Source organism: Bacillus rossius (genome assembly GCF_032445375.1).
Source record: "Bacillus rossius redtenbacheri isolate Brsri chromosome 4 unlocalized genomic scaffold, Brsri_v3 Brsri_v3_scf4_1, whole genome shotgun sequence".
Lineage (NCBI taxonomy): Eukaryota > Metazoa > Arthropoda > Insecta > Phasmatodea > Bacillidae > Bacillus > Bacillus rossius.
Genome location: NW_026962010.1, coordinates 8,096,129 through 8,384,486, shown reverse-complemented (window position 1 = coordinate 8,384,486; position 288,358 = coordinate 8,096,129). Strand labels below are relative to the sequence as shown.

Sequence of the window (288,358 nt, the reverse complement as noted above, 5' to 3'; positions counted from 1 at the left end):
TGTACTGTTTATATTCATGTGTAGTGCGTGTTATGACGGTGACAATACGTACACTTTGACATATATAAAACAACATGTAACACGAAGATTACCTTTAACTACCTTATTCTAAGCTACAGATGGAATTTGATATGACTATCAACTTCAAGCATCCAACAATTCTTTTCACACTTGAGTGAGTTGTTTTCACTATCAAATGTTAAATATTTAAGTGAGATTTAATGTTTTTCGTACAATTAAAGTCACACATTAAAATGAAAGGTTCAAGCAGTACTTGTCAGCAAAAGATAATAACACATTATTATACTATCAAATTCCATCTGTACTATCATGATCGGGATCGCGATTCCGGGATTTGATTCTAAATCTATAAAGATGAACTAGTTTAGAATGTTTTCCGTACAGAGGATATCCATTATAATACTAAAGAGTCTAGATCGGTCAAAACAATGTTCGTTGCACTTAAACTGAAATTAGTTGAGGGACTTCTATACGGCAAGTCTTCGGTTGATGGGGCAAGGGACCAAACCTTGATGCAGGATACCCACGAGACGTGTAGGCTCTCGGAGACTCCTTGGTTCAACACGTCAAGGACTGCGGTCCTCTAGCGTGCGACAGGAATACGCTCCGTAACACCTCCGTCCTTCCGGATATGGGCTGCGACAGGACTGGACTGCGCGACGTTCATCCTTCCTGGGCTCGAACAGTAACTTCTCATTTTGCCAGGATTCTTTTTTCTTCGTATTACAAATGGTATTCAATCTTCGTAGTAGTCATAGAATATCAAGTGAATTTGGCTATCTCTTGAATACGGATTTCCTACCATTTCTCTTCTTAGAAATAATTGTTTAAAATCTTGGTATTTGAGTATAATCTTCAGTAGATTAAATAGCGTTATTCTCTTACAAACTCAACTACTATTTGTAGTAATGGTTTTTCCAATCATCAAATAAATGTATTAAATTATATATTAATTTAAAAATGTGTTGTGTTTTAACTGCTGTCTTGTTCAAGTCTTCATTCGTTCTAAAAGAATATTTTTTCCTCACTAATAAACAATTTTCTTTCGTTTGTTTTAAAACAAAAGATATTAAAATTACTGACCATTTCTGACGTGTTCATCTTTAAATTAATCGTTAATTCAAAATACTACTGCTATACTACTTTGACAATATTTAAAAATAAAATAAACATAGAGTAATGTTTTGTTTTTGTTTAATATGTAATTTTAGTTGTGTAATATAAAGACGTTGCCGGGCAGACCTGAACGTGAGCCGAAGTCGGCATTTATTTAAATATAATCAATTAATAACTGTTTGTTTAATAATAGTAGAGCCGTGGGAGAGCGTGCTATAATTATAGAAGGGTTTTTGTAATTGTCTTATGTAAGATTGCAAGGCACTTAATCGGAAAGGCGTGACGGTAAACTGGCAAGGCAGGAAGGCGCCATGTTGCTCCGAGATAGCCCAGCGCTCGGCCAGTTCTACGCAACCAACGACCTAGGTAAGACGCAGCCTTCTGCACCCGGGGACTTCACTCTTTGAACTCTGATCCGTCATTCTGTTTTCATAATTAATCACCAATCACTTTCGCGCTATCCCCAGGTCTTGCCTCGGTCGAGGGACTGTTTATTTAAATCATTCTCAACTCTTAACGAGACTCTTTTAAACGATTCTTAAGTAATTGCTTGTGCGGCCACGTGCGTGGATCTTACTCCTCTAAACCGACTGAGTGCCTTGGGCCCTTGAACTGTATCATCGCGAAGCTGTGTATGGGAGCGCATGTACGCATTAAATACCTTAAGTATAAAACTATCTTACTTCTTTTATTTCACCGACCACGTGGCAACCTATCCACTGTGAGCAGGCGTGAGGGTGGAATCTTGCCTGACACGGGCGACGTCACACCCTGAGACGTATGATAGCCGGGTCCAGGTGCCCTTCCACATGGTGGCACCCATTACCCATCAACACCGTAGCGACCCTCTCGAAACCCGAACCCAGACGACACTCACTTCATACTGCACCCTTGCAGATTTGCTGATTATGGTCATGCCACACTACGTAGAGTTGTTTTTCCTAAAAAATTTTAGTTTTGAATTTCTAAATGATTCCCGATGCCATTTGTTTTCCCCACCGGCATTTAAACATGGACAGTCTAGTTTTCCGTAACATTAATTTTGTTTAATATTAACATATAAGCCCTACCTAAGCATCCAGTCCATAAACATTGCAGAAATAGCAGATATTCTCCCTGAAAACACTTGTAAGTTTTGATATCCTTACCACAACAAATTATTTAAATTTTATCGCAATTCATACAATTATTCCGCTATTTTTGAATAACTCTTTGTTACTTTATCTCTATTAGGCCGCAGAAGCCGTTAATCTCCAGAATTATTGTAAATAAATTCCACCAAGGATTATTTATTTATCTATTGATGATAAACATCCATCAAAATAAATGGCCATGTAGTAAAATTAATGCAGTTTGCGATGGAAATAAGAATTTGCAAATGATTACTATTGATTCTCCTGAAGCTATTGAGAAAAGGCAATCGAACTTGTATGTAAACATGCGTAAACACATTTTTTTTCTTGTAAAAAAAAGTGTTTACAGAAAAAAGCCTGGAAATTTACAAAAAGAAGGAAAATCAATCATATTTCGTGATATAAAACATTTCCGATTTTTTCGAGGTGCCTAAACATTAATGAAAGCAGTATTTTCCATTTTAATTTTGTTAGTATGAGACGAAATTCCAGAAATACGGTGTGATTTCTCTGACTTTCCCGGGATTCCTGACTTTTTTAAATTCCCTGACTTTTCCTGGTTTTATAGTCACGTAGCAACCATGGACAGGCTTGATTAATCATGAACATCTGAGCTGCTGATATTCACAAGTATTGAGATTAAAATCTGAGTATTGACCTTTTAAATATTAATTTATATTATCTTTTAATTGTTTTCTGGAGATGGTATACTGTTACTAAGTTTATAAAAGTTATAAAAAAAAGCTAAATTTTGAGTTTCCTATGAACTATATATTTAAAAACTGTATAGTTTTTTGATAGGACTATAGTCATTTATTTGGCATTGTTAATAAACATGTTAAAAAACCAACTATAATGTTTTTATCTAATAACCTATATATTTAAGAGTATTTTAAAACAAATTTAAGTATTCTAAAATGTATGAGACTCCAAATATTGTTGTTTTTGTAAAACAAACAAAAAAAACACCAGTTTCTTAAATTTATAAAGAATTATATTTCAAGATTTTGGATTTTGGGGGGAGGGGCGGCTGGGGGGGGATCGAACTAGGTTATAGCATATTTTGCTGCTTTTAGGTATAACACACAAACTTCCCGCAAAATTTCATGATGATATCGTGAATAGTTTTCATGAAAAATAAATTTTTTAAGTACCGAGTGACTTTAAAGGCGTGATTTTAGAGGCTTTGGAGGGAAGAAAATTACAAAACTAAAAAATTAATTTTATAAAATTCATAAGAGATAGGGCAAAAGAATTTTGCATGTATTATCAAGATATTGTTATAATCAACTGTGTAAGGAGTTTACCTTGAAGGGAAAAAAATACAAAGTGCCATTAATGGAATAAGTGTATTTTGGATTCTTATTGTACACCAACTGACATTATCTAGGCCAGGTAGGCGCTCACAACGAAGGCGTTGTGGGCTGGAGCATTGTCGTGGTGGAGCTTCTAACAATCCCCCATCTCCGGTCGTTTCCGTTTGATGGTTCCGTGCAGGCGCGCAAGAACTTCTTTGTAGAAAATGGGTGACGGTTTGTCCCAGAGGTACAAATTCTTTGCTGACCATCTCACATTTGTCATAAAAGACAATGAACGTTGTCTTTACCTTGGACTTCAACATTCTCGCTTTCTTAGGGCGCGGGGATTTCGAGATGTGTCACTCCGAACTTGGGCACTTGGTTTCGAGGTCATACTGGAACACCCATGATTCATCGCCTGATATTATGTTGTCTAGAAAGTCCGGTTCACTTCATAACTGATCCAACAGCTCACGAGAAACGTCAACTAGTCGTTATTATTCATGACTCAACACTAATGGCACCAATTTCGCACAAACCTTGCGCATGTTATTTTTCATAAATAATTTTTTGAACTGTTATTTTGAATATGTTAGGGTCTTCAGCGATTAATCCTACACTCAAACGATAAACGAAGTCCAGGAGACTTTTTACCTTGGCCACATTTTCGTCCAAACCACTCGTTGAAGGGCATCCAAATCGCTTCATGTCATCAACTGTCTCCCGTCCATTCTTGAACTCACCGAACCACCGGAAAACCTGGGCCCTTGACAGTGTGTCGTCTTTGTAAGCCTTCTAAACCAAGGCAAGCGTCTTGGAAGCGGTTTTGCCCAGGCAAAAGCAAAATTTAATTGCATGCGCTGCTCCAGCAAACGCTCCATTTTCGACTTTTCTGCCATGACAAAAACTCAAATACATATTGTGCGCCACGCGTGATCCTCACTGCCACCAGGTCTGTTGCTTAGTCTAGAACTCTAGACCCCCCACCACACATCCCCCTGCCGAGGACTGGAGCTCCGTGGAGCGGCAAGTCTCATTACTTCACGGACAAACCCCGTAACTGTCTCCAGAACAATATAAGTGAAGTCTTTATGCTCTATGTCTCAGCTTATTTCCGTGTAAAAAACGGAAATGATGCTGTCTGTCTTTCTCCTCCTCATCCTTTATGGCCCTTCCTCCGGCTTCTCCCCATTGCCTTAGCACTATATAACAAAAAAATACAAAGGAAAAGAATGCTATTTTTTATACCCGTGTTTCACTTCTCGTCTTCTCCAAGAGAGAAAAGACAGCAGGCTATTTCTTTGTCAGTTTATTCAACAAAAAACAAGCACACCCTTTCCAGCAGTTTTGTCATGAATGAAATATTGCAGAAGAAAGCGTAGGAAATCTCATGCAAAAACAATGTTTGGACACAGTTGCCTCACCAAAACCCTGTTGAGATAGAGGTGATAATTGTGTATGGCGCCAGTCCACAACGACAAGAGAGGGAGTAGAACCACATGCACTCCAACACAGATGCACACACTACCCCACCCCCCTTCTCACTATGACTGGTTTATATTTAGAGCACCTCAGGCCGGCAGCAGACTGCCTCGCCACACACCGGCGCCGGCTGGGTAGCCGCACGACTTAAGTTTAAGTAAAGTTAATTAAGGAGAGTTAAGCTATTTTAAAGTCTCATATTATACTCTCATATGTATTTGTTCTGCAAATATAATTATATATTTTTATTTCAAATTTCTATTTTATTTACTGTACTTAGGTTAAGAACAACAACTGCCAAAAACCCTAAAAGTCACTGTTGTCCCCTCAAAATTTTATTTTATAAGCTTAATCCCTTGTTGGAAGTTTTTTTAAGAAACCTCTGGTTGATCTTGAACTAGTTCAACTCATGGGTCACGAAACCAGAGTGTCTAAAGGTCTTTAAATAGTTCTTCTGAAAAGTTTTGGTACACACATTCAAAGTATTTAATAAATCAAAATATAAAAGAAAAATCTAAAAGATTTATTCATAGACATCAACTTTTTTAATCCTTTAAAATATCCTGTAAAAATATTAACAATAACAGGAGTATAATTTTAGTTTTACAATGTTTAAAAAAGAATGCCTAAAGTCGATAATATAAAATTGTCAAAACCATGTCTGGAGTAACAATTATAAATTTGATAGAAAATAAAAATAAAATAATAATGTCATAATACTACTATGTACTTACTTTTTCAATTGTCCTGGTACCGAAACCTTTGCAGATTCCAAGTTTCGGACTTGGTTGCTCTTTAAGCTACAAAAAAAAAGAGAGAGAAATATGCATTGTATAAAAAATACAAATAAAGAAAATGGAAAAAAAAATCTTTTAAAATTATCACACAAAACTCTGAAACAATACTTAGGACTGATAAAAGTAGGTAAAATGAATAATTAAAATCAACATGAGTTTCCCGCCTGAGGCAGGGTCTACATGGATGGAATGGGGCTGACGCTCGATGCAGTCGGCCTCAGACCGACCTCAGAGGGACAGACCCGTCAGAAACGGGAGTGCCTCGAGAAAAACACACATGCCATGGCAACGTCCACCCAGTTTCCTACTCGCCGGGAATCGAACCCGGCTAGCCTTGGTGGCTACTCGACCACCACAGCTCTTGTAGGAAAACAAAAATAAAATAATTTTTTTGTGCTATATTTTAGATTCAAATAAAATTTTAAAAAATGTATAAAAAACACACAGAAAGCCTCTAGATCTTATTCTACTAGAAATTTGTCATTTGTTCCCTCACTGCCACACAAATACCTGTGGCAACCGAGACTCCAGCAAGCCATTCATGTGCTAGATTCGAGCAAATCTCAGTTACAGTGGTAATGTTTTGCAGCTACACTTATCTCTCTGCACATCAACGTCAGCATACAGACCGAGTAAAACACTGCCAAAGCAACAGTGAGTATAGCATATGGCAGAGAGGAAGAGTGTGGGAGAACTATCACCACCACAAAATGACATGTTCTGTCACCTGCATTGCTAGCGAGGCTTGGAGAAGTACTGTATTATGTGTAGTATGCTTTCAGGTCAGATAAAATGTTCTAGATGCTAGAGAGGTACGTGGTGGGAGAGTTATCACTGTGTTGGTACTGTAGTTGGCACAGCACCCATGACAGAGTGTGGTGATGTATGATGGTGTCATATTGATGTATGTTGCGTTATCATTTAATATAAGATTAAAAAAATAAAATGGTTTACATGGTGCAGTCAACAGGATTTTGTGTATTAACTGGAATGGTTACACTAAATAACTAGTGACCAGGCCAGTAAAAGCAGTGAAAGTATGTACTTGCTAAAAGTTGTAAACAATTGCCAATGGTGGTGGGGTTACGTTGCCACCTGACTTGGACTTGCACAGTAAAAATGCATACGAGGACTGGAAATTTTGGGAGGTCTGAATAGGATTACCTTGTCAGTACGGGACAAGACAATGACCAGGATAAGGTTAAGGTTTCACTTTTAAGAAATATTTTGGGAAGTGAATCTCTCGCATTTTGTCGACTATCGACATATTGGAAGATGATAGGAACAGTTACGTAAAGGTGAAACCCAGGGTTAATGAGGTCTTTGAACAATACATATTCACTCAGAGGTGCCAATAGGAAGGAGAAAATAATTTTTTCACTGCCTTACGGCAGCTCTTTAGAAACTGCAATAGGGAGAATGCAGAAAAGATACTGTGGGATTATATTTTCACGGTGTACAAGACAAGGCTGTCCCAGAAACTTTGTTACGAGTAGATAAGCTCACATTAAAACACTGCAGGGCGTATGAGCAGAGCGAGCAACAAGCACATCTCATACACAGGAGTGGTAATAGTTATCGTTAGTGAAGTTAGGAATAGCTCAAGTGGACAGCGTCAGAGTCTGATGAAAGACTTGGAAGGGGAGGATTTCAGTGCAGGCGATGTCAGTCAGTTCATGGACCCAAAACATGCCTGGCTATGGAAATAAATGTACGAAATATGGATTTCTTAATCATTTTGCAAGGTAGTGTAGAGTTCGGAAAGTATAAGTGGTGGAGCTCATAAGAAAGCTTTTATTGTGACAGTGTCAGTGTAACTCTATGTCCTGTTAATGTTAGGGGTTCTCATTAAAAGCGACAAGGGCAGCGGTGCTACTGGTGCTAACTGCCCCAATGAGTGACAAGAAAAAATAATCATTAAAGGCGTAAATATGTTGGTGAAATTGGACACCAGCACACAGGAGGTTAGTGGGTTACCACTTTGAGTCTTTGAAAAAGTTGACAAGCAGTTTACGGTTGAGCCTACAAACGTGAAATTGAAGACATTGGATGGTTTCATCACCCCTGTGGGAAAATAACCTTGCAATACCAAGCTACGAGGACTGAAGATTATATAGACATTATGGTAGTCGGGCCATTGCTCGAGTTACTAGGATGCATACAACTCTACTGGTGTAACGGGTGCACTCTGTTGAAGACGGGTGCACTCTGTTGACGACGGGGCAGCAAAAGACAATTTTGTGTGGCAAAATGAAGATATGTTTTGTGGTCTGGGTTGCTTTCTCAAGAAGGTAAGATGATTACTAAAGTAGGAGCAGACATGATATGTTGTCCTCCTACACCAGTACTTCAAGTCTTGGAGAGGGGCACTCAAAGCTGAACTAGATAAGACTACAGACAAAGTGGATGGGAGTGATGCCAGAGCGTAGGTAAGCAACCTCGTTGTCACTGAAAAACCCAATAGTAAGCTTAGAGTAAGCCTTGATCTGACGGACCTAAATAAACAAATGAAACAAACATTATCACATGGTTCCCAAACTCCGTGGCAGGAAAGAAATACTTATCTATATTTGATCTACGAGAAGGATTTCATCAAATCGAGTTAGACTTAACTGTTGCTCTCCCAGCTCATTTGGGATCTATCAGTATCTGTGGCTACCATATGGAACAGCCGAACTTTTACAACATTTAGATGAGAGTAATTCTGCAGACATACCTAACAGTAAAATACTTTGATGATTTACTCTGTATGGGGAATACTGAGGTAGAACATGACGAAAGTGCTAGGACTGAAATATAAAATAATAAAATTTAACATGGATAAACTTCAGTAAAAAGCCATGCTTTCTCTACAGCAGGCATGGAAGTAGATCCAGAGAGAGCAAGGACACTGATGATAAAAAAAAAACCTCGTAATAGGAAAGAATTGCAACATATACTGGGGGTTTTTCAATTTCATCCATAGTTTATTACTGCAAATGGCAACACTTACAACCCCTATATGAACTACTTAAATGGGGAGCGTTTAGCAGTGGCTACCTTAACATCAGAAAGTATAGATGAGCTGAAACAAAAAGTTCATATGCACCTGTACTGGCATTATTTGAGCCAGAGAAAGAAATCATCTTACAGTGTGATGCGTCACAGTAATGGGTTTGGGTGCTGTTTGTTGCACAAGTCTAGTTCCGGTTACCTTCAGGTAGTCTTGACTGCTTCAAAAAGCTTATCAGACAGCGAAAATAACTACTCCCAGTCAGAAAAAAAAAATTCTAGCCCTCTACTTTGCAGCACAAAGTTTCATGACTTTATCTATGGTCGGACATTAAATGTCAAATATGAAAAAAAACCTAAGGACGATAGGTTCCCCATGACCAGCGGTTCCCAAAAGATGTTCTGTGGCAGGGTCACAGGGGTTCAGAAAGGCAGGACGAATGTCATACAAAGCAGGCAATTACTGTCAAATAACTTTCTTTGAAGGAGTTGGGGTTCCGCCAAAAGAAAAGTCAATCATAGGGTTCCCTGGCCAAAAAAAATTGGGAACTACTGCCCTAGAATACAACGCTTTAGGCCCAAACTCCTTAAGTAACAACTGAAGGTGTACTAGGTACTGGAGACAATGTCGAGAATGCCACTCCCGAGGAGCAAACATGAAGTGTTAGAAGTGGTACATTCGTTTAGTGCACATTTACCAATGAAATTGATCTTTCAAAGAGAAACTAGCGGAATACCATCCTTTGTGCAGTGTCCAAACGCACCGGCAGAGCTGGGCACATGCCAGTAAGCTGCCAGGTTCAAGATAACCTACACATAGAAAATGAAATAATAATCCTTGAAAACAAAATTGTGGTATCTTCTGCATTGCGGCAATATGTCCTGCACCTGATGCATGAAGGGCATTCAGCAGTTAAAAAACTAAGGCTAGAGCATGCCTATTATTCTATTGGATCTGAATGGCGAATGATATAGAAGAATGTATCAAGGTCAGGACATGTGAAAAATTTAAAAGGGAGAAGCGCAGGGAACTTTTCATATATCTTTGAAATTATAGGAAAGTCCTTCCTGATACTCATTGATTACTATTCCCACTGGCTTGATATTCGCCCATTGGCTGTGAAATCTTCTGTGGGTGTCATTCAAGCAATGCAGAAAGTCGTTAATGTTCATGGGTTTCCCAAACAAAGTCCTCATCACAGTTAATGTACCCTTCACATCGTATGAGTGCCAGCAGTATCACGTGTGGACTACATGTAGTCCACACTACCATTAAAGCAATGGGATGGCAGAAAAAGCTATGGGAATTGGTAAAAAGATCCTACGCAAGAGCAAATCAGAGGGTACTGGCCACGCGCGAGGTTGCAGGCATCACCGCCAGTTACCAAAATAGAAAGTGACAGTGTCTGGGAACCAGCTGTAATTGTCTCACAATGCCGTGAACCATGGTCATACCTCATCAGGAAAGACGAGGGTGGCAGAGTAGTCCGAAGAAACACGTGTAATTTGGGTCCTTCACTGTGCAAAGGAACTGGCCAGATAAAATGGGTGCCGAACCAAGAAATTGATAAGGGAGGTCAGGCAAGTCCTACAGTGGAGTACTGATACAGATACAGAAGATTTTTTGAATTTAGTGGTAAGGACAGTAATGGGGTACTAAGTGATAATCCAGGAAGAGACAACTATGTGACATTATGTGACCAGAAGTGATAAGAGGGTCAAGGTGAAACAGATATACAAAGGGTTAAAGTATAGTGGAAACCTGAGGTGATGCAAAAGGAAGAGGTGTTATAAGTGCAGTAGTTGGCACAGCACCCATGACAGACAGTGTGTGATATAAGATGGTGTCCTTCTGATGAGTTGTGTATCATTTAATATAAGATCAAATAAATAAAATATTTAACAATCACTACTACAAAATGGGTTGTTCTAGAGAAAAGCAGTGCTTGGAATATTGCATAATGTCTAGTACACTTTCAGACCAGCAGCGAGTGTTCTAGGTGCCAGAGGGTTACATGGTGAGAGAGCTGTCACCACCACAAAATGACATATTCTAGAGACCTGCAGTGCTTGGGAGACTTTGAAGTAGTACTGCATGCTGTATAGTAGTAGGCTGTCAGACATGCAGCAAGTGTCATAAGTGCTAGAGAGCTAGATGACAAGTGAGCAACTTGATAGCATGAGTTGTGTGTAATGGGGAAGTCTGGGACAAGTTTTGGAAATGGATCAACGGAATGGTCAGTGACTGACAAATGTTATTGATTATATTTATTTTGTGTACTCTAAGTTGAACCATCATCTACTGGTCCATCTCGAGAATAGACAACAAAGACTTTACCACTAGGCTACGAGGGTAGTTCATAAATGAAATAAATAAGGAATATATGGTATAAAACAATGTTTTGAAATTATTTTAGCCCCTAACTATTATAGGGGTAGCATCTTATGCTGGAGGTACTATCTTTAATTAAAACAATTGGGGGTAGAGGGCACCAACTTTAATTGCAGCGGTGGTTTCCAGAGGTCACTAAATTTAAATTTCAAAATGTATCTGGTAGAGAATATCTGTCAACCATCCTTATTGGTTGTAGAATTTGCTAGAGAGCTTGATTGTCGCTCCACACCCCACTGACCTGCCACATTGGATTAAGAAAAGGTGCCATTTTGGATTCTAAGAAGTAGGCATGGTGTAATAATTGTTCCGTGTCCAACATAGAATGCACAAGGAAATATTTTTAATGGGACACACCTGCCATACTGGATTCAGTAAAAGTGCTATCTTCGATTAAAATATATAGGCACAATGAGCCGAAGTAATCATTGTATATTAATATTATACATTAAACAAGTGGAGAGGGTGCACAAGGTAATCTTAAACTAAATTTTGTTTGATAAACCATATTGTATTCAAATGTGTGTAGGTATTTTATACATAAGAAATACATTCAATTTCATACTTTAAAATGGATTAAAGTTAATTGGGTGAAACATGTCATGAGAGTATTCTAATAAAATGGAGGGAGTAGATGTCCTCATCATTGAAGCTGCTGGTGGAAGCTATCATGAAGTAGAAACATTAATAAAATAAATTAAACATTTAAAAAGGGTACTTCAGTGAAGGTCTAGGGGTTCTGGCATAATGATTGTGTGTATCAATTAATATGTCATTGTGACTCTCATTGGCCTGCTGGGTCCTTGTATACCTCCAGCAAGGGCAACGAACTTATCCTTCGTGATTATTTTCTAGCGCTGTCACCACACGATCATGTGATGATGATGATGATGATGTCAAGCCAAAAGCAGGCAGCCATCTTCAGAATCTAGTGGTTGGCCTGCGCGCGCTGACAGGGTGGCCACAGAAATGTAGAAATGAAATTCCCTGACTTTTCCAGGTTTTCCCTGACTGTGCAAAAAAAATTCCCTGACTACAATTTTTTTTTATTTACACAACCATGATTGCGGTTTTATAAATATATTTTAAAACGAGAAATATAGGATCTCTGTTGTTAGCAGTTTTGTTATGATTCTTTGGCATAAAAATTTCAACAGTAATAAAAACAATAAAAAACTAATAAGACCATGCAGTATCTAAAAGAATTAAACATTTGAAAAGTAAAAATTGTTACAACCAAGCAATGCAAATATTTAGGCCTGATATCACTCACTCATTTTCTTCTTAAAGACTGTATTTCATCATCAAGAAGAGCAGTTTCTGTTCTTGCACTCTGCATAAGTAGGCATTTTTTTCCTCTCCAATTCTTGTATTTGTAAAGCCAATTTTTTCTTCTCACTTTTCACTCTGTCTTCTGCATCTTCTCTTGTTTTTTTTTCTTTCTGCAGCTTCTTAGTACCCAAGTTCTGGAGTTACGGACAGAGTGTATCAATGTCTTCGTAATTGTTACCTTCTCAACTCCACCAATGTTTACAAGAGCATCATACACCTGCCTCTGTGCTACGAGAGATTCTCCAGTTTGATTTTCGACAATACATTCCTTATTGATAGAAAATCCTCTTTCTAGTGGTGCATTTCCATGCGAGAGAATTAGAACTTTCTTCACAAATGCTTTGAATTCCTCCGTTTTTTCTTTACAATCTGATAACACTTTCATCCATAGGTAATCTAAACTGTCATGTTCTCTTGAAAATTTCTTCATAGTTTCTTTAAAAGAGTCATTTTCAAAAACAGATTTAAACTGCCTCTGAATGCAGTCTGCTTCTAAACCTGTGAAATGCCTTTTTTGAACCAGCTGTTGGAGAGCCATTGCCAATTGTTTTTCCCGGATGTTTGGACGCAGTGCTACTTCAGGATCCAGACAAGAAATTCCTCTGGTTAGGATGTGGATAAGAGGAGACCTTTCCAAAATTTTCAGGCACATTTTCTGAAGACATGTTCTACACTGTTGACGAAACACAACAATTTCAACTTCTTTAACTTTGTCTCTGATTTTTCGCAGAGCTTCCAGTGTTTCAAAGCCTAGATTGACATCTTTGACAGTAAGTAAATTTTTGTCATCTGAAATCATCATTCTAGTTACAGACTTTGTTCCATTTACAATTTCATCTTTAACAAACCTTGACAGTACATTTTTCAAAATTTTGCTCAACGATTCATATAGAAAGGGTGCCAAAGGAGTGTTTGTCTGGAATTCTGTAAGAAATTGTTCTAATTCAGATGCCACAGATACAAAGAAAGCCAGCTTGCAAGTCAGAAGATTTTCTTTCAATGCTGAAGATACAGTGTTAAAGCTCTTGCACTTTGGTGTCAATTTGGAATCTCTGGAAACAGCATCAACATATTTTTGAACCATCGGAAGAATCTGAATAGCCCTTTTTGCCACTCTACAGATTTCTATCCAGCGAATACTACAAAACTTGAGAGAAAAAATCTTTGAACCTGAGAAATGAGTGAAATCCCCTCGCCGAGCTGGTACATCCCTGAAAAGTGTATAGAGTGACCACAAAAAATCGACTATGTTCCAATCAGTGGCTTTAATCCCTGTTTTGAAAGCCCCATGAATACTGTGAAGGCCACAGGTACCAATGTCGAGCAACTGACGAGCCTCTGGATCTGACGACAAAGAAGCACAAAGATCACGGTGAAACTTTAGGTTGACACTGGGACCATCCATAGAGATTTGCAGAATTTTGCACAAATCTATTTCTGACACTGTCTCAGTGAATGCTTTCAGCAGATCTTCAGCTGTGGCATGATTCAAAAATGCTGAGTTGAAGTACCTAGTTGAAACCTGGCAGCTCTGTTCTCTCCAAAATCTCACCACTATATCCATTTGTCCACGTTGGGAAGTCTTATTTAGTGATTCATCAAACCCCACAACTATTTCAGTACACTGGAATATGTCTTTCACTAATTCATTATGGAAATAAGGGGCTATGCCATGTAATATAATTTACCCAATTTTTGTTTTTTGCAGTTGCATTTTTTTGGCAACTGATGAGTCTGGGAACATCATTTGCATCACAGTCACATCACTTGCTGCACAACGCAAAGACTTATATGATAAAACTGTTTGCATGCACCACAAAACTTCAGCCCTAGACACCTCCTCATTTAAAACAAACGTGTTTATCCCAGATAGTGGCATTTTGCAAAGAGCTGTAGATTCCACAACTGACTGTTCAACATTTTTCTCAGGTTGCATTTTACTGACAACCCCCGACTGGTCACCAAGAACAGTACCATCAGAAACAATAGTAGCAGTATACAACATGGAAGATGACTGTGAATCAGAATTACCACTGGCACTAGTAGAAGGTTTTGGCTTACAAGAAAAGTACATACCCAAGTTACAACTGCTACGTTTGGAATATTCTTCTGCTTGCCTGTGTTTTTCACCATTCATGTGACTTGTGAGTGCACGTTTTCCCATGTTGCTGAGGGAGAATGTTTTCTGACACAGCGAACAATGAGCATGATTACTTCCGGTTTTAGGTCGTTCCAACCACAAACAAAATCTCTCATCTTGAAGCCAATCATCTTTGAAATTTGAAGTCTTTCTTGGAAATACCATGTTTCAGGGTCTCAAATTATTCGCAACTTGCCATGAAACTGTTAACGAACTTTCCTTAATTGTCATTTCTAAAATATGAAAATTTTGCCACACTTTAAATACTGAAAAAAATTTTTTACGCAATCTTTTCACGTGTAAACAAACAAATCGAACATCTGTCACGTCTGTATAAAAATAGGTTAGCTAACTCTCTGAACAGATAGCCATCCATGTTAGACGTTTCATAATCCCCATTTACAATTCCTAAGAAGTAGCTCACTGCAGTAATAATCACTTCAAACTAGTGATGGCCCGATATTCGATATCCGATATCGGAGATCGGTAATATCGGCACATTTTTCAATATCGGACATCGGTAAATACTTGCGATATTTTGATAACCGATGTTTGCTCTCGCCAATAATACTTCTCACATAACCTTAACCGCAATTCCAAGCTTATTTTCCGCGGGCGTAATTTATCTATCTTCACGTCACCATATTACCTAGTAATTTCAAGCATATTTTTCACAGAAACAATTTCAAGATTTCAAGCCTATTTCTTCTTTCTGATACTCCAATGCATCCCGACGGTACAATTCTTCCATGTGTACACAAATCCCAGTCATTAGTGCATATTTATTCGTTTCAGATATTCGCAAAATGTTTTCGCTTGGTGAATTTTCGAAGTTCACTATGTGTACATAAATTGAAAACATAAACGAAAATAATTACGATATTTAATTGAATAAGTGGTGTAGCCGTAAGTAAACATGAAGAAGAATAAAGTTGCTGCTTGATATAACAGACATTTTCTTTCCGTGTCGTTTCATGGTCGCCAACTGCTGTTCTATACAAAAACATTACGTAAGTTTTTACAAAAGCTAAAATATGAAACGTGTTTACGTAGGGCAAGTTGCAGCAAAGGTATTATGTTGGCTATATTGAATGCATTGAAAACAACATAAATAAAGATGTGTGGTTTTATAAACTCTGCAGTACGTTTCAAAGTTGTATTGAAATTACTTTTCACGTACCTATTTTTAACGTGTTTTCGCACCAATAAATGGAGTGATACACTTGAACAATGGTCACAAAATTTACTACTTGAAGACCTTCCTTTCTAGCGTGTCGTTTACCGTGATGAAATTTTACAAAGGGTACAAAAGTTTGATGTTTTTCGGCGGTAGCCTACAACTCACGTAGTTTAGGTTCCCTACCACGTTCGTGCAACTTCGGATTTCTCTCAAAAATTGAAATTAAAAAAAATCGAAGTGTTAGGTTAGGTCAGTCACAACATGCTTGAACCTCTGATTTAGCGGCTGAAGTGGCGTTAATAAACTTCGGAAATCTTCGGAAATTCTTGCAGGGAACCGAAACTACGTGAGTTGTGGGCTTCCCCTTTTTTCGGACGGTATTTTTCGTAGATTACAGTTGAGACACTGGACTCAGTACATGCAGTGGTTTGTAATTCATACATTATAAGCAAATACACTAGAGACTAATACCGGACAACTACAATATTTCTCAACATTTCTCCACAAAAATCTGAAATTTGTTTCCTTGTAGTTACAATATGTTTTTTGCATACTGTAGTTAATACCTACACCAGAATATTGCTTTATCTGGCCTTGAAAAACAATTTAAATTTTTAAGACCTTGAATTTAGAGAGCTTATTTGTAGGCCATTATGATAAATTCATTATTAGCTTTCATTTAATGTGAATTTACTATATTTTACATTTAATAAAAATAATATACATTCACATACGTATGTTTTATTAATATTTAACATTTTTCATTATTGTCTCTAACAATACTCCAGAACCACAATTTTATAGAATCAGTGTTAGAAATGAGATAGGCCTATTATCAGAATATCGGAATATCGGGTATCGGTTATCGGATCGGTAAATTTGGAAATATCGGAATTGGTATCGGTATCGGGTTTTTGGATATCGGGCCATCACTACTTCAAACACTACGTCTAACGCACTACCCCTACAACTCCGTCGTAATAATTTCCCCAACACCAGCAATAGGTACTTTACAAGTGTACACAAAGGCAAATAAGCCAATATGGCGATCCCAGCCGAAACCGAAAGAAATAACGTCAAATTTACCCCACCACCGGTTTTTCATTTGCTTTTCATTTTCATTGCAATCTTTTAACACGTTAATTATTATACCTTTTATTTTAGAAAAATGCCTACGAAATAATATGCATGATATAAGCGAAAATAAGAACTGAAAATATGCTGCCAAACAAAGTAGCCATTTGATTTTATAGATTTCTTAGAACGTGCTCAAAAACAAGTACATTTGTTGGCAAAACCGAGAGCAGAAAAACCATACACACCAAATTATTATGGTACTGGTGTGCGACATTTAGCATGTAAAAAGAGATCTACGATAGTTATTCATGTTGCACACAAGCCATTGTTTTCGTACTGTCGAACGAGAACAGCACGTAAGAACTGGTTTACGGTACACATTCGAACATAACATGACATATTCAAAGTTAATAATGCACGGTAAAAGAGAAAATTTTTCCTGACCTCTCAGGCGATTCCCTGACTTTTCCAGATTTTCCCTGACCATTTCTAAACTCCCTGACTTTTCCCGGTTTTCCCGGTCTGCGGCCACCCTGGCTGATACAAGGTACCGGGAAGCCTGCGGCAACACTTGGCTAACACCCAAGTCTTGTCCGAAAATGTTTGTGGGAGAACTTATGCACGTAACAAAGGCTTGTATTCCGCATATCCAATATGCATATCTGTGTTCTAATTTAAATGAGTGAAGGGTACTTGTTGCAGATCAGCAAATAACCTCCAACCTGCGCATGGATAAACTATAAAAAAGTACCCTCACAAAATATGTACCTGAAAACAAATGACAACGTCCTAAGCTGGATTAGGAATGGCTACTAGAGGTGTGTTATTATAGGTATATGCAAAGTTAAATTTGATCTTTACGTCATCTTTAATTACTATCCTTTCAACTGCAAATAGGTACATTATAAACAGGTACAAATAGTTTCTTTCACAAAATACATAGTTGAATAATTCTGATATAATACTGATAATACTGTATAATACTGATCCCTGTAACTGTAACTATCATAACTTGTAAAATTTATAAGCATAACATTAAACTATTATAGCTTACATTATCAAGTCCCGCAATCGGACTCTCACAAAACAAAGCTAGCTAGCTGTGAATGTCAAAAAGAGAAAGAGTCAAATAGATACAGCACATTATGCCACAAACGGCCTAACTTGTTAACGTAGACCAGACTAATATAGAACTGGCACAGCATGATACAGTTACTACAAAAAAAAAGGAGAAAAGAATTGAAAAATTATTTAATCACAAAACCGTACGTACCACGAGACTACTCGACATGGTTACCTTACTGCAGAATGCCAAACGTAATTTCCAAGTGGCAAGCCGAAACAAATAATTTAGAAGAAATTGCATTAAGCTACATAACGATCATCTGACGTTAAGAACAGGGCCACAACCTGTTGGTGCCCAAGCACACAAACCCAAGTTCCGCGAAGAAGCTTACCATGTCGAGAGCTCGCCAGCACCGTACCCCTAACTGACTTAACGAGTTACAAAAGGAACTACATGCTGCTCAAATGGAAAGTGACCTGACACTGTCGGTGGCTACAGATGAAAAGGCCACGAGACCCAGCGCCGAAAATTCTCGAAAGCAGCGCCCTAGAAGGGGAACCGCGCAAGCGCAGTAAACCAGAAGGGTGGGGGATCAATTACCAATTGGAAGGAGAAGGAATTGTGACGTATCTAAAGGGGAAAGGAGGAGGAATGGGTAGGAGGGGTGACAACTACGCCGCGCCGAAGTCAAAGTACATGACGTTGTCATTACATGAGTAAAATTGAACTTCCACAACCAGCACACCAGAAAGTTATACAACATTAACAACTGCACGTAAACCCATAATAAATGGGGCTATATGGAAGGCAAGTGTTACACGAGATAAGCAGACGGCAGGCAGAAGGACTGCGTGATGGCAGGTAGTGCTAGAAAAGAAGGACTACTTACCACCACTCGATGGCGTGTTCCAGGGAGCGAAAGTGCGTGGGGCGGCCACGCAGGAAGCTCTGCATGCTGGCTAGTGAGTCCACGGCCGTGCCTTCGACCACGTCGATCACGGCCAGGCCGACTAGCGACGGCACCAGTCCCCGACTCGCCGTGTGAACCGCTATGGCTCCTCCCATGCTGTGTCCAATCAGCACGATTGGGGGTGGGTCTGTGGTGTACAAAGCTTCCACGACAGCTCCTACGTCCCTGTTAAAATAATTGTTCTTGCATCCTATATTGAAAACTTTTTTTTTAAATTTTGATATCACTTCCATTTGAAATATAGATTTTTTTTATAGAATCATTGTATCATACTCAAATACACAAGTGTGTATACAGATTACCGGTATTACATGTATCGTTACTTTTTACTAAAAAGTTATTTACATTATTTTAGCTTAATAATAAGATCAAACTACAGAAAAGTTACACAATGGGTTTTTTAGTTTTATTCACATTAATATTTTCTTTCTTCAATTAAAAACCTGTATGTTAAATTCATTTTAATTCGGTAATCTTCAAAATAATGACAAGACTCAAAAAATTAGACATGTCTTGGAATTATGAAAGACCCTGGGAATTATTTTTTTTAAACATTTATCGTTAAGATTAACATTCAGACATCAGGGACCGACGCAGTCCATGAGACAGTAGGGATGAGGAAATACCGCCGTCAGCTGGAAACAGTTTACAAGGCCACCAGGAGCGCCCAGGTAGTATTGTTTGTTAGTGTTAGCACAATCATGCTGCTAGGACGAGCGACTCGCAGACAAATAGATGAGGTGACGGGATAAGCAGGGCAGGCGAGCAGACAGAGGAGGCGACAGAGACAGCTGAGAAGGGAGGGGGAACCTGACAGCAAATCGACTCACTGTTACGAAAGAAAAAACCCCACCTCAGCCAGGGAAGGCTTCTTAAGCCAGGGAAATCAGTCAGTCCGGTCAGTCAGTGGGAATCCACGCAACACTGCCACCAGGACGACGAACGGTTGGTGACCATGTCATAATGGTTCAATGATACACGTTTAAGTTGTCAGCTGTAGGCCAATGTAGGTAAACTAAAGTTGGAAGGACGGCCTTCTCTCTCTGTTCTCAAGAAAAATTTCTCAAACAGTTCAAACTTAATAGCTACTCCTTTTTAAATTATGATAGAACTTGAAAACCTGTGTAAGTCCTGTAAATAACTTACAAAGGATGACGCTTGCCCGCCCTTCCTATATTAAATATCACGTTACTTTACGTTATAATTAAACCCAAAACGAGTTTTAATAAGCTCAGAAGCAATTCAGGGAAAAAGGTATTTTTGGCAATAGGCCTACTCACGTAATATGCGGCGAGGAATCTGTGCGACGTCGTAGGTTATAAACAAAGCGACGAACAATAGAATAATTCATTAAAGCAACCAACCATCTTCGCCCTTTATTTTTCACGTTGCTATAACCACACATATTTATTTACTTCGGGATATAATAGTAAATATGGACGAGTTATGTACACAAATGAATATTTTTCTTTCGCCACAGCTGAACATGTACATTGTGACGCCATCTTGTGACCGGCGATCTACCAACTATATTTATATTTTATAAAAGTATATAATTAAGTTGTGAAAGCAAGTTTAAATACTTTTTAATACATAGGATTGAATATGTATGTATGTACATATAATTATTTATGCCACATTTATCTTTTCTTTTTAATTATTAATAACTAGTTTATACTTCCACCACCAGGGCAGGGAAATTTCGGCGAGAGTTATGCGCGCGCATCTCATCCCTTCCAAAGAGGAGTTAGTTCGCCCCTCCCTTCCTTTTCTTCGTTCCCGCGCATTTCTCCCTATATAAAGGCGAGGTCATCCACCTGAAAGCCAGTTGATCGGCCCGACGGCCAGTGAGGCTGAAATCCGCCCACTGACCATAGGACGATCATAGGGGGAGCAGCAGAACGACTGGCTATCCGTTTTCTGCAGCACGCACCCCTCCTTCGCGAGTCAGGCCATCCGAGGACCTATCTCGGCCTAGGGAATTTGTCCCCCCCCCCCTTTCTTGACGATAGGGTGTACCGTGTATCAATCCAGTGTATGTTGTGAAATTGAACTGTTTGGACATTCAGGTCAATTAAAGTTTCCTTGTAAAAATACCGACATTTTTCAATGAATAGTTTAGTTCCATCCCTCACCCCACTAGCTATTCATCTACGCCAGCAGACCGCACTTCCGAGCATCCGTGCATCCACCATCAAGAGAATGTGAATCCTGCCGCAAGACCAGTTGGACCTTCTCCACCCGATACCTGGCTCTCACCCAAGAGGGCTCGGTGCGAGAAGAGAGAAGAGGGGATCAAATCTTTGGCGCACCAACGCGGGGCCCGTTGATTGTTCTACAATACCCGTGAAGACCCATTGCAAGCTCTACCAGACGGACTAGCCAGCAACCACTGGAATGGACCCCTGCCACCACTTGCAGCTCATAGAAGACATGACCAACAACAGCAGGCACACAATGGTGCACACCAGGAACAGTAGCAAGCAGGCAAGTGCTCCTGACCTTCCTACCACCAGGGATTCTCGAGAAGCAGACCCAGACAGCGGAGGGGAACAGCCTCCCCTCCTGGCGCCCAACAACTCACCTACCTGTACATACCCAACGACGGCGGACGCAGCCCATCGACTCTGCGCTGTAGAAGACTGCCCTGGCACCGGAATCCACCAGATCAGCTGTGCTCACTGTGGACTCCTGTTCCATCACTCTTTTCTGGGATGGCCAGACGAGCCCCAAGATCACGCCGGACTAGAGTATCGATGCCCCGCATGCCAGCAGAGACAATCCTGCTGCAGCCTGGAACAATGCCCTGGGCAAGGCCGCTACCGAATTCAGTGTGATTACTGCCAACGGCTGTTCCACAACTTATGTTTGGGGTGGCCAGACACCATCCACAGCCTAGAAGGTATGACCTATCGCTGCCCTCCATGCCGAATGGTCCACGCAGCCTCTAGCCAGAATCACAGACCCCCAGAACCATCACGGGCACAATGGGGTGGACCTGAACATCTCGCACTTCTAGAGTTTCACGGGAAAACGCATGAAGATCCACAAATATTCCTGGCCGAATGTGAGAACGAATTTCAAGCAAATCACTTACCACCAGGACACTGGACACAGAAAGCTCGGCGACAACTCCATGGATCAGCCAGCCAATGGTGGAACAAGTACGGAGAATTCATCACTACCTGGCAGCAATTCAGGACACGACTTCAGAGGCAGTTCTCCGGACCTGATGTGGTAACCCAGCTTACCCAGGACCTATACAGTATCCGCCAGACCCCAGACATAGATGTCGAAACATTCATCAGAAGGAAGGCTCAAATATACAAAAGAGTGTTTCCACATGGGACGGAAGAAGCCTGTATCAGCACTATCCTAGGACTTATGGATGCCCCAATACAATCATTCCTTCGGATACTTAAGGCGCAGAACCTAGAGGAGCTCATCGAGAGAGCTAAGGAGATTGAAAACGATCACAAGGCGACCCATCGCAACCATGGCAATCGGGGACCCTGTTATACAGAAGGTAAACCCAGGGAATCTAAGCCAGCAATCCCACCCAATAAAACGGAACTACCCCAATGCTGGTACTGCCCCAAACGCCACCTACATCGAGACTGCCCTATTTATCACCAGAGAATCAACGCCAAGACAGCGCAACAACAATGGCAGCGACCAGAAACCACCGAGTTTGCTAAACTACAGGGAAACAGGAACGCCGGGAAGTTCAACGGGCCGCCACCCCCGGCACCAAACCTCAGGCCCTCAGTTTAAAGGAAGAACAGGTGGAAAACCTAGCCTACTATCCACCACGAATATTAGTTCAAGTAGGAACCCACGAAGCTATGGCCACATTAGATACAGCTGTGACAGCAAATTTCATCAACCCAACCTTATTACCACCTGATATTCAGCAGATCTACTCACCACCACAAGGACGGGTAGGCCTAGCACGAAAAGGCACATATCTACCAATCCAAGGAGTAGTCCAGATACCACTAACCACAGCAGCTGGGACCAGTGAAGTGAAATTCTTCCTAGCCAGAGACCTTGAAGAACCCATCATCCTAGGACAACCCTGGCTACTGGAACAACACTGCATCCTGGACTATCTTGAAAGGAGAATCTACCTTGGGAACACAAAGAGATATGCCATCAAGTGGGAAACACCGCAAGACCCAGCACCCCTCCAACCCCTGACAGAGGGCGAAGTAACACACCAGTTAAAACCAGACCAAGTACCTCAACTCTTGAGTCTCATCAACACTCACATTAAGGTATTCAGAGTCAGAGAGCGGCTCCAGCAAACAATCTCAACAGAACATCAGATTCACCTCAACGGCCCAACACCAGTTTATGATCGGCCAAGCCTACCATCTGTACAGAAACAGCAAATCATACGAGAGCAAGTCGAGGAGATGAAGAGGCAAGGAATAATAGAACCCACCAACTCTACCTACAACTCTCGAATCGTGCTGGTTCCTAAGAAAGGTGGGGAACTGCGATTTTGTGTAGACTACTCTCGCCTCAATAAAATCACCCAGATGGTCGCACCTCCAACCATTCACGTCCAGCATACCCTCAAAGATCTGGGACAAGCAAAAATCTTCTCTACCCTCGACATGCAAAGCGGTTACTGGCAGATTCCAGTTCATGAAGACGCCAGGCACCTCACTGCCTTCACCACGCCTGACGGAGAACAGTTGCAATTTCGTGTCATGCCCTTTGGGTTGAAAAATGCACCGGCAACCTACCAAAGAATGATGAACACCACTATCCTTGCCGGATACATAGGTAAATTCTGCATTGCCTACCTCGATGATATCATATACTCTCGCGATTGGGAAGAACACCAAAGGCACCTACATCTGGTACTGGAACGCCTGGCAATCCATAGACTTACAGCCCGCCTACCAAAATGTCACTTTGGGCAAGAAACTATTGAGTACCTGGGACACCTTATCACACCTCAGGGAAATCAAGCACGACCAGAACAAATCCAGGCAATTCAAGAAGCACCCGTACCTGGGAACCGGAAGCAGCTTCGACGCTTCCTAGGCCTATGCAACTGGTTGAGGGAATACATCCCCAATGTAGCTCCCAACATGGGAACTCTGACCACCCTGCTCTCCAAAAACCAGCGCTGGAAGTGGACGCCCCAACACCAGGAGGCATTCCAGCAGCTTAAAGAAAAGTTCAAGCAACCAACTCAGCTACACCGGCCAACACCGGAAATACCTCTAATACTTCAAACAGATGCCAGCCAGAAGGGACTTGGAGCAGTCCTTTACCAAGAAGGACCCCAGAAACAAAAAAGAATCATCAGTTACTCCAGTACCTTGATGACCAAAGCTGAACAGAAATATAACATCTATGAACAAGAATGCTTGGGAATTGTTTGGGCTGTACGCAAATACAGGTACTACTTGGAAGACTGCCCTTTTGTACTGAGGACAGACAACCAAGCCCTTACCTGGTTAAACTCTGCCAAGGACAAGAAAACCAAACTATCCCGATGGGCGCTACTACTGCAAGAGTTCCAATTCACTATAGAGCATTGTCCGGGACGAGAAAATGATCTACCCGATGCTCTGTCCCGACAACCCGCTCATAAATATGAGACAGTCCCACTGCACAATTGGGAGGAGACTTTGCCTCCATCACCTTCACCACTGCGCCGACCGCCTCACCACCATCTCCAAATTATCAAGCATGATAATAGTTTGGAGAGACTAATGGCTGAGCAACAGAAGGACCCCGAGGTTCATTAATTAATAGAAACTTGTCCATCCACCTGTAAAGAGGACCAAGGGATAATATGGTACCACCCCAACCAAAACACAGAATGGAAGATATGGGTACCACAATTTCGTAACCAGCTCAAGCCAGCACCATCAACTACTATACCGAGGGAGGCTCCCAGTCCTCCTTCCACACAAGTAAGAAGAAGAGGCATACTCACCCCAGCAATGGAAAATCAGGAAGATGAAGGTTGTCCGAGCTCAGAAGCTGACAATAGAAACCGGCAAGTCACCACGGGAAAAGCAAGTAATAAACCCATCATCTTGCCCTCTGTAACCAAAGAAACTTATCCTCCAATGGCTTTCCAGCCAGAAGGCGCAATGCCTACCACAAACCCATGGAAAGCACAGGAGACCCCGAACAGAATCCCGCTCCTAACCACTCCAAGGAAGGTTCAACCAACCCAGTTCCAGGATAACCAGGGCTGGACCAACCACTCCAAGGGCAAGGATCCAGAACATCTCCCAGGGAAAGGACAACCAACCGCTCCAGAGCAACTGTTTGCCTCAAGGCAGCCCCTGAACTCCAAGCAAATCAACACAGGACAACACCCAAAACCAACGAAGCTCATACAGCAGAGGCCAGTCAAACCCCAACTAGGCTTCTACCAGCCTCCACAGCATCGCCAGATGCCGTGGCGGAGCTGCAAAGGAGACCCCAAGGACCTACCAGGACGGTACCGAGAGACAGTTTGGCGGCCACCAAACCGACGGCCTTATCAATGGCCAAATCCTACAACCACCGGCAGCTGTCCCAATAGGCGTTCCCAGGAAACCACCGGCAGCTGTCCCAATAGGTGTTCCCCGGAGACCACCAGCAGCTGACCCCAATCAGGACTTCCGGAAAGCTGATGAAGATATATACGAAGTGATAACCCAGAGACTCGTACACTACAGAGACTGACAGTTATCTATGTGTAAAGTGTTCCTCCAAGACTTCCTAGCTTCTTCTCCCGTAAAGTAACGCTCGCCACTAGGGGGGAAGGATCAAAAAGTAATTTAAAGCCATTAGATGAGTGAGTAAATTAACAGTTAACATTTTAGGAGCAAAAAAGTATAAACTGAGGTTAGTAGGACTGTAACCACCCAGACAGAATATGATCCACGAAACAAATGCGGGTAATAATAATACAGAGACAGAAATGGCTGACAGCATTAAAAGTCAATTTAACACCTTATCCCCACTTGGTTCAACTATGATTGTTTCAACAGATATTATTATAAGGTTTAATGATTATAAAGTATATTTTTGTCAAACGTTATGTGACCAGTCACATTTCCAGTAATGAAAAGTGAATAAAAACTGTTTGTAATTTTTGAAACTAAACAATTCGTGATAAGTGTTAATCTTTTGTTCACATTTGAAAAGGGACTCATTGCCCTTCTTATCTTTTAAAAAGGTTAAATTAGTGGTGCAGAACCACCATGCTTGTGACCGATGCTGCCTCACACACTCACACACACGCATGCAAGATGGCTCACCTGGCCATGGTCTCAGCAGACAAGTCCGTGTCGTCGCTGGTCACAGTGTCTCCGTGGCCTCTCAGGTCCACCGCCACGATGCAGCACTCCACCATGCTTGTGACCGATGCTGCCTCACACACACACACACCCACGCAAGATGGCTCACCTGGCCATGGTCTCAGCAGACAAGTCCGTGTCGTCGCTGGTCACAGTGTCTCCGTGGCCTCTCAGGTCCACCGCCACGATGCGGCACTCCACCATGCTTGTGACCGATGCTGCCTCACACACACACACACACCCACGCAAGATGGCTCACCTGGCCATGGTCTCAGCAGACAAGTCCGTGTCGTCGCTGGTCACAGTGTCTCCGTGGCCTCTCAGGTCCACTGCCACGATGCGGCACTCCACCATGCTTGTGACAGATGCCTGCCCCACACACACACGCACGCAAGATGGCTCACCTGGCCATGGTCTCAGCAGACAAGTCCGTGTCGTCGCTGGTCACAGTGTCTCCGTGGCCTCTCAGGTCCACCGCCACGATGCGGCACTCCACCATGCTTGTGACCGATGCTGCCTCACACACACACACACACCCACGCAAGATGGCTCACCTGGCCATGGTCTCAGCAGACAAGTCCGTGTCGTCGCTGGACACAGTGTCTCCGTGGCCTCTCAGGTCCACCGCCACGATGCGGCACTCCACCATGCTTGTGACCGATGCTGCCTCACACACTCACACACACGCATGCAAGATGGCTCACCTGGCCATGGTCTCAGCAGACAAGTCCGTGTCGTCGCTGGTCACAGTGTCTCCGTGGCCTCTCAGGTCCACTGCCACGATGCGGCACTCCACCATGCTTGTGACAGATGCCTGCCCCACACACACACGCACGCAAGATGGCTCACCTGGCCATGGTCTCAGGTGACAAGTCCGTGTCGTCGCTGGTCACAGTGTCTCCGTGGCCTCTCAGGTCCACCGCCACGATGCGGCACTCCACCATGCTTGTGACCGATGCTGCCTCACACACTCACACACACGCACGCAAGATGGCTCACCTGGCCATGGTCTCAGCAGACAAGTCCGTGTCGTCGCTGGTCACAGTGTCTCCGTGGCCTCTCAGGTCCACCGCCACGATGCGGCACTCCACCATGCTTGTGACCGATGCTGCCTCACACACACACACACACCCACGCAAGATGGCTCACCTGGCCATGGTCTCAGCAGACAAGTCCGTGTCGTCGCTGGTCACAGTGTCTCCGTGGCCTCTCAGGTCCACCGCCACGATGCGTCACTCCACCATGCTTGTGACCGATGCTGCCTCACACACTCACACACACGCACGCAAGATGGCTCACCTGGCCATGGTCTCAGCAGACAAGTCCGTGTCGTCGCTGGTCACAGTGTCTCCGTGGCCTCTCAGGTCCACCGCCACGATGCGGCACTCCACCATGCTTGTGACCGATGCTGCCTCACACACACACACACACCCACGCAAGATGGCTCACCTGGCCATGGTCTCAGCAGACAAGTCCGTGTCGTCGCTGGACACAGTGTCTCCGTGGCCTCTCAGGTCCACCGCCACGATGCGGCACTCCACCATGCTTGTGACCGATGCTGCCTCACACACTCACACACACGCATGCAAGATGGCTCACCTGGCCATGGTCTCAGCAGACAAGTCCGTGTCGTCGCTGGTCACAGTGTCTCCGTGGCCTCTCAGGTCCACCGCCACGATGCGGCACTCCACCATGCTTGTGACCGATGCTGCCTCACACACACACACACACCCACGCAAGATGGCTCACCTGGCCATGGTCTCAGCAGACAAGTCCGTGTCGTCGCTGGACACAGTGTCTCCGTGGCCTCTCAGGTCCACCGCCACGATGCGGCACTCCACCATGCTTGTGACCGATGCTGCCTCACACACACACACACACCCACGCAAGATGGCTCACCTGGCCATGGTCTCAGCAGACAAGTCCGTGTCGTCGCTGGTCACAGTGTCTCCGTGGCCTCTCAGGTCCACTGCCACGATGCGGCACTCCACCATGCTTGTGACCGATGCTGCCTCACACACACACACACACCCACGCAAGATGGCTCACCTGGCCATGGTCTCAGCAGACAAGTCCGTGTCGTCGCTGGTCACAGTGTCTCCGTGGCCTCTCAGGTCCACTGCCACGATGCGGCACTCCACCATGCTTGTGACCGATGCTGCCTCACACACACACACACACACACCCACGCAAGATGGCTCACCTGGCCATGGTCTCAGCAGACAAGTCCGTGTCATCGCTGGTCACAGTGTCTCCGTGGCCTCTCAGGTCCACTGCCACGATGCGGCACTCCACCATGCTTGTGACCGATGCCTGCCCCACACACACAAATAACAGTGATGACTTTCCAGTAAGTAAATATGTACATTTAACACGATCATGACTCATGAATCTCTGCTGGGTTTAAAAAACACAATAATAATTAATTCACTGGATAGCAAATCAAAACTTATTTCTACTTATCTATTTTGTAAAAAGGTTGGGGTTCCATATTATTGGTTGCTGAATTCAGTGATAACAACTTATTCTCTCCAGCATGTCACATTTTCAAGATGAACTGCAGTTATAAAAATAAACTATTAGTAATTATTCACAGTAAAAAAAATTTAAAACAAAGGTACATAAAATTGAAAAAAAGTTCACTTAATGAAACCTACAAGATCACTTAAATAATACACAGTATTGACTGCCTCACATTGACAAATTTATGTAGATAAAAATAATTTAAGTTGCCTCTCAGTATGATGAATTCTATAAATTAATAATATAATAGTAATGATCGATGATAAATAGATGTTTACTGAAAAATCACGTTGGGCATTAGGTAGCAAAAAGACCAAATAAATATTAGTTGGGATGAGAAATGTAATATAATTAAGAGTGTGTGGGGTGGTATCAACGGGAAACAAAATTAACTCGCTCCAGAATCAAACATACACAAGAACACTAAACAAATATATGTTAAAGAAGGTCAATTAACTCCTAAAAATTAGTCAATAATTTGCACTATAAATGGTAATATAAAATTATTATTTCAAAATTATGTTAACGTAAAACCAAACAAGCCACCATATGCATTTTCTCTTTGTAGTTGCACAATGACTGTTGGAAAAGTTCCTTACATGAAAAAACTATGGTTTCAAAATATTAACACAAATGCCTCTCATCTAGCCGGAAGAGGCCGTGTCTTTCAGTCGCGGCAGAGTGTTCCTAGCAGACGGATGTGTGTAGGGTTGTGCTCCATGGTCTTCGTGTTAACATTGTGATTCTTATATATGCAGCGAATTAATCACAATTAACTACTCGTTTGATCAGTCGGATTTTTCGGGGTTTAATTAACCAATATAAATGCAACTATCAGTGAATGTGACCTCATAAAAAAAACTAGATCCGAACATGTTCAGATCTCTGACGAAGAAAACAGCATCGAAAAGTGTGTGCGAAATGTCTATTAATCACAATATATATCAATATTGAAGTTGTGTCTGACGCTGACTTCACCTCAAACAAGAACTCTCCTCTTTAGAAAAATCCTCTGAAGTTGTCACTGAACAAAATAAATTAGCTAAATCTGTTTCTGCACCGTTGTCAACTATGTTCATAGAATTGAGCAAGATTATTGAATTAGTATATCTTGTAAAAATAATGAATATCAAAATATATGATCTCAAAAATGAAAACCAAGTACTGAAGACATTATTAAATGATTCTTGAAATAAAATTGCAAAATTAAAAGAAGTCATCTAAATAAAAAAATCCAGGTAAATCATCAAAAAACCGAACCAAAGAATCAGGGGTTAAAAAAAACAAATTGATCACAAAAAATCATATAGCCAAGTAACAAGTAATTCCATGGGAAACAAGATTGGAGAACAGACAGCAAGGAATGTTGAAACATCGGTCGTCCTGGGGGGTAACTGCACGGCTGACCCACATATAATGCAGAGGTTTTCCCGTGACATCAGCAACAGCACGACAAACAAACTGATGACGAAGAAGGCTTTTACTGAAGTCCATTAAAAACACAATCTCAAGCGAAAAGTGAGTAAGCAAGGGAAGTCCGCATCTAATGAACAAAGGAAAACATCAATGCAAGTTAAGAAATATATCCTCATTAAAAACAGATTCGAAACCAGTCTTCAAAAGAACTAAAGCTCAGTTTGTAAATTGTTTTGACCCCATAGTCCAAGAAAAAGAAATAATGGATAACATTGCTAATAAATTAAATCTCTCCCAAGTGAAAGTTGTTAAACTAAGATCTAAATATAATACAGTTCTAGAAGAAGACTTTGAAAGGATTCTGGCCTAATGGCTGCCTTATCAGTCCATTCTGTGGGGAGCTTCATACTGATCGAATTTAAAAAAACAACATATCCAGTCTTTCAGGTCATGAATCAGCATCAACTAGCAAGTCTTCTCTTGATACAAACGACCATTCTTCCAACACTGTGCCTGGAGGAGCACCTTCATCTGTTATCTGTCTCAGTAAATGTCTAATCCCTGTGAGGAGTATTTATTATAAAAACTAAGAGGTTTAAGAACAAAGTCAGTTGAATTTTTTGATAACATTTCACAAACAGACCATAAATTAAAATGTTTTACTGAAACATGGTTTAATAATTCCATATAAACACCCACTATTTCAATAATAACTACACTATTTTCAGAGCTGACAGGGATCTAACTATGATGGAAAGAGGTAATGGGGTATTACGAGGGCCATTCAATAATTAAAGAGAAAAATAGATGTAAAAATTAAACAGTTCGTAGGAGGAGTTTTGTACTTTCATGACTAGGTTTGAATCACTTGGATGAGGTAAGAACAGCTGACTGACCGGCCACTTGAAGTGTCAACTCATTTGCTGGAAACCCACATTGACAACATTATTCGTGAGCACCGATGTGTTACAGTTGAACATATAGCAAAAACAATTACAGTAAATGTTGGCACAGCTCATAACCTTCTCAGAACAAGCTCAAGTACATCAAAACAAGAGCAAGGTGGGCCCAAAAGAGTTAACGCAACAACAACAACACAAGGAAACAAGGCTCAAAGTGTGTACAGACTTGAAAGAACGCATGAAAAGGAAGGTGACCCTTTTCTTAACAATATTTTAATGTGTGATGAAAATTGAATTCAAATACAAAGCATGGATGAAAGCACATCAGCTCATCTGTCCGAAAGAAATTCAGAACGCAAGCATCAGCGAGAAAAGATATGTTGACCATCTTTTAGGATTATTTGGAAGACCAGAGTACAAAAAACAGTGCCTACTACTCAGGCATGCTGACGAACAAAGTAAATCCAGCAAAGAGAGAAAAACGTCGTGGATCTCAAAGAAAAGGCGTGATATTGCTACACGACAAGCTGATCCAAGAAACCACTGAAGAAATGGGTTGGGAGATACTACCTCATCCTTCCTAAAGTCCCAATTTGGCTCCCACTAATTTTCAATTGTTTGGTCCACTCGAGGAGGCATTACGTGGATAAATGTTCAGTAACAAGGAGGTCAAGGAATTTGTGGGAAAGTGGCTCAAACAACAAGACAAAGACTTCTTTGCATCAGGTAGAAAAAAAACTAGTTAATCATTGGGACAAGTGTATTGATATTGGATTTATGTTGAGAAGAAGTAAAAGTCTCATTTTGTAAAAATACACTTTTTTATACATTAATTTGTCTCTTTAATTATTGAATGGCCCTAGTATTAGCCATCAAAAAACATAAATGTATATCTGCTTTTTTTATTTCTGCACACACACACACAATGGCAATGACACTCGTGGAACATTAAATACAAAGCAATTAATTAATAATGCAATTACTTCATAATGTGATGAATCAAATATTTTTTTGAATTTTCCTTAATAGCTATTAACTTCCTTTATTGTGTATTTAAATCCAACAACCCCTGAGCCACCGTTTATATTCCCCATTCCGCCATCCATTATGTCAGTACCCAGCAGCAACTCTGGAAAGAAAAGCTAGGAGCTTTCAGGGCTGGTTTACCTCGCGTCTACGAGGATACGGTAGTAGCAAATCATGCCAGAAACACATTTATTAAACAACAGATTTGGGATTAACATTAACAGGTTAAAATAATCTTTCTAATAATAGAAAACATTAACATTATGCTTTTTTTTTTTAAATCTTATTAGAACTGAAATATATTTCATATACATATTGCTAATATTATTATTTTGTGAATGAAAACTGTTGGTAGTGCCTACTTAGGAATGTTAAATGTTATGCCCTGTAATTAAATAATGTCGAAACGTGAATTTTAAAATTTAATTTTATACTTTGTAATCTCAAAATGTTATTTGACATTTATTCAAATGTACTTCTAATGTATTTACACATCTATTAGTACTGCAAATTAATTTTAAAAGTAGTGTCAGCAAGCACACTTTACCTGATTTGAAAATGAATTGTTTTCATTAACATACTGTCTTATGGAAAAATTAGTATTAGATTAGCGCTGTTTTAATAAGCGCTCTATTTTCCTGGAGCAAATTAGGGCATTACTTCGAGGGGGATCTGTTACAGTGTGTCTAGATAGTCAGAATAGATTAAATTTTAAATTTTCATTTTTACATTTCTTTAACCATGCTTTTGGTTATCCGTGGACTCCTAATCAGTCATTAACCCAGATAATTGGGAATATACTGTATAATATTAACCAAAAAGAACTTTTCAAATTAATTTTTTTCCAATTTTGTATTATTGGAATTATCCAAACAAAGAATTAATATTGCGTAGTTTCCTGCAAATTGAGCAGTATTTAATTAGCTTTTACCCTCATTAGAAGAATGTTTAATATCAACAATTGTGCCGCATATCAGTGTTTTTCTTGGCAACATCTTATGTTTTTATTTATTTGTACTTTTGATCAGGGTTCAGTGGCTTACATACTATGCCCGGCAGATATCTTGGCGTCTGAGCTCCCTAGTCCTGTCTGGAGGGGAGGGGAGGGCGAAGAGGAAGCGATACCCTATTGTCAAGGTCAGCGGCCAGGTTTGTACTAGCAGAACAGAATACATTCGGCGCGTGACTTACTACACTACGTAAGTCTGTATCCACGTCCGTGGGGGCCCCAGGGCGGTAAGGCCTTTTGGCTAAGAGCGCTGGGTTACCAAAACAAAACCGAGAAATCCTATGAATTGTACTTGTATTACATAAGTGTAACATTGTGTAAATTGCAATGGTTGTGCGCAAATATTTGTACTCATCTGTCAGGAAAAGTAACAAACTATTATCTAAACCTGCAACGTTTTACTTTGTCCCATTAAATATACTTACGGTGTCTGCTAATTATTATGCTAACCAAAATTAATTGAAATTTTAACTCAGTAACTAGCGAAAACCATACACTATTTATTTTGGAAAACTAGGTCACTTAGTATGTAAAATAAATTTAAAACTATGCTTCTCAATTCATTGTGTTCTCAAAGTTAATTAAAACAAAAGTCTTAGAAGAAAAAGCAAAAGACCAAAACATTACGCAATTGTAGCTCTCCGCGCGAAAGCTATCTCACAGCTGATGACGCAGGAGCCAGTCTAGCCCTTATCGTTCTCCGATTTCCGTACCTAAAACGTTCAATTTAGCGCTGAATGTACATTTAAGTAAACATGGAGCTTGTTATGTTACATTTGCTGCTTTAACTTCATGTCAGTCATTTAGGAAACACCTGACTACCAACGTTAATGGCATTTAAAAAATTCTTGTGAATGTGTGGCTTTATATTTTAATGCACCTATAATCGATTATTTATTATAAATGTAAATACAATTTGCATTGTACTTCCACTTTAAAATGCATATTATAACCTTCAAAACCTCATATATATTATATGATTTGTTTAATGTAAGTATGAAGTTCTCTTTCCATGATAATTGATTGTATTAGGTGACGAAAAACAAAATTAAGTTAAACTTAATTACTATTATTACTATTCTTATTACTTTCTCTAGGTACTCCCGTTTTCCCCGTTCTGTCATTTCGTCAACGTTTCATACTCATCATTTCTCCACAATAGGCTATCAAGACCTTACTTGTTAATAGCCGCCCAACTCACACACACCCTAACTGCCCATATATTCCACTATACACTACGTAACAGTAACGTAGTAAAGATATATTTCCATTGTTTATTAAATACTTAAAATATCTGTTTTTTCCTGGCGTAGTCTGTGGGTCATGTGGTTGTTCTTTGCTGACTTTACGAATCCTGACTATGGACCGTTCACTCACACCTGTGTACTTCGCTGCTCTTGCCGTCTGTATCTGTAAAGGCTCGAGCAGACATTTATTTTTCGCTTCTTTATCACAAAACTGCATCACGGTTTTTATTATTTCCCGCTCTCCGCTATGTATCACTTTACCGCGCCTCTGCGAACTGCCACCTTCGCCTTCCATTTTCGGGTATACACTGAAGGGCGATATTTTCCTAACAGCCACTACACGGCTCTCGGCTGCATGTCGCCTGCTTACCCCCTCTTCTTTCTCCGGTCCCGCTGTCCCCGCACCCCCGCGCTGAGACACGCCAAGATAACTGCCGGCCACAGTAAAGTGCTCCACACACTTTTAACTCTGGTGGCTCTGCATAAAGCGTAGAGTATCGGAATCTTAACTACGGAATGTGGTCACGTAAATTTGGGAATTTCATTCCCGAAATCTACTTACACGTTTCATGTGATAATGTAGCGATTTAGTTTTTCATGTGTTTATTATTTGGTTTCAGGTAGTTTCCATCATGCTTGCAAAGGTGCATAAAATTAATTTTTTGCATTTTTCATTTATTTCTACAATCTACATTCAAGACATTGTATGATAGATAATGGATACTACACCAATTATGTTTTGTAGGCTCTCAGCTGCCTATGACATTGCCAGTGTCAATGTCTGACAAAGTGTAACAATTCTCATTGCAGTGGGTTATTTGCTAGTGATAAATATATTATTATTTCTGAATACTTTTTTCACCATCATTGCAGTCTTTAACAAAGAATTTGTTACTTCCAGGTAAGATAATAATTATAGAAATTGCACAGGTGTGTTCTCTATGATATTTCACTTGGCATTGGAAGGTGTGAAAGTGACGTGTTCGTGTTCGTCCAGACTGCAGCACGCAGGAGCTCAGAAGACTCAGGCTATCATGTTTTCCTTTAAGCAAAATACTTCACAAGTGACTAGAATATTTTACCGAGAAGAGGGCCCAGGTGAGCGCGGAGAATCCCCCGCCGTGTAGCAGCAACAGCACAGGCCCGTCACGGCCAACTGTGTAGACACGGAACCTGTCCGTGTCGTTGACGGTCACGTCCCGGGACTCCTCAAAGTAGCGATGCCACGACGAGGGGGTTGCGTCCCGTCTCCTGCCTCCTGGGCCACGGCGAGCACTGCAGCAGAGCCCAACACACGTCCCAGCAGCTGCCTACCAACACCACAACACTACAACACCGGTCACAGCTGGGCGGGATAATTACCTTCTCCTTTCTCGCGATTGTACTGCAGTAGCATGCATGTATGCATGCATGTCCAAGTTACTGTTCTAATGACTATATAAATCTCTGTGCTCGCTTGTAACTCACACACAGTAAGAACGGCAGAGCGACCACTGTTCTCTCGGCATGGCCATCAATTATCAAAGGCTCTACTTAATGCCCACGCTGAAGCCTGCGATCAAAATATTAAAAATATTCACGTTGAAAATGTCCAAAAAATTGTTATAAGAGCACAGACCGGACTACATGAATTAAAGTCTTCACAACTCACACTAAAATGTTATTTGACTACAATTCCGGTCAAATTCCAAGTGATGAATTAACAATGGTGACCAATGATTTAACTTCCTTTTTCTTAAAAGGAAGAGGAATCAATGAAAAAGTACAAAACACCTTTGAAATTCTAACCAATAATAACACATGTTACAATACTAAAAATTAATTATGATCCATTGCGAATTGTGTCCAACACAATCTTTTCCACGAGACACAAGTCCAAGTTTCCACACTATTATTAACTATTTTTTTTATTTACCATTTACAACATGCATATCAACACCTTAAAAAGGTTACAAGGATATACACGACCTACATTAAAAAAAAACCAAATACTTAATAAAGCAAAACATAAAAAAAGAGACAATAACACAAATACATAAAAAAAATTAAAAAAGGACAAACAACATAATAGAGGGTAAACAACTAATACAGTACATAAGAAAACATAAAATACAAAAAAAAATTATAGTATTAGTCATAGAAATGATTGAGAAAAGAAATAGACACAAAAATATTAGTGTTTACTAATTGGTTTTAAAATGATCATTTAATTATTGATTTATTAATATAAGAACACCAAGTGAATGTATATTGATGCAAGCATGTAACGGTTCGTTACTTACAAAATAAACAGTTCAACGCCGATTGCAAATTTTGATGTGTTTTTTATTTTTTTCCAAACAGAATGCCCCGACGAATCCAAACACTTACAATTGTTCATTCACTCGTTTCACACATATATCTGCCCGTCGAAAAACTGCTGGTAGCTCGCATGACGAGATTTAATAATAAAATAATAACGTCGATTAAGTCCTTCAGTAATGTTTTACTGCAAGTACACGAAGATGGTGCGACCTCTAACAGGGCCGCACCCAGCGAAAAACAGCGAGCCGCCGAAACGCGGCCTCGCCTGGCAGCGATCGACAGACGACTGGTGAAATCTGGCCACTCTCTTCTCCACGCAGGGAGGAGAAGTCACCTGACCTCACCGACCAATCACACGCACTCTTCATTCACGCTACAGATATCAGCCAATTACAGAACAAGTTACAACACATGAAAAAATCTTTTACATACAGAACTCTGGGCTTCCCCTGATCAGTCTCTTTTCAATTTCACCTCGAAATCGGGGACTCCCATTCTCGTTCTCTCTCCCACACCGTGAGAGAGCAGTTATCACACAGTTCCCATGCAGGGGGGGAATTACCGTCTTTATCTCGGTTGGCGGGGAAGCACTGTTCCTTTCTCACTTACACTTACAGGCCTCTCATGCCTCTCTTTCTATCCCTGAATCATTCCACACGTTAATGAACACTACAAATAGCAATTATAATACAAATTACTTTACCAAATTAAAATCATTTAGAAATAACCTGAAAAAGTAGGCCTAAACAGGTAAAAATCTACTATAACGGCTCATTTGTGAATAATTTCATAAAAAATAGTAATGATTAAAAACGTCTGTTAAATATACAAAATACCTTCTTAAAACACATAGCAAGCGAAATTAACATATATTAATAGCCATAACGTCTGATTCTACTGTCTCATAATATACACACCACTCTAAAAACATTGACTTATTTATATATACTTATACAGAAAGAAGTTTAAAAGAAAATTATTTAATTCGGAGGGCAGGGTTCTGCAATGCTACATAACCCCCCCCCCCCCCCCAACTTTTCAATTAAATTAACACTACATTTAATTGAAAAGTTACAAAAGTGAAAAATCAACCTGTACAAAATACATTAAAAAACATCTTTAGACATAAATGCATCCTGTCATTACACTCTTGTTTATAAAAGAAATTCAAAACTATTTTTTTTTTTTTTTTTTATAAATTACAAAGATTAATACCAATTTTCTGTTAAATTTAAAAATGATATTTCAGTTTTGGTACAGTCAACAATCCTTATCCCTAATGTTCTCTTAGTTTTATTAATACAAAATACAAGTAGTTTCAAAATTAATTTCTTCACAAATTTCAAGTAGTGTTCCCTGGTTTACGAAGAATCTTCCTATCACATCTCAACTCTGGTTGGAACAGCTGTGGACACCTCTACACAAACTGCAACAACACTGACAAACTTAAATCTCGAAGACATAACTATTTCAGCTGCTCTAGCTGTAACAAGGACTGCAGGCATTACGTCCCTCTGACCACCTGAAAACAATCTCGACGACAAAAACAATCTCGACGACAAAACAATCTCGACGACAAAAACAATCTCGACGACAACCTACTTCAGCTGTGGAGCACCTCGACACTAGCTGGCACATCTAACCCCAATTGACGATGAACAACAATCGCCTTCTCAAGACGACAACTGCACGACGATGGATAACTCCTCTATTACCAGGACCCCCTCACTTTCATTTATGAATCAATCAATTCCTCCACCCTTCATACTTGCACCAATAAACTTTAACAACATTGCTAACTCAGACTGCTGACCAAGCTTTTGATTCGACCTTTCTGCTGCTGATGCCTTTAATTTTATTATTATGATTATTACGAAGATTTTACTAATAGAATAATTTTTGAAGATCTCATGAATAATATATATATGAAGAAACAATACGACGAATAGAATGACAAATACATTTTTAAACTTCCTTCCCCTCTCAACAGTGAATCCACTATCTCCCTCATACGGCAGGTTGTTGACCCGTCTTCAAAAAGACGCAACCGAACCTCCATTTCATTTGGCCATCCTGTGCCCAGGGTCTTACTATACGGTATGGATTAGGGGTAAAATACTCCACAGAACCAAGATCACCAGACTCTTTTATTCTATGAAGAGAACGGGCTTGGAAATCTCAGCGGAAAGACTACTCTATCCAGTAATATTTTTGGAACTCTTAGCGGAGCCGTATCATCTTCTCCCTCATGACAGAACATGCCCAGAAATCTCAGCAGGGCTGTGTCATAAACCTCACTAACACGTCTAGAAATCTCTGCAGGGAACCCACAGCTTTACCGGCAGAGAAACATGCCCCGAAACCTCAGCAGGGCTTCCATCTGTCATTCCAGGCGGAGGAATTTGTGTTGTCGAACCTATAGAACGACATGTAGGTCCAACCTACAGAGAGATCCCACTTCCCTATCATTCCTAGCTCCTGAGCTAGCCGAAAGGTAAGGGGCGCCCAACTAAAACCCTTTTAGCTGCTAGTCAGCTCGGCTAACCTATTACCAAATTTAAAACAAAAAATTATACAAAGTTATACACAAATATACACTGCACTTGTCAAAATTTTAAGCTTTACATACCTTACTTAAATTTCCATAAAACAATAAGTTGACATTTCTACAGTCATGGCATGACAAACACTTCATTAAGATACAGACGTATGTTTCTCTTCTTCAAAAACAAATTACATGAACCAATGCCCTTCCTTAGGTTTCAAACCATATCTTCCCTTTTAGCAACAATTGCACATAAAATTAACCTTGATGAGGGGTGGGAGCGACCAAGGAGAAGGGATGCACCCTTGCAAAAAAAAAAAAACATCGGACTCCATGCCGGAAACATATTTAAAATTAACCTCCTGGCCCCCCAGCTGCCTCACACACAAAAACAAAACATCTGCTGCTTATTTAGGACAATACAAAAAATTCACCTAAACTCTGGCCATCATGAACACACAACTGCTTCTGCAGCTTCAAAACTCGACGACTGTTATTCATTAACGTTTAGCATAACACTTCATACCTTTAATATAGGATGTTGTCACCCTGTCATTCAATCCAAAACAAACAATATGTGTCATTTTCATTTAAAATATTTAACTATTTCAAAATTATATCTTTTCCCAAAAACATAACTCATAATAAATTTCAGTTAACATCTTCCCATGAGACAACATTAAACAACCAAAACATTACCCAAGTGCAATGCAATTCACACAATGTAAAGTATTTCTTCACATAATATTTAGTAATTGTCTACTTAAAAGGAATTTATACCATTATTATTATTATTATTATTTCAAAACAGAAAATATTCACATTAACATATTTATTTATCTTCCTTTTCTCAAAGAATCTTGTAAAAATTTGCCATTATAAATCTCATTTGTGCATTCCTATATTATACTATAACCATTCATCAAAAAATACAAAATATTATTAAAAGTACACAAGTCAAATAAGAAAAATTATGAAAAAACATTATGAAAAAGGAAAAAAAGCAACAAATCTAAAACACATCAAATACGACAAAACTAGATTTTACTCCACCCTTCCATTTAGGCAGTGGGCCAAAAAAGTCTACACACCCAGTTTCAAGATGTTGCATTACCCATTGGCATTTACCATGCCTTTCTTTTGCCTGTGCACCTACCAAAAAACTGCTTACAATTTCTGCGATAGCCCTGTACACATGCTTCCATACACAAAACCTCTGAATAGTTTGCACAGTTTCTCTCACATGAATCAGTGTGAAAATTTTAGTTTGTATACTATTTGGCATACACAACCCACATTTTGGCACATTACTGTTATGAAAAAATTTCCCTTTTACCAATTTTCCCCAATCTGCCAAACTCAATTCACTGATTATCTCTTCAGCACACTCATCTTTAAGTTTATCTGAAAATGTTTTCATTTCAATTTCTACTTCTCTATTTGTTTACACATAATCCTGATTCCATGTGTATTTCCCTTGGATTTACTAACCTTTTCAACCACATTGTCCAAATTTCCCTTGTTTACCCCATCTAGGAATTTTTCACATTTATTCCCCATGTTTACATGTTCATGTACCTCATACCTAGTACCTTCTACATTTTCTTCTGACAATATTATTTCGCTTTCACAAGTTTCTACATTAGTTTGTACATCAAGTTTACCCTCCTTATTCACTAACTCCTGCAGAATTTCATCCTTCATCTGTGAAATTTCCTGTTTCAATGCCTGCTGTCCCTGTTGTACCTGTTCAATTTTATTTGCCATTTCCTGCTGCCCCTGTTTCATTTCCTGTTGTCCCTGTTCCATTTTTTGTTGTACCTGTTTAATTTTTTGTTGTATTGATAATAGTAGTTGCAGAATTTGGTCTGACCCCCCCATAACCACAACTGGGCAACTAATCGTCATATTGAAATATACAAATTACACAATTTTACACAAATACAAGATAAATTCTCAAAACCAATATAAATAACATAGTTTCCCTTAAATTTTCCACTTGCTATTCTCGGCGACTCATCCCACGTTGTCCCGCGAAGTGACGATCTCGATGTCCCGCGATGAGACAGGCCTGAAGTCCCACGACGCCTTGGGTCGCTCTGTCCCGCGAAGTACCGCTTTCCGCCGGTTCTCTGGAACACTTCACTCGCTGAAACAGCGCGCCGTCTCTTGCCGCATTCGCCGCTCAGCTACGCCGAAAGTTGTGGAAACACGTCGCCGTTTTCTTCTGAACTGTTCAATATTTGTCGTAGAATTTGTTGTCCTTTGAAATTATCGTAGTAACCAACTGTTTCACGAATGTTTATATTTTCTTCTCTGCTGCCGAAATGTTCGTCTTAATCTCAGGGTCGTGTCCAAATTCAAGCCGCGCGGCCGGGCGCCATTTGTAACGGTTCGTTACTTACAAAATAAAAAGATTTAAAACGTTGATTGTAGTTTTTGTTTTATTCTTTCCAATTAGGATGCACCGAAAAATCCAGAACACTTTCAATGTTTCATTCACTCGTTTCACACATATATCTGCCCGTCGAAAACTGCCCTCAGTTCGCTTGATGAGATTTAACAATAAAATAATAACGTCGATTAAGTCCTTCAATAAGGAAACTATCCAAAATATGTGCGGCCTAGAACACGGCCAAAACCTAGCGAAAAACAGTGAGCCACCGAAACGCGGCCTCGCCTGGCAGCGATCGACAGACGACTGGTGAAATCTGGCCACTCTCTTCTCCACGCAGGGAGGAGAAGTCACCTGACCTCACCGACCAATCACACGCACTCTTCATTCACGCTACAGATATCAGCCAATTACAGAACAAGTTACAACACATGAAAAAATCTTTTACATACAGAACTCTGGGCTTCCCCTGATCAGTCTCTTTTCAATTTCACCTCGAAATCGGGGACTCCCATTCTCGTTCTCTCTCCCACACCGTGAGAGAGCAGTTATCACACAGTTCCCATGCAGGGGGGGAATTACCGTCTTTATCTCGGTTGGCGGGGAAGCACTGTTCCTTTCTCACTTACACTTACAGGCCTCTCATGCCTCTCTTTCTATCCCTGAAGCATTCCACACGTTAATGAACACTACAAATAGCAATTATAATACAAATTACTTTACCAAATTAAAATCATTTAGAAATAACCTGAAAAAGTAGGCCTAAACAGGTAAAAATCTACTATAACGGCTCATTTGTGAATAATTTCATAAAAAATAGTAATGATTAAAAACGTCTGTTAAATATACAAAATACCTTCTTAAAACACATAGCAAGCGAAATTAACATATATTAATAGCCATAACGTCTGATTCTACTGTCTCATAATGTACACACCACTCTAAAAACATTGACTTATTTATATTTACTTATACAGAAAGAAGTTTAAAAGAAAATTATTTAATTCGGAGGGCAGGGTTCTGCAATGCTACAAGCAGATATAAATAATGTAACAAAATAGTGCAGATATAATCAAATCAAATTAAATTAAATTAAAATTTGAGAGAAAAAAAGTGAAGTGTATAAGTAACCCCAGTGTTCTCATGTTGCAAATACACTAGGCAGGGGGAGTGACAACTCCAGCCTCTACTGCGAGCTGTGCTTAACTTATGTGACACAAACATGAAGCAAAATAAATGAAAATATTAAATCCCCATAAAGGTTCTTACTTGCTCTCACACCAAAAGGAGTGTCGGTAAAATCAGAGTATACAAATTAAATAATAAAATACTAAAGAGGAAAATTTGAGGATCATTTCTTAAATTTATTCCAAAAAACCACAAAATTGTGCAAATTATATAGAGCAGAGTATACATGAATGAGAGTTGGATTTCACGACATAAATCGTAATTGCTATCACCATTAACTATATAATTTGGGCACACACTTAATAAAAATTACAATAAAATAATCTTACAAATATTAAATACAAGATACCTTAAATCAAGGGCTCATAATAAAGGTATATAAATACTTTGTTGTCTGTGCTGGATAATTTTTCTATTTTGACACTATTTTTAAAATACATAAAAAAAGTCTGCCAAAATTTTCCAAAGTTTTTATAAATAAACAGGTGTTACAGTTCTTAACCAACATGAAAGCATGGGCATTTGCCACTGCGTGAAAATCAGTCAAATACTCAACATTTGCATTGCAGTGCCAGTTTCTTTATGCGATGTAAAAGTTAGAGCCCGCTCTGCCGGCCCAGTGTGACATCACCAGCCGCGGTCGGATGCCATCGCTGTTTTCACCTTCAATTATTGCTAATGATTTGTTAATGTCAGGCGGCAGACTGCTTCAATAACAACAGTAACCAACCAAACACAAATAATAATACAGAACAACAGTTCTGTGAAGCACTGTTTTCACCTTAACAATATTAATGGTTTTTTTATTATTTCTGGAATTATTTCTGTCATTGGAATAATTATGCTGTGTACTACTGAATATGATGCTGTCTGTTTGCTTCAATATGTTTGTAAACAAACCATTAAAACAGAGCAGAACGTCTTACTCCTTTGCTTTCCAGCTATAGACCTACCTAAGTTGTAGCATGTAGTTCCACGTTGTAGAATAACAATTCCTAATAAGTATAAATTATGTTTATACAGTAGCCACAGTTTAAATAATGACTGTTTTTATCACCAGTAATGTTTACTGAAATAATATGTATGTATGTGTACAATTATGTACTGCTATGACCATAGTTATGAAAAACATTGGTATTGTGCTTGTTTGATGAATCATAACTTTATCGTAGGCCTGGGTATTAGGGTGAGATGAAAAATTTGATTTTTGAGTATCAAGTACTAATAGAGCTCAAAAGTTGTGTACGTATTTGAATGCTGATCAATGAGAAAATAATTTTAAAAATGTGTGTTTGATATTCAATTTGTGCAAAGTGCCTAAAGTTTGGAAAAATATAACAAAATCACTCAATTTGAACTTAACACTTAAAATATACAGGTAAATATTTTTGGATTTAAATAGCATCTACGTACTTCATTTAAGTGCCTGATGACAGAAAAAATATATATAAACTCAATGCGCTTCATTTTTAATTCACATTGTAAGGCTAACATAGTTGCACTAACATGAAAATTCGGGATTTAACATTTTAAAAATATAGAAAGTATTTTAATAACTCTAATAAATGAGATAACCCTTGCCTGTTATTTACCTTTCAAAAACTAAATCGTTATAAAGATTGTTTATTGCAGTTATGCTGATCATGATGTGATCTACTGAGCGAGCAAGGCTAGATTGGTGAAGGACAGTGCCAGACACCAGTGCCATCTCGGCTCTGTCTGCACTGACTGTCAGACGCTACTTGGCTTTCCGCGTGAGAACATCTGGTTGCAGCACTCTTCGTGTAAATAGCTACAATTAAGTAGCAAATCAAGCAACAGTGTGACTTTATTTTAGTGTTTATCTTGTGAGTTTGTTAGCGGTTGTGAAGAATGTGTTGGTGACAACGCAGATGAACCGGTGACCTATTTCTGGTTCTCCTACAGAAATAAGCAGCACAAACCTGCCAACATATGAGAACGTGCTACTAAGTTGCTTAGAAAAAGTTATAAAATTTGAGTCTCATTGGATTCAAAGAAAAAAAGTGGCATTTTCAATAATAGTGAATGATGATGTTATACAAATAGAGATGATATATTGTACAGCCTCTATTCCAGTGGTGACTCATACTCCAGTTGTGAAAATGATAAAAGCTTAACAAAATAAATATTACAATATACGAAAATCATACAAGTGAAACCAGGAAAAAAAGAGGTTTAAGAAACAAACAGAGGAGTTTGTGATTGAAGTAAAATTAAAGCCATTTTTTTTGCAGCATGTAAGTGCTATGATGCATGCACGCATGTGCATGAATGTGTGCGTGTGTGTGCGTGGCACACGTCTCCACACACTAGGATAGTGTCTCAATACCTTAATGGCTATAATCAACTGTTTTCAAAAAATCTTAAACAACCATTACGTATCATTATCTTTACATTACCCTTAAGTGTATGAGCCAGTAAAATCATAAACCTTAGTGCTTATAAAATATTTAGCAGAAACTTGATAGTTAAAAATGACTCCAGGTAACCGAATAGATTAAATTCCCAAACAAAAATGCTTTTGAATCTCTTTTAATAAATATAATAGAATACCCCAAACTAACAGCCTTTTTTTACACTGAATTCTTGGATTTTTACACTGGATTCATTTTCTAACAATATTATAATAAATCTTTATACACATACACACACACACACTCACACACACTCACAAATACTTGGCAGCACAATATATATATATATATATATATATATATATATATATATATATATATATATTGACGTCCCTCGGCTTCAGGTCCCCGTTTTCCCGTTGAAATAAATGTCCTGTTATGCCCGTACTGCCCTCGTCGGAGAGGTGTGGGTCCAGGCCAACGTGGCCGGGACCGGGAAAGGCGGGACCTGGAGGGAGAGTGAAGTGATTGCGAGGAATGTTGGTAGGTTGTCGCAAGCAGAACACGGCATTAACGAATTTCACGAGCCGTCTTTTATTAACGCTTATAAAGTCCTGCCGCAGCCTGGCGGAACCGTCGCGGAACAAGTGCCCTACCACGGCGACACGGACTCCCTGATGACGGGGCGGTTCTCAAATACGTTTCGGCGCGAATCGTAAAGTTTATTAATGCTAGGCTGACCCAGTGAGAAAGGGCCCGAAGACGGAACGCTGTACATACGCGGCCCGTTACGTAATGTTCCGTGGACGGCGAAAAGTTCAGAGACTCGAAGCACCACGTTCGCGTTGTAGAAACTGCCCGCTAGACACGTCTCCCGATGACTCGTAAGTTAACAATGCTAAGCTGATTCGCGGTGGCAGCTCAGCTGCCGTGACCGACTGCGGACTGAGCGAACGTTCAATCCCGAGCGCAACGTGCGCGGCTCGCGGAGCAACGAACACGTCTGTCTCCGCTCGAGACCAGGACGCGACTGCCTCTCCCCGCTCGCCCGCGGGCCGGCGCCCGCGGGTGGCGGGGAGGGAGGGGAAAATCGGCCGGCGTGGGAGAGAGCTCCGTCCCGCGGCGCGCCAGGCTGCAATTACATACTACGGCGAAACACTTCAGAAAAAGTTATTGAATTATTTACAAAGACATACACGAGACATTAATTACACAGCGAACTTGCACAATGAATAATAAATAAAATAAGTTAATTACACACATTCAAATCCCTTAATCGTTTACAAATATATACACACTGAAATAAAAGATAAAGTCACATAGAAAAAACACTCGTTGGCATGCTAGGGCGCACGCGGGTGCGTCCCTGGCCGTCGCACACACTGGGGTTCACTGGGGGGGAAAATAGGCCCCCTCAGGCCCGCGTCGGTGGCCAGGTACGGCCTCTGTATCTGGGAGGGTACGACGACTGTCGTCATATGCCCCCCCTCTCCCGAGGCCGTCCTGGCCCCCGACGCCGACCTAGACCGGCAGCTGCGTCCGCGTCCGGCCACTTGTCTGGTCGTCGGAGCTCGTCACGTCATTCCGTCCGGGTCGGGCAAACTGGGGCAGGAGCTGCATCACGCTGCAGCGTAACCCCCCGTCGGTCGTTTGTCTTACGTCGCGGGGTTTGCGCTGACTCCCCCACTCGTAGTCCCGGAGGTAGTGGGGGGCCGTCTTCTCACGCGTGGACCGGCGCAACGCCGGTCCCCTCCCCGCGTGAGCGGTCATCCTCGGCTCCCCGGAAGGCAAGTCCAGGACCACCTGCTGGGCCCTGTCGACATCGCCCTCCCCACTGAGGAGCCGGACCGTTACCCCGTCTGTCACGTCCTTGCTCACGTCCGTCCCCGTCACCCGCCGTTCCCAGGAGTGGACGTACCTCCGTCCACGTCTCTGGGTAGGCTCCGGCAACGTCACCACTGGTTCACTCAGGTCGACCAGGTCGCCCTGAGCAGTGTTGTCATGTGTTACGTCCTCGATGAGCGGTCCATCAGTGTCGTTGGCGTAGGCGCTGACGTCATCAGGCGGGAGCACCCGGTCCACGAAGCGCTCCAGCTCTGCCATGCTTGCGCCACGCGGACCCCTTCCGCCCCTTCTGACGGGCGTCCGTTCCCCGCCCCCTCTTGCCAGTTGCCAACCACCGTTCCCCTTTTGCTGTCCCCCCGTAGGAGGCTGAGTCGGTGTCGTCGTGGGGGCCCGTCCATGTGTCGTGCCCCAGGTGTCGTCGTCCCTGTCAACGTTCCTGCCAACCCCCCGCAGTGACTTGGGGTGGGCGTGTCCTCGTCGACGTCCCTGATCCGGCTCCGGTGGCGTCACCACGGGGTCACCGAGGTCGACCAGGACTCCTACTGCGACGTTGTCATCGGTCCTGTCCCGTGTGTCGTCGTCCCTGTCAACGTTCCTGCCCACCCCCCGCAGTGACCTGGGGTGGGCGTGTCCTCGTCGACGTCCCTGATCCGGCTCCGGTGGCGTCACCACGGGGTCACCGAGGTCGACCAGGACTCCTACTGCGACGTTGTCATCGGTCCTGTCCCGTGTGTCGTCGTCCCTGTCAACGTTCCTGCCCACCCCCCGCAGTGACCTGGGGTGGGCGTGTCCCCGTCGACGTCCCTGATCCGGCTCCGGTGGCGTCACCACGGGGTCACCGAGGTCGACCAGGACCCCTACTGCGACGTTGTCATCGGTCCTGTCCCGTGTGTCGTCGTCCCTGTCAACGTTCCTGCCCACCCCCCGCAGTGACCTGGGGTGGGCGTGTCCCCGTCGACGTCCCTGATCCGGCTCCGGTGGCGTCACCACGGGGTCATCGAGGTCGACCAGGACTCCTACTGCGACGTTGTCATCGGTCCCGTCCCGTGTGTCGTCGTCCCTGTCAACGTTCCTGCCAACCCCCCGCAGTGACCTGGGGTGGGCGTGTCCCCGTCGACGTCCCAGGTCCGGCTCCGGCGGTACCACCACAGGGGCGCCGAGGTCGGCCAGTACACCTTCGGTGACGTCATCCTCGGCCTCGTCACCGTCCACTGGTCCGCTGTCGTCGTGGTCGTACTCGTCGTGCGGGTCGCCTATCAGTCGAATGTCGTCCCTGTGCACCTTAGTTGTCCGTCCGTCGGCGCGACGCACGAGGTACGAGGTGGTGCCCAGTCTGTCTACGATCTCCTGTGGCCCCGCCCACTTAGGAGCCAGACTGGCGCAAAAGCCCCGCTCGCCAGCCGACAGGTGATGACACTTAACAAACACCTGCTGGCCAGGCTCTAGTCGTGCTGGGGGCTGGTGCGTCTGCGGCGTACGTCTAGTCAGGTAGTCAGCTTGGCGACGTCGGGCGTCTTCGCGCAGATCGTCCGTGGTCATGTTGTGCAAGTCGGGGGTTGCGCGCGCTTCCCCGGGCAGGGCGAGGTTCCGGCCCTGCACCAGTTCAGCGGGGGAATGGCCCGTGACCGCGTTCGTCCGACGGCGCAGGCAAAACAGCAGCGTCGGCAGGTGCAGGTCCCACTTGGTGTGGTCCTCGTCCAACCGGATGCGCAGCTGAGTTTTAATGTCCTGATTCCGCCTTTCGGTCGGATTCGCGCGCGGATGGTAGGTGGGCGTCGTGTGATGCTCCACCCCCCAACCCGCGCAGGACACTCGCCAGCTTCTCCCCGTGAACTGCACCCCGTTGTCCGTCAGCAGGACCGCGGGGTACCCGTATCGCGGGAAGAACTCGCGCTCGAGCAGGGCAATCACGGTGCCGGCCTTCACGTTTGGTACTGCGAACGCCTCCGCCCAGCGGGTGAAGACATCCGTGACCACAACAATGAATCGCCGACCACGGGACGTGCGAGGATACGGCCCCATAATATCCACCGCCACAGTGTGGAAGGGATTCCGGGGCCGTCGTGGGACCTGCTGCTCCTTGCCGTCGGGTCGCCTGGACTTCCGCTCCTGGCAACGCAGGCAGGCCCGCACGTAGCGTCTTACTTCTGCCGCGTCGCCAGGCCAGCGGAACGTCCGTCTGACCTCACGCAGCGTCTGCTCCGCGCCCGGGTGTCCCGCCAGGGGGTGGTCATGCAGGTAGCTCAGGACCCAGCGCCTGGCCTCGGGCGGCACGTGGGTCCGCCACCCGCTCGACCTGTGAGCCCCCCTGGTCTGGAGCACCCCGTTCAGGCTCCGGCAGCCCGGTATCACCCCCTCCCCACACTCTGTCAGTCGGGTCCGGGTGTCGGGGTCCCGGAGTTGCGCCGCGTGGACCCACGCCAGCAGGTCAGTCATAGTCTCGGGTCGCGCGTCAGGTGCAGGAGCAGTGGGGCTTGTCAGCGCGTACAACGCGCACGGTCGCGGCACCGAGTCCTCTACCCCGCGCTCACGCTCAGGGAGGAGCACTTCCTCCCAGCCCTGGTCGTCGTGGAACTCATTCTCAGGGTCCGGATTCCGGGACAACTCGTCGGCCAACTGATTTTCACGTCCAGGAATGTGCTCGACCGTGAACGAGAATTCCTGGATCAGCATGGCCCACCGAGTGAACTTAGACTTCCGGCCCTGAGCGGAGTCCAACCAGCGGAGGCATTGGCTGTCGGTTCTCAGCGTGAATGAGCGGCCCTCGACGTGGTGACGGTACCTCTGTAGGGCCCAGACCACCGCAAGGCACTCTTGCTCATTCACGTGATACTTCCGCTCAGCCTGCCCAAACTTGGCGCTGGCGTACTCGATCACGCGCCTCTCGCCCCGGTCATCCATCTGGTACAACACCGCCCCCATCCCCTCCTGACTCGCATCCGTCTGGATGAAGATGGGGCGGCTGGGCACCAGGCGTGAGAGCGTGTGACAGTTCCTGAACCGGCGCTTCACCTGTCGCAAGGCCTCGTCCGCGGCGGGGGTCCACCGGAACTTAGTCTTCGGCGACAGTAGGTCCGTCATCGGGGCCGTCACCGTGGCGAAGTCGGGGACGAAGGACCGCAGCCAGTTGAGCAGCCCCAGCAGCTTCTGGAGCTGCTTCCTGGTCTTCGGTGCCCCCTTTCCCTCTATTAGCTCCAACTGCTCAGGTCGGGGGCGGCACCCCTCCGCCGTCACTATGTGTCCTAGGAACTCTATTTCCGTGGCCCCAATGTGGCATTTCTTTGGGGCGCACGTCAGTCCGTGTCTGGCCATACGTTCTAGCACCAATGCCAGATGGTGCGCGTGTTCCTCCCACGTCCTGGACCAGATGATAACGTCGTCCAGATAGGCACTGGCGAACTCACCAATGTACCCATCCAGAACACGTACCATCAGGGCCTGGAACGTGGCAGGGGCGTCCATGAGACCAAACGGCATGGCGCAGAACTGGTAACGTCGACCGTCTGGTGCCGTAAACGCCGTCTTAGGGCGGTCCTCCAGACATACCGGCACCTGCCAGTAGCCTGATTTTAAGTCTAGTGTCGTGAAAATAGTGGCGTCCCCCAGTCCTGCCAGTGCGTCTGTGATATTGATCTGCGGGGGCGGGGCGGGAATGGTCAGTTTGTTTATCGCCTTGAAGTTTACGCAAAAGCGTAGACTTCCGTCTTTCTTGGTGGCCAGCACCACCCGTGAGTTATACGGGGAGGTGCTGGGTTCCACTACCCCGTCACGTAACATCTCGTCAATTTGAGTCTGTATGGCCTCCCGTTCCCGGATGCCAAATCCGTATACCTTCTCAAAGGGAGGGCGGTGCGGTACCATCGGTATCCGGTGCTCCGTCACGTTTGTCCGTCGTAGCCGGTCCGCGGCCGCAAATACCTGTGCCTGAGAGGTGAGGACATGGTTGATGACATCGACGTACTCCTCTGGAACACCGTGCTGAAGGTCTTCTAGGCGAATGACTGACTGAGGGGGACTGGGGGGAACCTGGTGCACGCCGTACACCGTCCAGCGCCCCTGGGTGCCGAAGTGCATCCGGCCAGCTCGTACTTCCACGGTGGCGTCGACCTCGTGCAGCCATGGGACCCCCAGAATCAGCCCCTCGCGGAGCTCGGGGACCACCCAGGCCTCGACGTGGCTAACGTGACCAACGATGCTCATTGTTACCTGAGTGATGCCCCCTGCTGCAACGACGGCATCCCTGGTGGCCAGCTGCACCAGCTCCCTCCACGGTGTCACTGCCTCCGCTCCCACCAGGTGGGCCGCGATGTAGGTTCGGCTGGCGGCGGTGTCCACCAGGGCCAGCATCTCCCGCCCGTTAGCGCGGACAGGAATTCGCAGCAGCTCCGGCTCCTCGGGGCCGACCTGCCCCAGCTGTGCAGTCGTCTGTCCCCCACCGCCCCCGGCCACCTGGCCGTCCGGGCGTGGGGAACTCGCGGCGAGGTCCGCGGCTCGCTCCGGCGCCGACGTGTTGACGTTCCGGTGGTCCACCTCGTCGACGACAGGTCGACGAGGCGGCTGGTCCGGCCCTGGTATAACCGGCCTCAGGGCCGCGGCGGTGGCGCCGGCAGTCAGCTGTCCCTGCACGGAGATGGCCGGCGGGATGCCTGCGCTGATGCTCTGGTTGTCCGCCCCGTCGACGGCGTATCGACGAGGCGGCTGGTCCGGCCCTGGTATACCCGGCCTCAGGGCCGCGGTGGTGGCGCCGGCAGTCAGCTGTCCCTGCCCGGAGATGGCCGGCGGGACGCCTGCGCTGATGCTCTGATTGTCCACCCCGTCGACGGCGTGTCGACGAGGCGGCTGGTCCGGCCCTGGTATAACCGGCCTCAGGGCCGCGGTGGTGGCGCCGGCAGTCAGCTGTCCCTGCACGGAGATGGCCGGCGGGATGCCTGCGCTGACGCTCTGGTTGTCCACCCCGTCGACGGCGTGTCGACGAGGCGGCTGGTCCGGCCCTGGTATACCCGGCCTCAGGGCCGCGGTGGTGGCGCCGGCAGTCAGCTGTCCCCGCAGTTGCCTCGGCATGGGGACAGCTGATGAGGAGTAGTCCCGTTGTCCCCTGCTTCCCGGCGGCATACAGGACGTTAGTGCGGTAGGCGCCGGTGGTGGTCGACGTGTTCTGTCAGTTACTGGGACTGCCGGTGGCTGGCGGGCCGGGGAGCGGCACCCAGTTGTCCCTCCGCCCCCGGTCCTGCGTTTCCCGCCTGCGACGTGTTGCCTTCGCGCGCCTCCTCCCACGCGGCTCTGGTGGGGCAGAGGCGATGCCAATGGTACGCGTCCGGGCAAAAACGGCATCGCGGCGGACGTTCGTCCCTCTCTCTCGTATCTGTCCGCTCGTGACGTCCTCCTCCTGTCGCAGCTGGTTCCGGGCGTTCCCTGGTGCCACCGCGGTCTGTTGTCCTGCGCGGTCCCGCGCCGCCGGCGTAGCTCACCACGGTCAAGTCACTGTCCGTGACCTCTGTGACGGTGACCCCTCGCGGCCCCGAGCGAGCACGGGGAGCTCTCGCGCCCCTGAGTGCCGTCCTCCACTGCGACATGTCACGTTCGATCACGCGGGCGAGGGCCACGAACTCCTCCGTGTCACGACCAGCAGCCGTCCTCATGAAGGGGCGAAACTCTGGCAGCAATTGTTCGACAATGGTTGGCAACGCCGCACTCACGTCCCCACTTGTCCCCAATCGGCGGAACATGCGTAACTTCTCGTAAATGAACTGCTCTGCACTCTCGTCCTCCTCCTGGTTTCGGCAATAAAATGTCCGCAAACACATTGCCCGCGCCTGATCGTTATCAAACCTAGTTTTGACTTGGCGCACAAAATGTCCCCACTCGGTATCAAAACTCCCGGCCATTGACCACCAGTTCCTTGCCTCGCCGCGGAGCTGTCCCGCCACTCGCGGCGTCCACTCCGCCCGTCGCACTTCGTACAGTTTTAGGAGGTGTTCACACTCCCGCAAAAACTCCCGCGGGTCCTCGTTGTCTCTCCCCGCAAACTCTGGCAACTCAAACTGCGTGCTCACGTACCGCACTACCGGCCCATCTGCGTCCGCGTGCCTGTCCCCCTGTTCCCGTTTACTGTCCTCAACTGTGCTGTCCGTGCTGTTTGCGCCCTCGGCCGCGCCGCCGGACCCGCAAACCTCGTTTTTTACGTCCATTTTCGCGGAGTCTCCCTCCTCACACAAGTCCGTTTCGAAACTGATTAGATCGTATCTTTCTTGTCCCGCCTGTTTCCACGCCATCCTGTCCTCCTGTGCTACTGATCCGCGGATCGTGAACACAATCTCCCCCAGTAATACAATACGATCCTCCCCAGCGCGTTATCTTCAGTCCGGGATACCGCTGCACCGCCGTCTTGTATTTCTGTCCCCCACGACGCGCTATCTCTCGCCGAAACGTCTCGTGTTCGCGCCGTTCCCGCGCTGCGTTATCTCCCGCCGGCGCGCCGGCGCGACGTCTCGAATTCGAGCCGCTCCCACGCCGCGCAGCCGCACCTGCTTCCGTTCTGTCCTGCACCTGCGCGCTTGCGTGCGCTTGCGTGCGCTTGCGTGCGCTTGCGTATGCTTACGGCCACACTAGTTGGGCGCCAAATGACGTCCCTCGGCTTCAGGTCCCCGTTTTCCCGTTGAAATAAATGTCCTGTTATGCCCGTACTGCCCTCGTCGGAGAGGTGTGGGTCCAGGCCAACGTGGCCGGGACCGGGAAAGGCGGGACCTGGAGGGAGAGTGAAGTGATTGCGAGGAATGTTGGTAGGTTGTCGCAAGCAGAACACGGCATTAACGAATTTCACGAGCCGTCTTTTATTAACGCTTATAAAGTCCTGCCGCAGCCTGGCGGAACCGTCGCGGAACAAGTGCCCTACCACGGCGACACGGACTCCCTGATGACGGGGCGGTTCTCAAATACGTTTCGGCGCGAATCGTAAAGTTTATTAATGCTAGGCTGACCCAGTGAGAAAGGGCCCGAAGACGGAACGCTGTACATACGCGGCCCGTTACGTAATGTTCCGTGGACGGCGAAAAGTTCAGAGACTCGAAGCACCACGTTCGCGTTGTAGAAACTGCCCGCTAGACACGTCTCCCGATGACTCGTAAGTTAACAATGCTAAGCTGATTCGCGGTGGCAGCTCAGCTGCCGTGACCGACTGCGGACTGAGCGAACGTTCAATCCCGAGCGCAACGTGCGCGGCTCGCGGAGCAACGAACACGTCTGTCTCCGCTCGAGACCAGGACGCGACTGCCTCTCCCCGCTCGCCCGCGGGCCGGCGCCCGCGGGTGGCGGGGAGGGAGGGGAAAATCGGCCGGCGTGGGAGAGAGCTCCGTCCCGCGGCGCGCCAGGCTGCAATTACATACTACGGCGAAACACTTCAGAAAAAGTTATTGAATTATTTACAAAGACATACACGAGACATTAATTACACAGCGAACTTGCACAATGAATAATAAATAAAATAAGTTAATTACACACATTCAAATCCCTTAATCGTTTACAAATATATACACACTGAAATAAAAGATAAAGTCACATAGAAAAAACACTCGTTGGCATGCTAGGGCGCACGCGGGTGCGTCCCTGGCCGTCGCACACACTGGGGTTCACTGGGGGGGAAAATAGGCCCCCTCAGGCCCGCGTCGGTGGCCAGGTACGGCCTCTGTATCTGGGAGGGTACGACGACTGTCGTCAATATATATATATATATATATATATATAATAAAAAATATTACCAAAATCAACTTGCCACTATTCAAACTTACGCACATAATTATTTGTTACTTAAATGAACTACACCACATTTAATATACATATTATCCATCACTTTACAAACTTGCAAAATACTACTCAAAGTTAATTTTATATATCTTTGCCATATTCTAGCACACTTTCCTTTAAAATAGGTCCTTCTTTCAATGGCCATTTAATTACCATTATCTTTTATTTCGCAAAACGTCTCGGACTCTCAAAAAGACAGGGGAAGTGAAATAATTGATAGTTCAAAGCTGTATCATAAAAGTTTGAAAGCTTGTGAAACTGGTAACAGATGCAAGCCGCGGGCTGTGACTGGGCTGTAAGGGAGAGGGCCACTTACTGGACCACAGCCGGCGACAGTGGACGCGCCGAGGAGCTCGTGTCTGCTCGGACCACGTGTCGAACCAGGAACAATGTGCTCGTAACGAAGTGACGATACTGTTTCTTGCTGCACCCTCGACACCCATGACACGTTGCCGTAACCTGTTGCATCATATTTTGCTGCTACGCGAAACAGTATCACCTATTTCACTAACTGAATGAAAATGCCTGTTACCTAAACTATCACGTGCCAGGACGCCCAATCCCGCACAACGGTGGCTCCGCCTGCCTATCAGCTGTTTCCCCGCAGCGCATCATTAGTCAGTTCGCCAACACGACCCTCTGCCTCGACTGCTGGGCTCCCACCGCCCCCTCCACCCTCTTTCCCCTGCGTCCTGGTACGTCACCGACCCCACATTTTACCATAAATATGAAAATAATTATTAAGGAACATAAATAACAGTCTCTAACATTTCATAATACTGAAATATAAATTACACTACTATGATGTAAAAAAACACCACTGGATTATTCCAGAAAAATCTTTCCATTAGTACCATTTTAAACAAAACATTCACCAAGACAAAATAAAACTATCTAAAATGGCAAAAAATTTAAATAAAGTTACTACATAAGAAATATGAATATAAAATCACTTGAAACCTAAGAAAATTTTAATACAATAAAAGAGCAACAGGCATAAAAAATATCAAACAGTGAACTAGTGAAAAACCAGGATTGCCTTAATTTCCAATTTTACAAAACAAGAAACAGAGAAACTTAAAGAAAGACAGAAGAGAAAACAGTTAAAATATTTGTGAGAAACTGCTTCTGTTGACAATGGCATTTGTAACATCGGAAATACTCGAAAATTTTCACACGAAAGAAGTGAAATTGATCGGTCCTCAGTTCTGTCTACATCTCAAATGAGGTTGAAATTAATGTTTACCGCTTTAGTTACTGATAGAAATGGTGTTTCTGACAGAGTTACAGCATCCATCGCTTCCAGTATTTTGCATGATCTTGGAATGATTTTGGAAAAAAATATGTCACTAGTGAATGATAAAAACAAGATAAGATGAGAAAACACATGATTCGGCAGGCTGTAGAGAAGATATGGACCGGCCCATAGTAACAGATGTAATATATATTGATGGGAGAAAAGATAATGTTAATTTCCAAGAAAGACTATACCGAAGAGCAAGAAAAGAGGAGCACATTAGCGTGATTCGTGAGCCTGGTGGGTAATATGTCGGTCATATCACACCAACGAGTGGAATCGGTAGTGAAGTAGCCAGGTGCGTTCTTAAATTCCTAGAAGATAAGGGTATTGTCATTCATGAACTGCAAGCAATTAGTTGAGATGGCACATTAACGAACACAGGGTGGAAAAATAGTGTTATCTGCAACACACAGGTCACTGCACGGGCTCATTTGCTTACTGCACTTCAACGAGCTACCATTTAGACATTTATTTCAATACTTGGACGGAGAGACAGGACCAGCATCATTCTCTGGGAAAATCAGTACCCAACAACTGATTATGAGAACTTACCTGTCATAAATTTAAAAGCAACTAAATTGGATAAAATAAATGAAGATAAAACTGACATTATATTGTCAAGGCAATCCAAACAAGACATTGTGCTCCAGATCTGGACCTCTCAAATCACTCCCAGTGGCTGACCTGTGCAAACCGTGTCTTATGATTATTTATTTTCCAAATAAGTCCTACAAATGATTTCAAAATGCTTGTTAGTTATATTGTGAAGACATATGCTCCTGTCTGGTTCAACATTAAGGCTAAGATCCATAGTTTTGCATCCACGAAGGACATTATTTCTCCCATGAATAGCATTTCAGGTAATAAAAAAAATAAAGAATTAAAAAATAAAAGTTATGAGACAGTATTGTAAATAAAGCTTTGAATTTTGCAAATATGATGATAAAAATTTTCTCAAAAAATTATATTTCATTAAATTTTAACTAAGAAATTTTTTAAACTAAATATTAGATATTTATCGGAACTGTACACAGCCTTTACTTTACACGCAACATAAATTAAGTATCCTGAACAGTTCTGTAAGTCTTAAACTTAAACATAACTTACAGAATTCAAATAATTTGATTTTGAAACTTGTGATCTAACCAATACAGCTCATAAAAGGAGCAGATGTAGTGTGAGTTCAGCATTATGCCACTAGATGTCAGGCACAAGTTTTCACAGAGTTTCAGGTTAACCCACTAGATGCCCTAACTGTCGCAGAGAAGTTCTGGTGGGAATATTATGGCTTTGAAATGGTCAACTGACAAACAGCCATGGTCAGAGACAGTGAGTTGGTGTTTTCATGATAAAGGTCAGCAGGAAATGGAAAGAGGTTAATCCATGCCAAATTAAGTACATCACACGAAGAAAGTGGTGTTTCTTTGTTGTTTGGACAAAAAAAGGTATTTTAATAGAAAGAATTGTGAGAGATGATTGTTTCTGGCTTGAGAAAATTGAGTCAAAATTGGTGCAGATTTTTAACAACTGCTTGTTGCCAAAGCTTGCTGATACATTTTGTACCAAGGGACAGCTGATTCACAAGCCAATATTTTATTCAGGCACAAGAAAGTCGTTCAAGGATGTTTGAATCTTGAGAGTCAGGTATTGTAAGCGATGAGAATGTAAGTTTTTTTTTTTAATTTTTTCAGTAACCATATACTTTTTATAAAAAATCAAATTAAAAATTTCTTACTTTTCATGTCAGTATAAATTAAACAGTATGTACTGTAAATGTATTTGCTGATATAAACAATCATAAGTTAGTAGCTGATATTGTGAATGCATACAATTTTATTAATGATTACAAAAATAATTCTCTGCTAGGTGAATGATTAAATGATTCAAATGTCAAAAGATGTTTTGTGAAAAAATAAAGGTAGTTATATTAGGCCACCAAATTACTACCCACAAAATCATTGTGCAGAGCTTCAACAATTTGTACCTTACACTAGTACTATAAAATATATTAGTAAACAATTTTTTGTATAATATCTCATATAGTATCGGGAACCACTTTTGAAAATTGTGCAACATAGTTAATCAGACTCATAGACATGTTTACAATGGTAAGATAGTGCCAAGCAAACCAGTACAGTTAAACTGAAGTTTATTTGAAGAACTTATTAATGCATTCAATATTTCCGGAGTAGTTTTACATTCAAAATTGATACAAAACCAAATCAACATTCCTTGTATGATAAAAATTATACTATACAAAAAGTCTTCCATTTCCTTTGAATTGTATTGAACACTGAAATATTGATATAAATATTTGATGATACTCTGTAGAGATTTAATAGTCTATTTTTACATGATTACCAAATTTATTGTATTTATATAACTAGTCAAGTGTGAACCAATCGTGACCTCTTATATATAAGGGAGGAAATGATACCTATTTATGAAAATTAGGCAAATTATGTAGTTAGGAATCCGAAATATGTACTAGCAAAACTGTGCCATACCAATATAGCAGTTGTACACTTAAAAGCATGCAGTGATTGATGAAATATTTAATTTATTTGGTTAAAGCCACAGAAGTGTATTTTCTTTGTTTTACTTTTGACAGCAACACATGTCCTCGTTCGCTCCATGCCTGCTCTGTGAATGTCAGGTCATGTAATACTTTGGATTTTATTGTATTTTGGCAATTAAAAATATGTTACTTATGTGCAGTAAAGTAATAGAGAATTTTTTATTATTTAATTTTTATAATTTTTGAAATACTTGTTTTGCTAATAGTTTAGAAGCTTCTTCATTTCATATTGTTACGAGCTATGTGGGAAGAACTGGGTTCACAAGGGATGGCCCAATTAAGTTTTATTAATTACTTATATTTACATTAAAAATGTCCAATCACAAATTACTAGCACTTAAAAATGTTCATTCACAAGTCACTCAATGTCTGTCAAGTTCCGCAATTCACACCCTCAATGGAGCTCCACAGTGGTTCGTCTGTTACCTCGCACCTGCCCACACACACAGTCTTGCGCCACTCAGTCGCCCCACTCTCAGGGGGAGGGGGCGGGGGGTCTCCCACCCTCTTCGCCGATGTCGCACTTCCCTTCGCTCGGAAGTCCCGCGGCAGCCGGCGCCCTTCGAGCCGACAAGGGCCGACCCGAAGCCCGAACAGTCGCGAAGGGCGGCGTCCATTCTCGCCACCCGCACAGCAGCCTGCGCAATTCCGAGAGTCGCTCAGCGATGGATGACGACGCGCGGGGGGCGGAGGGGGGAGGGGTGTAGCGACGACCCGTGGCACGGCGTGAGACTCCAGTGGCAGTGCAGGGCTGCCAGCCAGCTCCGAGCCTGGCGCATGTCGCGGTCCTGCCGTCTCGCCTTCGTAATAACATAATTAAGTTATCCTTCACTACTGGAATCTTTTCAGAATATCTCAAAACTACAAAAATTATTACCATCCATAAGAAAAGTAGTAAAATTAAAATAGAAAATAATTGTTCGGTAGTAATTTCTAATTTTGCAGAAATATTACAACACTGTACAAAATTACGAGTATAAAATACTCTCAAATTTACAACATAGTTTTACTTCAGTTAGAAGCACTGAAACAGCTACTGCTGATTTTCCAGAAAAGGTACATATACCAGGACACTGATTATGACTCACTTGGAATTTTCGTAGTGTTTTACCCAATCAATCAATATATATTGTTGAATAAATTAACTAAACTGTGAATAGTATAAAATGCACACAAATTATTCTAGTCTTATCTTAATAAAAGGAAGCATAGAATAGCATATGTTATGAATAATTGGGTCCACACTATCAATTTTGATATAAAAACAACAAATAATGGGGTTCCCCAAGGAAGCATTAAATAATGATCTGTCCTATTTATGATACATGTGAATGACGCGGAAGGAGCAGTACAAAATAATAAGTATCTCTTTAGCTTTGCAGATGACTCCTATATAAGTATTAAAAACAAATATTCTGAAACCTAAGAAAGTATGTTTTAAACACTCTAAATTGATTAAATTTTAAATCAAAGAATAAAAGTCAGTCTATACAATTAAGCCTTAATGATTAATTGGTAACAGAAGAAAATCAGACAGAATTCATAGGTATTACTGTCAACAGAGAATTCTATTGGAAGCCTCATAAACAACAAAAATCCATTTCGACACAGCCTGCAGGTTCAAGTAGGTACCTATTCCTTCGTAAAAGTTCTGGAAACTACTGGAATATTCTAGAAACCTCTGTATAAGTTTGAGATCTTAATGTGCATAACATCATACATGTCTCCAATATTCCAAAATAATCGACGGAACATTATCACATACACCCCCACACACAGTTTTTATGAGTGGGAAAAATGGGTTCTTAAGGATAGCTGAGTTAATTTTTATACAGTTTTGTTTACTACAAAAATTTACATGACTAATTAAATCACCGCACTTAATGTTTGTTCACAAATCACCAAGTACCTGTAGAGTCCACAGTTCGCACTCCTCACTGGAGCTAAGCTTGACAGTGGTTCGCCCCTCACCCACCACCTGACCACACACACAGTCCCGCGCCACTCGGTCGCACTCGCACGATCATGTTGCTCCGCGTCGCGCCGCTCACAAGGGGGGGTCTCTGCCCTATTCGCCTAACTCGCACTTCACTCAACTCGCCTTTTGGAACTCTCGGAACTCCCGCGGAGGCCGGCGTCGCTGCTTTTATACCTTTGACAGTCTTTCTGGAGCTGACAGGAGTAGTTGTGACGGGCCGAACTGACACACTAAGCGTTCAGAATAACGGCACTTATTCACGCCACTCTCAGGATCCCGAGGGGGGTCGCAAGGCTGGAATGCATGTGAGGGCCCGGGCCAGACTACCGCTGGCAGGCTCGCTCAGGCACCTGGCACGCGTCGCGTCACATCCCTGCTTCTAGTTCAAAACTATATATTATATATATATACAGTGGAATACGTTTATAATGACATCGAAGGGAATTGACAAACACGTCATAATAAGCGGACGTCATACAAAGCGTTTTGTGGAAAAAAAACCTTTTTTAGGTGAATACTTATGTATTTTAATAGAGAAACTTAGCATATAAACACGTGTACAAACATGATACATATATGTACATATTTTTTTATTTTTAAATTAAGAAATCTGTAATTTTTGTCTGCTTTTGTTTTTTCATTTTATTTTAATAACAGTCTCTAATACTATTGTGTATAGAAGACATCGCCATGGTCAAATTACTATCATTTTCTATATTGCTATGAACAAAACGTGATAATAATTCTGCAGCCTTTAATGCCTCTTCCGCGGTAGATAATGGTGATTCCTCTACTTCCTCTTCCCTTTCCCCATCACTTTTGAGGTGTTTTTTCCACAGGATATCACAAACAACAATGTGTGACATTCAAGTGTCAATTACTCACTGAGGTTCAAAACAAAAACGAGCCACGTGCCACGTCATTGGGAATTAACGAACATTGCCAAAGGTGTAAAGAATCATGTCGGTCATTATAACCGGAAATAATTTATTAAAAATGGGTCACAATAAGAAAAATGTCACTATAAGCAAAGTCATTATATCCGATTTATTTACAAATAATTTTATATGAAAACCAAATTTTGTTGTGTTATTATGTCATAATTGGCTGTTCGTCAATATAAGAGGAGTCATAATAAACAGATTCTACTGTATTATATATATATATGTATATAATACAGTAAAAATGTTTCAAATATTTTAAACTCAATATATCCAGCAATCCTCCATGCAATAATTTAGAACAAATTTCTTACTACGCCTACTAAGGTAGCTATTAATTTTTTGTATTATTTACATTAGGTTGTTTGTTTTCCCTAACCCTAGTTTTTCAACCTCTTGGCCAGTCGGTCGTCTGCCGATGATGGTCGCTCTACTTGTGCGCTCCCACGTCGACAGTTACTAACTTGTTTCTCTACCACAAAATATTGATATTATTAGAATTAACTTCTACGAGGTATGCAGACTGACTAATTACTAAAGTTGTAGAGATCACATCCCTTGCCTTGCTGATTATATCTTTAAACAACGACCAGAGTGAAGTCTTGATGTGCGGCTCGCCGACGATGCGGTGGTCTGTCTGCTGTCACGGCGCGAAGTAAGTTTGGAGCGGCAGCGGCTCGTAATTAAAAGACAAAGTCAATCAAAAGAAAGGGGGGAGGCTTCGGCTTCTGGACCAAAAGGTTCCGAAGATTTCCGAGGGAGTGGTCGAGAAATACTACCTTCGATATCTCGAAGTCGGTGGTACTGGCCAATGTCAGCGCGACCTTCTGAGGGGTGTCCGAAACAAGGATATCTACTCACACGAGGCGACTGCTAAAGCATTGGGCTTATGGAGGGGACTAGTGCAGTGCTCTGGTGGCTTGGAAATGAACTACAGGGCACCATTTGTTGCGTGAGGCGCCAGGGGGCAGGCGTTTGGCGGGCGTTCAAACACCCAGGGGAAATAACTCGCAACTCTGTCACTAGAGGGCAGAGGCGGTACATTCTAAGACTGGAGTCGTGGCCTCGAGACTGGCTGGGGTTGTTGGCCGGGCGTTGAACTGGGCCTGGTTCCCTGGAAAGGCTGTAAAGGGGGGGGGGGGGGGGATGGGAAATGTGCTGATGCCAGTGGGAACTTCTCTCGGTAGCGGCCGGCGACATGTCGAGGGCTCGAGCAAAATGACCCGTGCTCATGCCTGAAATTGCTCGCGCAAGACTGGCTCTCAGAACCTAGCTGCCCTAATAGCTTGCAGGAGATAGCACTACTTGTGATGGCTCGGAGGAGAACTACAGGTGACGGACCTGCACCAAGGCGGGGATAAGACGATAGCACTTGCTGGGTCATTAGATGGTAGGCAATATTAGTTTTAATGCTGGGAACAATTGGGGAGACAGGTCTGACAAAGATTAAACGGGAGTGTACAGGAGGCGGAAAAAGTTTCAGTTTTTGCAGCAAAAAATGACTGGCAACATTATTTTTCAAAACTTCAAATTTAGAATTGTGCCAAAAATACTAATTGGCGGTACAATCTCACTAAAATATTATGCAGTAAAGTGGACGAACTGAAAAGTGAGAATCAAGTCCTAAAAACTCTTTTAAATGACACAAGAAACAAATTTTGTGACTAAAAAAAATAATTAGTTCAAATAAAGCAAGAGTTGAAATGTCAAAAAGATTTTCAAAAGTCTTATAGTCAATTTGTAACCAAAGCAAGTGCCATCAGTAAACATGATCAGGCGTCCAGACATGTTGCGTCTTCGGTCGGCTCACACGGCAACCAGACGGCTGACCTACTTACAACTCAGCGGGACTATCATGCTGACAATAACATCCTGTCCAACCGTAACAACAACCAACAGTTCGACGAGCAAGGTTTCTCCGAGTGAAAAACAGTCACAAGTCCAACTCAAACGTGAACCAAGTTCCATTGTGCCGGAAATTAGGCATTTCGACACCTTTTTTAATTTTTACTATAATTTTTAATTAATTTTGGAAATTTTATTTTTCTAATTTTATCTGGTTGTTAAGGGTGTGATTTACTCTTTGTTAGGCCGGTGTACATGCCACGTGTTTAAACTTTGTGCCAGTGGACCAAAGCCCCTTTCTCAGGGGGCCTATCTGATATTTTGCTGTCTAATGTGGACGTGGGCAGCCCGGTTGAAATTTCTTTTGCCTGCAGTCACGTCCCGAGTTTGTAATATTATTTCTCTTCATGACCATAATTGCATAGAGCAGCTGGTGGGCTGCAAGCTGCTACTTCTTACAGGCTTGCTGAGAATAGCAAGTCTCGTCACGAATGGGTCTCCAGTGGACCTGCGTTCCCACCTTAGTGGCTATTTCTGTCCCCCCTTCCTCTCTCTCCACCTCACCTTAGTTCTGAGAAATCAAGTCGGGAGCAGTGACCTGACGTGAACTTAACCCAAGACGATGGCCTAATTCAAGGACTTTCTCCCTGGTCTTACAGAGACGTCCACGACATCTAGCGGCAGAAAAAGTAACCGCGGGCCTGGTCGCCAGCGTGCAGAGCACACCCTCGTGACACCTGGTGGCAAGTCAGCTCACCGCCTCAGTTAGTTCCCCTTTACGCCGCTAGAGAGCAGCGCCGCGACACCATCTTTCTTCTCGCGGCCTGTAGAAGTCGATTGTTTGTTGCCTTCTGTTCTGGCCGGTAGAGAGCGCGCATGTCGTGTTCTTGTCACGCCCGCCTCGGAATCCTTCGGAAATTCTCGGCTTAGAACCGAACCTTCCCCCTCCTCCCTAGGGCTTTAGCGCCCGTTTTAATTAGAAGCCTTGTCCGCCATAGCGGGCACTCAGTACTCTGACCTCGGCTACTGACCACATCTTCCCGGCGTCCTCTACGCTAAGAGGCTTTTCGCGGGAATGGCGATTTTCGGTTGCATAAAAGATGTAGTCAGTTGCTTAAGGGATGTGATCCCATTTGTACATGTGATCCCATTTGTACAGTAGCCAGGCAGATGTAGCTTTTAGAAAAAGACGTGTGTAGTTAATTTTTTTTTATTTTTTAAATTTTCCTAAATTTTGGTTTCTTTCGCGCAACCGCGAATTTCTCGGTGCGCGCCATCCTGATGTCGGCGCGAGACACCTGGCGAGCCCTGATTCCACACCCTGTTTGGTGAGTAATCCAGCCTTTTGTTTTTTTTTCCCATATTCCCGTTTGTTGGCCTTTCGCGCCGACTGTGTATGACTGTCTGGAAGCAGGTCTAATTCGTTTTGAATTTGGCTTGTGTTTCAGACAGGGTCAAAGTTTCCGGGGAGAGAAATTGCTCCCCGCATGATCTTCGAGACCTCCAGCTAATTCCTCCCTTAGAAGAGTTTTCCTCTCAGTCCGACGTCATCCTGGGAAGACCCGGGTGATATGAGCTATATATATATTCCACTTGCATAGAAGGAACTAAATTCATTAAAAAGATACCAGCGAGCAGTGCTTTAAGAACGTAATCCTCAAGAACATGTACAATCAAGGAAACTCATATATATGTAATCGTTGGGAAAATCAAATTTTGGTGCTATACTTGAAATTTTGTTGATGTAATCATTTGTTTGTTAAGGTGTAATATGTATTGTTTTAAATAATGTAGGGACGCCACCTTAACTTTGTTAATTACTAAGATTTTTATTATCATGTCGAAATAATGCTAAAACAAAACCTCTTAAAAATAAACTAGGAAAACCTATAGACCAAGCTGTTTATATAGCGTATTTATTTATCATATACGGTACCTTCTTCTACATAACGATCCACGAACTCCCAAGTTACTAGTGTGCAGGGAGTGTAAATTTTGTCTTGTTCACCACCTCATGTCCCCTCTGGTAATTAATTTTAATTTTCTTAATATTTTTGCCCAGCTGTTTCCAAGGTGTTTTTAATTAATTTAAAATAATATAATTTTTGGGCACGAGGGGCGTTACACCATTACCCTTGACAAGTGAAAAAAAATGAACACCTATGCCAGCTGGAATTAGGAATTTTTCCTCTTTAAAAACTATTGCTAAACCAATGTTCAAAAGAACTAAAGCGCTTTTTGTAACTCGCTTTGGCCCATCGGTTCAAGAGCAAGAAATTGTTGATTATATTACACAAGAACTCAATCTTACTCAGGTTAAAGTAGTTAAACTCCGCTCCAAGTACAACACCTACGGTTCCTTCCACATCTCAGTATTGGAAGACGATTTTGATAGAATCTATAACACAGTTTTCTGGCCCAACAGATGCGTTATTTGTCCATTTTACGGAAAACTACATAATGATCAAATCTCTATAAACCTAAAAACCAATCCTGTTACTCACAAATCAACCAGTGAGACTCAAGAATCAACCAGCAGCACTGCTTGCAGCCAGAAAGAAACGTCTCAAAAAAGTTGTCAGGAGGACCACCTTAGCCCGAGTGTGGAATCTTCTATCAAAATGAAAGAGGCTGTGCCGCCAATTAGTATTATTTGGCACAATTCTAAATTTGAATTTTGAAAAATAATTTTGTCAGTCATTTTTGCTGCTAACACTTAAACTTTTTCCGCCTCCTGTACACTCCCATTTAATCTTTGTCAGGCCAGTCTCCTCAATGCTGTTCCCAGCAATAAATCTGATTTTTGCCGAGCCAGTGCAAGTCAGACTGTGCGCTCATTATATAATCTAAAATGATTCCAAGATACTGGTGACTGGTGTGTTACAAATTATATTTTTGTTTTTTTATTATTGAGGGTAACCATATTCCTAGTACAATATTATTAACTTCAATAATATCATTTTGAAGTGTTTTTTTTTTCTTAAATATTTCAAGATCGCCAGAAAAAGAATCCAAAAGAGTACTTAAGAGCATGAGTTTTGTCATTTATAAACATGCTAAAGAGTAGTGGTGACAATGTATCACCTTGCAGAACACCAGAACTTTACATGAATAAAGAATTATTATTATAATTTTTAATATTATTATTATTGTTGTTGTTATGAAAGTTATGTTTTCTTGCCTGTGTGAGTCACTCAATGGGAGAGTGGAGGACTGAGCAACTGTGAAACTATGCTGAAAGAACAAGAACCTGATTCTGGTTAAATGAACATACTACTTACGGGTTTCGCATGGCCAGAAGAGGTGGTTCTGGAAAGAATGGCAACAAAGCCTCGGACGTATATAAGGGGGAGGCCAAGCCAGGGAACAAGCTGGATGACCGAGCCGCAGGTCACTGTCACTATCATCCGCCATCCGTCCGAAGATGCTCCCAACGCCCAGAGGACTTCACCGTGCTGACGACCGTGTGTCACGGCAACCTCCAGGACGAGGGGTGGCTAGTTTGGATCTCAAACCATCCGAGAGCCCAGCCCTGTGGTGTGGAAGCTACTGACCAATCATGCTTCAAGGACTAACACGCCAGGCGAGTTAAGGAGTAAGGAAGTGCTGCTCGCAGAACAAGTAGGCAAGTAAGAAGCCAGTGAGTACCAGCGTCTGGAGTAGATGAGGCGGAGACCCAAGGATTGCAAAGTCTGCCCTCAGTGGGTTAAATCACAGCACGAGTTTGGAGGAAGGAGTTTCACCGCTCAAACCAGGACTACGCCGGAAGTCTTCCTGTCAATGTCGTTCACACTCAGTGCGAGTGGGGTTCAGTCACTGTTCCACGAGGAAGAGGTCACAGCCCCCGCAGACGCCCAGCCAAGTCAACACGGAGTGCTGGAATGGATTCATCGAAGCCGCAGGAGGAGTCCAGCAAGTTTGTGTTATAAAGCAAGTACACAACCAGTCAATTAATCCCACGATTGTCCTAGGAGGTTTTATTGCAAGTAAATGGAATGTTATGTACACTTGTACCCTTCGAGGCAAGTAAACATTAAACACTGGTACTGTCATTAAGAGTTGTGATTTCACTACTAAATGATAACAATTAAAGACTAAAAATGATATAAGCAGAGGTTGTAAATGATAGCTGTATTACCAGGATAAAGAATCAGTAGACACTAATACAGTAGAGCATAATGGCTGGCTTAATTTGGAGGGATTGTCTAGTATTTACTTATTATTTAAAGGTTCTAAAAAGGTTTAGAGGTTGGCTATCCCAATAAAATATATGTTAAACCAATTTTTTGCTAATATTGTTAATTTCTTTTGCAGATTTGCAAGGTTAAATTATATAGGCAAAGGTGTGTAAAAGGTTAATGATCACCAATGTCTTATTTAATGCCCAAAATGCATGTGTTTAAATCCTGCCATCGACAAGAAGTTGAAGTAGTCTTGTTCAAACTGTTTTATTTAAAATGTGTCCAATAATAATGCCATTAATGAAAACATGATCTTGTGTGACAGATGTAGTATACCCCTGCTTATACATTCCGAATACATTGTTGTGGTTACCACACCGTACAACATTAAAAAAGTACTTGTTTAATTTGGACTACTAACAAGTTGTTATTCATTCCCTCCTCTTTCTAAAAATTTTATTTAGAATTACTTCTTCTAATATACTATCATATTCTACCCCTAATGCAACTGCAACATTATTTTCATACCTGAATATACCAATATAAAATCCATTAGAGAGACTATTCTAGATTGTGATGCCATAATTCTTCTTTCTAAATCCAGAGAATGTCTGGAAAATTTAATTCACCCAATATGATAGTTACGAATTATTAAAAATTAAATATAATCATCGTGGGATAAACTACTGGGTTCGTAAATGGATAGCCCAATTAAAGATTTTACTACACAGTTTTATTGACTGCCAATATTTACATCACTAACAAATAATCTTCTAAAAATGACTAATAATCAATTACACCTAAAAAATGTTGCTTCCCCAGTCACTCAGTTCTAACACACCGCACACCTCGCTGGGCCGCACCTCTGGCGCTACTCTCGCGGCACCACCCCACGTGGACCTCCGTCGCGGGACTCCGTCCCTTCGCTCGGGACTTGGCTCGGAATCTCGCCGAGGAACTCCTCGCCCGGACTAGCGCACCGGAACCCCGCCGCACTGTCACCGCGGGAAGAACTCTCGGAGGCCAGCGTCCTGGGCTTATATAGGCCCGGGCGTCACTTCTAGAATTCACGAGCACGGTTGGTGCTAGTCACGTCATTTCGCGCCGACCCAAAGCCAGAATCATTGAGACAGGGGTCGGCAGCCCGCGTGGCGGCCCGCGGAACTCCCACAGCTGCCAGGCGCCAGGTTAACGGCGCCAAGACAGAGCGTCGCGCGGCACGTCTCACGTTGCAGCGGCCACGTGACGTCAGTGGCCGTGCGGGGCCGCCAGCCAGCTCCGAACCCTGCGTGCTGCGGCCCTGCTCACGTTCGTAACTATATTATCTGTCCTACCAAAACTGTCACTATTTTACTGATCAATATTTTATTTACAGATATGACTGAGTCCCAGTTTTTACCTGTTAAGGGGTATTGATCCCTAAATTAAAATTGCTCAGATAAAGATTTCATTTCGTGAAATTGTTCATTACATTACAAATATGAGTTCCTGTAAAAAAATAAAAAAATATAAAATTTATTAATGAATTTTTGAACATTTTAATTAAAAATTGTATCATGTTTTGCAGCACCTCCAGCATGAAGCAAGTGCAACATTTTTTTCAAGTAACTTGTTTTTACAAAACAATAAAGTATAAAGACTGCCCTAATGCAAAAAGATTCTTAAAACGGTGCTTCAAAAGTTTAAAATATTGAGTTTTAAATTCAGATGAAAATACATTTTTTCAAGTAGCGCTCTAGCAACTTTCAACACTAAATTAAAATGAGTTTGTATCAAAAAGGTAGAAACATTTTACCAGAGGTGCATTTTTTAATATTTAAATTATGTATATCTTCAACGATGTTGAAGTTTAATTGCGTAGCTTTCTTGCTGGAGCAGCTAAGACAAAGGCTTGCATTTTTCAAACAGATGTAATATTCAAAGACCGTACAGTGCTGCGCTCTCGCGGCAAAGGGGCAAACTGCTTGGACTCGCCACGTATTTTCGCCCTACCCCTCTCCCAGGTTGTGTGAATGGAGCCGAGGTGTTGTTTGTCATGCTATCGGTGGTGGATCACGCGGTCTTCTTTCTGCACGTGGGGGAGGTGGATGGCGGAGGGGAGTAGGAAGGGCCCAGAACTGCGTTGCCAGATGTCCTTCTGGCAGGAATGCTCAGCCACGCGCAGTGGAAGGCTAGACTGCTCAAGCGAGTGGCAGTTCCGAGCGATATTGGGCACAGAGTGTTGTGTGGCTAAAATAATTTTTATAAATCTTGAGAGATGTCGTATTGAGTGACGAGAAGAGGCCGCAATACACTGATTAAGAAGTCAACGATGTATGGTATTCTGAAAACTTACACATTACACCAACAAATTTAATAAATTAACATCAAGCAAATTTTTTGTATCAGCCATTGCATTCGTTATCGATTTATGTTTATCAACAAAAAAAAGATACAAAAGAAAATAATTTTATTTTGCTTAAACAATTTTATGGATGATTTTACTTGCTTACAGGCTTTTTAAGATTTATTATTGTAATATTTTCTAAAAATACACATATAGGGGCTTATGTTCATTTAAACATATTGCGATATGTAGCGGTTTTTGCCATTCTGATATTAATTACACCTGTTTGTAATGGGCCGCCTGGAGGGGAGGATCGAAAGGGGCAAACACCCAGGCGTCCAGTTATGTGAGCGGTCCAGCCAAGATATGGAGATAAATAAATGGATTTATTAGTTACTTCGGTAATATAATAACATCCAAAATGACATGAATTAGTTATACTACAAGTGTAAGGCATTCAATACAAGGTATACTAAGCAATTTAATTATAGTGACACACTGTGAAAGGACCTTTTTCTTTTGTAGATTTTCAACTGACTCGAGTCATTCTATGCACCATTTTCAAAGTGAGATACAATCTTAAATATCTTAATGCAAAAAATATTTGCAGTAAATTTTATCTTTGGCAATGCATGAAATAAGTTTGTTCTTTATTGAATACATTGCGCTTAAGGTTTGTTTATGAAAAACGTTTAATACGGCGATGGGAGAGGGAGGAATTGGGGACGTAAAGGAAGTCAATGTAACGTATTTGTGTAAAAATAAAATTTATTAATGACTTTCATTCGAACGAATATTAAAATATGTAGTACTAAATTAATAGGACAAAGATATAAGAAAGTTCGTGGCTTATGCCATTAATGTATTACGTCACACGCCACCAAAACATTGTCGCTAATTTTTAGAGGAATATTACCAATTGGGTGAGCGGAAAAAAATATAACTCAAAAACGCTTAGGCATAGAGTTTGGTGCAAGGTGTGTTAAAACATATGACAAGTTATATGTAGTAATATACTAATGATAATAATGAAAACAAATCAAAAATTGTTTCCGTTAATGAGTTGAACTTAGGTAACATTAATGTAAAATTTTAAAAAATTTTTGTTTGAAAAAATATTAAAGATAAATTAAAAATAAATATATATAGATAAATACTTGAATCGGCCTATCATTAAATTGAAAACATATTTTAAATTGTACTCAATAACATTTACTGCAAACTTTTGGTTGAAACCATTTAAAAGTACCAGAACGAAAATAATTCTCTAGGAAAACTTGTGCAAAACACAAAAATAACTGGTTATAACTGAACTAATATTTTTATAGTTACATATATTTACATATTTTATATTAACATAATTATATTAAACAGCCCTCATGTGGGCACACAGCTACACTCCTTACCTATTGTCAGGAAAGCAGAAATCGGACAGTAACATTTAGGAATGAAGAAAATATTTGCAATTTCACTCAAAGTTGCTGACATAAACCATCATAGCAATAAACGAATAGCATGAGAAATACTGTGTTTTCACATTTGTATTTCCATGAAAATAAGTTTTGAACGTTGGTTAAAAATGATGCAGCAAAGCAATAGCGAAAAAATGAAATAACCTAGCATAAAATTTTGTATTCTCCACGGAAAAGTTATTTATTGGAGGTATGACCCAAGCAACACACAGGCTATTTATTACAAGGGAATTTCACAATTTAATTTGAAATTAGTACACGCTAGTTTGGATAAAACATTAATAATTTGGCAGCATGATTGTAATTTTTAACACTTCAATGCATATAAACAATTCATCATAATTGCTATACTACCAAAAATAATAGATGTATTGAAGTGGCTCAAACGAAATTTCAAAACACTAAATTCGAAGAGCGACGCTTTTTTTATATAATTTCTTAATACTGTAACAAAAACTACAGTATTATATAAACATAACTTGTAGAACATTAAACACAAAATTCATTAGCCCTACATTTATCTTAATATGATAATACATCCACACACACTTTACAAATTTTTTATTATCTTATTACTTATTTTGTTACACTGTAACACAATACCACTCACTGGTTGTGGTGTCTAGTGCACTGCACTATGCACATTAGTTGCAAAAAGATAAAATATCAATTAGTGAAAAAAATAAATATTTGTCATGATATACACAACCCATGAATAGCTGACATTTACTTTTGGCAGAATCATAAATAGGAATACAAAATAATAAAATTATTTTAAAACTAATATATTAATTAAACACAAATAAATAAATACCATGTATTCCTAAATTCAGTATTTACGTTTAACCGAAATAACATTCAGGTTTTTCCTATCTATCGTGGCGAGATACGATGATCCATAGGCGTACCCAAGAGGGGGTGTTTTGGGGATTCAACCCCCCCCCCCCCCCCCCCTCCCCCGAAATAAGGCAAGAAAATTATGAACACTCATGTCATTTGAGCTCAATTTCTAAACACAGAGCAACGAGAGAAATAACATCACCAAGCAGCCCAATTGGTAAGTAAAGGTAAACAAATTTGAATTGCAGTGGTTGGTTCATGATAGGTCAGTCTAAATTCTCAGATCGCGGTGATTGTTCTATGGAATAATCAGTTCAACTCTACTTTGATTATGTTTTAGATTTGCTTAGTAGAATTGGGCATTGAGTAACAGTAGTGATTGCGACCTAATTTCATACAAAACTCTATAAAACGATTAAAACGTTGGAGGGGGGCGGGATGGGACGTTTTTTGGTCGTTGGTTTTGTCAAGTCAGGTACTTTCATTTTGAATACTGTACATCTCTACGTATAACACGAAGAAAAAAGTTTGATTATCGCAAGGTGTGTAATTTTAAACGACTGTTACAAACATTGAAAAGCTGAAATGTAAATTTCTCGCCTCAGATTGTAGCATTGCAGAACCCTGCCCTCCGAATTAAATAATTTTCTTTTAAACTTCTTTCTGTATAAGTAAATATAAATAAGTCAATGTTTTTAGAGTGGTGTGTATATTATGAGACAGTAGAATCAGACGTTATGGCTATTAATATATGTTAATTTCGCTTGCTATGTGTTTTAAGAAGGTATTTTGTATATTTAACAGACGTTCTTAATCATTACTATTTTTTATGAAATTATTCACAAATGAGTCGTTATAGTAGATTTTTACCTGTTTAGGCCTACTTTTTCAGGTTATTTCTAAATGATTTTAATTTGGTAAAGTAATTTGTATTATAATTGCTATTTGTAGTGTTCATTAACGTGTGGAATGCTTCAGGGATAGAAAGAGAGGCATGAGAGGCCTGTAAGTGTAAGTGAGAAAGGAACAGTGCTTCCCCGCCAACCGAGATAAAGACGGTAATTCCCCCCCTGCATGGGAACTGTGTGATAACTGCTCTCTCACGGTGTGGGAGAGAGAACGAGAATGGGAGTCCCCGATTTCGAGGTGAAATTGAAAAGAGACTGATCAGGGGAAGCCCAGAGTTCTGTATGTAAAAGATTTTTTCATGTGTTGTAACTTGTTCTGTAATTGGCTGATATCTGTAGCGTGAATGAAGAGTGCGTGTGATTGGTCGGTGAGGTCAGGTGACTTCTCCTCCCTGCGTGGAGAAGAGAGTGGCCAGATTTCACCAGTCGTCTGTCGATCGCTGCCAGGCGAGGCCGCGTTTCGGTGGCTCACTGTTTTTCGCTAGGTTTTGGCCGTGTTCTAGGCCGCACATATTTTGGATAGTTTCCTTATTGAAGGACTTAATCGACGTTATTATTTTATTGTTAAATCTCATCAAGCGAACTGAGGGCAGTTTTCGACGGGCAGATATATGTGTGAAACGAGTGAATGAAACATTGAAAGTGTTCTGGATTTTTCAGTGCATCCTAATTGGAAAGAATAAAACAAAAACTACAATCAACGTTTTAAATCTTTTTATTTTGTAAGTAACGAACCGTTACAAGATGAAAGGGACCTCGTTGAGTGCAACGTGGTGTGAAGTTGTGTTTGAGTCAGTAGCTTAATGGCATCAACTTAATGTGTAGGTGTTTTTAGCGAATATTGTAAAATAACAATATAATTTAATATATATTATACTAGCTGCCCGACCCGGCTTCGCACGGCTATACTAATGGGAGGAAAATGAGACTGAATATCCCATTTACAGTAATAATAATTGAAATAAAATGCAATTAATTTCGACAAAAATTTATTACAATGCTTTGTAATGTACCGGAGAGAAAACGAGTAAAACCGATGGTTTCCCGATTCTCGAGCACGCAACGTACAACTGATGTACCCGTACTTCGCTACAGCAGTCTACAGGCAGAACACTTGCACCGCTCATTATACATGCCCCTCCTTGTGGGTACGCCACTGTCGCACCTCGAATGGGAAAAAAAATCAAAGCAATAATCGTTGCCATGGAGACGCAGAAGGCATAAACAATGCAAAAACCCGCTGTCCCACTGTTGCCCGGGATAACCACCCTTGGGAGTTGATTTTCGGAAAACGTCATTCTGCATAACATGAGGAACATTACTGTCAAGTTCAAGTCTGTAGGATATAAAATTGAAAAAAAAGGGCAATTTTTGATATTTAAAGTCCCCGTAAAATTTCAACGGTGATGAGGACTATACTAACAGTGAATTAGTTGTTGCCATAAAGAAGAATGAAGCATCAACAAAGCAACAACCGTTGGCATGGTGATTTTCTACCAAAAACTGGAATTTTGATATTTTACACCCCCAACACTCCCTTCGGAAAATCATATCTTAGTGAGCGTCTACATACATACATCACAAAATGAGTAACTATGCTAAGTTTCAATCGGTTGAAAGATTTCAAGTCAATCGTAATGAGTAAGTCAGTGATATTTCGCACAAATATATTTTTAAATTTAAATAATTTTACATAAAATAATAATTAAATCTATACAGAAATATGCCTCTAATTGAAGAAAAAAACGATCTAAGCGATGCCTGTTGCCATGAAGATGCAGAAGGCATAAACAATGCAAAATCCCGTTGTCATGGAGATGGAGTACCCACTGTTGCCAGTGCTTAAAACCACCCTTGGGAGCTGATTTTCGGAAAACGCTGTTATTAATCGAAATAAAATGTAGCCTATATATAAAGTTGGACAAGTTACAAATATTTGTGCGAAATTTCATTAAAATCAATGCAGTAGTTTCGGAAATTAGCCCGGACAAACATTGTGATACGACATTTTTATATATAAAGATTTAATTCTTTTCTGCTACACTTGAATTGTAAAGCCTGAATTACAACAGCCCGTCGCATCCGAGCGTCATCCGTTCGTCCGTCAGCCGCCAAGCGTTATACAACTTCACTTGACTTCACTCCACTGCTTGGATTTTGGCCTTGAGCGGTATCCGTTTAGCCAGAAATATCAATTTCATTATTCTTTTTCATCATCTTTTATCGCAAGTGTTAATTTTGAATAAGTCTCAATTTTACTCACATGCCTTAATCGGGACTCGAACCCAGAACCTCTCCCACCTTAAGCCGGTGTGCATCCGACTACACTACGGAGGTCGGCTGGCGATTTACAACACTCCGCTCGTCCGTCACAATATTTCTCCATGTCAATGCTGATAACTGTTGAGAAAACTTAACAATTTGGGGGAAAAAATTATCATATGTAATTATATTACTTAAACAATTATGTAAAGTAAGTACTTGAAACTCATTAAACTCAGAGTGTTTTTTTTTGGTATGTATTTTCACATTTCCAGAGTTACCATACATAATTATAATACTTCCGTGACTTAGACCATTTTTGTTTCAAAAAAGAGCTTTCGAAATGTGTCTAAACGTAAGCTAAGAAATGATTTTGGAATCAGCTAAACAATTAAACAAACTTTAATACATTTTAATATATTATTTTATATGCAAACACCTAGAAGACATTAGGAGGTTATAGTTTCATCCGTTCACCCGTCAAAAGTATAAAGTTACCAAGCTTTAGACAGACGAGTGGATGACATTTTTCAGTCCATCTTATTGGGTGCAGGTCATGTAATTGACAAGATGGATGACAGATGCCGTCAACTTATTAGGAATAAGTTTGTAAAGTGCGTACGTAAATTTGTTAACTTATATATATATATATATATATATATATATATATATATATATATATATATATATATATATATATATATATATATATATAGACACACACGCACACACATATTTTTGGGGTTTTTTGTAGGTATTTTAATATTGTAATGTGAACTTACTTAAGTTAATTGAAAGAAAAATTACGTACAAATTACATATCAACAATAGCCCAGGTTAAAACATGAAATTTGAGACTATTCTATTTATTTACTCAAGAAATAATTAATTTTTGGTGTTTATGCACTTTTTCTTAAAAATCTGAAAGAACAACCCCCGAAACATTTTCTGGGTACGCCTATGCGATGAGCACACCGTTACAAATGTACAAATAAATTTACGTTTCGAATGTTTGCTAGCTCATAAATTTTATCAATTGTCCGGTAGAACTTGAGATCTATTATAGTCTTAATATCTGTAAGTCAGTTGTGTATTTGAATGTTCGTATGATTGTGCCATTTAACACTTCAAAGAGGCTAATGAAATTATTCAATATAATATTTAAGAGTGGGGGGTTAAAGTTTATTGACGTAATGTCAATGCAATCAAAATATCGCTCGCAAATGTTAATATGTTGCGTGGCATCGGTATAGGCTAGCGTTAGTGACAAAGCATTAACAAAATGGCCATACCTGGACGGACGATTTATTCTTACGTTAATAACGTAAAAATTTTGAATGCTGGTTCGCAACTTATTATATCATCAGCCTTATGATGATATCAGGTATCTTTTTTAAATCTAAAATAAGCAATCATTAATTATATTTTAATAGTGCAGAAATACTAAGTTTATCTTCATCACTTCCTTATTAATAAGAGCATGAATTTTCTGCGAAAAGATTTCGAGACTAGCTGAGAGTTAAAACACTAGTATTGTCTATGTTTCGTGACTGGTTTAGTTTCGTTCAAGCACATGCTTACTATTAGTACATGAATCACAGCCATCCAGTGCGGGAGAAAAAGCGTTGTGATCTGCACGGTAAAATAGGGCTGTCTTCTCTTGCAGGCGGCCACCAGTCACAAGGAGGAAACCGTTGGCGTGGGTATACCTTTTTGCGGTCTAATGGGCATTCGAATTTTTTCACGAACTTCATGGCCCTATTTATTAGTCGAGAATAAATTAAATTTTGGATATGTGATTGTTCAACGGAAATGTGTCTTTTTCATTAGGCATTAAGAAACATTTAATTAAATTGTACCTGAGACCTCGACCCATTTGTCTAACTGTTTTTAATAATTGGTGTTGCTTTAACTCACCCATGTTTCTCCACTCTTGATGTCTGTACCAAATTTGCCCACGATTTCTTACTTTTAACACTGTTATTCATTTTCTTGATAAAAAAAAAGTTGGTTGTCTGTAAAGTCGGTTTACGGACGATAGTTTAACGTGACGTCATAACAAAACATTGATCAAATGATTACATACTGTTATGAATAAAATTGAATCATTTTTATTGAATGATCACTATTTTGTATGGATACAAAGAAGGAGTGAAATGAAATCTACAATTTAATTGATAAATTTACTTTTATTTGCCCTCATTAATTCAAATATGTTTATTACTATAACAAAGAGATTATTTTAACTATAACTTTTATACATGTTTGCTATTTAACTTCTTCCAATCTATGTTATTCTGTTAAGGATAGGACGATGATGATAGGAAAAGTAGGAAACGAATGGGAGTGTTTCAAATTTAATGTGCCTCGAAAAAGTCAAATCGATGGTTGTTCCAATCGATGGTTGTTCCAATCGATGGTTGTTCCAATCGATGGTTGTTCCAATCGAGTGGAAGAGAGATATATGCGGCGCAAGCGCACAATGAGATTAACGGGACACAGTGTAACGGGACAATGTGCGTTACGGGACACTTTTTTGTGCGTGCAGCCGGCGTTCATCGATTTATTAGACGTTGTCACGTCAATAAAGAGCGTTTTGAACGTTTTCGCCCTTTCGTAACACCTTTGCGCCACTTTGGCATTTTGACAAAACCGAAAATGCCGTAGACTGCACTCCAACTCTATTGCTCCGTCTGCAGTTTCGCAACAACGGAGAGAGCAACAACCAGGGAGGGGGCGAGCCCAGCGTCATTTTTGATAATCGGCTGTGAACACGAGAGAATGGTGTCAAAGAGAAAGATAAGAAACGGGAGGGGTGGGTGGTGGGGAGGAGGATAGGTTTGACGGAGGCAGCAGAAAATGACCTTGCTGATAGGCGTGCGACTGAAGCGCCATCCTACAGACAACAGTTGAACTTTTTTCTCATTCTTGCCCTATGTTTCTGGAAACGACCAACAGATGTGTTAGCATCGGAAATTTATCCCTGTGCCGAGGGCCTAATAAGCCTTAAGGAAAGATGTACTAACTAAAGTTAATAAACAAAAAATTGACGCAACTTGGATCAAAATTAAAACCTCACCTCCAAATCTCTAATTCTTGGTAATAAGTATATTCCTCCCTCCTTCTATTAAAACTAACTACTTATACCACCTACTTTGAAAGGTTGGAATATTATATCTTCAGTAACTCTCAAGAAGAATTTTTTTTACTTGGTAATTTTAGTGTGCCTGGTGTTGACTGGCCCAAAAAAAATACTTTAAATACCTATATAAGATTCTTATATCAATTAAAAGGCACAATCATTCTTAAAATTTACTAATAGCTTTCGAATATTTAAATGCAACAATATCCAGTCTGCCGAAAGACTCTTAGTTCTCCTTTTTTCAAATGTTCTTGAATTTAATGTTAAATGAGTTGATCAGTTAGTCAAAGAAGATTTACCTCACCCTGCAATTGATCTTATAATTAGCTTGGATATTTATTCTACAAATTCTAAGAGCACAACCTGCACAAAAGACTACAAAGTTCACATATAAAATACATCACATATTACGCTACCATGGCTGACTACATTACTTCACTTTATATAGCATTAAATTGCTCTAAATTACAATATGGTTCAGTTATTTGGAGCAGTATAATTAATTCTGACAGTATAAAAACAGAAAACATTCAAAACCAACTCCTCGAACTTATAACATTAAAATACAATGTTCAATCTTTTATAACTTTACTTTCATAATGTTGAGCCATTCTAGATTCTTTTGTTTCTTAATAGTTCTAACTTAATTGTAATTATTTTCTTGAAAATACAGGGCTTAGAGTTACACAATTCAATAGTCGTCTTCACTCTTTAATACAGTGTAAACTCTATATAATGACACTTAACGGACTGAGCATTTTTCGGCGTTATAGAGAGTGGTTGTTAAATGGAAAGAAATAAAATATATCATTATGCTATTCTATAATAATATATATTTACTAATATAGTACACATTTTACATGTCTATAAAACCATGATAGCATCGATTGATCCAGATCTTCGTATTGAGATTTCTTTAACTTTTTCTTTGTTTTTCCATATTGTAGACACGGTAGAGTGGCTAAATCCAAAGCGTCTTCCATCATCACTGATATTTTCTCCCGCCTCTATTGAGCATATTATAACACTTTTTTGTCAATACACAAAGATTTTCGTTTACTCGCCATGTTTACAGTTCGAAAGTCTGTAAGCAACTGCGATAATGATAACGTGTAACAACTTGACAAAAGTCTAGTGACCGAGGTAAACATGTGAAGTTCATCATACAAAAAAAATGATAAAATTTCTTAGAATCTCCGGTACGTCAGTTGAAGTAAACACATGCTAGATAATACAACAAAACAGCAAACAAAAGAACATACACAGCTGCAGTTCTGACCAACTTTGGCAACTTAGAAAGTACTGCTTAATGATTTATAATGCTGTATTGTTGTTGTTAAATAGAGTGAGCGTGACGCTATATAGAGTGTATTATTGTATAGAAAACAAGGTAAACCAACCAAAGTCAAGCAATTTCAACGTTTTAAGGAGTTTGTCATTAAATTGAGTGACGTTATAAAGAGTTTACACTGTATATACATTAGATATAAAATTTATATCATATACAGATTAATTACTAATTTCAATAAACGAGATAAATGTATTCCTTTCTTAGACTCTTGATTTTTTTTTACTAAACTGTAATTAGATTAATTTTAATCTGCAATAATCAATTAGCCTCAGATTCAGTATTCATATTAGTCTCTTATAATTTCATAATTAGTTGCCTAGTAATCAGGTATTGCGATATACCTATTTCATTATCAAAGAAATTATGTCTGAAGACATTAAAACTTATGGCGGTATTGTGAAATAACAGTGTGCCCTATGATGCTGTCAAATAAAAAGTTTCTGAAAAAATGGTAAATAATGAAAAAAATATTGGTATCGCGAAATAGACTAGACCGTGTGGGACTGCAGTCTATCTACTTCACAATACCGAGAAGAAATGATCTCGATATGTCTCAATTTTAACATTTGAAATACCAGTATCGCATAACAAATTAGACTGTGTGGGATGGTATTCTACTTCACAATACCTTGAAAATTTGATCCTGAAAAGGCATTATTTAAAAAAATTAAATACAGATTTTTAAAACAAAACAAAACCAGGTAAATTTTTAGTCTTCATTATGATACCCAAAACCTTTAATAAACCAAAATGAAATAGACTAAAAATACTGCATCTACAGTACTTTGGCAAACCCACATTTTCCCTCGCTTATCCCATAAAAATGTAGCTACACTAATATCGTAACCAAGCTCTATCGTATGATACACTGCTCTGTCAAGAATATATTAAATAGCTGACCTAACCTGATCAACCTTTCACTTTGTTTTCATTACCAGGATTGCTAATCTAACATATTAAATTACACATTTCATCTAACCTGGGCTCCTTCCTCCCAACCTAGGAACATAAATGTTTTTTCCACTCTCAAACTTAGATCAATACCTTCTTCATTCAACATACATGCTTAATTCTTCCATACACACAATTCTACTTATCTGACTTAACTCTTTATTGGAAGTCACTTTGACTCAACTTTTTCTCTTTAAATCAATTCAACATCGTTTATTAAAAATTTACACGTTTACATTGCTAAAATATCCTATATTTTCCATAACCTTTTATTAATCAAATAATAAACATTACAATAAAAACACACAGTATGTATCTTCCATTACTGCCAATAATTCCGAAACAAAGTAACAACCACACAACAAACATTGCCAACTCTATTCCTACCAAAATACGTAATCATACTCGGTTCCAACCTCATTGGTCTACTCCTATAACGCCATTAATTTCCCCTACTTTTCTTGACACGTAATATACTTCTGCACTTGCCAGAATCAAGAGTTATAACTGACCCAAAAGTTACTTTAATTGGAATATCAAACTTAATGTAACCTAAGACTATCTTCAATTATTATAAATTTTATAGGGAAAGGTAGTAAAAGTAATATATATATATATATATAAAATTAGACAAAGGATTTTTCTAAACGATACTAAAAAGCATTTTTGTTGCTTTTTCACAGCTTGAGTTAATATAGGTTGCAGATGAGGTATTGGACCAAACCAGTGTTACGTGTGTGACTTTTGGAGGAAATTTTTTGTGTTTGATCTTAACTTTTTACATTTAAGATTGTTGCTTTCTTGTTCAAAACATGATTTAGGGACACTTTAGACATTTGAAGAGGTGGATTCCAAAAGGGGTTAAGTCACATTTTAGCGATTTTGTGTTTATATGTGGAATAACTAACTTTTTACTATTCGCACCTATGGCTGTAACAGGTATTCCAAAAGCGCTTAAGTTATAGCTGTTATGCGGTAGTGAAATCTGGGTTTCTTTCCAAAACGTCCTAAGTCAGCAGTGTTTTCCAAACAAGCCTTGGTAAGTCATGCACCGATATGCGCATGCATAAACAGGTATTAGTTACTCTATGGTGAAAGTATTGTCATGGTTTTGTACTACATAGAGGTTATGTCTGTTTATTATTGTTATTGTGGTGGTTTGTCTTGTCAATAGTTAATGTATAAGTAAATGCCAAAATGAATGTAAGTGAACTACAAGATAGCACATGTTCTGTAACAGATATAAGTAGTACACGAAGTAGAAAACGAGCAAGAAATGAAGATAAGTGGGTTAAAAACCGTAAAATGTTTGCCAGAAACAGCAGTGAGGCCCATGGTGCTCCTTTGGTTGCATGCACGCATAAAGAAGGTGGTAATAGTTGTAAGGCTGCTTTGCTGTCTACAGCAGATATAAGTGCATTTTATGACAAAATCTATAAACACAAAACAGCTGCTGAACAGAATAGCTTTGTTTTCAAGTATATTGTCGCACAAGAGCCTAAACAGCGTAGGCCCAGAAACAAAAATAAGCCTAGAAGCCGTACAGTTACTAAATATTTCATACGACCAGACAAGCGGTCGTATTCTAAATGTATGTAACAAAACGTTTTTGTCTGTAACGAGATTTTCTCGTAAAAGAATAAACACCTTAAGCAAACACATGGAAGTATATGGGGAATGCCCACATGAAAGGCGTGGTGGGGCTAGGTTAAATCCCAAACACACTGCGATAAAAGACTCAATGATTGCATACATTAAAACGTTTAGATGCAATGAAAGCCATTATGGCCGAGGAAAAAGTGTTCGTGGTTATCTTAATCCTGAACTTTCTATCAAAAAGTTGTGGCGAATGTGGAAAGATAACCAAAAAATAGAAAACAAACCAATTGCTTCATTATCTAAGTTTTTCAAGGTGTTTCAAAACAACTTCAATCTCAGCTTCGGAAGCCCAAAGACGGATGTGTGCTCATTTTGTTACAAGACTAAGAACCAAATCAAGACGTCACGTGACCTTGCTGAAAAGGCTCGATTAATGACTCAGTATAGGTTACATACTCTTAGAGCTAAAAAAATTTATGAAATCATGAAGAAACAAGAAAACAATATAATAAGTGTTTCATTTGACATGGAACAAAATCAACCACTGCCCAAATTAAGCATTGGTGAGGTCTTTAATGCCAGACAAATCTGGCTGTACAATTTGACGTTTGTTTTGATGGAAAACCAACAAAACACTTCCAACACATCTGTGTACACTTGGACTGAAGACCAAAGTGGTCGAGGTTCTAATGAAGTATGTTCGGCATTGAGTCATTTTTTGGAAAATCTTGAGAAAAAATTGGCAAATGTACCAAAAATCTTTTTGACTCTGAGATTATTTTCAGATGCCTGCAGTGGGCAAAATAAAAACACCAATGTTATGATGTTCTTACTCAACTATGTTGCCAAATCAAGAACCTTTGCAAAAGTGGAACATTACTTTCCAATCAGAGGTCATAGCTATATGCCCCCTGACCGAGTATTTGGAAGATTTGAAAAGGAGTTACGGAAAAAAGAAACAATATTAGAGCCTAGAGAATATCACAAGGTATTTGCGACGGGTGCTACAGTAAATGTGTTAGGCATAGATTGGGTGGTCTCAAACTTTATGGAAGCTTCAAAGAAGGCCATAGTAAAAAGACTTCCCTTTAAAATGCGTGATCAACGTGTTCTCATCTACTCAAGAATGCATGACACTACTATTGACATTCAAAACACATATTGTGGTCTGCCAACAACAGTCAAGGTGACTAAATCACGTACAGTATTGAAAGAAGCGTACACAAACGTTCCTGTTTCGCCAGCAGAAAACCATATTAGTGAAAAGAAGCGACAAGATGTGAAGAAACTTCTGCAGCTTGTTTCACTCAGTCAATGTGCAAGACAGTTTTACCAAACTGCTCTGACTAACAATGTAGAAGGAGATAACGACAACAATATTGTACTATATGATGAAGAAGAGCCATTCATTTAAACATTGTAACCTTAATGTTCACTCAAAAGACTTGACACATTTTAAAGATCATATTGTTGCTTTTGTTTTGTACTATGCATAAGTCTACATACATATTTTGTTCAGTATTATGTAAACATCACACTTAGGCCTGTCAATCTGGTAGGACTAATATTCTTCAATTACATGTTTTTCAAAAAGTCCTCAGTCACTGACAAGTTTTCCAAAAAGCTCTTAGTCACTGACAAGTTTTCCAAATAGCTCTAAGTCACTGATGTTCCGTTTTCTTAACCTAATTACAGGTAATATATTGAACTCATAATCACAATAACTGCCTGAGAACATGTTCTTAATGTAAAACATTAGCATTATGTGGATTTTGTGCTTGACATTATCAAAATACACATTCACACCAAAAAAATTGTTTCCTGGAAAAAGTACATTTTTGACTTAGCCCCTTTTGGAATCCACCTCTTCATTTGTTAATAAAACTTGATGCTTGGAACAGATTAAATAAATGTCTAAGTATTTTTTTAAAGGATTTTACTTTTTTGTTACGTGTGTGACTCAGAGATTTGGAAATATCTTATACTCTTATGAAAGTTACATTTTACTGTGAATCTTATTGCATAAAATAAAAATAAAAATTATAGTGATGTAGTCCACTATATGGACTAATATACACTGTAACATGAAACACATTGCTTTCCTCCTACTTTCACAATAAACTCATGTATTGATGTTACGTGTGTGACGAACATCTGTTACGTATGTCATCAAAGTCACTCAGTAAAATTTCATTTCCTTATTAAAACCAAATACTCATAAATGAATCATACATTCATTTAGAAGGTTTATGAAATGTTTTAACATTTGATAGTAAACATATGCAGGCTGTCTCATACTTATTTACCTGGAACAGTTCCTAGAACAATTTATTTATAATAAAAACTAAACATATATATACTACTTCTCAAACAGCAAACATACAAATAACCTATCATAAGCATTTCACAATATTAATAAATATGGTACAGTACTTCAAAAATCAATAAATTTAAATTGTCCTCGTGAGCCAGTTACTTCTGGTGGAGCCAGACTTCTTCACTTTGGCCATTTTATAAAATAAAATGTCTGGTTTCGAAGGCCACTTCCAGTAGTTTCCTGAAGGAATCATTACACTAACTTGAATCTCAGAATGAGAGATGTTGAGCACTTCGCCTGGGAAAAAATTGTTATCGTAAATTACTTTACACCAATCTCCTTTATTTAAGCTTAACATTTCATCATTCACATAATGAATGTCATTATTTACAACAAAACTAGGATGCTTATCTGAGTTTGAATGGAAAAAAGAAACTTTACCATCAACATCACTATTAACAACATGAATCTTCTGGATACCATGAACTGCACCGACTGCTGACCATGGTGTGACGGTTTTGATTAAACTGTCTATCTCACTTTGGCTAATATGAAGCACTGTTGTTGAAGGCATAAGTTGAGAAGCAGCCCTGGCAAATTCTGAAGAACTCTGTATTACAAAATTTTCAGCTTTACTCATGGATTTTTGCCTTACTAGCGATTTAGCTCTTCCTCTGACTCCATCCACAACTCCTTTTCCATGGCTAGTACCAAAATATTTCCATGTAAAGTTTTTGGCAAACTTATGTGTTAAATCTGTTAGTAACTTTACCATAAATTTATTTTTAAACTCAGATGATGGCCCATCACTAAATATAATCTCTTCAAATTCATTAATTGTGTTTGGAGTTGCAAAAATTAAGTCATACAACTCATTTATGAAGCAATACAAAGTATCTTTTCCTTTATCTTTGGTGTCAGAGCAGATCAGGAAAGTTTTTGTACATTTGTTTCCCTCAAATAAAGCAGCAGTGAACAGCTGCACACTTTCACGCGACCATAAAGCAGACTGAATCTCATTTTGGTACTCTCACGAATATGCCATTGCAAAATCAACTTGTAGAACTCTACAAGTTTTCTTATAATTTTCAAACGCTTCACTTTGTATGCGCTTGATTTTGACATGTTCTCGAAACCTAGGCAGAACTTCCAAAATTTCCTCTATTAGTTCACCTGCAAAACCCACTTTCACTGCCTTTACTATGTGGCCATTATAATTTTTTCCCCAATATCTCCATGAAACCTGGACTGATTTATCAATGTCTTCAAACATAATTGACAGCTTCTTACCATCACAACAATCACTACATAATCCATTCCAACATGGAGCCGTTAAAGTGTCAGAGTTGCAAATTATTTTATCCCAAAAGGAACCATCATATTCAATTTTTAACCCTTTAAGTTGTAACCTGAAGTTTTCATGATGCTTGCATTTGCACTGGTCAGCTGGAGTGTCCTTCAAAAGCCATACATTTTTTTGCCTTAGTGAACAAAATGTTGAAAATGATATCATCTCGTCTTCTTCACATTCCTTTCTGAAAATAGCATAAGCTTCCCTAAGATACATAGTTAAAAACAATTTTCTGAAACATTCTTTCTTGCCATTTTCCCAAATTACAATTTCATCTTTCATTCCCGGCATAGTATACACAATGTCAGGTCTTGTGAAGAAATCAGTCACTTGTTTATTCACTAAAGAATTAGTATGAGCAGGTGTAAGAGTATATTCCATTTTAGTTTGTAACTTTAAACCCAAACAGTTGGCAAGTCCAGACACAACTGCTACTTTTTTTAATGGAGAATATGGTAATGTTCGCAAACATCTCACAGCGTTCCCTAATGACTGGGGAGTTTTGAAAGGCTTACTTTTGAGTAGAGGTGTTTCACAGTTGCCACAGCTACTACTCTCTGAACTTCCGGGCAATATATGTTTACGTTGTCTTTCTCTGCTCAAGCGTTTTCTTTCTGCAGCTGCAGCCCGGTAACGCTTCTTCTCAGCTGATGACATGCTTGCAATTCTTGATTTTCTTATGGTTTCCACTCTTTTACTCTCACTTGGGTAAATATGTAGTTGAGCGGTATTTGCGAAAAAAAATGTTAAAGATCCGAAAATACCTTTATTAGACGCTCTTCAACTTCCTCTTTTCATTAAAAGCGGCGGAGGTAAGAAATTCCAAATACTTTAGGAGATATCGAATTTTTATATTTCATCATTATGTAGTTGAGCTGTATTTGCGAAAAAAAATGTTAAAAATCCGAAAATACCTTTATTAGATGCTCTTCAACTTCCTCTTTTCATTAAAAGCGGCGGAGATAATAAATTCCAAATACTTTAGGAGATATCGCCGTTCTTATTTTGCATACAAGACCTGTGTTTATCATTCGACCAATTTTTTTATTTTGCCGTGTGTTTGTGAATGCCTAATTAATGAAAATGGTCGATTAGGTCAGGTCAGTTACATTATAAATACTTTGAAACTAAGCGTACATTAAAAATAATATGAAATTATTTCAATGGTTCTTTAGTTTTAAAGTATTTATAATGTAACTGACCTGACCTAACAAACCGGGACAAAGGATGAACAGTAACAACTCACGTAAAATTTTTTTGTTACTTATTACTTGCGCAACAATAAAAAATAAGACTTTAAAATTAGAAACGTTAAAAACTCGCCTAAGTTGGAGGCGGTAATTAAACACAGTTTTAAAACTAAATAATCACATATTGGTTAATTTGAATTCTGGCCTATCACGATCAATCACGTGACATCATTATCCAATACAAAAATAGATACTCGTAAACAAGAAACAATGCGGAATGCCACATGAATGCACTGGTATAATTGTGATGAAATTTAAAAATTCGATATCTCCTAAAGTATTTGGAATTTCTTATCTCCGCCGCTTTTAATGAAAAGAGGAAGTTGAAGAGCCTCTACTAAAGGTATTTTCGGATTTTTAACATTTTTTTTCGCAAATACCGCTCAATTACATATGATTAAATTTAAAAATTCAATATCTCCTGAAGTATTTGGAATTTTTACCTCCGCCGCTTTTAATGAAAAGAGGAAGTTAAAGAGCATAGAATAAAGGTATTTTCGGATTTTTAACATTTTTTTCCGCAAATACCGCCCAACTACATATTTACCCTCACTTGCTTTGTAGGTTATGTCATCCTTCCTCTTTTTTCTGAACTTTCTGATTCTTTCTGCACTAGTCATAGACACTTTATGTGATTCTTCTGATACTTCAGGATTCATATTAACAACAGTTACTACTTCTATATAAAATTATAACATTGTCACAGTTTTGAGCCAAAAGATACACTCTCTTCCCCACTCATAACACAATAAATAAAAACAATTGGTTGTTTCCCTCCAAAATGAATAATTGTGTGTTTAAGGAAGTAACCATTAGATTTCTTATAATTATAATTTAATGTTAACAAATTGTAAATGACTGGTTGAAAACATAATTAGAACCACATGTAATTTAAATAATAGGAATATTATTGTTAAGGCTATTAATTATAAATGTGTAAAAATTGTATATAGTACTGTTTTATTTTTTTAATACTCTGCATCTCAACTGCCAACTTGACATTTAAAAGTACATCAAAGTGTTATGAAAATAACATAAAATAAATTATTCTCCTGTCATTTTTTTTATTTTTTTTTTTATTTATTTGATTGCCTCCTGTTTTCTCCAGTAGGCCTACATACTAGAACGGAGTTGTCAATATACAAAATACAAACAAAAAATTAAAACATACTATAGACAAACACAAATCTTAAATACAAAACATAACCACACTCCTGGATACTATAATCTTTCCGCAGCACCTGACAATTCGCTTGTATTGTGATATTCAAAGTCTTGTTTGGCCAGAATTTTTTAGCGTAATAAATAAAAACAGCAAACATCATGTACCACAAAAACAATATAAAACGACCATACCATCTTGATAGAGGCAAACTTGGATACATGATATGAAAAAATTACTATTAATATTAAGTTCCTTTCATTCTCATTAATAAATCTGTTAAACGGCATTCCGATATTTCAAGTACCTATTTGATCGTTTTTAACAGAACATTAAACTTTTGTTTCGTTAACTACATTACAAAAAAAGGAAACCAGCAGTTCACACAAAAAATTTAAATTTAAATGTAGCTAACCTTACCATCCATTCAAACAATTTAACAGTATTTTTAATGTGTCCAACTTAACCGTTAAATGGATTTTACAATATTTTTAATGTAACTTAACCTAACCAACTGTTTCAACACTACAATACTAGATTTTTTTTTTGTATAGTTGATAGTGGCCTACAGCCTGAAGCCCACAGCCATAGGGTAATGTGTTCTTAGTCGAATCGTTATCATATCTTATCAATCAAATCTCTGCATGTAAATTAACACCCATGCCTTACCCGGGACTCGAACCCAGAACCCCTCCCACCACAAGCCAGTGTATACAATACTAGAAATATCGCAAAGCAGTTTACAATTACTGTTAAAGAGAATGAAACTCATAAATACCATTCTCAAACCTTACCATTCTCAGTTTTTCAGAAGAGCGCCTTCTTAAAAAAAATTAAGTTTTACCCGCAATTTACGTTGACATCTCGACGTCTAATTCCTACAGTAACCTACGGAAATTTGTTAAAAACGAATGTATAATTTTCTGGTGTTCTTTAAATTTATTTAATAGAAATGGAGGGGCTGAAGTAACAAATTACTTAATTTTGTCTAGCATACCTTGACAGTAATCCAGTTGGAGGAAGTTTTCCTTTAAACAATGTTTTCTCCAATGCTGACATTTCGGGAACTCGAAAAACCGTCCGTTTTCCTCTGATTTTCCTAACACAGAGATGGAATAAACTATATAAATATAAATGAGAAATGTTTTTGAACAATGTTAGCATTAATCTTACCCCGGTCAACTTCCATATGTATATGCGAACAACAACACAATCCAGTGTTCAACCATGATGGTTTTCAAGAAAATACTTCTAGACAAAAACATCCGACTTAAACAATTTAAAAGCAGAGTACTTTTTTAAAAATAAAAATAAAGTCTTATTATTACCTTATTTATGAATATACTTAACATAATAAAAAATGCAACAAGAAAAAATTTCTGCAAATAGATTAAACATCAACTACATGAGTAGAAAACTTAAAGTAGACCTCGTGGAAGAAGCTATAAAAACATAGTTTTTTTTTTTTTTTCAACTTGATACGGGATACATTAAAACCAATAATATTAAAAAAAAAAAATTCAACAACCGTCTACACAAATAAATATATTTTTATCTTATTTAGCACCAAATTATTTTCTACACAACATTAAAAAACACATTTTAAGGCAAAATAAAGAACATTTGACGTCCCTCGGCTTCTGGTCCCTATTTCCCTGTTTACTAGAAATGTCTGTTATGCGCATACTGCTCTCGTCGGAGAGGTGTGGGTCCAGGCCGACGTGGCCGGGACCAGGAAATGCGGGACCTGGAGGGATGGTGAGGTAGAATGACAGGTAGATCGAAAGGACCACTCGATGTCAATCGTCCCACGAGCTCTTTTATTGCGTTCAGAGAGCTTGCCGCGGCCTGGCGGATCCGTCGCGGGGTGCGCGTCCTTCCCACGAAGACCCGGACTCCCGAAGACCGTCTCGTACGGCCCACTCATCCCGACGCGTACCGGCAGTTCTTCCACGTAACAAAGTTCCTGACAATCAACTGCTTCGCAAAGGCACGTGACGCGTGCGCGGTTCTTACGTACTGTCTCGTAACGTCGGCGATGGTTCAGCAATGAGTAACTATGTCCCTCACAAAGACACGTGATGCGTGCGCGGTTCTTACGTACTGTCTCGTAACGTCGGCGATAGTTCAGCGGTGCGTAACTATGCTTACGCGTCCTATAATGACCGACTCGTGATGTAAATCGTAACTCGGACTCCCAATCGCGTGGGCGGCACAATGTAGGCAGCGCGGCTGCTGCGAATGCTCGTACTGTGGCGGTGTCGCCGGACCATGAGCTCGATAGACCTGTCTCGCGATCAGCGCGGAGCGGAGCGCACGTCCGCCGCTGCCCGAGTCCTGAGTTCAACTGCTCTCCCCCGCCCGCCCGCGGGCCGTCGCGCGCGGGCAGCGGGGGAGGGAGGGGGAATCGGCCGGCGTGGGAGAGCGCCACCCCTCGCGACGCGGATGAGCGCCAGGCCACGCTTACATATAGACACTGCGACACGTTTACGAGAATTACAAGATTATTACACGATAGTTAATACATTACAGTTACATTATTTACACACTTAAAAAGTCACGGTCATTTGGAAAGAAATATATACACACAGAAACAATTACACATTAACACTGGCTCACTGGCGTGCTGGGGCGCACGCTGGTGCGTCCCTGGCCGATGCACAACACTGAGGGTTCACTGGGGAAAAACAGACCCCCTCAGGTCCGCGTCGGTGGCCAGGTACGGCCTCTATATCTGGGAGGGTACGACGACTGTCGTCAATACCTATTTAAAAGTTCACTGCAATCAAACTAAATAAAGTGTCACAAGCTCCTCAAAGAGCGTTTATTCTCCTCTTTTGTTTAGTATTAGTTTAACCTGTAAATCCCTATAGGCTACCTGTCATTTAGCTAATTTATTCAGGCTCAGATTCAGGGAATCACAGAGGCCATCTTGGATTACATCAATTCCGACGGCCATTGTTGATAATATCTCTTCTGGCGGAAAAAACACAATAAAGGCCTCATTGTGCACAAAAATTCTCCCTTTTGAATTATGTCGATACGTCCACTATTTGGTTTTCTAGAACTTTCCCCCCTTTTCAATCGAACACCCCACTCCTGTGTGTTGTACTTTTCATTACCTTATCATCGAACACACCACTCATATGCATTGCACTTTTAGTTATATTTGCCGTCACCCGACCTATGTGAAATGCCCGGGGGGTACCTGACGGGCGCTACGGGCGTCGCGGTGCTCTTGTTGTCCGGAGGGGCGCCAGGCTAGCGGGCTGCTAGTCCGTTGGTGTTGGGTCGTGGGTACTCTGCCCCCGCGTGCCCCGCCAGGTACACGTCTTGAATCTACCCTGAATGGCTCTCCCTTGATTGTGAAGGCCGCTCGGCCGTGTGGAGGACGGGAGACTCCGGAAAATTAGTATACACGAGTTGGTGAGAATTACCTTTAATCTAGTCCCGCTACAAAACACTCTCACCAACACTTGGCGACGTCTAGCCGTTACACACCTAACACAGAAAAAACATAACACTACGCGACACTAATGGTTACCGCTGCAGTCTCGCGGGACGCGGGTCGATGCTCGCTGGAGACGGCCAGCGCCGAACATTAACGGGTGCAGGGGGGGCTTTATGAGCGGGCTCCTAAATTCGGCGAAACACTTACGTGAGTGATACGATCTGCAGCGCGGTATCACGATGAAGACGGTCGGGATAGGCCCGGTTCCGTAAAATACGCGCCGAGTCGACGTGGACAGCTATGAATTAATAAGAGGTTTGAATTTAAATATTTAGTATAGAATAAAATAACCACAGAAAGAAAACTTGGATGCTGCCCACGGACATAAGTCTGTTCCCGGCGCGGAGTGGTTCGAGACTGCCGGACATGGCCGCCTCGCAAGGAAGTGAATTTTTCTCTTCTTTGTGAGTCAGCGTCAAAAAACGTCATATTCACCAACTTAAAAATATTTTTATTACCAAAACAAATATTAATAAATTAATAAAATTATAGAGACACTGTCTGCTGGAAGCAACCATTTAGTTTTATTCTGCTGGATGTGGTCATTTTGGATTAGGTCACTTCTGGAAACCATCTTGGATTCTGTCATTTTGTTTTCTAGAACTTTCCAAGTTTTTTATTGTTCAATCGAATGCCCTACTCCTGTGCTTTGTACTTTTTGACCTGATAACATCTTATAAATCGATGAATGCCGGCTGCACACACGAAAAAGCATGACTCATTGTCACGTTCCGCCTGAGCCGAGCATGCAAGCGAGAGTGCGGATTAAGGATAGAGAGGCACAATCGGCCTAAGCGTTTGGCTTGTGACGCATCTATCTCTCTTCCACTCACGTTATCACGTAAAATTATCGTCCGTAAACCGACTTTATAGAAAACCCCCTTTTTGTTACATCATCGAACATCCCACTTCTATGTGTTACACTTATCATATGTCCACAATCTTAAAAATATATTTACAATAAAAATTAATAATATAATAAAATTATACAGGTTGTCGTGTCCTGCATTTGGCCTCGGCCCCTTTGTGCGAGTGCTAAATGCTCATCCCTGAAACAAACATGGCTGCCCCGACACCGCAGAATATTTTTTACCTAATCTCTATGCCTAAGCTAGTATCCTGTAAGATGGTGATGCACAAGATTATGCTCTAGGGCCTATCACTCCCTCCTCTTCCTTGATCACAAACCCAGCAAGAGGACCAGCTGCAGCCCCTCTCTGCCCGGCGGACTGCCGACTACGGGAGCTGTTCAACAGTGACCACTGAGGAAGTCACACCCCATCTGAAGCCACTCCAGCACTGGACGCTGTTGCCGGGACACGTCAAGGTATTATCTACTGGAGGCAGCCATCTTGTATTAGTAGAGTCCGACATCTTGATTTCCTCTGATGGATATCGCCATTGAGTGTCGGTTCCTAACGTAGGTAAGTATCTAAGGATGGGCCTATAATCCCTAACAGTGTTTATATGAACCTTATAGAACAAAATATTCACAAAAACAACAATCATTTCACACAAATCACACTATCCACAAAAATCCAAAAATCCAGTTATTTGTTTTTTTTTCTTAAAGTCATAATCATTTATAATTTGTATATGCATAGTCTGAGATATATTTTATGATTTATCAAATTAATCGTCTCATTATTACCGATGCGATGGTTATAGTGACGCCGTCCCCACTACCTCTTATTATTTTTACGTGATTTTTGCTTGGGTTCGAGATCTCAGGGAGGGTTCGGCCTTGTGGCTAGAGGTAGGGGTTAACGCAGTAGGGCCCCCCGAGCTGTTATGGCCACTTGGGACGCCTGAAGAAGAACACAAAGTTTCTGGAGGATATTTGATGAATTTATTACGGCACAGACCTATACATAGTGCTGCCCGTTCTGGCCATAACGGTTATCCCAAATCGACTAGTTACACGCGCAGCCCACTTCCTCAGTGGCGGCTCACGATTTTAATGTGCGTGAAGGACGTACTTTTACACACGATGCGGCGGTTACAAAATAAACTCTAACATGACAAATTATACCTTGACGAACAAAACACTTTACTATTACACGATATTTATTATACTGGGCTATGGACACGTAGGCCCGTGTTTCCGGCGACTCTACGTGATTCCTAGATGTGTCCCAGGGACTAAATCGTTCGTACGTTTGGTGGCACGATACCGTGCAGCGGTTACAATTAAACTCTAACATGACAAATTATACTTTGACGAACAAACACTTCACTATTACATAACACTTATTATACTGGGCTAGTGGTGACGTCGACCTAAGTGTCTCCACGGCTCCTTCAGGCCGTTATGCCTCGCCAGCGCCATCTCTTGAGTGTGTGGTGCGACGCAAGTGACGGTGGATATGACTTTTTATTTTATTATAAATATATTTTTGCTTTACGTTTTTTGTATATTTTTATTATAATTAATTTTGTATTGAAGGGTTTTGTATTTTATAAGTTTTAATTGTTCACTGGGCGCCAAGGCCGCGGCTTCCGCCTATGACCAATCAGCGTGTTCCGCGGGCTCGCGGAGAAGGGGGGGGGGGGAAACGCGGGCGCTGAGGCGCGGCAGGGGAGTTTGAGGCAGTCGTCGCCAGGACTCGGGAGACAGCGGTCACACGAGTGTCATCGCTCCGCGCTAGCGGGAGAGAATCGTGGACCCTGCACGAGAGGCGACGGACGTCTTGAGGACGTCGCTCCGGGACGGTGAGGCAAGCGGGCGCGGTATTTGCAGAGCCACTAGACTTTTGCCGTGCGAAGACGTTTTCATATACTTTGCAGTCGAGCTTGTCGTTGAGTAGTTACGGTCGCGAGTTTTCGTTTTACTTTTCGCACACGCGTGCTCTGTTGTCAATTCGGTTGAGTCGCGATTCTTTGTTTCATCCTAGTCATTCGCAGTCTTAGGTTCTGTGTTATTTTTCTTTTAATTTCTTTCTGGCCTGTGCAGAATACAGTCAGACAGACATCCTATCACGCGCGGGTCTTAAGGAGTATATTCTTTACCGTGGGAGTGATAGTCATCATGGGCGGGACGTCCCGTAATTTTCTTAATTGGATCAGTGCGCGAAACCGGGTGCCGACCCACCTTGAATTAGTCACAGGCGGAAACGTGGCAGCCCCATGTAAAGTGTTAGGAGTCTTGTGCATAAAGGACCATCAAACTTTATTAGAATTATTTTCATTTAATCTCTGGAGACTAAGTTCCTCGGCCACGCGGCCTGAACCCCCTCTCTACCGAACCCTGAGTAGCCGGCAGTACAGCAGCATTGTCAGGAACTAGTCGACCAGACCACGACAGTGGCACGTATGCCCGTGTCTCCGGCGACTCTATGTGATTCCTAGATGTGTCCCAGAGACTGATTCGTTAGTACGTTTGGTGGCACATGTCGCCTTCTGGCTGCCCCGTGCGGGCCAAAACTAATTAGCCGGTAAGCTAAGTTGGAGCGTGAAGCGCCGATGTAACGTCTCGTAGACTCCCCACAGTACTTACGTAATATGTTGAACACTCATCTTGGAGCACTGATTTAATTAAGTGAAATACCTCATGGTAAATTGAGGCCGACCACCGAACTGTACGTAAAAGATTAAGAAAAGATTATGACTATTGAAACTACATGTCGGTGAAAGCAAGAGTTGATGGTTCCGTGTTGCGTGAAGGCTGCTGGCCTATCCGAGCTCCTGAAGGACACTGAGTTTCTCGCCGCGCTCGACCCCCCTTCCCCCCTCCAGCCCTCCCGCGGAAACATGTGAATTTCGCGGGAAACTGAACCGGCCAGGTTCGGGACAAAGCGCACAGTGAAACATGATTTTGAAAGGACACTGAAATATTAATTGATGAAAATAATGTCTAATAAAAACCTGTGGAAAAATATACATAAATAAATTTGTTGTGGCCCCCGGGCCACATTTATGATATTTTTTTTTTATGCTGTTATTGATTTTACGTATTATTCCCATTTTAAAGAATTCTTTTAAATTGTGTAAACTCTTAGTTACTGTATTTTTTGGTTGATTATTTAATTATTGTGATATTTCCTTTTATAGTTATATTTTGGTTTGGTTTCGTTCTAGTTTTATTGCTATTCAATATATATATATATATATATATATATATATATATATATATCGATTATGTTTCAATGGCCGGCTACTGGGAACACGAGTTCGATTCGCCGATGATGTCATGAGCGCCCGAGTGCCGGCGGGGCCGAGGTGAACTGTGGGCCGCGAGACTGTGGGTTTTAGAGTCGCCGCGACCGTACGTGTGTCGTGAGGCAAGCGGAACAGCTTTTTCGACTCTGCACAGGCCAGCCCTTGCCGGGGGCTGAGATGGGGCCTTGCCTTACCCGGAAGCGTGTTCAGCGGCGAGATATTCAAGATTTACGCTAAGGTAAAGAGGCGACACATAGCATTGGATGTAGCGGTTGTGGATGAAGAATATATTATTCAAAAGAAACATAGCTTTGCAAGTCGAACTTATTTACGAACCACGTATTACAGTGGAAGCTTACTGATTAGACCCTCCCATTTGTTAAAATAGTTCAATGCTACTTTGCTTGACTTTGATTAATTTTGACTGCATCAAAGGTTTTGTAGGAATTCACGTCATTACCTCAAGAGATTTATAATTTAAATTTGGTTTTCCTGCGTGTTTTGCCCTCGGAACTAAAACATTTTCAGTGAAGCCCCCCCGCCCAGACTAAGTGACATTTTTCACAGCACATTTGACTGAACTATATAAATGCATTTTCTGAAGGTCACGGTTAACAGCTGTTCGATTCTAAGAAACAAGATGTGCAAGTATTGAAGGACATGCGCGAGTATAAATCCGGCTCCCAGTAGGACTTTTTTTTTTGAACTTTCATAATTAATCCTTTTATTTATATAGTATTTTTATGGTATTAGTATTATCTGATTTTTAGGATAGTTTCATATTTATATTGTAAAATATCCAAGTAGGTTGAGGTAAACGCCATGTATAATTGTTTAATATTTTTTTGTTTATGAATCCTACGAAAGATGTTGCCGATATTAAAATTTTGGATAGCCTTAATCTGCGTTGTGTTTTTAATGAGCCAAAATCTTGCTGTCTACGTTTGTCATTATTTCCCTTTCATAGCTCGACCGCCCGGGTGCAACTTTTGGAGCGCAATACCTATTTCCGATTTTGCCTTTTTTTTTTTGTCTTGATAGTTACCCAGGGTGAGTCAGGGACGGGACCCCCCCCCCCCCCCCCCTTTCCAATTTGATCGGAAGGCGGGATTCAACCTGCGCCACTCTGCTAAGCATAGACTTTGGATTATTCTGATTTTTTCAATTTTGAACATACCTAATGGCAGTTACCTGGATCTACAAGTTACAAAAGGAGCAATTGTTAATTAATTTACAAGCTGCGGGGATAGAAACTAGTGCTGATGATGACGTAGATTTATTACGTAGGAAATTGAGTGCTCACATTAAAGGAGGTAAAAATCAGGAGTTGGTTCAGAATCCAGTAGTCAGTCAACGATAAAGTTACGTGTTTACCTACCATAATGCAGAGAAAATTACTTCTAAAAGAGCTATACAAGCTACCTCCTTTGCAATCAAGTGATCCTAAACAATTAGTTAAATTTTGTTTGGGTGCTGAATCCATGAAAAATCACCAAATTTTTGAAAGTGAACAGCAATTTTTGAAGTGCATTTCTAGTAGATGTAGTGGGATTGCTAGAGACGTTTTTGCCTCTGGCATTAAAGAATTGGCTAGTTGGGACACTGTAAAAAATAATTTGTGGGAGCACCTCTGTCCAAAAAGGGTCAAAGAAAGTTTGATACGTGAGTTAGTTTTCCGTTTCCAGCGCGAGAATGAAAGCACTGTGGAGTTTGTGCAGGATTAGTGAATCACGTAAGAGTTTTTGATGTGAAGTTAGATGATGATAATTTTCTTTCGTTGATTATGGAGAATATTACGCCTACGGTTAGACATGAATGCTAATTCGTAGGCAGGCCAAATAATTTGGGCGATTAGAACCAATGGGCTATTAAGGTAGATAATATTTTTTATGCTAAGCAAGAATATGAGAAAATTAAGGGTGCTGTACATTGCAATCCAGACTTGTATAAAAACAGTTTGGAGAGAAAAGTTGATAATAATTGTTTTAAATGTGGAAGAGAAGGACATTTGGCTAGGAATTGTAGCAGTGGGAAGAGCGCTGTTTTTAACTGCAATTTTTTTGGGAAGAAAGGGCACTTAGAGGCCTCTTGTTTTAAAAAGAAAGGGAATGAACACAGTCGTGTGTGTGGGTATTGCAATAAAAGAGGACACCTGAGTAAAAGTTGTAGGTTCAAAAAAGAGGTTAGAAAGTTGACGCCACTCCCGCTGCCTGTTTTACTTTTTTAATTAAATATTAACGTTGTAAAAGATCTCAGGGGTTTTAACGGGGGTTCGGCCTCGTGGCTGCAGGCAGGAGCGCGTCTCGGTTCGGAAATTACCTGGGCTGTTCAGGCCACCCAGGACGCCTTGTAAATGAATGGTAAACGAGTTACAGGACACTGCACTTTATTCAGTATTGATACACTTATTCGTCCCGATACTGGCCGCGTCCGTTGTCGGACCGCTGTGACACGCGTATCTCTGTACGTAACGGCGCGCGCGACCAAGATAGATTGCAAAGTAATATCGACAAGCTGAAACGGTGGATTCTCGTCCCTATGAAAGGTTTGACAGATAGTCACGAAACTGGTGTTGCCACAACTTAGGCGGGCATGTAAATACGTAGAAAAGTTCCTGTGTTCAGGATTGTTTGCAGTCTAGCCTGTGACGAAATATTAATGTATCTAAAATTACGTGGATACGCCAGCGGGAGACGTACACGCAAAAGTCTCTTGGAAATGAGAGTTATTAAGTTAAACACACGTTACAAATTACACTTTTAGAATAATGATAATTAAAAGGCGACAGTTAGTCAGTAGCATTCAACACACGTTACAAAAAGCCTACGGTAATAACGATTAACTGGCTATGAAGCCGAAAACTGCGTAACACTATACGCTGTCCTTAAACTGGACATGATATTACGTAGAACATGAGAAAATTCCCTGTCGGGATAAAACTTAATAAGTTACGAGTCGCACGAAATATCATGCGACTGAGGTGGGGTCGGCGCTGAGCAAGTTAAAGGATTTTAAAAGACTTACACTATTGCTGATATGGAGATGAAACGCGAAAGTTGATGGCCCGACGTTCGCGGAGCGCCCGACCCCTTCGAGCTCCCGACGGTAACTGGGCGCGAGACCGCCCTGCGGCCTCGCGCCTAACCACGTGGAACGCGGGAAAACCGACCCGGCCAGTTTTGGACTTAAAGACAAATTACACAATATATGCTTATAAAACAATTAGACATAATTTCCCTTACATGAATCCTCTTTTAAATTGTTATTAATTTAGTTGTTTTAATTTGACAAAATAATTATACAATTAATTAGGCGCAATGCCACACCCGGCCGGGCGCTGACGTCGCTTTGGTGTTCGTCGCGGCGCACTTTCACACACTCCGCGGTCATTACGCTCGGGCGTGTTCGATGCACTTAGGAGCAAGTGTTGCTGTGGCATAACGACCTTTGCGGACCAGAGGGAGCACCTGCGGTTGGCGTCAAAGTATACTGTACTGCTGCTAAACTTCTTCGGTGTGTTGAGCCCACTGTTGGTTGTGGTAGCCACTCTCTCTGCTGCTGCTTACTGCTGGCGCCAGTACCATTAATAGTACTCGTTGATTTATAAATAGACCCTGTTGTTGTGTGTGTGTTGTTGGGACGATATACACTGGCTGTCACTATTTTTCAAAAAAAAAAATATATATATATATGTGTGTGTGTGTGTCAATGGTACTGTTATGCTCTTGTACTGTGACCCTTAGAAGCATGCATAAAATGTTATTATCATGAAACACATCCTCTTGGACACAGGTAGCTAGGTAACATATATCAACACATAGGGATATAATTCAGGTTTTTATTATTAAGAATAAAATGGCTATTCATCAGGGACAACTAACATAGGTGTAGAGATAAAAATCAATATTAATATAATTAGATAAAAATCACAGAAAAACAATCCTAACGATACTGAACATGACTCGTGGATATGCGCTTATGTAAATTAAACATCAGGAAAATACGTAGCACACATGAATCGTTCACAAAAGTTCGTTAGTGTAAGTTCAGAAAATCAATCAAATGAAGTTTTTACAGATGCATTCTTACATAACAGAAAAATGTTTGAAATCATAGCACAATTAATTAGTATGATTACTATTTATGTTTATATTTGGGTTCGTATTTGCCTTGGCTTAACTCAGTTTATATGGTAGAGACACGAAACTTGTACTCCCATTTCACCTCTGGGTATCACAAAATAAAATAATAATTTAAATCTTGGAAATAACAATTCATGACGTAGTTCAGGATAATTGATACCTTTTACGTGAAAACTAATCAGTTTGTAGTCAAATCGAAGTGATTCACGAATAAATTACATATAGCTGGGTATGTCTATGGGCGATACAAAATGCAAGATCTTTACTTACAGATTTTCACTCCTAATAACATATCCGTCAGAATATGCCCTTATAATCTTACACATTATTTATTTATACGTCGTTTAAGCTCATCCTGAGTGTCGGATGGCATAATCTAGCTAGCTATCTTTCAAATTTAAAATACGACTCACGCCTTTGCGTCGGCATCAACGCCTTCATACAATCATTCTTCTTATTAATTAAGACGTTCTAGACGCCTCACATCTAAAACACGGCCTCTCATTGGCCGAAACCAAAATCGGTTAACGTAATTTACAATATAAATACCGTAAATAACACTTATTAATACAATTGAAAACACAGAAATGCGGTAAATTTAAAACGAAAATTTCCAACAATGAAAATTTCTTTAAGTAATACCCCGAATAAAATCATCGTTAATTCGTTAAGTTCATTAGTCCTTAGAGGGGTATACTCAATTGACTGTGCATATAAGTCCATTTCAGGTCATAGAGCATATCTCTCGTAGATATACATAATTAATAAAAAATATATTTAAATTACTTTTGCGGGCGAACAATATACAAATTAAATAATAAAATTTCATAATAATAATAACAATCAAACTAATAAGTCTTTATAAATAATAGTATCATTAAAATAAATCATTACTTTCTGTGCATTATGAAAATAGTAACAGCACAGAATTTCCGCCCTTGTCAATCATATTGAACTGCAATCGTTGACCTGTTCAAAACAGTACAATGTGATTGGCAGTTTACCGTCTCTCTCGCACTATGTACAACGAATAGCCTTGTCGCCTAGCGGCGCGCGCACCACACATAAAAAAAACTTGGAGCGGCAGAGTTTCTTCTTCTCCTCCTTTTTTATTTATTTATTTTTTCTATCGTCCTTTCGACCGTTACACCAGACAATTCGCGCAATTTTAATCACTTTGCATCGGGTCGTCGCCGCTAGCAGACCTGCGCTGGAATGGTCCACGGGTTTTCCCGCGCAAAAATCTTCTCTGCTGGACCTGCTACAGCTCTCCGACGGCGTCTACTCCCTTGAGCCGCTCCTGTTGAGAGGGATGTGGGAGGACATACTTACAGTAAGTAGCAATCTCATATGGCTGTAACGGGTTTATGGACATGTGAGTCAACAATATGACGTTCTCCAGGACACGTCACGGCAGTGGATCAACGTCCACCCGCGGTGCAAACGACATCGACGGCGGCGGCTGAGGAGGCATCGGGACAGCGCCCGACCTCAAAGCGGCCAACACCAACACCTGCTCCACACCTCACGTCGGCGGGATTGGCGTGTGGCGGCGTTGCAGTACCGGACACCACGGCTCCGGGCTCCGCGGCGAACATCTGCAGCGGCGGACTGCGGCTGCAGCTGCCGCCCTAACTCACGAACACGTGAGAGGCGGCGTCGGGACGTCTGCGGTGCTGCTCGTGTCGGCGGAACCGCCACTTCTCACAAGGATGCACTCGTCGGGTCCCATCACTGATAGGTACACAGCCGTTGCGAACCGTATTGTGTACATTATTAATTTGAATTCATTCGAATATGGTGATGTGACACCGTGACATCACAGTGCGAGTAGCTCATGTCGTCCATTTTCCCGCGAGACTCGACCGATCGTCGCAGTCGTTGGTCGGCGCCACCCCCCCCCCCCCCCCCCCCCCCCGCCATTGATGGTGCCCGGTGCAGTCGCAACATTCTCACCGCCCTCTAGGACCGGCCCTGGACATGTAGAAATTATTTCAAAAGATAATGAAGAAGCTTCAACATCAATTATTCCGAATTCTTACATGTATCAAGATGATGTTGATAGCTATGGTAAAAATAGTGACTTTGAGGTAGGTGATAAAAATGATGATAGTGAGGTTTTTCTGAATCTTGACAGTAAAGGTGAAAGGAAAATGGAAAATGGAAGCAACAGTGGAAGAGACATATAACACAGCGTGGGGCGATCCAAATAGAATGGTTGGCAGCTGAAACATTTGATTTCTCTTCTATTTGCGTGGGCCTATTCTTGCATGGATGTGGTATATTCCATGCTTGAATGCCTGAAAGAAGCGAAATTCATAAAATAAAAAATTTACATGTTAGTTGAACGATTTAATATATTTTTTAACATTTGTGATTTAAAAAAAAAACAGTATTTTTTTTACTGGTTTTTTTATTTTTTGTGGCCTACTGAAACAAAATGTTCATTCACGATTATGAATGTTAGTCCAATTGTGTGTCCATTTTGTGGACTGTGTGAAATATGTGTCCTGAACAATTAAAGCATGTCTAATTGTGTATCATACACGACGAATATACATCCAAATGTGTGCCCTTTTTGTTGAATGTTTAACTAATGTGTGTCCTACATGACAAAAGTGTGTCCATCTGTGTGTCCTTGATGCTGTATGTGTGTCCAGATATAAGTCTTAGATTATGAAAGTGTGCCAAACTGTATGTTCGGTTGAACTGATATTTGTGGACAAAAGAAGTAGAACCATTTTTGTTAGTAGGCTGAAAATGGCACAAAAGATTGTTTAATTAATTTGTCTTAGATTATAATGAGGTCTACCATACCGATAAACTGACCCTGCCCCGAATGTTTTGGTATATCAGCTAGGTTTTTTGCTCTCTTCGCAAATAATGTGTAATTTATTTTATACAAAGGAAATTTCAACATATACAGAGAGCTGTGGATGGCAGATTTGGTGAAATGGAGTGTATATGGTTAAAAAAAAAAAATATTGTTTTTTATAAACTTTCTTTTTGTTTGCCCGAGTGAGATACCTACTATTTAGTTCTACAAATCAAAACAAACTGTATGACTATAAGATAAATTTGTTTACAAACCATGAAAGAACAAACTTCCACTACATGAACAGTGTACCAAAAGGAAATAAATACTTGTAAGACAGAGGTGCCCACCCCCCCCAAACACTATGACTCACCCCCCCCCCCCCCCAACCTAATGTTGCCCCCCCCCCCCCCCCCGAAATTTTTTATGCCATTTTCTCAATGATTTACTCAATTATTTTATAATATTATACTTTTTTAGTATTATATTTTATCACATTTTGCATTAATTAAAACTGATTTTCTAATAATAATTTTGGTCATATCAGGTAATATTTCCATCCTGAACCGACCGATGCCAAACTGCTTTTGTTGAGGAAAGTGCGGGGTTGCCAATTTGATTTACAAGATCCCTTTCAATTATCAAAGCACCAGAAACGTATTTTCACATTAGAAGCTATAATTATGTAAATAATATATACATTTTTCTCGTCTTTTAACCACCCCCCCCCCCCTGAAATTTTAATGACGCAGTCTGCGTCGTTACCCCCCCATTGTGGGCACCCCTGTGTAAGAAAGCCATAAACAATGAAAATAAAAAAAATCTATGGGTGACTACTGATTCGGACCTATGACCCTACATACTGCGTCTTCTACTGTGGATGTTCAAATGACCCTGATTGTACATAGTGAAATGCAATTGGTTTTTAAAAAATGTCATATGTAATCAATTGTGAAAAAAACACACAATCAAGTGTTTTATTTGCGACTTCTGCACAAAGTTTCATTATTACTGTAAAAGGTTTTTCTTATTTTAGATTTACACATGTTTATTTAACATTGAAGTTTTATCAGTTAGCTTGATTCTTATGTTGTATTGTTTTATGGGGGATTGTGTATGGATTGTGTGAATTATGTGTGAATTGATTGTGGATTGTTTGTTAATTGAGTGTATAGATTATGAGTGGAATGTGTGGATTGAGTATGGATTATGTTGGATTGTGTGTGAATAGTATGTGGATTATGTGTGGATTATCTGTGGATGGTGTGTAGATTAAGTACAGGGTGTGTGGACTGTGCGTGGATTAAGTGTGGATTATTAGTGGAGTGGATGGATTGAGAGTGGATTATGTATTGATTGAGTGTAGAGTAGGTATGTGTGAATTGATTGTGGATTAAACGTGGATTGTGTGAATTATTTGTGAATTGAGTGTGGATTAAGTGTGAATTGAGTGTGGATTGTGTGTAGATTCTGTATAGTTTTTGGTGGATTGTGTGTGTCTTGTGTGAATAATGTGATGATTGATTGGGGATTAAGAGTGGATTGTGTTTAGATCATGTATTAATTTGAGTGATTGAAAGTGGATTGTTTGTGCATTATATGTGGATTAAGTGTGAATTGATTGTGAAATGTGCGAGGATTAATGGTGGATTATGTGTATTCTATGGATTAATTTGACGACATTGTTATTTATAGGTTTGTGGTTATGTATAAAAAAAATTTATACTAACAGCTAACTACATTGTTTTCTTAATTTTTTTATACATGTATATCAAGTGGGTGGAAGCCTATCCCTGTGGAAACATGCAAGCATCGACCATCATAGAAATCCTAATCCACGAGTTTCTGCCTCAGTAGGGCTAGCCAGAAACCTCCCTCACGGACAATAGTAGCCAGTTCCTTGAGGGCCCTATGGATGGACTGGTGTAGCATGATGCACATCGCCCACCCCTGGCGCCCCCAGCTCTGTCCTGCTGCAAGTGCTAGGGGGCAACCATGCTACAGAGGGTACCGATCGCATGGTAAGACTGGGCTTCTCCAGGGGGGCGGGAGGGGGGGGGGCTTTTATGTCATACCTCCTACTGCGGTAAAGCCCAGAACTGGATTACACTGGTGGAATGTACCCCTTGCGTGGCCCGCATGGAGGAAGTTCGTGACTCTGCCACCAGCAGTAGACAACAGAACACATCCTACACTGTCCCACGAAAAAAAAAGTTGTGTCTTGATTAGAATGACGACAGCATTCGCGATTTTCTCTACAGTGCATGTTAACTGTGACAAACATTAATAGTGTGAGTCGTGAAGAACTATAAAGTGTGTGGTGGCATCCACCCCAGTGTTCCAGCTAGCACAACAAGCAACAGGTAATTCTCTGGGAGAAGAATTATGCTTACAGTGTAAGAGCAGTGCACACGAACAGGCTTTATTTGGAAATTCTTGTAACCCTGTAAATTTGTTTCACTGCCCAAAGTTAATAAGTTAATCATCGCCACGAGTCCAGTGAGCCACGCTGTGGCAGACGACCCACACAACCACAAGGGCTACTCTGGCACCCTTTCATAACTGAATCCACGAAATAATTCCCGCCATCAATCACCGGGCTCATCCCGGGTCCCGAACCCGAGATGGCAAGAAGAAATAATTTCCATAAATTTTATTTTTTAATTAAATTTATAATGTGAGGGCTATCTGCAAAATATTTAATAGAAATATTTATTGATTTATACCTAACTTTAATTATATAATCGACAAACTATGTAAAAGCCTTAGTTAATAAGCCAGCGCAGATACCAATATTCTTTCTGTTAACACCGACGAGAATTGTTCAAAGCCAAAATTCTTGTTGTCTGCTCTGCAGTAATAACAACGTTTACAGTAGAAAAGGAAACCCGGTCTATGAAGGAAGTTTGGCAACATTGGAGTTTGGTTGCTTTGGGGTAAAAATGGCCATCGTAGCTAGTGTAATAAAACTGTGGGGTTCTCCCAGTGCTTTCGTCTGTCGAAGATCTTTGATGACTTTTAGGAACCCAAGAAATTTTAGAATATTGTCCATGGCGTGTTTTTGTGTAGCCAGTGGTAGTTTACTATTGTATGCGAAGAAAAATTTCGGAACTACCAACACGGTCCATGCGTTTAAACCTAGGAAGGTAGGATGAGAAACACTAGTGCATGAATGTGTGCTGCACGGGACTAGTCTAGATCTCGTTTCCTTATCACTGCTGATCATAGGCGTGCCTACAGGGGGGGCCAGGTGGCCCATGGCCCCCCCCCCCCCCCTAATGTTATCACTCAGATCGGCATTTTCTCTAATGCGTTCGTTAATATTCGTATATTCCTGGCACTGTGACACTCAAACTTTGTTTCAGTGTTGCAGCATGCTAATTAACAATATTTTTAAACATTTTGTCGTTCTCGAAATACAGCCGCCTTAGTTTATTTAAAACACGAGTTCCCTTAAAATGGCTAAGCAAAAAAAAAATATTTTAAGAGGTTTGTTAAAGTTCTGTTGTCTGAATTTCTGTATTTGCATTCACTAAAAAGAGGTTAATTTTAAGGTAGATCTGGACCAAGCTATTGGAAATTTGAGGGGGAAAAATATGTAAGAACTTCAAACATTGTCTATGGAAAAAAAAAAAACATATTTTCAAGATTGTTAAAATTATACAGATATAAATATTAACTAGTAAACATATCTCGTTGATACTGCACAAAAATATAAACAAGTCAATGAGTGAATGTATTTAGACTATTTAACATTCTAAATTCAGCTTCTGATTTAAAAATTTAGCAGGGCCCCCCCTAATGGAAATGTCTGGGCACGCCTATGCTGCTGATGGTGTCACGGGATGCTCTTATGTAATTGTTACTCCTACATTTTTACAGGGTACACGCAGCAATAGGGAGGTATTGGGCGGGGAACTAGTGCACTATTTTCCTGTATTTCATATTTGAACACTATAATTTTTCGTTAACAAACGAACCCCCCCCCCCCCTTTTTTTTTAACCCCTCCATTTTTTCCCCCCATAAGTCTTGCCTGTTTATCAATACCGGTATTTCATTATCAAAGAAGTATATTCTGTAGACGTTATAATTTTTTATGGTGGTAGGGTGCACTATATTTAACAAAACTTCATATAGGTAGATAAAAAAAATGCTTCAGTGTAAGTGGTAAATTATGAGAAACAAAATACTAGTATCGCAAAATTGACTAGTTAGGGTATGGAATTTTAGTATACATTATGATACCCAAAACTAATAATAAGTATAGGTACCAAAATAACTAAAATGAATTCTGCGAAAAATACTGCATCTACAGTATTCCGGCAGCCAAACGCCACATATTTTCCTGCTTATCCTGTAAAATTGTAGTAGCTATTGTAAACTTCTTAACCTATTTCTACACTGCACAATCTACTATCCATGTGTAACTTCAGTATCTCACGTGATACCAACCAATTAACATCCTGTATTCACACAAAATTAACTTGTTTTAAAAGTAGCTGACCTAACTTGTTTGCATCACCTGAATAAACGCTATTCAGCATTCCACCCGACCTAGGAAATAAAATGTTTTCTTCACTCTCATCCTTAGAACAACACCTTCTTCATTCATTATACACACTTAATTATTCCATACACATGATTCTACATAACTGACTTACCTCTTTTTGGAAGTCACAACGTCATATCGCCTCTTCATTTTTTCTTCGAAACAATTCCAACTTAGTTTTATTAAAAATTTACACATATTCGTTTAAGACATTTCCTATATTTCCTTAACCTATCTTTATTCAAACAATGAACATTACACATATCCCACGTGGTCTGTAACTTCCATTACTGTCATTAACTCCCCAAAAAAAAACTGTTTCAACATTGTCAACTTTAGTGCTGCCAAAAACATCAAATTCTATTTCATTCCAATTCCATTGGCCTACTATAAACATTAATTTTTACTACTTTATTTTTTGGTAATTTTCTTACATCATGACTTTTCTGCTAAATAAATTTTTTTTTTTTTTTTTTTTTTTTTTTTTTTTAAAACATTTAAGACATATCTCTATTCACCCTGAAAACAGTGTTTCTAATTCCTACTGGTTTCTAAGAAATTACAATTTACATGTTACGTGAGTAGCCTATGCAGTGATGTGGCTGCCGGTATTGTGCTTTAGCATGCTGTGGCTTTTGATGTATAAGAACTTGTATATTTGGAATAATTGGGAATTTGTGATGCAGTGAAAGGTACTTAAATAAGAATTAAAAAAAACATAAGTCCCTATTGTGCATGAATGTAATAATTCTTTTTTTACGTCAGGTTACGTGCTGTTGCATGTAACAAGTTTGCGCTCCACACCTCCGTAATGCTAAAAACAATTGGAAGGTATACTTACTTCGCGAGTATAGTAACTTTAATTTTGCATGCAATTAATTAATAGAAATAAAATAATAAGTGGCTAGAGTGATATTATAAAATGGTTGGTAAAATATAAATTCAATTAAATTAAAAAGCTGAAATAAATGCAATTTATTATATATATAACACATTTATACAATTATTTATTTAATTTATGAAAATCTAGTATATTTGAAATTATAATATAAATCAATAAATTTGCTGAATTAATATTATAATTAATTTTTCTTAATTATTTATTAAATAATGTGATTATTTATAATTTAAATGCGAATAAATTATACATACGGAACATAACCTCATTTATATAAATATACTTGAAAAAGTTTATAAAACATTTTCTATCTAATATTCACAGTAAATAAATGTTTTTAATTATATGTATTCAATATCAATCACTAAAGCATATTATTTGAAAGCACATTTCTATTTTTTATTTGTATGTCTGCCTTTATTCATGCTGTAAATTTTTGTTGCATGTATTGTAACATCATCCTTATAATTTTTTCATAACACGCCTAAAGAAGTGTAATCTAACCTCAGTTATATAAATACACTTGAAAAAGTTTATAAACACAATTTCTATGACTAATATTCACAATAAATAAAGGCTTTTAACGATACGGACCAATACTAGCCAATCACTGAAGTCAGGTTCCCAAAGTGTGCGTCGTGGCGCCCCGAGGCGTCGTGGAGAGTAATGGGGGCGCGAGGCGCTCCTCTCTCTCCTCCGGGAACTTAACTTACTTATGTTCACAATAAACACTTAAAATGGCACACGCTGCATGCATCACTCGCTGGTTTGCCAGTGCTCACGCTGGGGTTGTATTCGAAAATGAGATTGCACATCATAATTTGTAGGTTTGCACCCCTACTTATCTAACATCCCGACTGTTCAGCAGATGTAAACATGTAAATCACCTGATTTGGATACATGTCCTGGAGCCTGCAAAATGTGCTATAAAAACTGTGATTCTGATCCTGATTTACAATGTTTACATGCGCTGAACCAATATCTTAATACGACAATATGGGAAACTTGGGCCATTTAGCATTGGTGAAGCATGAGACACGTTACTGCTTTGCTTTCTAGCTATTTTCCACTCCACGCTGCTAGATGCCACTACTATACTAGCCTCACACACTTCAAAGAAACGTAGTGACGCTCCGTGCCTCCAGGTTTGCTGACATTACTTTCTCCCATTTTCTTTACCAGTTTCCTGTATTGTCTTGTTAACAATATTTGGCTGAACGCATGGGCTGTTAAGTAGGAGTGCCAACCCCAAAGAGCACACGAATGTCAGTTGCTTTGTTTTAATTATGTCGCTTTGGGTTTTCGTAAAAAGTCAATCACTAAATGGAAAAATTTTTTAAAAAAATAAGCAAGCCGATAGTTTAAGTGAGAGTGATCAACCATCAAACTGAAAGGGGGGAGGAGAAAAAAGTGGAAATATCGCAAATACAATTATAGTGCAAGAAACCTCACAACATCTCAGAAGAACTAATTCTACCGCTGCTCTCGACATGGTTAGTATTATGGTGGGAAAACTAATTTCAAATGTACTTCTGTCTAACAACACCATTAGTCGAAGAATCCACCATATAACTGAGGATCGCAATGATAGATTAATAGAGAAAATAAAAGGGAATGAATTTTGTCAGCAACCTGATGAGGCTACTGACTGTAAAATAGATGTGCACCTTATTTGTTACATATGCTTTCTAGATGATAAAATTAATGTTAAAGACCTTCCGTTCTGCAAAAGTATCATTGAAAGCGCAAAGGCTCAAGACTTGTTGAAAATTCTTGTCACGTTTATAACAAAAAATGATTTGGATTGGGAAAAGTGTATCAGTGTATGTGCTGATGGTGCTCGATAAATATCTGGCTGCTGTGTAGGATTACAAGTTCTTATTCGTAGTAAAGCACCCAGTGCTATATGGACCCATTGAATCACCCATAGGAAAGCACTTAACATAGAAGTCAATGAGCTCTGAATTGAACTTGATATTAGAATGTGTTATAGACGTAGTAAACTACATAAAAACTAGGCCGCTGAAAGCCAGATTAAAAAACAACTATGCATGGACATGGGAGTGGAACACACGGCACTGCTATACTACTATAATTCACAATGGCTTTCACGTGGAAATGTCTTATCCCATGCATTCAAGTTAGGCCTACATTAAGAAATTTAACACTTTTCTGCAAGAGGAAAATCATGAAAACTCCATATACTTTGCTGAACCAGACTTTTTGTTGAAACTAGAATAGGTATATCAAATTATGTTATGTTCATTAAATAAATCAAATATTGACAGTTTAATTCCTTTAATAAATTATAAATTATCTATTTAGAAAATAATAGATCACATTAATTCTCTATTCTAGCTACTTTTTTTTTTATCTGGTATACTTAGCCTTATTTTGTTTGTAAAGTTTTAATTTTTGTGTACTGTTTTTTGGTGTTTTTATTCTGTCCATTTTTGTTTTTGTTTTATGTAACTGTGTTTGTAATGTTTTGTTTTGTCTTTATGTTTATTTATTGTATCAATGTAGTTAGGGGCGCAACAACTACATTTCCAAAGGGGGGGGGGGGGGGGGGGGGGGGGGGGCAGCAATATACCTTTTTATAAAGAATCATCGATCCCCTCTGTTGAAGCGGGGGGTCCGGGGGTCCTCCCCTGGGAAAATTTGTATTTCAAGGTGGAAGATGGTGCTATTTAAGCAGTTTTACTATCCAAAAATTGATTACACAGCACTTTCTTTGCCCTCGTTTGCCCCTACTTAAAGGTTTCAGAGGGGGGGGGGGGGGGGGCAAAATACCCTTCCCCCTTATTGTTGCACCCCTGAATGTAGTTCTTATCAATTAAGGCTAACATTTGCTGTTAGTAGGCATGGTACAATTATCAAATAAATAAATTAAAAAAAATATTTGACAAACTGTATGTCTTGAATCTGTCTCTGCAAGGCAATAATAACATGGACATCTTGAAACTACACCTATCCCTCACTTAGCACAACTAATTCATTCCTAAAAATGCTCGTGTTATTTGAAATCGCGTATTCTGAACCATTAGTTTCAATAAATAGCAAGGCTATTTTATTTAATGTGTTCCAAAATTGTGTAGGAAAATATACTTTACGTGATAAAAATGTGTAGAACAACACTCAACTATAAATGTCACACCATTAATCTTTATATACCTCCCATCACACTTTGAATGACAAATACGACACTGCGTGGCGAGAGATATGTGGTTATGTACTTTATCGTCAGTCGTCTGGCTGACTTGTTCGCCTGGGCCTGACCTTCAACTCATGTCGCGTACCTTCCTAAACCATTCTTTACTGACAGTGAAACCAATATTACTGTTTGGATAGTTACATTGCAATTTTTCAAAAATTAAAGTGCTTATTTGCATAGCACCACCTGGTTCACACCAATCCTATCAGGCCAATGATTATTTTTTTTATTGCAACTTTCATTTAACAACCTTTCCCATGTGAATCATCTGTATATTTCTGTTCCGGTTTTTAATGAAAAATATATTCCCGCTATTACAACCAACAGCATCAGACATATAAACTTTTGATTGAGTCCTTATTTCGTACTATTGTGCGCACCGTTGACTTGCTTAAAACTAAAGTGCGACCAACATAAGCATGACCTTCGTGACAATCTGCGCACCATAATACTTCTAGTTTTGTCTCAAATACTTGAACACGATGCATTATGAGTGATCAAGCACATAGTTACCGGCAGCTGAATGGGCAGACGTTGCTTTTGTTTGTGTGAATTCCCTGCCACTGGCTAGACTGAGTTCACGGCCCGGTCTGTGGCCAGGTGACAACGGTACGGCACGGCTGCATACGCGCGGGAGTAAAAACATTTGGTCCTTTACACTCCATAGCCGCAATTTAACTTACCATAGCTGATGTTTGTACAACAGTCTATAGCGTAGTCAGACCTGCGTGAACATCCCTCCCCCTCCCCCCCTCCCAACCCCGTCATATATCTAACAGTATGCCACAGTACATCTGTTGTTTACAGAAGTTGAAACAGACTTTGTGGCGTCATGCACAACTTTTTTATTGCCTGCGGAGATTTCACGCTATCTGAAATTTACAGACGTGCTGTTTAAGACTGGGGCAGTAAAATTAACATCGGGTTAAATGAATTTGTGCAATATGAAGACGTGCTAAGTGAGAGATAGGTGTATTGGAGAAAATTGCAGCATTTAGGAGAAAATTGCAGCATTTAGGAGAAAATTGCAGTTGTGGATAAGAAAAATGAATAACCATAGTAGTCAAGATTGTTTCCAGAAATGGGATGAGTACGCGGTCTTTAAAAAGCTCATTGTCTCACAAGACGTGCTGTCCCTTTTCACGGAATACCTTTCGAAGCTCACCGAATGGTTTGAAAAATACTTTAAGAATGGTGCTGAAAAATTGACGTGGATCCAAGATCTTTTCCTTGCTCAAGCTCCACCAGAATTCACTTCGAAAGAAGAAGAGTGTCTCATCGAACTCTCTTGCGACAACAGCCTGAAACAATATCCGCTTGTTCTGATTTAGTGGAGTTTTGGATAATGGTTAAAAATGAATATGCAAACTCTAAGTTCAAAAGCTATAAGGATTCTCATTCCTTTTGCAACTTCCTGTTTATGTGAAACCTGACTTTTATCTGTAGTTGTAATAAAGAGCAAATATCACTGGAAGATCAATCTGAAGCAAGAAATGAAAGTGGCAGTGTCAAGCCTTATTTGGCCCTTTAAAAAAAAGTGTGGAGATCACCAAGCCTACGCGGTACTTTGATTAACATGACCCTGAATTTTTTAGTATTTTTCTGTAATATTAATATATTCTTGTGTTCCAGTTCTAATGTAAATAAATACTTATGTGAGCCTCGGATTGTAATTGTTTTCATTTCTGTACTTAATGTCAAAAAAATATCTCTATTATCTTTTTTGTCACTGTACACATATTTGGACTAGGCAGGGTGCCGCGACAAAGTACTATACCTGTAGTGTGCCGCGAACAGAAAAAGTTTGGAACCCCTGACCTAAGTAGTAAGATTTAAAAGCACAATTCTAATTTTTATTTGTATGTTGCCTTTTTTCTTTTGTGTACATACAGCCTTTTCTCATTCCGTGGAAATTTTGTTACAGGGTTCTCATGCACGTAAATTTTACTAATTTTTTTTCATAACATGCCTAAAGAACTATATCTTCAAAAACATCCCTGTCAATGTTTGTTGCTTGGGTTTGGATGCACAGAAGGGACTTAGTATTTTTGAAAATTTTTGTTTACCTTCCACTACGTCACAAAATCTAAATATTGAATACACACGGTCTTGTATTTGGAGAACCATAGGATCTGCAAAGCAATTAAAGCATAAAATGGCGGCTGCCATGTCAGTGCACTGACTTTGTAATGTAAACAATATACCGTAATTTCTCATAAACTAGTAGGAATATATGAATGCGTTTTAACAAAGAGGCTTTTATGTAAAATAAAAAATATGAAAATACTTTTTTGAAACAATAGAGATATTTATATATTTACTGTGAAAACAGTGTTTCTATTATTCCTATTGGTTTCTGAGAAATCACCATCAACAGGTTCATTACAATACCTGTGCATTAAAGTGGCCACGACAATTTTTTGGTTTTCAGAGAAATTGAGCTGGTTAGTGAAAATTATCAGTTAACGTAAGTTAAAAAAATACTTCAAAACAATGTGGACGGTTGGTTGGGTTAGAATAGCTACATTAAAAATACTTTGAAACTAGGTCGGATAGTGACATCTTAAATTGGTAATTCCTAAGCAATTAATAAAAATTTATTCACAGTATTTTTAATGTAGCTATAATAACCCAACCAACTGACCACAATGTTTTAAGTATTTTTAATTTAGCTAACCTAACGTAATTGACCATTCTCATTATTTAACTCAAGTTATCCAAATCTTATACACACACACAAACCCACAGAGGAAAGTGAAAAATGGCAGTGGCCATGTCATTCAATGTGGGAATTAAATGAAACACAAATTTAAAATGTCACAGCTACTTTAGCATACAAAATGGTATCCTAAGAGCAAATGTTCTGCGTCTCGAATTGAACGTAAATTTTTTGCTCCCATTAGAATTGTTCGTTAATGTGTGACTCAAAATACTACTTGAAATGCAAATGATAGAAAACAAAGATTCCGTAGTGCAATTAGTTATTTACAAAAACTACATACATAATATATAACATTAAGATTTCCCTTGCAATTAAAAACAGTTGTCATATTAATTACTTTGACTATCAAAACAATACCTCCGTTTACTAAATATCTTCGAAACAAACACACGGACCCATACGGAAAAGAAGAAAATGGCCTCTGCCACTTAAGTGCACATGCTTCAAATTGTAAGGCATAAACTGTGATTTCTTGTAATCCAGTAGGAATATATAAACACTGTTTTCAGGGTAAATACAGGTACGTATCTTGTGTTCAAAAAACATATATTCAAAATATTATTATTACTTTACATAAAAGCCCCTCTGTAAGAATAATACCGTTTTAAGGGTATATAGAACGCTATATTCAGAATTTTATAATTTTTTTTCGGGGGAAATACAGTGAAGTAAGAAAAAAAGATTTTTATTAGTAATTCTAAGCTTCGGCTTTGCCAAAACAAGAACTAGGCTGACCCTAATATAATTTTTTTTAATATTAAATTTTATTTTGTAAATAGTGTGAGTTTGTGTGTTATTGTATGTGGTCTATGGCTCCTCTGGAATGATCATTTAGCAGTCGTGTTTTTAGGGTGGGCTACATTCACAATAGCACACTCAGGGCCGACTACAAAGGGCACTGCATGCTACAATAGATGCAAATACTTGGATGATGAACGTAGTCCCACGTTCTAGTATAGGTGGCAGGGCAATTGTATTTATATCACGTGTCTCGTACCTCGGTAAACCAATATAAATTGCCAACATTGAAGGAACAAATGGCACAAATAAACATCTTAAATAACAAGGTAAATATTCATTACTAACTTATGCTATTCTATACCACAAATATGTTAGTAAAATAAACATTGGTTATGTTCATATCTGCACGTGCATCAATTACTTGTACTATTTTTGTGTTATTTGTAAATAGAAGCTTTCTAAGATCAAGCTTCCATTTTATTTTCACAGCATATTTTATACTTCAATACAGTTGTACTACTACGTATTCCAATTAATTCCATCCATGTTGAATATTATGTAATAAGGGAACAAAAATTTATGTGACAGCAATTGCTTTTTTTTTTTGTTCACAAGCATATTTTTAGACAGTAAAAGTTTGTGAGTGAGCTTGTTCTAAGACTGGATATTTTGCTTGTTTATATGTTTTATTTTAATTATTTTCAGTGTGCCTATTGTGTTTCTTGTGGGTAAACATTTTGTTTGGAGTACGTCATTTATGAAATCACAGAACAGCAGCCAATCGTGAATGTCCTGCTGGCCCTCTGACGGCCTCAAAGATGAAGGTTGGCCATCATGACGTAGTGTCATGACGGGCTAAAGTGACGTCAAGTCCAGTCAGCTTCCAGTGTTGGGAGCAGCATGTAGCATAATGTCTGAGGACCATTCTATTATCACACAAAGTGGAAACATTCAAAAAGTCTGGATTAAAAAAAATTGAAACCTATTTGTTGGTGAGATTATTCAGAGTTGGGTTATAGATCTGATGTTTTCCTTCAAAAGAGTTTGGAAACTAAAGTTGCTCTCTACTTCAGATTGCTAGATACATAATCAGAAGGAAATAATTTTAGCTCAAAATATCTGGAACTAAATCTTGTGACACTCTTTTGAGTGCCACGTTTGGTTTGCTTAGGTTTGTGTGTGATCGAGGCGCGGGCGCAGTCATGCACGCTATGTGTGTGCGAGCACGTGCGGCGGCCGAGTTGTTGCTGTTTTTGTCAGTGGCGCTGCGATCTGGTGTGAGTTTGACGCGCGAGCGCTGGTACTAGTGCGGCTGGCATGGGAGGGAATTTAGCGCTGGGTAGAAGGAATTGGTAGCATTGGCTGCGCGTTAGGCTTTTGGGTGAGACAGCTGGCTTGGAGAGTTGACGTGAGTCGCCTCGGGGAGTAATGTCGTACCTACAGGAGAGAAGATTTGGAGCAGGAGTTAAAACAGGTTAACTGTACAAGTCTACGCAAGAAATGACTAGCCTGTTTAAAATGAAAATTTAGCTTCGCGCCCGAGACAGTACTACGGAAGAGAGGTTCACCTTACATTGATTGGCGGAACGAGAGTTATTAATTCAATGAGTATTAATGTACCGAGGGGTTGTGATTATTATTAAGCAAGTGGAGAAGAAAATGAAGCTGAACTGTGTCAGAGCATTGGATTGATTACGAGGAAAAAAAACGTTTTGCTCCTATAAATCTACACATCAGGCTACGAGAAGTTAGGATTATATTATTTGCCGAGGACAAGAGTGAAGTCTATTGCAGAGAGATTTTTCACGGGGAATGAAGATATGAAGAATTCTCCTACGAGGATACCGTTTTCTACATGCTTGGGTGTTCAAGTAAAAAGCTGAGTCTACGAATGGAGTTTTAGTGCAATCGGTGCAGCTGTGATGACAGTGCGGTGACTTCAAGGCATGTCAGCAGTTCGAGAGAATGGGGCAGTTTCTCCAAGACTTCTGTAAATTGCTGGGAGAAATTTAATGTTTTCTTCCTAGTTGAGTCTTTCTTCAAACTGTAAGTGTTGGCATTTTATTTCTGTGGATCTATTGAAGATTTATTGCTCACTTAGTCGGGAGTGTAGGTATGTGTAGGCATCCTCTGAATTAATGTATTGTCTGTTTTTTTTTTTGTATGTAACGTAGAGTCCCGGCTTCGTTGTAATTTTTTGAAGGCGACTTAGAATTCGGCTGTAAATCTGACGATTAGGTAGCGTTGAGGCTTAGACAGGTTTGCCACACAAAAAGTATACGTATTTTGTGAAAAATAAACATAACTTTTGTTGTGGAAATGTATACAAATAATTAATATTCTTTTGAGAGTTATATCACCATTCCTGTTGAAGTAAAGTTGATTATATTCTGTTATTTTAATAGGTTGCTGTTTAAATAATTTTTATTATATATTGTTGATGCTTACCCTTGTTGAAGTTTATAAAGTAAATTCTTAAAAGGAAATAGTGTATTGAGGAAACATTTGATACATGGTTAGGTATAATTATAATACTTGTAAGGTGATTGTTATTTTTTTTAACATTCTGCGGCAATATATTGTTGTTACAAAGTACATAGTAGGTATAGGATTAGGGATGGGAAAATCGATTTTTCGATACCCCGATACCAACCGATTCTGTGAAATTAATCGAGAATCGGGGAAAAACGTCAATTATTTGAATTTTCGATTACCTAACCTAATATTTGTGTCACAATTTATCTACAAACATACAAAAAATATGTGGTACTGGAATAAAAATGCCAAAACCAGCATAATATGCTTTTTAAAATAATTTTCCGTGCAAATTTTAAACATTCGGAAGTTTAGTGAAGATATTTGCCCATTACTGTTCATAAATCAGCTATACACGTATGTTAACAAACAAATATATACCCGTAATTTTAACTACATATTGTTCTGATTTACATAGAGTAACCATTTTATATTCCACGGTAATTATTGGTAATAAAAGGAATATAAAAATTTTATTGTATCGCCGCAACGAAAATATGAACGCCGAGGACTCGTACCAATAACATAATAAAACTGCGTAACTTACATTTTAAATGATTATATACTTATAATTGCCCCAACTGTTAATAGTTACACTTATTACTGCCGGCTTTAAATATTATATATTAGGCGTGTTAAGGTTATGATTGGCTTAGCATAGCAACATGACATCAAGAGATACCAAAGATGTAGAAGCCATAGAGTATATCTCCATGGAGAAAATACACTGCTACAGCTTGCTGCCGTGCTATATGGCACGATATAACAGTTTGCTACGATGGGAAAAAAAAAAAGGCGCTTTTATTCTATCACAAATAGTCGTTGGCGCATTCAGTTTTACTGAATCAGTAATATCTAGCACGTGGCCGCCGAATCAACTACTGTAAGGAAAGCAGCATCGGCAAAATGTAAACACGTACCTACTAAGTAAGTTGACGCCGTCCCCGCTGCCTGATTTGAATTTTACGTGAATTAGAATTGTTTTGATTAATTTTGATCTCAAGGGTGGGGTTCCTGGCCTCGTGGCTGCAGGCAGGGACGCGTTGGCGAAGGGCTCCCCGGGCTGTTATGGCCTCCCAGGACGCCGTATTAATAAAAACACACGTACTTTTAGCTGGTTTATTCCGTTGCACCCTTTACACTTGACACGCTCACATGACTGGCCGCTTCATCGTCGACCTAAGCTCCACGCACGCCACCCTCTATTGGCGGACTTGTTACGGTCACACGGTAACCCGGTGGCTAGTACGTTAATAGGGGTTGTTCCCGGCGAGTTGCGAGCTGGATGTTCGGGTGAGCGGTAAGTCTGTTCCTACCTACGTGAAAGTTTGCGGAACGCAACGTGAAACACGTGGACGACTGGTCATATACAATTACTTAACACAAAACACTACACTACGGTCACTGTGGTTAGTCCCGGGTTCGGACCAGGTCCGGGTGTCCCACACAGGTGATTATACAATGGCGGCTACTCCGCGTGGTGGCGAGGGCCACGTTATGCTGGGTATGGACGCGGCGGTATCCGGCAGGATATCGCACCCGTGACCGTGGCATGTCCCAGTTAATGACTCGTCTTAAAACTTAATTTCGCGTTTGGCGCAGTGCCGCCCCGCGTGGGCGATAAACTAATTCCTGAGGTGGGATTTCACTAGCGTAAGGCGCAGGTGCCACGGGGGTCACCTAATTAATTACGTAGCACACGAAAAGCCTGGTATCGGGCTACACATTATATTGAAGGACCGTGCGAAATCTCGAACGGCCGATTCGGGCCGACCGGGGAGCTGAGTTAAACGGTTTGACTATAATTACCTATTGCAGTGACTGGTGAAGTTGGCGCGAAAGTTGAGAGCTCCCTGTGCGCGGGCTGCCGGCCCTGGCGAGTGCTGGATGGCGACTCCCTAACCTCCCTGGCCACCGCGGTCAGGGAGGGGGGAAATTCCGCGGGAAACTGCGGAGCGCGGGAAGATGATTTCGGCCAGTTTTGTGAATGATCCCAGTTTACAAAATGATTATTAAATTAACATTAATTATTAGTTATTTTACAAGTATTAGTTTTTGTTTGTTTTATCAAATGCATGAACAAATTATCTAGTTGCGCAGTGCCACACCCGGCCGGGCGCTTTGCACACGTAGGGGACCGTGACCGACGTCACGCCGTTCGGGGCACTGCACTATGTTGCACGCACGGGCGCGTTCGATGCGCGCCACTGATCAGGTGTTGAGGACACATAATGGCCTGTGCTCTCAGAGGGAGCACTGACGGCAGCGTCAAAGTTATATTGATTGCAGCGACTTCACTTCGAATTTGTTGTATATCTGGAAGAATTTGTACTGTTCTGTTTAAAATGCTTTAAAAACATTGTATACTTCCGAGTGTTTACTACGTTTTTATTAATTACGATCATGTCAAGTGAAGTCTGGGAGAAATTTTGTATTGATCCAAACGACAACAATTATGCAATTTGCCAAATTTGTAGTGCGAACATTTCGCGAGGTAGTGCTTCAAAAACAACAAACATGAAAAAACATCTTTGGAAACATAATGCGTTTATTGAAAATTGCAGAATAGAATTTACTTGCCCATGTTTCTGACCTACTGAGCATTTTCAACCATGCTACACTTGCTGTTAGTTCTGCAACTGTGACTGCATCAGAGGTAATACCGATTGTTAAAAGCACACGTAGAGAGCTACACAATCCATCACCCAATGGCTCAGGAATTGTGGGTATTAAAAATGATCTCATTTCTTAATTGAACTTAAGGTATGCAGAAGTGGAGCAAGAATCGATAGGGAATCTAGGATCGATAGAGAATCAAGAATTTATATATTGGAATCGTCCCATCCCTATAAGGATATATTGCCAGCCCAGTTTGGGGACCTGGTTTATTTGTATAATATTTTTTTTTTTTGTAATTCAATTACATATTTTTGGTAGAATTTATTTAATTTGGTGTTTTAATATGAATTTTTTTTATAACTAGTGGAGGTATATTCTCAAATACTCAGAAACACTATCTCTTTGGTGCTGAAAATATATTTATTAATGTTGAAATGCCAGTGAGCCATTGTTTATGATATTAATGTGCTTTATAGTACCTGAACAGAGTAATTTAAATATTTTTACATAGACTTTTTTACACATTCTATTTTGTTATATTTATATTATATTTTATGAAATAATATTTTTTTTAATGAGCATAAGGGGTGCACTGTAACCGGTGCACCAGACGGGTTCCCCTCCAATACAGAACCTCCTGCCTCACAGGTTATTATTTTTTCACATGCATCAGAAGATTTGAGTTTTTCATTGTCTGTGGTCCCTTTGTGGAGGCAGAGAGAGAGATCACACTTATTAAACAAAAGAATCACATGAAAACATTGTGGTTACGCCACATTTAAAATGTGAATAAAACCAAATGTGGATGACAATATGTACGAAATGCCATAGAAATGTATGATGAGGCTGGTATAGCTGCGAACGGTTCTGTTACAATCCCTGCTTCAACTATTGATTGTTTAGTGATTTTATGCCACAGCTAAGGTAATTTTGAAAAAATTATTTGTTTAAATTTTACGATTTAAAGGTTTTGTTGTGCATGAGAGAACTTAGTAATTTTTCTTTTTATCATTTTAGTAGGCTGGTCGACTAGTCCCTGGCATGCTTCCATCCTGCCGGCTACTCAGGGTTCGGTAGAGGGAGGTCCGGGCCACGTGGCGGAGGGACTTAGTCTCCAGAATTGAAATGAGAACAACTTGAATAAAGTTTCATGGTTCTTTATCCTCAAGAAGATGAACACTTTACATGGGGCTGCCGCGTTACCGCCTGTGACTATTTCTATATTGGGCGAAGCCCGGTTCCGCGCACTAATATGGTAATTAAAATACGGGATGTCCCGCCAGTGTCGAGTATTACTCACACTGTAAGGAATAGAATTCTCTATGACCCGCGCGCAATAGGGTGTCTGTCTGACTGTACACCACAATGACCTGGAATAAATGTAAAAGCACAGAACATACGATGGCGAATTTCCAGTTTGCAAAAATAAACAGTGACTCGCAAAAATTAAGAGATGAACACATGTGAGTGAAAATGACAAGATGCGAGCACGCGACTGAATGACAAAGTAACAAACTCGACTGCAAAGCTGAAATCGCTTCAGCATGGGAAAGTCTAGAGCTACTGCAAATACCGCGCCAGTTCAATCTCACCGTCCCGGAGTTATGTCACCAACACGTCCGTTGCTTCTCGTGCCGGGTCCACGACTCCCTCCCACTAGCGTGGAGCGGCCCACTTCCGTGACCGGTGCCACTCATGTCTGACTGATGACTGCCCCCTTCCCCGCCTGGCGCGCTAGAGCGCCTGCGTCTCTCCCATCTCTACGAGCCCGCGGAACACGCTGATTGGTCACAGGCGGAAGCCACGGCCTTGGGGCCCGGTGAACAAATAAAACTTACACAAATACATAACCCTTCAATACAAAATTAATTATAATAAAATATAAGCAAAATATATACAAAAAACATAAAATAAAAATATATTTACAATAAAATAATATGTCTAATCCTGTACGTCGCACATCACTTACACTTGCGTCGCACTAACACGCAAGAGATGGCGCTGGCGAGGCATAATGGCCTGAAGGAGCCGGGGAGACACTTTGGTCGACTTCATCATTACTTAACAATTTTTGCTCATGTACTTTCCTCACTGGCCTTAAATACAATTAGTAGTGTTGAGGTAATGTTAATGATAATAACAATGTTAATACAAACAGTGGCTTATAGTGCTTCTATAATTACCGTTGCCATGGTTAGTAGTATTTTGATCTGGATATTAAAGAATTATATTGTAAAATTTTACAAATTGTATAATGTAGTTACAGTTTAGAAAATTTTCCAAAAAGAGAAATTGACATTTTTTAATGGTTTTTACCAGAAAGTTGGTGGTGTTTTAGGTTTGTTTGGTTACATTTAAGCATATTGTTTGCGAGATTGTAGACCACTATATATGTTTTGTTAGTCTTGCCTCACGGTGTATCTCGAGATACAGCTGTAATAAAAGTGTTTCTCCAGATGTCTGCTGGTCACGGAAGGCATGAATAATTCATTGAAATAAACTGTAAATGGTGCTTGTCATAAAACTTTAACTTTCAGCAGCCTTTTTGCTAACTTCAATGTTTTTTTTAATGCCTCACTTCAGTTCATAATCACATATGCAATATAAGTAGTTGGAGACTGTTAAATTATGTAGAAATTATGTTTGAAAAGGTTTTAGCTTTTTAACAAAAAAAGTAACGTAAATTGTAGATTTATTTGGTATTAAGTTTAATTTTGCTTATAATACATAAAAAAATTACCCTGTGACGTAAAAAAATTAAGTATAGTTGGTTAAAAGGCCTTGAAAATGTTCTAAAATTGATTCAATAGGTATTTGTAGGGAGACTTATTCTAAAAACTGAAAAGCAACTTCAGACTTGCAAGCTTATTTATTTTTTTTAAAATATTAAGAAAGGCGTGGACTTAAATAAATTACGGGTCCGAGTGATGATTATAGAAGATTTTTTTTCAATGGGTAAATTTGCATCTGCTAACAGATAGTAGATTCAATAATGCACATGCGCAAACGAAGCACCATATACTTCCACAAGCAGATGTGTTTTACCACTTCCTGAATTTTTCTTAGGCAGTAAACATTTTTATTGCAGTTTTCACCATTCAAACTTATGAAAATGTCTGCAGTTTGTGGCCACGGTTGATGAATCCGTACCTCCGTCTAGCTCTACTTTCTCTGGCTGTTTCATGTGTAATAGGTAGGGGCCTATTAGGGATTGAAGGAAGACCAGAGCCTGGCTAGGACTGCGGATTACGTGAATGGAGCAGTTGGGTAATCAAGGTTAAAGGTTCTCCCCTGAGGTCGCACACGCACGAAGTCTAAGTCGAAGCTCTCGGACTACATGCTAGTGAAATTAACAACTGGTCAGCTACTGCTGACAACCAAGCCTCACAAATGTAATACTACTGTATTATCAGACTAACTGAAACTGTTTATTATTGTTTTACGTTCGAGGTTAATACCGCTTCCCGATACTTTCGGCAGTGTTTTGTTTTGTTCCACGCATGGCGGCGCGCGCATCTCGTGCTGTATCGTCATGACAACTGCTAAAATAAATAATCGCGCGGCGTTCGGAACAGCTTTAACGAGCCTATGCTTGATTGATATTGACATTTCATTGGCTTCATTAAAAAGGACGCTAACGTGTCGCGGCCGTGATTGGCCCTTTTCAATTAACAATTTAATTTCGGCAAGAGAGAAGAAAAAGAGTGGAAAATGACGCCATTTAGTGCGTGTGGTAGTGTATTCCCTCTGGGAATATTTCGTTCGTGGCGATGCTAATTTCGGCGTTATTGATCTGGAAATTACGTCAAAATACTGGGCAATGTTAATTGACGCCCTGTAATTGAATGCAGAATAATCGCATTCAATTCACGTGAGCGACGAAGTATTTTACGAACGACATTAAGCATCTATAGTTAAGGTATGGTCTGCATCATCGCTATAAATTAAAATTGGCGTAAATTTTACCGTCAACATACGCGAACTATAATTATATAAACTTTGGATTATCATAAAATTAGTAGAACATTGACTTTCGGCGATTAACAGCAAATTTACTCACATTAGCACAAACTATATGTACACAAGTCCAGAAGTCGTTTGGTTAGGCGTTTCATGCTCGAGCAAGCCGGAGCAAAACCCCAAAACTTTTACTCAGTGAACAATTTCAGGAACTTTATTTATTTTGTATTTTATTCAAGAGTCAGGTTATCTACGACATCCCATAGACTTTATTTAATATTTGCTTGTTTGGTTATTATTTCCATGACTCGAGGTTTCTCATTATGATTAAAACAATAAAATAAGTTTTTTGTGTTATTTTGTTGTTAATTCTTGATGACCTCTGGCGCCCTAGTATTAAGTCCTGGAATAACGTTCTGAGTAATTAAAAATGGAAAATCTTAGTTTCATCACGTACACGTTTGTGTACACAAAGGCTACCAGTAGAAGAAGACCCTCCACATGTCTGCAGCAGATTTTATAAACTCGCGCCGCAGCGCGCACATGCGCATATTGAAAGGGTGGGGGAAACGAGTACAAATTGAACAAACACTAGGAGGGGGAGAAAAGGAGGGAGAATGATGAGGGGAGCGAAGTGCCGGAGGCCCGCGATGACGCGCGCAGTTCGAATGTAGCGGACCTAAACGCTACACATGCATGATGGTGAGAATGGTTTCAACTCATTCGTGGGTGTCGTGGGCACAGGCAAGGCCATGGTGATGTTAGCCATGCTTGCCAAGGCAGGAAGACTGCGATGGTTTGCCATTGCCTTCCAAGGGATGAAGGTGAAGAGGACATCACAAACACCCAATCCTGAACCCGCTAGTCACTGGACCAGGAAGCCGGGCCGTCGAGAAGGGGGAGGAGCAAAGTCCCCGGGGCAAGTACACCAAGGGGCCTGTTTCCATTTCAAAATTTTTCAATTTGTGGATTTTACCTGATAGGATGATAATTACAGGGCAATAAGCAGTCTATACATCTGTTGGTATGGTTGGGTATCGTTGACACACCGGGAAGAAGTTTATGTAATCATTTGTTGAGTTAAATTTACAAAATAAGAGTTGGTGAGTTTTCATGAAGCCCATGACATATTTTAAAATAGTTTTGAAGAATAGTTTATTTTTTAATTTTTTTCCTTTGTGGCAAGGATTATGAATTTATCTTTTTTTTTTTTTAATTTTTGGGTAGTAATGACCATACTGAAAATGTAAAAATTAAGAGCACTGAAAGTAAGAACAGCTGTAAATAAACCCAACAATGAAAACAACTAGCGCTGTATCACCAACTGTAGATGCATAAACACAAAGATAAATACTTTTACAAAAATCGCACTACAAAATGTAGGTGCATAAATTCAACGAAGAAAAATATATGTAAATCCTACGAGTTAAATACATCGACGAAGGCTATGCACACCATCATAAACAGACATGGGTGGCAACTGAGTGGCAAACACTAGCTCCATATGCACTATATTTCTATACATTGAACTCTAGACGAGCCCTCTCGGTTATTGTTGCAGCTCGGGACCCACATAGTCCCCACCGTACTTCATGCCAACAAAGAATCCTACACGAAACATACAAGTACATACAGTAGTTTCAGTCATGAATATCTGCATTTTCATTCGTGAAGAAATTATTCACTAGTTTCATAACTCTTGAGTTATATACTTGTATTATTATATTAATAGTATGTAAATTGGCATCTGGCACCAGGATTCGGAGTGTGGTAGTGTCGTCCGCCATCTTGGATTGTGATGTCACGGTGGCCATTTTGGTATCAAATTACCTCAAAAATGACACAAAAGTCGTAGAAATCGACCTTTTTCAAGGGGGGGGGGGGGGGTGGTTGGAAACAATTTTGAGGAAAAACTTAACATTTTATTTCCCAAAAATTAAAAAATTTGTAATGCATCAAAACAACTTTGCCTTTGCAAGAACCAAAAATCCGCAAAGCGGCTTAAAGTCCGCATCTACAAGCTGCCATAAGCCGCCTTGACCTTTACCATAAACCTGAAATTCTTTAATTTTTGACCAAAAAATTACGACAAAATTCGACAATCCATCCCAGTCCTCAGTTCGATTCACAGCGAGACTAAACATGTAATTTATGTATGACAATTGTTAATTACAATTAAAAAATAGCCTATATACTATCCGCCTTCTTGGATTCTAGAAAAGGTCTACTTTTCATTATGCTCGTTATCTTATAAATCCGTATTTTTTGGGATATAAAATAGGGAAATAAATTAAATTGATAAAAATTAATTAAAAATATTCCACCATATTAGAAATTGACACCAAGGCCATCATATTAAAAATGTAAATATTGTAAAAATTGGAGAAAATTGTAGAGATAAAAAAATTATTTTATATAATTTTAATGAATTTTTAATTAAAACACGCACTTATGTCATGGAGTCTGGTTCGAAATCAATAAAAGGGGGGAAAAAATGGGTATGTAACCTTTCTTTTTGGAAGCCACCAATAGACTGACATCCTACCAAAATGCCAAGGTAGATATATGGCTAGCTCGTATGATGTCACATCCACCATCATTTTTTCGTCTGCTGGAGGCCTCCATCTTGGATTCAAAATATTGTTTTTAGCTGCTAAAGGGCACTACTGCCACATTATTTTAATTTTTACGTACTAGAGTGCATTAATTGTGTATTACTATAGTGCCCACCATATTGGAAATAAGTCATTTTAAGCTATAAATTATGAAGGATTCCAAAATTCTTCAAAACAATTCAACAGTTTATTTAATTGCTGAATCGGTAGGTAGCCATGGTTATTTTCTACACTGTTGCAAAAAAGATAATTTAATTAAAATTATTTATCAAATGTAGGTTTTGTAAAAAAAAATATTTATGATATAATTTCTACTCTACTACCAGAACACTTGCTAAAGTTAACACTTTAATAAACATTTAGTACTGCATTGGTTTGAACATACTAATTCTCAGTTCAAACATTTTACTTTCGTACAGTCTTTTTTATTTCTGACAGATTTTATTCGATACCATGTTTAACAGATTACTTCACATCGTCAGAAGTGTAAATAGTAGCAGCCAATGTCTTGAAAGCGCACTTCTCTTGGTCCTCGAATGGATATGTTTTACCATACTTGCATCCCAGCCACAAGTTATATTTGAAGGTCTGTTTCTTGCTACTTCATCAGTAAGCTTATTGATAATGTTCCGTTTGATGTCAAAAGAGGTACAAATGTCTTTCGACTCACTAAACACATCAAGATAAAAGTATTTTTTTAACATACCAAGAAATACGGATTGCTCCAAGTGGAATCCATTATTATTTACTTTTAATACATTGAACACAGTCTTGTGTTTAATTTATATTTCCAGGCATCACAATCGGTTTTGGTCCATCTGCTTGTGTGCTTGTATGCAAACGAGTCTCCAACCGAAACCGAGGAGTAGAAATTTCTGCAGGTAGTTCCACAGCAACCACGTGGCAGGTCATCAATCGGTCAATACTTGTGAACCAAACATGGCATATTGCAGCGAAACTTCATACTGGGTGGATTCTTTGAACATTTACTTCTTTCATGTCTTCGTGCATCATAGGATAATACGAACGACTTATCGCAGTAGCTGCAAGAATGTTTAGTTGACAAACAAGAAACTTTCAGTCCCGAACCAGATGATGATGTCAATGCAGTTGTACCAATTCCTGGTGTAATCTTATGCACACTGATACAGCGTTGTTACAGCTGAACCTTTACTTTCTGCCATACAGCACGACCTCTGCATGTCTTCAAGTGCGTTTTCATATCCTTTCTGGAAAACTTCTTATGGCATTTCTCACAATCATTTTGCGAGGAGGATTCTTAGCACATTCTCTCTTATAGTGTCGACGAGCATTTCTGTTGTTCGAGAATAACTTGTCACAGTAACGGCATCGATGCTCTTTAGTTGTTGGCGAATGAACAACCTTTGAAGTCTCCTTCGCTGATGAAACATCATTCATCGTTGTTTCCTCTGCAGCCAGCACTGAAGCCATTAAAGTCTCCAGCTGGTGAAACCACCTGTTAGTCTCCTGTAATGTTGTAAGTGGCGATGATACGCATTCCATCAAGTTCCTAGTCGCCATCAGCATAGCTGCCATCGGTATCTCCGATGCCATCGACTTAGCTGCCATCGAGATCCCCGAATCTGTCGAGATCGCTGCAATCGAGGTAGCCATAGATGGTACTACTTCCATCGAGGCTGTCATTAAAGATGTTATGGATGACATCGAGTTCTCAAGAATAGCCAAATATCAGACTTATGTATCAAACGAGTCAAACAAGGTGATTCTTACACCATCGTAGCCTGTAACAATTTGAAAGACCTGATTTTTTTCCCTAGCCTAAATTATTCTAAGTGTGTAAGGGTATGGTCCAGGTAAGGGTAGGACCTAAGTGTGTCTCAGGCCAAAGCCCATACACTCTACCATGCGGGTTTTTAACCATGCAGGACAAGGGCACGTGCACCATGTGCTAATTGGGGTTTACTGGCCAGCCATGGCAGCGATTGGCATGGCTAACGCCCCATTGAACATCTAGCTTAGCTAACTAATGTGACCCGGCATAGTGAAAACCCTGGGCCGGGTCATACGGGGATCAAATATAATTCATTAAGCAAGCAGGTAACTACTGGACAAGAGGGAAGCGGGTCCAGGTAAGAAGATTTGGGCGGGGCTGAAAAATCAACCATTCAGAGGTTGGGTGTTTGGGCCTTGTGGCCCGCATTGTAATAGTTGGGCACTCCTGGGTTATCAGCCAGGGATGCATGCGCCCCCAGGTGCGGGCGACTTCATCACTCGTCAGCCCAGCCCAGCTGCCCAGGCAGCCACCTGTAAAAAAAGAATGGGGCTGCTGTAAATATTCACTTCCCCTAGCGCCGGAGCCGCGGCTAGGCCAGCAGGACAGCCTTGGTTCTAGCAATATTTACAGAAGCGAAGGTGGCAGAGCAATTTCAGCAAGCGGGTAAACCCATTGATTCGCCGGCAGCTAGGCCTGGCGCGATGGCCGAGAGCACAAGTGCTCTCGACGGTGGGCAGACGAGCCAGTAAACTGGCTCGAACTGCGGGTGCACGGGGTGCTAGGCAGCCTGGCGTTGCTCCGTCTTCATCTTCCTTCTTCAAGTCGACAGCAGTGTACCTTTCAAGCCAGGGTGGGGGAGGGTCTCAAACCTCGCTGCCCAAAATCCCCGAGACAGTTGAAGGTCGTGCCACTCGAGGCTACTACTGCCAGCATACAGTAGCCTCAGCCGAAGGTCCCTGAAGTCTTCCTTCGGAGTTCCGATGCTTTTCATTCCGTTGCGCGCGCAGTAGTCCACACCTCCGCAAGTTCTAGCCCATAGTTCGTCTACACCTCGCCTCCAGGGCACATCGAGCTCCCCTGCGGTGCCTTCGCCGATGGAACTGCTTCCTGCCACGCGTCGAGCTGCATCCAGGCTACCTTTCACCCCGATAGCCGTGATAACGACTCCACTATGCCGGCCAGTGGTCCGCGGACTGTTATTGGTTATTCACAGTCTCTCCAGCGAGATTGCAACTCTCGGGCTGGAATCCCGTATCCGCCACCCGCGGGACGCGGTCGGTAGCATATGGCACTGCTAGGCCGCCCCCAGGCAGCCACAAATCCCCTGCGCACTGCTAGCCTTCGGTTACCCAATAGAACGCAGGGAATCTACTGCCAACAGCCCGCGAGAGAGATGCGCACGCCCCGAGAGACGACCGCCGACTTGAAAGACCTGTCGTCTGGGACTCGCTTATATACTCGCTACGACTTTTATAATATGCTAGTCAAAACACGATCCATTTACATTAATACATGAGTCAAAACAACATTAAAAAGGAAGCACACTAAATAAATAAGAATGCACATTTTGACGAAAATTGGACAAAAAGGAATTTCATTCGACATAAAGAAAGCACAATGGGGGAAAAAATAAAACAAATTCGACAAAAGTAAAGGACACACAGTACATGCAATTAACATACAATACACACACTGGACACACAATGAACATGCAATGCATTCACCGAACATGCAATGAACACACTGGATATGAAATACACATACAAGAAATACAACGAACATTCAAATCAGTGGGAATACGATCTGGTCACTGGGATATTTTCTCGCCATGAGGATACGATCTGGGCATAGGGATACAATCTTGTGACCGGGATAGGATCTCACCGAAGGGCTATGTTTTCGCCACAGGGATATGATCGGTTGCAACATGTATGATACAATGCCTCCAACAGTCTTTGTTTTCAAAAGTCATCGGCTCCAGCGGTCTTAAGCGTAACTTCTCAAGCAACATTTGGCTACAAGGCAACTTGACTACAAGACTTAGAGGCTATGCGACTACGAGGCTACAGGACTACGAGTCTACAGGACTACGAGTCTACAGGACTACGAGTCTACAGGACTACGAGTCTACAAGTATACGAGGCTCCAACTAGCTACGAAGCTACGAGCCTGCAAGGTTCCAGAATGCTCCTGACTATAACTTTCAATATTTTGTTGGTTTTCTTCATGTGCTCCTGATTATTTCTGGCCAGACATGTACAGATATTTTACGAATGCTTCTGGTTATGCCTGAGAAATCGATCTTTGCATGAAAAATTTGTTACTAAATGAGACATGAAATTTTGTTCACTGTTACATTAAATTAGTGAATTTCTCTTACTAAATCAGCACTTACAATAATTTTATCAGGTGGGATTCAAACAAAAGAGATTCTTAATGAGTCGATTACTATGGCTCGATATGGCTGAGAAACACTATCATGTAAGACGAATTTATTCTCCTTGATGTCTAGCGAAGCCCTCCTCTTGCGATCGTGAGTGAGTATCCCGCATCCCACATAAAAACAGTGACTGTAAACACACATCATGTGGTGCCAACTGCTATAAATCGGGACTACTTGCAACAAGTTATTTGCATGAGATAAATTACTCTCGCTGCTGAATGGAGCTATTGTAACCAGTTGCAGCCTTGTAGACTCGTAGTCTCATAGCCTTTGTTGCCATGTTGCCTCAGCTTTATAACCTCGTAGCTATGTAGACTTGTAGACTCGTAACCTTGTAGCCAGCTGGAACCTTGCAGAATCGTAGCCTCGTAGTCTCGTAGCTAGTTGGAGCGTTGTAATCTCATAGCTAGTTGGAGCCTCGTAATCTCGTCGGTAGTTGTAGTCTTGTAGGCTCCTAGTTTTGTAGTCTTGTAGCTTCGTAGCCAAGTTACCTTATAGCCAAATGTTGCTGAGCAGTTACACCTAAGACAGCTGGAGCCGATGACTTTTAAAACAAAAGACTGTATGAAACATTGTATCACACCACATCTTGCAATCGATAATATCCCTGTGGCGAGAACATATCCCTGCGGCAATATTGTATCCATGTAACCCGTGACAAGATCGTATTCCTGTGACGAGATTGTATCTCTGTGACTATACCATATCCCTGTACCATATTGTATCCCTGCTGATTTGAATGTTCTTGCACATGTACGTTCTTTTCGTTTAATGCGTGTACTGTGTGTGTATTGCATTTTCATTGTTTGTCCTGTGTGTTACTTGTTTGACATTAACTTTTGTTGAATGTGTTAAAATATTTTTCGAATGTGCTTCTGTTTTGTCGGTGGCCGTGTGTCTGGAAAAGGGGGGGGGGGGGGGGGGCGGTAGCCTGCTCAGCTGTCCTGGTTATTTGTTTGTAAATTTGGTTTCAATAACCATGGATTGTGCTGGCAGGTGCGGTGGTGCGGGGAGATCTAACATTTGGTATTTATTGTCTAAAAATAATCTCAAATTTACTTGTGCTTCATTAATTATTTTTAAGACATACTAAATGTTTTGTATTATTATTTCATATTGAAACACATAAAAGTTATCATGTAACTCATGATCTTCTGCCTGTGATTTTCTGCCTGCGACTACCAAAACAAGAATAATATCTTGAAGAAAATTGCAACTCAGTATCCAGCGAGCTTGGTGATTATAGTAGTATGTAATAGCCGGTCCGGGGATATGCGCCAGGCGGTGAATTGTGATTGTCGGTCCACCATATTGGATTGTGACGTCATGGCGGCCATCTTGGATGACCGTGACCTTGACCCGACGCCCATTTTGGATCCGCCATTTTGGACCCGCCATTTTGGACCCGCCATCTTTAAATCGAGCGCCCCACTCACTCTTCATATTCTGGCCGTCATATTGATTTTTTCTGTTCCACTGGAGGTCACCATCTTGGATACCGTCGACTTTGTTTCTGCTGTTTGGTCCTAGAGAGCGCCAGCGTCGCTCTTGATTTTTTTTTCTGTTCCACTGGAGGCCGCCATCTTGGATACCATCGACTTTGTTTCTGCTGTTTGTTCCTAGAGAGCGCCAGCGTTGCTCTGTCTCATTACATAAAGTCGATGTTCCATTACCTAAAATAGTTATTATGGTCCTTATCGACATATTAAATTAAATTTTTTATGCAAAATACATTGGAAGCGCTGTGATTCGAACCATCGCAGCTCTGATCTCTAGGTTGGAAAACATACACCTTTAACCGCACGGCCATCGAGACATTTACCAGACAGAATTAAATAAGGTATGTATATATAAAAATAACATGCAAATTCGGACTTGTAATATTTTTAGTTTGAAGTAATAATATCATCACCTGTTCGAGACAGAACCACCATTTTATTAAGACAAAACTGTTGCAATTATCGTTATGGTCGCCATCTTGAAAATCTGTAATTTTTATGCTAGAAATTCCAAAAAAAAAAAAATCCAATTTTTTTTTTAAAAATTGTATATTTCAAATGTTTAGTTATTTAAACGATTTCGGTCCTCGGTTCGATTTCCGGCGAGAGTAAACCAGTAATTTATTATTATATTTAAAAAATTCTCAATAAAAAGTAATAAAAACGTCTTACACCACACTCGACATTTTGAATTGTCACCACTTTATCAATTTCTGTTACGGCAGCCATCATGAAAATCTCTATTACCCGATTTTAAAGAAAAAAAGTTCAAAATTCATCACAAAATTCACTCATTAAAGTAATGATTGATTATATCGATTCCTGTTCTTGGTTCGATCTCTGGTAGATGCAAAAAAATTAATTTTATGTAAAAAATAATTTCAGTAAATCATGACCATAGTCCTAAAAGAGACTTAAAATCATATACTACCATCCTATAAACCATTACGACCACTATCTTAGATATTTGTATTTATTGACTTATAAATCAGGGAAAAATTCCTAAATTCACCGAGAAAATCACACATTACTTTACATATTGAATCGATATTCGGTTCGATCTCTGAACGAAACTAAAAATAAGTATATATTAAATACCAGTAAAGTGTCAGGTTCGAGAAATAAAACACCACAAGTTCTTTTACAAACATAATATTTATTAAATAATTCCTTTTCCACTACAGGATCACTTGCGAAAGCCAGCAATCTTATAAACATTTAGCCCTGCAAAGGCGTGAAACGACTAATTCTTAGTTCCAATCATTGCTCCAACAGCACCAAAAGCTCCAAATTGTTCCAAAGCTCCAACATCTTCAAAGCTCCAACAGCTCCAAATGCTCCAAATGCTCCAAATGCTCAACAGCTCTAAATGCTCCAAAAACTTCAATGCTCCAACAGCTCCAACAGCTCCAACAGCTCCAACAATTCCAACAGCTCCAACAGCTCCAAATGCTCCAAAGCTCCAACAGCTCCAACAGCTCCAAATGCTCCAACAGCTCCAAATGCTCCAACAGCTCCAAATGCTCCAAAAGCTTCAAATGCTCCAACAGCTCCAAATGCTCCAACAGCTCCAAAGCTCCAACAGCTCCAACAGCTCCAAATGCTCCAACAGCTCCAAATGCTCCAAAAGCTTCAAATGCTCTAACAGTTCCAAATGCTCCAACAGCTCCAAAGCTCCAACAGCTCCAGCAGCTCCAAATGCTCCAACAGCTCCAAAGCTCCAACAGCTCCAACAGCTCCAACAGCTCCATCTGCTCCACCTTCATTTGGCTACAACTGATTTCAAATACTTTTTTGACGTGACCACGTCTAATAAATCGATGAATGCCGGCTGCACGCATGAAAAGTGTCCCGTTACGCACATTGTCCCGTTTCTCTGTCCCGTTACGCTCATTGTCCCGTTACGCTCATTGTATATTGCTCTTTGCTAACCTGAACCTCCTAGCATTGCGACCGAGTCCGTGGCGTAATATTCTGTTTTCATGCATTTCAATGTAACATTTTCATTGCTCTTTGCTAACCCGTTCCTCCTAACATTGCTGCAGAGTCCGTGGCGCAAATATATTATTTTTGACTCCATATTGGTGTTGGGTAAGCCATTTTCCTTCACATCATCCTTGAAACACTCCCATTCGTTTCCTACTTTTCCTATCATCGTTATATCCTTAACAGAATAACACAAATTGGAAGAAGTTAAATAGCAAACATGTATAAAAGTTATAGTTAAAATAATCTCTTCGTTGAAGTAATAAACATAATTGAATTAATGACTGCAAATAAAAGTAAATTTAACAATTAAATTGTAGATTTCATTTCACTCCTTTGTATCCATACAAAATAGTGATAATTCAATAAAAATGATTCAATTTTATTCATAAAAGTATGCAATCATTTCATCAATGTTTTGTTATGTTATGACGTTATCACGTTAAACTATCGTCCTTAAACCGACTTTACAGACAACCAATTTTTTTTTATCAAACTTGACATGCAGGCGCGTAGGAAGCAAATATTTAATGGGGGGGGCAAAGGAGAGTATCATTATAAGTGGTGGATTTAACAAGGGGGGTGTCCGGGGGCTCTCCCCCGGTAGAAAAATAATTGTCTAAGGAGCAAAATGGTGCTATTTAAGCATCTTTCGTACATAAAAATAGAATGTACTAACTACTAGCAGAAATGTTAACTTTTTTTATAACAAATTTACTTAAGGCTCGGTATCACAAAACAGTGTTCACTTATCAGTTTTCGCCTCGTAGAATTCATTTTAAAGGCAATTTGTTGAATTTTACCACTGCACAGAGTACATAAATCACAAGCACCTTCAAATTTAGTCCCCAGATATCAAGTTATCTAGAGCTGTAGAAAAGGCAAAGATGTATTTATAATTAAAAATATGTTTGGCTAATTTCATCATAATTACATGACGGTGGTTGAAGATTAATATTTGTAGTGTGAGATAATATATTTTGCCAACTATCTATAGCTATAGTTACATTTTCTTAATATGTGCTAACAAACAACTGCAATAATCAAAACAAGCTATAATCAAATATTTAAGTGAGGCTGAGCCTTGAGTAAACAATTTAACAAAGACGTCATTATCCCACTCATTGCCCACTCTTAAGTAAATTCATTTGAATATCAGGACAGGAGAACTCTTAATGTTACACACCTTTAATTAAATATTCTTAGATGATGTCAATATTCAGAATTTATTGACACAAGCATATGGTGTACCTAGTGTCCACTGAATATGAATTTGAAACGGAGAGAAAAACTGCTTTACCATTTATAAATCTGAAAATCTAAATATCTTATGATAAGTTATATGACAAAATAACACATTCAAATTGATAAAGTCAAATCACAATATAACAAAACTCGGAATAGTGAGCCGTTCGACATATTACTATCATAGCATTTTTATGTTCCTCATAATTTAATTTACAATACATAAAAACGTTCTCAAAATTCTCAGAATTATTTTTACGAAAAATCCGAATATTTTCATTGACAACTACACAGCTACTAGAAATGGCATCACAAGTTTTGATGTAAAGGAAAGAATTATTACAGCACCCAGACTTCATGTTTTGATGAGTAGCAACAGAAAAATTAAACTTTACCAAAAACGCTCTTTCTCTCGTCCTTGCGGCAGACAAATTCTTTCATAACCGACTTGATGTCTATTGATGCAGTTTTATCACTATGGATATGAAGCAAAGTCAAAAGAGTAAGACGTCTTTGGGACATTGAAGATCGCAAGTATGTCTTCAAACGACGAAGTGCACTAAATGAACGCTCTGCAGATGCGGCTGAAGCAGGCACAGTCATGATGAGTATCATTAGTCGAGCTACTTGATCAGTAGTATATAATAGGGGCGCCGAGCACAGGCCTCAGGCGGTGGAGCCGAGAGCCGGCTCCGCCATCTTGGATTCTGACGTCACGGCGGCCATCTTGGATTGTGACGTCACGGCGGCCATCTTGGATAAGCGTAACGTGACACTTTTTCGTGCGTGCAGCCGCCGTAACGGGACACAGCGTAACGGGACACAGCGTAACGGGACACAACGTAACGAGACACAGCGTGACGGGACATAACGTAACGGGACAAGTAGATCACGGTGTCCATCTTGAATCCGCCATTTTGTATGACGTCAATGTGTGTTCTCGAAAATTCCGGTGATGTGTTTTCCGCCATTTTGAATTATGACGTCACCGTTGCAATTTTCGTTACGGCCGCCATCTTTAACTTTTTTATTTATTATCCGATTTTAACGAATTTTTTTTTTAAATTTATAAAAAAATTTACTTAATATAAATTTAATAAATTATTTATAAAAAAATTACATAAACGACATGGAGTTCGGAGTCCTCGGTTCGAACCCGACAGAGGCATAAAAAATAAAAATGACGACCGATCCAACCCTCACAGTGGACGCAGGCAGACTGACCCCCACCACTTATGTCAATGCACATATACCATCAGGTAGTATGACATCATGTCCGCCATCTTGAAATTCGGACGCCATCTTGAAAATCTTTATTTATTATCCGATTTTAATGAAAAAAATTCCAAAATTCATCAAAAAATTAACGTATTTGAATTCTGTTTGATTATATCGATGCACGTCCTTGGTTCGATTCCCGACGAGAGTAAACAGTCGATCCTTCCTCCATGAAAGCTACCTAGACTGATCTACCACCACCAATACCAAAGTATATACCGTCAACTGGTATGACATCATGTCCGCCATCTTGTCTTCATCCGCTGGAGACCACCATCTTGTTTTCGTATGCTAGAGTGTGCCGATACCATGTAGTATAATTATCTGGTCACCACACCTTTGACCTTGACCTTGAAATTTGACCTTGACCTTAAAATTTGACCTTGACCTTGAAATTTGACCTTGACCTTGAAATTTGACCTTGACCTTGAAATTTGACCTTGACCTTGACCTTGAAATTTGACCTTGACCTTGAAATTTGACCTTGACCTTGAAATTTGACCTTGACCTTGAAATTTGACCTTCACCTTAAAATTTGACCTTGACCTTGAAATTTGACCTTGACCTTGAAATTTGACCTTGACCTTGAAATTTGACTTTGATCTTGAAATTTTACTTTGTCCTTGTCGACCATCATGGACCCGACATTTAATGTTCAGTACATGCTACCAGGAGCGACCAACTGCTGGAGTACGTCATCTTGTGTGTGTACTCATATTATAGAGTACATTTACATCTGGTTAATTTTATTTTAACCTGCTACAGTGCAGTAATCATTTATTACCGAGGTGCCCCCCGCCATCTTGAAATTCGGACGCCATCTTGAAATCATGTATTAATGTAGCTAGAAAAGCGGGAAAAAATCCAAAATTCATCAAAAAATCACTCATTAACTTACAAATCGAATCGATGGATCCCTGTCCACGGTTCGATTCTTGACCAGAGACAGTTGTAACTAATTATTAAATAAATGTTAGGTTCTGTTTTACATTACCTTTCGCGGAGTTTATTAATCATTCACTCTACGAAAATCAACTCAAGTCAATATACCGGACCAACGAATTAAATCAGTGCCGATTAGCCTATTATGAAAGTCTAATTTTTCAATAATCTGAATAACATATAAGCCGTTCATGTACAAAGCCACACATATAGATCAATTGCCTTCAGTCCATGAGACCGAGTCATGTCATTATCAGACGTATAGGCTAGTCATTTCAGGACCACATGACCTTCGTAATCCATCGTGACATTTTTATACATTCTAAAGGACCAAGTAACCTTGTAAAATATTTTAGTAACACCAAGAGGTGATAAGCTAGTAAATATTCAATCACTACATTTTGTACTACGCGCAATCAACAAAAAAGGAAGCACCAACAACGAAAAGACAGCACCACCAACGAAAAGGCAGCACATTTGGAAGCACCGACAACGAAAAGGCAGCACATTTGGAAGCACCGTCATCGAAAAGCCAGCACATTTAGAAACACTGACAACGTAAAGGCAGCACATTTGGAAGCACCGACAACGAAAAGGCAGCACATTTGGAAGCACCGACAACGAAAAGGCAGCACATTTGGAAGCACCGACAACCAAAAGGCAGCACATTTGGAAGCACCGACAACGAAAAGGCAGCACATTTGGAAGCACCGACAACGAAAAGGCAGCACATTTGGAAGCACCGACAACGAAAAGGCAGCACATTTGGAAGCACCGACAACGAAAAGGCAGCACATTTGGAAGCACCGACTACGAAAAGGCAGCACATTTGGAAGCACCGACAACGAAAAGACAGCACATTTGGAAGCACCGACAACGAAAAGGCAGCACATTTGGAAGCACCGCCAACGAAAAGGCAGCACATTTTGGATGCATCATCGAATAAGGAAGCACATTTGGAAGCTCCATCAACTAAAAAAAGGCAAAAAGGAAGCACAAGTTACGAGATCTAAGTCTTAGTAAGAAATCATAATACAAGAAATAAAAACATTACATTCTTATAATTTAAATTATTTATTTTATTGCTTTACATTATACAAATGCAAGTAAAACAAGTCAATATTGTATGTAGCCAGCATTCCTCAGTTCCTTGAGTATGAAGGATATTTCTTTGATGCACGAATAGTTTCCTGCACAAAGCGAACCATGTAGAAGTCTTAGCCGGTCAACCAATATGTTTGGATCTTTCCATGATGTGTAATCATTCTCTTGTACCACCATCTTCCTTGCACCTTTATAATAAATATTATGATCTCTGGTGTCTTCCGTTTTACCACCAACCTCAGGGTAACTTTCATGTTGGAGACGATGATCATCACAAGCTTGATCAGATTTATTTAATATATCACGTCGTTTCCATCGTTTCGGTCTCAGGACACCGCCACATTCTTCGATCTTGACAGCTTTAGGTGCTTCATCATAGTCTATGTCTTTGTCAACAGCCTCAGAGTCACTGTAACAATCACCGTAGAAGGAATCGTCTTCACCCAATTTACCGTAATAATTCGATGTTGATGATGTTGAAGTGTCTTCATCGTCTTCATGCTTCCTTTTTAGGAGTCCATCATTTTTACAAAGTAGGAAAGATCTACTTGAATTCGGCTGGAATATATTCTCACTTTTCACGTTAAGGATTCTTCCACTGTCTTCATTCTTCCGTAAATCATCAACCTTCTTCAATTTAAGTTCTTTGTCGAGATCGGAAGAGACAAGAAAATTATTGTCGTAATGCAGATCACTCTTCCTTAGGCTAGTAGATTCATCGTTGTCCTCTAGCTTGTACGCAGGCTTGGCGCTACAAGTTCTGCCATGTCTTTTTAGGCTCTCTCTCCGCGTAAACGACTTGCTACATCGAACACAACTTATCATATTGCGCAGTGAATTTTTAACACAGTCATTCTTCTCGTGTTGTCTTTTATTCTTTCTCAAGATAAACTCTTTACTGCAAAACTTACACCTATGTTCTTTCGATACAGCGTCAGATCCCAAATCGGAATTCATATTAGTTACTGAGACTAATGCCAGATACCAATTGAGTGTTTTAAATTAGATTCAATACTTAAATAGAAATTTTTTCATATTTCATCAGCGAGAATTAATATATCTCATGCAAAAGTACTTTATGCATGTAGTTCTGCTTTTCAACAACAGATATCGCCACATGTTGCTTGCAGGTAAATAATATTTAGTTATTTTATGCGGGATGCGGGATGCTCACTATCGATCGCAAAAGAAGGATGGCTTCGTTAGACTCCAAGGAAAAGGAAGTTCGTCTTGCATGTTGGTGCTCCACAGATGTCTCATGACGTAATATTAATTTGACTGAGTAATGATATTTGTTAATTCCACCTGATAAAAATATTGCAAGTTTTGATTTAGTAGCAGAAATTATCGAATTAAATGTAACTCCAAATAAAATGACATGTCTCATTAGAACAAAAAAAATCCATGCATAGAGCGGTTTCTCAGAATAGTCAGAAACACTTGAAGAAACCACAGGAATGATTGCAAGAACACGGGAAAAACCATCAAAATATTGTCAAGAATAATCAGGAGCACACTGAGAAAACCACCATAATATTAACAATAATAATCGGAAGCACACGGAGAAAACCATCATAATATTGACCAGATTAATCGGAAGCACACAGAGAAAACCACCACATGTTTTCTTTGATATCATAAAATTACAAGAAAAAATATTTAAAAATAAAAATAAATTAATAAAAAATTTAAAAAAATAAAAAAAATGCATAAACAGTTTCTGCTAGCTTGTAAACTTATCATTGTTGAGCAAAGATAGAGTTTACAAGCTAGCAGAAACTGTTTATGCATTTTTTTTATTTTTTTTAATTTTTTATTAATTTATTTTTATTTTTAAATATTTTTTCTTGTAATTTTATGATATCAAAGAAAACATGTGGTGGTTTTCTCTGTGTGCTTCCGATTAATCTGGTCAATATTATGATGGTTTTCTCCGTGTGCTTCCGATTATTATTGTTAATATTATGGTGGTTTTCTCAGTGTGCTCCTGATTATTCTTGACAATATTTTGATGGTTTTTCCCGTGTTCTTGCAATCATTCCTGTGGTTTCTTCAAGTGTTTCTGACTATTCTGAGAAACCGCTCTCTGCATGGATTTTTTTTGTTCTAATGAGACATGTCATTTTATTTGGAGTTACATTTAATTCGATAATTTCTGCTACTAAATCAAAACTTGCAATATTTTTATCAGGTGGAATTAACAAATATCATTACTCAGTCAAATTAATATTACGTCATGAGACATCTGTGGAGCACCAACATGCAAGACGAACTTCCTTTTCCTTGGAGTCTAACGAAGCCATCCTTCTTTTGCGATCGATAGTGAGCATCCCGCATCCCGCATAAAATAACTAAATATTATTTACCTGCAAGCAACATGTGGCGATATCTGTTGTTGAAAAGCAGAACTACATGCATAAAGTACTTTTGCATGAGATATATTAATTCTCGCTGATGAAATATGAAAAAATTTCTATTTAAGTATTGAATCTAATTTAAAACACTCAATTGGTATCTGGCATTAGTCTCAGTAACTAATATGAATTCCGATTTGGGATCTGACGCTGTATCGAAAGAACATAGGTGTAAGTTTTGCAGTAAAGAGTTTATCTTGAGAAAGAATAAAAGACAACACGAGAAGAATGACTGTGTTAAAAATTCACTGCGCAATATGATAAGTTGTGTTCGATGTAGCAAGTCGTTTACGCGGAGAGAGAGCCTAAAAAGACATGGCAGAACTTGTAGCGCCAAGCCTGCGTACAAGCTAGAGGACAACGATGAATCTACTAGCCTAAGGAAGAGTGATCTGCATTACGACAATAATTTTCTTGTCTCTTCCGATCTCGACAAAGAACTTAAATTGAAGAAGGTTGATGATTTACGGAAGAATGAAGACAGTGGAAGAATCCTTAACGTGAAAAGTGAGAATATATTCCAGCCGAATTCAAGTAGATCTTTCCTACTTTGTAAAAATGATGGACTCCTAAAAAGGAAGCATGAAGACGATGAAGACACTTCAACATCATCAACATCGAATTATTACGGTAAATTGGGTGAAGACGATTCCTTCTACGGTGATTGTTACAGTGACTCTGAGGCTGTTGACAAAGACATAGACTATGATGAAGCACCTAAAGCTGTCAAGATCGAAGAATGTGGCGGTGTCCTGAGACCGAAACGATGGAAACGACGTGATATATTAAATAAATCTGATCAAGCTTGTGATGATCATCGTCTCCAACATGAAAGTTACCCTGAGGTTGGTGGTAAAACGGAAGACACCAGAGATCATAATATTTATTATAAAGGTGCAAGGAAGATGGTGGTACAAGAGAATGATTACACATCATGGAAAGATCCAAACATATTGGTTGACCGGCTAAGACTTCTACATGGTTCGCTTTGTGCAGGAAACTATTCGTGCATCAAAGAAATATCCTTCATACTCAAGGAACTGAGGAATGCTGGCTACATACAATATTGACTTGTTTTACTTGCATTTGTATAATGTAAAGCAATAAAATAAATAATTTAAATTATAAGAATGTAATGTTTTTATTTCTTGTATTATGATTTCTTACTAAGACTTAGATCTCGTAACTTGTGCTTCCTTTTTGCCTTTTTTTAGTTGATGGAGCTTCCAAATGTGCTTCCTTATTCGATGATGCATCCAAAATGTGCTGCCTTTTCGTTGGCGGTGCTTCCAAATGTGCTGCCTTTTCGTAGTCGGTGCTTCCAAATGTGCTGCCTTTTCGTTGTCGGTGCTTCCAAATGTGCTGCCTTTTCGTTGTCGGTGCTTCCAAATGTGCTGCCTTTTCGATGACGGTGCTTCCAAATGTGCTGCCTTTTCGTTGTCGGTGCTTCCAAATGTGCTGCCTTTTCGTAGTCGGTGCTTCCAAATGTGCTGCCTTTTCGATGACGGTGCTTCCAAATGTGCTGCCTTTTCGTTGTCGGTGCTTCCAAATGTGCTGCCTTTTCGTTGCCGGTGCTTCCAAATGTGCTGCCTTTTCGATGACGGTGCTTCTAAATGTGCTGCCTTTTCGTAGTCGGTGCTTCCAAATGTGCTGCCTTTTCGTTGTCGGTGCTTCCAAATGTGCTGCCTTTTCGTTGTCGGTGCTTCCAAATGTGCTGCCTTTTCGTTGTCGGTGCTTCCAAATGTGCTGCCTTTTCGTTGTCGGTGCTTCCAAATGTGCTGCCTTTTGGTTGTCGGTGCTTCCAAATGTGCTGCCTTTTCGTTGTCGGTGCTTCCAAATGTGCTGCCTTTTCGTTGCCGGTGCTTCCAAATGTGCTGCCTTTTCGATGACGGTGCTTCCAAATGTGCTGCCTTTTCGTAGTCGGTGCTTCCAAATGTGCTGCCTTTTCGTTGTCGGTGCTTCCAAATGTGCTGCCTTTTCGTTGTCGGTGCTTCCAAATGTGCTGCCTTTTCGTTGTCGGTGCTTCCAAATGTGCTGCCTTTTCGTTGTCGGTGCTTCCAAATGTGCTGCCTTTTGGTTGTCGGTGCTTCCAAATGTGCTGCCTTTTCGTTGTCGGTGCTTCCAAATGTGCTGCCTTTTCGTTGTCGGTGCTTCCAAATGTGCTGCCTTTTTGTTGTCGGTGCTTCCAAATGTGCTGCCTTTACGTTGTCAGTGCTTCCAAATGTGCTGCCTTTTCGATGACGGTGCTTCCAAATGTGCTGCCTTTTCGTTGTCGGTGCTTCCAAATGTGCTGCCTTTTCGTTGGTGGTGCTGTCTTTTCGTTGTTGGTGCTTCCTTTTTTGTTGATTGCGCGTAGTACAAAATGTAGTGATCGAATATTTACTAGTTTATCACCTCTTGGTGTTACTAAAATATTTTACAAGGTTACTTGGTCCTTTAGAATGTATAAAAATGTCACGATGGATTACGAAGGTCATGTGGTCCTGAAATGACTAGCCTATACGTCTGATAATGACATGACTCGGTCTCATGGACTGAAGGCAATTGATCTATATGTGTGGCTTTGTACATGAACGGCTTATATGTTATTCAGATTATTGAAAAATTAGACTTTCATAATAGGCTAATCGGCACTGATTTAATTCGTTGGTCCGGTATATTGACTTGAGTTGATTTTCGTAGAGTGAATGATTAATAAACTCCGCGAAAGGTAATGTAAAACAGAACCTAACATTTATTTAATAATTAGTTACAACTGTCTCTGGTCAAGAATCGAACCGTGGACAGGGATCCATCGATTCGATTTGTAAGTTAATGAGTGATTTTTTTGATGAATTTTGGATTTTTTCCCGCTTTTCTAGCTACATTAATACATGATTTCAAGATGGCGTCCGAATTTCAAGATGGCGGGGGGCACCTCGGTAATAAATGATTACTGCACTGTAGCAGGTTAAAATAATATTAACCAGATGTAAATGTACTCTATAATATGAGTACACACACAAGATGACGTACTCCAGCAGTTGGTCGCTCCTGGTAGCATGTACTGAACATTAAATGTCGGGTCCATGATGGTCGACAAGGACAAAGTAAAATTTCAATGTCAAAGTCAAATTTCAAGGTCAAGGTCAAATTTCAAGGTCAAGGTCAAATTTCAAGGTGAAGGTCAAATTTCAAGGTCAAGGTCAAATTTCAAGGTCAAGGTCAAATTTCAAGGTCAAGGTCAAATGTCAAGGTCAAGGTCAAATTTCAAGGTCAATGTCAAATTTCAAGGTCAAGGTCAAATTTCAAGGTCAAGGTCAAATTTCAAGGTCAAGGTCAAATTTCAAGGTCAAGGTCAAATTTCAAGGTCAAGGTCAAATTTAAAGGTCAAGGTCAAATTTCAAGGTCAAGGTCAAAGGTGTGGTGACCAGATAATTATACTACATGGTATCGGCACACTCTAGCATACGAAAACAAGATGGTGGTCTCCAGCGGATGAAGACAAGATGGCGGACATGATGTCATACCAGTTGATGGTATATACTTTGGTATTGGTGGTGGTAGATCAGTCTAGGTAGCTTTCATGGAGGAAGGATCGACTGTTTACTCTCGTCGGGAATCGAACCAAGGACGTGCATCGATATAATCAAACAGAATTCAAATACGTTAATTTTTTGATGAATTTTGGAATTTTTTTCATTAAAATCGGATAATAAATAAAGATTTTCAAGATGGCGTCCGAATTTCAAGATGGCGGACATGATGTCATACTACCTGATGGTATATGTGCATTGACATAAGTGGTGGGGGTCAGTCTGCCTGCGTCCACTGTGAGGGTTGGATCGGTCGTCATTTTTATTTTTTTTGCCTCTGTCGGGTTCGAACCGAGGACTCCGAACTCCGTGTCGTTTATGTAATTTTTTTATAAATAATTTATTAAATTTATATTAAGTAATTTTTTTTATAAATTTAAAAAAATTCGTTAAAATCGGATAATAAATAAAAAAGTTAAAGATGGCGGCCGTAACGAAAATTGCAACGGTGACGTCATAATTCAAAATGGCGGAAAACACATCACCGGAATTTTCGAGAACACACATTGACGTCATACAAAATGGCAGATTCAAGATGGACACCGTGATCTACTTGTCACGTTACGTTATGTCCCGTTACGCTGTGTCTCGTTACGCTGTGTCCCGTTTCGCTGTGTCCCGTTTCGCTGTGTCCCGTTACGCTGTGTCCCGTTATGCTGTGTCCCGTTACGCTGTGTCCCGTTACGGCGGCTGCACGCACGAAAAAGTGTCACGTTACGCTTATCCAAGATGGCCGCCGTGACGTCACAATCCAAGATGGCCGCCGTGACGTCAGAATCCAAGATGGCGGAGCCGGCTCTCGGCTCCACCGCCTGAGGCCTGCGCTCGGCGCCCCTATTATATACTACTTTGATCGAGCAAAGCACGAGCCGTATCACTCTCTTTACCCAAATTTTAGCGAATGCTGCACAAGTGTCGGAGACATTTCCGCGAAGATTCTTCAATAGCTGCAACTGTGTAAGGAGACTGTCTAAATTGAAATCTTCGGCAAAGAATAAAGTAACGCACAGACCAGAAAATCCCACAAAACCAATTAGCATTGCAATGAAGACAATGCCTCTTGTTCATCTGATTCAATGGCCGGGCAAAACCATCACTTTGCCCGGCCATGAAATGTTATGGCCGGGCAGTCGCCGGGGTCGCCCCCCCGGTTCCTACGCGCCTGTTGACATGAATACTTGCATGACTTTATTAGTGCTGTGTGTGTTAATAATAAAGTGTTATGTACTCACCCTCGTGTTCACCTCTAAGTTATTAGTTTAACTTAAGTCATTTATTGCCTCGCCTATTTCCAGGTTTTTCTTTTGCTATAGTACCATTCTAGGGTACCTAAGAGAACATAAGGGGGAGTGCTCAATAACCAGTAGCACTCTGAGGATATCAGAATAAGCCTCGCCAGGAATAACCATGAGCACTCGGAGAAATCAAACAAAATATTGCCACGAATAATCATGAGCCCATGGAGAAAACCAACAGAAGAAACATCAGGAATGACCAGAAGCTCTTGGAGAAAACATAATATTAACAAGAATAATCAGGACCACATGGAGAAAACCAATTCACGCCAAGCTCTGTGAATCACAAAAAAATTACGTTAAAAAAATACAAAACAACTTTTGTTAACTTGTGAACTATTTTGTTGTGCAAGGATAGATATCTAGCACAAGCTAGAATTTTTTGTGTGTCCAGTATGGCCAGTGTGTGTCCACTGCGTGTTCTTTTCTTTTGTTGAATGTGTATAGTGTCGTTAAATTTGCGCAGTCAAGACTATAGTCAGGTCATGATTGGCCTCTTTGTTCGTAGATGCCTGGTCTATACGCCTGACATTGAACAAGGCCTGTTTAAAATGTTCGGAATATTGACGAAAAATACCTCTTGGTTAGGATTCGCTTGGCCTGTATGAAGATTTTTGTTTCTTATTATTCGTGGCGATTTCTTTTTTTGGGCATATGGACTGGGTTCGACTCTGATATATGCACTACCAAATTTTTCGGGCCGCAAATGTTACTTTGGTAGGCTCGTTTTATACTCTCGTTCCATGTTTTGTACTTTGAAGCCATTCCAACAAGTGCTTTACATGCCCTGGGTTGTGTTTACTATTGCCGTGATGCTCAGTGCATCGCGAGCCTAGAGCGAGCAGCTGGACAGCCACTCGACACTACACGCTTGCAAGTGTCTCCCAGCGCGCGGCACGCAGCGACACACGAGCCTCTCTCGGCTTCTTAATTAAAAATTTGTGGTTAACTGCTTGAATTTAAGTACTGTGACTAGTCATATGTAAAATATTTTAACTTTACAGGTATTGGAAGTTATTTTTTTATGCAAGTAAAGGAAAAAAAAATACAAAGTTGACATATGGGTTTCAAACACGTGGTTCCTACTGCATGAGTGACTTGCATTTTGTGTGTGCCATCTGCTCTGTCCTTCTGTTTCGTGTGATAGTAATGTATTTAGTTATTGTATCTCGGACCTTAGACGGTTTAATATATAATTAATCAATTTAATTTACTCTGTCTTTCCTCCAGACGCTAATTGGAGGCTTGGCAATGGGGAATTTAAGCCTCAATGGGGAATTTTCGTTTTTTAAAGGCAAAAGTATTTTGATGTGTTTCAAATTTGAAATTTATGATTTTTTTACCGGTTTTTTCCCTCAAAAATGAAATTTTTGAGTTTTCAAGGTTTTTTATAGTATTTTTTGGCGAATTTTTTTTTCCGAAAAAAAGAGGAAATTGCGGGGAATTTTGAAGAATTTTGACACCTAGATGGCTGCCGTGACACCAGGGCGGTCGGGGTCATTGACCAAGATGTCAGCCGTGACGTCACAATCCAAGATGGCGATCGACTATCAACAATCCGGACCCTGGACCCTGTAGCTGTACATACGTTTATATACTACTATTATCGTTTATTATTAATTACAGTATTTTGAAGTAATAGAAGCTTTCAGCTACGTGCTAATTAATCGACAAGCTTTACCTGTCTTGCCAGAATTATTTTCATTGTTAAATACAACGGATAAACTTTGTGAGGAAATATGCTTTACGATATTAAATTAAGTATACATTACCATCTTTGTTATGCGCAAACACGAGGTGAGACCCGAGTCCCGCTAAGCCAATCACACAGCGTTTTCGGGCGATTATAAAACGACGAAAGTTATAACTTTTTCATTAGACGTTTTTATATTTGTAGGACGTGTTTTAGGTCTCTGTATTATATTGTTTTTTTTAAATTTACTTTGAATACCAAATTCTCATAGTTTTTCAATATTCAAATAAAGTAACCATCACATACGTGTTTCCCATTTCAATATAAATTTTTTCAAGGCCATGCATTTGACAATAATGTATTTCCTGATGTACATGACTAAATACTATAAAATAATGGGCAAGCGAGACTAGCCAGAGGCAGATGCGCGGGAACAATGATGGCAGATGATGCCTCGTGCTGGCCTCGTGTGTCGCGCCAATGCCGCCACAATGCACAATGGGTGCTAGCATGTAGCTGTTGCCGCGGTGCATTGTGGGAGGCAGCGCTCCGTGCTGACTGGTAGCCCCGTAGCAGAAACGCAGGTCTCCCCTCCCACGCGCTCCCTTGTTACTAGGGACACGATATCGAAACCGAAAGTATCGATACCTCCGTAAAATCGGTATCGAAACAGTAGCATCTAATGAGTAAAAGTATCGGAACTGAAGTAGTGATATGAGTAGGTATCGGAAATTGGAACTTAATCAATTTTTCCTTCAGAAAAAAATGCTTTCCTTCCGAACTAACCAAGGCAGTTGTTAAGCAGTATTTTTATGTGGCTAAAAATTCAAATGTTTATTAACAGATATTGCTACGACATAAGTAACTCATGTGCACTAACGTCATATATAATGAACACCTTACTCTGATTAAACTCCAGCAAGAAAACATACTACTTGACAAGCCAACGTATGCAGGCTTCATGGTAATGGATGTGTCCAAGGTACTTATGTACAAGTTTCATTATGATGGTATGCACGAACCATGTGGTGAGGAAATTAAGTTTGTGTATGGATATATTATATAAATATATTAGATTTCGAGATTGATGTTTCGATGAATAATGCTATCCTTAAAGAAATTTACGTTTCTTGTTTTATCACCACACATTACCTACAATCCTCCAGAAAACAAAGGTTGGTAAATTCAGGGATGAGTGTGCTGGGAAGCATAATATACATTATGTAGGTCTAAAGGTAAAGTTGTATTCATTAAGAGGTGAAGAAGGCCAAAGGCTAGAAGATTAACCTATAAATGAAAACATGAAACATCAAGTCATACCATCATAACGTTTATACCCAGTGTGTGAACACACTGCCATTAACATATGATAAGAGGGTTGTTTGCGATGATGGAATCCACACTGCGTAGAGATGCATACATTTATTTAGGGTGTTTGAACAACTCTTAAAAAATTGTGATATTTATCCATATTTTTGACATAAAATATAAACTGTACAGAGACACATTAATTTCATTAACTATTAAATTTTTTTTAGAAAAAGATATTTATCATGCCTTTTGACAAGAAACGGGGAGTGTAATGGGTATAGGTATACATTTATTTCCAATGAAAATTAGTATTTTCAAAATATTTTTTATATAATTTTCTTTGCCTTTTGAATAATATATATATGATATAATTGTATTTGTTGGTACAGTAAGAAGAATATATAAATCCATATTTTTTACTGCAAAATATTCCTTTATTAAATGCTTGTTTTATAAGGTGTTTTGTTAAAAAAGAAGAGGAATAGTAGAGAAAGAATAGAAATTTTAACACAAAAGTTACATTTACTGAATTTAACACATTCATTTTCACACTCCTTCCTTTTTTTTTTCAAACTTATTGTGAGTTAGTGATTTACACAATTTTGACTTTCATAGTCTTACTCTTCCAGATAATCACAGCCCTGATCCTCCTCCCATGAGTATACATCATGAAATATTTTCCAGTAAATGCCTCCATGCCATGCTCCTGCTTCTATTTTCAACCATCGTGCGACTTGGAAATTTCTGCAATACTGCCCTTCATGCTTTTACAATCACAGCACTGCTCCACACAGACCCTGAAGCGGAGAGGTCCGATACAGTTCCTCATTAGACAAGTATCCTGAAGTACTGCTCTCAAAATGAGTGGAGTCCCTACAGATGACTATACAGTTTTGTAGGAGTGGGGAGGGGAGGGTGGAGCTACATAGGGGAAATTCTTACAGTGCATTCTGGGTAATATCAGGAGTAATGGGTGGGTGGGGAATAGCATTTAGGTGCTTGCTGAACAAGGGTGGGGTATAACTGGCCACTTTACAAACTAATCCGTGAAAAGAGAGCTGGGAACTAGTACCAAAAACATCGATGATGACATTGAACAATTCTATTATTTCAGAAGGAAGATGATCTTGTTCACTCGGTGAAGCTGACCTCCAGAGAAAGGCGGTTCATCAAGTTCGCATCTGTCGAGTACCACAACCAGCTCTACATGACGCCACAGGACTTCTTGGAGTCAGTGGTCGAGCAGGAACCCCGACGTAAGTACACAGTATGCACTGCTACTGTAGCCTTGTGTATATTATCATGGTACATCAGGAGCAAAAATACTTACTTCCCAAAGTTCTCAATTGAGAGACAGTATTTGACATCTCTAGAATCGGGTTTACAGTAGGTAAAACAATAACACACATCTCCAAAGTCTCTCTTAAGAAAAGAAGAAACAACATCAAACTTTTGCTAAATTCTATGTAGCACCAAGAGAAACAATAGTCTTCTTCCCATAAGGTCTCTGTTGCACCAAATAAAACAATTTCCCATTTACCCAAGGTATCTGATATACAAAACAAAGAATTCACCCCAAGGTTATTGCTACACCAATAAAAATAAAATAGTTCACTTATCAAAGGTTATAGCAACATTGGCCTAGGTCAGTGTTACAACAATATAAACAATTGCCCACTTAACCAAAGTCTCTGATACACAAGAACAAGTAATTGCAAACTTCCCCAAGTTTACTGTTACACCAAAATAATCAGTGCCCAATTACCCGAGGTCTTTGTTACACAAGTAAAGTAATAGTAACTTCCTAAGGTCACTTTTGCACCAAGAGAAAAAAGTCGTTTACCTGATGTCTCTGATACACAAGAACAATAGCAGTCTACCGTAAGGTTACTGTTTAACTAAGAGAATAATTGCCCACTTACTCAAAGTCTTTGATACACAAGAAAAAATAATAGCAACCTTCTCCAAGGTCACTACTGCACCAAAGGAACAATTGCGGATTTATCCAAGGTATCTGATAGTCAAAAACAAGTATTAAGAACATTCGTCAAGCTCACTGTCACACCATAAAAACATTGGCTCACTAACTCGAGGTTTCTGATACTCCAGAACAAACAATAGCAACCAGCATCTCTTTTGCACCAAGAACAATAATCACCCACTTACCCGAGTTATATGATATACAAGAACAATTAATAACAACCTTCTCAAAGGTTCAACGGTCACTGTTGCACCAAGAGAAACTATAGCCCACTTACTCTAGGACTTTGATACACAAGATAAAGTAATATCAACCTTCCCTAAGTTCACAGCTACACCAAAAACAATAGCCAACTTATTCGAATTCTTTGATTTACCAGAACAATGATCTCCAAAGGTCACTGTTTATTCAAGAGCCATAATTGCCTACAAAACCGAGTTACACAAAACGAGTATTAGCAACCTTTCCTGTGGTCACTGTTGCACCCAGGGAAACAAGTGCCAATTTACACAAAGTCTGTGATATACAAGTACAAAATAATAAAAACCTCACCCAAGGTTTCTGTTGCACCACTTACCTGAGATCTCCGATACACCAGAACATGTCCCAAAGGATGAGGTTACACCAAGAGCAACAAATGTCCACTTACATAAGGTATCTGATACCCCAAAGTAATTAATAGCAATCTTCCCCAAGGTTATTGTTACACCAAGAGAAAACATAGTCCACTTATCCAAGGTTTCTGACACACCAGAAAAAGTAAAAGCAATCTTCACCAATGTCACTGTTGCACCAAGATACACAGTTGTACTCATACACAAGGTATCTAGATATTTCAGAATAAGCAATAAAAACCTTCTCCAATGTGACTATTGCACCAAAAGCAATAATTGCCTACTTACCAAATTCTGTGATACACAAGAACAAGTAATAGCAAACTTCCCGAAGGTCAGTGTTGCACGAAGATCATCAATTGATAATTATATTTACCCTTGGTTTTATATGCAGTATAAAAAGTAATAGTAACTATTCCCAAGGTCTCTAATAAACTATGTCTAGCAGATGAGATGTCTAATACACTACACTAGCATTACTATAGAGCATCCCACTCTTAGATTGCAGTGTGGAAGTAAATGGGCGCATTCTCTCTCTCTCTCTAACACACGCCGATTGCCGTTAGCGCTGTCCTTGTTTCTTCGTGCGTTGTTGCCAAATATCAAACGAAATTAAAATTTTAATTTTAGGACCAAAGTTTTTTTCATATTGTAAAATAAGCTACATGTGTATTTCATTCAGATTTTTTTATTAATAAATTAATGCCTTAGGACGCCACCGAACAAATGTTAAGACAAAAACTGTACAGGTTTCACTTAAATAATTTTTTTAATATATTGAAATGCATTTTCTCACAAACTGACACATCAAAAAGTTGACCAGCGGAAAACTTTTTTTCTATTAAAGATAGATGGGGGACGAAAGTGTGAAAAATGTTCACAATGAATTGAATTAGTTTTTAAAAGCAGCTCCATCTCAATTGCTTCTATAGTTTCCGTGGAAATAGCTGTTAAAGACATGTCTTATCAGTACAAGAGCGCGCTGCAATAGAGGTTTCTCTCACAAGCTGTCGTCGTAAGAGGAAACAGGGTCGTGTGTTTAGATAAGTGGGGTTCTGTCCTGCAAGCAATTTCAAATACATGGCTTCCTTAGCCAACCATGTATTTCCTTAGACACGCATTTCTGAAAACCAGCCTGCCAGTTAGTATCGCGTCTCGCGACGAAGCAACGCGTTGTGTCCAGTGACTCGTTACAGTTACAGTTCTAATTTTGACAAATTATATATTAACATACGTGATATTATTTTCTACATTTATTTTTATGACGTACATATAAAATATGGAAGATAGAACACCGAAAAGAAATTATATCGGTAGGCTACGTGGGAGGGATCGCAAGGTTGTGTTGAATGTATTTGAGTATTTTTCAAAAAATAGGAGTGTGTGCAATGCAATTAAGGAAGATTACCATTCTTCTGGTCAGCTCTGTGCTACTCTTATGGAAGGGGTATCAACATTGGTCAGCGGTAGCGATAGTGATTAAAAGGTATGTGATGTTATTAATTTCTTAATCAAGTTAACGTTACATTTATCGTATAAATTCCCATGAATGACATGTGTGTGAACAGATTCTTGTTGTAAGTTAAAGTTAAAAAAAAATTCCTTATCAGCACAGCCTAAAGGCGCAGGAAGGTTTTGATGATTATATTTCTTTACATTAGAACAAAAAGGAATTTTTATATCCTTACACCCATATTTTCTTCTTCCCCTAGCAGTAATGGTTGTTACAAAAATATTTTAATCGAATCTTGAACATAATATGTAAAATGTATGAAATAAATACGAAGGAATTTAATAGCAATCATGGTACAAAATTTTGAATTATTTTTCTATCCTTCTCAACACCAAGCATCTTATCAAACATTGTTTTAGACAAAGTTTTGGAAAATAATTATGATATTTACAAACAATTTAAACAGATTTGATAAGGTGTCTACTAAGGCAGTTACGTTTTTTTTTGTCCGGTGAAAATATTTTTTCGAACCCATGCAGTTATGGCTGGTCGTATCAAAAATTTATTTAGAAAACATTTTTTGGCATTAGGTACTCCGAGTTATCATACGTTAAAACGGATGCGATATTATTCATATTATGGGAGTTGTTGCGATTTTTCTGTTTTTCAAAAATATTCCCCATTTCGACCCAATTGTTCGGATTTTTCCCATAACTTACTCGACCGAGAATTTCCATTACCGTACTTTATTTATCATTTTGGACAGGACTTGTCCAAAAATACGGCATTTATCGGGCCCATGAAAATGTGATATATATATATATATATATATATATATATATATATATATATATATATATATATATATATATATATATGGGATTTTTAGAACATAAAAGAAAACTATAAGAAATTTTCATCTACAATAGGTAGTTTCTATTTGAAATCTACTTAAAAGTGGCATTATTACAAATTTATATGTGTAATAGTATAAAATATTATGAATTACGATATGATTTCTTAAAATGCTTCTTATTCGATCCGAATTACAAAGACACACATCTCCTGAAATTCGTAATGTGTTAGAGATTTGTCAACAGCGCGCGCCATAAGACGTGTACTGCAATCTAAGAGTGGGATGCTCTATAGTACCAAACCTTGAAATAAAAATTTGACATCTTCCAACATACACTGGTATATATCTTCCATACTTTGAAAATAATTACACGTAAACTTAATTTTTCTATTTATATTGACCTTATTTAATTCTTTCAGGCAATTTAGAGAGGGCCCATTATCTTTTAGGCTTCCTAAAATGAAAACGGTAGCCTTAACTACCCTGCAAGAACCAATCTTCAACCACCCTTCTTGAAGGCATACTAAATTTCAAGTAAATGAAGCTGCTAGATCTGAACCTTAAAGCTTCCTAAATCAAGATGGTGGATAGGATTCGAATAATCAAGTTGGTTAATAAAACTTATAGATTAATTTATAGAGAAAGGGGACTCCTGCTGCTTGCAAATAGTGATAATTTATCATAATGAACATGTAATAAGAGTTCTGCTGCATTTTTAACATTTTCAATATTCTAGTGTTAGAAAGACTAAATAGTATACGATTTTGTATACTTATTTTGGGGGCTTCTGGCCCTGGAGTCGTTGGGAGGAGCGAGGAGCGGGTCGATGGCCGACCGACTTCTGATCTCACGGTGACCATCTTGGATGACTTGACCATGATGGCAATTCTGGATTCGACCATTTTGGCTCAGTTATTTTGCTTTTCGCCCTTTTTAATTATATAAAGTTCCGCCATCTTGGAATTGAACGCCCCACTCCCAAATGTTGCACTTTTTGTTATGACTGCCATTTTGTCCGAAACGATGGAAAAGGCATGATAAAATAAATTATTCCGATCAAGCTTACGATGAACACTGGGACAATATTAATCTTAAAAAAATACTAATAACAGACATTACAGGAAGATGACGATAGCAGAAGATATTCATAATATGTTATAGGAAGAACCTAAATTATTGGTTGATCGCCTGAGACTGTTGGCGGAATCTGTTCGTAGATGAAACTACTCGCACATCAAAGAAGTGGCCTCCATACTTAAAGAACTGTAGGAAGATGGCTACATACAATAATCACTTGTTTAACTTGCATATTTATAATATTGAAAAATAAATCAATTATTTAGATTTCAAAATATAATATTTTATCTCTTGTAATCTGATTTCTTACTAAGTCTGAGTTCTCGTGATACTGCTTTCTTTTTTTAGTGTGTGCTTCCAAATGTGTTTCCTTTTTTACTGTGCTTCCTTTTCATTGATTGTGCTTCCAATTGTGCTTCCTTTTCGTTGATTGTGCTTCCGATTGTGCTTCCTTTTTTAATGAGGTTCCAAATGTACTTCCTTTTCATTGATTGTGGATCTTTGTCTGTATTTAGGACATAATTTGTCTTATGGTTCGGAGATGTCTGGTCTGTCTAATCGCCTGACCTTGGACATTGCCTTTTAAAGATTTTTTTCGAATATCATCGTAAAATACCTCTTGGTTTAAAGATTCTTGGTCTATACGCCTAACATTGAACAATACCGGGTTTGAATGTATTCTAAGTATCGAATAATTAGACTTCCATGGTAGGCACAGCGACAACATATTTGTTGGTCGGACGGGTATTTTGTATAAAGTCGTTTTTCGTAGAGTGAATGATTAATAAATTTCATGAAAGGTAATGGGAAACAGAATTTAAGTTTTGTTTTTTAGTGTTAGCAGGGGCGAATATTCTACGTAAGCATTGTAAGCAGTGCTTACAGTTTGAAAATGTCCTACATATGTGGTAATGCATTCTGAAGTGGCATCTATCAATGATAAACGCTTGAATAGCTAACACACAGTCTTTTATCATACCGCCGCATTGACGACTCGCTGTTTGTAATTGTTAGACAGTGGACACCCCTCCCTAATCGCACGGTATCACTACAAGCTGGCTGAAGCCGGCCGAGCTGCCTACTCGCCCTCTCCCCTCTGCGGCAGCGCGACACCCCTCTGTAAGCACTTCTCCTCTTGAATACAGGCAGCTGTGAGCTCTTATTGGCCAGACCGTCACCCCCTCCCACGAATGTGCGTGCCAGAGGGAGGGCGGAGGTCCGCTCAGCTGGGCATCCCGTTACCATCCACCTGTAAGTTGACAACCCAGCCGTGCACGCTGTAAGCAGATAGCTTCCTGCTTGCAGCCACTAAGAGCGCTGGGTCACCAAAGAAAAGGGGGGGAAACCCCTGTAATGGCTTATAATGGCTTATGCTTGCAGCCACTATCAGCCGACTGGAAATTCAGACACCGCTTATCGAAGCGGGGAAAGGGGAAACACTCCTCTACGACGATCTTAGCGCCATGATTGGCCTGTCAACAGCTTTCTTGTTTTAATCATGTAACGTACAGCGATTATCAATAATTGAAACGTGGTTAAAGTGCGAGATATTATAAACGCATCAGGAACAAGGTTTAGAAAATTTTTGATTTTATGTGGTGTTAAAAATGCATTGAAAGGGTAGCACAATTTATTTCAGCTATATCTTGAGAAACTACGTGACAGTTTCGATGATTTCTGGTGCAAAATTGAGGATAATTTGGTAGCTGGACAGAAGATAGTCAGCCCAAAAAAAGAAGGGATAGATAACATTTCGGATGACAAGAATACTTGTTACAGACGTTTATATTTTGAAATCATAGACACAATTAAAGAAAAAATAAGTCAAAGATTTGGTGATATTGGCAGTCTCTTCTTCATTGGTTTGCTCAATTTAATTGAGTTTTCTGTTTATTCACGATAATTTCCCGAAAAACTATTCCGGTCCTTAAAATTTTCTTATGGACAATTCTTCGATTTTGCCAGACTGAGAAGCTAACTTTCCGTGGTTTATTCTTCAAAAGAATTTCACAAGAACAGCGTGGCCGAGTTACATAAATATTTGTACTAGAATGATTTGCACGAAACTCTTCCCGAAGCATATAAACTTATTTGTTTGGTGTTGACGATTCCGACCACTAGTTCATCTGCAGAAAGATCCTTCTGTCCTGAAGAGAATAAAATATACAGGTATTTCCGTAACTCTCAAGGGCAATCGCGGGTCTCAGCATTGTCTTTGTTATCAATTGAAAAAAAAAAGGTATTGCAAGACCTAACAAAAAATAATACGTTTTACGATGATGTGATCAATATGTTTGCGAAGCAGGACCGTCGAAATAAGCTTATGTATAAGTAGTGACTGAACACTTGGGTTACGTTTGGAATTTTTAGAACTAAAAACATTAGTGCATAGCTTTCCTTTCATGACACAGAGAATTAAGTTCATGAGCGTCGTCCATCTTGGCGGAGCGAGTCACCACCAGTACCAGGCTCATCAAATCTGAGGGTGAGTTTACATCTACTAAGGCAGGGATACATCCATTCGTGATAAATTAGTAAATGAACATTATAAACATTTTACTAAAACAAAATTCTCTATTCCTTAGGCATGTTAGTTTTCTGAACTGTCTCCTAGTAGTAAGTTCGTAATGATTTAGTAATTTAAGTTAAAATGGTTTAATGCATTGCTTACACATGCAATCAACCCACGCCTTGCCACTGAGTGTTAGTTACTCTTGTCACTGGCCGAGAATCAAACCATGGTCAGAAATCTATCGAGTCAATCGTACATTAAATGACTTATGTTTTGTTGATTTTTAAAATGTTTTCCGAATTTCTAGGTTAAATATTATAGATTTCCCATATAGCGACCAATATGTCATCATCGGCTTACTGGATGCTGGTAGTAGAGGAATTGAAGCCTCTTTTAAGACTTTCCACTGTATTATATTATATAAGAGCTGGATATCGTGACAGGTGACTGTCTGCTAATAAATAATACTGCACTCTAGCGGGTAAAAATTAAACTAATATGAAGGAAGTGCCCATAGCAATCCAAAAAAATGTAGGATCAAGATGGCAGCCTCCAGCAGACGAAACAAGATGGCCGCTATGACGTCATACTGGCTGAAGTAATATAATCCTTGGAATTAATGGTGGGAGGTCTGTCTGCTAGTGGCTTCCGTGGAGAAAGCATCCATCGTCATTTGTAATCGAATGACCTCGCCGGGTTCGAAAAGGGGACTCCATAAAGAGTGTTTTCATTAAAAATTTATTATATAATGTTTTTTTTTTATAAATTTGTAATTATTTCTGGTTTTTATTGTTTAAAAATTACGGACTTTGAAGATGGAGGACGTAATGAAATGTGCAACAGTGACGTTATAATTTTCAAAATGGCGGAATCATGTTTTATATTTAAATTTTATTATATATTTTTTGTAAATTTAAGATTTTTACCGATTTTATCTCATAAAAATTGTGAATTTTAAATATGGCATCCATAACGAAAAGTGCAATAATAATGAGTGTGGCATTCGATTCCAAATTGCGTAAGGTTATAGAATTCAAAATGGTGCGATAACAAAATACAAGATGGTGAACATGACGTCAATATAAATTGCTGCTGTGTTCAAGGTCAGAGATCAAGGTCATTCAAATGGCTGCCGTGACAACACAATGAAAGATGGTGGTCGGTCATTGACACCACCACACACCACAACCAGAAACCAGTGCCAAAATTCCCATTTATTTACTACTGATGTAGCTTTGATTCTCAGGCACACTTTTTGTATTTTTTAATATGTTGGTATATAACTCCGTGAAACACTCTATAATCGTGTATGCAATTGGAGTCTATACAATTTCTACTTAAGCAGAAAATCTTTATGTAAGGTTTTACCACGAAAAGTGTCCATATTACAGACGATTTAAAAACATTAATAAGTCCTGTTTTATTTTTAGAAATTATTCTAATTATTCTTTTTTATTTCAACATTAAGTAGGCTATACTGCTATACTGTATTATTTTGTTTAGCTTTTATGTAAAACATTAAAATTACTGCTTGGGGGATTAGCCGTTAACTTCAATATTTGGCACGTAGTTAAATACATTTTATTTATTGTTGTGGGCGCATTGAAACATTGGCCTCACATCACTGTTGAGTTCGTGTTACATTGTTGGTTCGCTGTTATGCAAATACTTTTTAAAAGAACAAGAAATAAATTTATCTTATAATATATTTTTCTACCACTCCTAGAGAGATTCGCAGCTTGTCAGTTAAAATTGGTCATTACTAAAACCACTTCATTTTGTTTTCTGTCGGTGTCATGTCTTATTAGGAGAATAAATATTATATTGATAATTATCATAGTTCTAACAATTTTAAGTGACTTTATTTAATCGTTCGTACTAGAAATACATATTATCTACATATGGCAATGAAGATAATGTAATTGACTTTGATAAACACATGAACTGCGTGGCAACTAAGCTGCTCCAAAGTAAATATTTAAATGGTAGAGCTTACATAAAATCATTTCGGTGCTTTCAAATCACGAAATTTTAACGCCCTTACCTAGTTTAACACAAAAATTAAAGTTTGACGGTTATATACTGCATCATACCAAAAGTCATTAAACCATGGAGTCATAAGTCATAAGAGCATGTCATTAAGACACACATACAAATTTTAAATATATTATTTGACTTTTAAGTACAATTTAAAACTAAAATATATATTTTATATTAAATGCGAGACAAGAACTTTGTTTGTAATGCCTTAATATATGCATTATCCATAGAATACTCGAGATAAATCTAAGTCACACACCTATAAACATACATTTTAAGTCACGATAAATCTTTATAAAATCATGCCTGTCAAACGAGTAAAACTTGAGCCTTTTATCATTAACACGAGTTAAAAAAAAAAAAAAAAACATGTGATTTTATAAAACACCTGTGGCAGATTGATAAATCCTTGAAATTGTAGTTAAAAATATAACAAGTGTAAATTAACTCAAGGCGAGTTCAGGCAGGCAGTATGCGAGTATACTGTTTCTTAGCACCCGGTAATTTCCGTGAAGAAGCTCGGCGACGGAGCGACGAGTGCATGTTTACTACCTCCCTTCAGACTTCTGGTCGCCGGATACTTTCCCAAAGAAACTGCTCAAAAATACGCTGTTTATTTTCTTTAACTTTTCCTATTGTCTCGACCATTTAAATGACCGCCATTTTGCTTTAACTTCCCTTCACAACCCTCCAGCACCATACCAGAGTAGGGAGAGAGGTAAAAGGTTGTGAACAGACGAGGTCGTTGAAAAGACATAGAGCCTGCTTACCAGACAAGGTAATCTGTTGTGGCGAGTCCGAGACCATTGGAATGGGAGACTACTCCATTTTTAATTCGATGAAATAGTTAGTTGAGATATTTCTTCCCAAATTTGTTATTTCAGTTTAAAGGTATTTATTGTGATGAAATAGTGTTTTTTTTTTAGGCCAATCCAATACTATTCGCAGAATTGAAAACCAACGAGATTTTCAATTCTGTCTCATTTGTATTAGAAGATTATATTGAATGTGTATGAAGTGTGTAATGTTTGTTGCAGCCCGTCTCAAGAGAAAATCATTGACTGACAAGGATTTGGAAATTATCAAGGACAGCACCCAAGGCTTAAACAAAGGTTCTAGCCAGATGTTCAGGAACTTGCGGGACAAAGGTAGGCTCTATTTGACATTGAAATTACATCCAATGTATGTTTTTTTCCTGCAATGAAATTATAAAAGTTACAATTTACGCTCTTTGTCTTATCGCTGAGCATTATAGACATGGATTAAAATTGTTTTCCAGGGATGTACTGAATTCTTATCTTGACTTCCATAAATCTTTTCGTTTTAGAGTTAACATTATTGGATAGCTTCTTTAAAAAGACAGAGTTCATGTTGGTATTGCTGGATGGTGTTCTGGGCTTTTAAGTTAAAGGAAATAAGAGGTACTAATCATTGTTACTTAAATTATATATTATTTTTCATTCAGAAATTTGATTGTAATCCAAATTGAAGGCAAACTAGTGTAAAAAAATCCGTGCGAAAATTATAACATTTCCAATTTTATTTTCATTATTGAAATCTCATTTTGATAATAAATGTACTTATTGAAATCTCATTTTGATACAAATAAATGTGCTGATATAAATGCGAATGATAATAATACTTATGATATTTTAACATCTACCTATTTTACAAATATTTTTATGCATTTTTCTCAAGTATTAAAACCTAACTGAATCGGTCATTTGAGAAACCCCACATTTCCACTTTTGGCCGAAATGGAGTTATACAAAGGGTGTTGTAAAAAAATAGCAAGCTGTATCAGTTACTGTTAAAACCCCGCATGTCCACACACAAATAACATATAAACTGAATGCCTCAAGAATACATTGCATTGAGAAACCTCTCATGTACAGGACATATAAGGGGTTTCTCAAATGACTGTGTCCTACAGAGTGCAGCACATTGTAGGGCTGCAACCTTTAACACCAGTTGACACAATTTCATAGTAAATAACTCATCCGTGCTTTGTTGTTGTATGGTGCAAGTAAAATGCAGTCTTCAAGTACTGAAAGTGATTTGAATGATCAAAATAAGAGAAAGAAGGGCATTAAAAAAGAAAAGTACAAAAGTGAGAAGAATAAAAACTGTTAAAAATAAGCAGTATGTGAATTGGAAAACATTGGCTTAGCTATGTTCATAATGTTGGGGGGGGGGGGGGACAAATAATGATTTTGATGTCATGTAAACCCATTCCCCTCTTACTAAGACGGGGTGTCCGGGGGTCCTCCACCGGAAAATTTTGATTTTAAAAGTGCAAAATAGCGCTTTTTAAGCAGTTTTTGTATCTAACCATTGGATACATCGATGTTAATATTATTATTGTTTCCTTAAGATAAAATTTGATGATTGAAGAAATTACAAATAAAGTTGGGCAGAATAATATTATAAAATAAAAATATCACGGTCTAGAAAGTTGGGGGGGACAGTCCCCTCCACCCAAAAAGTTCAGGGGGACACGTCCCCCCTGTCCCCCCCGGTTCCTACGCCCCTGTTGGAAAGGAAATGTTGTGGAAGCCAAACCAAACCTCATGGAAACGAATGCAAGTAAGTAACATAACCATGTTTTATTAGCATATTTATGTTTATTACAAATTTGTAATAGAACTTGCTACATTTATAATGTTAGGAATAAGATGTGTGATAAATATTTGGCCAACTTCCCGTATCCAATCAATTTACGAAGTTACACTAGTTCTAAGGGAACTTAAAAACACTCCATAACGCAATACTATGAACGATGTGTAATGTTCAAATAGTAAGAGTGAAGAAGCGCATGTTCATTGTTGAGGCTAAAGAATGTGGCAGCATTTCACAATGTTACCATTAAACAACGTAAGCTACACAGTCTTTTGGTGACAGTACAGTATTTTTATATCGTTCGTCTTGACAGCCACGTTGGTTTGATATCCAATACAAAAAAGAATTATTCGTAGTTTTTAATATAACAAAAAGAGGCAAAGTTATAAAATAATATTATTTATGTTTTTTCATGAGATAAATATTAAATTTCTTGTAATGTGTAAAAAGGAAATAAATTGTTAAATACATACTAACATTATAAAATGCTATTGAAAATGTTATATTGTTTCAGGTGTAAGTGGAAATGCATTCCTTCAAGAGTGTGCGAAGATGATACATTACAGATCTGCACAAAGTTAATTGACTTTGATTCAAAAAATGAACAGGACCCTTATCTACACAGTCTTATCGAGTGCCAACCAATCAAGCGAAAACATCCACGCTGTCCTTCTGATGCCCCAAGTGGAAAACCAAAATCCCACACATTCAAATACACCCTGTCTACGTCAAGTGGAAGAGTTCACATGTGTAAAAGTTCTTTCCTCTCTATCCATGGTATTTCTAGTGATCGTGTTAGAAGAATTTGCAACCTGTTGTCTGAAGGTAAATCGCCAAAGTATGCAAGAGGTAAAAATACCCCTGGAAACATGAAGCCGTGACATGTAGTGAAGTGTATTGAAGAGCACATTGCTTCTTTCCTTATTAAAGAAGCGCATTACACAAGTAAGACATTTCGTTATCTCAGTGCTTCTCTTAATGTAAAACACAAGTGTCAATTATTGAAAGAAAAAACCCAGACATTTTTGTCACATACAAATTTTACTTGAAAGTTCTTCAAGAGAACTTCAGCCTTACGTTTGGAAGACCACAAGTTGTCAGTGTGAAGAATTTTCTGTGAAAATAAAAAAGGCCTGCAATTAATGATGTTGCTAAACGGGTCCATGTAGCTGAATTACTAGTACACAAAAGAAGAGCCAACAAAGTTTATAAAACTATTGAGAGAGTCAAATATTAGTGTTTGGAAGATAGTGAAGTGTCTGATATGTGTATGGACTTCATGATGAACATGCAATTGCCAGAAATTCCTGTGTAAGAGGCGTTTTATATGCGGCAACTCACCATGAACGTATTTGACATAACATGACATCAAAAAACAGCATGGGAAAATGTATGTGTACTATGAAGGAATAGCAAAGAAAGGGCCCAATGAGATATGCTCTTTTCTGCTAGATTACATGAACAATGAAACTAACCCAAATGTTTAACATTTGCATCTGTTTTCTGATGAGGATGGGGGCCAAAATAAGAACAACACTGTAGTGAGGTTTTTGTTGGCAGTTGTGGAGACTGAGAGGTTTCAGACAGTTCATCATTACTTTCCGGTCAGAGGGAACTCGTTTTTACCCTGTGACAGAGATTTCAGTGTCATTAAAAGGAAACTTAAAAGGAATGATCGAATATATACACCAAAAGAATATGTAGCACTCATTACACAGTCCACTTTCAATTCAGGGTAATTTACAGTGCAAATGGTTGAAACCAAAGACATAAAATATTTCAAACATTGGTGGCCTAAATTTTATAAAAGAAATGTGATATCAACAGAGTCTTGTGCAAGGAGTGTGCGACGAGATCAGAAACAGCATTTCAGTGTTTCAACGTTTATGGAATTTTCTATTCTACTGACCACATTGGAACAGTTCGAGCTTTACCATTTATTGATGGACTCGTTGATCATACATTCTTACTAAAGTCTTCTAGTGATAAATCTGACATGCCAACAGAATTAGCCTACAGAGAAGGTTGTGTGCCCATAAACAATAATAAAATGGAAGATATAAAGAAACTGCAGAGATTTATTTCTCCTGAAATAATAAATGACTTTTATGCAGAAGTCTTTCAGTGGCCAACAACTGACACTACAGATGTAGAGCGCATTACGTTAACATTTTATTTGTCTAGGTATTCTCATTACTATACTTGTTAATTTCAAGCAGTGAGGTGTCACTATCGAACTCCCAGCATAGTAACTAAACTGTTTAAGTTTTACGTTTGTTATACATTTTTTATGGCCAATGATAGAGACTTCTGAATGTATATTGATGGTTGCCTATGTTGTAAAAGTTCATTATGTGCAAGTATTATTAGTTTTTTTTACATGATAATGTTTTCTTTGCATTCAAAGGAACAAAATGTCCAATTTATTTGCCAGTATTTTTAGAAACCCCACATGTCCAGATAATTAATTATGCTATCACAGACACAATAGTTTATATTTCTGTCTCTTATTTTAGAACATAATACTATAACACTACTGTAACTAACAACAAAAACAAAACCTTTGTATCATTTATCTAATTTAACTACAAATGTTTTCTTTGAATATCTCAAAACTATCTTTTCTGAACATGTGGGGTTTCTCAAATGAGCGATTCAACTGATCCATACAGTTAGGTCTTAAAGCTATATTTTCAGGCCAGCAGCTTATTATATAGTTGAGGTTATATTTAAAAAGGCATTAAGAAAGTCATGTACGTGAATATATTTAGTCAGTGAAACTTAAAGATAGAAAAAACTCGTCTTAATATATGATTATTTAAGTTATTCATGACTGCTTATTATTTGTATTAGTATGTTTGTTAGACAAGTACTAAAACTAGCTTAACCCCTCCACTTTTCTATGTTCTGAGCTTCTCTTTTCAGCGTTTTGTAATTTGTTCCTTTTTTCACATTTGTTAGCATTTCATGTATTATTTTTACTATTCCTCTCTATTCTTTCTCTGAAAATATTTTTTAAGGCATGTCCAAGCCTCAGGCAATTCCTTTTCCTCAGTGTTTCCATTAAAATTCTCTCTTCTCCATCCCTTCTCCATATTTCTTCGGTTTTCACCTATCAATCCATTTCATGTTTTACATTTTTCTCCATATACACTTTGGTTTTTATATTCCATCTCTCTCATTACTATCGCGCAGCACGACAGTCCGCACGAAACACGTAGCGAACACTTTCGGAACAGCTCAGATATCGCTTGGTTATGTAGGAGTCCTTTAACTTGCCAAAAGCTGCACTTCCCAATGCTCTGGTCATATGCAGCGTCCTTGCCGTCACCCGGACCACTAACTGCCACTATCTGACCTACGTGTTGATATTATCATTCTTCGGCCCTTAAAATCTACGTTAGTATATTTCTGTATGTTTATGTGAACTTGTTGACTTCGGCAAAAGATTTCCCATTATACGAAGCAACTTCTCGTTCGTCTGAGTCGGTTGAGAAATTAATTAAATAAATAAAATTAGACCTATGTTCCTCTGATACAACTACCTTAATAATAACGGTAGAACTTGTTGAGGAACCGGTGAGACTCTTACTCCCTCTACATACTCCTTCTACCTACTCCGTCTTCCTACTCCGTCTACCTACTCCCTCTATTGATGGTGGGGGAGGGGGGGGACTCAAAGAAAAAATACTGACCTGATCAACTATAATTCTTATAATTTAATTTACGTATACGGTAGGTTGGAATATTTCACATATTCATTCAGATAATCTTACGAATAAATAAATATTTTAATAAATAAATAAAACATTGACTTGTAATTATGTTGAATTAACGTTGTGTGAATATTTACTTTTTTCAGCAACCAAGAGTTATTCTTCTAATCGTTTGTTTTTCTCTAGTAAATGATAAAAGAGAAAAGGAAACATTGTCAACAACTGTATGCTTGCTTGGTTTATTTTTTCTTAAAGTGATTTCACATTTTTGGGTTAGTGTTTGTCAGACCGTAATAAAAATCACTTTACTTAATAAAATATCAAGAATACCAACCTCTCATCCAATCATACCAGAAACCTGGCCAATCTATACTAATATTATAAAGCTGAAGAGTTTGTTTGAACGCGCTAATCTCAGGAACCACTGGTCCGATTTAGATTTAACATTCAGTACACGTACGAAGTGTGTGTTGACAATGCCGCAGGCGCTAGAAGTTTATTTACTATTGCCTATTAACATTGTTGCCACGCACTAGATGCCTTATCATTCTTAATTTATCCCATACAAGTAAAAAAGACCCGTGTGATATTAACAACGAAGCAATCAGTAACCTCATAAGAGTTCAATTAGTATTTAAATACTTTTTTATCACTTTAAATCGCAAACCTAAACTATTTTTTTCCTCTCTCTGTGTTTAATTTGTTTTTTTATTGTCCTTTTTTTCAAGTATATATATTTTACAGACTTGAAACTTCACAGTAATGTTCCTTATGACTTGATGTAGGCTTTTGGACATACGCCATTCAATGGCGTATGTCCAAATAGCCTACATCAAGTCATGCACTCCCATTGCACAAATCTTTCAAAGATAATGTTCCTTATGTTACGCAGGATGCCATTTTCCGAAAATTAGAGCCCATGGGTGGTTAAAACCAGGCAACAGTGGGTACTTTGTCTGCATGAGAATATGATTTTGTTCATGCCTTCTGCGTCTCCATGGCAACGGGCATCGCGCGGCAGTGGCGTACCCACAAGGAGGGGCATGTATAATGAGCGGCGCAAGAGTGATCTGCCTGTAGACTGCCGTAGCGAAGTTCGGGTACATCAGTTGTACGTTGCGTGCACGAGTTGGGAAACCATCGGTACTATTCATTTTCTCTCCGGTACATTATACAGCATTGTAATAAATTTTCACAGAATTTTTTTTATTTACCATTACTGTAAATGGGAGATGTGGCTTAATTTTTTTCCATTAGTATAGCAGTGCGAAGCCGGGTCGGGCAGCTAGTGCTCACATAAAAAAATACGTTAATCAAACACAGCCATTTCCACTCAACTAACGTGTTCGACTCTATCGACACACGTGCCTGAAGCTAGCCCAGGCGGCGTTCGGGCCAGCTCCGTGTCGTGGCACTACTGGGAACAACCTCCTACTTGCAGCGTCCTCGCAGCCAAACTGCACGGATGAGCGGTACCACGGCCGCTGCGCTAGGACCACCAATAAGCCGCCAAGTCGTCGTTGGGCTTGCACACCAAGCATTTAGCAGAATAAAATATAAGTGAACGAGTGTTGCCTTCCTAGTTTAATGTTCAAGTTGTCTTCCAGCTTACACTCTAGAGAGCCTTTCCTCCACTTCAAACAAGAAGAGATTGTCTACACGACACCATAACATTCATTATTAATATTTCAGTACATTGCAACTGAAGATAGATGTTGGAAATATACAACTTGTGATTTTTTTTTATTACTAACACAAATACATTTATAGAGTCTCTACCTATTACAGGAGAGCTAACACTGTGTGATTTATCACTATAAACATTGGATTACTAGTATTTAGAGTTCCTACATACGGCATATGGAAAATTAATTTTAACTATACTTATTAAATTTTTTGTCATTATTAATAATTTATATAGTATACAACACAAAAATGTCCAAACACTTTAAGACTGTTCTACATTCTATATAAAACTATGCCTATATGCACCCATGGTCATGTATAAGCATATAGGCTATACTATGCCTATATATTTATAATTACTTATATCCCTTTAGGCATATGTGAAACAAACAATATTTCTTATGCGTGCTTCTAATGCAAATTAGGGGAAATATTCTTATGTGCACTATGCCTCTCCATCCAAGATGGCATCAGATGGTTAGAGATTATTGGTGTGCTCTGTGCGCATAAAGGAATGAGTCATAGCAGACGTCAAGAAGATGGCGGCCACCAGCAGATGACATGCACATCCAAGATGGCCGGGGAAATAACGCATTGCTTGTGCACACTATGCATGTAAAGGAACGAGTCCCAGCAGACGACAACAAGATGGCGGCCACCAACAGATGACTTGTTTGAATACCCACATGCCATGTCAACAACACTGTCCCCTCCCCCCATTTCTTAAGGGGGGCTCTATTTACCAATGCTGATAATTACCGCTTCCCTCCGCAGTAGTAATTATCCTAATACTCCCCCCCCTTCCTCTACTATTGTACATGACTTGTTTGAAAGGCGTATCAATTATCGAAATATTACTCTTCTCTACTTACAGTATGGGCCAATGGACATGCCTGTCCAATCTACCTGATGTGCCTGGCCAAAGACTGAAGGTGTCTAGATAACAACTTCTGAATGTGCCTTGCCACTGAATAGATGTCCCTAGCAACTACAGACTGGAAGTAACTAACAACCACCTGGTCATTGTCTAGCCTACAAACTGTATGCGCCTGACTACTAAATAAATGCCTGAAACTGAATAGACATGCTAGGCCAGTGACTGGACACGCCTTGTCACCTACTGGACGTGCGTTCCTGGCTTCTGAATATACATGTCTGGCCACCGATTTAATGTACCTTACCACCAACTTGATATGTCCAGCCAACAACTGGTCGTGCCTGATCGCTGACTGGACATGTGGAGCCACAAACTGAATGTACCTGGCAACGGATTATGTGCCTGGCTACTGAATAGACATGATGCGTCTTGCCATCTACTGGACATGCGTTCCTGGCCACTGACTAGATGTTCCTGGCTACCGACTGGGCGTACCTTGGCACCAACTTGATGTTTAAGCCTGACCAACCGTCTGATGTGTCTATCCACAGACAACCAACTGGATGTGACTGGACACCGACTGGATGTGCTTGGCTATTGATTGGACATGCCTGGTTAATTGACTGTCATGTAGATATTCCCTGAAAACTCATTTCAAGGCATTCACGGGACTTGCTCCGCCTTCTAAGAAGATTGCAGAAATGGGGAAATACTAGTAATTTGCTTTTTTCTTGTATAAATTACATAATAATATTTTATTTGTAATTATGTTCTGTTTCTCGAACCTGTCACTTAAATTTTAAATTTAAATAAATATTTGTTATACTATTTTACATATTTTTTGCATTGATCAAGGATCAAACCAAGTACAGGAATCGATCTAATCAAGCAGTAAATTAAATATTTATTTATTTGAGGATTTTTATATTTTTTCCGAATTTCTAGCTAAAAAAATTACACGAGTTTCCACGATGACGACCAAGATGACTTAGGCAACTTACTGGCGGTTAGTGGATGAGGTATTTAAGCCACTTCTAGGATTATCACTGTTTATAAATAGTGTTTTTTTTTACCTATAATTACCTTTTTTATCAAGACAGTATCGAATTAGGAATTAGAATCGATCGAATCAATTGTATGCCGGTATATGGGGAATTTATACACATTTTAGAATTTATTTACCATATTTTATTAAATGAATATATTTTTACATGAAATTACAATTTTTTAATCAAGCAAGGATGGACCAAGTATAGGATCCATTTAATCAATAATGTTTCTATTAAACGAATTTTTTTGATGATTTTTGTAATTTTTCTAAATTTCTAGCTAAATAATTACATATTTTCAAAAATGTTGTATTCCAAGATGGTGCATGTGGCGTCTTTAAAAATGGTCGCCAATGTCGTGATCATAAACCACAAGCGGCGGGGACGCCCGAACAGGGTCGATTCCTCACTATTGGTAAGCTGAAATTTAGTAAGCCACCAAGCCATAGTCCCATAATAACTACATTGTCCCAGCAGTCTCTGTTTCTTACTACTAATAAAATTGCCCCTCTCTGAGGAAAATGGCCCTTTCACATTCTTTTGTGCATTCAAACTAAAATTTTCCCTCGAAACGGAATTTTTTCATAGCCATTTTGGGATATTTTATTCATTCTTCAGATAAAAAATGATATATTTTTTTCCTAAATATCCAATATGACGAACGATTATTGACTTGCACCGCGCGCCACTGCCTGTATCCTGTCCCTCTCTTGCCCATTCCCTTGTACTATCTGTTTTATCACATCGCTGGGTTCGCTGTGCGTATCTGTGTTGTCCACATCTATTTTTATCATCATTGAGTTCTGAGTTGTTTAAGGTTTTTTTCTTTATTAACTGTTTTTATTGCTAGTGTCTCCTCGTTGTTAGCCCACTGTGTTGGCCAGTTCCTTCCACGGAGTTTTCTGGGCTGCCCATGTTTATAATATTTTTAATTGATATTTGCATTTTTCTGTGTGTTTGAATATTACTCTTTTTTTGTAATTTTTAATGTTTTTGTGACAAATTGTAACCAGCAATGGCGTATGTAAAAAAAATCTTAAAGGAAAACAGGATATTCATATTGACGTGATATTTTGCTTTTGCTTTGCACCGTATTCTCTGCCTAGAGTCGGCGCGCTGTTGCGATTCCAGAATTAGTCTGGTTAGTGTTACATAAGATAGTAAAGTCCTGCTGTGTGAATAAGGTATCGTACTGAGTGCACCTAGATTTCTTGATGTAGGTGCCTTTTTATCAATTAAATTATATAATTTAAACATTTGTGCAATTAATTTATATTAGTTTTATAATTTATTTTTAGAAAAATTAGATTATGAGCACAAAGTTGGAGTGTACAAGTAATAAAGTAATTAAGGTTAGCAACAAAATTAATAAATGTTTAAGATATTTTTATAATGTTTACGTAAAAACATAATTGGGTTGTCGATTTTTGTTTGAAGAGTAAAATTTCTTTTGAGGTTATGTACCATTTTGAGTTATGAATTAAAATTTCAGATCAAACATCGAGGTCAAATGCAAAGAAAACTAAGTTTCCGAGCTAGGTCAAGGATTTACTCCTCTTTTTGGAGCATAAAGCCTGAGCCATAATCAGAGAAACTTTTGTACCGTTGGTTACGTCATTAGGTATATTAAAGTTTAAAATATATATCCTTAGTTAATTTTGAATATTATTTTTTGTGGTCCCCTTCTTTATATGATATTAAGCATAAGATCATAGAGTATTCAAATGTTTTGAAGGCTTAAATAATTATTCAAAAAATAAATTAAAGTAATTGGTCTAAACTCCTAACTATTCGTACTACTTGTAATTTTAACATATTTATAATTTTTATTAGTGCTATTTAATTTTTACATTTATTTGTCGCAGGTATCATCTCATACACAGAGTATTTGTTCCTGTTGTCCATTCTAACAAGTAAGTATATAAACTTAATAAGCATGCATTTCGTTAGTAAAATAAGGTTTAATATTATATCTTAAAGCACATCTTACTTACCACACACTTTTTATCACTTGGAACAACACTCTCAGAATGCAAACATTTTCATTTTAAAATGAACTCACTTTCATTTAAAATGAAACTAACCATCATGGTTTCATTTTATGTTTGGAAATAGTTAAATATCACCAAAGACTTATTGATCCAGTCTTTTTTGTCCTTAAAAATTAATATCAATAATTTCCAGTGAAGTGTGACTGCAATGGTATTAAGTAATCACGATGCAATACTGAGTCAACATGCACCTCTGTGTCTGACATCATCAGCGCACCGCCATCTTTAAGGTTGGCCAATATAACCAACAAAATGTAGCAGTGTAGTGAGATCCTTATGAGGGGGAGGGGTGTAATATTGTATGTGTCTCTCACGGCAGACTTAGCAGGCCGTGTTTGCCCCATGAGGAGTGGCTGTAGCATTGCCCCAATATAATGTATATAGCTCTCAAACTAAGCTTGCGCTCTGCCACAGCGTAGCAGGAACAAGGATTGCTTAGCGAAGGGTGGCTGCAGTATTGCCCCATAATATTGTATGATCCCCTCAAAAAGACTGAGGATGTGCTCTACCTGAGAGTAGCAGTGACAGTGTTTGCATCGTGAGGGAAGCTGTAACATTGCATCATCATTTTGAATGTTTCTCTCAAACAGGCTTAGCATGAACTCTGCCAGGGAGCAGCAGTACTAGTGTTTATCTCATGATGGCTGGCTGTAATATTGACCCAACATACTGTATGTTATAAAAACAGACTCAGCATGCAACAGTTTCAGTCTTTGTCTCATGAGGGTTGTTTGAAATATTTTCTTACCATATTATATATTCCTCTCAAACATACTTAGCATGCACTCTACTACAGAATAGTAGTGGCAGTGTTAGCCTCACGAATAGTGGCTCTAATATTGCTTCATCAAAATATGTGTTTCATTGAAACAGATTTAGAATGTGCTCTACCAGAGAGTAACAGCGGGTGGCTTAAATAGTGTCCCATCATTATTGTATGTTTTTAAAGCATGTGCTTTACCAGAGATTAGAAGCGATGGTGTATGACTCATGACGGGTCGCTGTAATATTGCCTTATCATATACTGCTTCATCATAATGTATGTTTATCTCTAAAGACTTAGGTTGTGTTCTACCACAGAGCAGAGGCAGGGTTTGCCTCATGAAGGATGGTTAAAATGTTGCATGATCATATTGTACGTTGCTATTAAACAGATTTAGCATGTGATCTACCACAGAGTAGTAGTGGCTGTGTTTGTCTCATGATTGTTGGCTTTAATATTGCATCGTCATATCGTATGTTTCACCTAAACAAACTTAGTCTGCGCTCTACCGTAGAGTAGCAGTGGTAGTGTTAGCCTCATAAGGAGTGGTTGTAATATTACCTCATATTGTATTTGGCTCTCAAATGGACATAGCATGCATAATATTAGAGAGTAGCACTTTGGTGTATGCCCCATGAGGGTAGTTGTAATATTGCCTCAATATATTTGCTAGTCGGGAGGAGGGGGTGTTATGTCTATTGGGTTAGTTTTCAAATAACTTAAATAACTTTAATAGTGCTTGGAAGTACCAATACAATCTTGGTTCAAAATCCTATACAGGGAATGTAGAAGAAATACTGAAAAAAATATCTCTGTATGAAAACATTTAGTTTTTATTGAACATTTAAGAGAAAAAAATTAATCTTTAACCACTAACAAGACTTCATCTCAGTCACATACACATACATTCCACGGCCTTACGAAAAATACTGTCACAGATTAATAACATCCTTTTAATTTAAAATACATAAATTACAGAAAATAATAATAATAATGTCCCTTTGGTGATAACAATAGTAAACATTTAGATGAAGAATTCTCTTATATTTACTAAAATTGGATTTTCAAGAAGATTTTGAAATAAGGTGTATACTTTCACTTCATTTATTTCAAAATTAGATTGCACAGGACAACCAGCCTACCCATATTTTGTTTGATAAAACTTAACACCGCAAGGGCGAATTTAGCAAGACTTTACAGTGTAAGGAACCTTAACATATCCAGCAAACTCAACATTTTGGACTGCATTAACTTAAGATATTTACAGTACCATTTTTCATTCTTCCCAAAATATTGTTTTCGGTCTTTTCCAAAATAACGAAAAATTAGTATTCTTCTTACTTTTCCACCGCAATCATCATTTACAAATTTTATTAGCAATTTAAATTATACATAGGCTGAAAGAAATAAACATGTCTACTGTATACCAATTGTTTAATCAGCCATGCCTTTTCGTTGACGGTGCTTCCAAATGTGCTGCCTTTTTTGTTGGATTATTGGTCCTCTTATAAGTGTAATTAGTATTTTTAACTTCCTGCTTCTTCCCTTAGCCCAAGGACTTTAAACTTACTTGAGATTGTAAACTTTTATCTTTTCAACATACAATCGATAACACGTGCCTTTATGATTATTTAAGTTTTTATTTTAAAAACACAAGATCGTATCGCCGTCTTATTACTCACCGACCACTGAATTGTCGGACAGCATGACGTTCTCCCAGATGGGCAGACGCCCCGATGCCTTCTACCGACCGCTTTTAAATCACCCTCTCGTCCGCAAACAAACACGAAAAAATGTTATGATGGGTAAATTTATGACAGTTTTGCCAAACAGCGAGTTCACAAAACAAACAACTGCCATATCGGTGTTAGAGCTGTCACTACCGTAGCGCTTACATAGTTCAACAACGGCATGCTAGGTCGCTACACTTATCCTTGAAGCGAGTCTCCTGCGATACAGGTGTGCAGAAACACTCCTCTAGCTGCTCAAGAAGAAGAAACAGCGCTTACTCTAGATTACCCAAACCCGTGACCTAACATGTGGTCACGCCATGCACCAAGGCAACATAGCACAACACCACATTGTTCCCAGCACAGAAGAAGCAGAGACCTACATTCCAGCACTACAGTGATCCAACCGGCACCCGACAGAAACCAATAACCACAACGAGAAAGGAAAGACAAAGTTAGTTTTAACATGGAAAAAAAATTACCTCCAACAATATTAAATGTTCCTCTAAATAGTCTTACCATGCTCTCCACAGAATACCATTTGCAGTGATTGCCTTGTGAGTGTTGGCTGTAATATTGCCTCATAATTTTAAATGTTCCTCTCAAATATACTTTAATGAGCTCTGCTATAGAGTAGCAATGGTACTGTTTGCCTCATGAAGGGTTGTCTTAATATTGCTGTATCATATTGTATGTCTCTCTCAAACAGACTAAGCATACCTTCCACCAGTAGAGGCCGGTGATGTTAAATTATGAGGCAGGCATGCAGACAGCGCGTTTCGTGCACAGATCCATTGTGAACACTACAGCGTTGCCGTATCGCCGCAATCGAAAAAATAAAAACAGTCGTCCGTGACAGATGCAAACAAAGCGACGAGTGTAACTCTGTTAGCTGCCACTTGTAAAAGTAGATAAAAAGGAATTTTTAACTCAAAAAATAAATAATTGTTCTGTAGAAAACTGGGTGTGCACGTGCACCTGTGCTCTTTAATACCGGCCGCTACTGCCTTCCACCATGGCACATTTTGTAATGTGAGGCGTGTCTCAAACGTTAGCTTATCTTCATATATGTTCTCTCCAACACTCATTACGCTTACCACCACAGATTTACGTAGCATGCTCTGGTCACTAGTTTAATTAAAATTTTGTGATCTTCCACTCTGCTTGTTCTTTGCTTCACTTGTTATTGTTTTGCGGACATGCGCAACTCAGTTCTTGCTAGTAAAATAGCATGGATAATGATAATAGTGTTAGTGGTTTGTAAATGTGGTTTTCTAGCGTGCTATATATATATATATATATATATATATATATATATATATAATAAATTTTAGTAACATTGCTTTGTTTTTCCGACAATAGGCTGTTGTTGCATGGATTCGGAGCCTTGTACAGAGTGTTTTATTTTCAAACTAGCTGCAATACCCGGCGTTGCCCGGGATGAACACAGGGTGTAGTTAGTAATTGTCTTCTTAATTTGAATGTCAAATGTGAAAATTAATTTATATCACTTTCAGATCCCGACATACGTTGTTTTGCCAGTTTATAGTTATTTACCTGGTCTGTATGTAATTTAGACTTTATAAAGCAATACAGAAAAAAGCTGAAAAATAAGAGATTACTAATATTGAAAAAATTCCATTATCTAGCTAGTGCTCGGCCTGCATTGAAATGCCTCATTCAGTTTTGTTTTGTAATATGTTTGAAGTAGTTCCACATATACAAATCATCTATCCATCTCTCTATATATATTTATCTCTATCTACATCTATATACATCTATGTATATCTCTATCTCTATTTGCTTTTTATATCTACATATATACTCCCCACTATCTCTATATCTTCTATATATAAGTCTCTATATAGCTCTATACATCTATAGGTATAACTCTTTATCTAACCCATTTGATTCTCTATACCTCACTCTATCTTAACTTATCTATCCGTCTCTATCTCACTCTATATATATATATATATCACTCTATCTCTGTCTCTCTTTTATATTTAAATAAATTGTGTCATGCGTGCGCACTTATACAACAAAAACAGACGAAGTGCCGCTATATAAAATGAAAAAAAAAAAAACACATTTTTTGACACGATTCGTGCTCCAACTATTGAAAAATAGTTATACCGTCTCAGTAACCTTCATGGGCATGCGCATAAAAAATCACCAAAATTCATCGCATACGGCACAAACAAACGAAAATTAAAGACATGACAAATGCAACAAACGATGGTGCGTTTAAAATTCAAGGCAACTCTATCTATTGACGAAGTTAAGAACAAAACTGTTATTAGCTCCTTTATTTTGCTAGCCGCTGCGAGCTCCACTAAGCGGACTGGTCTCACCAAGGAGAAAAATATTAATTTGCCAGACCTTACTATGTGTATGATCGTGTGTCAGACATAGATAAATGACACTCACTCACTATTTGTATGTCTATGACCCATGATTTTTTTCTGTTATAAAATGAAATTATTACTTTTTCACTCCCTTAGGGATGGAATTTCATATTAATATGGGGTCTATGTGTTAATCCAGGTTATAAGCTAGTTGTAGGCAAAATTTCATTCAAATCCATTCAGTAGTTTTTACGTGAAAGAGTAACAAACATCCATCCATCCATACTTACAAACTTACGCGTTTATAATATTAGTAGGATGTGAATATGCTCATTGAATGGGATATGAAAGAATTTATTTTAAAATTTAAAGCCTTTATTTTTTTCCAATGATCAGAGATCAAACCAAGAACTATTATTGACAAATCAACATAATATATCAAAAGGTAATTTTTAATTAATTTTTAATTCTTCTTATATTAATGATTTTAATTTGGCGGACAATATGATGGACAAAACGGTGGATACTATAATGCCTGACTGTCTGGTGCTAGACACAAGCTAGCTCTAGAGAATAAGTGAGAAGCAGCATGGTGATTGCCACACGTACAATCAAAGAGACAAAAAGTGAATCCAATATTGTCAATATGAGAAGTTTTCAACGTCAAGGTCATTCGGCTTCGGCTCCATGCACTGGTACACAGCATAACCCTACTTATTATATATTTATTTTATATACAGACTGGTACAGAAATAGCAATATTGTTTTTAACCTCATCATTACGTAAATTAAAAAACCAAAAACAAATCTTCCACCATGCATTTTTATCATGAAATTGCAAACGTGCACAAATTCTCAGACTTACGGAGAGTAACTCGCTGAACAGGAGATGTTCGTGTTTGCAGGAGAGTAACTGGAACCGCTCTAACAGGCTGGGTCGATGTTTTTTTTAATCATGGTAGCGTCTTAACATGGTGGCGTTGGGCATATACACTTAAAATAATATGAAAAAAAAGCGAAAACTCCTTAACAAGTATACTATATTTTACTTGATCACGCCATAACAACAAATCACTCCGTAACAACATTTAAAACAATACAAGAGCTAGGACTTCAGTAGTGTAGGATAGCCGGTACTGGCACTGGGTTATGGGTGTGGATTGTGGATGGGGTGAATGACCGATTTCTCTGACGTCACGATAGCCATTTTGGATGACCTTGACTTTCAAAAATGACTCAAAATGACTCAAAAACCTAAAAAAATTCCCAATTTCACGGGAAAAATTCCCGTTTTGAGAGAAAATTTACCGTTTTTGTCCTGACAAATTCAAAAAATCGGAATTCGAATTACCTCAAAATATTTTGCCCTAAAAAGAACCAAAATTACCCGAGATGGCTCAAATTCCCCATGGCCAAGCCGCCCCTAAGCCGCTGGTGGAGAGTATTAACCTTGACATCGACCATCAAATTAAATTATTTAATTTTTGACCAAAAAATTCCCAAAAAATTAAAAAAAAAATATTTAAAAAAAATTACTTTCATCAAATGTTTAGTTATTTAACCGATTTCGGCCCTCGGTTTGATTTCCTGCGAGAGTAAACCAGTAATTTATTATTATATATTTAAAAAAATATAAAAAAGTAAGACAAATTTCTTATGCCACACTCGCCATTTTGAATTATGATGCCACCTTTGCAATTTTCGTTATGTCCGCCATCTTAGATTCTAGAAACACTGCTAGATTCGTTACGCCCGCCATTTCGGATGACTATAATGTTATCGTTACACTTAAAATTATGTCCGCACTTTTCGTTACGGCCGCCATCTTGAAATTCCGTAATTTTTTTGCTAGAAATTTAGAAAAAAATAGATCCTTTCTCCACAGAAGCTGCCGCCAGACTGACCTTCCACAACTAATGCCAAGGTATATATATCGCATACTAGTATGACCTCATGTTTGCCATCTTGTTTTCGTCTGTAAAGGTCACCATCTTGTTTTCGTTTGCTAGAATGCGCTGACACCATGTTAGTTTAATTTTTACCTGCTAGAGTGCAGTAATCATTTATTACTGCGGCACCCGCCATCTGGAAATTCGGACGTCATCTTGGAATCATGTAATTATTTAGCTAGAAATTCGGGAAAAATTCCAAAATTCATTAAATAAATTCACAATTCATTTACTGATTGAATCTATCGTTTCCTGTCATCAGTTCGATTCCTGGTCGATGCAAAAAATAAATTTAGTTAAAAATTCCACGAAAGTGACAGGTTCGAGAAATAAAACACCGGAAGTTCTTTAACAAAATAAATTGTATTATATAATTTATATTCTACTACAGGAACACTTGCGAAAGTTATCAATCCTATAAACATTGTCCTGCATCGGCTTGAAATGACTAATTCTTAGCTTCAATCGGTGTATACTAGACAGAGACCAGCCTTTACTGACATAGTCTTCCTCTTCTTGACAGAGTTTCTAGACACCGTGTTTAAAAGCTTGCTTCACCTCGTCAGAACTGTAAATTACAGCAGGCGATGTCTTGAAAGCGCACTTCTTCACTTTGTCATCGAACGGCTATGGTTTGCCGTATACACGGTCCAGCCACAAGTTATATTTTAAAGGACTGTATGCTGCCTTCGCTTTTTAAATAAAATAAAAATACATTTGTAGCCAACAACAAATTTTTCCTTATAAAATAACTGAACAGATATGAAAACCAATCAGTCATTTCGATAACACTTACGTTAATAGGTCATGCATCAGAGCTGCGGGCAGTCCATTTCACGTGTATCGGACTCTTACATTTTCAAACCCATAATGCAATAACTTTACTGCAAAGATGGCCGGTTGGGCTCTCGAGGATGAATATATGCTTCCTGTTAATGCCGAAGGAAAGTTCGAAGTTTGTGTTGCTCTGTCCATGCTTCTTGAATCCTCTGAAGACTATAAGAATATATTCATTAATTCGAAACTAGAGCTGATACTGCTTTATTTAGCCAACTCGTCCAATTAATGCAACAAACACTGCTGCAGAAATTCCAAAGGATGTCTCGCTAACCTACAGTTTATCGAATTGATACCTACTGCCTCACGTCCAAGTGAGCACGATAAAACTAAAAAAAATGCTGAAGTATGTAGAAAAAATTGATGTCCCATTCCGATTCTGGAGCCTGGAAAGTTATCCTGGCTTGTCTCTAAGTCAGTGTATCAATTGGATATTAAAGTTCAGCTTCGCTGTGGAAAACCCAAGATACATTATCGTCAGGCTTCAGACTTGAAGACAGCTCAATGTAGTAGTTAACCTCTCCGTGTTCGATAACTGTCAAATATGTAATGTAATTTTTTTTTTGTAAACAGCGATAACTACCCGTATGTTGATATGAACATGGAATTTGAAAACAGAATATTTCTTCTCGCATATCAAATGTATGCCAAGTTTCAGCTGTCAGACAGTCACAAATAATGAGACACTGACAGTTTCAAAAACAAGGCTCCGTTAATGGTGTTGGACGTTTCTTAACAGGATGATCGAATACGTAAACTAAAATATAATCGACTGTAGGATCGATATATCGACGAGTAGAGATATTCCACCAAACACATATGGTTTTTGTCTGTTACTTCACGATAGGCTTGCATCGTACAATTGTCTAGACAAGTTTGTGAAAATTCTGTCGTAAATATTGTTTTGTTTACGATATTAATTTAATTACGGCCGAGCATTACCAGCCATAACATTTACTGCAAACTGCAAGTTTTCCAGAGCCAAAATGGATTTGTGCTTAAAGAGATTGGTGTTACCTACGAGGACGACGGAAGGATTTGAACCTGCACCTTCCGACCTCCGTAACCCCTGAAAATTATTGAACGAAAAATTTAAACGTTCAGACGAATGGCTATGCAAATACTACCACGCTCTGGAGTGGAACGAAGGATAAATTCCATACCACCAAGTCAAAAACTCTTTAAACGATTTGTTAAGGCATAATTCGCGTAGCATTTTTTATGTTGCCGGACCTGAGCAGAAGAAATATCTGTGCGTGTTATGTGAAGCACCAGTTGAAATTGTAGACCTGCAGACCGACTACGGCTGTCCTTCCCTTCGCAAGCTCAGTGCAATATATGACGTGCAGCTACACGACAAGTTTGAACGAGTATGTGCCGGTACAAACTCGCAGCTAATGCAAAAATGGCACCCACAGTGTGAGTAGGAGCCTGCATATATAAAAGGCATGCAACCATTCGTGCCTCCAGTTGTCGTTCGACCTGCAAGAATATGTTTTTATTTCGTCCTGCCAACATGTACGTGAGCGTAAGACCTAGCTTCAGCAGTGTCGAGTACAGCTACTGGGATGCCGGGTATCTACATACATATACGGAAACCTGTGATGGAGGCGCTCAGCACTGGTGGTTTTCACACTTTCCTGTAACCTACGAACCGATTTAGCAGCTACTAGATGGCTGCAAACATGGAAACTATTCCCTCTATCACATGAGTCCACACACATTCCTTCCAATTAGCATCGATGAGGTAGCAGCCAGGTTGCGACCTGCGATGCATCTACGCAGACGCCAAAACGAAGTGTGTCTCGTCGTACTTCAGTCAGTTAACCTGTTTCATCTAGCATCGAGGCAAAGCCAATTCGCAGCTGTGGTCACAGAAGTCGTCATCCATGTCTCACCGAAGAAGTCGTTGCTAAAGAAGATGTCCAGTCGGAAACCTGTGTTCCTGAACCCGTGACCTTCTAAACAGTTTGAACCGGAATTGACTAACCAGTTGGAACTCGAGTAGATGAAATAGTACTCGGAGTCTATGAGACATTTGGTGAAGCGTTAAAGACTTTGCTTACGAAAATACTTAATGCCTTAATCTAATATGCATTTGTGAACTTTTTTCTAAATAAATATGTGAAACGTGAACTTGTGTTTTTTTTTATTTCTGGAATTTTATGGTACCTAAATAAGCTAATCAAATTTAATTTTTTAATAAAGTCAATAATTTGACTCATGTAGTAGATATACCAGTAGGCCGCGGGTATATACGTGAGATCCAGACGACAGGACCCTCAGTCCACCTTTGGCCGTGGTGCAGTATTGATCGGCTCTCTTCAGTAAGTTTCGTGAGATTTAGTTGCTGTTACAATTTCGACCTTGATGGACGATCTGCCATCGACATCGGGGACCCAGATGGCACCGGCGATTACTACAGCGACGCCGACGGCAGCTGAGAGCTCAATGGTAGCGGTGCCGGCAGCCGCGGAGTTACTAACGTCATCGGCACCATCAGCTGCAGACATTTAGATGCAATCTATGATACCAGCATCGACTTGTGCTGTTCTATCGGTTGAAGTTTCGCCAGCATCATTGCAGACTTCAACTAACGTCGAAAATTCATCGCACCAATGCAAATACTGTGGTACGTCATTCACTGCCACTTCATTTGCGCGCAGACATGAAAGGAGCAGATGTCCAAATAAGGAACTAAGAACACTGTTTCAGTGCAACAAGTTTAATAAACAATTTGGGCGACATGATAACTTGAAAAGTCATTTTATAACCTGCAGTAGGTCTCAGACATTCTCTCGGAAGACTTATAAGGGCGACAAATGCGATATTTTTTTTTCACTTTGTAACAGTCTGGGTAGTCACCAGAAGATGTGCACAGGATTACAAACACGTGCTAGTATGCTTCAATACCATCAGGCATCATCATTTATTGCTTTGTCTGAGTCGATAGTCAACAAAAAAGCAGTAGTGAATTGTCTAAACTTTAACGATCAGTTTTCTTTTAAATTGAGTATTTTAGAAAGATTTGTCGAAGGATGCTAACAAAATCGAATTGATAAGAAATATTATGCTTTGGAGAATAAGTACGACTTCGATGGTCTGTACTATCCACTACCATTAAATCATATAAATCTTTTTGAGAAAAATAACCCTGAAGATTCAGTTAGTCTGTGTGTGCTAAATGAGGACAATAATGTTTGTCCGATTCAGGTAACTGAACAAGAAAGATAAGATCATTTCGATTTGCTGCTTGTGACAAATGAAAGCAAAGCTGCACACTACTGTTACATCAAAAATTTTCGAGACATGTGAGACCTCAGGTTACAAAATATCAGTGCAAGATTTATGTGTGTAAGGGGTGCTTTAAATATTTCGCTAATCATCCTCGAAAATCGGGGCTTAAACAGCACAACATTAAATACCTTTGGAAATAAATCTCGAACAGAATATTTTTAGGTAATCTACTTTTTATATAAACTGTTTGTGCCTTTTTGTAATAGTGTAGAATTTATGTAATAAAATTTATGTTTGTAAAAGAATTTGCTGTGTTTTATTTATCGAACCTGTAATGTTTTTGGTATTTTTAATTAAATTGCCTTTTTTTTTTTGCATTGACGAAGGATCCAAGCAAGGACCGGAATCTATCGTTTCAATTAGTAAATTAATAAGTGATTTTTTATGAATTTGGGAATTTTTACCACATTCATAACTAAATAATTACAAATTTCCAAAATGTCGGTCAATATGTCATCATCGGCTTACTAGAGGTTGGTAGTAGATGAATTAAAGCTTATTTTAGGCCATTCAACCATATTTATAAATATTATTATTTTTAACATGAAATAAAAATATATTGCATCGATCAAGTATCGAACAAAGGGCAGGAATCGTTCTAATCAATTAGTAAATTATTGAGTGATTTGTTTGATGAATTTTGGAATTTTTTCCGAATGTATAGCTAAATAATTACGCATTTCCAAGATGGAATCCAAATTTCAAGATGGCGGGCGCTACAATAGTAATAAATAATTACTGCAATCTAGTGGGTAAAAATTAAACTAACATGGCAGTAGCACACTCTAGCAGACGAAAACAAGATGGCGGCCTCCAACAGACCAAAAAAAAGATGGTGGACATGAATCATACTAGCTGGTGATATATACATTTTAATTAGTGGTGGGAGATCAGTCTGCCGGTGGCTTCCATGGAGGAATGATTGGTCGCCATTTTTTTGCCTTCACCGGGTCCGATCCAAGGACTCCGAGCTGCATGATGTAAGTTTTTATAATAATTTGTTACAAAATTGACTAATTCATTTTTTTATGAATTTTAATTTTTTCCCTATTAAAATCTCATTAAAATTATGGATTTTTAACATGGTGGCCATTACAAAAATTGCAACAGTGATGCCATAATTAAAAATGGTGTAGAGTTCTAGAAACCAAAATGGCAGAATTAAAACTGTCGGAAAGTTCTAGAAAGAAAAATGGTGGATCCAAAATGGCCACTGTGGTCAAGTTCAAAGGTCAAGGTCATTCAATATGTCCTCCATGACATCAGAGAAGTTGGTAACTGACCGGCTCTCAGCTCTACAGACATAATCCAGTGCCAGTATAACCTTTTGTATACTAGTGACCAAGTTTGATAACTCGCAAAATCTATCACTGGTAGACATATCAAAGTAACTCCCAGTAAAATTGCAATATATATTTAATTTTAGTCTCACATGCTACCAGTCTCAACTGTGTCAAAAATTCAACAGACCCTCTCCACCATCAGCAAGAACTGACACACTACAATTGCGCCAGAAAGTGCAAGAAAACAAAGTATCCCCAGGTGTCAACCGTATAAAAACCAAAAGTATCTACTCTGACTTGTATCACTCCATGCGACCTGCGCCGTACCTTGGTGTCTGTAAGCCAGCGATCAGCCGCTCCTAGCCTAGCCCCGTCCTGCGGCTAGCCCAGCGCACTGGAGCTGGTTCTTGCCTCGAACAAAACCTGCGAAATGTATTTAGCTAATAACTATTTAAATTTCTTCCAGTATTATCATAGCTCTGATAGTTTGTCTTTGTACTTAGCAGTTATAGGCATGGTGTCCCGTTCGAGTCAGATTGCCGTTCATAAAGAGTGTTCTGTCGAAGCTCCTGTACTGGGTTTCATACCGCCACGAACAGTAACAGAGACTTTGATACAATTATAATGATTTTTTTTACATTCCTATCTATAATATTTTAATTGTTTAGCAAGTAGTCAGAGCTGACATTTAAGGAAAATAAATTGCGAAGCACACAAGTATATGTTACTTTTATCTTTTATTTATTACATTTCAGAGCCAAGAAATGGGTTCGAAATAGCATTCAACATGTTTGACACAGATGGGAATAAAAGAGTTGATAAAAATGAGTTCCTTGTGGTAAGTATTATGATAATGTAATGTTTAATTTAGTGTTTATAACAGTTACTCTTAAAATTTATAATTATATTATTCTTTAGAACTTTCCTTGAAATTATGAGATGTTGCTCAAATTTTTCAGGTAAACTTTCTATATACAAAATGTAATTTAATGTGAACTCTCTGTCAATATCAGATGTTATATTATAAAATAAGAGTATTCTTGATTTATGTTTAAATGAAAAATAAAGCTCCTAAATTTTGCGATATCCATAATATTAGGTACCAATAAACATTCAGTCAGTAGGTTAGTAGGAATTATTGGCCAGTTTTATTCCAACCAGAATTTGATGGCTATCTGAAATATTTAAACAATGTTTAATATTTCTCACTGCGCAAGAACTTCAATGGTAAATGCGTATAAAATACAATATTTACAAAATTTAGTCATTTAGATGAGATATTCATGTCTTAGTTCGTATCAATGATACAGTCCTATATGGTGAAAACAATATGCTATCTCTGAAGTCGGTTCCAACACTTACCAACTCCACTGCGAGGAGTCCAGCTGAGTAGTATAATTTGGTATTTGCGAGGCCAGGGTTCAGGGTGTGAAGCCAGGAACCAATGCCATTTTATATTGTGACATAACATCTTGAATGACCTTGAGCTCGGCTACCATCTTGTATTCCAACATCTTATATTCCGCCATCTTGTAATCGAGTGCCCCACACCCAAGTGTTGCACTTGTCATTACGGCCTTCCACCATTTTGAATAATAATGACATCACGTGTGCAATCTAGGATTATGAAATCCGCCATTTTGTTTTCGTTGCTGCAGATCGCCATGCTGGATTATGTATGTAACGTACACTAACTTTATTTCTGATGTTTGTTGCTAGAGGGCACCAGCATAAGGTTTCTACCACATACGATCGCTGTTCCAGTGTTGTAGTGATCCTTATAGAAATATTTAATCTATTTTTTTATTCAAAATACATCGGAAGCGAGGATATTCGAACCATGACAGCTTGGACCTCTGGATTAGAAAATATATGCCTTTGACCATCGAGACATTGTACTGGTGAAATTGTATAAAAGGAAACACATTTATACTTTCTGCTCATATGTACGTAATGACTCGAAGAGGTAAGAACAAAAAACACATCGGTGCAGGACTCGTTAACTCACTGATAAAAAATCTGCCTTTCGAGCTACACATTCCCAGCTACATGTTCTGTGGTCCAGGAACGAAACTAGCCAAACTACTAGATTGCGATACGTAACGATAAGTGGAAACAGCACGATATTGCCTATTCCCTCAGCAAGGATCTGGATACAAGGCACCGAGCTGACGAGATATTGGCACAGGAAGCAGAAGATATAAGTTAATTGCCAAACGCGGGACTAGCATATCCAAAATTATGAATGTGAAAACTAATTTAGGAATGATTGTTCGTCGAGCCAGCTCCAACAAGTCAAAGACTGATTACCGCAAAAACAAGTGTAAAACCGGTGCAGGCGTCCAAACAGCCAAGCAATAAATACAGACCTTCGACAAGAAAATTATTGTAGGATCTTCATTTACTTTCAACACTTCGAAGAATGAGCGCAAGCAGTTAAAGGAAGCGCAAAGACACAGTTTCAGCAAGGAATCCGTTGTCATGGGTGAAAAAACGGCGCAAGACTCTTCTTGCAACCTCACAAATTATGTTGAGGCATGAGAAACAAACGAGTGAAAAAAATCTAAAGTTCTTTGTCGAAACGCCTGCTTACTAATATAGATATAACCAAGTACGCTCTAAAACTGAAAATACCTCATTCCCGAGGCGTGTTTGTACGAGACAGATTACCAAGCAACACAAAGACTCGCGAGTTTTCCATTATTAATTTAGTTGTGTCTATTGTTCGGGACACGAACTGGGTAGCGTTTTCATTAAGTGTGGAAAAATGCCTGAGTACTACGAGAGTTTTAGACTTCCGCCATAACCTTGACGGCACATGGGCCGGACTACTACATTGTTCTAAAATTACGAAACCGAACAGTCGCCTAACCAAATAAACTGAGGTCACTGGTGCCTTCGCTTTGTAAATAAAAAAAATTTGTAGCCAACAACAAATTTGTTCCTTATAAAATACGTGTACATATATGAAAACCAATCAGTCATGTCGATAACACTTACGTTGATAGGTCATCCATCAGAGCTGCGGGCAGTCCATTTACATGATAATGGATTCCACTTGGCAAAACTGCATTTCATGGAATTTTGAAAGACTATTATTATAAATATAATATATGTATGTATATATATTAAAACGGTTATTACGTTTTAAACGGCCGCGCCGCTGTGACGTCAGGTGGGCTCAAGTTACACGGTGGTTGGTAGTCGCGCATGCGCAAGGTGATGGCGGTGGTGAGCGGCGAGGACTGTTAAGGTGGCAGAGGAGAGACGGAGTGGACAGGCGGTAGACGTTACGCGACGTGCTGGAAGTCTCGGCGAGCACACAGTGAAGTGCTAAGAGACTTAGAGGGGACAGCAATCGAGGGTCCCTCGGGCAGCAGAAACGTAACCGTTCGACAAGGGAGCCTGCAAAGGGGTGACCGGCTCTTCAGTGACCCGGGCTATGAATATTGTAGTAGAACGAGATGCTGCCGATTGGGCTGCGCTGGCGCCGTCCATCCCTGGTGGTGGTCAGATTGGGGCGACCAAGAGGATGACGTCTCCATCAGCTGCAACGGCCGCAACGTTCCGCAACGCTTCGCAGGAAAACTAAACGGACGCGTCGGACAATAAGGTGGGAGAAAACTATCTAATAAAACTTTTAGGACGGAGCATTTCCCAGAGGCTTTTCAAAAGAGTAAACTATTGTTAACTTGTTGTACCAGTGTAATCGCGTACTATCAGTTCCATCAACGTAACTATAATAAAATTCTGGAGGATAAAAAAAAAATATTTTTTTTTTTATTAAGTCGTTAAGTCCACCTAGGGGGCATAATATTTATATTATATATACATTAGTGAGTCGAAAGACAGTCAATTTTTCTTGAAGATATCATACTTAACATTTTCAGTCAGCTTACAGATGAAGTAGCGACAAACGAACCTTTAAAATATAACTTGTGGCTGTACTGCATAAATATATGGTAAACCGTATCCTTTCAATGACCAAGAGAAGAAGTGCGCTTTCCAAGACTCTCGTTTTCATTCCTGAAGATGTAAAGAGAAGATCTGTTAGGAAGAGGAAGATTATTTAAGTAAAGGATCTGGCTGATATCTGTCTTCAGTAAACCGATGGCAGCTGAAAATCAATCAGTTAAAGAAAATGCAGATTTAAATGTTTATTAAATTGCTAACTTTCACAATTGTTCCTGTAGTACAGTATAAATTATTATTTTTTTTATTTTTTATCTAACATGTAATTTATTTTGGTAATTTTTATTAAATAATTTTTTTTTACCTAAAATTAAATATTTGTTTTTATCAAGGATTGAACTGAGGAGAACGAATCAATCATTAGTTTAACAACTGATTTTTTGAAGAATTTTGGTTTTTTCCGAATTTCTAGCTTAAAAATTACAGATTTCCAAGATGGCCAACAAGATTGCGTGGCGCCCTGACAATGAATGATTCCTGCAGTCTAGTAGGAAAAAATTAAACTACTATTGTGTTGCATCGTCTAGCAGACGAAAACAATATTTTGGATCCAATATGGCTGCCTCCAGCAGACGAAAACAAGATGGCCACCATGATTTCATACTGGCTGACCTAATATCTGCCTTGGAATTAGTGGTGAGATGTCAGTCTGCTTTTGGCTTCCGTGGAGGAAGGATCCGTGGCCATTTTTAATCGATTGGGTTCACCGGTTTACAACCCAGTAGCTTTTTAAAAATTTGCTATCACAATTTAATTAAATGATTTTTTATAACTTTTTTCCCAATTTTCAAGCATAAAAAATTGATTTTCAAGAAGGCTGCAGTAACGATAATTATAACGATGGCAGTTGAGTTCAAGTTCAAGGCTCCCTACCAGAGGGGAATTTCAGCCTCATTGAGGAATTTTCAAACCTCTGACATTTTTTTGGGAACAAAATGGGAAATGTTCCCTCAAAACTGGAATCTTTCCCTGGAAATAGAGAAGTCTAGAAATGTTGAGGAATTTGAGTCATTGTTTAGGAATTTTGAGAGAATTTTACACAAAAATGGCCGCCGTGACGTCAGAGGTCGGAACGCACCCTGAACCCTGGCGCCGGGGACCTATAATGTAGTATTTCTCTACCTATTTGCTTATCTTGTTTTATGATACATCATAATTATTTTGCTACTCCGTCATCAAATTTTGTACCCATTTTCCGTATAATTGTGGAATAACCATTTTATATGCGGTGTTTCAATTGTATTGGGACAATTCATCTGGTAAATCGCATCAGTGCTTAGTTATATTTATGCCTTGGATCTCTTATTTATCTTGGGTATGTCAGTTTTCATGGAGGCCTACATTTAATAACATTTTAATACCTGGATGGATTGGTTTTATTATTTTTGTATATAGCGTTTTTTTAGCCCAAATTGAAAAAAAATTTGCAAAGGTAAAATTGTGTTTTTTTAATGTAATAGAACTCTCATTTCAATTTTTTTTGAGATAAAAGATATTAATTCCAAGATTTGTAGTTGGCAATTTTCATACACATACCACAAAAGATCAAAGAGAACTACAGGGAGGTAGGAGGGAAATATAAATACGAACTGTTATAGTACTTTATACAATTTCGGCTACCATCATTTTATTTCAATCTCTAAATATAACCAGACAAATATAAGTATATATGTTCGCTACACATGCTTCCTACCACCTATCCCAGCTACCTTCCTTCCCATAAAATTTGTCTACTACCAATCATATCTCCCTCTGTGCACTTAGGGGATTTTTCCAACTTCATGGTCACTTGATCCTACCCCCTCACCCAATCACAATCCTGCAAACACCTGTCCTCCCCCTTCCTAGGGAATGTTGGGGGGAATGGTGTGCTAGAGGCACTGCTCCTGAAAATCTTCATTGGCTAAGGAGTCGTTAGATTGCTTCAAGAGCATAATGGGCCACCACAAGAAGTGGGGATGGAAATATGGCCGGGGAGATAGTCCTAAGGTATAATGGATAATTTCAATGTCACAGTGTGATAGCATATACTCACTCAAATCGGTAGTGGGAGCGGATAGGTTGTACTATATTTGACAATGTCGTAATGTGATGGCGTTTTAAGAAGGAATGGGAAGATATTACTTATTCTCCCGTGCTCCTTCCAGTTCATAACAACGTATCCTCCTTCTCGTGGAGGGAGGGGAGATAGCCTGTCGGTCCCGACTCTACATCAGTGCCTCTGCCGTATGTTCGGTAGGCTTATCTTTCCCATGCTATGATAGGGCCAGGCCCTGACTCTATGTGCTTTTTGATTGTCTCAAATGTGTAGCACGGTTGTCGAGTAAAGCAGACCAGTGCAGATGAGCAGAAAATTCAATTAATAAGATGAAGATATTAAAATGTATATTTAATTATATAAGTTTATTTATTCTATTCTGTTGAATATAGTATTTTTGATATGATTTAAATCACTTTAAAAATTAAATATATATATAATCAATATGTTAATGAATGCTACTTATAAAACAACTTTAGATTTTTAACTGTCGCCATTTCTAAATGGAGAACAAATACTATGTGACTAACCAGATGTAATTAGGTTTTTTTTCTTGTAGGCTTTTGTGGGCTTCTGTGTAATGTTAAATAAGAGCATACGTTAAAAAAATTTAAGGAAAAATTTAAATTTGAATAATTTGTATGCTTTTTGTATGTATAATGGATGATTGACAATAATCAACTCATGTACTTCACCCTTGTTTGCATAACTTTGGCCCGCCACCATGCAGTGCTCTGTTGAAGTTTAGTCGATAGAACCTTAAACATATTTTTAGTTTGTACACACACGAAATGTACTTAGCTAGTGTTAACAAAGATCTTTTTTTTTTACAGTTGGACACGGTTTGCTTTTTTAGGCTTCATATACTAATATTTTGGTTAATCCTGATTCTCAGTGACATACTATTGGTAAGCAGTGGCGTATGCCAGAGTTAAATATTTTCATTCATAAAAATGCATTTAAAACCTGAAAATGATTTATAATACCCAATATTTTAGAGAAATTTTGTGCTCTTGTAACTTGCGATGTCTTGCAATGAAACATCAGTAAAAAAATTTTTTTAGTTAACTTATCACGTTACTGTTCCTATTGAAAGTACGTTTTACCATATGTTACAAATTATATCAGGTATTTTTCTATTTTTCAGAATTGAAATATTTTATTGTTGTGAAGTTTTAAAATAAAATAATGTGAATACTGTTTTTAATGCTGGGAGAATATAAACTCTACATCAGTTTTCACAATACTATTTTTTTGGTTGACATGGAATATTTCCAGTGAGTTTCCAGTTTCTGACTACCTAACTGAAAAGGAGCATAGGTTTGTATATTTATTTAACTTTTTTCATCTAAAACTTACTACAGAGGTCTCTACGTAAAACGTTCAGGTGTATGTCCTTGCTGGCAGATCCGACATCTGTGTGGTGGCAATCTGATGCAGGAACGAGAGATTAACTCAGAAACTAGAGAAACAGTGAGTTGGGTTTGCGGCCATGTCTTTGTGTGTGTGTGTGGTGTTGACCTCTAATTTTTATTGTAAATTGTGTGTTTTTTTTCTCGATTATCTGGGGTAGAAATGACTTATACTAGTTGCAACTTCTCTTCTGTCATTTCATAACTCTTTTCTAATGATTATGTTATATGAAATAAATATTTTAGTTCTTCATTGAAGATTGATAAGTACTTAAATATTAGAATTTTAAGATTTTTACATTGAATTTTATTTATGGCACATCGTGAGGGAAAATTTTCGTCAAATAGTTAGTACTTTAATTTTGTTGACGTAGATTTACTTTAGGAAATCCCATCTATTTTCTCCGTTCATGTGTAATTCAGCAAAAGAAATATATAGGCTATAAATATAGTTTAAAAAACTAAAGAAACATGCTTTTAAAGATTATCAATCCAAAAAGTAAAAAATAATTTTAAAATTTAATTTATGACAATAGTATATAAGCAATACTAGTATAAATGAGAAAAAAAGCTTGAGACGCTTTGCGCCATATTTTTTGTATATTAAGCGCCCCATGCTTTTTTCTCATTTATACTAGTATTGCTTATATACTATTATCATAAATTAAATTTTAAAATTATTTTTAACTTTTTAGTTTGATAATCTTTAAAAGCATGTTTCTTTAGTTTTTTAAACTATATTTATTTTTAACTTTTTAGTTTGATATTCTTTAAAAGCATGTTTTTTTTTTGTTTTTTAAACTATATTTATGTATAATTATCATAGGGAAATGAGTTACCGACACTACCTATTACCATCTGAGATAACTATTTGGAGTTGCAACGTCACAAAGAAATGGTAAAGTCTCTCCGAATCATTTACAGTTAGATGTATGGATATAATCTTAGAATTTACCGGAAAAAAAAAAAGAAAAAAAAACATTTTTTTTTTCGGCGTGGCCGGGAGTAGAACCCACGATCGCTGAATCCGAAAGCCGACGTCAGAGAAGTCAGAGAAGCCTTAGACCGCTCGGCTAACGAACGTAGTGAAATTGGTGGGACATTTTACAGTGATGAGCCACTCACTCTTAGTCCAAAAAGAGTTACAGACGGACAGACAAACAAACATGCAAGTGAAGCTAATATAAAGCATGTAATAATACAAGCCAAAACCTGAAAATATTTTTATGGTGTGTTAATTTACTTTGAATTTGTAGCTCTATTACTAATGTGATTCTCTTAGCTTAGATTTGTGGAGTATGTTGATTTGCACTGTCTTATATTTGATTAGTTTTTCCTTTTTTGGCAGGTTTTTCCCCACTAATTTATTAGTGAAATGACTAACATTTTTATTTGCGTGTTTGGCATACATTAGACATTTCAAAATAAGTTTTGTATCAATAAACCGCATAACGAATATGAATTGTGTTTGATTAATGTTGCTTCTAAAATCAGGACTTGCATAGCTTATTGTTGGAAGTGAACGTAACACCAGACATGGCACATTTTGCCAGTTCAACTGTTCTCTTGCCACGTATACAGTATGTTCAAGATACTTTTAATAGCTATAAATATTTTTCTTAAATGTGTATAAAATAATGTTGATATTTTTAGTTATTTTCTGTTTTAATTTCCTCAATATTGTTGGTGGTTGTGTTTATCATTACTTAATTATTTTGGTATAGAAATAACAATTAAGAGAGAAGAGTTTATTTTTTATATGACACAGATTTTTAATGAACTCACCTAATAATTGCAATCAGTATCTGAAAGAAGGATTATTGTACTGGATTTAGTGCAATTCTATTTTGAGATTAATGCTGTCAATTTAATAAATTATATTTACGTCCGGGCTGTAACTTATGCATAAGTTATATATATATCCAATTTTAATATATATGTAAAATAATTTGAGCTTGGCACCGAACCCATTTACTACTATCACGAAAATACTGTTTCAAAAACTTGGCCGTCAAGTCATATTACTATAACGAGATAAGAAGTTTCCAACTATGTAAACCTGATTAAGTTTGGGAGATTTATTTTATTAATCTATTTTCTGAAGGAAATTGTCTTATGAAATCACTTTCCTATCTTAGTGCATATATGTGGGCATTTTATGTAATAATATGAATTTATGTAAGTATTTGTTTACATAAATATATGTATAAATAACTGAACTAAATACGATTAAATTTCTAGGGCTTGTTTAACTTATAAATTTGAATTTTTTTTGGTCTAAATTTGGTTTACAAAGACTAGCTCTTTACTAAGGCCCTACATGACGAATTCACCAGTAACTTGCCGAATACACATCACACCAAAATAATAATAAAGAAGAATTTTAGATAAAACATTATACAAACAATTTTAATTGATTCGATTGGTTCTTACTAAGGGAGTTATGAATTTTATTGTCTTCCAACCCTTGTTTTTTCCACCCCTTGCAGTTATAGATGGCCGTATAAAAATAGTTTCACACAAAAGTTTTAGATATTATTCATACTGTTTATTAACAATTCGAACGGATTTAATGGTGCGTATATTAAGGGAGTTATGATTTTTTTTTGACGTGACAACGTCTAATATATCGATGAACGCCGGCTGCACGCACGAAAAAGTGTCCCGTTACGATGTGTCCCGTTACGCTCATTGTACGCTTGTGCCGCATCTATCTCTCTTCCACTCGATTGGAACAACCATCGATTTGACTTTTTCGAGGCACATTAAACTTGAAACACTCCCATTCGATTCCTATTTTTCCTATCATCGTCCTATCCTTAACAGAATAACACAGATTGGAAGAAGTTAAATAGCAATCATGTATAAAAGTTATAGTTAAAATAATCTCTTCGTTAAAGTAATAAACATATTTGAATTAATGAGTGCAAATAATAGTAAATTTATCAATTAAATTGTAGATTTCATTTCACTCCTTCTTTGTATCCATACACAATAGTGATAATTCAATAAAAATTATTCAATTTAATTCATAAAAGTATGCAATCATTTCATCAATGTTTTGTTATGACGTTGTCACGTTAAACTATCGTCCGTAAACCGACTTTACAGACAACCAATTTTTTTTTTTTTGCGTTTAAACTCCTGCTATTTTCAACCCCTTGCAGTAATGGTTGGTCATATAAAAATATTTTCGGAAGAAAGTTGTAGATAATATTTTTATGTTTTATAGTAAAAATAAATGGATTTAATAGTGTACGAGGTATGGATTTTATTACTTTTTATTTAAAAACCTTTTTTTTTAAAACCCCTTGTAGTGATGGTTCGTCTTATTAAATATTATTTCAGACAAAAGTTTTATATAAAAATTGTAAGATGTACAAACACTTTGAATGAATTCTATGGGTTGCCTAAGAAAAGAGCTATGATGCTTTGACCTCCAACCCTTGTTTTTTCCACCCCTTGCCGTTATGGTTGGTCGTATCAAAAATGTTTTTAGACAAAAGTTTGTTGCTATTTCTTCTACGAGTTATAATATTGTTACGATCGCGCTTGGCTGCAGTGCTTGGCGTCGCCGCGCTTGTTCTACCTGTCTGCGCCCCCTTCCACCCGCATCCTCTCCCTGGTATCTCGTGTCATACTATCTCGCGACATCCTGACCTTCGCAGCGCGCACCTGCCTCAGATCGAGTTACCTTAAAGAGGCCGCTCTGCGGCATAAAAGGACTCAGACATGTTTATCGGAGCGTTTTGTGGGAACCCGATGCTGTTGCGTTTATCGGCGTTCTTTGAGCAGCCGCCGCGTCCTTCGACAGGACTCACGACGCGTTTCTGGGCATTTCGACGGCGAAGGTCGCGCGATATCTCGGAGACATTCCCGAGTGTTCTGGACGGGATACCAAGGGCTATATAAGGAGGTGGGGCCGACCTTCGAGTCAGTCTGAGACTGAGTGAGTTCGGAGTGTTCAGTCGAGAGTTCTCCCGCGGTGGAGTTTCCGGGCGATAGTGCCGCGGGTGCGGCAGAGTGGCGAAGTCCTTGGACGAAGGTTCCAGGGCAGGGAGTGAGTGAGTTAAGTGGAGTCGGGAGTTTTCCCGTGGCAAAGTTTCCGGGCGATAGAGTCGCGGGCGCGGCGGAGTCCCGAGTGAAGTTGCGAGCGAGGAGTCGAGTGGGATCTCGGCGAAGGGGAAGTGCGTCGGGCAGCGGCGGAGTGTGGCGACGGAGGACCACGAGGGGTGCTGCGGCGAGAATTGCGCCAGAGGTGCGGCCCAGGGAGGTGTGTGGAACGAGTGACTGGGGAATAGACCTTTCTTTATGTGTAATTAATTATTTGCCAATTTAGAAGAGTATTTGTATGTGACAAGTAGTGGTAATAAATAGAACTGTGTGTGTGATAAATATCTTTAATTGGGCTATCCTTTACGAACCCGCGGTAAATCGTAACAATATGTTCAAACTGATGTGATATTTTTCTTACTAAGGGAGTTACAGCGATTTTTCAGTTTTTTCTAAAAACCTTCCCCATTTCTATCCCTTGGGTCGGAAATTGCCCATTAACGAACTCGACCGAGATTATTCACTATTGGTTTTTATGTATAGGTTATGAAGATATTTGTGAAAAATGGTGACAGTTATCGTGTCCACAAATTTGTGATGTATATATATGTATGTGCGTGTGTTTGCAAATAAACTTTTGAGTTGACGATGGATTTGGGGTTTATGGACAGTGAAACGAAAAACTATATAAACATGTTCCGGGAGTCGCACCAAAGTAACGGCTACAATTCTTTCTAATATTGGGGATGCACGAGAGTGGCAGGCCGCAACCAAAATGTTGTCTCTCTGTAAATGGAGTGATCCACATAACACAGATAGTACATTAGTACTTACATAATACTTTGTTATAATATATGTGTCACCTGTGAAGTAACCATTTTCAAGCTATAAATGTTTATGAAACGTGATGAAAATACAGAGCTTGACTATGCGAAATTCACGACTATATGCTTCAATCGGAAAAATTCGAGATTGATGATGGGATGACGATATTCTCCATCAACGAATCTAGCCGACAACTTGATAGTTTTGTATTTTAATGATATAAAGCTGATTGCTATAATATTCTCTTAAGTTAGTAAGATCAACCTATTTAGTTTTACTTATTAATTTATTTTTATTCTTCTGTTATTGAAATACAAGTTATTATTTTTTAATATATAAAACTGCTTTAGAATTATCATAAGCTTCATAATACAAGCTATTCACTGTATTGTCGCAACACTTGTAACTTGTAAAAACTTGCCACTTTATACCAGTGTGAACAAGCTAGCAGCAATGCTTGTCCAGACCAGGTCATACAGACAGGTCTCGCAACCTCGGCGTGCCTCGGCTCAGCGAAGCTCGCGGCGGTAGTAGCAGTTACTCCCATTATTGACATTGTGTTAACTGGTAGTTTCATATCAAATATCATATTATTCCTAATACTGTCTCAATGTTTACTATTTTTTTCATACGTTTGGGTGCTTGGTAAATGCCTAATCTATACAAACGCCTTGAAATTTTCCCGCATTTTTAAGTTGAAATGGTGAGAGGAAATGCCTGGCTCTTGTGTTGTCCCTGGCTGTAATGAAGGTTACTGCTTATAATAACAATAATAATAATTTATTTCCCATTTTTTTCACTTTGTTAACAATATTCACTTAATTAACCAGGAAATTTAGCACTCACGAAAGCAAACTTGTATGTGAGTGCATCTAGTCACTTCAAATTACATGCGGTATTTTGACGATTGTAAACATTTGTAAATGTATAATAGCTGAGAAAGAAATATATAAAATATAACCTAAGAAACTTTACATGAGTTATATAAAGATGAAAGTTAAAAAGAGCAAATTATTAAAATTCAATATTATGTATAAAAAAAAGTATAAATTATATCATTGTTACATGAATAAATGAAAATATAATTAAATAAAAATTAGTATTTAAGTAAAGTACAGGTACAAAGTTATAACAATATATATAACTTATTTAAATACTAAAGCCATATCTTCATCAGTTAAATTATCGCTGCCTTAGAACCAGATTGTTCTAACACACATTTTGTAAATTTTTCAGGAGAGTGAATTGAAAGTTTACAATGATACATTTTGTATGTACCTTAATTGATTTATATTAACTCGCTGTATTTATTTAGTTTGATAATCGAACAGCCATTCCTGCAAATTAGAAGACAATTACTCATTGAGTTGTTCAAACAAACTATATAAAGTAAATACGTGCACCGGAGTTAGAACAAGTAAGCTGTTCTTTAAAGGAATAAAATTTTGTTAGTGTTCTAACTCCACATTTGTTATTTTGGACCATGCTTAAACTTTTGAAGTTAGGTTTGCCTGTGTATAAAGATTGTATTAATGATCAAAATATGAGAACTTATAGTACTTAATTAATCAATTTAAATGTTACACAAATATAACAGTATGATAATAGGCATTTCAGTTCAAACAATTTATACTAACTACAACTTATTTGAGAATAGAGTTCCACAATATTTTGTCAGTTCCACTAAAATATTTATACAATGATTTAATGTCCTTTACTTTTGCTGCATCTAGTTGAGGTTTTCCTGTCACAATGGATGGAGATGGCAAAGAAGACGTTTTGCTTTTCTTTGCGCCTCGTGAAGACGTTCATTAAAGTAAAGACACTTTGTTCAGTGGAACTGCGGGCTGTAACGTTGTTTTGAACAAGATAGAGCCTTCTCCCATTTCATAAATTATGTGTTTCACTCTACTGAATTGTACATTGTTCAAATTGGTTAGTTTGGCTACAGTTCTGAAATCCTTGAAAACTCGTATTTGAACTACTTTAAGGGCGCGGTTACACGGGAGTCTGAACTACTTCAGGTGAACATGTTCAGCTGTTGAGTGCGGTTACACACAGTCTGAACATGTTTCGTTCGAGGCCATTTCCCATTTAACTTAAACAGGTTGGCAAAGCTGTTCAGATCGACATATCTTCTACATTAGCCTCTGATTGGCTGTTTAGAATATAAACAGTCATTTGCAGAAATTCAAGATGGAAAGTGTTCCTGGCACAAGTTCGAGTAATATTTTACCGAATGCAACAAAATAAAAATCAACAGGTAATTTTTTTTTAAATTGATCCTGACCTTAATTTTCTTAAAACTGAGATAGGTACTCTCCCTCAAAAATAATAAAAAATAAGTTAAAATTTTTTTACTGTGCATGTTGTTTGAATTCCCGATTTGTAAAAAAATATTGAGCGATATGAAAAAACATTCCATTTCTGCTGATAATACTGTATAAACAAGTAAAATAAATCCCGCGTTTTCTGGATATAAAATAGAGAAAATCAACAACACAGTCATTCGTTGACAGTAGACAATCGGTTTTAGAGCTGAACATACTTTTCAGCAACTACCGTGAAACCGTACACTTTCGCGTTTCTAAACTTGTTTACTTAAACATGTTCACCTGAAGTAGTTCAGGGTACCGTGTAACCGCGCCCTAAGTTTTTTCCTTGATCGACAGCTTAATAATGGTTTAACTATGGCAAGAGGACTACGTAGTTCAATCCCACGGAAATGCCTTCCAATTACGCTATGGAGACTATCCACCTCTTGCACACAGCTGTGTCCTGGTTCTTGAAATTTTTGTTCAATTTTCTTAACTGAATTGTCATTTCTAACAACAAAGTTTTTCAGAGCTAGCACCATAAGTGAGTTCCTGTTTTGTGGTACACACGAATCACTCCAAAGAATGGTATGCTCTAGAGTAGGTGTTTCTTTCACTATCTCTTCCAAGTGTTTGGTTACAGCTGATGCAATACCTTCATGCCATAAAATGCAATATCCTTGTTTGGTTCTTATATCATATCCTGTTAAGTTATAAACACAAAGTTTACGTTTGTAATAGAAAGCCGATGTACTGGATTGTGGACATGAAAGTACCTTCTGAAGATCGAAACACATTACTGTATAGTTAATAAGATGGAAAATTTCAGCCTTATCTTTAAGTTTCTCTTCTCTAACAAAAAATTTTCTTCTTGATGCTTATTAAACAACTGTTGTTTTTCATTTGGTATGCTTTCAGTATTTTCCTTTAGAGTTTCTAACTTTTGACACGTATCACATTGGTCAGTTTTTGGTACATGGCACCCTATGTTATTACAATGTTTATTCTTGGAGTTACTACAGTAATGGAGTTGGAACAATATGGTTCTGTGTGGACTATCTTGTATGGAGTTAGAACGTGTTGTTTCTGACTATTGTAATGAAAATATTTTGACTCGGCTGCTACACGTGGGTAGAGAAATAGGAGTTAGAACAATCGATGTAAAAAAACAGAAAAATAAACAAAGTGGAGTTAGAACAGTCTGGTTCTAAGGCAGCGTTATGTAGCCAAATATTAACATATTTTTTCATTTGAAAATAATTTTTTGTTTTTAGTTTTGCAGGAAGAATAACAACAAATTTTGGAAGCAAAAATTTTAAAGATCTCTGAGATATTGTTTTATGAAATTGAGGGATTTGTAAATTTATATTCTGTCTATGCCGTGTAGGATAGCTATGATCTATATAATTTAACTGATTATCCCTTTGATATATATTAATTATTGCAGCTCTAATAAACAATCTTTTATATCAAATACATTTAATAGTTTAAAAAGTTCCTTGGATGGGTACATGTGTTTTTTTTAAATAACTCGTAAAATAAGTTTTTGAATTGTTATAAGTGGCTTAATTGACGTTTTACGCATCCCTCCCCAAGCCAGAATACTATACTGCATAACAGACTGAAAAATAGCAAAGTAAACCATTCTAATACCGTCAATAGATAATATTGTTCTTAGATCAACGAATTTATACACCATTTTTCGAATCTTGTTCGTAAGATAATAAACATGTTTATCCCATTTTAGAAAAGAATCGAGCACTATACCTAAGTATTTTATATCCTGTACTCTTTCTATGACACTACATTTTGTACAGTTAACGTTTATTTCGTTACATACGTGAATTTTTAGTTCATGTTCGATAGGTTGACCCAAAATATTGGCAGAGAAGTAATATATTTGGTTTTATTTATGCTTAGAGAAAGAAAACTATCATCTAATATTTCTTTGACTTTTTTAAGTTCGTTATTTACCGTTTCAAAAACCGAAGGCCAATTGTCGGATGAATATAAAATTGCAGTATCATCTGCAAAATAAACTATCTGCCCCGTTATGTCTAAGTTACATAGATAATTTATATATATTAGAAAAAAATTGGCACAAGAACACTGCCTTTTGGGACTCCTATATTTATATATAGGATGTCTCCTAATTTATTATTTACGTTGACTCTCTGAGATCTACCCTCCAAATAACTTTTAAACCAAGTATTTGCCAAACCTCTTATTCCTACTTTATCCAGTTTATCTAAAAGTATTTTATGTGAGACTGTATCAAAAACCTTAGCAAGATCCAACATTACACCAATACATTTTTTATGTTGTTCTATGGCATTGTGCACAAAGTTTGTTACTTTAATTAGAGTATCATTTGTACTCAAGCCTTTTCTAAACCCAAATTGGTTTACAGACAGTATTTTGTTGTTATCCAAAAATGACATTAATTGTTTTTAACACATTTTTCTATAATTTTTGAAATGTTGCTTAATATAGAGATTAGTCTAAAATTTGAGGATGCAAATCTACCCCCTTTATGCAATGGTATGACAATCGCTTCTTTGAGTCGTTTAGGTAATTTCTCTAAACTTAAGCTTAAATTTGCTATATGAGCTAGAGGTTTACACAATTTATATCTGTGTTCTTTTAATATGTTTACACTTATCTTATCAGAACCCAATGCATTGGAGTTTTTAATTTCAGAAATAATTGATTGTATATCATATGCTGACACAGGAGCTAAGAATAAAGACCCTTGAACAATTTTTGTAGCAACTGAATAATTTTTGGACTTTTTACTAGAATTATTTTTAATGATTTCTGATGCCATAGCATTTCCAACATTTGTAAAATATCTATTTAGTGTGTTTGCATCTTTCTCGGGATTTGACATGGCATTTATTATGTTATTATCATTTAATACAGTTTTAATATCTACTTTTTCATTTTTTGAGCCAGTAACCTCTTTAATAATATTCCAAACTTTTTTAGAATCATTTTTTGCTTCAGCAATTTTTCTTTTATAATAATTGTCTTTAGTTATTCGTATAAGAGACGTAAGCCTATTTCTGTAGTTACAAAATCTTTGTCTTAGCTGCGTATTAAATGGTTGTTTGTTTAATTGTTGTTTAATTTTGTCTCGTGTTCTAATAGATTTAATCAACCCGATTGTAATCCATGGTTTTAACATTTTTACTGACTTACGTGTATTAACAGTAAGCGAACTAGCTTTGTTTATGTAATTTTCTATCAAATTTACAAAATTATCTGTTGCAATATCAACATTTTGTTCATTTAATACACAATTCCAAGACTCGAATTCAAGAAAATCAGATAACATTTTTTATCAAAATTTGTTTGTATATTGTTTTTCCTAAGAGACCTTTGACACGCAATATTGTAGCTAACAACAGTAGCAAAATGGTCTGTAATATTAGTGTGTAACACAGCAGCATAAACATCATTTTTATTTTTTATTTTTGCAAACGCATGGTCTATACAGGTTTGTGTGAAAGGTGTTTTGCGTGTATATTTGTTAATACAATATGTTAAGCCATGTTTAGCAGAATGTTTAAATATTTTTCTGTGTATTTATCATAAACAGTCGTACATATTTTTATATTAATGTCACCAACTAGCATTAATTTTGAAGTATTGTGAACGGTAAACGCATTGTCCAATGAATTAAGGAAGTCGTCAAGACACCCAGAAGGTGTAAGGTGTAAACTGCTAAAAGCGAGGCATGACTTGAAACAGCGGCGTCGCTGCAACAGAGCGCGACAGTGACGCGCAAGCAGACTGCTCCCGCGAGGACAATCTCCTCTACGTCAGCAGCCAGCTCGCTTCTGACAAACACTGCTACTCCATCACTTTTATGAAGCGTTGTGTTGCTAAAGTAGGCGCTGTAGTTCGCAATGGAGTACAATGAACTGTGCCCGCTTAGCCAGGTTTCAGTAAGAACTATAATATCAAATTTTACTCTAATATCTGATAATAAGACCAAGAACTGTTGAAAGTTTTTGCTTATACTTCTAATATTTAAATTCAAGACACTAAAACCATTATCTACAAAGGTTTTATTTAATTCAGAACAGTCAAGACAGTCCCATGTGAAAATATCTGCATCTAATGATTGTAAAAATTCAATCATAAAAGATTTTTGGAAACTTACGGATTAACTAGAAATTCTTGTAGGCACTAAGTTTTCAAGATCTGACGGACGTCTGATTCTTGTGGCAGGTTTCCCTTCCTCTTTTCTTACGAATATTTTCGCGTCGCGTACCCACACAAACTTGAAATTGTTCTCTCTTGCTACTTTCTTTGTTTCCCAGAGAAGAGATTTATTGTAGTGCGTGAGATGTTCATTTATAAAAATCCTACTTGCAGGAAATCTAGCATTCACTTCTGAAGCCAACAGCGTCTTGTTTTATTTGAATTTCTGTAACCATTGATCTCTTGTTTGTCGGGAGAGCAATTGAGCAAGTATTGGCCTAGGCTGGTCTCTTCTGCTGCTGGGTAATCTGTGAGAACTTGGACATCCTTGTCGCCCACGTCAATGCCAACAGCCTTAGCGATTTCGCCTACTACCGCAATACAGTTTTAGCCTCTCGTCTCAGTCATTCCAACAATTTCAATGTTCATGTTTCTACTGTATTGTTCAAGTTCTTTAACTCTTTCTTCTAGCTCGTTGACCGATTTTTTTAAAACCCCATTTTCTTTCTCTAGTCTTATCATTTTTTTCTTGAATTATTTTTGTAGTAGCACGAAATTTCTCGAACTGTTCAGATATAAATTTGACACTGTTTTCCAAGGATTCAATTTTTTGAACAACTTTTTAGAGAGCCGGTAACTGGCGGTTGATTTCAGCCACTTGTTCCATTAAAAGCTTTATATCAACAACCGGATCAATATTACTCACCTTAAGAGCTTTGCACTTCTCACATTTCCAGGTGTCTTTCTTCAAACCAAGTTTTCTTAAGTTTTCTGCCGTTTTCAAAGATGTGCACTGAACATGAAAGTAATTTTCACAAATCCCTGAGCATTTAATAATGTCTTTCACATTCGCCGCCTCCAGACACACGAGACATTTACCACACACTTCTGAATCATTTGACATTGTTAAGTAATTATTTAACTGACGAAAATTTAAGAATAAATAGTTTAAATACTTTTTAAACACTTTCACTAGGCACGATACTTCGCGTTTGAACGGATCACCGGCCGACACGTCTGCTCTCTACCGCGGTCAACTGTCAACTGTCAACTGTCAACTGTCAACTGTCAACTTAAACCGTGAAGTATTTTTGTTTTTTACCCACCTAACGACCCGGTTAAAAGGAGAAAGAAATGGCAAGCTGCAAAAACAGGAAAATTCAGAGTTGAAATCTTACTAAGGGACGGGTCCTAGTCGGAGCCCACTGCGTGGGTGCGGCGCGAGCGCGCTTGTTGGGTTGTACACCTGCTACACAGGGGTGTAGCGCGGGTGGCAGTCACTTCAGGTGCAATTGTCGCTTCAGGTAGGACCACTTTGTTGGGGGACACTTGCTACCACCACACTTTAACATACTGGATCTTCTCAGGATCTGTTAGCACTCCATCCTGCGATACAATATGTCCCAGGAATGTTACCTCATGCCGGAACAATACACTTCTTAGGACTTGAGTTGTGCATGGCGAAGCCTGTCGAGCACATTCTGTATACTTCGCAAATTTTCCTTTACTGTATTCCCCACCACAATAATATCATCCAGGTATACTAGGCATGTTTTCCAAGTTAAGCCATTCAGCACAGGTTCCATAAATAAGGAGCATTACATAAACCGAATGGTAACACAGTGAACTGGAATGGCCCAATCCCTGTTGAGAAAGCAGGCTTCTCTTTATCCTCTGGGTGCAGCTCCACTTGCCAGTAACCACTCTTCAGATCCAGTGTAGAGAACCATCTGGTGCCAGAGAGTGTATCAAGTGTGTCATCGATATGTAGGTAGGGTAGCTGTTATTTTTGGTTATGTCATTCAGCTTATGGAAGCCCACACAGAACATCAGTTGGACATACTTCTTCGCTACTAAAACGACTGGGGAAACCCAAGGTCTCATTGATGGTGCTTTTACACCACCCTCCATCATACCTGCAGTCAACTTCTCAGCTTCTTCCTGTTTTGCTAGAGGCAGCCGTCGTGGCGTCTGTCGGATCGGCTCTGCATCACCTGTGTTGATGCGATGGTAGATCAGGCTTGTTCTCCAAAGGTCAGTATCCCCTGAAGTTAATACATTCTGGTTGCTTACCAGAAAGGTAGTAATTTGTTATATATCTTCATCCGTGAAGTTATTTTGGCATTGCCTTAATAACTGTTCTAGATTTGGTTTCAGTGGCTGTGCATAAGATCCCATACAGTAGGATAAGAAATCATTGGTTACAATGGTTCAAACTCCATTTTGCTCCATTTAGCTCAAAATTATTTCAATTTCATTTTGCTATATTTGGTCCCCATTGCTGGAATGGCTATATTATAACTTTCCATTTTGTTAGTCATTAATTACAATATTTTTACATCTTTAAGTTAGAAGTTTTATTACGAGAACTCAATCTTGGTTATAAATTATAATACAAAAAAATTAAAACAATTATTTTTTTTAAATACAAAATATTATATGTTTTGACTCTTTGTACACACGCAAGTAAAATCATTCATTATTGTATGTAGTCCGCACTTTTTATGTCACGAATGTTTTTTTGGTGATGAATAAATTTTCGGCATTTTGCGAAGGAACTTGTCGACCAGTATGTAAGGATATTCCCATGACGTGTAATCAATCTCTTCTGGTGTTTTTCATTTTCCTTACATGTAGATTATTATTAATATTTATTATATCCCTGAATCCTTCTCTTTTATCGCCGGCCTCAAAGTCACAGTCGTCACCATCATCATTAACATGAACACAGTCATTTCCATGTATTTTATTACTCTTTCCCCAAATTTTTGGTCTTAGGGCATTATCACAATCTTCTCTCTTGACCGCTTCAAATTCTTCTACATTGTTTTCATTTTATGTTAAGCTGTTGTTGACATGGTTTCCATTATTATTATTTAATCGTTCAACTTGCGTAACACAGCCAAAACGCGCTTTCAGTCAAAAATGAGTAAAATAGTGGCTCTATCTCTGTCATAGATAAGCGCATAATTCACTATGAAAGTAGGCACTAGTTAAAATATAGCTCATCTTAAGAATTATTAAATAAAAATGAATTTGTTTGACAATATATTAGAAGTATGTGGTTTTATTCGAAATTATGTCTGGTTTTTCATTAACTGAATGGTCAAATTAATATGATTGTAAATAATTAAATTTAAAGGAATTCTCTATTTTTGTAATTTTCATGTTTTATTTTTTTTGTAATAGTTCAAGCCATAAATAAATAAAAAATCATTAAGGCTAAAAATATTCTTTGGTTTTACAAAATACAAATGGAGCACACAGTGTTTTTTTTTTTTTTTCAGTTAAATAACACCTTTCGGAATTAAAGAATGAAAATGAGACATAATTTTCCTACTTAAATAAAATTTGTCCAAAATTTGTGCAACACAAATTGATCACTATAAAATTTTTAACAAAACCAAAATCAGCTAAAATTTCAGAATAGTGACAGTCTTAATTTTTCTCAATAAACCAATTACTATTACAAAACATTTTTTAAAAATGTCTTACTAAGTTTCATAACTTTTTCTGATCGCATGTATTATGGTTGAATTTATTATCGTTGAATGTATTTAAAATCAGTTCTATTTGGCATCAAGTGACACCAGAGTAGCTTGATTTTCTGCTTTCATGTATTTTGTTTGCTGACGCTTAGCATGTTTAAGTTGCATGTTTAATTTTGGTGCACCTATAGCGGAAATATTCAAATGAAAGATGCTATATGTAACTCAAAATTTTAAAGGTAATCTTTTATATAGTTTATCATTGTAAATTTACATTTTTTAATTTTGCAATGATGTAAAGGATGCCGATCAATTTGAAGTTTAAACGTAGTGGTTTTCTTACAGAGAAGTGCAATACTTAAACGCAATGATTTTTACAGCAGTAAATATATATTAGTGCGAACCACTATAGAGATATAAATATATCATGAAATTTTAAGAAATCAAACTTTCAATAATAAAAAAATATTGCTATGGCAAACAAGAAATCTCTTTGTAGGTTGTGTGAATTACCCCTACAGTTGTGTTATTTGTTTTGCATGTACTTATTATTTTGTTATGAATTTATTTATTTATTTTTATTTCATTTGTTTTCTCCTACCTCCTTACCTTGGTTTCCTGATTCCGTAGCTCATGAAACTTGTTGCGAAGCAGTATGTGAAGCCAACCATTGATAAGCAGTCCAAAGAAGAGGTCAAGAAAACATCCCCATCATTAGTAAGTTATAATAAAGGAATAGTGTTTGCTTATTTTGAACGTGTCCTTACATGTTCGTTCTGAACAGGTAAAAACAGCATTTTATAAACTTTTTGATTTTTTTTATAAACAAAAACCAAATTATATTTGTTGAAAAAACTGTTTCAGTCTGGTGTTGGTCTGAGTCAAAGTTTGCAGATTCAGAGGCTGTCAATTTCTATATTCAGATGAAGAGTTTCCTCCTTGATCTTAAAATTTTCTTGGTTTTCTGAAATAAGCATTCAAGTCATCTACAAATTTTAATGGATTTCAAATCACAACAGATGAAGGTTACTCGTAACGGTCCATGCTGAATATAGAAAAAATTTCTTTAAAAATTCTTTCAATTACTTTTAAAAATTCCCCAGCACTATAAACGTATTTTAAAAATAATCTTAAGTTGATAAACTCACATAGATATTTTTAAGGTACAGTCCCTATGTTGTATTTATAATAGTACACACTTTGCATGATGTGCAGATTACCTGTTTTAGTTACGTTATTGCATGTTTGTATAAATAAATTCATCACAGCTAGCTTAAATTGAACTAGCAGGTGTATAATTTCTAATATTGCATGTTGCTTTTATCTATTTATTTTAATTGTTTTCCAAATACTATTTGACGACTTGAATTCTTAATACCCACAATTTGAAAAAATAAAATAAAGTAAATAATTTCCTTCGAAATAAAATAATATGCCGATGTTTGTTTGTGTGATAGAGTTGAGTGTCGCACGATTATGCACAGAAGCTTAAAGCGCTTGGACTTCAACAATTCTAATGAACTCGGAACCACTTGTGTATACTCAGCCCTCATAGGTATGAGTGATCCTGGGCGTCGGGATCCTCGCTTCATTTGCGTGACGTGTGCGAGGCCCCGTCAGTTGTTGGACGAACGTTAACCTCTCTACTTTCTTGGCAGTCACATTGAAAATAATTTTATATTCAAAATGTACTTTCAAATAGCATAAATTAATTAACTAAAGACAGGTACTTAGTACAAATCATGAACATGGCATGGTAAAAAACCTAAAATTTTCATACCAAAAACCCATTTAATGTAATTTTTATTATTTAAACTCAGGATTTTTTAAAGATCCATTCAAGTTGAACTGTACTTTAATATATTATATTTCGTCTGTTAGTATTTTTTTAATCTATAAAAATTAATTAAAATACGCAATAACAAGAGTTTCAACTGTTGTGCTGAATTATGTTGGTTTCAATATTTTTGTGTTGTCATCATTTGTGTGTTTTTTTGTTCACTTAGTACTTTTTTCTTTGTTTTTTCTTTGTTTGTTGACCATATTTCTGTTTCGGAATATTTTGTGGTGTTTATATTCTTGTTGACAACAGCAATTGTTTGCTTAATTTTGTGTGTTTTTTGTCTTTCTTGTGTATTTTTATTTATTTTATTTATTAGTTTTTCTTCAACAGAAAAAGTTCTTAGCAATGGCGTATGTCCAAAAACTTACATCAAGTCAAGAGTTTATTATTATTTGATCAATTAACATTAGATTACGATGGACTGTAGCCTAGCTAGGATTCCCTTCCATCACCATGGGGAAATAAACAAATGGCTGGCTAGGACCATGTCCACCACCAAGGTGAGTCGGCCTGAAGACTGGATAGGAATCCTGCCTGTCGCCGTGGGGAGATAGCTCGGCCGTGGGAGACTTGTGACACTCTAGGATGCTTGCCTATCGCAAAGGTAAAAAGCCTGGAGGCTGGCTTGAACCCAGCCTGTCGCCAAGGTGAGATGGCCGGAAGGCTGGTGGGGAATCCCACCTGTCGCCTTGACTGATGGCTTGGATTCTCGCCCTTTCTTATGGTGATATGGCCTGATGGCTGGCTATAAAATCCTCCCAAGCCACGTGGAGATGGCCTGGTGACGGTTTAGGATTCCCACCTTTCGCCTGGAGGGTGAAGTAATCCCGCCCATCACCACATGGTGATGTCCTAGATGCTGACTATAACTCCGCGTGTTGTGACAGGGATATAGCCTAAAGGTTGGCTTAGATCGCACCCTTCCCAACAGGTGGATAGCCTGAGGTCTGCCAAAGGGATATGGCTGGAGTGTGGATAGAATCACTATGTGTAGATGACATAGATCTTAGCTAAGACTCAGTCCGTCTTCATAGTGAGATGGCCTGGTGTTTGGATAGGATTCTCTCTCGTCTCCATAGAGAGACAGCTTTAAGGCTTGTGAGGACCCCTCCCATCACTAGGAAGAGATGGCTTGATGGATAGATAGGATTCCTGCCCATCACCATGGAGAGATTGCTTGAAGGCTGTCTGGGATCCCGACCATTGCCAAGGGTTGATAGCCTGAATTCTGGCTAGGATTCACATCCGTCGCTAATAAGAGATTCCTGGAGGCTGGCTGGGACTCCACCCATCGCCACAAAAAGAAATCCAGAAGACTAGTTAGGATTCCTACAATTTGCGAAGGTGGGATGGCCTTGTGGCTGACTAAGAATTCCGCCTGTTGTCATAGGGAGAAAGCGTGGTGACTGTCTAATATATCCGCCTCACATCAAGTTGATAGAGCCTGGAGGCTTGCTAGGTTTCCCGCCAGTCGCCAAAGAAGATGATCTATAAATGGCTAGGACTACAACCTTCTTCAAATGGAGATGGGTTGGAAGCTGACTAGGACCCCGCCTTTCGCAAAAGCAAGATGGGGTGGTGAATAGCTAGAATCCCACCTGTCTCCATTGAAAAATGGCCGGGAGGATAGCTAGGAATCCCTCTTATCGCATAGGGAAGAGGGCCTGGAAGCTGGCTAGAAATTCACCCATCTCCATGGAAAGATGGCTGCAGGCTGGCTATAAATCCCTTTTATTGTGAAGTCAAGGGGGCGATGAGGCTGGCTAGGATATCATCTGTCTACCTGGTAAGATGGCTAGGAGGCTGGATAGGAATCCTTCTTATTGCAAAGGCACGAAGGCCTATTTTCTGGCCAGATTCCCAGCCATTTTCATAGGAATATGGTCTGGAGGCTGGTTAGAAATAATTCTTATCGTAAAGGCAAGAAAGCGACGAGGTTGGATAACATCCCATCTGTTTTCATGGGTAGATGGCCAGGAGGCAGCTAGGAATCCCTATTATCGCAAACGGAAGAGGATCTTGAGGCTGGCTAATATCCTACCAGATGCTATGGTAAAAAAATCCCAGAGGCTGTATAGGGCTCTGTCCATAGAAATAGGGTATTACCTAGGGGCTGGCTAAAATTCTCGCCTGTCACGACTGGGCGATGACCTGGATGCTGGCTAGGATTTCCTCTTATCGCAAAGAAAAGAGGGCCTTGAAGATGGCTAGAACCCCACCCATCGTCACGGTGAAATGGATTCTCTAGAGGATCGTTTTGACCTCACCTGCCGCCACAGGGAGATGGCCTGAATGCATGCTAGGTTCTCATCAATCGCCAGGAGAACATGGCTGGGGCGCTGTATAGTGCACTGTCTGTCACATAGGTGGCCTATAAGCTGACTAATATTTCTGAAGATGGCAGAAGGTTATAGAAAAACATTGCGGAATCCAAAATGGTCACTCGGATCAAAGTTCAGGGTTAAGGTTACGTTAAGGTTAAAGGACAAGATAAAATATAAAAGTCAAGTTAAATATGGCTGCCGATGACATCCAAGTTGGCCACCGACGACATCATTTACATTGGCCGCCGATAACATCAAAAAATCAATGATGGCCACATTCTACAAAACAAAATGGCAGAATCCATGAAGGTCACTGGGGTCAAAAGTTGAGGTCAAAGTTTAAGGTCAAGGTCAAATCCAATATGGTGGGAAGATTAATGGATTAATATAAGATGGCAGAATGATTAATGAATTAATCCGATATTATGGATGGATTAACGATGACATCAACATATATGGTGAATAGATTAATAGATTAGGATGAAGTCACAATCCAAGATGGCCACTGCACTCTACTGTGCAGGTCCTATAAGAAAGTATTCCTATCTACTCGCTGAATTTACATACAGGTTTTTGCTTGCTCTTAACTGAACCAACATCGATGCCATATTGTCGATGTAAGCCAATTAGTATTTGATACACTGAAACTGTAATCTTTGTATTACATTATTCGGGCATCCACTTCATTCATGCTGAAGAGCATTTGAATTTCTAGTGAAATACATACCACAGTATTTACACTGGCTTTGTCTTCTTACATAATCCACACTTCCATACACACCCTGCTTGTCGACTTGCAGTGTACCGGCGAAATTATATAAAAGCAATTACATTTATACTTTGAGCTAGATTCTTTGTAAAGCCTTTAAGATATCAGAACAAAAAATCGCTGTAGAACTCGTAAAGTCGCTGATAAATGTAATGTCTATGAGAAAACTGGGTTCTTAAGGTAAAGCTCAATTAATTGGTTTTATTTATGACTAATGTTTACACCATAAATTCAATTAATGCACTCAAGATCTCTGTCCACAACAATTAGTCTTACACTGGAAATTGAAACATTAACATTTTCCACTGGAGATTGGCTCGAGAGTGGCTCGCACTTCTGTCCACCCCTGACCACTTCCTTCGCACACTCAAACAAGCCTTGCCGCAATACAGTCCCCAACTATCGCTCTATGCACCCGACAGACTCGCCAAGGGTTGCTGGTATCGCCTCCCGATAGATCTGGTTGCCCAGCAAACATCTCGCTGATTGCACAGATATCGCCAGTATCTTTCCCCGAGGGGGAGACTCTCTCTGCTTTCGCTCTTCGCTCGGAACTCTCATGGAGGCCGGCTTCGCTGCTTTTATACTCTTGCAGACATTCAGGATCAGACTGGGAAGGGGGGGGGGTTAAATGTCTCGTCACCTTGGGCCAACTCGATGCCCGAAAATTCTAGAAAGGCGGTGTTTATTCGTGCCACTCTGTGCGGTGGCTTCGGAAAACCCTTAGAATTCCCAGGCCACTAAAAGAGTAATTGACAATGGGCTGAGGCAGGATGGTGTGAAGAAAGCGAAATGAGGGAGGGGGCAGCAGGGACTCTTACGCCATTGGATGGTGCGGATATCAGTGGCCGTGCAGGGCCGCCTGCCAGCTCCGAACATGGCACATGTCGCAGACCCTTCTTAAACCGGTTGGTCCCGAACAGGTAATGCATCCCTTCCAGCATTATCCCTTAACTGGTCCAAATGTACCACTTTCATCCATACCCTCTTTCCTCTCTGGATCTGCTAGACCACATCATTTAGCCACTTCAAGACTTCATATGGGCCTTCCCACACTGCTTGAAGCTTAGGGCACCTTCTCTTCCTTAATTTCTGGTTATACACCCTCACCAAATCGCGCTCCAGAAATCCGGTTGAGTAAGCCTTCAGGTAGTAACTCGCCTTCATTAGATTCATCACTAATCGAGGATTTTTGGGGCATTTTTCATGTATAAACGCCATTCGCTCTACGCCATACGCTGGTCGGCTGTCTGCAAGGACGACCTAACTTGACATCATAGGGTATCCTCAACTTTTGTCCAAAGTAGTATACGAATGGCGGAGCTGAAACAGGATTCAGGTTGTGGTGTGTGTGTCCGAGCCACCATCTTGGATTGTGACGTCACGGCGGCCATCTTGGACTCAAAAATTCCTCAAAATTGACTCAAAATGACTCAAAATTTCCCGCTTTCGAGGGAAAATTTCCCGTTTTCGAGGGAAAAATTCCCGTTTCGAGGGAAAATTAGGATTTCGAAAAACCACAAAAGTCGTTTTGCATTAAAAACCACGAAATTCCTAAAACTGGCTTAAGCATCCTTAACTCAAGCCAGCGTTAAGCCATTTATAGGATTATGATGTCACCGTTGCAATTTTCGTTACGCCCGCCATCTTGAAAATCCACAATTTTTATGTTAGAAAATCGGGAAAATTTTTAAAAATCATTAAAAAATTTATTTGATCGAATTAAATAAAAATCTTAAAAACCACTGTTGCAGTTATCGTTATGGTCGCCATCTTGGATTATATAAATTTTACATATTTCGTTACACCCGCCATCTTAGTTGAGTACCATGTCATTCTTACACTTTATGTTACGACCACCATATTGGATCCTATTAATGTTGCAATTATCGTTATGGTCGCCATCTTGAAATTTAGTCACCATCTTGAAATTTAAACGCCAGCACTAACTTCTCCCCGCTTCTCCGTTTTCATTGCTTTATTTTGTTCTTTCATATTCTTGACTTTGTGGCCAGCAAGGAAGAAGGTAGCCATCAGCTGTATGAGACTCACAGCGTTAAGCCATTTATAGGATTATGACGTCACCGTTGCAATTTTCGTTACGCCCACCATCTTGAAAATCCGTAATTTTTGTTAGAAAATCGGGAATATTTTTAAAAATCATTAAAAAAAATTATTTGATCGATTTAAATAAAAATCTTAAAAACCACTGTTGCAGTTATCGTTACGGTCGCCATCTTGGATTGTATAAATTTTACATATTTCGTTACACCCGCCATCTTGGTTGAGTACCATGTCATTCTTATACTTTATGTTACGACCACCATATTGGATCCTATTAATGTTGCAATTATCGTTATGGTCGCCATCTTAAAATTTAAATTTGGACGCCATCATGAAAATCCGTAATTTTAATGCTAGAGATTCCGAAAAAATTTAAAAATCATTAAAAAAATTAACTAATCGAATTAAATAATAAAAAATCCTTAAAACCACCGTTGCACTTTTTCGTGATGACCACCATCTTGAAATCACCCGCTGGAGGTCACCATCTTGTTTTCGTCCGCTAGAGTGTGCTGATACCATGTTGGTATAATTATCTGGTCACCATACCTTTGTCCTCAACTGTTGACATTAACTTTGACCTTGACCTTGAACTTTAATTTTGATCTTGAACTTTGACCTTGAACTTTGACCTTGACCTTGAAATTTGACCTTGACCTTGAACTTTGACCTTGACCTTGAACTTTGACCTTGACCTTGAAATTTGACCTTTACCTTGAAATTTTACCTTGACCTTGAAATTTGACCTTGACCTTGTCAACCCTCATGGATCCGACATTTTATGTTCAGTACATGCTAACAGGAGCTACCACCTGCTGGAGTATGCCATCTTGTGTGTACTTGTATTATAGAGTACATTTCCATCTGGATAAGTTAATTCTAACCCGCTACAGTGCAGTAATAATTTATTATTACTGTGACACCCGCCATCTTATCATTTGGCCGCCATCTTGAAAATCCGAAATTATTTAGCTAGAAATGCGGGAAAAATTCCAATAGTCTCCGAAAAAATCAATTATTAATTTACAAATTGTATCGATGGATCCCTGTCCACGGTTAGATTCTTGACCAGAGACAGTTGTAACTAATTATTAAATAAATGTTAGGTTCTGTTTTCCATTACCTTTCGCGGAGTTTATTATTCATTCACTCTACGAAAATCAACTCAAGTTAATATACCGGACCAACGAATTAATACAGTACCGATTAGCCTATTATGAAAGTCTAATTTTTCAATAATCTGAATAACATGTAAGCCGTTCATGTACAAAGCCACACATATAGATCAATTATCTTCAGTCCATGAGACCGACTCATGTCATTATCAGACGTATAGGCTAGTCATTTCAGGACCACATGACCTTCGTCGTTAGCTAATTATATTCAATTAATCCATCGTGACATTTTTATACATTCTAAAGGTCCAAGTAACCTTGAAAAATATTTTAGTAACACCAAGAGGTGTTAAACTAGTAAATATTCAATCACTACATTTTGTACTACGCGCAATCAAAAAAAGGAAGCACCAATAACGATAAGACAGCACCGACAACGAAAAGGCACCACATTTGGAAGTACCGACAACAAAAAAAAAAAGTCAGCACCAACAACAAAAAGGCAACTCATTTGGAAGCACCGCCATCGAAAAGGCAGCACATTTGGTAGCACTGTCAACAAAAAGGCACGAACCGCAAGACCGGGTCATGTCAATATCAGACATATAGACCATGAACTCAGTACACACAGGAAAAAGGAATGTACACGCAGGAAAACGGAACGTACACGCAGGAAAACGGAATGTACACTCAGGAACGGAATGTACACTCAGGAAAACGGAATGTACACTCAGGAAAACGGAATGTACACGCAGGAAACGGAACGGATACACACAGTACACACAGGAAACGAAACTTACACACAGTACACACAGGAAACGGAACGTACACACAGTACACACAGGAAACGGAACGTACACACAGTACACACAGGAAACAGAACGTACACACAGGAAACGAAACGTACACAAAGTACACACAGGAAACGAAACGTACACACAGTACACACAGGAAACGGAACGGATACACACAGTACACACAGGAAACGAAACTTACACACAGTACACACAGGAAACGGAACGTACACACAGTACACACAGGAAACGAAACGTACACACAGTACACACAGGAAACGAAACGTATACACACAGTACACACAGGAAACGGAACGTACACACAGTACACACAGGAAACGAAACGTACACACAGTACACACAGGAAACGAAATGTATACTCACAGTACAAACAGGAAACGGAACGTACACACAGTACACACAGGAAACGGAACGTACACACAGTACACACAGGAAACGAAACGTACACACAGTACACACAGGAAACGAAACGTACACACAGTACACACAGGAAACGAAACGTATACACACAGTACACACAGGAAACGGAACGTACACACAGTACACACAGGAAACGAATCGTACACACAGTACACACAGGAAACGAAACGTATACTCACAGTACACACAGGAAACGGAACGTACACACAGTACACACAGGAAACAGAACGTACACACAGTACACACAGGAAACGGAACGTACACACAGTACACACAGGAAACGAAACGTATACACACAGTACACACAGGAAACGGAATGATCACACGTACAGTAGCGGAAACACACAGGCTTAGTTGGAAATCAGAATACAAGAAATAAAAACATTATATTTTTACTTTCAATATTTAATTACTTCTCATCATTACACAAATACAAGTAAAAGAAGCCATTATTGTATGTAGCCAGCATTCCTCAGTTCTTTGAGTATGAAGGTTATTTCTTTGATGCACGAATAGTTTCCTGCACAAAGCGAGCCATGTAGAAGTCTTAGCCGGTCAACCAATATGTTTGGATCTTTCCATGATGTGTAATCAATCTCTTCTACCTCCATCTTACTTGCTTGCTTATTATAAATACTGTTAATATCACAATCGTCCCAGTGATCATAATAAGCATTATCGGATTTATTTATTATAACACGTCGTTTCCAACGTTTCGGTCTCAGGACATCGCCACATTCTTCGATCTTGTCAGCTCTAGATGCTTCATCACAGTCTATGCCTTTGTCAACAGCCTCAGAGTCACTGTAACAATCACTGTAGAAGACATCCTCTTCACCCAGATTACCGTATGAATTCGCTATCGATGATGTAGAAGTGTCTTCATCGTCTTCATGCTTCCTTTTTAGGAGTCCGTCATTTTTACAAAGAATGGAGGATCTACTGAATATAGGCTTGAATGTATTCTCACCTTTCACGGTGTTGATACTTCCATTAGCTTCAGTCTTACCGAAGCCATTAGCGTCCTTCAATTTATGTTCTTCCTCACGATCGGGTGAGCTAATACCATCACGCTCAGGACAAGGAAAATTATAGTCGTAATGCAGATCACTCTTCTTTAGTCTAGTGGTTCCATCGGTGTCCTCTATGCCGTAAGTAGTCTTGACTTTACATGTTCTACCATGTCTTTTTAGGCTGTCAATTCGTGTTAACAACCTGCTACAACGATTACAGCTTAACATGTTGCGTAGTGGGTTTCTAGCACAATCATTCTTCTCATGACGTCTAGCATTCCTTCTCACAGCAAAATCCTTGTCACAGTATCTACAGCGGCTTCCTTCCGATTCAGCTACAGATAACAAACCACGATCCATGGTAGCTTCTGTGACTAATGTTAGATACAAACTGTCAGTTTTCTCCAATTGTAACCATTTCTTAAATAGAGTTTTTTAAATATTTCATCAGCGAGAGTTAAGTTATCTAATGCAATGCAAATTGATGCAAGTAGTTCTGGCTGTCGTCAACAGAGGCCGCCACGTGTTGCTTGCAAGTAAATAATATCCATGTCATTAATGAGGGATGCGGAACGCTCACTATCGATCGCAAAGGAAGGTTGGCTTCGATAGTCTCCAAGGACAATGCAGTTTGTCCTTCATGTTAATGCTTCTCAGCTGTCTCAAAACATATTATTTGTCTGAGTAAGGTTATTATTTTTTAAATCCACCTGATAAAAAAAAAAATATTGTAAGTGCAGATTTATTGACAGAATTTCACTAATTAAATGTAACTCTGAATAGGAATGACATGACTCATTATGTAAAAAATTCTCATGCAGAGATAGATTTCTCACAAATAATCAGGAGCACTCGGAGAAAACCATCAATTGTCTAGCCAGGAATAATCAGGAGCACACGGAGAAATCCACCATAATATTGTCAAGAATAATCAGGAGCACACGGAGAAAACCACCATAATATTAACAATAATAATCGGAAGCACACGGAGAAAACCACCATAATATTGACAATAATAATCGGAAGCACACAGAGAAAACCACCACAAGTTTTCTTTGATATCATAAAAATACAGAAAAAAATATTTACTAAATAACAAATAAATTAATAAAAAAATTTAAATGACAAAATAAAATACAAAAAATACATAAAATTCTGGCTTGTACTAGAACTATATCTTTGCTCAACAATGAGAAGTTCACAAGCTAGCAGAATCTGTTTATGTATTTTTTGTATTTTATTTTGTCATTTAAATTTTTTTATTAATTTATTTGTTATTTAGTAAATATTTTTTTCTGTATTTTTATGATATCAAAGAAAACTTGTGGTGGTTTTCTCTGTGTGCTTCCGATTATTATTGTCAATATTATGGTGGTTTTCTCCGTGTGCTTCCGATTATTATTGTTAATATTATGGTGGTTTTCTCCGTGTGCTCCTGATTATTCTTGACAATATTATGGTGGATTTCTCCGTGTGCTCCTGATTATTCCTGGCTAGACAATTGATGGTTTTCTCCGAGTGCTCCTGATTATTTGTGAGAAATCTATCTCTGCATGAGAATTTTTTACATAATGAGTCATGTCATTCCTATTCAGAGTTACATTTAATTAGTGAAATTCTGTCAATAAATCTGCACTTACAATATTTTTTTTTTTATCAGGTGGATTTAAAAAATAATAACCTTACTCAGACAAATAATATGTTTTGAGACAGCTGAGAAGCATTAACATGAAGGACAAACTGCATTGTCCTTGGAGACTATCGAAGCCAACCTTCCTTTGCGATCGATAGTGAGCGTTCCGCATCCCTCATTAATGACATGGATATTATTTACTTGCAAGCAACACGTGGCGGCCTCTGTTGACGACAGCCAGAACTACTTGCATCAATTTGCATTGCATTAGATAACTTAACTCTCGCTGATGAAATATTTAAAAAACTCTATTTAAGAAATGGTTACAATTGGAGAAAACTGACAGTTTGTATCTAACATTAGTCACAGAAGCTACCATGGATCGTGGTTTGTTATCTGTAGCTGAATCGGAAGGAAGCCGCTGTAGATACTGTGACAAGGATTTTGCTGTGAGAAGGAATGCTAGACGTCATGAGAAGAATGATTGTGCTAGAAACCCACTACGCAACATGTTAAGCTGTAATCGTTGTAGCAGGTTGTTAACACGAATTGACAGCCTAAAAAGACATGGTAGAACATGTAAAGTCAAGACTACTTACGGCATAGAGGACACCGATGGAACCACTAGACTAAAGAAGAGTGATCTGCATTACGACTATAATTTTCCTTGTCCTGAGCGTGATGGTATTAGCTCACCCGATCGTGAGGAAGAACATAAATTGAAGGACGCTAATGGCTTCGGTAAGACTGAAGCTAATGGAAGTATCAACACCGTGAAAGGTGAGAATACATTCAAGCCTATATTCAGTAGATCCTCCATTCTTTGTAAAAATGACGGACTCCTAAAAAGGAAGCATGAAGACGATGAAGACACTTCTACATCATCGATAGCGAATTCATACGGTAATCTGGGTGAAGAGGATGTCTTCTACAGTGATTGTTACAGTGACTCTGAGGCTGTTGACAAAGGCATAGACTGTGATGAAGCATCTAGAGCTGACAAGATCGAAGAATGTGGCGATGTCCTGAGACCGAAACGTTGGAAACGACGTGTTATAATAAATAAATCCGATAATGCTTATTATGATCACTGGGACGATTGTGATATTAACAGTATTTATAATAAACAAGCAAGTAAGATGGAGGTAGAAGAGATTGATTACACATCATGGAAAGATCCAAACATATTGGTTGACCGGCTAAGACTTCTACATGGCTCGCTTTGTGCAGGAAACTATTCGTGCATCAAAGAAATAACCTTCATACTCAAAGAACTGAGGAATGCTGGCTACATACAATAATGGCTTCTTTTACTTGTATTTGTGTAATGATGAGAAGTAATTAAATATTGAAAGTAAAAATATAATGTTTTTATTTCTTGTATTCTGATTTCCAACTAAGCCTGTGTGTTTCCGCTACTGTATGTGTGATCATTCCGTTTCCTGTGTGTACTGTGTGTATACGTTTCGTTTCCTGTGTGTACTGTGTGTACGTTCCGTTTCCTGTGTGTACTGTGTGTACGTTCTGTTTCCTGTGTGTACTGTGTGTACGTTCCGTTTCCTGTGTGTACTGTGAGTATACGTTTCGTTTCCTGTGTGTACTGTGTGTACGATTCGTTTCCTGTGTGTACTGTGTGTACGTTCCGTTTCCTGTGTGTACTGTGTGTATACGTTTCGTTTCCTTTGTGTACTGTGTGTACGTTTCGTTTCCTGTGTGTACTGTGTGTACGTTTCGTTTCCTGTGTGTACTGTGTGTACGTTCCGTTTCCTGTGTGTACTGTTTGTACGTTCCGTTTCCTGTGTGTACTGTGAGTATACGTTTCGTTTCCTGTGTGTACTGTGTGTACGTTTCGTTTCCTGTGTGTACTGTGTGTACGTTCCGTTTCCTGTGTGTACTGTGTGTATACGTTTCGTTTCCTGTGTGTACTGTGTGTACGTTTCGTTTCCTGTGTGTACTGTGTGTACGTTTCGTTTCCTGTGTGTACTGTGTTTATGTTTCGTTTCCTGTGTGTACTGTGTGTATCCGTTCGGTTTCCTGTGTGTACTGTGTGTACGTTTCGTTTCCTGTGTGTACTGTGTGTACGTTTCGTTTCCTGTGTGTACTGTGTGTACGTTCTGTTTCCTGTGTGTACTGTGTGTACGTTCCGTTTCCTGTGTGTACGTTCCGTTTCGTGTGTGTACTGTGTACGTTGCGTTTCCTGCGTGTACATTCCGTTTTCCTGGGTGTACATTCCGTTTTCCTGAGTGTACATTCCGTTTTCCTGAGTGTACATTCCGTTTTCCTGCGTGTACGTTCCGTTTTCCTGCGTGTACATTCCTTTTTCCTGTGTGTACTGAGTTCATGGTCTATATGTCTGATATTGACATGACCCGGTCTTGCGGTCCGTGCCTTTTTGTTGACAGTGCTACCAAATGTTTTGCCTTTTCGATGGCGGTGCTTCCAAATGAGTTGCCTTTTCGTTGTTGGTGCTGACTTTTTTTTTTGTTGTCGGTGCTTCCAAATGTGGTGCCTTTTCGTTGTCGGTGCTGTCTTATCGTTATTGGTGCTTCCTTTTTTTGATTGCGCGTAGTACAAAATGTAGTGATTGAATATTTACTAGTTTAACACCTCTTGGTGTTACTAAAATATTTTTCAAGGTTACTTGGACCTTTAGAATGTATAAAAATGTCACGATGGATTAATTGAATATAATTAGCTAACGACGAAGGTCATGTGGTCCTGAAATGACTAGCCTATACGTCTGATAATGACATGAGTCGGTCTCATGGACTGAAGATAATTGATCTATATGTGTGGCTTTGTACATGAACGGCTTACATGTTATTCAGATTATTGAAAAATTAGACTTTCATAATAGGCTAATCGGTACTGTATTAATTCGTTGGTCCGGTATATTAACTTGAGTTGATTTTCGTAGAGTGAATGAATAATAAACTCCGCGAAAGGTAATGGAAAACAGAACCTAACATTTATTTAATAATTAGTTACAACTGTCTCTGGTCAAGAATCTAACCGTGGACAGGGATCCATCGATACAATTTGTAAATTAATAATTGATTTTTTCGGAGACTATTGGAATTTTTCCCGCATTTCTAGCTAAATAATTTCGGATTTTCAAGATGGCGGCCAAATGATAAGATGGCGGGTGTCACAGTAATAATAAATTATTACTGCACTGTAGCGGGTTAGAATTAACTTATCCAGATGGAAATGTACTCTATAATACAAGTACACACAAGATGGCATACTCCAGCAGGTGGTAGCTCCTGTTAGCATGTACTGAACATAAAATGTCGGATCCATGAGGGTTGACAAGGTCAAGGTCAAATTTCAAGGTCAAGGTAAAATTTCAAGGTAAAGGTCAAATTTCAAGGTCAAGGTCAAAGTTCAAGGTCAAAGTTCAAGATCAAAATTAAAGTTCAAGGTCAAGGTCAAAGTTCAATGTCAACAGTTGAGGACAAAGGTATGGTGACCAGATAATTATACCAACATGGTATCAGCACACTCTAGCGGACGAAAACAAGATGGTGACCTCCAGCGGGTGATTTCAAGATGGTGGTCATCACGAAAAAGTGTAACGGTGGTTTTAAGGATTTTTTATTATTTAATTCGATTAGTTAATTTTTTTAATGATTTTTAAATTTTTTCGGAATCTCTAGCATTAAAATTACGGATTTTCATGATGGCGTCCAAATTTAAATTTTAAGATGGCGACCATAACGATAATTGCAACATTAATAGGATCCAATATGGTGGTCGTAACATAAAGTGTAAGAATGACATGGTACTCAACCAAGATGGCGGGTGTAACGAAATATGTAAAATTTATACAATCCAAGATGGCGACCGTAACGATAACTGCAACAGTGGTTTTTAAGATTTTTATTTAAATCGATCAAATAATTTTTTTAATGATTTTTAAAAATATTCGCGATTTTCTAACAAAAATTACGGATTTTCAAGATGGTGGGCGTAACGAAAATTGCAACGGTGACGTCATAATCCTATAAATGGCTTAACGCTGTGAGTCTCATACAGCTGATGGCTACCTTCTTCCTTGCTGGCCACAAAGTCAAGAATATGAAAGAACAAAATAAAGCAATGAAAACGGAGAAGCGGGGAGAAGTTAGTGCTGGCGTTTAAATTTCAAGATGGTGACTAAATTTCAAGATGGTGACCATAACGATAATTGCAACATTAATAGGATCCAATATGGTGGTCGTAACATAAAGTGTAAGAATGACATGGTACTCAACCAAGATGGCGGGTGTAACGAAATATGTAAAATTTATATAATCCAAGATGGCGACCGTAACGATAACTGCAACAGTGGTTTTTAAGATTTTTATTTAATTCGATCAAATAATTTTTTTTAATGATTTTTAAAATTTTTCCAGATTTTCTAACAAAAATTACGGATTTTCAAGATGGTGGGCGTAACGAAAATTGCAACGGTGACGTCATAATCCTATAAATGGCTTAACGCTCAGAGTCTCATACAGCTGATGGCTACCTTCTTCCTTGCTGGCCACAAAGTCAAGAATATGAAAGAACAAAATAAAGCAATGAAAACGGAGAAGCGGGGAGAAGTTAGTGCTGGCGTCTAAATTTCAAGATGGTGACTAAATTTCAAGATGTCGACCATAACAATAATTGCAACATTAATAGGATCCAATATGGTGGTCGTAACATAAAGTGTAAGAATGACATGGTACTCAACCAAGATGGCGGGTGTTACGAAATATGTAAAATTTATATAATCCAAGATGGCGACCGTAACGATTACTGCAACAGTAGTTTTTAAGATTTTTATTTAATTCGATCAAATAATTTTTTTAATGATTTTTAAAAATTTTCCCGATTTTCTAACATAAAAATTGTGGATTTTCAAGATGGCGGGCGTAACGAAAATTGCAACGGTGATGTCATAATCCTATAAATGGCTTAACGCTGGCTTGAGTTAAGGATGCTTAAGCCAGTTTTAGGAATTTCGTGGTTTTTAATGCAACACGACTTTTGTGGTTTTTCGAAATCCTAATTTTCCCTCGAAACGGGAATTTTTCCCTCGAAAACGGGAAATTTTCCCTCGAAAGCGGGAAATTTTGAGTCATTTTGAGTCAATTTTGATGAATTTTTGAGTCCAAGATGGCCGCCGTGACGTCACAATCCAAGATGGTGGCTCGGACACACACACCACAACCTGAATCCTGTTTCAGCTCCGCCATTCGTATACTACTGTCCAAACACAATACTTGTAGGAGTCTGCCCAGTGGAGGCATGGATGGCAGAACTATAAACCATAAGGAACAACTGGATGTGTTGATATCAATACTGTAGATGCTCGGCCACAACCTTGGCAGTGTGTTCCTTGAGAGTTCGGTTGAACCTCTCCACCATGCCACCGGACTGAGGATGTAGGGTTGTAGTCCTGGTTTTGATTATTCCCAGCAACCGACACACCTCCTGAAATATTGTCAACTCGAAATTGCGGCCTTGGTCTGATTGGAGCTCCATTGGGACCCCAAATCTGAAAATTAAATCATCGACTCTTGCATCCACAATGGTAGTGGCTTCTTGGTTAGGAAGTGAATAAACCTCTGGCAACTTACTAAAGTAATCAGATGCTGCCGGAATATACCAGTTACCATCTTTAGTCTTGGGAAATGGTCCAGCGATGTCGATGGCTATTCTCTCAAAGGGGCCCCTACAGGGTAGGCCCTCATTTTCTCAGAACTCCAGTGTTGTGGCCCCTTTTTAGCCGAGCATGCTTGGCATTGTCTATACCAAGCCTGCACATTTTTGTGACATCTTAACATATAGCAGTATTGATGGATCTTGGCTACAGTTTTGTTCACCCCTGGTTGACCACCAGAGGAACTGTCATGGATTTCTTTCTTTGCCACTAGACTCTTTGAAAGGATGGAGACAGCAATGATTAAATGAGAGAAGGAAACACATAGTGACATTTTATTACATGAAAATACCCTTTACATGGTGCTACCACAGCACTCAGTCTGTTTTGTGTCGGTGCCGGAGCACGGCTCTGAGTACGTGTAAGAAGAAAGTGGCACGAAGGTCCCAGTGCGGGTGGTATTGAAAAGTTCGCAAGCAAAGCTTTTTCTACCCGCGAATGGGGCGCGCACGCGGCCCATCGATTATGAAGATAAAAATACAAAATCTCAGGATCACGCTGTTGCGATGGATTCTGTTATGTTATGTGGTGTGTTCTTTACAACACCGAATGTGGGGCAAATAAAAAGAGATTGAGAAAAACTTACAATATGGTGGTTACCAGCATTGAAGACAAAGTGTCGAGTACTCCATGGTGCGCAGACACGTTCGACCCCCGAGCTAAGCAAGCGACGATCAGCAAGCCCTCAACAGCTCCGAGCTACCGAGGGCCGGTTTGCCGTGTGAAGTATGTGGAGCATGGGAACAACCCGGGGTGAGATTTGAGCCTAGTCGCACAGAAAATAATCTTTGATTAATTTTGCAAGAAAGTGATGATGATATTTCGATTAAAAATTATCAATTAAGAATTAGACAAAAAATTGTTGGTACTATATCTTCGGACGCATACACGTATGGCAACAGCGGATGCACACATGAACACTCAATAGTGGCGCGGGTGGCCATCGACCCATCGACCCATCGACTTCGGGGTTCTCCTCGCTGCACTTCCTTACTTTGCTGCCGCATTTATAGCACGCACATGCTACAGGGCAGGCATCGGTGTGGCATACTGGCCTGTGCGATGGAGGAGAACCGATGGTTGGCATAATCTTCGCCTGTAGGACCGAGACATTGATGAGAGGAAATATTCAATCAAAACCTTATGCTATTTGTGTTATACATCACGATCGACTTGCAATGTACAATAATTTAGCACAAGGTTGTTAAAATTTTCTCATAAATACAGGTGCATTTGCGAGAATGTTCAGTCATGACCAAGCATTGTTAACATTAGGATTGAACTGCAACCTGCAAGGTTACCAGAGCCAAAACAGATTCGTCCTCAAGAAGATTGCCGTCATCTACGAAGACGAGGGCAGGACTCAAACCCGCACCTTCCAACCTCCATATCATAGGAAACTACTGGACGAAAAAAGCAAAAGAACCAACGAATAGCTATTGAAATTTTACCATGGCCTGGAGTGGGATGAAGATAAATTTCCGTACCACCAAGTGAAAAATACTCTAGAAGTTTAGCTACTGCAGAATCTACATGGCATCATTTATGTCACCGCACATGAGCATAAAATCCTCACTCGAACATGAAAGCTGAAATGACGATGACATGTTCAGCAATTGACGGTTCTTTGGGCCAGTCTAACCTATCACCTACAACAATAGTAACATCAACTCCATCATTGTCGGGGACCCTCACTGCAGCAACACCGATGGTGAAGCAGATCCCAGTGGATGGTTTACCATCGTCACCGACAGCACTAGAGGAGACTTCAATACATGCAGTTTCTTCGGCAGCAGTGAAATCCACAACCAAGGAAGTAACAACTTTTGGTGTTCCATTACCCAACTGTACCTGCTGTGACAACATCAAAAACTTGAAAATTTGCGAGTATGTAATACACGATTGTTAATAATCCCGAACGCATCAAATATCAGTGCAACATGTGTTGTAGCCAGTTGTAACCAACACTACGAAAAATTAATAACACACATCAGGCATTGTGACAGACATGTTCCGCATGCATCAGGACCAAAATGTATCTTCTGTGGCAAGATGTTTTGTTCAGTACGAGGCATACTGAAATATATCACTGTCCTTTCAATGAAACTGCGAACTCTAAGCTGTGTGCTGTATGTCACGATCGACTGTAATGTTGAGATGGCCTAAAATTTCGTGCCAAGGCATGCAATAGACTCGCTTCGCACTCCATAAAGACTGAAATGATCGAGAAACGCTAAAGACTTAAGTAATTTGTTTGTACTTAAAGCATTTATGCAGTATTTTTTTTAGTTGTAAAAACTTTTTGTGTTTTATTTCTTAAACCTGTCAGTTTATTGCTAAAATGTTAAAATGAGCTTGTATTTGATTAAATTACATTTTTTGCATTAACCACGAATCGAACCGAGGACAAGAATCAAACCGAGGACAGGAATCGAGAAAATAAATCAGTAAATTATTGAATGGTGGCTGACAATATGACGGATGCAACAATTGTCTGGTAATAAATACTACAACAGCACTCTAGTGGCTAAAAATAAACTATTATGAGTCCAGCAAACTCTAGCAGACGATATCAAAATGTCCGATACATGATGGCGGATATGATATCAGAATGTGGAATTAATATATGACTTGGAGTCAGTTTACTATCTACCACCACAGGGGGAGGGTTAGTTTTTTGTTAACTCACCAGGTTAGAACCGAGGACTCCTGGTTCAATTATGTTAGTGTGGTTTTCTATTAAAATTTTATTTAAATTGTAACAAAATAATTTTTTGTAATTTTAAATTTTCACTGATTTTTTGAATAACAATTACATATTTTCAAGATGGCAGATGTGATGTCATATTTCAAAATGGAGGTCTCCAGGATGGTGGAAGGTTCTATAAAGCAAATTGGGAATCCAAGATGTTTGTTACGCCATAATTAAAAATGGCTTATTCCAAAATGGCGAAAATTGATACCATAACTAAAATGGCAATTTTTCGGGAGTGAGTCACTCTATTAAATCACCGTAATGAAAAATGCAACTTTTAGTATTGGGCACTCGATTACAAAATAGCAGTAAGTTCTGAAAACAAGATGACGGAATCCAATATGGTGACTGAGGTCAAGGTCAAAGTTCGTAGTCATCTAATATTGCCGCCGTGACGTCACAATCCTAGATGGAAGACATCGTCTCTGCCTCCACAACCCTGACCCACACAAGGCCCCAATATATACAACTATAACCTGGCTCAGTGACCAGAGACTGCCCCTGCAGCATTAGCATTCGTGCGTGTTTTGTTTTTGTTTGGAAATACTTAAACTGTGTAAAATAGATACAACACAACCTTTATAATAATAATTGAGGTTGTATTTGCAGATTTTGAATCGTATATTTCTGGAAGTACCTGTTAAAATATTTTATTCTCTCGAAATCTCTTCAGTAGAATTTCCGCATTGAAATTCCTGATTGAATGAAGTGTATGTTTGCAGCTAGAATGCGCAGTGCTTGCAGTGTTGGTAGTGTGTTGCTCTGGGGTCAGATGGAGAAGATCTTCAGCTACGCCTGGAGAGGCAAGCACGGAGACCCCGCGACTCCTCTGCAGCCCGTGGGCGGGACTCCGGCTCACGAGGAGTTCGTGGACGACGACCAGGGCTTGCAGTGTTGGTAGTGTGTTGCTCTGGGGTCAGATGGAGAAGATCTTCAGCTACGCCTGGAGAGGCAAGCACGGAGACCCCGCGACTCCTCTGCAGCCCGTGGGCGGCACTCCGGCTCACGAGCAGTTCGTGGACGACGACCAGTGCTTGCAGTGTTGGCAGTGTGTTGCTCTGGGGTCAGATGGAGAAGATCTTCAGCTACGCCTGGAGAGGCAAGCACGGAGACCCCGCGACTCCTCTGCAGCCCGTGGGCGGCACTCCGGCTCACGAGGAGTTCGTGGACGACGACCAGTGCTTGCAGTGTTGGCAGTGTGTTGCTCTGGGGTCAGATGGAGAAGATCTTCAGCTACGCCTGGAGAAGCAAGCACGGAGACCCCGCGACTCCTCTGCAGCCCGTGGGCGGCACTCCGGCTCACGAGCAGTTCGTGGACGACGACCAGTGCTTGCAGTGTTGGTAGTGTGTTGCTCTGGGGTCAGATGGAGAAGATCTTCAGCTACGCCTGGAGAGGCAAGCACGGAGACCCCGCGACTCCTCTGCAGCCCGTGGGCGGCACTCCGGCTCACGAGCAGTTCGTGGACGACGACCAGTGCTTGCAGTGTTGGCAGTGTGTTGCTCTGGGGTCAGATGGAGAAGATCTTCAGCTACGCCTGGAGAGGCAAGCACGGAGACCCCGCGACTCCTCTGCAGCCCGTGGGCGGCACTCCGGCTCACGAGGAGTTCGTGGACGACGACCAGGGCTTGCAGCGACGACACGTGGTCGACACAACACTTCTCATCCACTTCTTCGGCAAGAAGGGGCAGGATGAGCTCAAGTACGAGGGCTTCCACAAGTAAGTACATGTATACACATTTTATCTTTCCGTTATAAACATGTAATGAACTAACTAGTTGTAGGATTTAGGAGCAACAGGGACAGGTGCAGGTCAATGACTCAGCCCGGGATCGACATCTTGATGACCTTGAAATTTACCCCTGACTTCTGAGTGAATTTTGTCACTGATTCCATTTTTTTTTAATATCATCGCGGTCACCAGCTTGAATTCTAAAACATTCTAGACCATCATATTGAATTAATGGCTGCCATAATTTATGATCGAACATTTTTCACATTTGTTTGCATTATGACCGTCATTTGAGATTCTTTAAAAAATTATAAAATATGTTTTAAAACGCACTTTTGTAAACGGTTTAGGGTCTTCGGTTCGATCCCACCAAAGTAAATATAATGGAATATTAATAAACAAATTAAGAAAAAAAATTTAAATGTTATTAAAATAATTCAATTAAAAAAGAACTAACGTCATGCTTTTCGTATGTACACGAATTGGTTCCTGGTGGATGCACTTGTAAAAAATATATATATCATTCTTTCACAATATTTGCCAGGATATTTATTATTATTATTCTGTCACTCAACCCCCACCACTCATAGCAAAGCATATATTACTCCCGCCATTATGACATCACGGCAGCCAAAATGCAGTAGTGACATTCATCAGATCATCAGCAATCGTACCGTACACTATCTTGTCCGCCTCTTAATCGCCATCCCTAAAATCCAAAATTATAAAAATATAAAGAAAAAAAAAATAAAAATGTACCTACTTATTAATATTTTTTGTTACTTTTTTTGGAATTGTGTGCATTGGTAGCATCCATGAAAAATGTTTTATCCTTATTACATGTGGGAACACCCAGCACGGACGCAAAACTTTGTCTCTCTCGTTGAAGTTCCACATAAAATGACCCCAATAGCAAAAACCTGAACCTTTTAAAATATTCGAAACAACCAGCAAAAACGATGGTATAAAATCCAATACTTAAAAGAAGAGTAGATTCTAAACGTTTTACTGGAGTCTGGAATTGTGACGGCTAAAGGCATTATGCAGATTTAAAGATTTGTAAGCATATTGCAATTTAATTTGCCTCCAAAAGTAAAAACATACGAAAATTACCAACATGAATTTAAACACAGCCGTGACTTTGAGGCGTTTGCCACGCCTCCTTTTAATTTGGTAATTAATTATATCATATGTTATGATAGTTTGTTTGGCACTTGGTTCATTTTCGTCCTGAAGATTGATTAAAACAAAAGCATTACGGACATTCGCGGCGCTGCGCTTGTGTGTGTTTCCGCGAGCCAACACCACGCGGCGCGCTGAGCCTTATGACGTCATGGTGACGCGTTAACCTGCGACGGTCTGCGGCTGGCGAGCGGGGGAGACGGTGCTGGCGGCTGGTGGAGTCGACTTCGGCTAGCGGGTGCAGGCGTGTTGCGCCGCTGCTAAAATGGAAAAGGCTGTTCCATTCACCTACGCATCGACGAGTGCCCAGCCCGGGTTATCGTCCACCATGCTGCGCAACTACAAGTAAGCCTCGACGCAACCGCTATTAACAACCGGGCACCGGGTTGGTTTTTTAAGGAAAAGCTATGAGCAGAGAGACTTGACTGATCATAAACTCAAATTCATTATCTTGCTAGTTTCTTGAATCGTAATGTGGCGAAATAAACTCTACTTCTCCTTTTTACGCTACGTGAGAATTTACGTAAACTGCAAGCCAGACTTATCACGTTGCTGTGGTGCGGGATGTGAGACTCGCATAATTACGTCGAAACGAGAGTCCGGTTAGACCAGAATATTTGGAATTGTGCCTAAACAACCTTTATAGACAATTACGTCATCCAGGAGTGTAATCAACGGACCTGTTAGGGAAAAACTTATCCTTTCTAAATGTTTGTAAAATTACCCGTAATATAGTGTTTATAATATGTGATTACATTAGATGTCCTTTTCTTTAATGCGAGATCTAGATCTTCTGTAGATTTGTGTACATGGTTCTGTATTTTAATGTACCAAGCCGATGCCAAGCAGGAATATTAAATAGTAAACAGGCAGTGATGTTTTCAATTATTATCCAGGTCATTCTTTTTTGCCTAGGGACCGTACTTCTCACTGCATTTAGTTGGTACACCCTTCTGCGGCTCCCGACTTTAAACTCGAGCGCCTTAAGTAAGACCTCAAAACTGCGCCACTCTGCTGGTCAGAGTCGCAGACGCGGTAGTTTTCGGTGTTTAAGATACTTATTGATTTTTTATATCACCAGTATGGCATTGGCTTGGATATATAAATTACATAAAGAGGAGATAATGACTAATTTAAAAGCTGCGTCAGTCGAGCACAGTGCGGACGAAAGCATAGATGTTTTAAGACAAAAGTTTGTGGCGCATTTGAAAGGAGAAAGAGTTTCGTGGCAAACGGAACAGGCAGAAGCGAGTGGGTGTGGCTCGCTTAGTACAAATTTTCTAAAAAATAAGTTTGCTTTGCGATCACTAGAAAACGTTCCGAAACTGCAGTCAGCAAATGTAGAGGATATATTAGAGTTTTGCATGGCCGTAGACAAGCTAGCTAACGCAAATTATTTTTCCAAGGAGAGCGATTTAATTTTAGCTGTTGCTTCGCGTTGCACAGGCTTAGCTTACGATATACTCATTGCGCGTTATAAGAGTCATATGTCCTGGGTTGATTGCAAGGAGGCGTTATGGGAAAATTTATGTCCTTGTAGAGTTAGAGAGGAACTTATAATAGAGAAAACCCGTCGTTTTCAAAGAAAAGGGGAAAAAACTTTGAGTTATGTACATGACATTTTGGACCATGGTTCGGCCCTTAATGTCCAAATGAGGGAAATGGAGTGGATACGGTTAGTCTTAGAAAACTTGCATCCCCACATTAGGAGGGAGTGTAGCTTTGTGGAGAGGCCCACCAACTTGTTCGATATTAGTAATTGGGCGGTGGAGGTGGATAATGTGTGTTGGGTTTCCGATTTATGCGAAGAGGAGGAAAAATCAAACATTTTAAAAGAGGGTGAAAGTAGCCTGGGGATAAATGGGGAAGCGGACTTGAATGTCACGAGAGTGGATAGGTGCAGTGAAGTTGATAAGGTGGGTGTAAAGTCCGAAATTTCAGCATATGATCAAAGTAATAAATATAAAATTAGAAAGAAGTGCTATGCATGTGGCAGTGAGAGGCATCTCATCGCTAAATGCGCAGAGAAGAAGCAGAGTGGCGCAGTTTTGAGGCCTTACTTAAGGCGCTCGAGTTTAAAGTCGGGAGCCGCAGAAGGGTGTACCAAGTAAATGCAGTGAGAAGTACGGACCCTAGGCAAAAAAGAATGACCTGGATAATAATTGAAAACATCACTGCCTGTTTACTATTTAATATTCCTGCTTGGCATCGGCTTGGTACATTAAAATACAGAACCATGTACACAAATCTACAGAAGATCTAGATCTCGCATTAAAGAAAAGGACATCTAATGTAATCACATATTATAAACACTATATTACGGGTAATTTTACAAACATTTAGAAAGGATAAGTTTTTCCCTAACAGGTCCGTTGATTACACTCCTGGATGACGTAATTGTCTATAAAGGTTGTTTAGGCACAATTCCGAATATTCTGGTCTAACCGGACTCTCGTTTCGACGTAATTATGCGAGTCTCACATCCCGCACCACAGCAACGTGATAAGTCTGGCTTGCAGTTTACGTAAATTCTCACGTAGCGTAAAAAGGAGAAGTAGAGTTTATTTCACCACATTACGATTCAAGAAACTAGCAAGATAATGAATTTGAGTTTATGATCAGTCAAGTCTCTCTGCTCATAGTTTTTCCTTAAAAAACCAACCCGGTGCCCGGTTGTTAATAGCGGTTGCGTCGAGGCTTACTTGTAGTTGCGCAGCATGGTGGACGATAACCCGGGCTGGGCACTGGTCGATGCGTAGGTGAATGGAACAGCCATTCCATTTTAGCAGCGGCGCAACACGCCTGCACCCGCGAGCCGAAGTCGACTCCACCAGCCGCCAGCACCGTCTCCACGCTCGCTCCACGTCATAAGGCTCAGCGCGCCGCGCGGTGTTGGCTCGCGGAAACACACACAAGCGCAGCGCCGCGAATGTCCGTAATGCTTTAGTTTTAATCAATCTTCAGGACGAAAATGAACCAAGTGCCAAACAATCTATCATAACATATGATATAATTAATTACCAAATTAAAAGGAGGCGTGGCAAACGCCTCAACTTGCTAACCGATAGACGAACGCTTAAACATTTAAAGCATAGAAATTATAAGAATAAAAAGTGATTTTTTAAACTATTACTTTAACACACCAAAGCATACAATATATGAATAAACTACTAGGCAGTCCCACTTATACAATGATCTAAATTTTCTTCTGGTACCTGACTTACTAAAACGATCAGCAAATACGTCATAATTTTAAAAAAAGTGTGTACGTGCAGTCCACGCACTACAGAAGTGAATTTTTTTGTCTCTATATTGGACATAGCCAGAGTTCAATTATTAGTATTTTTAATCGAACAAGAGACAATAACTGAGAATAGTGTTACAAACGTGAGCAGGGCCACGACGCAGCTGGCTGGCGGCCCCGCACGGCCTCTGACGTCACGCGCCGTCCACGTGCCTGCCCGGATTACAAGGGTCCTTCCTACCCCTCCCCCTGCGCCGCACAGCCTGTGGGGGTTCCGCGGGCATCTCGCGAGCTGCCGCTGCCCTTCTCGAAGCTTCGGGCGTCGGGTCGGCCCCAGCCGCGCTCGTCACTTCTAGAAGACCACATGTGTCCATTATTTTGATAGAGATTTATTTTTTATTGTGTCGCGAGGTGTTGTTAGGTTGGCCAAGCTATCGATGCTTTATCATTTCCTCCCCCGTGCTTATCAAAAAAGTTTCTCGCTAGATGGTTTGAACATCTATACATAAAACATTTCTTCTTACCATAGCTGTTTTTCCTGCTAATAAACTTTTCCTTATAACGACTCTTACTATTATCATGGTCGGTGTTCCCTATCTTTCGACTAAGTAGTTGGTTTTCGACTACGCATACTACTTCCTTTAATTCGTCTAAAGTTACAGGAGATTTTGCTAGGCAATACTGTTTGTCCTCTCCTTCGCAAATTGTCTATCACTATATCCACCAATTTACTATCTGGATATGGATTACCCAGCACTTTGATCATGGGCGTCGCAAGGATATATTTTTTGGGGGGGGGACTTCAATTGATTTAGTTGTTGAGGAATAACCATCCCCTGGAAAAAAAAGAGGGGTGTCGGGGGGTCCACCCCCGGGAAAATTTGGGGTTTGAAGGTGCAGAAAGGTGGTTTTTAGGCATTTTTCTTTCCTAAATTTACTAATTATAGTTGGTTGCAATATATGATTTATTTTTTATAAAAATATTTTCAGAGAACAAATTTGTAAAAACACAGTTAACATATCTGCTGGTGCTATATCCACACAAAATCATTAATTTAAACATCAGGAGAAACTACGAAACTACGAAACTAAATATATTATTGGAGGGGACGAAATTGAAGACTTTTATTATTGGGGGGGGGGGAGTGTCCCCCCCCCCCCGGTTGTGACGCCCATGCGTTTGATAAACGTTAAAGCTGATGATGCTTTCAAATTCGCCTTGGGAACGACACAAAAACTGATTTTTTAAGTTCTTATGAACATGGCCCCAAGTAGAAAAGGTTACAGATTTAAATTTATTTTATGATGATACCTGCCTGATGAAATGTTTGTAAATGCAAGTGTTCTTTAGTAGCCATAGTAGTGGTAAGCCACTGTATTTGGGAACAAAATAGTTGGGATCGAGTTAAAGATTTGCTGTGGGAAAACTACTGTCCACGTAGCGTAAAGCAGCAATTAATGAAAGATAATGTATATCGGTTTCAAATGGATAGTGAGTCTATCGTGGAATTTGTTCAAAACTAACAAACTTGATAAAATATTTCTTCTGACCTGGGTGAAATAGAACCTGTGAAAATTATTACAGAAATTATATATCCCGAATTAAGGAGAGAGAAATGTTATGTTTAAAAAATTCTAGAATTAGTGAATTCTTTGAGTGGGCAGTAGAAATAGAGAATATTTGGTGCACACAGAAAGATTTTGACAACTCGCGGGAAAGTGAAAATATTTCTGGGCATGTGGAAAGGTAGTAAAAAATATGTAAGTGCTCAAGGGGTTTTTGCTTTAACGAAATCGTTTTTTTTTTAAGGCGGAATGTCCAGAGAATAATAATATAATTTGTACATGTTATTACTGTGGCAGGAACGTAAAATTAGGGTAGTTTTGTTTCATGAAAGTAAAAAGACAGTTGCCCAGTGGTTCAGGTGCAGTCATACAATAGAGTTATTTTTATTTGTGGTAAAAGGGGCCTTCTACAGAGGCAGTGTAAAATAAGGTGAAAAGTTGGAGTGTGGTTATTGTGGGTGACGTGGACATGTAAGTCGAGTTTGTAAGGATAAAATAAATTGCATTTTAGTGAGAAGCATTCTTTAGCTGTGATGCGTGAGGCTAATATGTTTGTGTATAAAGGTTAAGTTGTATAAATAAGAGGTTAAAGCATTAGTAGATATAGGCGCGATGAAAAGTTTCGTAAAATAAGAATTTTGAGTAATTTGGTCAAGAATAATCAAAGTATTAAAAAATGCGTTAGTTATTTGGTGAGCCAATACGACTTCAGACAGTGGCTAGGAAGATTAAGCAAACTAAAATATTGTTTCATTTACATATCAAGTTAGATAAATTTTCCTAGAACAGAGATTTTTGGGTCATACCTAACCTCATTCATGATGTGGTTTTAAGGATGTAATTTCGGGGGGACACCAAAGCAGTAATCAATTTAAGCAGATAATGTTAAATTTGTGTTCCAGCCCATGATTGGTTTGGGGTTGGAGAAGCCTAGAAAATGGACCAATGTAGTGTGTGAAGGAATAGAGGGAGCCAAAGAGAGGTTAGGAGAAGCTAAAGTGGAAATAATTCAGGGGTTTATTAATGAGTACAGGGAAATGATTATTCCTCGGGTTGGGAAATGTGATTTAGCCCACTACTTCATTGAATTATTCGCTGACTAGCGAGTAAAATTGTTCCATATCAGTTCCCTTTCCCCGAAAATATGAGCTTTCAAGGAGATAATTAAGTATTTAGTAAAAAAAAGATACTATTACTCCCTCTAAAACAGTTTATGCTTCACCATAATTTCTCGTAAAGTAGAAGTCAGGAGATCACATGCTTGTAATCAATTATCTTCGGCTGACTGAAAAGATTAGTCTAGAGCCATACCCTGTCCTTAAAATTTAAATTCTCTTCAAATACCTTAGCGAGAGGAAATAATTTACAAATTTTTATTTGGATGCAGCCTTCAACCAGTGTGTGCTGAACAATCATAGTCAACTTTATACATGGTTTGTCACCCTATGGGGAAACTACGAATGGAAAAGAGTACCCTTTGGGGTCAATTTTTGGGCCCAATGCTTGTCAAAATATTAGGGGAAATTTTGCATTAATACCAGTAAAAAATTGTTTTGAATTTTCTTGACGACATATGTGTCTATTTTGCTTCCCTGGATGAACATTGAAAGCATCTTCGATTAGTGTTGGAAAAACTGAGAGAGGAGGGATTTACTGTTAACCCAGATATGGTGTGTTGGGTCTGGATGCAAATTAATTTTTTGGGATTCATTATCGGGGAGAGAAAAATGGTAATGGATCCGAAGAAGATTGCTCTCATTGTGAACTTTCCACCTCCGATGAATGTAAAAGGCATTATGAGCTTCCTGGGAATGTTAGATTACTTAAGCAGGTTTATACCCGATTATCCCACATTATGTGCCCCTTAAAATACTTTAAAGAGAAAATGTGTTGAATTTTTCTAGGGAGAAAAACATTAAAGAGCCTTTAAAGATCATAACAATGCTATTTCGCAAATGCTTGTTTTTGTTTTACCTAATTTCGAGAAAAAAATTCGCAGTTCATGTTGATACCTCTAGTATCGCCTTAGAAGCCAAGAAGCCATTCTTTTGCAAGAAGGGGAAAATGCTATGCAACACATAATTTTTCCGATTAGAATTCTTAATAAGAACGAAATGAGATATAATGTTTATGAGAAAGAGGCTGGTCTGTATTTAAACGGTCGAGCGTTTCTAATATTAGCTATCCAAGTATTCACTTGGTTATTTCACACCCTAGGCAGTTAGGAAAGTTCTTTCCTTGAATAATGTGACTGACCCGCTTTAATTTTTCAATAAAACATGTAAAGGATGCAAAAAATATATTGCTGATACCCTCTCACGAATGTTCAACCCGGAAGAGCTTGGAAATAAAGAAGAACAGGATGAAGAAGGGGATAGTAAGGGGAGCGAAAGTTAATTTGTAGGGGAAATAGCCACAGAAGCGTTAAATTTTTGGCCAATTTTCCAGAAAGTTTTATTGGAATACAATAATTGTAGGAGAAGAATCCTGAGTTGAGAAAATTAATGAAAATTTGCACAAACCAGGATATGGATATATTCTAAACAAAGGTATTTTGTATTGTTGAAAGACAAGGTTAAGAAGGTTTGAAGGTCTGTAGAGAATGGTTTTGCATTATTTTCATGATTCGTTAATGAGTGCACATGGCAGGATCGAAAAAATATGCAGTAAAATAATGGAATTTTTTTTACCAAGTCTTAAATATGATGGGGGAAAATATGTTAAGGGCTGCCATTTGTGCCAGGTGGCCAAACAAGCCAGAAATAGTAAAGTAGGTTTATATTATTTTGAGAATCATTTGCGTCTGTGGGATAGACTGTATGTCGATTATCGTCGTTCCCTTACCTAGGTCATTAATGGAATAATGTGTCACCTTTTAATAAGTAAAACCACTGAAAATCGAATAGATAACCTCGGCTCTTTTTATATAAATATATTTTATATTTATATTCGTATATTTCGAACAAATTACTCAGAAAACTATGATGTATGATGTAAATGCATTTTCTAATTAGTATTTTTTATAATCCATTATGTTATCTAAAATGCCAATTTTTTAATAATAAATCGTCGTCTCTAGAATTTTCTTGAACTCAAGATGGCTGAATCCAATATTCCGGCTGTGACATCATTTATCAAAGCGGTTGTGACATCATACATCAAAGATTTTGGTCGACAATCCTAATCCTTGGACTGGCATCAAACCCAATTTATATAGTATTTTTTAATATACTCAGCTGTGAGTTGACATTCAATTCCATGTACTGTTACACATAATCCACACAATAGGATCTCTTCGTCAAATAGCGAAAGAAAAAAATACCCGGGAAACTGTCTCTGTTAATATACATTCCTTTAAACAACCATAAATACTGCAAGGCCAATGTATGGAATTCCGACAATAACATGAAGGAATTAGATTGAAAATATTTACCCTCTAAATGTTGAGGAAAAAATATATTTTATTTCGTGGATAAAATTATTAAATCCCTTTAAATTACATTTTACATGCTCAAAAAATATGAAATTAAATACTGTAATTTACGTTTTAAGGTAAGAAATAGCACAGCAGTGGGATTTTTTAGATTCTAAACTTTCGTTTTATTCTTTAAAGTTAATTATCTCATTTTTACTGTGTAAGTAATTGGCTTCTGAATGGCACATTTTATATTTATTGCATGCCTTCATCGATGCCTTCTAAATCTAACATTTTATAAAGAATTTTTTATTTCTTTGCAGATTCATGGAGAATCTCCAGAGTGAAGTTTTGGAACTGGAGTTCCATGAGTTTTCAAAAGGCCACGAAACGATCACAGAAGTTGATTTCGCCAAGATTCTTCTACGGTACACACATCTTGACACAACCGAGTACGTTGCCACAGTGATAACATAGTTTTATTGATGTATTGATAAGATAACCAAAAAATAATATCAATTAATTTTACGATTTGAATTCTTAAATAGTTGAAAAAATTCGTTTTAGTTAAATCTTGTTTATCCTTAATGACTGCCATGTTACTTGTCTGTATTATAAAGAGTATCACATAGAAATGGTATGTGCATTATGTATCTTATTAGTGAAGTTTTTGGGCAAGGAATATTGATGAACACAATAAAAATGCAACGTGTTTGCTCAGATACGACATGTACCTCGATCGGCTGCTGGATCGCATCAAGGAAGAGAAGGGCATTACATTTGATGAGTTCCGCACTTTCTGCCAGTTTCTCAACAACTTGGATGACTTCGCCATCGCCATGCGAATGTACACACTGGCAGATCATCCTATATCTAAAGGTAAATCAGTTTATATGCTATTCCTATTCTCATCGGCACGATACCATATAGCCTATAGTTCTATGGAATTGGTTGTGTTATTAATGCCAAAATTGTAGCTTTTTGCGTTTCGTTGTGAGGTTACATTTATGCCTCAAACAACTACTAAATATTTTAAGTTTAGAAAATGCCCCTTTTCTAAACCGCAATTGCATATTTAAAATAATATATGTATTTTTACTGCATCATTACAGAATACAAGTATCTTGCGAAATACAGTTAAATATTTTGGCAGTTGTTGATTCATTTTAGGATTGTGTCCCAAAGTGTGAAATTGAATCGTTCTCCTGTCACCACACTGGTATATTTGTCATAATATTGAAATTTTTGTTATTGCTCTAAATGAAAAATAAATGCTATATCTATAATACAAAATTAATATAGTCATGGAAAAGTAATATATAAAACAAATTCTTAGACTAATCCATATATATATGTATGTATGTATATGATTGATAAAATCAGACACCGTTTAACCGATCATCATGAAAGTTGGCACATCGAAGTGTTTCTTTCATGGAGAATGTTTTATGCTATTTTTTGTAACACTCTACTAGTTGGCACTGCAGCGCATCAACTTCTATACCGTTAAACCAATCGCTATTGGGTAAGTCCATTTCTATAACAGAAAATCAAAGGTCCAGACATACAAACCGTGAGTGTATGTTATTTCTCTATGCCGCCAAACGGTCATATAGTAAGGTTTAGGAACTTCCTATCTTTCTCCTTGGTAATACACTTCCGCTTCAATAGGTGGCGCGCGAGTCGTTCCAACAAATGTGTTTATTTCATATTATTTAGTGGCAGTTAGTTTATTTTTGTTGTATGAGTGCGCACGCATGACAGAACTGAATTAAATTAAATATAAAAGAGAGAGCGAGAGATAAAGAGACAGAGTGATAGAGGGGGATAGAGCGAGGAATAGCGAATGTAAAGACAGTTAGATAAAAAGACATATGGCTATAAAGAAATATTTAGAGACAAATAGAGATATATAAATATATCGGTATATAGAATAAGTATATATATATAGTTGGAGATAATAGAGGGATGTATGTAGGGAGATGAGAGATAAATATATATATATATATATATATATATATATATAGAGTGATGCTTTGTATATGTGTATTTAAAACATATTACAAAAACATTTATCGGGGCATTTCAACTCATGTCGGGCATTAGCTAAATAATGGAATCTTTTCAGTATCAGCTATCTTTATTCGTTCACTTTTTCAACAGTGCTTTACAGATTCTAGGTTACATTCAGAGGTAAATAAATAAATATACACTTGCTGGGTTCTGCCAGTTATATAAATTATTTTGCACACTTGTCATTCAAATTAAGAAGACAATAATAATTACTGTCTATATCTGAGGGCCTTTTTTGTCTCCTCAACTTGTGTTTAGCCCGGTCAACACCGGGTCCTGCAGCTAGTTTTGATATAAAATATTTTGCAAGTTAAAAGCAAAATTGTATTATATGAAACACAATGAGCTAGATTTATATTATATTTCTGTCTGATTTACTTATTTAGCCAATTTAAAGCATGTTACGTTCAAGAAATGGTGTTATGAAATCACCTCATCTATGTATTTCTCTCCTTCTAACTTTGCTCCCACCTCACGAATTTCGATGTTTTTTTTTTCAATAATTTCCAATTACCTATAATGTAGATATTATGTTGTAATTTTTTTTCATTACATTTAACCCCATTTTAAATTACTACTTCTTGTTAGTAATATAAGACAGTTGTGTTGTTTGTTGTATATTTATTACTTATGTTTGAAGGTGTTGACAACAATTTAAAATATCTGTTTTTCCAATAATGAATATAATTAAAGACAACTATTTTTTTCATAATTTACTGTCATTTAAGGAAAAGTCATGCTAAAAAATTAACTATTATTGAAGACAAACTTTTGCTTTCTTGTGGATAGTTGCTAAGATTTAACAGAATATGTTAAAATATTATTTTTAATAAGGCCTGAATTAAAAAATTAGTTAAAATAATTCTATTTGATGATTAAATTTATTAGAAAAATTTATTTTAAATATTTTGATGGTAAATGATAAATTTGTTACATTTACATTTCAGAAGGATATCAAAAGTGGAAATACTATTAATAATATTGTATTCTCGTAATTTAAGTATTCGTAAGTTCATTCATTCTTTAGGAAAAAAATTAACGCAAACAATTTCATTACTTCAAGTAGTTTTATGCATTCACATTTTGTTGTAATTCTTTACGTACATGGATTGAAAAATACAGACTAATGTTATTAGTGGAATTATATGGTTAAACAATATTAGCACATGATTAAATTATTTGTACATATATCAATCTTGTTGTAATAGTAAGTTGTGGTAACTTCTGTTGTGTGTGTTGTCCCAGAGGAGTTTCACCGGGCGGTGAAGATTTGCACAGGCACCAGTCTCAGCCACCACCTGGTGCACACCGTGTTCCAGATATTTGACGAAGATGGAGACGGCCAGTTGAGCTACCGCGAGTTCATCGCCATAATGAAGGACCGACTGCACCGAGGCTTTAAGGTGAGTTCAGCATGGCCGCGCTGAAAGGCTGAAAGGCTGAAAGGCTGTTGGGCCGCTAGCCAGACTGGACTATACGTACCACTAGACCATCTGAAAGCCAGTCGGACCACTTGTGCAAAAGGCCAGTCTCACCGCTGGAGGGGCTGGAGGCCAGTCTCTACATTATACTTGATGGAGTCCAATCGGACTGCTACACTGATATGAGGCCTGTCAGACCACTACTCTTACTGGAGGCCAATCGTATTGCTATATTGGCTGGTGACCAGTGGACCGCTACAATGGCTGGAGGCCGGTTGGACTGCTACACTGGCTGATAGCCTGTTGAACTACTATACTGGCAGGAGGCCTGTCGAACTACTATACTGGCAGGAGGCCTGTTGGACTACTATACTGGCTGATGGCCTGTTGAACTACTATACTGGCAGGAGGCCTGTTTGACTACTTTACTGGCTGATGGCCTGTTTGACTACTATACTGGCTGATGGCCTGTCGAACTACTGTACTGGCAGGAGGCCTGTTTGACTACTATACTGGCTGATGGCCTGTCGAACTACTGTACTGGCAGGAGGCCTGTTGGACTGCTACACTGGCTGATGGCCTGTCAAACTACTATACTGGCAGGAGGCCTGTTGGACTACTACACTGGCTGATGGCCTGTCGAACTACTATACTGGCAGGAGGCCTGTTTGACTACTATACTGGCTGATGGCCTGTCGAACTACTGTACTGGCAGGAGGCCTGTTTGACTACTATACTGGCTGATGGCCTGTCGAACTACTGTACTGGCAGGAGGCCTGTTGGACTGCTACACTGGCTGATGGCCTGTCGAACTACTGTACTGGCAGGAGGCCTGTTTGACTACTATACTGGCTGATGGCCTGTCGAACTACTGTACTGGCAGGAGGCCTGTTGGACTGCTACACTGGCTGATGGCCTGTCGAACTACTACACTGGCAGGAGGCCTGTTTGACTACTATACTGGCTGATGGCCTGTCGAACTACTGTACTGGCAGGAGGCCTGATGGACTGCTACACTGGCTGATTGCCTGTCGAACTACTATACTGGCAGGAGGCCTGTTGGACTACTACACTGGCTGATGGCCTGTCGAACTACTATACTGGCAGGAGGCCTGTTTGACTACTATACTGGCTGATGGCCTATCGAACTACTATACTGGCAGGAGGCCTGTTGGACTGCTACACTGGGTGGAGGCCGGTTGGGCCGTTAATTCGCGTTTGTGCGTGTACGAAATATTTTGGCACACCCGTAGCTGTCGTCCAGTTACTGAAAGACAGTAGGTAAAGTCGTGTGGGCACACTTGGCCTGTGTTCACCCCAATGACGCGAAAATTTTACCAGACCAGTCAACTGGCCCGTGGTGTGATTTAGTCCAGTTGCTGCTATACTACTATCCCCCCTCCTCTTGTGAAACGGGACTAACACCTGCACTGGCGTTGTGTGGCATGTCAGCTAATAGTTTGCTCGTGGTCGATCCAGTATACCTGTTTCTGTTGAGTGGTGAAGTTTTTGTTTGTGTCCGCTGGTTGTTTAATGTTTTGGGTTTAATATACCCCGTATTATCCTACTAATATTATAAACGCGAAAGTTTGTAAGTATGGATGGATGGATGGATGGATGTTTGTTACTCTTTCACGTAAAAACTACTGAATGGATTTGAATGAAATTTGGCCTACAGCTAGCTTATAACCTGGATTAACACATATACCTCATATTAATATGAAATTCCATCCCTAAGGGAGTGAAAAAGTAATAATTATATTTTATAACAGAATAAATCATAGGTCATAGACATACAAATAGTGAGTGAGTGTCATTTATCTATGTCTGACACACGATCATACACATAGTAAGGTCTGGCAAATTAATATTTTTCTCCTTGGTGAGACCGGTCCGCTTAGTGGAGCTCGCAGCGGCTAGCAAAATAAAGGCGCTAATAAAAGTTTTGTTTTTAACTTTGTCAATAGATAGAGTTGCCTTGAATTTTAAACGGACCATCGTTTGATGCGTTTGTCATGTCTTTAATTTTCGTTTGTTTGTGCCGTATGCGTTCCTATACCATTCATCCGATGGCGATGAAATTTTGGTGATTTGTTATGCGCATGCCCATGAAGGTTATTGAGACGGTATAACTATTTTTTTAATAGTTGGAGCACGAATCGTGTCAAAAAATGTGTTTATTTCATTTTATATAGCGGCACTTCGTCTGTTTTTGTTGTATAAGTGCGCACGCATGACACAATTTATTTAAATATAAAAGAGAGACAGAGATAGAGTGATATATATATATATATATAGAGTGAGATAGAGACGGATAGATAAGTTAAGATAGAGTGAGGTATAGAGAATCAAATGGGTTAGATAAAGAGTTATACCTATAGATGTATAGAGCTATATAGAGACTTATATATAGAAGATATAGAGATAGTGGGGAGTATATATGTAGATATAAAAAGCAAATAGAGATAGAGATATACATAGATGTATATAGATGTAGATATATATATATATATATATATATATATATATATATATATATAGATATGGATAGATGATTTGTATATGTGGAACTACTTCAAACATATTACAAAACAAAACTGAATGAGGCATTGCAATGCAGGCCGAGCATTAGCTAGATAATGGACTCTTTTAAATATTAGTAATCTCTTATTTTTCAGTTTTTTTCTATATTGCTTTACTAAGTCTAAATTACATACAGACCAGGTAAATAACTATAAACTGGCAGAACAACGTCTGTCGGGATCTGAATGTGATATAAATTAATTTTCACACTTGACATTCAAATTAAGAAGACAATTACTAACTACACGCTGTGTTCAGCCTGAGCAACGCCGGGTATTGTAGCTAGTTGTATATATAATGTCACATAGGTGCAATTAAGACATTAACCTGAATTTTTTAAAGTTTATTAAGAAAATGAGTGTTTATGGAACTAGAATAGTGATCTATACAAATTTAATTATGCGCATGAAAGGGCGCCTGCTGAGATTATTGCAGAAAATAACATTTAGGACTTGTGAGTCACGGTGACAAAAGCCAAAATCAAGTCTCGTTGAAGAATATTCTATCTAGAAATTTGCAAACAAGAAAATAGTTCGAAATCAATCTGCGTATGTCTATGTGCCTACCCTGAATGGTTAAATATAATGAAGGAAGTATGGGTGAAGGGAAACTGAAAAGGCAGAGAACAGTCACATTGGTAATTATTTATTACATAAAACAAATATTTTTTACTACACTGCTTATGTCATTCCTGCTGTCCATTATTTAATATTTAAATGATAATTATGTGCAGTTGTAACGAGCGTTCAAAATTATCTTTGCATTTTTCATTGCATTTAAAGTAACCGCTTGAAACATCACACTGAGAAAAACAAACTACATACATTGAAATGTATTTTGTATTTTATGAAATCAGTATTTAATTGTATCAAATAAGTATGTTAACAAGGCGTTCTCTCTATTTTTTGGCTGTAAATTGTTTGTAGCTATTAAATATGCAGGATACAGACTATAATACCTTACATATATACTGTATTAGGTTGACAAAAATTTTCCACCTCTATCCAGTTGAAACCATCCTTACTAATATTATAAATACGAAAGTAACTCTGTCTGTCTGTCGCGCTTTCACGCTAAAACTACTGAACCGATTTAAATGAAATTTGGTACACAGATATTCTAGAGCCTGAAAAAGGACATAGGCTACTTTTAATGCGAAAAAAAGGGTTGTAAAGGGTTGAAAGGGGGGATGAAAAGTTGTATGAAAGTATCATAATTTTTAGAGCTAGAAGCTTGAAACTTATTTTTTAGGCTGTTGATTCGATATAAATAAATATGACATTCAAAGTTTGTAAAAGTTTTACCCTCAAGGGTGTAAAATAACAATAGGGAATAGGGGATGAAATTTTGTATGGAAATATGTAAGGTTTATGTGAATGTTTTATAAGTTTGCGACAAGAGACAATGCCGCATTCCAAGTTTTGAATTTTGAATTTTTGAGGGTAAAATGGGAAAGTTTCCCTAAAAACGGGAATTTTCTTCTCGAAATAGGAAAATGTTTAGAAATGTTTAGAAATGTTTAGGAATTTTCGAGGAATTTTGAAGGTCAAGGTCAACCAAGATGGTCGCTGTGAGTTCAGAGCAGTCGTTCATTGACCCCATCCACAATCCAAACTCCTATTACTTACATCATCCCGCAAGAAATGGATAGACAACATGCAAATTTACTTAGGAAAAAGCACAGATAAACCTATGTGATTTTTTTTAACAGTTTGAAGAATATTGTAAGATTGTAAGACATTTAATTCATCAGAAACAGAAAAATTAAATTGCGTAAGCAGTTGCTCAAAGAACACAGATTTTTATTGGTGGGAATTGTTGCAAGTCACCACGACTGAATACGTCATGTTTAGAAAATTATTTATACTGAAGAGTGCCGGGTTCGATTCCAAGGGCGGGCACCAACAACAACCTCCAAGTTTCACTCAACATATTTAACAATGTCCTGTGCTTCAACAGGAAGCAGAGGCAGGGAGGTTGTTCGCCTGACTATACCTCACGCTTAACCATGTTACATAAGAAAAATGATTACTATTACTTGATTCAGAATCATAATCAATCATAAGTATTTTATTTTAAACTTAATTCTAGGAAATCACATAATAAACAAATATAAAAAAATAACAATTCTTATAGGTGTCTGAAGTTCACAACATATGTCAAACATGATTTTCAGACTGAACAATCTATATGATTAAATACTTGATAGATCACGTAAATATGAATAAATACACACGCAAAGATGGATGGCCTTTTAAGCTCATAAATTATTTGCGTTATGGAAGACAAGTATTGGAAGCACTATAAAATCAAATGGTGTCCTGACCTGTAAGTCTTAATAAATCTTTATATCAGAGAAACATGTGCCATACGCATTTCCTACACAAATCATGCACTATTAAGTACTTGAAGAAGCAAAAGGGGTGCCCTCTAACAACAATGCAATTAACTACAATTTAAGTGTATCAGAAATATCCCTTGATATGGCAAAGCTAGACAAATACAAATACAGGTCAACAGCAAGTTTATAGAAAAATATAGCAACGCAAATTTAACGCAGCCGAGAGAACCTAACCCAGATACACATTGAGCATGACGATTAAACAAAAAGAAACTATCAAAACGACTCATTGAAAGTTACATTTTTGTAAGAAGATTATTTAAATAATAACTGATCACCGCAAACACTAGCGACCGTGAAATCTCATGACGCAACATGGTTAGAAAGGGCCGAAATGAAAGCATTTAACAACAATACCAAAATAAGCAAAAAAAAAAGACGATAATAAAGTGAAATTGCATTATCCGCTACGTTTGTTGTAGCAACTGATTCTAAAAAAATTATATCAAGCTCTGATAAGCTCGACAAGGTCTTATATGCATTCAGTACTGGAGGGGAAAAAGAGGGGAGGAAACCCCACTACGCAAAACCACATGACCAGCAGAAAAAACTGTCAAGAGGGGAAGGTAGATGGGGGGAAGGGGGAGGGGGGAGGGGATTGCGCGCGCTTGCAAACTACGAAGGGCGATACGTCCGTTTCAATACAACTCTGGAATACACATATACAAAGTAATTTGAGGACACAATTACATTCAGAAACTTTCGAAAACAGAGAAATTAATAGTTCAGAAGCGCACTTGAGCGATATGTATGAAAGCACAAAATACTTAGACTGCAAAATGGAAGACGAGGAGTTTATAGCCACAATTACATCACTACTACTGATAAAACATAAACTTCATTTCACAGGCAGACAGTTTAACAGTATCGCATCTTACTTGCTATAGACTTGAGAAACTAGATCGACCAAACTTCAACAGGGAGACGGACATGCGCCGTTATAATAATAATCAGTCTATACCTACCACTCTACAAACATTGGCAGAACAGGAAACAAGAACAACGGAGGAAAACAAAGACAACCATGAGCGAATACTTTGAGAAAAAATTACAATAGAAATAATTGGTATAACAGGAACCAACAATAATTTTGGTCGTAATTATGATAACCAGGAGAATCAGTGGAGGAATAGTAATTTGACCGGACAAAGAGTGAATGAAAGCCAGAAAGAGGCAAGTTACGGTCAACAAGAAACGAAAAATGGCGGAGTAACTATGACGCAACTGATACAGAACTCAGCCGATATGAACACTGAACAACTAAGTAACACACAGATATGCTTTACTACGCAAAGCGAACCACCGAAATTGGCATACAATGCCGATAATATAATTGGGTGGAATCCAAATACCAAACTCAAACTAATGTTTAAAAACAGGGCCGGTGTAAGGTAAATTGGCGCCCTAGGCGAAAAACCTTAATCCCCCCCCCCCCCCAACCCGCCGGACACACGAAAAAATTTCCTTGCCTCAAAATACATCACGTGAGCCTAAGATTTTGTCAACAATCAAATGTAAGCAGGCTTGTTTTTTTTTTTTTTACTTTTTTACTTATTACAAATCATAAACAGGTCACCGTGGACTTTAAATAATTACTTATATCAATATAAACATTCCAAACTGTTACAAAAATCAATTTTCATCTAGTTTCAATAATCGTTAAACATATTATATCAGCTGTTATGTGTCGTGCTACGCCGCCTCCAGCTACTTGGCGCCCTAGGCGGTTGCCTAGTTCGCCTATATGGACGCGCCGGCCCTGTTTAAAAATTAACTTAAGAATTCGAAAAAGGAGGAAACAATCCCATTGGTTATCACATGAATAAAAATAATCTGACTATGGCATAGTTACCACAGGATGTGCCTAACATTTCGAGCAACAAGGTAAACTTGTTGATGTAAGCAAGTTCCTAATGTATGACCCAATGATATAAAGAGGGGCTAAATTATTGGAAAATGATAGTACATTAAATATTATCATGGATAGTCAGATAAAAGGGGCATGTACTATAATTTCAGCCGACAATGATCGTAAGTTCTTAATGGATGAAACAGACGATAAGGTTGTAAATACTAAGGGAGCAGTATGTCCAGAACTTACTTTATTAGTAAATAGAGTGAAGTTACCTGTATTATTAAACAATGTAACTGAGTCTTCATACATTAGAACCGATCGTGTACAAATGATCGAGAGCACCGGGGTAAAGTTAATTATATATCAGTTCCATGTTTAAAAATATTGGGAGTTATTTCAAGATCAAGCCCCGTAAATAACAAACTCTGCTAGAAATCAATGGAATAGGAAACAAAAAATGCATTTCAGTACTAATGGTGTTACTAGCCTTGTGAAGTTAAAGAGAGCTTTATATTAATTTTAGTGTAAAAGCCCTGGAAGCTGCCTTCAGTGGCCGAATGACACTACAGTATACTAAGAGGTACACAAGGAAGAAACATTAAAAATAATTAAACTTACTTCTCATAAGAGGAAGTAGAAAATGATTTGTATTTAAAGAAATAATTAAAACAAAGATGTTTGCTTAAAACTACCCTTTTTATTGTTAATTATGGTTTTCGTTATTTTCTTTTGATAGTTTAAAGAATTACAAATTACAAAGATCAAAGTTATTTGGGCCCCGGCCATCAAAACTTATCGATTACAAATAGATTATTAATTGTACCTGGAATACAATTTTAACATTTTCCTTTGACCAAACAAACCTTGTCATAATCAAGTTTTCACAAAATATAACATAAATAATTTAACTAGGAAGTTGAAACGTTTATTAGCCCAACCAGTGTGGAACTATATATAATTTAGGTAACTATTTTAGTTTTAACAATTTATGATTTCGTTAACTGCTCACTGGCAGTGACTAGAAGCGAGGAGAAGAGGTTATGGATCAACGGTTAGTCGGCTGGAGAGTCGCATGGAATCATGTCCATTCAAAAAGGAAACGCAAATTTAGCGGAATTTGGCGATGGACTTGAGCCGGAGAAAAAACCAAACTCCTAAACCATTTCTTGGACCCAACTGGAACCAAATGAAAAGGAGGTCCAGTGGTCAAGAATAGAAATTAAGGTGACAAACAACAGGAATCAAGAAGTCAGGGAAAAAATTAAGTAGAAAGCCAGCTATAGGTAAAAAGGCATAGAATTTCCCCCTTTCAATTATGGGGGTGAAATGAGGAAAATCACTCACTCTGAAAATGCACTAGCGCTCGCAGTAGCCTTGTGCGAGTCATGCTACAAGATAACCTAGTAATCCGAACTAACGCCACTAGCAATCTAAAAAATAATTAAACTAGGGATCACTCCCGGACTCCCTTGGATCACATCCCTTAGGCTAGTCGCTGCGAGACTGCTTCACGAAAGGATTCGCGGGTGAGAAGCACTGGAAAGAAATGACCACGATGACGACAGAAGGACGAATCAATCAATAGGGCTGCATGTAGTTAAAACTTGTGCCAGGGTCCCGTAAGCCTAGGAATTGGAGAACTGGCCTCTGATTGGATGGAGGTGGCGGCCGAGAGATCGCCCCGCCGACTAAAATAAAAGATAACAAATGTTGCTAGTATCCTAATTAAGGGGCATCGGAGGTCACTCGCGCTCCGAAAGCAGTATGCTCTGTCGGGGCACAAGCGAAACAGACTGGGGTTAGTTCACAAAAATCCTGCAAGAGAGACTAGCGCAGATGCTTTGCGCTCTGTCGGGCTGAAATGGAAATAGAGAGAGTTGTCGTGCCGGCTGGCAGTGGTCTCGCTACAATGCTGAACTAATGTAAAGTAGTTGCCATCTTCGCCATGGGTTGGCGAAGGCAGGCCTTTCGGTGGCCAGCGAGATGTCCTTGATTCCGGCTCGCCTAGAGGCGAGTTTAATGGCCCGGTTAGTGCTATAGGCGAAGTTCCTGGAAAATATGGAGGGGGAGTCTGCTAGCTTGTGAGAAATGTATTGGGGAGGGCACCGATATGTGCCCGACAGCCCTGGAACATTAAAAAGGGACTTGTCTGAAGCTGCTAACCTAAGCTGAGCTCTCGGAGAGGGATATCCTGGGAGGGTGCTCAGAAAAGCACTCTCGGTAATGAAGCCGGACACTGTTACTGGTCGCATTCGTGGCCAGAGGCGGGAAGAAAAATTAGAAAAATTATGTTCTATACTTGGCTGGTGAAATCACACCAGGCTCTCGGTTGCGGAGCTGGGAAAATGTAGTGGGGCTCTATTATGAAAAATTTGATCAGGAAAAACAATGGGCTAACAAAGTTTATATTAGGGAATTTAGGTGAAAAATAAACGTGTGCCATTTATTTTAAATTTGTGGCACGGTAGTGAAATGGCTAGGAAACACATCATATTAGGCACAGATTTTATTACCAAATTTAATATTGTTTTGAATTTTGGAGGATGGTTTGTCACAACTAAGTATATTGAAGGATTATCGACCGCAGCCGAGAATTGGCAATTTATAAATAATACATGTCATGTTTTTAAAGGTAATATCTAATGTTAAAATATGCCACCTTAAAACCAGTTAATGATTTTAAAAATATATGTATTGCAATGACTTCTTTAAGTTATGTGTGTTTGTGGAAACTCATACAAATATTTTACATCAACATCATATGCCAAATGATTGTTTATCGCTTCTTCAATATCAGACATTTTTTCTTGGGACAACACATATGATAGTGTAAGGTGATATCTAATTTTACCACCCATTTAGTTCGGGGACACGATATGACAGAAAAAAATAATTTTTGGAACAAAATTTTGTATTAGTTTAAACAACCTTGGATTATGTCACAACTGTGGCTCAATTGAAGACTTCGCAAAAACATAAAAGTGTTTAGAGTTAAACTTGTTGAAATAACCTGCTAATTTTTGGACTGTAACAATAGTCACATGTTATTACTCGAAACATGCACTAGCATTTAAGTAGATTTCAGCTAGGGTAAACGTTAAACGATCTTGTATCTCAAAAATAAATAACGCCAATCTTCGACATTTACGGACTAGAGCAATGCAATTGCATTCCAACAAAAAATTGTTATGCTACATCCTTAAAATTTAATAGTGACGAGGTTTTGAATGTGTTTTTGAGTGATATCAATTATTTTATGAGCACTCATTAGTCATACAGAAAAAAAATTAATACAGTGCAATATTAATTGTACAAGTATATCATTAAACGAGGTCAATGATATTTTGGTATAAAACCAAATAGTATGTAGTATATAAATGTGGGTTATTCTACTGGAGTCAGAGTGAGGAGCTAGAACCCATGCCCATTATCTTGGATTGTGACATCACGGCTATTTTGGTTGACCTTGACTCCGGCTGTTATCTTGAATTCCACCATCTTGGATTCCGCCCTCTTGAAATCGAGTGCCCCACTCACTAACGTTGACTTTTCGTTACGCCTACCATCTTGGATGTGTATGCATAATCGTTGTACTTTTCGATATGGTCGCCAGCTTGGATTATATAACATTGCAATTTTCGTTATGGCTGCCATCTTGAATCCTAATTTCATATCCGCCATCTTGAATCTGACTTCACCACAATTTTCTTAGATTCTGATCTCATGTCCGCCATCTTGTTTTCGTCTGCTGGATGTCGCCATCTCGGATTCCATCATCTTTGTTTTTGGTGTGCCAGCATAGCTCTGTCTCTTGCACATATGCCAATGTTATTATGATCTTATCGACATATTTAATTCAATATTTTACACAAAATACATTGGAAGCGCTGAGATTCGAAAAATCACAGACCTAAAATAATTTTGGGAAACTTATTTGACATAAAATTATTTGGCCTAAAGACGTTTGGCCTAAACATATTTTACCCTAAAGACATTTGACATAAATTTGTTTGGCCTAAAGTCATTTGACCTAAAATTATTTTGCCTAAAGGCGTTTGGCATAAAGTGACAAAATAATTTTCTGAAACTTATTTGGCCTAAAGATGTTTGGCCTAGATGTATTTAGCCTAAAGCCATTTGACATAAATTTGTTTGGCTTAAAGTCATTTGACCTCAAATTATTTCGCCTAAAGTCGTTTGGCATAAAGATATTTGACCTAAAGTCATTTGACCTAATATTGTTTGGCATAAAGTCACATAGCCTAAAAATATTTAGCCTAATTTTAGGCCAAATTATTTTAGGCCTACTGGCGGGTACCCGTTAAATCATGTGATAGCCAAACATGTGAGGCGTGTGCCCCGCCTCACGTGAGTTTAATTTTGTTTGGCTATAATTCTGTTACTGTCATTTAGGACGTATTTCTTTCTTTAGCTCTAGTTGCCCTTTAGTTGTATTGCCTACTGAGCAGTAGTTTGTGTTTAGTCTGTGTTCATATTCTTTTGGGTAATCTAATTTGCACTGAGACGTGGGCACATATTTATTACACTCGTACCACGCGTTAAAGACTTTGGCTGGGTTGCAGTACCTGAGTGAGCACAAGTGACAGTTGGCAATGGTCAGTACTTTTTTTGGGAGAGTTGGTAGCAAGTGTCGTGTGACGCGTAGCGCGAGTGCGCTGCTGGCGGCTGTGACGTGAATGACTGACACCGAGACGAGTGTGTGGGCGCGATCTGCGACGGGAGCACGGGAGCGAGTTAGGCCAGCGCGTGTGGTCGCTGAAGCAGTCGTGTGCGAGGCGCACGCGACCCAGACGGCTGCAAGCACACCCAACGGGGCCTGAGCTGGGGCCTTTCGACAACTGCAAACCACGAGACATTCAAGTAAGGTCGTCGCCATTTGCCCACCCCTCGACTCGTCGTTAACGCACTCCCGTGCTATATTACGAGGCGCCGAGATTTTTGAAAAAAAACTTTTTTTTATACTCATCTGTGCTGATTGAGCGCCGCCAATGAAAGATTCGGTCTCCGAACTTTGATCATTTAAATGATTTAGTGATATTTATACATTGACTTTAACGTTTGCGGAGTTGATTGGCCGCAATATTAGCTTTCACGAAAAACGTAATTAAGAGAACTCATAATGCTGAAGACATGAAGTTTTGTTTAAATCGTTTAATTTCTCCACTTCAGCGTTTTAGTTAATAACGACGTCAACCCATTTAACACCGGTTTCTGTGCACGCTTCGTGACGTCACTACGTGTAATCTGCGCACCTTTCCAACTGCGAAAAGCTGTGGAGAAATTTCTACGCTATGTCACCCAACAAGTAACAAGTAACAGTTTGCATTTCCGGCAAACTTCTTGGTACGAGTGCAACCCACGGACTTGGACTCTATCTGTGAACGTACTGTAATATCTTTATTTGTTTTTTTGTTACTGTTGTAAATCATTTTGTATTCAGACGTGTAAGATCAGGCGTGTAAAACCGCTGCTTTTAATGAAGTTAAGCTTTTGTTTGAGAATATATGCATCGCAGTCGGAATCCAAGAACAAGTCATTGTAAGTTGGTTGTACACCCTGTAGGGCCTAACGTTGCGCGAATTATTCTCATAATATTCTCCGTTAATGTTTGTTTTACTCTGCTTGTTTGCGTGGGTGTAGACAGCGCGTTTAATCGGTCGAGTTTTTGTGAGATTACAGCTGGTCTACACCCAATATTTAAGTTGAGGTCCACCCTGTGGGGTGGTTTAAAGCCTCACATGGTGTTAACCCGTAGGGTTTTCTGCCTTTTATGTGAGGGCTGACTCTATGGTTGATGGCATGACCCGCCTGGCAGGCTTCAACTTCATGCCATTTGTGCTTCTGAATGGCATGAAATTTTTACTTGCAAGCTACATCATGCAAAGTAACCCACAATAATTTCAGTTACCTCAGCACAAATAACACACACAATGGCAGCTCACAATTTGAAATTAGGTTATCTTTAGTAATCATAGAGGAAGGTTTCGTACCATACTGTACTCACTGATGCATTCAGTGCAAATATATACCCTTACCAACGAGTGGCATGCTCTGGCTAGCAGTGCCGAGTGTTGGTCGTACACGGTAGCGTTAATTAAGATAGTACTTAATTAATAGGTGGAAAATATTTTACACCTTCCTAAATTAAGTTAGGCTGGCTGACATTCTGGTGAGAATAGACAAAACGTCGCCCCCGAAAAAAATCACCATCTAAAATCACTGCAGACAGCAATGTCCAATTTCCTGCCCCTTGGTTAGTAGTTTCTTTCCACTCCAACAAACACTTCTCCCTGAACCATCCTTCTGTTTCCTGTATTCAACCAGCTCGCTTAATGCATTAATTTTGCACTCCCTATGAATGAACCCAGGGTTTTTTCCTGTGTTTAAGCAGGTTTTACCTGAACCCAGCTTATCTAGCTTTAGTCTAAAGTTAAAGCGAGGGGAATTAGTCATGTTGCCAATCGCTGCCATGGCTGGCCAATCCCCTCCTAGCACATGAAGAATGTTACCCTCCTGTATGGCTAGAACCGTGCATTATTAGTCATTAGGCTTCGGCCTGAGGCGTACAAAGAGTCTTCCCTACCCCTCCCAAATACACACTTAGTTTTAACTAAATTATAATTCAGCTTGGTCCTCGCAGTGTACACGGGGCAGGCAGTTGCATGGCTGCTCGTACGGGCTTTGTAACATGCTTTAAACTGCTGAGCTTCCATCCGTCGTTGCATCCCACATAACCTCAAAGGGGGTATTGACGTCATCGAAAACACAACTGGTGAAAGACCCAAACATGTCAGGATATTTAAATTAGCCTTTCTGTGTTACTATGGATGATTAATAAATTTACATTAGTAGTAATAAAATATTAAATTAGATAACTTAGCAAACATACTGTCAATAAAAACTAACATTGATATGTAAATGTGAAAAGGCTTGAAATATAGAAAATTTTAAGGATGAACAAATAACCCACAAATTTTGGATATGTGCTGACTGTAATTCTTGGCCTTTTCAAATAAAAAAAATGAAGTAACTTAACGAACACATAACACATATTCAACCATAATTGAGTATTAAGACTTGGTGACGAGTTTGCCTATAACTTGGTACGTACCTTATTAACTACAAATCAACACAGGTTAACTAACAACATTAGGTAAAGATTAAATATTAAAATATTTTATTTAAAAAAATTAAAATTTTTTCTTTTACTAGTTTCTTGACAGTTGATTTTAGCCGACAAAAATTTAATGCATTTCAAAGTTAAAGTTGAATATCCGAAAATTTTAAGTCCAAAAACCAAATGTGATGCAGTCAGTCACTGTAGACATATATAGGTTACAAAACCTTATAAAATAATGGTAAATAAAATTTCTGTCTTTAAATGAAGTGATGTGCGATTCTGTTAACAGTGTTTCACTCTTTGGAACATTAAAGCCAGAAGGAGGCCCATGACTCAAACCGCTATCAAATAAAATTATCACACTATTAACATCAGTCATCAAAATAGTTATGTTATACACTTTTACCATCATAGACACATATTCTACTCTCCCAAAATGGCGGTTAAGATTTAGATGTTACGTTATAATATAAATTTTTACATCACCCCCAAAAAATGTGTAGATGGTAGAAGTTAATTCTAAAAGGGAACGTAAGTCCTTTTCGTTTGGCACGACAGAAAACATAGAGTTAGCCACAAGTAGGTGGTATCAAAATAAACAAAATAGCCATAGAAATATTACTGTAAGGATTTCTTTTGAACATTTGGATATACTAGAAACAAACTCATTTAATATATTTTACAAATTCTGGAAAAATAAAAAGCTTTAACAATAAATATTAATTTTAAGTATTTAGAAATAAATAAAAATGAAATACAAACTTTGCCATGAAACCATAGTTAAAAAGTAAATAAAAAAATCTTAAAATAAATAAATAATGAGGTTAAAAGTGCCGGAATGAGAATCGGCACAGCTTGCGCCCGAGAAGTGTAGTGTGTGGAGGGTGGGGGGACACTTGCCCGGGAGCAGCGACTGGTTGCGACCGCGCGCGTCCTTCGTCTGGCGGATTGCGGGGTGCCTGCTGTGAGACTCGCTCAACAGAGGGTACAACATTACAATATGCATCTTCAGTTAAAAGGCATGCAGTATCGCCCTGTAGGCGGCGTCAGGGCAGCTGTCCGCAGTAGGGGTGGGCGCGGTGCTCCGGCTAGTAATGGTAGACTGCAGGCGGTCCCGGCATGTCTACAACAGACTGGGCGAACTACATCTTGAACTCTGTAGCTTCTTGCGGAGCGCCTTCAGCCACTCAGTCCTCGGCCTGACCACCCGAGTCTGCGCAAGCCCTGCCGAACAAAGCTAAGAAATATTTTTCTAAAGAACATTTAATTTTGAATAGTATATGTTATGCGAATTGAATTTGACCAATGTTCTGGCAATGGTATTACTACATTATTTACCGCAAGCCATTACAGCATCCGCCACCTTGAAACTATAATAATGTTACGATCGCAGGAGACAAGGCCGCGACGCACGCCAGTTACCTCAGCTGCCTGGCGGCCCTGTACGGTCACTGAGGTCACATGCGGCCTCTGCCCCCGCGCCCTCCTGCCTCTGCACTGATATCTGTGTGTGTGGAACCACTGTTGAGCCTGGCTCCAGTGAAGAGTGCGAACTGCGGACCGAACAGATATTTAGTGATTAATGAACGGATATTTTTAAGTGTGCATGATTTGTGAACAGACTTAAGAGTGATAATTTAATTACTATTGTAAATATTGGTAGCAAATAAAACTCAATAAAATTAATTGGGCTATCATACGAACCCATTTTCCCCACACATAACAATACATCTGGAAAACCTAAAGTATTTTGTTTCTTATAGGTACTGCAACTATATTTATGTAAATTGACATCTCTATCAGTTGAGAAGTTTTGAAATGAAAGTTTACCAGACATAAACACCAGAATTTTTAGTGTGTGAAGAAGATATCTTAATTTCATTTTAAATCTAGCACTATTTAAACTTGAAGGTAATAAATTATTGTTTACGCCTAAAAATTAGAATTTTATTATCAGAGCTATATTTGTTAGAAATTTAATATTTATTTATAGGCCAGATCATTTATGTATTATCTAAACTGAAATGCGTCATACTATAAATATTGTATTGAGGGAAAATTTTAAAAATAAATAAAATAACAGTATATATGGTGGTGTATTGTGATCAATTTGCAGCCTCTTATTTTTGGGTTAAAACGACGCAACTCTCTACAAATTTTATCCTGGTAGAGCCTCTAAATGCTGCGAGAAGATTTTCAACATTTATTTTTATCATTTTTAAAATAGAATAGTTTCCTTTCCTTTCCATTCGGGAATTTCCGGCTGAAATGATTATAGACTTAGCATCAGATTTCTAAATGATATTTAAAAAATTTAAAACTAAATTCTATAAAAGTATATATTTATTAAGATCATAACAAAATATTCTATCCAACAGTTAATTATTCAGGAACTGACTCTACATAAAAAAAATATCGTTGAGAGTGTCAGAAACTTCCATTCCTTCTTAGCATACATAAACTTACTCACTACTTGGAATAACAACCTTAAAAGTAAATATACCTTTAAACTGCTGTTACACTAGCCCTGACTCTTCTTCTTTTAAACTAATCTTAACCTCGGTGTGAGCTTAAAAAGCCACATCTCGAGCTAGGGGAGTCGTTGCCACTGGCGAGAGGCATAGCCTATGCCACAGTGAGCCCCCATCTGTCTCAAACTACCGCTTAAATTCCCACTCAACGCCTACCCGAATAATCCATGGTTGCTGGAACCAAATTCACAAACAACTAACCAGGACAGCTGAGCAGGCTACCCCCTCCACCCAGACGTGCGGCCACACCGCGCGGGCGGCCCAGAAGTCAGCCAGAGACTGCGCTAGTGCACAGCCGAACACACGGTCCAACCGGCATTCCAGCAGCGCGCCGTGTGCACGACGTGCACCAATCACCGGTCATGCCACCGTGCGGCGAGTGAACAGAGCAGCCAGAGACCCAACAGTGTAGTCCCTAAATGTGATTAAAAATCCCTGGAAATTTTAGATACATGACAATATTAACTTTTGATGCTGATATAATATTTTATTGTGGTATGCATTTACCTATGGTCATCCACCAGTAAAAAAAAAAAAAAAAAAAAAACTCATTCTTCCAACCAAATACAGTGTAAGAAATTCTATTCGTTTTACTTCTTACCTTCTCTAAATTAAGTCCTGTTATGGGAAAGTCGGATCACAAAGACAGACATGTAGACGACATGTAACTTTCACCAAGACTACGTTTAATGCAACATCGCTTCTTCCAAGGTAATACACAAATCAGTACCACCAACTGAGCATTAAACATAAAGACAAATTCCCATACACGTCAAAATTGACTAATACCAACACCTTCCCCCAATTTTGACAACCCTAACTCAGAAACAAATCTGTCAAATTTACAGTAGGGTACCTGTTTTGTTAAACAGTCACTTATTTGGTTATCTGAATCAACATACACAAGTTTTACAATATTCTCTTTTACAAGCTCTTTTATAAAATTGTATTTCACATGAATATGCTTAGATCTTTTTGTCTCAAGAGTACATGCCATTTTTATACAGGATTGATTATCCTCATACATAATTACTTCAATATTCTTTAATTCTAAAAGTTCTGTCAACATCTTTTTCACAAAGATACACTCTGTAGCAGCAGTAGCCAAGGCTACGTATTCAGCTTCAGTGCTGGATAGACTAACACAACTCTGTTTTTTACATTTGCATATCACATTATTACCAAATATCCTAATGAAGTACCCTGAAATACTTTTCCTATCAATTTTATCATTTGCATAGTCGGCATCTACGTATGACTATCACATTACACACTTGTTTAGAATATCTAAGACAATACTCCTATGTTTTGTTTAAATATCTTAGGATGTTTTTCAAATACTTAAAATGACTGTTTCCAAAACAATTCCGAAACTTACTGAAATATACAAAAGGAAAACTCAAATCTGGTCGAGTACCCAGCATTACATACATCAAACACCCAATAAGTTCTCTATACGGCACATTATTGTCACATTCATCTGAAGGTTGTAAGTCTAATTTAATTTCCATTGGCAAGTCTGAGAATTTATACTCTTTCATTTGAAATCTTTCCAATATTTTCTCAATCAATTTACATTGCCTAATAGATATACTTTCATCTGTACAAATAATTTCTAGCCCATAGAAATTAAAAACTCCAGTTCCCTCACTCATTTCCTTCATTTCAAAATTTTCTTTTTAAGTCACTATAAGGTTTTGAATTTTTTTTTATCATCAGAAAAAACCATTAGATCATCAACATAGACCAAAATGTATAAGCCCTTCTTAAAAAACAAGCAAGTATCAGAGTTTGATCGCTTACAACCAAGTCTTAATAGTTCCTTGCTTAATCTTTCGTACCAGCATCTGGGGGATTGTTTCAGACCATACAAAGCCTTCCTTAATTTGCAAACAAGATTTTTATTCTTTTCAGACCCACAAATCCCTTCAGGAACTTTCATGAAAACTGGATCCGTTAGTTCTCCATACAAAAATGCACTTCTGACATCTAATTGGTTAATAACCCAGCCCATCTGTAATGATAGTGATAACAAAATTCTAACAGTAGGCATCCTAGCTACAGGGGCATATATTTATTCATCTGGTTTTGTTTCCTGAAAACACCCTCTGGCAACTAATCTTGCCTTCTTAATTAATTTCCCTTTTACCTCTTTTTCTGAAAAAAATCCATTTGGAGTCTATTACTGTCTTACCACTTGGTTTTTCAACTAACTCCCAAGTGTGGTTCTTTTCTAGGGCACGTATCTCCTCGTGCATTGCATCTTCCCATGCCTCCCTGGCTCTGTTATCTTTCAAATCAGACACTGTCAAGAGAACATTAGGATCGAGAAACCCCCATGCATTCAATGCTATTTGCGTTGTATAGTCCTCAGTAATATAGTCTTTATGCCACACTGGAGGTACCCTAGTTCTTTCTGATCTCCTTCCTCCTTCCTCTATACCCTCATTATACGTTCTCTCCTTTTGAATATCACATGATACTGTTTCTAACCTGTCCACACCATTTCCCTTTACTTTCAATGGTTCTGCATCATATTGTGATTCATAGTACGTCTCATCCTCTAGAAACTTTGCATCCCTTGACACTACAATTTGTCTCTTGCTTAGATCAAAAAATCTGTAAGCATTTGAAGCGTACCCTACCATGTAAACCTCAATGCTTCTCGTATCCAATTTCCCCAGAGATGGATGATTGTCCTTAATGAAAGCTTTACACCCAAACATCCTGATCTTGTGGTAATTGACTTTCCCCCCATACCATGTTTCAGCTGGTACTAGACCATTGTACCTAGGGGTTCTATTATACAAGAATGCTGCTGTCCTAACAGCTTCCTCCCATAGGTATTTAGGTAAGTTTCCTATCAAACACCGGGATTTCTCTAACAAAGTTCTATTAATTCTCTCACTTTGTCCATTCAACTGAGGTGTATAGACAGGAGTATATTCCAGCTGAATACCTTTCCTGAAACACCAGCCTTGAAAACTTTCAGAACAAAATTCACCCCCATTATCACATCGTATTCTCAACACCTTACGATTATCAGAAGAAAACTGCCTTTCTGCTGATTTTATAAAGCTTTTCACATTTTCACAGGCTTCATCTTTCCTCCTCAACAGAAACACCATACAAAAACCAGAATATGCATCTGTTATAGTCTGAAAATAATTATACTCATTAAACGTAGTAGGCTTAATGGGACCACACAAGTCACTGCATATTATCTCAAAACACCTTTTTCCTTTAGGGCTTATCGAATTAAATGGTTGTCTAATCAACTTACTCTCAATACATACTTTACAATCACTTACTGCTTCCATACCTTTAATTCCTGTCATCTTACCCAATGTTCTCATTGCCCCCTCACCTGGGTGACCTAACCTCTCATGCCAAGTAGACATCCCTAAACTGGGCACAGGTTCATTTCCAACTACCGAACAATTCAGCCCTACTACATACAGTTTACCAACTTTTTGACCTACGAGAACAGGTATACTTTCATTGCTTATTATCATCTTATCATTAAGAAAGGTTGTTTGATACCCAACTGCACAAACCCTTGATATAGAAAGAAGATTGTATCTCAAGTTATTTACAATCAAAACATTTCTCAATGTACATTTATCAAAAACAATATTTCCCTTTTCATTTGCAACGAGCATTTTACTTCCATCTGCTACAACAATAGCAACAGGTTCCTTTAATGTCTCAATGCCTGTCATGAGAGACCTATAATCAGTATTTATCATATGCTCGGATGCACCAGAGTCACACACAAAAGTAATGGCATGAGATCGTTCATCGTTACTCATCAAATAGGTTGAAGCTATAAACACCACATAATTCTGTTCAGCACTTACCGGTAGCATTCCATCTGCAACATTTACGTTTTGGAAATCATGTCTCCCGCCACGGAAACCCTTCCGAGGCGTATAGGAAAGCGAACCTCTCCGCTTTAACACTGGATACTGTCTCTTGTAATGACCATATTCACCACAGCCGAAACACTTCACCTTTGATCTCTTCGCCGCAAACGAACAGCCAGACACCTGGGATGGTGACATATTATCATCCACCATTCGAAGTTCTGCATCCAGGAGTCGTCCCTTCACGAACTCTAAAGTTATGTTTGATGTCATCGTCTCAATGGCTGTGATAACACTGCTAAATTTCTCCGGCATAGTCAATATCTTATCTGTTTCGTCTAAAACTGCCCCCAATGCTTCTAACTCACTAAGCATAGTCTCAACTACAAGGAAATGTTCCTGCAGCTCACCTGAGTAAAACTTCAATTTCAAGAGTTTCTTCATCACAAATAATTTGGATATGGGGCTCTTACGGGCAAAAACTTTCTTTAAAGAAACCATCATTTCTTTAGCTGAGGTTGCCCCTTTCACTATCTCCAGGTGTTTATCTGATACACATTGAGCTATGACCCATTTAGCCTTTTTATCACGCACATCAAACTGTCGTCTTTCTTCCGCTGACAATTCCCCTTTGGTGATGTCCGAGATATTTATCACGTCGTCTACTCCCTCTTTGGTCAAAAACGTCTCTACTCTCAATAGCCAATTGGAGAAGTTAGTATTCGTAAGTTGTGGAAATCCTACAACTGTTGCGGGAAACATGGCCACCTGTCTACACCACACACGATCACAAAAAACAGCAGTAATTGCAAATATACCGACCACTGCAATGGCAATTATACTCCTGACATGCATTACGACTTTCAAGCAGTCACAGCCACATTAAACCAAGCTTGTCTGGGCCCATAACCACTGTTATGGGAAAGTCGGATCACAAAGACAGACATGTAGACGACATGTAACTTTCACCAAGACTACGTTTAATGCAACATCGCTTCTTCCAAGGTAATACACAAATCAGTACCACCAACTGAGCATTAAACATAAAGACAAATTCCCATACACGTCAAAATTGACTAATACCAACAAGTCCCACTGTGGATTGAATATCTTGAAAATAACCAGTGATCGAGGTCTTATCTCTTTTATATCCATTCTGTAATGAATGCATATGCAGGACATAGACTACCTGTAATAATAAATCCACTTACTACGTGACACTGCGTGTGCTGTTTTGTTTGGGACGCCGTGGCTCAGGTTCCCGCTCATCTCGGGTGCATGCGTTGTGTTCGCACGGTGTGCCCAAACCGCGCGGAGAAGTCACGTCTCGACCCACTGCCAGTCAAGTACACTCGGCCGGGACAGCAGGGTCTGCCAGCCAAGTCTCCATGTGAACAATAAAGAAGGGCATTTTGGCATCTTATGCAGCTATGCCATTATACTACACATGTGTTTTTCTGTCGTTTCGTGTTTTAGTTTGTCGTAATTTCTGTAACAAATTGATAAGAACAAGAGTTGGTATCTTGATTTTATTTAATGTTTACAAAACCTATAGTAGCTTTGAATTTTTTTCTGTGAAATTGAGAAAATCTGAGCACTTGTCATAATTTGGAGTGACACATATCGTAAATAAAATATAATGGGAGTCCTGCTACTCTTTTTTAAAATCATTAATTTTTTTAACATTATCCTGTATCATTGAAATCTTTAAACTGAGATGAATTGTTAAATTTTAAACAGGTACATAACAAATCCATTTAGAATACACTTGAGAAGCCATTTTGAAAATCCTGTTTTCTATGACCACATATATATATATATATATATATATATATATATATATATATAATTCATTCTATTCTTGTGTGTGTTACCTTTTAGCTGTTGTCTTTAGTTAATACAACAAATGCTAGAATGTTGGAACATATATTTTATTTTATTATAGATATAGATCTTTTCTCCGATGTTTTTTTTTTAGATATCAGAATTTTGGCCCTTTGATGTTGAATTATGTTGCAGGGTTCTCGCAAGATGATCGTCCAACAAGATGAGGTACCTATGCAATCATATTCTTCATTCGCATTTCAGTTTTGGTTATGCCTGTAGTTTGCTGCAGTAGGGAGTCATTGAGTTGCTGACACATTTGCTTCGCTGTCCTGCTTGGTTCTGAGGAGATAGCATCTTAGCACAACATTAGTATGGCTGACACTGCTTGTTGCCCGACAGCGATTTTTTTATTTTTGTTTGCAAATAGATAAAAAAAAATTGTCATCTTTTATTTACCCGTACTCCCTTCCAGCTTGTTAGTGGTTGAATAGCAGCTGCAAGAAATCACATTAGAATTTAGATTCGGTCTCACTGCATTGTGTTGTTTACAAGGCACTGTAAATTTCTTACAAAAATTTTTAAGCAGCTGAAGTATTAAGGTTTGAAACAAGTAATACGGAATATTGATTTTAGATATCTATCTACACCTAGAAACAGTTGGTATTAAAAAAATATAAATAATGAAACTTATACAGTGCTATTGAAAACACATTATCAAAATTAATAAACTAGAATATTTATTTTATTTTAACAAAAATATGTACTAATGAAACTATATCAAAATACTGACTGTTTCCATACTTCACCGATTTATATGTTTTCTATAGAGAACATAAGACAAAAATATTTTTTGCAGTTTTTTCCCCAAAGTGAGTATTAAATGTTTTAAATTACAGTAATTTTAAAAGAAGCTCCAAAAAACTTGCAATTAAGTAAGAATTTTTTTTGTAGTGTTTCAAAACTGGATATTGCGTTCATGAAAAATATGGTTAGAAATGAATCAGACAACGAACTGAAGTAGTTAAAGTAAATATTTTCTAAATAATTTTATTTGACTGAGTATAGTTAATAGTTATGTTAGCTACTTGAATTTTTTCAACACTTTGTTGTAACTTTTGACGATTCATAAATACTAAATTGTACCAAGATATGTAAAAAAAAGTCATACAGTGGTAATTCAACATATTGTTTAATTAAGCCTAAGAAATCTAAACAAAATTAATATTTTTGATCTAAGACAGTAGTAGTATAATTATTGGTTCTTCCTGCGTCTGTACCCTAGATCAAGAGCTGAGGCGATGGCTTATTATAATTATAAAATAAATTATTTGTATGAAAAACACATCATCGATTCCAGAATAATCGGTTAAAACCCAGTAAACACAAATTTAAGTAATCATTCTCGCATAATGACTACCAGCAGACTGACTCCCAGTACCACTACCAAGGAATGTAGGTATATTACTCCAACCAGTGTGATATCATGGCAGCCATATTTCATCCACCATCTATAACGCTCTTATCATCTGCTAAAGTGAGTGGGGGCACATGAAGGATGTGCCATTAAGGTAATAAATCACTGCCACTCCTCCCCCAACATTAAAAATTTTCTGTTGTTCTCACACTCTCCCCTTCCTCTTTTCATGAAGGGCATGCAAATCCCCCCCCCCCCCAGGACACACACCACTTTATCATTAATTATTAATTTTGTGTTATTATCGTGTTATGATTGTTGTATCTCCCAGGTGAACTTCCCCTTCCTCCTTTTCCCTCTATCTTTCCCTCCCCTTACCCCTTTAATACCCTTCCCACAGTCAAAATAATCGGGGAAGTCAAAGACATGATGTCTACCAGGATTGCTAGTATCTTTAATGGCAGGGAGAAAGTGCTCATGTTTTGCCAGAAATGGTGGCCAGGAGATATAATATCTTTAATGGTGACCACAAATGTAGACCAGAGTGTGCTATAAGTGCATGCATTATTTGCATCATTCCCTCTAGGTGTAGCACATGTAATGACAGAAATGATAGTCATAGCACACTAGCTAGTATCGCTAGTGGCATCCATCTTCAACAACCCAGAATGTTACTAGAGCACACAATACTCGCACACCAAAGTGTTAGATTTTGTGCTCATGATGTATGTATAACGACTTGTACAAACACTTAATATCCCTATCCCTCCCCTATCACTCTCCCACATACAAGCATGGGTTTTTTTCTATAAAAATATTTATTTAAAAGTAATAACCACATACCTCTCCTCTCTGGCATTTTATCATGATCACTCCTCACAACGGCCAGAAAACTTGCGAATAAGAAACATGAAATCAGTACTATCAACCACACATCACAAAACTCCCGAGTGGCACTCCAAGTTAGTCGAACCAGCCAGAAACATCCAGATAATACCGCTGCACCTGCAGTTCCAAGAGCACTACAACTTCGAGCGATACTGCGCTTAGCAGCAGCCACAGAAATTACGACCGCAATTGCAACACATGCTCACAGTTAGTACACAGAGTACTAAACAGGCCTACAATAACCCAATGACCACCAGTCCAACAATAATCCAAATGACGAGTGTAAGCAATGTCACAGCCACCCCATCTAAACACTCTCCGGGCGAAACCAAAGAGCCGAAGGACCTAAGCGGATCGGACAGCAAAATTCAAGGAACATACAAAAGTACCACAACAATGATAATGGAGAAGAAGACCCCAAAAACTTCCCTTCCAACTAAATGAAAAAACCCGAAAGAGGCAATTAATACTCACAAACTACAAAACAAATGACTATGGACATTAGACCACGTTATCCCCACCTAGGGATACCACCAACCAAAACTTATGAAGATTACACATACATCTTAATTGCTGACACATGGGCTTTCGGGATCGACCAGGTTATTGGTCACTAACATGAGAAATTACAAGACTAGATAAGGACCATCATATTCAGTGGTTAGTTTCTTCTCAGTATAGGATAAGTGCCAAATAAATATGGAAGACGAAATCCTCAACATGGAAGACCCGGCAATTTTTGATGGTAGCCTTACAGAAATAGAACTGCACGAGTACCAGCATTTCCTGCTCGAACCATTTGCACTACCATCTGAAGTAATCATCGCTGAACATCACAAACATATCTGTACTTTGCCTTCATGGTCGTTTCTTCTTATAAGAGGCATTCCGACAAAGGCAGGTTCCACACATCTGACAATGATGTCAATATCTTGCAGTTGTATTCTTCACCTAATCGAGAGCATTACACATGTACTAAATGGCATCGAGTTAGACTAGACAAGAGATGTGGGCATATCATCTTCCATGAAAAGTTACCTTTCTCTCATGCTGAATGAACTGTCTGCTGCAAATATGTCCGGCTGGGGCCTCAAGGATGATTACAAGCTACCTGTTTATGCCGAGGGAAGTTCGAAATTTGTGTTCCTCTGTATTTGCTTCTCCATTTCGCTGAAGACTACGAAACCCGATATGGTAATACTTCTAGCCAACATGAACATTAATGCAATAATGGCTGCTACAGAAAACCCACAGGATGTCTCGCTATCACTACAGTCTATCGAGTGGATGCTGCCTCATGTCCAAGTCAGCATGGCAGCACCAAGGCAAGTACATTCACATAGCATTCCATTCCTGGAGCTTGAAAACATATCCTAGCTTGCCTCAAAGTCCCTGTATCAACTGGATAGTAACGTCCATTTTCGTTATGGATAAACTTAAATACATCATCGTTGGGCATCAGGCTCCATGTTCGATAACTGTCAAATATGTAATATAAATATATATTTTAAACAGAATAACCTGTTTGCAAAATCTGTGCCAAAAACCTAATGCTAGTACAGATTGCTAGACATCATGAAGAATGGAACTGTCCATTAAACAAGACACTAATTTTGTCATAATGCGAACTGTGTGGTGTCTTATACCCATGTCGTGCCTATTTGGCAGATCGTTTCAAATACTGTGAAGCTAAAGATAAGATTTCATTGGCTCACGTGACTTTCGCAAGAGGATATATACATGGCTAGCCTTGGGTGTGATGCTCAGTTCGTCCTTTTTTGTGGAAGAGTGTATGAAATATGTACTATTGCTGCGTCAGCACTTGAGGAGACTTAAACGCATTCATTGTCATCAGGCAGCAACTATTGGTGTTCCAGTACTGTGACAGCATCAGAAACTTAAAAATTTTGTTAATACATAATACTCGATTGTAATAATAACTCTGAACACATTAAATATCAGTGCAACAGGTGTTGTAGCAAGTTTATATGCTACAGAAAATTGAAAAGACACATCAGGAATTGAACCAAAATGTATATTCTGTGGCAAGTAGTTTGTGCTCATGTTCAGTGTGAGGCATCATGAAATATATCATTGTCCTGTTAATGAAACTGAGATCTCTAAGCTGTGTGATATATGTAGTGATCAACTCTCATATAGAACTGCTTTGAAAAAAATGTCAAGGCATAAAAAAGACTCACTATTCACTCTAAGAAAACTATATAAATCTAAAAATGCTAATAATTTCCAGATGGCCGATAAGATGGCATATGCAACAGTAATAAGTAGTACTACCAATGTGCCGGTAGTGATCTCTAGCAGACGAAACCAAGATTACGAATCCAAGATAGTCAGCATGACTTCATACTGGTTGAAATAATATATTCTTTAGCAATAGTGGCGGGTGTTCAGTCTGCTGATAGCCTCGAAATTTTTTTGTCCTCGTCGGGTTCGAACCGAGGACACCGATGTCTATGAAGTAATTGTTATTTCTTATTAGATTGTAATTAAAATTTTAATTACGAATTTAATTTTTTCAATTTTTTGGATAATAATTACAGATTTCCAATATGCATATGCGACATCATAATTCAAAATGGTGGATGTGAGATCATAATTTCAAAATTGTGGAAAGTTCTAGAAAACAAAATGGCGGGTGTGATGTCATAACTAAAAATTGTGAAATCCATGATTGGATAATGTTATAGAAAACCAAAAGGTAGATGTGATGTCATAATTCAAAATGGCGAATACAAGATGGCCACCAGGGGTCAAAAATCACGATAATCCAAAATGGCCACAGTGATATCAGATGGTGGTCAGTAATTTAACTCATCCACATCCACACCTTGACACTGTAGTCCTACATACTACTCAGGATCAAGATATGTACCATATTATTTATATCCATGTAATTTGTAAACCAAATCACATTAATATTATTTTTCCCCCACAAATATTGTTATAAATAATATTCGTTACTGAACATTCAAGTGTTTATAAAAATAATTCTCGGTTGTTTTATAAGGTTATCAATAATACTACAGTTACCTACATTGATCATTAATTTTTTAACAATTTTTTTCAGTTTTTGTAGTTAAATACAATGTATATATTAGTCTATGGAATGGGTGTGTTTTCTTAAGTCGACGTCAACTTATTAGCAGCTGGGTATCAAAACAAAGGCATATAAATAGCTTGAAAAGAATTCGCCAGGAAGATTCATAAAAATGCCATCATGTAGTGTCAAAAAAACATGACAATAACACATCAGCAAGGAATTTACGATAAACTTAATTAAACCTAAAATTATTTTTTTGTGCAAATTCTCATTCTCATTTTTACTTCAAGTATTAACATGGTAAAGATTGCACACATCAACTGCGACAGTTGGTTTGTATCTGAAGACAGCAACGGATCGCAGTTCCCCAAACATCGCAACTGTCTTTGTCTTAGAAAGCCAATGGGCTGTCGTCGTTTGTGTTGTTACATTTCCTGTGAAATTTCATCGTTGGTTTAGCATTTGTGTCGTTGTTTTGGCCATATTACCTGTTTATTCCTCTGCCTGTGACTGTGTTGTCCGAAGTACTTGTTTGTCTGTATTTACTGGGTTTTTTTGCAACTGTTTCGTAGTTTACTGTTTACTTTGTTCATCTTTGCTGTCTTTACATTTAATATTTGACATCCGCCGATTTTGGCTTATTGTTTGTGTGTTTGTGTATTAATGTTTCTGTATCTGTTTTTCGGGTTTTCCCTATAATGGTGTATATCCAAAATAATGATAACAATCAATTTTTTCCATTTCAAGAATCATTCAAAAAGTGTTCAAATTAATTTCGACCAGCATACATATCAGCCTCATTACGAACAATGACTCTATACATGGCAACTGATTCCTATATAACATAATCACTATGCACTTCAAACCACAATGCAAGAATGTTGAACAAGTGCTTCTGAACCACAAGGCCTTAAGTGCCCATTGTTTGTCAGCCTTACTCCCAAGTAAACACTAATGACCAAATATTGTTACTCAATGTATCCGAAAAATGAGGCCTCCAGTGCTGATTTTCGTCTGACTTATGCTTAAGTAAAAACTGATGACAAGCTATGTACATAAATAACCTCATATTCTTCGCGATTACTAAAAGATCTATTGCTGAATGTATGATAAGTCTCCGAACCACGAGGCTTACTCTATAGCCTTACTTGGTATAATTTATACATGCAGTATGGCCGTACTTGGTGCGTTCTTTGCCTATAGGTCTAATGGTCCCCAAACCTTGGAACGTCCATCGATCATAAGGATAGGCATTATGTATAATATAGAGTTATGATAATACATCAACTATAAGATGTATTATACATAATGCCTATAAGATTTATTGAACTCAGGGATGAGTCTACAAACCATTATGCATAGAGACACTAAGGAAATACTCGGAATGCTTTATTCTTACTATAGAAACAAAAATTGCTGACAGTGGATCCTTTAGTACCTTTTTACACCTAAGGCTATGCATACAATATTTCGGCTACATACTATACTACATATTAAATTAAACATTACACATCAAATTCAATACACAGTTTGAAGTACATTCACCATCTCTTACATAGAATTCGAATCATGTTCACCAACATCAGCACACAATTCTGTACATGCGATCCATTATCGACAAAAATTCTTAGCATCTCCTTCGACATCGACAGACAATTCGATGTCAATCATAGACACACAATTCGAAACACGTTCACCAACATCAAGGATATAACACATACAAGAATATAATCATATATCTTAAGCTTCGAATTATCCATAATCGATGCACATGCACCATCATAAATGCACAATTAATCACACATGTACCATCACCGACGAATAATTTAATGCACATTATTTATCATTGATGAATATAAAACATCAATACACAATTTGATCCACATTCACCATCATCGATTAATAATTCGATGCACAATGATATGCACTTTGAAACACATGTATTACAAACTTTTTCACTAAAGCAGCACACGCACATATGCATACACATAAGATCCTTACTCTACTTTTATACATTTGCAATTGATAAAAGAAATCCATTTTGATATTAAATTAATCATTTATTTCTTAACTAATTAAAATTTAAAATAATAATTTTGTGTATTATTCAGCCAAAAAATCAATTATTTTTGTATATATTATTCTTCCCTCATTACTTAGACTGTGGTGACTAATTCGTTCCATTATGAAGTAGGGTGCCAGATGAAGGTTTGAATGTGGTGACCATCTTCCCCATTACATCATGTGATTATTTTTAATGAAATCCATGTGAAAAATGAAGATGTAGTCGCGTGAGTGACGTCGAGGTAGCTGACAGTGAGCGACCAGGGTATCTAGGTTGTAAATAATGGGTGGGTGGTCTTGGTATGAATGTAAATGGGGACAAATGGATATATGTAATGAGATTTTTAATGATTCATTCCGATAACATGTGCGAGGAACTCAACAAGGAAAGTGAGGCCCTGACTGAGGCGGCCGTCACTTATCAGTTGGGAGATGGAAAATGTGAGAAGGTAGTTGTGGTTGGGTCCAGTGACCTAGAGGATGCGAGCCAAGATGGCAGATGGGGCAGAGAGAATCCTCTCCACTCGCACTTGGAAGGTGCGAACCTTCAGGAATAAGGAACAAGCAGATGGGACGGGCGACACAGGGAGACAGGTTTGTGAATGAAAGATGTTGGATGAGTAGGAAGTAAGGAATTTAGTCGTAGAGCAATGTGTCCGTAGGTTGTTGCCCCGATAATCCTTGACCACCAGAATCTTCTCAAAGGTGATGGCATGGGCGGTGGAGTTGTGCAGATAAACACTAAACTGGTGATGGGGTAATAGGTTGAGAGATGTGACTTTAGGGAATATGCATCTCTGAAAAGTTCTCACTGCAGCTTTGGGAATAGAAGGTAGCTGAGAGATATGATGGTAATGAGATGGAATGGATGGTAATTTTTCTGAAGAAGTGCAACTCTGAAGATAAAGTGCAACAAGCACTAATTTACCTCAACCATTTTCACCCATGATAGAACACATTTAACTGACTACCGCATTACATTTCTTCCTGGTAACCACCAACCCACTGGGGTACACAGTTCATTCCTTCAGATTGAGGACGCAGGGCTGCTGGGTATCCAGTAAAGAAGTACCAAGGCCGCGCAAAACATAAACATTTAGTACATTTTTCTTTCAAATAATATTAAAACTCTATTTTCACCAAATAAAACCGATTCTTCAATTGTAAAGAGCACATGTTATTTATATACGAGGATATTATTATACATCTTAAGAAAAATGTTTCTTTAAAAACATTTTTAAATCATTGCACATATGTTTTGGTGAAAGGTCTTAGCAATGGCGTATGTCCAAAAACTTACATCAAGTCATGCACTCCCATTGCACAAATCTTTTAAAGATAACATCAATTCCCGGTATGGACCCGGTATGCATATTTCTCTGAGGAAGTTGGAAAAGAAATTAATTGATTTATCACAATGTTCGAATAACTTGAATATCTTAGCAATGGCGTATGTCCAAAAACTTACATCAAGTCAAAGGTTCAAAGTATTTAAGTTTTTGGGATGTACCTTTTTTTAATGTTACACTATTGCAGTACTCTGTGCTGTTTTAAAGTAATTTGGTTCTGACGGATTGTAGATTCAGGAATGTAATACTGAAATACGAGCTGATATGAATGCTGTCATTGGCTTAAACCTCTTGGTGTTTAAATAAATCAACTAGGTTGGTGGGCAGTAAGTCGCTCACATATTTGTTTGACCTCCCAAGAGCCCATATTCCTGCTGCCACCTGGTTAATGGGTAGGGATGTGCATGCACTCCTAGGCAGAGCAGTGAGGGGAAGTGCTGTTCCCAATATATGGTGAACACCAAAAATAATATTCGCAATTCTTCTGTCATCTGCTCTGACTTTCGGCAGAACAGGAGCTACAAAAATTACAACTTATTATCGAGTGGGGAAAGTTTTTAAAGGTCTAAATACATACTGGTTGACAGTGGCCAATTTGTTGCGATCATAGCAACATGCATTCCTCGCATTGTGTCACAGACAGAGACAGACCAATACAAATACCTGCTAACCTCTATACCCATCTGTAATACTGCTAATTGATGGATACAGTAACCATTTTGCTTGCTGTTTAGAGGAACAGGTAAATTTCGCAGTGTGTTACAGCCAAATCACTGGCCAAAACAATTCCCTGCGACCCTCTATCTGCACACATGACCAGCTGGTCGACAAAGACAGTGAACATTATGCTTGATGTTAAAAGTAACAGGAATTCCTCGTAGTGTGGCACAGACAAAGCATTGGACAATAAAATTGCATCTATCTTTACGGTACTTACGACCTTACTGATTGACAGAGATAGTGAACATTGTGTTTGTGGTTTAAAAAAAAAGCAGTGTGGTACAGACAGAGTGGTTGCCAATACAATTACCTACTACACTATCATATCTCATATCTCTGTACTGTACTTTATGACAGGCAGTAGCCATTGCGCATGCTATTAAAGAAACATGAATGCCTCGCAGTGTAACACTCGTGGAGCACTGGCCAATACATTTATTTGCTCATGATACTGTTGGTTGACAGTGTTTTTGACCATTGTTCTTGCTATATGGTTCTCTGGAATACATCGCAGTTTTGTGCAGAGAGTGTGCTGGTCAATGCAGTTCCCTGATATTCTCTATCCTCACTTATTACACTTCTTGCTGACGGACAGTCATCATTGGTATTGCTTTTATAGGAATAGGAATACCTACAATGTGGCACAGACAGAGCACTGGCCAATAAAATTATTTGCCACATTTTATCCTCACACATGACTCTGCTATTTGATAGGGACAGGGACCATTGTGCTCGATCGTATAGGAAACAGGAACATCTCGCAGTATGCACAGACACTGCACTGGCCAATACAATTACCTGCTACACACAGCCTTTTTTTATGTGGTTAAAAGATTCAGTGACCTATAAGCTTGCTATTTGAGGAACAAGAATACCTCGCAATGTGGCACAGTCAGAGAACTATCCAATAAAATTACCTGCTATCCTCTATATTCATTAATGGCGCTGTTGGTTGATAGACAGTGGCCATTGTGTTTAATGTTTAAGGCACTGGAATACCTCGCATGGTGAAACAGACAGAGCACTGACTAATACTTTTATCTGCTACACCTTATCCTCAATCGTTACTCTTATAGTTGACAGAACTGTGACTATTGTGTTTGCTGTTAAAGGAACAGGAATACCTCGTAATGTAGCACAGACAAAGATGATACTTCTGGTTAACAGAGACATGCCCATTGAGCTTGCTATTAGAGGAATACCTCGTAGTGTGGCACAGACAGAGTGCAGGTTAAAACAATTACCTGCTACCCTCTATCATCATCATTAATGACTGGCTATTTAATGGAAACAGTCACCACTATGCTTGCTATTAGAGGAACGGGAATAAATGTCAAGTTGGTACAGACAAAGCAATGGCCAAAACAATTACCTGTTACCCTCTATCTGCACTTATGACCTGCTGGTTGACAAAGACAGTGACCATTATGCCAGATGGTAAATGGAACAGGAATTCGACGCTGTGTGGAGCAGACTGTACAATACCCTAACTCACTCTTCTTGTTAATGTAGGCAATAAACATTTTGTTTGCTGTCACAGGAACAGGAATTTTTCGCAGCATAGCATAGACAGAGCACTGGCAAAAATAACTGCTACAGTACATCCTTACTCATGACACAGTTGTGCCACACATACATTTACCATTGTGCTTTATGTTAGTGGAGAATGAATACCTACAATGTGGCACAGACAGAGCACTGGTCAATACAATTCTTTGCTCCACTCTATCTTCACTCATGGTATGTAACCTTCTGTTTGACTGGTACAGTGACCTTTATGCCTGGTGTTATAGTAATAGCAATATCTCGTAATGTACACAGACGCGGCACTTTACAAAGCAATTACACGTTTCTCCCATCCTCACTCGTAACACTGCTAGTCGATAGAGACCGTAACCATTGTGATTGCTAATAGAGGAATGATATACCTCGCAGTGTGTCACAGACATATTGCTGTCCAATAAAATTAACTGCTACCCACATCCTCACTCACGACTTTGCATATAGATAGGGACACTTGATTTATATCAGAGGAACAGAATAATTCGCAAAAGGATGAAGATAGGGCACTGGCCAATACAGTTATCTGATACTTTCTATCCTTACTCATGACACTGCTGGTCGATGTATAAACACAATTATGCTTGCTATTAGAGGAACACTAATACCTGGTAGAAAAGTAAATGGCAGATAAAAATATATATTCTAACCCTATCCTCACTCATGACACTTCTGGTTGACAGACAGTGACAATGGTGCTTCTGTTAGAGGAACAGAAATACTTTGCAGTGTGTCACAGACAGATTGCTGGCTAATACAATTACCTGTTACCGCCATCCTTATTCATGAGACTGCTGGTTGTTAGAGACAGTGACCATTTGCCTGTTATAGGAACAGGAATACCTTGCAGTGTGACATGGTTAGACAATATTTTGTTACTCTCTGTCCTCAAGGATGTTATCATATTTTTGGGTTTTAGGGAAACCGGTAAATATGCATTCCTCTTTGAAAAAAAACATGTTTGAGGAAGTTCTTGCTTTTTGTATTAATTTTTATAATACATAAGTGATAACAGCAAGTTTACATTCTCAATTAAGTATTGCAGTTTTTATATTTTTCAGTGAGACTGGTGTGTGAATTTTTTTTTTGCACATGGACACTCTTCATTGTACTTTACTTTATATAGATATATTTATGTTAATTATTATATGCAATTTAATTAAACGATGGTGAACTTAAAATATTACTAATTATTTATGATGGCGTAATTTAGTCAAATGTCTTCATGCAGGTTTGTGATAATGACCAAGCTGGTTTATTTGTTTTGTCGGTTTGTTGAATGGTATTAGCGTTTTAACAGCAGTAATAAAGACATAATAATGTGTAGTAACCACTTAAAACTAATAATAAGCTGTTCTATAGAAATAAAAATCTAGATGAATGTTGGTCTTCTTCAAAAAATCATTATGAGGGTTGTTTACCTGGGAGTTGTGAAGTGTAACTCGCAAGTGAGTGAACTAAAGGCTGACAGCGCAGCACTGCCACCTGGAAGCGCAGTAATACGACCTGGCAACCAAGGCCGACAGATCAGTAATGTAACCTGGCAGCGCAGAGCTGCGACCTAGTAGCCAAGACCGGCAGCGCAGAGCTGCAGAAAGGCATGGTAGTGCTGCGACGTGGCAACTAAGGCTGACAGAGCATTAATGCTACCTGAAAAATATGGCTCGCAGCACATCATGAGGGTTCCTTCCAAAACAGCTTCAAACTCAGGGGTACCAACCGAGATATTACCAAGGAGAAGAATACAACCGGAAGACTCGCCTGTGTATCGATTGTGTGGACTACATCAAAGAACCTTTTAGAATTATCTGTAACCGTCCTAGTCTTTCTATTTTAACCTAGAGTGTTTGAGAGGCAATAGGAGGGAGAGGGGGAGGGATTTAGGGTATAAGTACTCGGGTTTTTAGGCATTTCAGTTGAGAGAGGGGGAGATAGGAGAGTATGGAGTTTATTGGAGAACTAAGTATAATGTTTTTGTTAGTTATTTTCTGTAATGGCCAGTCATTTTTCTAGTTTGATATGTTTGCTGTAATACACTGTTACTTGTAAATTTCACTAATGTTTTCTGACACATTTTTCCTTGGTATTTTGTGTGTGATGCACCTGGTAAAATAAAGTGTTAGTTTTTTTTTTTTTTTTTTGTTCTCATAATAATCTGAACTTGTTTGCACTTCCTGCGTCTTTTGTACTGTCTACTTGGTGGCCGTAATGTTTTCAGAGTAGTAAAAGTATTTTAACTCTCCAAAGCCTTGAAATTATTCGTAATATTATAGTATGTTATTTTTCAGAGATTTAAGAACTTATCACTCAAAAACATTTGTTATAAAGTAACTTGAGATACCTATTGGGAATATTTCTGAGATAATTTCGTGTGATAAAAAACAAAATATATAAAAACTTCATTGTACCTGAAAAAAGGTAATGAGATCAGATTGATTAGTTTTGTATTGTTAGTGGAAAGTTTGTTTGTTTCCTATATTTGTTTAATAGTTACACTTCAAAAAATTTATAAAATTTACTTGTTTTGTCTTGTTGATGTTCTTAAGTTTTCAGCGTTTATGTTATTTCCTCTGATTTTCATATAATATGCAGGTAAGACCCCATCTAGGCAAACAAGTGTTTACCTTGTGCTTTGGTAAAAGAGTTGGTGCTTGCAGCGAGTGTTTGAAACCAGATGAGACTGGCTTCAAAGGCAAGACCATCAGCGCGTGCTCACGATACGAAGTGGTGCATTCAATTATATTTAACCATTTTGTTGAAGGTTGTGTTTGTGTTATTTATTTTTATTATAAGTAACAATTAAAGGTCTTGTAGTAGGTGTGGAATAACTGTATCATTAGATTAAGCTATGAATTTATAACTATTACAGCAATTAGATAAGAAAAAATTTTAATTAATAATTTTTGCATAGTATTATATATGGTAATGAGATTTGAACCTAATCAAAAACAACTTCTTCTGATTTGGAGCCACGCACGGTGCCAATGCACTATTAAAGTACAACATAAGTTAGAACGATATTGTTTTAATTATTAAAGTGATACAAAATTTCATATGTATTTTAAAACTTGTGATTCTCCTTTATATGACTTTATAAGTTTACAATTTGTATTTGAGAATAGTTTTGCTACTAAAAATCTTCATTTGGCATACTAATGCGATTGCTGAGTTTTCCCATGTTTACAAAATGGTGTGTATATATATATAAATATATATATACACACACATATATATATATATATATATGTTTATGCTGCAACACGTTGGTCCATCGTGTTGACGACTTCAGGCGGTAGATATGACGGACATAGAGAAATGTGGGCATCATTTCATTGTTCTCAAATACTAACGACAAGCCACAGACCGCAGCTTGTCGGTCATGACAACAGTTCGTCAATTTCCAAGCTCCTGTGCTCGAGGCTACAATATCTGGCCACATGAATGAACTAGTCAAATCGCAGGCACTGCCATTAATGGGCATAGCCTCGCTCTGGGGAGCTTGTAAAATGACGCTCTGGTTGTAGAGAGCACCTGAACACCACACACGCCCCAAAGGCGGGAATCCCGACAACTCTCACGCCTGCCGCCTGCTCGCTGTGTGCATTTCAGAATCGAGCCCCTGGTAGCCAAAACCAACAGCTGGAATCAACCCAAAAAATATCGGAACAAGATTTGTTGGATTGGTGCTGAAATACAGAGTGTTCTGAACCAGAGATTGCTACAGTAATGAGTTTTAAATTTAGATTGTTAACTTTCGTAAGCATAGTTTTTTATTGTTTCTGTTTATCTGATTTTTTTAAATATTTTTTTATTCCAGTCATACACAAAGAATGAAGGCTGGGATGCGTTTAAGTCGTGTGTGAAGCAGGAAATGAAGACTCCAGTCTGAATGCTGCCATCTGCTTTGATTCTACCAGTGCTCATGAAATTGAGTACTAACACACCCTGGTGCTGAATTTTAAATGCTTTATGAATGTTGAGAAGTGTTCGAGACAAAAGATTTTTATACAGTATTATAAACGTTATTACAGGCAAAAATTTCAAGAAGTGTTTGCTTGAAATTTAATTAATTCATTGTGTATGAAAAGTTTACTAAGAATGTACGTATATTATGAAACCTTGTTAACCTTCTTAACGTTCCTAAATCTTAAGTTTTAATATTGATCGCACCTGGTTGCACATGATGAGGATTTTCACTCTGTTTACAAATATTAACTTCTTTTAGATCTGCCAGTTATTTTAATTGCTTCTTTGTGAATGGAATACACGTGTTTTTTCTTTCTTTCAGAGAAGAGAAAATAGCTGTTGTATATTTAATAAATGTTTCTATTAGGCTGTGATATAACTCGGTCACAAATAAATTATTACTGTTTGTAACATTTATGATAAATACATGATGTATGTTTAAATGGTTGACTTTTAATTTAAAAAATATATCTATTTCTTTCTTAAAGGATGATCACTACACAACAGAATCTAGATGTAAATGCACTGTGTAAGCATTTAATAACAGTATAAGCAAACTAAAAATACGAATTTTATCTATTTGGGATTAAACTTGACATCAAGTCAGTGGTTTTCATATAGACACACATGGATGTATTTGCTAAACTCCGTCACCGATCACCATGAAAGTTGGCGCTCTGGGTGTTTTTTCACGGAGAAGGTTTTCCTGCTGTCAGTTTTTTCTATTAACTCTCTACTAGATGGTGCTGCAGCGCATCAACTTCAAGCTTGATATGCGATTTTTAAAGATTAATCAACATCGATATGAAATCAATTCCATTACCAGACCTCAATTCAGCCTGTTAATGGTTAATTAAGGCGAGTTGTAGATAATGTAAGATATTACAATTAAACAAGCCCGGATTCAATAGTTTACATGGTACAGAATATATGAATTTGTTATAATTTTACCATTTATTTTTTCAACCCATGCAAACAATGTTACGTTTTATCAAAAATTGTTTGAGACAAAATTTTTAGATCAACGTTATAAGATTTACAAAAAAAAAAAAATTTAACGGATTTGGTAGTGTTCTTACAAACGGAGTTATGATTTTTTTTTTAATTTACCCCTCTTTATTTCATTCCCTTGTATCAATAGTTCGTCAAATCAAAAATTGTTTTAGACAAAAGTTTTGTATAAAAAAGTTATAAAACAATGTGTACGAATTCTGTTTTTGTCTACGAAAGGAGTTATGATTTTTTTTTGTCATAAAACCCTTGTTTTTTTCAACCCCTTGCAGTTATGGTTGGTGGTATAAAAAATTTATTCAGAAATTTTTTTTAGTATTACCCCTAAGAGTTATAATACATTAAAACGGATGTGATATTTTCCATATTATGGGATTTACAGTGATTTTTCTGTTTTTCAATTAACCTTCCCAATTTCCTTTGGTCGGATATTGTCCATTAACAAACTCGACTGAGATTTTCCTTTACTATATTTTATGTATTAGTTTGGGAGTGATTTGTGAAAAATTGCTGTAGTTTGTGTCCAAAAAATTGTGATATATATATATATATATATATATATATATATATATATATATATATGTTTCATGGTTCATAGACCCCAAAACCATTGTCAACTCAAAAGTGTGTGTGTGTGTGTATATATATATATATATATATATATATATACACACACACACACACACTTTTGAGTTGACAATGGTTTTGGGGTCTATGAACCATGAAACATATATATATATATATATATATATATATATATGAAGTCGCACCATGTTAACTGCTACAGTAGGTAGTTTTTCTTTGAACTCTACATAAAAAATAAAATTATCCTATAATATGGCAGAAAAAATTTCTGTGCCAACTAACTTACATGCACCTTAGAGCCATTATTTCCAAGTTTAGTACAAAAATAATCTTAATAATTCTAGGAAGCACATACGTTCTAAAATTAAAAAAAAATCCCAAAAAAAGCTTTTAAATTACCAATAAAGTAAAATTGGCAAAAAAGTGACAGGCACAATATACTCTTTTATATACGGTACAACAAACAATGCAAGAAATGCATTTGAACAAAACTCCCAGGCAAACGTACCTGTCACTTTTTTTTTCTTCAAAAATTTCAACTGCACAGTCTCATGCACACACACATGCAATGCCAGGTTTAATTGATACTGAGTCATTTCGTAGTTTTATATCAATTCAATTTTTTTAATTATAAGAAAGTAATCTAGTCAATAAAACCGAATAAATAACTTTCAAATGTTTTACTGCCTCAGAGCAACCATTAAATATTAACATAGCTGCATTTATCAAAGTCAAAATAGATTTATTTTTAGGATGTTTCAGTTTTTACTGTATAATTATTTAACGACTGATCTGATTTTCGAGTCAGATTTAAATGATTATACTGGCTTAGTAATTGACCTTCAAGCATGACATTTTTAATTTTAATTTAATAAGCAAGTCAGTATCTCCTTTACATATACCGACTCTAGAGTTCAGAGAAAAGTTGACATGCTACAACCCAGTGCTGACAATGGATTTAGCATACTTCTAAACCATCTCAGGCAGGACAAATGATTGGAAACTAGAGACCTATGTAGCAAATATTCAGCAGATGTCTCAATCAAACAATTGCGATATACCCATCTCATTGTATATAACATCAAACTTTTGTATCCTACCCCAATCAATTATCACCCCTATCAGCCATTAGGAAACAAGAATGCATAATTTGCATAACGAAGAACATGACTTGTAAAGATCTTATCAAACCATCAACCTCTTCAGTTCTCCTGCATTTTTTGTACCGAAAGGCAAATATTATCGCTTAATATGCGATTTTCACAAGATTAATCAACATATCAATATTAAATCAATACTTACCATTACTAGACCTCAATTCAGCCTTTCATTAGTTAAGGCAAACTATTTAAGTGTTTTGTAACTCAATTCGAACTATCATCGAATTCCCCTCACCCAAAAATCAAAATGTGTCACTACATTTTCTGTACTGTGGAAACTGTAGGGCCTACCAGTACAGATATGTGCATTTTGAATGGGCTACTGATGAACAGGTGCTAACTCGCTTGTTCGACCAAGTATGAGGAGAATTAAATTTAGGTATGTTTTCAACTATTTAGATGAGTTGGTATTTATTCCGAGAGTTTTGAAGATCTAATGACCCAACTCACAGAAGTACTCCACAGACTACGCAATGCAGGTATGATTTCAATACAAATAAAGTAAAATTTGCAGTCCAAATGTCTATGTAATTTAGTTTCAAGCAAAGGAGAAACACTTGATCCCGAACAAAACCTCCAAAAGATTCTAAAGGAATTGCCCACTTCATGGTCGTGGCTAATTTTTATTCCAAGTATATTCCAAAATTTTCTGAACATGCAGCACCTCTAAATGTTCGGCGCAAGAAAAATGTACATTTCCACTTTGGACCTGACCAAGCTTTCCCATTTTTAAAACAGGCAAACTGCCAGTCCCCCAGTATTATGCTTAGTCGATGTCACTAAATCATTATACAGTCTGATGTGTATAGCATAGCAGTATAAGTGGGTTTGATGACTGTCGCTAATCGATTATTTTTGCTTCACGAGCCCTCACCCATCAATAAAGATAAATATGTATAATCAGTATATTAGTTAGAATGCTTGTCTGTAGTCTTTGGCACAGTAAAATAAATACAATTTTATAACAGATTATTTCTCTTAAAAACAATTTATTAACCGAGCCTTTGCATGGCTTTTGGCAAATCCTAAATAAATAAGAAAACGTAGATGCTAGATTACCAAAATTTCTTCTCTCAAATTTCAAATCCAGCACATTAGAAGTTCTCAAAATATTGTAGCACACACACTTTGTCGAATGTTCTAGAACTTCTTGGACCAAACTCTTACAGAGGATCTTCCACATTTTAGATAGGCTTTGCTAACTATTTTTCCTTCAGCATTCCAAGACCTTCAGTCTCACCAGCAGTCGAATCCATAATTTCCAAATATTATTAATCATGTAAAATTTTGGTCTTCTCTAAAATTTTACAAAGTTTCCCTAGTACTTTTTTATTGTCGGACACAACGATCCATATCTTTCAAAGTGGTTGTATCCAAGAATTTAAGAGCCAAGATTTTTGGTATCGCCATGCTTCTCCCCTCGGTGCTAATTTGGGCTCCTATAAAACAATACAAAACAATTTTATTTAGGATGACATGCATCTCAATATTTCCGAACACATCAAATCGTGCAAACTCTATGCTCTCAGGAAACCTGCACAGAACACATAGTATTATTTCTTGTTTTCTGATGTAATTTATCATTATATGCAAAAACATTTTTATTGCTTTTTTAGGACCATTTATCCATTCCAAAACTGTACACACAATGCCAGTGGTATGCATATATGCATTATCAAATTTATTTTGGCACATTCTCCTTAGGAAAGCAATGTGCCGAAAATTAGGTATTTTCTTGGAACAATTAAATTTTATTTAAGAAGTACATTTTAAAGAGAATATCTGGGTGTGCGCTTTCACATATTCATAGTTTAAAACTGTTTGATTATTGAATTCTCAGTGTGTACTTTCAAGTTTACATTTCTGTACGTGGCTCATCCGCCACTAATGTAAGCGCAGAGCGGCCATGTTCCTTATCACAGGCGGTGTTAGCAGAGCTACGGGTGTGTCCCAAGTGCCCCATGCAGACACTGTGCTTTCAGACCTGCCTCTGTGCCACGTGGCATGCCCGCTAGGACACAGCTCCATGCCGAGAACACCGCCGATGTAGTCTTTCCCCACCCCCAAACTTACCCTAATTTTTGGCTCTTCCTTGAACTGTCATATTGAGAATTACCCCCATCCCCTTTCTTTCAAGTGTCCCTGGGACTTAGCTCTCTGCTGCTGCTTTGCATCGCCACAACACCTGTTGGTCAATCATAGTAATAACTTTACGCCCCCCTTCCCATGCAGAAACCATCTGCAGCAGATGTTGCTCTACTATGCTGCTGTACACCTTCTGTTGGCTTCAGTTGAAAATACTCCACCCCACTCTGTGCTTATTTTATTTCCTGATATGCAACCTCTCGGCCATTTTGGCAGCCTATTTCAGGCTCCCATGACTCTATTCCATGCTGCATGTGCCCTCTTCAAGCCTTCTGGCCAACTACTATCTTCTCCCTCCTCTTATCTTCTTCTGCTCCTGTGGGGGCTTTTAATTATGCATGTGTTCCACCCCTACTTAACAGTATTGTGTCGGCGAGCATGCTTCATTGTTTTACTTCGTATTTTCGTTTTCTACAGCCTGTTCTGCATTTGCAATAAATTTATCACAGGCTGTAAAAATGATAATTTCGTAATTAGTTTCCCCATAAATTATTTTCCATCATTTTGTCGATAATGTGGTTTTCTAGTGTTTTCTTACTGAATTTCCGGATAAAACTCTCCATGTTGTAGTCAACATCTTCCTCTCCACAGCAATAAGTGCCAACCAAAAAGTTCTTAAATTTTAATTTTTTGTCCCCTTTGTGTTTCTGCCCGAAACTGATAGGTTTTTTTTTAAACCACAGCTACACGACGTTTCGTGGCAATGTCTGCTAACCAATGCCCTTTTGCCATCTCCCACCCTGGCATAGAGCAGAGAAGTCAAAACAAAGGTATGTAGGTAATCCTTAGTAATATCTCATTTGGTGAACCTGCTCTACCTTTGCAAATTATGTAAATAAGTGACAAATATTATTCCGTAAATCCGATTTTAAAGTACTCTACTGTCAGAAGTCTACCTGTATTTATTTTAAAACAAAAATGTAAAATGGAGCACTTCACATAATTTTCTATAATATATTGATTTATATGCTCTAAAGTTATTGTTATAATTAAGATAGTTAAATAAGGAAATATTTTGCTAAAAAAGATTTCATTCAAATTCGTATTCTTAAAATATTTCTTTTGATCACCATAACCAACAGACTTAGCCATTAAAAACTGGAGATATACTTCCATTTCTTAAATATTTAAATGTCTTTTTTGATTCCTTTCTCTAGATTTTTGCAATACTTAAACCATATTTTGTAAGACTGAATTTCTTCTTTGTACTACACACACCGAGCCTTATGAATTCTTGCTGAGCAGAATATAAAATTAAGCTTGTTTTATAAATTTAGCAAGTAAACTGTTCCTTCCACTATCAACTTCCCAGGAATGTTAATACTACATTAACAATTTAATTTAAACCTTAATAACTTGATATATACAAATGGAAAGAGTTTCAGCTCACAGCGCATGAGCTGTCTGCTGATAAGCTGTTTATGCTGATGGAAAGCTAAATGTATGTGTTCCTCTGTCTATGTTTCTCGGATTCGTAAATCATCATTAATTTGAAACTAGGGCTTCTCCTGTTTTTAATGTAGGTACACACACACATAATGCCACATTTGTTGTTGCAGATAATTCACAGAATGTTTCACTAGCACTCAGTGGCGTAGCCAGGATTTGTGTATGGGGGGTGTTAAGAAGCATGCCCCCCCCCCCCCCCCGTATTAAAGCGGGGGGTCCGGGGGTCCTCCCCCGGGAAGATTTGGATTTTAAGGTGTAAAATAGTGCTATTTTAGCAGTTTTCGGTTCTTAAATTTAAATATTGTAATGGTAAAAATTTTATTAATTTTAATATGAAATTTGTTTGAGTGATGAATAAGAAATTAATTAAAGATTTGGTGCAAAAGGGGGGGGGGTTGAACCCCCAAACCCCCCCCCCCCCCTGGCTACGCCCCTGCTAGCACTACAGTCTATCGAATTCGTGTTCAAACTAGCACGATCGAATGCATCAAGATGCTGAAGAATGTAGAAAATTTCAATATCAATATTCCGGTCCTGGAGTCTCAATGGGTATCCTGGCTGCACATCAATTGGATAGTAAAATCCAACTTCGATACAGGAAAATCAAGACACATCATAATTGTGCTTCAGACTGGAAGACAGCTCAAGGCAGGGGTAAGATGGTTGGTGTTTGATGATTATCAAACTCATAAATATTTTAAACACAGAAAACCACCCATACCTGAATATGTAAAAGTTCTTAAAATGGAAGATTTCCTCGCATACCAAATTTATGCAAAATTCCAGCAGGACTACAATGGTCGCAGATACAAATAATGAGACCACACAAGTAGTGTATAAATGGGGCTCTGGCGCCTGGCTTCTGGCTGTGGATTGTGGTTGGGGTCAATGACCGATTGCTCTGATGTCACGGCGTCCATCTTGGATGACCGTGACCCTGAACATTGACTTTGACCTTGATCTTAAAAATTTGCCCAAAATTCGCCAAAATCCGCCAAAATTTCAAGTTTATTTGGAAAAAAATTCCGCCAAAAAATTTGAAAAAAATATAAAATTTCTCTTTTTGAGGGAACAATTCCCATTTCGAGGAAACATTTCCCGTTTTGAGTCCTTAAAAATACCAGCGTCTTGAAATGTCCATATTGAGGCTTAAGCATTGATGTCTACAGCCTCTGAAAAGACTCTGACATTATCATGAATTATGACATCACAGTTTCAATTTCCGTTACGGACGCCATATTGATAATATTTATTTATTATCCGATTTTAATAAAAAAATTATTAAAAATTAAATAATAAAATTTTAGTAAAGAATTATATTAAAAAATGCAATTATGTCATGCAGCTCGGAGTCCTCGGTTCGAACCTGGTGAGGGCAAAAAAAGTTTAAAAAAATGGCGACGATCCTTCCTCCATGGAAGCCACCGGCAGTCTGACCTCCCACCACCAATAACAAGGTCTATATCGTTAGCTAGTATGTTGTCACGTCCGCCATCTTGTTTTTGTCTGCTGGAGACCACCATATTGTTTTTACTACTAGAGTATGCTACCGTCATATTAAGTTAATTTTTACCTTCTAGAGTGCAGCATTAATTTATTTTTACTGTGGCAACCACCATCTAAACATTTGGGTGCCATCTTAGAATTATGTATATATTTAGCTATAAATACGAGAAAAACTCCTAATTTAATTAAATAAAATTGCAATCGATATACGTATTGATTCGATCGATTCCAGTCTTTTGATCCCTGGGCGATGGAAAAAAATTAACTTTATGTAAAATATATACTTATTTAATAAATAATGTAGTAAGTCATAAAAGATGCAAAGTTTCAAGCCAACCATCATCCCATAAGCCATTATGACTGCCATCTTGGAAATTTGTTATAATTAACCTAGAAATTCGGGAAAAAGTTCAAAATTCATAAAACTTAGATCGATAAGGTGCTTGGTTCAATCCCTGGGCAAAGCAAAATAAATAAATAAATTTAATTAAAAATATGAAAAAAAGTGTCAGGTTAGAGAAATAAAACATCGCAAATTCTTTACAAAATACATTTTATCACATAATTTATATTCTACTACAGGAACACTTGCGAAAGTTAGCTGGGAGGAGGCTAGCGACCAGGAAGAAGATCTTGCGATGGACAAAGACAAAGAGTCCGGGAAAACATTGCATATGTGCCTGTGAGCACCTCCACTCTGACTGAGGTGGATATTGCTGGTGTTGGGTGTGGGATATAAGGCACATATCCCGAACTATCAACATTGGAGCTGTGTGTGCGAATAGTTGTGGTCAGAGTATTTGATGGCTAGTATGGATAATACTGCGGGGCGGGCTATTACGAAGGGTAGGCCCTACCTAAGGCACCCGTTGAGAAATGATGAACCTAACAAAAATTAATTTATTATTATACTCGAAATATTAATAAAAAATTCTTGCTTTTGATTGATTCCATATACACTTTCACTTGACTTGCAACTCTTGAAAGTGACAAAGCCACATACAGTTTGTCGTGTGAAGTTATATTAAAAAATAAATAATGTATTTCTTAGCATATAAAAGTGATACCAAAAATTGGTTGTCTGTAAAGTCGGTTTACGGACGATAGTTTAACGTGACAACGTCATAAAAAAACATTGATGAAATGATTGATCCAGAAGAAAATGAAATATATTCGGCCTGAGACTGAGCCGTAATAGGTTTTTGCAACCAAACCATTTAGGCATTAAAAATATTATATTCTTTGAGGAAGAATTTTTTTTTAAAATTTGTCTATCTTTTGTAAGATAAAATCTACCTCTGCATACTTTTATGAATAAAATTGAATCATTTTTATTGAATTATCACTATATTGTATGGATACAAAGAAGGAGTGAAGTGAAATCTACAATTTAATTAATAAATTTACTTTTATTTGTATTCATTAATTCAAATATATTTATTACTTTTGAAGTGACGTGCGCGCCGTATTTATTTTTACAAGTAC

At 38.7% G+C, this 288,358-nt stretch overlaps 2 protein-coding genes across 12 annotated transcripts in view; one reads left to right on the top strand and one right to left on the bottom strand.

Annotated features, from left to right (window-relative positions):
- The window catches only part of LOC134541651 (protein phosphatase methylesterase 1), a 148,538-nt gene extending 58,649 nt beyond the window's left edge, over positions 1-89,889 (bottom strand). For 3 of the 5 annotated variants that reach the window (XR_010076671.1, XR_010076673.1, XR_010076672.1), the window contains exons 1-5: positions 89,644-89,866; positions 35,523-35,715; positions 28,521-28,630; positions 18,915-19,160; positions 5,785-5,850 (exon numbers count right to left, since the gene is read on the bottom strand). Coding sequence is in view for 2 of the 5 variants with exons in the window: in XM_063385235.1 (XP_063241305.1) it covers positions 5,785-5,850; positions 18,915-19,160; positions 28,521-28,630; positions 35,523-35,715; positions 89,644-89,810 (782 nt within the window). In the remaining 3 variants the exon portion in view is untranslated. Of the gene's footprint in view, positions 1-5,784; positions 5,851-18,914; positions 19,161-28,520; positions 28,631-35,522; positions 35,716-89,643 lie in introns of all 5 variants that reach the window. The other 2 variants (XM_063385235.1, XM_063385237.1) reach the window with 2 other exon arrangements.
- A 16,260-nt stretch (positions 89,890-106,149) lies between these two features.
- Positions 106,150-279,576, top strand: LOC134541693 (calcium uptake protein 3, mitochondrial). Of its 7 annotated transcripts, none has more exons than XM_063385315.1 (13): positions 106,150-106,418; positions 150,782-150,923; positions 161,238-161,348; positions 172,013-172,060; positions 185,161-185,243; positions 191,823-191,888; positions 207,348-207,434; positions 228,673-228,878; positions 238,621-238,749; positions 239,019-239,176; positions 241,616-241,773; positions 264,188-264,220; positions 278,869-279,455. In XM_063385315.1, the coding sequence occupies exons 1-13, from the start codon at positions 106,215-106,217 to the stop codon at positions 278,938-278,940; spliced, it is 1,497 nt and encodes a 498-aa protein (XP_063241385.1). In that variant the 5' UTR covers positions 106,150-106,214; the 3' UTR covers positions 278,941-279,455. The 7 variants fall into 7 exon arrangements, with proteins under 7 accessions (XP_063241385.1, XP_063241390.1, XP_063241389.1 ...); XM_063385321.1 differs by lacking the exon at positions 106,150-106,418 and adding an exon at positions 109,202-110,213; XM_063385317.1 differs by lacking the exon at positions 264,188-264,220 and having other exon boundaries at positions 106,168-106,418; positions 278,869-279,499.
- Positions 279,577-288,358: the final 8,782 nt, after the last annotated feature.

Coding starts and splice junctions, on each gene's coding strand:
- LOC134541693 (XM_063385315.1), top strand. CDS start 106,215: ATGGCCATCGTAGCTAGTGTAATAAAACTGTGGGGTTCTCCCAGTGCT. Junction 150,924..161,237: donor GGTCGAGCAGGAACCCCGAC/GTAAGTACACAG, acceptor TGTTTGTTGCAG/CCCGTCTCAAGAGAAAATCA. Junction 264,221..278,868: donor TGATCGTCCAACAAGATGAG/GTACCTATGCAA, acceptor TTTTTATTCCAG/TCATACACAAAGAATGAAGG.